Raw genomic sequence first — 286,737 nt, 5'->3', positions numbered from 1 at the left:
CAGGTGCTCAGGGACCTCCGCAGCGGTCCGGCCGGCCCCGCTGGCTCTCTGCGCCTGCCTGCACGCTTCCCATTTCTTCATGAGTCACGAGCATCGTTTTACATCCAAGAACCCGCTTAGAAGTCAGCTGGGACCATAGCACTTCTCAGTGCTGAGGCGTCTCTTGAGCAGATGACCTTGACCTCAGGGGAGGCGGCCAGCACCACGACCCCTTTCAAGGCTGATCCACAGGAGAGTTGCTTTTCTGGACCCTGAAAAGCCCAGGGAATGAACATTTAATGGGTCCCTGGGACGTGCAGCCAAGAGTGTTCATGGACTAACAGAGCTAAGTCATGTCCTTTGTAGGCAAAATGCTCTTGCCACCCTTTTCTTTGGCAGGTGAATGTGGCGTCAGTCAGAGGGGGCAGAGGTGACCGAGAATGTCCAGGAATGTAGGTCCTGGGTGTATCCTCCCCGACAGGTCATCCCTAACTTCACGCCATGGCAGTGACGCCCTGCCGCCCTCCTCACAGTCCCCACGTCCCGTCACGTGTCCCCAGGCCACCTTGTCACCTCCTCAGTAGCAGCCCTGGTTTCTGAAACACCAGTGCACGACCACGCACTCCCAGGCCGATCAAACACGACAGTGAGCCCTGGAGAGAGTGGGGGCGGGGCTCGGAGTGATGGCCGTGCCCAAGGAACGGGGCCCGGAAAGGCGCGGCAGCAGCCTGTGCCGCCGAGGCCCTGGCGCGGCTTCCCTGTCAGGGCAGGACGTGGGCCCGGCAGGCAGGGGCTCCATCGGCCACGGAGCCCCCTTGTTGTGCGGGCCAGCAAGCCCTGCTCGGAGCCGGAATCTGCACAGGCCCCGACGTGTGAAACAGGCGAGACGGGGTTTTCCCCGCCCATACGGAGGGGAGGGCACAGAGCCGGCTGCCACCCTCCGCCCATAGGAACCCTTCGAGGGCGACCATGTCAGTTGTTGTCACGGTTAAGCAGTGACTCTCCTCAAACCCTTACAGCTGTTTATCAGCCACGCACTCCACAGCCTGTCAAACCGCACCGCAGGGGGCCATCACCTTCCCTGTGGCGCTCAGCCCAGAACACACTTCCGCGGGTGTCCTCCCGCCCCCTGTCTCCAGGCTGCGTCCGTTCTGCCTCAGGTGCCCGCGGGTGCCCTTTCACCTCGGCCAGGCCGCCTCCGGGCCCCCCCGGACGCCTGCGGAGGTCAGAGCACAAAGGCCGCCCAGTGTCTGTCCCACGCAGAGCTTTCTGCTACCCAAGACTTCGCACTGATTTTGGGTTGGCCAAAAAGTCCGTTACGTGTTGTCTGCAAAATGGCCCTGGCAGCGCTTAGCTGTCTTGAACTTCATTTGAAACAATGTTGTTAGATTGCGTTGTGACAGCTGTCCTATCAGTGTGCATTTTTTAAAAACTGATCAAAACTGAATTTTTGTGTAGCCATTTTAATACTGAAGATGGAAGAAAATACACAACATTTTCAGCACATTATGCTTTATTATTTAAAAAAGGGTAAAAACGTCACTGAAACGCCCACCAAAAGACGTGCGCAGTGTGTGGAGAAGGCGCTGTGACAGGGCGCGTGGGTCAGAGGCGGTCTGTGAACTTCCTTGGTACCGCTGACATCGTGGCCCCGTAACTCTCTGCTGTGGGCTGTCTCAGCCTTGGGACGTGGTTAGCAGCCCTCCCGGCCTCTGCCCACGAGGAGCCAATAGTGGGAGACAGCCGGCATCCTCAAAATGTCCAAATCAGCGAAGCTATTGGTGAAAATGAAAAACGTATCTTCTATTTTATGGAAAAAACTAAATGGACTTTTTGGCCAGCCCAGCACCTCTCAGGACGCCTCCACAGAACAAGTTCAATGTAATGAACTCTCATTGCAGGTCAGTTACAGGTTTATAGGAAAAACATTTGTCAAACAACCTTCTCTTCCTTGGTTGTCCAGAGAACACTGAGATGAGGGAAAGGAATGAAAATGGAAATGGTCTACCCGGGATCCCACACAAAGCTGTTCAGCGTGTTTCTTCCCCGGGGGGACCGGCTGCAGGCGTGTTGTGTGCAACGGAAGGGCTGACGGCGTGGAGGCTTCCACGGGGCCCACGGCCCAGGTGCTCAGAGAGCTCGGGGCCCAAGAGCAAGAGCCCTCTCTAAGACAACACAGCTCCTTAGAGAGCTGGGAAGTAAATACAGGATATTCTCAAATGTCTCACCAGGTGCGAGGCGGACCTACCTTATCACAGTCTTCCTTGTGGAACGCAGAGTTCCAAAAATTAGGAAAAGGCCAACAGAAAGTTTGTTTTCTGTAAAAGCATCCTTCACTCGCAAGAGGGGGATAAAGAGCCCCTAAGTCCCCTGCCAGGAAGTCATGAACGTCGGTGCTCCAGCCCTGGGAGAGGCTGTGCCGTTTAAGTCCCTGCACTTTACTACTTAAAGGGGAGGCTGGGACGTCTTATCTAATGAAACAACTCCAACTGAAACGCATTTCTGAACAAGGAACAGACAGCGTGGAGGGAAACAGCACCAGAGAGAGGACGGTGGGGCAGATGCGCAGCCAATGGGGAGCGGGGCCGGGGAGACCCCGCAAGAGTGAGGAGGCCGTGAGGGGCCCTGCTAGGTCTGTGGTCCATCTGGGCCCCGCCCTCCGCTGGGGTCACTGTTTCGTGACTACTGGGGACCCTCAGCCACTGTGCTCCTTACACTTCTCAAGTCTCCATTTTCGATGTTGACCTGAACAGCAGTGACGATCAGGGCGGTGGCTATGAGAGCTGGGTCAAAGCCAGGGTCAGGGCCGGAGTCCCCCACCCATGACGACACTGCAACTCCCAGCCGACACACACACAGACGGCAGAAGCATCGCGACCTGTGATGACGTAGCTGCGGGTGTCCCCGAACAGGGAGCCCTCCCCTTAGCTTCGGGAAGCTCTCGTTCCAGTTGGCTCTCTTTATAAGCGTGTTCCTTTCGTCTTACTGATGACCCCTCAGCGGCCACTTTAGAGTTCTGGGAGCTAACAGGAGCAGAAAATGAGTATTCTGATGTCCTCATTACCACGGGAAGGCTTGAAAAACATAGCAAACCAATAATACGTGATTAAATAAATGCAAATAACCTAATCACACTTTGGCCATTAAGTTGCCAGGACAGCTGATTTCCTGACTGGTTTTGTCTGTGCTATTCACGGAATGTGGTGTTTTTCTGAACAGAGACCCCGACTGCCAGACAGACGAGCCATGGGCCCCAGAGCAAACTGAGCCTGGAGCATCGCAGGGGCAAAAACGACAACATGAAAGCTGTCCGAGTTCAGGCGCCTCCTGAGGAGGCAGGCTCTTCGGGAAGGACAGTGATGCTGGCCAGACAGAAGGCAGCAGGAAAGAGCAAACAGGAGAGGGACCGACCCCATAAAGGAAGCCACAGGCTGAGTCTGCGGGAGCCGGGCGGGGCTGTGAGGGCAGGACACTGTGGACACGCTCGGTCACGGGGTCGCCGGGCAGCGGAGCCGACTCCACACCACGTAAGTCACATTCAACATCCAAGTGATTGCTGGAGTGTGTTCACTTCTTCCTCTTTCACGGACATAAAACGGCAGGAAACCACCGTCAGCTCTTACACTGGGCCAGGCTGTCACTGGGTGACGTTAATAAAAGGTCATCAGATATTCTGACCCAGGTTGGAAGCTGTTACTTAATTAACGCAAAGTACACACTCACATTCTGGACGCCGCCAGGAATAATTCTGCAGGACCCTCCGCCTCACCCCGAATGCACGTGCACACGCGTCATCACCACGATGGAGCCCCAAGCAGGGTCTCACGGACGGCACGGGCCATGCCGTGGTGCCCAGCGGCACCGGCCCCAGACGGAGCGGCCCTGCTCTGCAGGCAGCTCCCCTGGTCACGTGGGCGAGTCATTTCACTTCCTTGTGCCTTCGTGTCTTCCCCTGGGAGAAGGAAGATCCACAGTTTAACTTCTCACATTGCTGCTCTGAAGGAGACAAAAGCGGTAGAGCATGCGGCTCTAGAAGGGTTTGCTCCAACAACGGTCGTTAGCTCGTTGATGCTGTTCTCCCAGGGAGACCCCGTACCCCGCTGCGGGCAGCAGAGGTGCCTCCCAGGGGTCACCGAGCTGCAGCTCCCAGGCTGGTTTCAGGGCCACTTCCGGCCCGTGGAGCAGAGCTCGCCGTCTGTGTGTTCCGCATCCACGCGGTTGACAGTCGCTCTCACGCGCAGAGTGGCCACGCCCGTGTGCCCGGAGGGACCACGTCAAAGAGTTCAGTCAAATGAAACAGCACTGGAGTGGGGTGAGCACAGCTGACGGGGGTGGCTCAGATGCCGCTCCGGGCTCTGCAGGGGCCTGTCCTGAGGGCTTACATGTGCACGATACTGTGATTCTATGTCAGGTCCAGCTCGGGTCCCAGACGGCGGTGTCCGGGGCCCAGGAGTCCACGGACGCAAAGGCCACTGTCCATAAACTGACTAAACCACGCCCAACCGTACACGTAGTATAATCTTTCGGAAAGTATGTAGCTCGTCTTGTGATGAGTTCAATGGGAATTCATTTAAAAGCTCCCTTGGCATTAGAATTCCTCAAAGAAGAGGAACAGTAAGTCCATTTCTACCACGTACTGTTACGGAAGGTGAAACGTTTCTGATGTTAAACATGAGTTCGTGCCATAGAACGTGGGTCTCAGACACAAGAACGTAAAAACTTAACATCTCTGTACGGCAAAGGACGCCACAGAGAAAATCATTGTAACGTGTTTAATGTATCGTTACTAGAAACTAGAAACAACCCAGTAATGGGCAAAGAATAGGAACCCCTCTGTTCGCAGAAACAGAAATATGCTGATACCAAAGATAGGAAAATATGCTAAACTTAACTATTGATCAAAGAAAGACAGACCAAAGATAAAAGACGTTTCTGCTTTAGAATTCTGGCAAATATGTAAAGTACTCAGGACATACAGAAGGGGGGTGGGGAGGAGGGACGAGGACGCCGCTGCAGGGGCACAGAGCGCGCTGGGCAGCTTCTCTCCGAGTTCTGAGAGGGTGTGACCTTCCCACCTCGGAGGCGGCAGGCAGGCTGTGCATCTCAAAGGCATCCATTCCACGTGCGCACCAGGACAGGGGCGTCTAACGGCGTTCGTGACGGCATCGCTTGGGGCGGATAAAGTGGGAAGTGCCCGCACGCCCGTCAGCGGGACACCCTGACAGTGAGCACTGGTCCCGCTGGGAAGGGCGGCAGCCCGTGTCGGGGCCGTGTGCTGCTGTCCCTGTCACACTGCTGAGTGACACACAGTAAACTCTTAAGAGCGTCCCTGGGAGTAAAAGTTATGGAAGAAATGGGAGCCATTTTTATTTTCACTGTATACAATGAGAGATTCTTTGAATTCTTTGTTTTATGACACGTGTATAACTTTTATAAACATAAAAATGAAAAGCAGGAGGTTTCCAAAAATGACCCTCAGCCCTGGAAACAGAAGCAGTGTCCATGGTGAGGGGCGCACCCCGCCGGCAGACCCCTCTCTGCGGTCGCGCTGCCGCCCCGGGAGAGCGTGGGGAGGGCCCCCGGGCGCAAGCAGCTCCGCAGGCTCCGTGGGAAGAGAATGTGGTGAAGGCCAATGCCGGCTGGTTTTTATGGCCACGGGGGCCCTGCAGGGTCAAGACTGACGATGCTGGCAGCCACCTGTCTGTCACGCGGGCGCAGGCCTGGAGTCCAGAGAAGGGCATTTCTCTGATGGTCGACACTGGACAGAGGCCAGGGGAGGTGGGTGGCACTTGTCCCAGCTCGTGGTGTGGGCTCAGGTGGAACCTGGTTGAACACTATGGACCTTCCTGTCCTTTTCCTCCATCCTCCGTGCTTGCTGGCTGTGGAATGAAGGACAGCCAGCCTCTAGCCTCACCGATGAGTGTCACAGTTGCCCAGGGACAAGCCACCTGTCTGGGTCCCTTTGGTACGTAGGGAGGTACATATTACAATAAGCGCACACCTGGCTGGCTCTCCGCACGCAAAGCCGGAGGCAGCAGTGCTCCGTGCAGATACCGGCTCCTCCTCCCGCCCCGGCCCCGGCCCGGCTGCCCTCCAGGTCCTCAGCCCCCTCCGGCCAGAGCGGCTGGTCTGGGAGCACAGACCATTAGAGAAAGTTCTTGAAATACGTCCATGGAGCCCCTTGAGGAGGTGACTACAGCTGCCTGCTGTCACGGTGACCACCTAGGTGCAATCCAGGAAAGAACGCACGAGGCAGACCCACCACCTCACTCTACGGTGCCCAGGTGACATGGAAGCCCGGTGCTGGCCAGGTGCTTGCCGCAGGCCTGTGGCTTTGGCCAGACAGCGGCCTCAGTGTCGTCACCAGGGACCGCCACTCACGTGCCCGTGCGGGGGCCTGAGCGCAGGGCTTTTCAACGTCTGAGCTCAGACAGCCCGTGTGTAAAAACAGGAAAGAAGCAGCTAGTTTTTCATTCTCCCGCCCTTGTCTACTGCCCCCTTTCTCTCCGTCCTGTTCAGGCTTAAGTGTGGCCACCTGCAGACAAAATTCAAGGGACTCTGCTCCAATGTGACACACTGCCCTGTCCAGAACTGCAGAGAACGATCACAGAGCTGATGGGGGGCGGGGGTGGGGCCCCTCACTCAGAAACACATCAGAAGATGACAGGAACCTAACAAAGAGCCCGCTGTTCTGCCGGTGAAGCGCGTGGGGAGCGTAGCTCCTACAGGGAACGTGGCGCTTCCTCGAGAACAAGCCCTGGCGCCGGCTCGGGAAGGGGCCTGCTGGAAGGACTGCGGCTTGTGAGCTGATGAGAGGCAGCACACAGGGTCCCCGGGTGGGAGAGTGCCACCGGACGTGGGCAGCGGGGGCAGGTCACACGTGGTGGCGGGCGGCTGGCGGCTGGCGGCTGAGGCCCGGGAGTGACCAGTGCGCCCACGGCCGGCCCGGCTGGCGGCAGGCCCTGCATGCGCCGGGGTCTCACGCAGAAGCAACCGTGACGTTCTGGCTGTGCCCACGCTCCCCCCTGGCATGTGACTCAGGTTGGAAGAAATTCTCATCAATACGAGCGTTATGGCAGGACTGGCCGCATCTAGAGACTAAAAATGATTATAATTTGAAGAGTAAAAAGCTAATAGTAAGATGCCAATCAAACGATGCTGTGAAGGTGGCAATAAGTTAACATTGCTGAGCGGAAAGGACACAACTCAGGTAAATCCCAGCCTCCTTGTCCCCACCCCCAGGTGCCTCTCCACGCAGTGACGAGTCCAAGGGAGACGGGAGCTGGGCTCCGTGAGTCTGAGACACCCCCCAGGCCCGGGCAGAGCTTCTGGGCTGCAGGAGGCGGGGGTGCGCCAGACTCCAGAGAGCCCTGGCACCGGCGCTGAGCAGCCGCCACTCCACGCTGGTGGCCCCCTTCCCACTGCTCCTTGTCCCCTCCCTGCACTGCCCCCAGGCCCATCCAACGAAGCCCGGCCTTGACTGGTTCTCCCCTTACCAGCCCTTCCGCCCTTTGCCACCCTGTCCCCCAGAATAGAAATGCCACACCGGCTGCAGTGCTTTCCAGCTGCCGCTGTCACAGACCCCGCGCCACAACACAAACCTACTGTCTTATAGTTCCGGGGGTCGGAAGTCCGGGACGAGCCTCCGAGGCTGACATGCCGGCGCTGGAGGCCCCTGCCTGCTGGCTGACGACGGGCCGCAGAGGGTGCGGGAGGTGCCCCAGTGGGCCTCGGGGCTCGCGCAGGGCCCTGGAGCAGGGAGCAGGGACGCGGGGTGCCTGAAAGCTCCCCCTTCTCAGGGGCAGAGCAGCCACGCCCGTGGGCTCCGCCTTCCGCCCCTCACTTCGGCCTCTCCAGCTTCTGGAGCTTCTCCACCCCTGGCCCTCAGCCAGCACGCAGCTCTCCCGGGACTTCCTCCCCGTGGTCCTTCCGGCCTTCTATGGGGACACCTACCGGAGCCCCGCGTGGCCCTGCGGCTAGATGCCGGACTTCTCTTCCTTTTGCAAGAGCACACCCAGGGCCAGATGGGCTTGAACTCCAGCACTTTGGTTTAGAAGTTGAGCTCTGAACCACTGTGGTTAGTGTCTTGAAGGAGACGCGCGCTCTGCAGGCAGACAAGGGGAGGCGCAGGCCGCTGCTGCGGTGGGGGCCCAGGGGAGGCTCCGAGTCCCTGCCCTTTCAGAGGTTACACAGGGCGCTCCCCACAGAAGCTCAGGGCCACAGGGCGGACGTCTCGGTCCGAGAGGCGGCTCACCTACCCTCCCTGACACGCCTGAGCGCTCCTGAGTAGCCGTTCTGTGACATGAGATTACAGTCAGCCTTCAGAGCAAACCTAGTCCCCACTCCAACTCATCCTGGCGACATGACGTTCTAAAACAAAGGATGGCAGCACGCGTGTGACGAGGCAGAGGGGCAAGAGAAGGCTCCAGCCAAGCGTTCAGTGTGTAAGACTGTGGCTGGACTAGTCTATGCAGCGTCCTCCAATGGCAGCAGGGATGGAGCCACAGCGAGAGGGCGCGAGGGAGCGCCTCCTGGACTTGGGTGGGGACGCCGATTAACCGCTGCCGGGTCACAGTTAAAAGGTGCTGCTCAAGCCCAGAGGAAACGACAGCTAACAGAAACAAGTAACGCTGCACACAGAGAAGAAAGACTCACGCGTGGGTATTTTTAATGTTGCTATTTGAAAAACACATTTTGGCTTGGACAGGAGCAGGAGCCCTCCTCTCCCACTGACAGAAGCACCACATAGAAGACATGGACGCTGGAGGTGCTTTCAGAAGGAGGGAGCGTGACATCTTCCTCACGTTCCTGGGCGGTCCCTTAGGTCCCTGATTCTATGCATAAGTCAGACTGTACGTAAAATGCTGGAGGCCAAGATGAAGGTTATCTGAAGGTGCTCTGGGGAAGAGCTGGAAGCAAATTCTGCTCTAAACCCTTAATCTGATTAAGAACCTAAAATGTTCTTATTAATTTGGAAAATACCCAACATTTAAAATTTCCTAAAAGGCAGCTCTCCTCCTACCTTTCGGGTGGAATACTGGGTGATGACAGCCAAAAGGCATGGCTAGCACCACAGGAAACAGTCCTGCGAGAAAGCACATGTGGCCCCTGAGTCATTACTGGAGTGTCCTTATGACTGTCAGAGGGAGCAGGTGAGAGGCCAGGGGAGGCGGCCCGCGAGGGAGCGCCGCGTGTTTTTGTTTACTCCTTTGAAGTCTGTGGCCCCCACTATTTACCACGCACACTTCAGTTCACGCCGGGAGCTGGAATTCACCGCGTGCCTCTCTTTTCCTGTCTCGGGTGCGGATGGAGCACCTCCGAGGAGCCCACCCATCCCTGCCTCCGTACGTCAGCACGCGCACACGCACACCTAGCCAGTGGAAAAGAAAAAGGGTTACTCACATTCATCCACTTGACACAGCTTTCCAGGCTGTGATGGGAGGGCTCTAGCTCTCCCTGAAGGATGAATAAATACGCAGCTCTGCTGACGACCTGTTCACAGTCCAAGCGAGGTGAAAACGGGGACCACGGTCTTGCTCTCCTGGCGCCTATGAGACCTCGTCCTGGCACCATGCAGAGGACAGTCATCTGCCTGATGGTCCTCTTCTCAGGGACAGTGGCCCCAAAGTCCAGCCTCCAAGAGCAAGACCGCCTCTTGATTAGACTGCGCCAACTTATTGATGTTGCTGATCAGCTGAGAAGCTATGTGAACGACTTGGTAAGGCCACACCTGTCAGAACAAAGTCTAAACGCTCTGCTTCCATTAGTGTAAGAGAAGGGTTTTGACTTAAAATAACTCAGAACCAATTTTCTTTTGCTGCAGGACCCTGAATCTCTGCCAGCTCCAGAGGATGTCAAGGTAAGACCAGTTGAATTTATTTGAGAAGATATGTTTGATACAAGTTTTTAAATCCAATACATTAACATGATTCTTTAGGCATATGCTTAATTTGGAGGTTTAATAATTGAGAAAAGAGTTCTTTCCATTTTGGTCAAATAGTCATTAACTTACTAACCAGGCCAACCAATAAAATGTTACTTACATACCTTATAAATTATAGCTTTAACCCCAAATATCTCTAAGAGTACACCCATGTAGTACTGGTGAGACAGAATAACAAACCTAGAAAACAAATCTATACTCTGGTCAGTTTCTGAGCAGTGACCCACTAACTAGACCTGCAGAGCCTGTGCGAGAAGGCTCTCCAGCCCCCTCGTAACCTTACCTAAGAGACAGGGGCACGCACACAAGAAGCAGGACTCAGCTTTTAATAACGAGAAAGGAAGAAAGAATGAGAGCAAAGAGAAAGGAGGGAAGGAGGAGGGGAGGAAGGAAAGGAAGATGAACACAAGGAGAGCCTGGGTGATAGGGGCAGGGTGGAGTGCAGAGAGGAAGGCCGCCCTGAGGACCAGGGTCCCCCCACCTGGCCCCCAACTCACCCCGTGCTCTGCAGCCAACCAGTCCCTTCGGGCCCGGGAAGAAGAGGCCCAGCATCCGAGGTGCTGTGGCCTCTCTTAGTCTTCAGGCTTGGTGTCCCAAGGACGTAAATGCGCCTGGGGACGTTCTTCATTGTCACAGAGGGCTACCTGCCTCAGTCAGAGAGAGTCTGCAAGTGCTACCAGTAATTAGGACACTGCCGAGGGGAGACCTACAAAGACGCCTCGCAAAGCAAACAATTATTGTAAATGACTGTGTAGAAGTGTAGAAAGTGAATGAGTCACAATGGTTGCTGTTTCCCAAAACTCTCTCTCTAGCTCTGGACCTAACCACTCTCATTTACCGGCGCCTTTTCTAATAAGCAGCATCTAAAATGAAAGTAGCACATTCAGTTTATTGGAAAGGCTTTTCCAATAAGTAAGAATATGTCTTAATCGATGTCCTAATTATCAAAACATAGGACACCTTTCCGCATCTCGTGCCCTTTGTTTAACTGCTGTGGTTAGAGTTCTCTCTGGAGTTTCGAGCTGCAGTCTGTAACTTGCAAAATGAGAAAGAAGAAAGATACCCTACTTTCTAATCTGCATTGGCTTGGTAAGCTTTGGTAAAGGGAGATACTTCTTATCTTCCATCACAACGCGCCGGTTTGTCCCTGGGACACTACCCGTGTGGCGACCTGCCTGAGCAGTCGGCAGTGACGCTGGTAGGTGCGGGTCTAGCTGAGATCGTTAAGCTATGCTGGCAGGCAAATCAGGAAGGAAGAGAATAGTTCAAGGTTATCGCAGCGTTACATCAAGTTTTTCAGGCTAGCATTGAAGCAGGGTCTCTAAGAGGCTTAAAAGGATTAGAAAGTTTGCTGAAAATAAACTCATTTAAAGTTCGCAGGTAAATATTGATATATAGTCATTATCTAAGATCTCTAATCAGTCTCAGAGGTGTCTTTCTTTCTCTTTCTAGTCATAACCAAGGGTCCTGAACTGGTGGTCAGTATTTGGAGAGATATTTGGTTTTCACAGCTGTGTGTGGTGGGGGGCGGGGGGCGCGGTTTCTGTTGGTATCCAGTGCAGAGGCCAGGAATGCTACTAAACATTCTAGAATGCACAGCCCTGGCAGCAAAGAGCGACCCAGCCTGAGGTGTCACCAGTGCCGCTCTGGAGACACCTCAACTTAAACCCCGTTTGTCTGTGGGACAAAGGTTATTTTGTTCAACTAGCAAGACTTCCCAGGGTGAATGGCCAGGGCTTTCTTTGAAAAAAAAAAAAAAAAAAAAAAAAGGTAGGTTAAAAATAAGCTGTAAGGCGGCAAATATTTTCAACTAGTCAATTGTAAAATGACAAAGCTTTGTGCACCTCCTTGCAAAAGCAGTGCCTGCTTGACCACTCTTGGGCTGGGAACAGGGTGTGGGTCACTCTGGCTTTTGACCCACATTGCTCCCTGTGTTCTGCAGAACTAACAGAGGACAGCTGAGTCCCCGTGTTTTCCTGTGTTAAGGATGAGGGGACCAAGCCTTGCTACACCAAGGCACAGCCCAGAAAAGCCATGCTTCTGTTCCCCGGTGGCAGTCACACATGAACTTGGGGTCATCTGGGAAACCCCACAAGCAGCAGGGCTCTTGGGGCTACCTGGACAGGTTCTTCTCTCCACACCCATTTGCAGCCAGCAGACCCTCACTGCAGCCAGCTGACCCCCCACTGCAGCCAGCTGATCCCTTATTACAGCCAGAACACCCTCATTGCAGCCAAGATGCCCTCACTGCAGCCAGTTGACCCCTCACTGCAGCCAGCAGACCCTCACTGCAGCCAGCAGACGCTCACTGCAGCCAGCTGACCCCTCACTGCAGCCAGCACACCCTCACTGCAGCCAGCTGACCCCTCACTGCAGCCAGCAGACTCTCACTGCAGCCAGCAGACTCTCACTGCAGCCAGCACACCCTCACTGCAGCCAGCTGACCCCTCACTGCAGCCAGCACACCCTCACTGCAGCCAGCACACCCTCACTGCAGCCAGCAGACCCTCACTGCAGCCAGCACACCCTCACTGCAGCCAGCACACCCTCACTGCAGCCAGCAGACCCTCACTGCAGCCAGCTGACCCCTCAGTGCAGCCAGCACACCCTCACTGCAGCCAGCTGACCCCTCACTGCAGCCAGCACAGCCTCACTGCAGCCAGCTGACCCCTCACTGCAGCCAGCAGACTCTCACTGCAGCCAGCACACCCTCACTGCAGCCAGCTGACCCCTCACTGCAGCCAGCTGACCCCTCACTGCAGCCAGCTGACCCCTCAGTGCAGCCAGCTGACCCCTCACTGCAGCCAGCACACCCTCACTGCAGCCAGCACACCCTCACTGCAGCCAGCAGACCCTCACTGCATCCAGCTGACCCCTCAGTGCAGCCAGCACACCCTCACTGCAGCCAGCTGACCCCTCACTGCAGCCAGCACACCCTCACTGCAGCCAGCTGACCCCTCACTGCAGCCAGCAGACTCTCACTGCAGCCAGCACACCCTCACTGCAGCCAGCTGACCCCTCACTGCAGCCAGCTGACCCCTCACTGCAGCCAGCTGACCCCTCAGTGCAGCCAGCTGACCCCTCACTGCAGCCAGCAGACCCTCACTGAAGCCAGCACACCCTCACTGCAGCCAGCACACCCTCACTGCAGCCAGCAGACCCTCACTGCAGCCAGCAGACCCTCACTGAAGCCAGCAGACCCTCACTGCAGCCAGCAGACGCTCACTGCAGCGAGCAGACCCTCACTGCAGTGAGTGGGCCACTCCTCCACCTCTCTTCCCCAAGGCTGCCTCTGATGTGCACCCGGAGTCCAGTCCAGCCGTTCTGTGTCTGGGCACGCACTGCTGGGACCGCTCTGCTGCTGGCACAAAGCACAGAGCCAACCCCTGTCGTCTCTGGACACAGGAAGCAGGAGCGGGGGCCCGGCCCCGTCAGCAGGGGCGGCAGTGCTCAGGCTGGAAGGTGTCATCACTGGCTTGACCACTCCTGGCAATGTCCCCAGGGTGCTTGTTCTGTGGGGCCCCTCTGCTGCTTTGGAACCTGCTTTCTTCCAACACCCAAGTAAATGTTAACTCAGCAAAACGGGCCTCTGTGAGAAATGCTGGTTTCTCAGATCAGCTCAGATGAAGCAGTTAGCGTTTTCAGTTTCAGCTGGAAAATTTACCTCTTCAAATATGAATATTATTTTTTCCAGTAAGTTAAGCCAGCTGTGGTCAAAAGGAAGAGAAAAGAGAAAACTTCAACAAATAAGAATATGTGGTTTTCAAGGAAAAAAAAGTGCTATAAGTAACATTTATAAATAGTTCCTATTAAATAAGCATTTTGGTGGCCCTGGACGGGACCCGGCCCTGCCACGCGAGGGGCAGCCGCTCTGCCGCTGGGAGCCGGAGAGAGGCCTCTCGGCGGGGCCTGTATGCAAAGCGGGCCCAGCGGGGCTGTGTCTTCAGACGCGCGCTATTAATCAATATCCAGATCGGGCGAGCACAGGGGCTGGAAAATTCAAAGCAGGCCAGATGCTGTTTCTGCTGATTGACTGTCCAGGGCAGACGCAGGCAGCGCTGGGACGCGGGGCCTGGCCCGGCAGGAGCCGAGAGGCCGAGGTTTCTGGGCGCACGGCGGGGCCCCCACACACAGCTGTGCGGGGGAGAGGGGGCGGGGGGGTGCCATCGCTAGCGTCACAGGCACACGCTGGCCCAGGGAAGAAAGAAGAGGCTTGCGTGCGGTCCTCGGATCCGCCAGCACGTTTCCGACAGGCCAGTAGAGGCGTTGCTCTCCCAGCGCGGTTTCCAAGGGCCAGCGTGCTCCCTCGCCCCCCTCTCGTTCACGAAACCCAGAGCCCCGTCCGGACCCCCTTCCGTCCGCTTCCCCATTCTCACTTCTCTTCCTGTCTGGGGGACACCCCCCCACTGGCCGGCAAGTCTCCGCTTCTGGCTCAGGCAGAGCCTCCCCCACCGGGCCCGGGGGTGCGCAGCGCACCCCAGGAAAGCCGCGCGTGCCGATGGCCAGGGCACCGACCCCGGCGTGGCAGGGCCCCCGCGGAGGGGCTGTAACGCCTCGGCTGCACTTGCTGACGCCGCTGCGGGCCCTGGGCGCCTGGCAGCGAGCCGGGGTGGGCCCCGCAGGGTGCCTGCCGCCCTTAGCGGGACGCAGAGCAGGGGAGCAGCTTCCTCATCAGGCTGCCGGGCAGGAGTCGTCTTCCTCCCGCGTCTGCCGACGCGAGTGTGGCCCAAGACACGTCCCGCGAGTGCAGAAGAGGACTGGGAAGGACAATTTCGCTCTGAATGAGTCCCGTTCATGTATCTACACCTGATTTCTCTTTCAGAGACACTGTGAGCGGTCGGCGCTGTCATGTTTCCAGAGCGCCCGGCTGAGGCCAGCGCACGCGGGAGAGAACGAGCAGATAATCAACGTGCTAACTCGGCAGCTGACGCGGAGGCTGCCCCCAGCCAGCGCGGGGGCCAGGGAGAGCCGGAGACAAGTGAGCCTGTGCTTTGCTGCCTGTTTCACCCGCACTGATTAAGTACACCTAACACACACACACACACACACACACACACACACTCCCACTCACACTCACTGCTCAGAGGGAAAGGAGCTGAGCGTGTCCTCGAATCCAGTGTCACAGACCCGTGAAGCGGTGGTGCCGGCACTGAGCTGAGTGGCACCCACTGACACCCCCCCACCTGCTAGGCGGGAGAGTGAGCGCCAGAAGGCCAAGGGCTGTGTCCCCTACAAGCAGGGAGGGCCAGAGCGCCCAGGCCCCCGCTGTCAGCCACACGCTCACAGCACAGTGTCAGGCTGGCATGCCAGGTGCCAAATGCCAAGCGGTGGCCTGCAGTGTGGGCTTGCAACAGGGAGAAGGGTCAAGGACAGAAACCAAGAGCTGGCTTCAAAAAAAGAAATATAAGCAAACAGTACCCATAGGAGCAGCTGTTCACTCTCCCTGTAATCAGATAAATGGGAATTAAAGCAAGGAAATCCTAGTTTTCCAACAACACACTTTAATGCCCAATAATGGTAAGGATGCTCATGTGAATGTAAGTAAGACTTTTTACAAGGTACATCAAAACCCTTAAAACTTTTCATCCCTTTGATTTAGTAATTCTGCTTCTAGAAATTTATCCAATAATGTAAACGAGGATGTAAATGAAAAACGATTCAGAGATGGCCTTTGAAGCACTAGATAAAATAAAATGTTAGGAGCAATTTGCATTCTGAAATAGTAATAGTTCAATCCTATGCTGGAATAGAAAGATACCATTGTATATCATATTTTTGAAGAATGTAACAGGAAACATCTGTGATACGTTAAGTGTAAAAAAGAAAAAAAGCAAATTACCAATCAGTGTAAATGATGTAAATGCAAAGAAAAAAATCACTGGGAGGGTATACCTCCAAACATGGCCGCAGTTGTCTCTGATTAAGTTTATGTGTTTCTCTATTTTTTCAGTGAACAAGATTTATGTCTTTAATTGGAAAAATGATTTTTTGATTAACGTTTTATTCAATGGGAAAAAAGTTGTGAAGAAGAATGTTACTTTTTCATTGGTTTCTAGATGTGTCCTTCATGTGCTTCGTATGAGAAAAAGCCGCCCAAAGAATTCCTAGAAAGACTGAAGTCACTCATCCAGAAGGTACCCCTTAGATTACGTTGGCTTTCCGACCTCACCCCTGTCTGACTGCGTCCCTCATCAGGCCACTTATCCCGTCTGCTGTTTCCACAGATGCTGCACCAGCACCTGTCCTAGAGCGTGTGGGACGGAGGGCTCCCGAGGACCTGCAGCAGCCGGGCACTACGTGACACACTCTAACAGCAGGGCGACGCGCACCTGGGCGTCCTGAGTGCAGGAATACAATGCATTAGTGAGCGCAGGGAACTCAGAGGAGGGTTCAAAGTCAGGGCTATTTCCCCCACATCTCTAGGTCATACTTCAGTATAACCCATGTGGTCTGTCTTTGTCCAACTCGGAAAAACCGTCTGCTCATTAGAATCTGATTTCTCATGTGATGGATTTCTATGACTTCTAAAATTTTTATTTAATGGCCCAACTATCACATTTCTTTGTTGGGCAGACATTTAAAAATTTTAACCAAAAATAGTTTGGGAATTATTGATCTTATATTAACTTTGATCTTGATTACCCCAAGAATGAAGCCTCTGATAATCATAACCTAAAAGTTGTACACCTTTATTCAAGCTGAAAAATATAGAAGCATAGAGTCAGAATGGAGAGTTGAAGTCTAGTCGTTTAATGAAATGAAAAATGAGTGTTTAAAATGTATTCCTGCAGAGTTTACTTTTTATTGCAGAATGTGTAACATATAAATATATAATTTATTTATGTACTAGGGGGATATCTTTAGCAGATGACTACACAAAAAGTCTTACTTCCTTATTGGGATATACCAAATATTTAAATACTATAGATATGAATGTATTTATGAAATAGACTCTTTTAGTCCTTTTTCTTTAAGTGGGTTTAATAGTACATTTCCAACTCAAGGCCCCTTATAAGCTAACACTGTCTGCTTGCGGAGACGGCAGTGCCAATCCACGGAGGAAGAGCCTGCAGAATTATAAAACGTCTCTCAGCCAGCTCTCTTCTGAAGCTGCCGTAATGACTGCAGGGGAGTGAGCTAACAGTTCCAAATGCCCAATTCCTTCTTCCTTTCTTTTCTTTCTTCTTTTAAAAATGACAGTTTGTGCTTGCACGCTTTCCCTAAGGCACAGTCACCTGTAGAAAATGGAAGTCAGGATACAAACGGGGAGGCCAGGACTCCCGCCCTCACAGAGCGCAGACCTGGGCACCAACGTGCCGGTCGCCAAGCCACCTGCTCCAACTGCCATTTCGTATCAGCTCCAGCAGCTTGTTCAAGTAGGGAGTTGAAACTCTACAAAAATAAAATCTCCACTAGAACGTTATAAGCTATCTGAGAATCTCTTTTTGTTAAAATGGCTGTGAGTGTGCAAGAAGACGCTGTGTGGGAAACGCTTTATGCTCTGAGAAGAAAGATGATATCTCCTTAAAAGTATTGTAAAAGAAGTATTTTTATAGTTCTAGAAGATACGTTAGGACTGAACTATGTCATCAAACCTCCATGAGAGGTATTATCGTCAGAAACGAGGCCTTCTCTTTAAAAACATCAGATGCTCTTGCAAAGGAACTGGGCAGGCAAGCGCCTCCGGAGCGCCCGCCCGTTCAGAGCCCGTCCCTCGGCGGGCAGGGCAGGGCCGGGCTGTGGGGAAGCTGGAGGGCAGGCACCAAGCTGACTCGGGACAACGGAGTCCATTTCTGGTTTCTGGCTTTCTAGTTGTTGACTTCTTTGACACTGTGATTTTATATTTAAAATAATCTATTTATTTTGGTGTGTTTACTGTTAATACATCTCTGTTCTAATCCATGTGACCAGAGATTTTCCCTTCAAAGTAAGAGTACTTTGGTTGGGTGCTGGTTAAGAACCATCACCAGCCTGAGTTCAAAGACCTGGGCAGAGATGTCCTCAGCACCCCAAGAAAAGGCAGTGTAACAGCAGAAACGACGCGGAGTGAGAACCCAAAGGCTCCCCCCGCTCTGCGTGCAAGACCAAGCCGGTCCTTGAGAGCCACAGGAGGCTAACCCGCAGCATTACTGGTCACCTGCGGACGGTGACACGGGACCCCTGCGATCTTGCTGGCTGTCACTTGCCTAAGTTTTGGGGGTTTCTGTTTCCTATCTGTAGAATGAGGCGGTTGGACTTAATATCTAAGGTCTAGTCTGCCTTTTATGACAAAGAGCTTTATGTGTCTCTGAATGACTAAAAATCTGGATATTCCTATAGGAACATTTGACCACACTTCTGAGTAAAAGTTTCTACTAAATCTGATGGTCAGTTGTTCAATGTTATTTCAACAGAATTTGTAGCAAGACTCACTGTGGGAACAAGGAAAATGTTCCCATAGAAAAGGAAGAAAGGAAGAAAAAGACTGCTGTGGGCCACAGGAGTCCCGGGAAACGAGTCATGGTTCCTACCACTTTAGCTGAAGGTGTCTTCTCGGGACACCTAATGTAGAACTGTAGCATTATTATCTCTGTCATTGCTCTGTTGTATTGACATTTGCTTCTGAGAATTTAGTTTTAATATGAACTCTGTACTTTATAACTTAATGATTATTTATTATATATTTGGGTTTAAATGTTGATGTTCACAGCTGCTTATTTAAGATCTGATCATATTAAATACTACCCAGTCAGAACCACTGTCTCCTGTAATTCCCTGGAAACCCTTCATTACATCTCAGCAGAAAATAAAAGATGGCCCTTAGTTTCTGGAAACTTAGTTTTTTGCATGTATATGCTAAAGACAATCTGCTCGCTTTACACACGTCACCGCAATGGAACTTTCCACTTCCTGCCCTGGCCCCTGGGATACCCCACGCCTGCAGCCCTCCCGAATGTGCGGCAGGTCAGGGAGGGATGGAAGGCATCCTTCCCAACGCCCTTTCCTGTTGTGCAGACCTCCCTCCTAGCTTGTCTGTCCCCTGACTGTCACCTCGTGAACACTCCTCCATGACCACCGAGGACTCGGGCACATTCTTTTCTGTGAATGCAGCTTTTGCCACCAGCTGCTGACTTCAGTGCCCACGCCACGGATTGCGCCCAACCCACTTCCCAGGACCATATCAGCCTCAGTCCCGTGCGCCCGCAGCCCCCTCTCCATCCTGGGCCCACCCAGCGCCTTGCACCCGTCTGGTCACCTGGGACTGCTCTCTGTCTGGAACCTTCCTACAGAGAAAATCATGGCCTGCTGGTCTCTGAGTTCTCAGCCCTCCTGCTTCTCTGCCATCAGTCCTGACACCTCATCAAACAGCCAGCACCCCCTTCCCTCCGTGTACGAGTTCCCCTTTGTCCCCCGACCATCCCCTCGGACAGGGGCACAACAGCACACACAGCTGCATTCTGCTCGAGAACCCGCCTGCCAACTCCCTGCCTGGCTGTCCTGTCTCGGTCCCCTAATGCATCTTCAGACACTGGCTCCGGCCCCTCACCTTTGGGGCCCTTCTGACTCCCCTCTGACTCACGGGGTCACTTCCCCACTTCAACTCTCAGCTCTAAACACTCATCTGCTTCCAATCCCCACTTCCCTCGACCCCAGTGCCCAGGTCAGTGGGCCAGGGCCCCCCTCCCGTGAGGAGAGAGGCTCGGGTGCTGGGGGAGCAGCCCACACCTGTCTGCACCCCTCACCTCCCGGGCACTAGCTGAGCCACCACGGGCTGCCTGCCGCCTGTCCCTTCCTGCCCTCGGCTGCAGCGGAACGGCCCTCTGTCTGTGCCCCGGGGGGCCGGAGGCCCCATCTCAGCGGCCCTGGGCACCGCCCTGGCTGCTCCCCGGTCGCCGCTCTGTCCCCCTCCGACTGTGGGGGCCACACATGCCTTCCCCTGCCCCCAGTCTCCCCCTCGGAGCACACAGCCACCACGCCACCTGCTGCCACTTTCCACTATGTCCTCCCTGTGTACACCAATGTTCCTGCGGACTGCGGCCCGTGCGACCTGGTCACTATTTACTATTTTCTCTCGGCGGGCAGAGGAGTTCCGGTGTTTTAAACACCCTCCCATGTGCTGTTGACCAGATCAACAGATAAAGGCTAATTCCTTCACCTGCTAATCCCCAGACCCACGTGGCCACCAGCTCCCTGGAGGTTCCCCCTCTGTGTCTCAGGCCCCTCACCTCAGCGTCGCAAAACTGGCCCCATCACCTCCCCACGGCCACGGCCTTCTCTGATTTCCAGTGCTCCCTCGTCCTGGTGACGGGGACACACCCCCAGCCCCTCAGACCCCGTTCCCCTCTCATACATGACAACCCATCAGCCACCGGGCCCTGCTGCGCTCTCTCTCACCCCAGCCTGTCTCTGTACCCTCTGCTGTCGCCTGAAGGCCGACTCACAGCTGGGCCGCAATAGCTTTTGACCGGATTCCCTCCTCCACAGTCTACCCCTGGGTGGCCCCCAGTGATATTTCACAAAGCCCCAGTCTGATCACTGCTTCCCCGTGTTAAGCCCTTCCACTCTCCTTTGGAATAAAGCCCAGGAGCGAAGCAGGGCATGCAGAGCTTGCTACCACCGCTCTGCTCCGCTCCCAGCCTCTCTTCCCTTGAACTTCACACCCCAGCCACCCTAATTCCCTTCTAGTCCCCCGGACCCACCACGGGGTCTCACTCCTTCGCGCCTCTGTCCCTGCAGTGACCTGCTCTGGGAACAGCACTCCGCGTCCCCTTCCTGAGTGCCCAGGAGCCCCGCATGCGTCTGTGAACATCTCACCCAGCCACCGCTCCGACCCGCGGACTCTGCTGCCCGCTTCCGGTGAGGCTCAGGGAGGAACGGTACAGCAGGCTGGGTGTCCCCGGTTACAGAAGCCACCGGAGGGAGAGCCTTCGGTTCAGAGGAGTTACCTGACAGGTGCCCAGCCTGGAATGTGCCATCGTCATCTGGGGAGCTTATAACAGTGCTACTGGGTGCTGAACTACAATCACATCGACACGTCTGAGGGCCTGGAGGGTGGGCTGCTGCGGACTCTGCAGGTGACCTCGTGTGTAGGAAGGGCTGGGAGCCACCCAGAGAACTAGTCCGTGCTGACCCCTGTGAGCGGGAGAGGACAGTGACAGGCACCACCTGGTGTGATCCATGCACGTGCCCTTTGTAAGTCATTTCCTTCCCGCCACAAACTCTCCGGGGCCCTAGCAGCCAACACGTGCCCCAAAGGTGCGCTTATCCTTTAAAACAAAAAGATAATTTCAGAGATATTTCAAGTCCAATTATTTGTTTAAAAAAGAAAAAACTGATTATGGCATAATCATATAATACAGCAATAAACAAATGAACAGTAGCTACGTTGAAAGAAGATGCTAGATACAAAAGAAAACACATTTTATGATCCCATTTATATAAAGTTCCTAAACAGGTAAAACTAATAGTACAGGTGACCCCTGAACAGCATGGGGGTTGGGAGCGCTGACCCTGCCCAGTCAAAAGTCCACACATAGCTACTGAGTCCCCCCAAACTTAACTATTAATGTCCCACTGTTTACCGGAAGCCATACTGATAACAGAGCTGATCACCACGTCTTTGTATGTTATGGGTATACATGTTGCTCTTACACGCTGCACTCTCACACTAAAGTGAGCCAGAGAAAGCGCTACTCAGGAAACCGTGAGCAGGGAAAGGGCGCGTGCAGCCCCGTCTGCGTTCACTGAGCGCCGTCCGGGTCCCCACGGGTCGCACCGTCCAAGCCCACGGGCTCGAGGCCAGCGGCGACAGAGGGCGCTGGGCGGCCTCCCTAGGGGGACAAGAGGACAGCAACTGAGAAATAAAGGGGTGCGGAATTTTTCCACCCATAGCGAGGTGTTTGTCATGCTTGTGACCTATGCCCTTTTCTCTCTGTGTGGCATGCTTTACTGAGAAGCTGAGATTAGGCGAAAGACAGCATGTTCTGAAGAAGTCCTCCCTAGCAGACGACGGCACACGGCACTCCTCGAAATGCAGAAGGGGAGGCGTGGAGGGAAGGCAGCCGGCCCGGGTCGGGAGGGGACCGCAGGGAGAGCCGGCCGGCGCCAGAAAGGAAGATCCTCGGGTGGGGGCCTCCGTGAAAACGCCCAGCTTTACCACGGGCCTCTGGAGCTGGCTCTGAGCATGTTGCCAGCTTTCTGTTGGGCTGAAAGGCGGTTGGTCTGGAGAAGAAAACTTTGTGTTGCTCTGTGTTTTTCTCCATAATCCTAATTCAAGTCACTTCCCAAAGCCACCTTACAAAAGCAAAGGAAAGATGAGAGAGAGCAAGGTCAAGTGCCCCCAGTAGAAACTGCAGGGAAGTGCCAGGGACGCCCTGAGGGGTGACCATGAGCAAACAAGTCATGGCGGTCCCGGGCCTTAATGATGAGGAGCTTCGCAGCAGCAGCTGCCACTGAAGGCGGCCTTTGCAGAAGACACCTCTGAAAGGCGAGGACGTGCTGCCACCTACTGAAAGTACGTGGACGCACGCAGGCTTGGGATGCGACCCGCAGGACCTGGCCGCACACACTGGGCCAAGAGCGGGTGGGATCCGTGCTGACACGTTTCCTGGGCCCTTTCAGCCCCGGACCGCACCGGGCGCTATTTCCGCTCCTAAGGTCCTTTCTGAGCAGAGCGTCGGGGCCGGAGAACCAGCTCTACGTCCCCCCGGGCGTCCTGTGCACAGGGAGCAGGGGCCGGTCAGCCCACGCCGGCGGCTCCCCCACCTGCAGGGCCTCCGCGCCGCCCTGGGAAAGCGCCCTTCATCTAGTTGGCCCTTGTTGGGGGCCCTGCACCAGGGCACGGTCACCCCAATCTTCCTTCTGTGGAGGAAGAGGCTGGAGCAGTGCAGGCTCGCTTGCCTGGGAAACAGCCATGGGGCCCCGAGCGGTCCCCAGGACCACGTGGAAGCCGCTGGGCCGGCTCCCTGGGCCGGGCTGTGCACTGGGGACGGAGCCCGGCGGGCCCGCTGCTTCATCTGCCAGGGACGTGGCCTTGGGGACCTCTTTTCCACAACCCTGGCCTCAGTGAATTGCTCTTTAATACACTGTTTCCTAATAAATTAAACAGTTCCTAGCGGCTGCCACAGAAGAGAGGCTTAAACACATCAGTTACACCTCTTCAGAGGACCGCGCCCTCCTTCCAAAGCGGACCGTGCGTTTCTGCCGAGCACAGCTCTCCTCGACCGAGTCCTTTAGGGAGGACCTCTACCAAGCTCCTCGGGCTCTCTCAGGAAGCAGGGGAGGGGGTTCTCCCAAACGCACGTCACGAGGCCCACGCAATCCTGCCAGCAGAACCCGCTAGAAATCTTTTGAGAAAAGAAAATTACAGGCCAATATCCTTCCTAAACATAAACACATATAAAAGGCACTTTTAAATTGGCAAATGCTACCCAGCAATATATATGTTTCCTGCATCTTGACCCACTACAGTCCATGCAAAGAACGCAAGGGCTGTTTCACATTAAAAAACCAGCCCATGCAAGCCAATGTGTTAACAGAATCAAGGAGAAAAAGCAATATATTTTTCAGCTGATGCAGAATCAGCATTTGATAAAGTTTAACACATAGTCATGATTTGAAAACAAAAATCTCTGTGAACTAAAAGAGGAAAACTTCCTGATTCTGATAGTTTTAAAAAACCTACTTCTAACTTCAAACTTAATGGGTCTTTTCATTTAAGATCAGGAGCGAGCCAAGGATTGCTATTCTCATTTTATCCAAAATGGCCTTGAAGTTCAACCAAGGATACTAAGGAAACAAAAGACAAAGAAAGCATAAACTTTGGGCAAGAAGAAGTAAAACTGTTCTTATTTATAGATGACATGATGCATTGTGCAGAAAACCCCATGGAAATCTAAAACCGCTACTAGAGCTAACAGGCAAATTTACCAAGGTCTCAATATATAAAATCAGTTCTATACAGACCAGCAGCAAAAACTGGGAAATGAAAAGGTTTAAAAACCTCATTCATAACAGTATCAAAGTTATAAAATCTTTAGTAACATACTTAATAAAAGACATGCAAAACCTCTATACAACACTGCTAAGACAAATTTAAGATCTCAATAAATGGAGACGTACATTTATGTCTATGGACTGGAAAACTGAATATTGCTACGAGTCAACTTTCCCAAAAAATTGGTCTATAAATTCAATGCCATCTAATCAAATTCACAATCCAAACAGACTTTTTGGGGCAGAGGTTGGCAGGATTATTCTAAAATATATAGAAATGCAGAATACCTAGATGAGCTGAGGAATGTGAAGAACGAAGTTGATGGTCTCGTACAATCAGAAGCCTTTTACATCGACGGGTGTAAAGGCAGGCAACTAGACTACAGAAACAGTCTGGAGAATCCAAAAACAGACGCACACAATGTATGATCCCATTCACACCAAGTTCAGAACAGGCAACGCTAATCTGGTGACAGAAATTTGAAGGGTGGGTGCCTGAGGGTGGGGGGGGTGCAGACCGGGAGGGAACAAGGAGGGCTTCCTCTATCTCAGTTGGAGTCAGTAAAAACTGCGACCGGAGCCCTGGCCGACAGCTCACGTTGTCCTGATATGTCAAGGTTGCTGGTTCAGTCCCTGGTCAGGGCACACACAAGAAGCTATCAATGAATGCACAAATAAGTGGAAAAGCAAATCAATGTTTCTCTCGCTCTATAATCAATTAAAAAAAAGAAAAAGCCACGATTGGAGCCTAAGGAGAGAAGAGGGCTTCCTGGAGGAGGAGGAGGTGGGTATTTGCAGAACGAGTAGGAGCTGGCTTGGTGAAGGACAAGGGAGGGACCTTACATGGAAAGTGTGATGTGGAGAACAGCACAGGGCCTCCAGGAGGAGGGGCTGCGGGAGAGAGAAAGCTCCAGAAGGAAGGAGGGGCCAGCGTGGGGGGTGCCTGGACGGTGGAGAAGCCTGAGTCATGCTGAAGGCTGGAGGGAGCAGGGGTGGGTGTGAGGGCCGTGGCCCAGGGTCAGGGGAGTCAGACTTGCAAGTGGGAGCAGACAAGGCGTGGGGAGGGCCCCAGCCACGGTGGAGAGGGGCCCGAGGGCAGAGAGGCCGGGGCAGCAGGGAAGCCGGACCCGCGAGTGCGGTGCAGGCCTGAGGGACCCTGCGTCCCAGAGGACTCCCGCTCCCCGTCGGCCTGTCCTGCGCTTCCGACAGCTGGTGGCACCCAGGGTAGGCAGGCCCAGCGCAGGAGCTGAGAGCAAAAACTGGGTGACACCAGGGTTTCCCAAGTCATCTGTGCTGTCGACTAAGAGGAAAGACGTAGCAGAGGTCACAGTTCTTACTGAGGGGAAGACAAACTTTGTGCTGACACAAAAGATGTCTGATCTACAAAGAAACCAGCGGTCACATAAACCGAACGGCCGTTGAACGCTGACCGTGTGCCAAGCGCTCTGTGAGCACGGTGACACCCTAAGGGGACTGGGAGCGCGCAGCACACGCAGCGTGCAGGGCTGGCAGCTCCCAGGACGCCCCGGGCGATGGTCCCGTCTGCTCCCACAGCCCTCAGAGGCTGGGTGCCTCTGCGGAGCAGCAGGGCCGGGAGGAGAGCGGGACAACGTCACGCATTCGTGTGGGGCCGAGCCTCTGCGTGTGGCGGACGACAAAACCACCAGTGCCGGCTGAGCGGGGTCCCCCAACACCCGCGTGCTGAAGACCTGACCCGGACGGCGCAGGGGGTGACCGCGTCTGGAGACGAGGCCTTTAAAGGGGTGCTGGGGTTGAAGGTTAGAGTAGGCCCTGATCCGGTGGACCCGTGTCCCGGTCGCAAGGGGAACTGCAGGCGCCACCGAGGAACGGCCCCGAGAGCGCAGGACGGGAGGACGGCAGCCTGCAGGCGCACACGTCTCCGTGAGGAAGGGCCACGCGACACGGGCGCTCTCAGCGGGCTGTGAAGACCTGCAGACAGGTGGGCATCCTGAGCGTTTCTATACCAGGTGTGATCACGTGGGAAGTCGTGGCACATGTGACAGGACAAAGGGCCCGAGCCAAGGACAGTGAACTTGGGGACACTTCGCAAGGCCTGTGGGCTCAGATTCATCTTGCTGTCCCTGTCGTCAGAGGCAAGGACGTCCCTTTCCTGCAGGTACAGGAAGGGCACCTCTCACGCGAGGCTGTCACCACCTGCTTCAGGGGAGATGGGGAGCCATCTCCCGACTCCCTCGGTGAAAGGATAAATGTGCCAAGGGGCAGTGTTTGGGGACCGTGTGTCCTGAACCCTGTCACCACTCTGGAATCAGGATTATTTTCAGCTGAAGACATCTGAGCGTCAAGAGATGCAGGAAGAAGCCTCACAGAGCAGCCCTGGCCTGATCGGACGCAGCAGCTCCTGAGCGTCCCGGCTGTCACAGGCCCACTGCCCCGGGCGGGTTCCGGGCCGCAAAGGGGACAGGAAGCGGGCGCCACGTGGCACCCACAGCGACAGGCCCTGAGGACAGCCCTTCTCACCAGGGGCGCCCGCCACGGCCTTCCAGGACACGGGCTGCCCAAGCCTTTGCCTCCGTCGCGTCAGGGCCCACACTCACCGCTCTGTTCACAACGGGAGGCGCTCCCAGCACTGCTCACCCCTTCGGTCCTCCCTTCTGTTCTAGGGGTCTCCCGCGGCCCACAGAAACTAACACTGAAGTGACCACATGTGCCTCTTCCGTGGGTGACCTGCTTTCCGTCAGTCTCATTTGCAGGCCCCAGGCAGCGAGCCGAGGGGGCAGAGGAGACTCCCCTACAGTTTGTGTGTGTATGTTACGTCGCTGTTCTTCTTCACTATGTCCACTATTCACTCATCTGTGTCCGCAGGGGAGCACTCTACATGCTTGCTCCTTCTGTCCGTCTGTGATCCATGTCCACCCACCCGCCCGTCCATCGTCCAGCTGTTTATTTTACTGAGTCACTTCAGAATTACTTGTACTTGTGAAACTTCATCTGTGACGACTTCAGCAAGAATCTCAGAAAAAGGCAATTTTCCTATGAAACACAATTAGCACGCTCAGATCACTAACAGTCGTCGTCGGCAGCCGTCCGTCTCGAGAGACGATGGTGTAGCTTCTTAAGAGTCTATCTGCACCGCCGAGAATGGCTGTGCAGTCCGACTCGGGAGTGACACGGTATCTGTCTCCTCCCGTGTTGAATCGACATCTTACGATGACGCTGGAGTGTCCTCTCCAGTGAAGCTGAAGCTACAGAGCCTGGGCAGGGTGATATGGAGGGTCTGCTGTTGCCCATGCAGCAGACCCCCCCCTCTCTTCGCAGCTGAAGGGTCCAAGGGAAAGACGGAGTCGATACAGCTTGGCTTCAGGTGCGCCGCAGGAGTTGCCGGTGTTGACTACAACGTCAAACCGCCTTAGGGACTCCGGCTCCGGATTTTCTGTCGGGGTTTACTCCCTTAGCCTTTCCCCTGAAGAGGTATGCCGCAAGGCAGCGGAGGTTTTTGGGAGTCAGAGTTTTCCTTCTCTGTCACTAACAGTGAATTAATACTATTACTTAAGGCCGCCACTGCTCAGGGCGTGGTCCCAGGGCCGGCAGCGTCTGACCCCACCCTTGGGGACTCTCAGAGAGTGTCCGTGTGGGGCGACAGTCTGTGCTTTAGCTACCCCCCGAGTGAGCCGATGCGCCCTCACAGCTGAGAGCCACAGTGCTGGGTAAGAAAGAGACTCAAGGTTTCTGACAACTAAATGCAATGGTAGGTGCTTGACTGGATTCAGACTTGGGGTGGGGTGGGCTGGAACAGCCGGTGGGGATGCCACCAGGACCACTGGGGACATCTGAAGTGCACGTTAGTCAGAGCGTCTCGGGACTGACCGCACACAGGAATCACGGGCCGGAGTGAGCGCAGAGCCCGCGCTGAGTCCGGGGGGAGGGGAGGCCAGAGCTCCCGCGTTTCCAGTGAGACTCCAGGGGAGGCCGTGCTGCGGCCCCGGGGCCACATTTTGGGAACGAATCTAAGACGGTTCCTGACCCCGGCCTGTTCCCGCCCTCACAAGGACCCTGCGGGTGCCTCACAGTGTAAATGCCCCAGATTGCTCCCCCCTGGACTCAGACCCCAGGTTCGGGGCGGATAGGGTGCAGGCCGGGCTGGGCCCCCCCTACTGCACAGCAGGGACACGTGACGTAACTGCTCCTACCACACGCACAGGCAGCTCCAGCCTCCAGCGTCCCCTCCCCCGCCCGCCCGGCCCCTCCCAGCAGCGGTGGGGCCCAGGGGACTGCACCTGCCCTTGTCCCTGGCGCTGTTGACAGAAGCAACGGCGAGGAGCAGAATGGAAAGTCAGCCGCCCCTTGAGAAAACATGACGCTCCTTGATCTGTCTCCCTCCCCCAAACCCCGGTGACACAACACAGGACAGGGTGCTTGTGAAAGTCCTCCGTGCCGGGTGAGTCACTGGCTGGCCTCAGAGGTGACTGAATGAGACGAGCCCTGTTGCCAAAAATACCCCCTGGCGGGGGAGAGAGCGAGCAGACGCCCACAAGCGCCACGCTGTTTGGAGAGACCCGCAGAAACCCGTCTGAGGACAGGCAGAGCCGCCCAGGCGTCGGCCACCGGCCCAGCGAGCGGCGCCGCTGGACTTTCGGAGGGACTCCCGCTAGCACGAGACACGCAGGTCTCACGGACAGAACCGAGTGCGCCGCGAGAAGACCGAGGTCAAGAATCCCTGATTTTTGTTATGAGCGAGTGTTAGTCAGGGCCGAATAATCAGAAAGCACTTTAACCTGCGCTCCTTTAAAGACAGACAGAGACAGACAGACAGACAGACAGAGGGGGTTCCCGCAGCACAGCTGAGACCGCGCGGACTGCAAGGAGAGCGGCAGCGCTCCGGTTCCTGTCCGGGGGACAAAATCAGTGTCAGGAGGACGGCACAGAAAGCGGGAGACGCACCCACCCGCCTAAGCCAGCCCTGCAGGGCGCTGCCGTTTCCTTGGAGGCCGGGTGTGGGGCCAGCCCGCGTCCTTGCTCTCAAAGCCAGGTGGCCGGGACAGTCAGTTCTCCCCCAAACCGGGTACTCGCTGGGTCCCACGCCCACAGCCCAAGGCTCCCAGACACAGACGGGACTGAAACACTCAGCCCACCCGAGACGGGAGCGTGAGAAAGCAGGAGGGTTAATGAGCGCCCCCCAACCTGCCCTTTCAGTCCGACGTGCTGTCAGTGATTCAGAGCGGCAGCCGGGAAGAAGGCGTAGATGCAGGTCGAGGGCTGGGGGGGGAGGGAACAGTCAGCTACATAAACTTAGGGGTGTTTTCTAACGTTGCCAAGAATAAGAGTCAGCTGAGCTGCCCCCTCCGGGTGTGTTTCTCCCTCCGGCTGGCTGCACCTCACCTGAACCACCTGGGTTCCTCCGACTTGACACACGGTCTCCTCCAGGCCTGGCCTGGCCTTTCCCCGTCAGCTCACTTCAGATTGGACACCCGTTCCCAGGAGGCCTCCCTCCCCGACCCCGCCCTGTCCAGTGCTGCCCCCCAGCACCCTGTGCTCATGGTCACGGGTGTGTCTGGCTCTTCCCCTGGACTGGAAGCTCCTGGAATGCAGAAACACTGTGTGTTCTATTGTGAAATTTTACTCCACTCTGAGATTTCAGCACCCAGCCCAGTGCCCGGCCCATGGTGTCAGTCGTGATGGAGAAGAGCCGACGACAGGCCGGGCACGACTCCGTTCTCTACGCTGAACGGTTCGTTTTCTGTTCGCTACGATGTCATGAGTGCGGTTCTCATCCCCACGGGACAGGAAGTGGCGGCACGAAGTGTTGACGTGACCTGCCCATGTTCTCGTGCGGGTGAACCGTAGAGCCGCGATTTGAACGGGGCCAGTTTGGTGCTCTGGACCACACTCTTAAACTCCAAAACCTACGCTGCTCTTGGCAAATACCAGGTGGAAGGCCGGGTTGATGGAGACGATAGATCTAAGAATGGGTGGGTAAATGCATAGAAGGATGGGGGGGCAGGTTGATCGGTGGTGAATGGATGGATGTATGATGGGTGGATAGATGCACGGAAGGATGGATGGGTAGAAGGAAGGATGGATGGGTAGACGCATGGATGTAAGGAAGGATAAGAGTATAGGTCTGTAGCCCATTAAAGAAAGTTAGGGCATGAGAAAAATGTGCCCACTGTAGGCCTCTTCTTTTAAGTGCAAATTTTTACACACAAACCATTTCATGCTAAAGCAGGAGTCTGTATCTTGGTGAACACATGAACGCACAAAAGCAGACACTAAGTAACCCATGGGGACAGCAATGGCTTTAGACTCAGAGGACTAGATTGAAATCAGGGCCCTGCCAGTTTGGGGCCAGTGGCAGAGATGTGAGTGTCCAGACAATGCCTGGACTTAGGAACCTACTGGTAAACTTGAGTTCCTCTCCTACTCAAGGAAATGACATTACCTAGCTCTCATCTACCATAAGCAGGACAATACAGAGAAAGCACCACAGTGGCCAGGGGACAGAGAGGAGGACTTGTCTGGCTCCCTTGGCCCGTCCTGGGACCAGGCTTTGGGAAGATGGATGCCAGCTTCCTGAGCTCTGCCAATTCTGCAGATTCTAGAACTGGCAGGCAACTCGTACACCAGCTTGAAAACACATGCTTGTTATACACATGTGCTATCCCTGAGGTCAGAGTGCTTGATGTTTATGTTTTAATGTGCTTTCTCAGGTAACAAAAGTAAATAAAGCTCAAAGCAAAAAAAAAAAAAAAAAAAAAATTCAAGAAACAGAGAGGTGTGGAAAATGAGAGATCAGTCTGTGTGTCTAGTCTTGGAGCACCTTTCTTAATTGCTTCCTATGTATATCAGTACAGTAGGTTCCCTTTTAGAAAAGCAAACAGGTTAGAGTGCAGGCTGCCTTCTGTTCTCTTCACCGGACGGTCTACTGTGGGTCTCTGTCCTAACCCAGGTACCCAGCAACCACACTGCAACCCACCAAGCGGATACACCATAAATGCTTGGCCACACTCTCAGTGACATTTACATAAACCATATTCCAGTGCAAATCTTGGTTTACACATCTTTGAGTCCCTTTCCTGTTATTTACTTTATAAGAATTCCCAAAATGGGAACCGCCAGGGTCAAGGTGGGTATTTTTTAGCTTGATTCACACTGCCAAGCTCCCAGAACGGCGGGACTTCATCAGTGGTGTAGGGAAGTTACCTGCCCCTCACCAGCATCGGCACGGCCGTTGTTCTTAGCTGCCCTCAGACACACACACAAGGGAGTGACTTCCCGTCTCATTTTAACCTGCATTCCCTTAATCGCCTGTGAGGCTCACACATTCAGATCCTTTCAGACACTCTGACATTTCCTCTGTGAGATTCTCCTTCATGCCCTGACCACGTGCCCCTCCCAGGTTGTATGTGAGAGCATGGGTTCATCTTTGCATACCCAATGCCTAGTGAAGAGCCCACCACAAGCCGTGGCCAGGTGGCTCATCTCGTTGGAGCATCGTCCCATAACCCAGGAAGGCTGCAGGTTCGATCCCTGGTCAGGGTGCATGTGGGAGGCAGCTCATCAGTGTTTCTCTCTCACCTTCCCTTCCTCTCTCAAGTCAACAAATGTATATTTGGGTGAGGATTTGGGGTAAAAAACACCACCTAGCCCGTCACAGCCATTTAACGAACGCGAGCTGAACCCCCTGCTCACTGGCCGCAAAGCTACATCTCTCCCCACAGGACACAGAACCAGAGTTTCTGCCACGATCCTGAGTCTGCCCAGAATTTAGAGTCTAATGTTGAGAAGATAAAAACGTTGGACTCTGGAAGTGCTGACCACACCCTGTGCCCCAGTGGCCTGACACCACGGATCCCGCAGCCGAGTACTTCAGAGAGAGCAGCTCCAGTATAAAAATGAAGTGGACGGACCAGGAAGGAGAACAGGGCCGCCCGCCTGGTATCACTGAGAGGGGCCACAAGGCTGGACTCTGTGCCATCATCCTGCCCTCGGACGGGGCCGCGGAGCTGCGGGGCCGCGGGCCCGGGGCGCCCTCCCTGCTCTGGGGGCGCTCAGGCCCTCTGGCGTCGGCTGGCACAGCCTGTGCGTGGCCTCTGGAGCCTCGGGGGGTCCCCCTTGGGAGGAGGTAGCACTCAACAAGGACAGGGTTTTCTGCTGCAAACTCGGCCCCGGTTTACCCCCCCCCCCATCCCAGACACTTCAAGAGAAGAGATCAAGTGCCTCCTTCGCCCACATGAAAGGCCGGGGGGCGGCTGCACGCGGGCCCCAGCGCAGTCGTCTGCGGAGGCGACCGCAGCTCCGGCACGAGCCCGCCCCGGTGGCGGCCCCTCTTCCTCCCGTCTGTCTGAGAGGAGCAGCCCTCGGGCCCGCTCCAAGCCTGTCGCTGCTGGAACCACAGCAGGCCACTGATGCTTCCTGAGCCCAGCGCGCGGGGCGGAGGGCGCGGGAGCTCTTCCGGGCCTCCTGCAGCCCCAGGGCGGCCCACCGACGGAGCCGAGCAGCCGAGCCCACGGGGCTTGGGGGCCGGCCTCACAACGTGGGAAACAGTCCCTGAGAGCGGGGGCCGGTGTCACCGCCCCTCTCACCACAGTCACACAGCCAGAGAGTCTGCTCCTTCTCAAGCACAAGGACCTCCTTTCGGGGCCCAAACCGGAGTAAGGGTATTGTTAGTAGAATCTAAGAAAGTGTATAATAACCAAGAGGCAGCGAGAGCTCAGTAGTTACAGGACACGCGCTTCCATTTCACCAGTTACGATCGCCCTCATACTTTAAAAAATGTGGGAACATTTGTACAATACAATCTTTGCACTTCTGCAATTACACGTCTAGCATCCAGATTCAGGGACACTGTGCAATAACCCCAGGGCCCACTAGGGGTCCCACCGGTCACGTCCACGGACTGCGCCTCATACCTGGGACTTGCCAGGGAGCCACAGATCTGCAATGAGCCGTGCGTCCGGATGCCTTTCGAGTCAGCGTTCGTTACGGGTCCAGAGCTGCTAGTATAAATGCCCCTTGGAGTGTAACGCCAGGAACTCTGTGAACTGCCCGTGTCCCTTCTAAATCGTTACCACCCTTCCCAGCTTTGCTGTGGTACACCCGGCGTGGGACACGGTGCGAGTGCTGGCAAACGATGCCCCGCAGCCCGGCCAACGCTGCATCCGGGCGCAGAACTGCATCTCTGAAGGGCAGTCCCGGTCTCTCCTCCGGCACTGCACGCTGCAGGACGCCCACCCAGGGGCCGCGCTGCCAGGAAGCTGACGGGACCGAAGGCCCAGCGGGGCCATAGCCCTGGGCCCCCGCCCCGGCCCGGCCTCCTTCCCCAACACCAGCCTCCTTGGTTCTCCGACGTCCGCCCTCACGCGGCCTCCCCAGGCTGCCCACTCACTGGACAGCGCCAGGCGTGGACTGTAAACAAGCACAGACCCCTCTTTGGCCCCCCACCTCCGCGGTGGTTAAAGGGGGCGGATGCAGGGGCCCCTGCTGCTCTGCGGTCTGCTCTGCCAAGTGCCTTGTCCAGTGGCTGAGGCTACAGTTCTCTGAGGTGAGGGGACTGCAGGGGACAGGGCGGCCGAGCAGGGGACTCAGCAGGCCAACACCCACCCTCCTCGGGGCTTCAAAGTGACGCAGAACAAGCAGAGCAGCACCTCCCCCGTCCTGAGACGTCCTAGCACGCCGACCAGCACAGACGGAGGGGCAGCAGAAGTGGCCCCCCCTGTGCCATCGGGGGCACGCGCCCCAGTGTCCTCCCGGGCAGCCCCTCCTGGCCCCTCTGCCAGGACACTTCTCTGCTCGATCCCCTGCCCGGCCTGTGGCCCCCCAGTCCTGCCTCTCACGTGTCTCCCTCTGTCTGCTGCGATGGAGCCCGCCTGCCACTGGGGGGCAGTGCCGCTGAGGGAGCCGGGACCCATGGGCTGCGCGCGGCTCCCGTGGGAGAGTTTGAGCGGTGGCATCAATCCAAACGCTGGGTCTTCCCCGTGACTGAGTCTCCTCTCCACGTCTAGACTCGCACACGTGTGAGTGTGTATTTGTGTTAATGATTTTATAAGCAGCTGTCTTGGATTCTGTCAGAGGCCTCTTTATAGTAAGGTGTCACTGAACACATGGTGTTGGGACTTGTAAAATCCAAACAGAGACCCAGCCCTGGCCCAGTGGCTCAGTGGGTGAGAGCGCCGTCACAATGCGCCAAGGTTGCGGGTTGGGGTCCCTGGTCAGGGCACATACAAGGAGCACCCAATGATGCATCAGTAAGTGGAACAACAAATCTCTCTCTCCCCCTCCCTCTCCCTTCCTCTCTCTCTAAAATCAGTCAATAAATTTTAAAAATGTCTTAAATAATATAAATAAAATTACTATCAAAACCGAGACCCAAAAGACCACTGCACTTGGCCAAGGTCTCCTTTGGGTCCCAACCACCAAGTGATGAGTCCGAGGTATTTCTCTGACAGTGTGTGAGAGTCCTGCAGGGGACGGGGTGTCTGAACACCCAGGCTCTGTGTGACAGTGAGGGCCCTCGGGGATGGGACCTGCGTGTGGTGGGCCTGCGCAGTGAGCAGGACCCGTGGGGCCCCCGTGCCGGGCCCAGCCGCTGTGTGGGGTGGCCCTCAGGTCCTGCCTCGGGCAGCTGCTCTGCCTTTGTCCCCGAGCGTCAACCCTTGCTAGGCACACTCGTCATCTGCTTTGCGTTTGAGTTTGTCCCTACAAATAAAGGTCCTGGCCAGGGAGGGTGGAGCACTACAGTACAGGTGCCACTGCTCAGTCATCAGTCCCAGTGGCCGCGATTTAATTCCTAGTGAGCACCCGCGGTTCCAGGCATTTCCCAGAAAACAGAGACAGAGAAGGGGCCTGTGCTCCGGGATCAGAACAGGAGAGAGGGCCCATCACCACTCAGGGAGTGGCCTCGGCCCCTCAGAAAGGAGCCTGGCCAGAGACAGGACTTCTCACAGGGAGGCAGGAGGTTCCCCGAGAGGCACTAGGAAACATCTGAAGGCGGAAGCAAGAGTGACAGGGTGACGTTCAGGGGTGGGGAGAGCTCCCCAGGCTGCTTCCCCGGTCCCCGAGGACTCCCTGAGAGTTAGTGAGACCCGCGGTGGGGACCATTTCTCAGTGTATACAAATAGGAATAACGTCGTACCCCTGAAACTACGACCGCGTTATGTGCCAATTATAGCTCAACTTTAAAAGGTTGAACTGTCTAAAAATAAAAGACTGAAAAGACAAGACCAAACTGCTGGGAAAGTCGTGCTGGGCAAAGGGAGCCGGCCCCCCTTCCCAGTGCCGGGGAAAGGCTGGTGGCTTAGAGGGGTCTCATCCAAGGGACAAGTGCTCGGCCCCTCCGGACCACGGCAGCGAGCTGACCCAGACACCACCTGCTGGCCGGGCCCGCGAGGACCAGGCTCAGCATATTTCACCAACACAGGAGACTTTGGAATGCTATAATGGATTTATAATATGGCAACGCCACATAAATGTAAAGAATAAGGGAAGTAATATGAAATTATGTTTTGGTGAAACATTCTTGTTAAGTTAGGAAATCCTTTAAACTTCATTTCTATGTCTGTACGAGACTGTTATCCAATTTTGGATTTTGAGTGACTGCAAACTCTCCCTTAATGCATTCTGTGCTAACAGGTATCCTCATTGTAAGACACAAACACTCAATAAGACGGATACAAATTTCCTGCCTTAGGACAAAAGACACTGCAAACTCAACCAGCGAACCAAACTCCTGTATTATGGTGTCATTCAGAATCTATTAGAAACTGGTACTGCTAATTTCTGTAGAAATTCATATATTCTAGTTTGCACATACAGAGGTTTCCTTGTGGCCTCTTTGCTACTATCTGTTCACAATACAGTCTATCTTGTCAAACTTAAATGTGAAATTACAAAGTACTGTGGCTCAGATTAGCGTCAGCTGGAGAATTAAGAGATGCATTACGTCTCTCAGAACAGGAAAGTGCCCTCTAGCTGTCTTCAGCACCAAATAATGATGCCTAGTGCATCACGGTTAGTAAACACCTTTGCTTCCTGCCCCCAGGCTGGGTGCGCTTAGGAAGAAGGGTCGGGCTGCTTCCCCTGGCCCCCTGACACCCCGTCCTAACTCTCCTCTCAGTGCTCTGACCTCGTCTTCCGTGTCTCCCCCACCCCCACGCTTCTCTCTTCTTTCACCCTGAGTCTGTAGGAGATTATGCTCAGCTGACAGTAACAAGGACCAGCACAGTGGCTTACATCCACAATAAGAGAACATGTAGGTGTGGGATGTCCAGAGCTGGTATAGAACAGCCTTGTGCAGTCAACCAAAACTCAGGTCCTCTTCTGTTTGGTCCACTCTGTGTGGCTTCCTCAAGGCCACCTCCTGGCCAGTGTGACTGCTGTCCCCTCCACAGTCCATGCAGGAGGAAGGAGAAACGGACGTGGAGAGCCTGCCCTGTCTACAAGTCCCACGACACCTGTGACAACAAACGCCTGGCCAGAACCTCGTCACGGGGCCCACAGCCGTGTGGTAAGCAGAGAAGTGTGGTCTTTTCTCCGAGGAGGTGACGTGCCAGGCCGCCAGCCTGCGTGCCGCTGCAAGACGGACACGGGCCTGGGCAGACGGCACTACGCGCCCCAAACCCTCACCACCGCTCTCCTCTGCGGTGGCCTCTCGGGCCTCCTGCAGCCCCGGTGTCTCTGCACCTTTCCCTTCCCCATGGCCACAGCCTGGCTGGCGTTTCCAGTCAGACCTTTCTCTAGGTTGCAACCTCAAGTTCAAAGTGTCTAGAACCAAACTTATGATCATCCTACCAAATCCCCAAACCAGCTCCCACCTGGTTCTCTGAAGTTGAGGCCGACACGCTCACAGCCAGCTCGTACCCCGCGCCCCGCGCCAGCTTTGCCTCCGCGCCACGGCGCGCTCCGACCTGTCCTGTGCTCCGCGTCGCAGATGACATCGCCGTTTTGTAAAACACTTCCAGTGTATTTCTGGTAACTTTTCTGCGTGGAGCACAGCCTCCTCGGGGCGTGGGACCGGCCTCCCTACAAGGCTCATCATTATTAAGTACAGTAAGTGTCGCCACCTGGAAGGAGGCAAAGTGAGTCACTGGCGATACAGTTCTGAACCGGTCCCCGTTTCTACCCTTTTGCCTTTACAATCCAGTTGCTGCTAACCAGGCCTTTGGGGTGAGCCACGCGGCCTGGCAGGGGGACCGAGGGCCCGATGTGGCCGTCACTGTGGAGTTCACACATACAAGTGGGAAGCTGTCTGTAGCTCGGAGAGCTGCTGTTCAGGTAAGAGCAGAAATCCTTTCCAGAACTCGCCGTGCAGGTAAGCCCAGGGACGGCAGCAGCCTCTCCCTGGCAGACAGAGACGTGGGGGAGGAGGGAAATCGCAAGGGGTCGTGGGGGGAGCAAGGGGGGCAGAGGCGTGCGTGACGGAGTCTGCCCCTGGCTGTCCGGGGACGGTCACTACAAGCAGAGGCTCAGAGGCAGCATCGCTGCCGCCCCGCCCGCCGTGGCCTCTAAGGCTGAGGTGAATAAAATGATGGCTTGGATGTCCCTCGAGCGCCCCTTGGCTGAAACCCCACTTCTGAGGTCACCTTCTGGGGCTCTCGCCCTCGGCCGGCCTCCTTGGTCGCTCCATGGCTGGGCACCTCGCGGCAATCACCCCTGCGCCGTGCGCGTCTTCCGTGGGCTTCTGGGGGTGCGGGCGCGCCCACCCGAGTCCTCTGCTGCCTCCGTGGGCAGGCCCCCCGCCTCAGCGCTCTTCCGGTCCCCCGCTCCTCCCACTGCACCTCCTGCTGACCTGAACTGTGCCCACAGCGTGAACGTCATGCCCCTGTGACTTCCAGATCTACGTGCTGGTCCTGATTTCTTTCCCGATCTCCAGCCCAGCCACTTCCATCCACTTTCAGCACGTGGAACACGTAATTACTAAAGTCCTGCGGCATACCGTAAAATATATTTTTGCCAGCCTGACAAAAGTTGGTATAATTTTGATTGACTTACAAAAAGATAATAATAGTAACTACCTATCCTTTTGTTCCAAAGTGAATTTTTTTTTTAAATCAGGCGCCTATGCTAATATATAAAAATTTCTGGTACAAGAATTAACCGATCAGACGCAACCTTATTATGCAACCTGACCAATAAGATGCAACTCTACTACGTGACCTACATATTTATGGTTCGAGACAGGGCCTCACCCCAGACACCTGCTGTGTTGGCTGCTGTCATTTCTTTATCTCACCGTCTAAGGGAAGAGAGGACAGTGCCCCTGACTCAATGGCCAGGTACTGCTGTTTAAAAGTTCTTGCGGCGCACTGGGTGAAAACCGCTGCTCTAGCCCCACGGTTCTGGCTACGAGACAGCTTCACCTGAACGACTTAGATATTTAAAACTCAACACATCGTCTGGCTCTTCGGACCTGCTGTCACCGTGCACCTTCTGTCTTGGTCATGACGCCCCATGGACCACGGCGCCCGGCCGGAAGCTGGGAGTCAGCCGCGAGCCCCGGCTCTTCTGTGGCCATCCCCGTTTCATCAGTGCCCCAGATCTGCGGGTCCAGACGGCATACACCACACAGGTGAATGCTCCCCACACTGCTCCTCTGCTCTGGGAGGCACTGGAGGCCAGAAACCGCGGGTCCTTAGCTAAAGGACCAGGTACTGGGCACACTGACCGCTTTGTAAGCGCTTCCACATTATTGCTGATCTCCTGGACACGCACACGTGTACAGCATTCACGCACCCCTCGGTGCAGGAAGGGCCGCTGGGAGACCACTCCCTGATGTATCTGTTTCTACCAACAGAGACGGGCTTCCATCTGTGTGAGGGGGCCTCTCTTTGCGGCCAGAACTCAAGCTCACCTTCCCCTTCAAGGCGCGAGTGTAAAGAAAGGGTCCCAGGAAGATGATGAAGCTAAGAATGGTCAAGCAGGTCCCATGGAGAGACGGCCTTAGTGGGGGCTCCCGCCAAGCAGCGCCTGAGACAAGAGATATGGGTGACCCCCCAGGAGGAAGGGAGGAGGGAGAGGTAGGCAAAGGATGAGAAACCAGGCACGAGGGATTTATTGGGCTGGTTTCCATTGTGGGTGACAAGCTGGGAACCTGTAAAGAAGGCCCCTACTGATGGCTTGTCCTACTGATGGCTTGTCCTGGTGCAGAAGACGGGGTATCTGTCTGCTGACCCCTGCCCCACCCTGGAGGAGGGTCATCGCCAGGGAAACGAGCCCTCCTGCACTCCTGAGCCATCTGCCTGTGTGGGACAGTGAGTTCCTTTGGGTTTGCCAAGACCCTGGGGCGGATGGAGAGGTCAGGGTGGGTGTCTGACGTGGAAGAGCAATGACATGTGCAACCGTCCCCAAGGCTGCCACGGAGCTCAGGAGAGGTGGGCTGAGAGGAGACATTTCTGCTCTAAGACAGAGAGGTGCTTAAGCAAGAGGAACAGGCTTCCTGCCATCGGAGCAGGTTGGCGGTGCCCGATGAGGACGAATGAGTTTGATGACTATTTCTACTAGAAACGTCCTCGAGTGTGCTCGCTTCGTAAAAAAAGATTGCACTGGGGGTGGGGGGTGAGCAGAAGGTGAGGAGCATTTCTGAGCTGGTGAGGGACGCAGCGCCTTGGCCCCCACACCCACACCCAGGCCTCTGCTGACTGCGGGTTCGACAGGACGCAGGAGCCAAGGACCCTTTCCCAGCTCTCCTTGCAGGGACCCAGGCCCTGCCGAGCACCCCCCTGGCAGCGCGCCCCGGAGGACGCCGGTGGACACTAACCCTGCCTCCTGCGGTCTCGGAGGAGCCGGTGTGGCACCCACAGCTGGGTGTCCGTCTTGTCACCATGAAGTGACAAGTGAGGAAGAAGGCGGGTCTAACCAATGTAGAGGCGAGGCGGATCCCCACGGGGCTGGGTCTGCTTCAGCCTGGCCCTTGCTCCCCCTAACCCTTTCCTTTAGGAGGAAAACGCCCAAGCCCCCCTCTGCCCCGACTGCAGCAGGGCCGTCCCACCGGCAGCGCCTGCGCGGAGCCGAGCCCAGCCCGGGCCGCTCGTCACGCTGTCCCCGTTCCGGTCTCACGGCTCCCCGAGTCTGCCTTCTTTCAGGCCTTTCCCCCCCAGCGGCACCCCCCGAAGCCCCTCACCGCGTCGGCCTGTTCCTGCCTGCCCACGCGGCTCCCCTGCCTCCTGCTCTCCTGCTCAGACAGGGCGGACGTGACCCCACGGGAAGGAGGGACTGCAGAACGTGAGAGGACCCTGCTCCACCAGCCCCTCAAGCCTGCCATTGCCCCCCGAAGCCAGCAGATTGCTCGGGGACTGCTGCGCTCTCAGGGAGACAGGAAGGGCGGGGCCCAAGGTCCCCCTCGCTACAGGGCCAGACGTTAGAAGGAAACATCTATCTGCACGAAGCCTAGTACGAGAGATTTACTAGGCTCTTTGTTCTGAAATGCCCCGACCCTTTTATGTTCCATCCATGCAAATAAAATGAAGAATTAAGTAACTCTTAATTCTAGGATGATAATTTTTAAAAATCAACATCTCAAGAGTTGTTTTTTCCTCCAGGGGGAGCCCCCAGAAATCACCAGCCATAACCCTCGGTCGTTCCTTCGCCAGCATGAACCTCTCTCCTTGACATGGGACAAGTCCCCACGCCGCTTGTCACCCACAATGAACCTGGCACACGCAGTCCACACTGCGGCCTCGAGAAAGCCTGGAGGAGGCTATGGTAGGTCACATCTTTGCTCCAACCAGAGCTCCTTCCAGAGCGAGAGCAGGGGCTGGCTGAACAGTCATCTGCTGAGGTGGGGATGGAAAAGTCCTGCTCTCCGGTAGCTGATGGGCCAACCTGAAATTAGTGGTAGGTGGTTTCTGTTTATTACTGTAGGTAGGCACCTCGGCTTTGTGAAGACATCGCCTTTTCCAGTAACTAGCACTCCTGCTGTTTTTGGTTGGGAGGCAGAATGAGTCACGGGGCCTCCGGTCATAATTGAGGCAGGTCTTGAAACCACATGGGGAAAACATTTTACCTGAAGAACTCCAAGTCTACAACTCTCTACCATGAATCGTCGCCTTCCATTCTTGGGATCGTTCAGCACACAACTGAGCACCTACTGGGTGCTAAGCCACCTGTGCTGGATGCTGGGCGCAGTGGTGAATGAGACAGCCAGGCCGCATTTCTAGCTTCTGGTCGGGGTGGGGATACCGACAAGTGAGGAAGGAGGAAACTTCAGCAGAGAACAATCACCAGGAAAGTAAGAGACGATTATGCACAGGCGGTCAAAGCAAACGCTGAGAAGCCCTGGCGTAGAGACGAGGATGGAGACACGCAGGAGACGCCCACCCAGTAATCAGAGGAGCTTGGGGAAGCCTTTGTGTTGTTTGTGAGGATTCAGCTGCCGGCAGCAACGATGGCAGCACTTCTTTGTAGTTACAGGGCAATTTCTAAGCTGTTGTAAGCTGTTATCTCATTTGATCCCTACAACCACCTTTCTGAAACTACTTTATTCTAACCCTTTGCAGGAGAGGAAACTGTGGCTCCGTGCAGCAGAGCGAGGCTGGAGGACGACTTTCACATTTCGTGAAAGCCACGTGGCTCGCGGCACATGTGATGAGCGTCCTCTGTGGCCAACGCTGTTTGCTACTCGTCAGCCGCCTGCTCGGTGAAACCCCTGTAAATAGGGCTCCTTCCTACATAAACGGGGGCACCAAGTACCCAAGATAAAAGCGCCTTATGAGAAATGAGTTGGGGCTGTGACTAAAAGACCCAGAACTACTTAGAAATTTCAAGTCTCACTTTCTTTTATCTTGGAATTCTTTTTAACTTTCTCCATTTTAAAACGTTCCGCTCTCTCCTACATGGAAAAAAGTAAAACCTGTCTTTCTATTTTAAGTCTGAAAACATGTTGGCCAGCCCTTCACGGCCCCTGTTCTCAGGCTCACAAGCCAGGCCGCGTCCCAGGCAGCACCTCACGGCCCCGGGAAGCCCCCCAGGGACAGCCACAGGGCAGCCCCTCGACTCACTGCTCCTTCCAAGCATGAAGGGCTGTGCCCTCGGGAAACTCTCCTGGAAGCACCAAATGGCGAACAGCAGCACGTGCTGGTGACGGGCTGACTGCTTATTCTTTGTCAGCACTTAGAACGTTTTAAAAATGAATTTAAAGTTGTTTTCCAGAACCAATAATTAAGTGCTACAGTGTTGACTGCGCAAACATTGTAATTACTTTAAATGTGGTCAGTCCCCATTGCAAAGCCAGCACACCCCTGGCATCACACGGTCACGTTTCTCTCCTTCCCAATTACCCGCCGCACTCTGCCCTCGGGCTGCGTGGCACCGAATGACATGAACACTTAGGGGGTTGGCTAAGTCACACTTTCCCAGTGGGGGAACATCTCACTCTTTTTACGTATGAAACACAGGTGTCAACGCCGCCAAAGCACACAAGCAACATGTTTTTGGTATTGCAGTGGTGTGGGGGAGGGGCCGGGAAAAAGGTGGTGAGGGAACCAGAGGTGCAGAAAGGCCAGGCTAAGGGGAGATACGTTTAGTTCCCTGGCACGTCCTTCTGTGCTTGGCAGTCCCTTGGTTGGCAGGTGAGCGAGGGTGGGAAGGGCCCCCGGGAACGCCCTGCCACCGGCAGAGGCCCCACCCTGGGGGAGTGTGCCCCCCGGCTGGGCCCGGCATGCACAGGAGGAAACACGTTTGAGGCGCACGAAGGGAGAAGCCGCTCTGGGACAAATGCTTCTTGTCACCCAGACGTATCCGTGTAAAGTGCGAGTTACTCACTTAATGTTTGTACAGACATTGAGTCAAAGCGGAAGCGTTCCTAGCCATGGTAAGGCACGTAAGTGCACCCCACGTTTGTGGGGGGACCATACACGTTCCCCAGAATCCCTCGTGGCGCCCACCGCCAGCAGAGCAGGAAGTGGTAAGCATGCCGTGTGAGCCCAGCAGCCCCCATGTGTCAGACACTGACTGTCAGCCATGAAGAGTCAAGTCCAGTCAACTAGGCCACAGAAAGGGGCATCCACCTTTCCTCTCTCGACAGAGCCCACCGTCCAGCTGCCCACTGCGGTCGCCGTGGGGACCGCTCTGTCTCCTCCTCTCCCGTTCCGTGGGAGAGCCGACGGAGTGGCCCGCGTCACTGGAGGCACAGACGGGCCGCTCCGCCCTGTGCCCTGCCCGCCCTGCCGGTGGCAGCGAGCGGTGGCGTCCCCCTCCCGAGCCGAGGGCGCCGGGCCCCTGCCGCGTGCCCGGCTGCCTGTAAGTGAGTGTGCTCTCACTCAGCTCTTCATCTTCCCTGGGGGTTCCAAACAAATGGCTTCTGTCGGCGTTCATTTTCGCTTTGCAGTGCTTGTTCAGTTTTACAAAACTCAAGTGGGAAAGGCTACATGTTGTTTCATTTCCATGAATTGTATCTATAAACACCCAGCCGCGGCCTTGGTGGCACTCTGCCCCTGAGCCCCGCGACCGTGCCCTGCCACCTGCCCTCCTGGGGAGGACGTGCCCCTAGGGGAGGAGACGCCCCGCGGGGCGGTCGGGGAGACCACCAGGCAGGGATCAGACCCGGGGGCCAGGGAGCGGCGCCTGCACGGGGCTTCTCAGACCCTCGGGGTCTTCTGGCTCCGCCGCCTCCGCCCCCCGCCCGGGCCCTGCGGTGCCCTCCTCGGGACGGGACCACGGGCACCGCTGCTCCTCTCCTGTCTCTCTCCTCCTGTCCCCCTTCACCAAACCCCATTAGGCTGAGGCCCCACCCACTCTGCTGCGTGTGCTTTCAACCTTAGACAGGTCACGACAGAAACGTGCAGGTGACCCAACCGGGCCCTCGCTGCTCCGTGACAGCTGGGTGCGGCCTCTCGACCTTCCCTCCACCACGTCTCTGCTGCCGGGTCCGCTCTCTGCCCTCTGAGGACGGCTTCCCCGCCCAAGGAAGGTGGGCCGAGGCCCCTCGGTGCAAACCCCTCTGCACGCTTCATTCCGACTTCGCCCTCCCCCGAGCGGCTCAGACCGCCCAGGCTCGCCCTCGCCCCGCACCCCGGCCCTCTGCCATGAGGTTCCGGCTTCCCCTTCTGTCAGCAGCATGCTCTGGCACCTTCTAGTCTGCTTCCTTTCCTAAAAGGACCCTTCTCGGTGTTGACTGTGCTGACACTGTTGGTGGCCGGGCAGGACTTGTGTCTGTCACTGGAAGGAAGGGTTCTGAAGACCAGGGAATAAAACGTGACCCTGCCATCGCGGGCCGGGTCGAGCACTGGGCCTGACACCAGCACGTGTGCAGTGAGTGTGCGCTGCGTGTTTTCAGTCTCGTGAAGTCGTCCTGGTCTCTGAAGCTCAGGCAGGGGAGCGTCCAGCCTGCCGCACGCAGCCAGGCTCCTTAGGGCCGAGAAGCCCGCTGCCGCCCTGGGTGCCGCCGTGGGCCAGCTGCCCCGAGCGGCCCTCCCCGTGGGATCCCACGCCACGGCCCCGTTTCCATTCTCATTAGGGATGCGCACTTCACGATGAGAAGTTACCTCCACTGACTCAGACCTTTAGTCTGCCCAGAACGGCAACAGTCTCTGGGAGACGGGCTACACTTAAATTTTTCTGGTTTTACTTTTTTGGACTAAATGCTATAGGTGGGAGGATGGAGATACTGCCTTTTGCCCAGACGTCTGGGGTTGCAGAAGCACACGTGGCGGGCAGCCTGGGAGGCAGGCCCAGACCGCAGCCAGCCTGGAGCGCCGACAGGGTGCCCGCGGCTGGTGCCGTTCGCCCTACCACGCCAGTCTCAGCGCCCAAGGGCAGACGCTCTCCACGGCCTCGAGCCCAGAGCAAAGACGCCGTCTCCTGCAGCCCACGTCAGACAGAGAAGGACAAGGACCATCTAGTCGCACTTAGATGCGGACGCTGAAGAACGAGATAGACAGACAAAGCAGAAACAGACGCAGGGGTACAGTGACCCACCCGCGGGCTGCCAGCCTGGGCCCTGGGTGAAGGAGGCGCGGGGGTTAAGGAGGACCAGCAGGTGGTCACAGGACAGCCACGGGGACAGTCGCTGATGTTGCAGTCACTACGTACGGGGCCAGGGACGGGCCGGACTACTGGGACCACAACGCTAGCGTAAATGACGCGGTCAGACGCAGGCCGGAACCCTGCTGCGCGCCTGTCTCTGGCACCCACAAACTGACCTCTGAGGGGTCGGGGCCGGGGCCCACCCCTCCAAGCCCTCTCGTGCGGGCCGCACTTCCCACAGCACCCGTGCCGTCGGGGGTGTGATACTTCTCCTTCTTTCTCAGCTCCTTAATTTCAAGTGTCCTATAATTCATGTTTTTAAAAAGATTTTATTCATTTATTTTTAGAGAGCGGAGAAGAGAGGGAGCAGGGGGGTGGGGCACGGGTGTGAGGGAGGACCACTGACTGGTGGTCTGCCTGCACCCCCACCTGGGGACCAGACCCGCAACCCAGGCATGTGCTCCGACCAGAAGTCACATCGGCGACCTTTTGCCTCGTGGGACAACGCCCAACCAACTGCCACACTGGCCAGGTCCACGCACTTCCATTTTACAAGCAAAAAGAGGGAGCTATCTACAAAGTACATTAGCTACAAGCCCCAGGGGAAAAGTGGTGCTGCCTCTGAGGCTACCATGTTTTTCCTAGAAATGAATTTTGGTGACAAATATTTCCTACAGCAGGCCTTGTCTCCACCAATTCTTAATCCCCAAATTTAAGGGAAGCTGAAAAGATCACACAGGAAAAGCAAGGCAGGGAAGATCCGACATAAAGCAAATATGCCCCCGTGTTCAGAATTTCACGTGGCATTAAACCCTGTCAGCCCTCCACGCACACACACTCAGGGGCGGGCACTTCTGATTTTCTCAACGGGCAGATGTGGGGCTTCATCAGAAATGCCCAGACTACGATGTCCTGATGCCCGACTGCAGGATCTGAAGGCCCAGCGTCCCCCGGGGTCTGTGAGCACCGGCCAGGGTAGCGCCTGACGCTGCCTGCCCTGCACCTGCCCCGCCTGCCCCGTGTCCGCGGTCCGGGAGCCTCGCAAGGAGCGGCCCTGCGGCCCCTCGTGCTCACTGAAGCCCATGCCAGGCTGCGTCCCCAGGGCCCCCGAGCTGACATCGAGGCCCCCCCAGGGGGGTTCTCTATAACCTGTTCCTCAGTCTCTGCCAGCTCAGCCCATCACCCCGGCTGTCTCGTCCTCCTCAGTCTCAAGGGTGACAGAGGACACACACCATGTCCACCCGGTTGCCTAGGCTCAAACCCAGTTCTAGGAGCCGCACAGGCGACAGACGCTGACCATCACTCCATTTTCCGCCGCGTCTTCATTCTGCTGTGGCTCAGACCCCGGAACCGTACCCCACCAGCCCTGTCCCCATCTCTCCCGCGTTTCTGTGGACGCAAAACCTGCTCCTGAGGCAGAGAGGGAGGAAAGGCGAGGGGGTTCTCGGGGTTAGCTAGCAGCGTGCAAGCTCTAGGTCAGTCAGCCAGACCCCAGGACACCAACCCGTCCTTCTGTCCGGACAGCCACGTAACGGGCCACCTAAGAGTCCCGGTTCTGAACCCATTGGCCCACAGTCAAGACTCAGCCCCCGGGAACTCCTCCCATGTGCTGGGAAGTCTAACTGACCTTTTCCAACAGATTCCCCTTCCTCATGCAGGAAACACGCGGGGTTTCCATCTGTGCGACATCACCAGGCTCCTGCCTCCTCAGCTCCTTCCTTCGCAGCCTGCCAGGCCTCCTGTTCAGGGGACCTTATCAGTGGCCGGCCGCAGCTTAGGGGCAGCGGAGCCCCGGCCCAGCAGCTGCCACACAAAGGGCCGACCCCGGCAGGCAGCTTCGGCAGGCTGGCCGGGGCCCTCCCGGGTCCCACTGCTCACCCTTCGGACTGCGCTCCCGCGGCCAGGCCCCCTTCCCGCGTCTAGAGAACCAGAATTCACAAAACCAGCACGCCAGTCCCGACACTACCTCCCCACGGACTTCTCAATGAGAGGAGCATGTCTTTTTCCACCACGCCCTTCTGCGCTCCAAGGGAGAAGTTCTTCAAGGACGAGGGGGCAGAGAAAAGGGAAGTGGGGTGAGGAAGCAGGTTAGGAAATGCAGGGGGACAAGGAGGTGCATCCTAAGTGTGTAAAACAAAGAGACAGTGAGGCCAGCCTGCAAGGCCAAGTCTTCATTTCCGAGGTGCTGATTCAAGCGCTCCGTCCGGCCCAAGGGGACTGCGGAACTCAGTGCCAGGTCCGAAGACAGAGCTCCTGGGAAGCCAGGCGCCCCCTCCCTTTGTTGCCATGGCCCCGACACTCAGGAAAAGCAAACAGCTTTGTCTCCCCTCCCCCCCATCATTCTGCGACTGCACTTCACTTCTTCCATTGAGGGGGCCTCTTTAAACCCAGCCCTGAATCCAGGAGCCGAAAGTGAAAACACTGTTCACTTGCCGGCACGAATCCTTTTCAGTTAGTGGTTGGGTCCCGGGGAGAAGTTTCTCCTCCCACAGCGCCCACCTCCTTGGAATGGAAGGCGGCGGGGGTGCAGGGTGGCAGAGCGGGCCTCTGTGCCCGCCTGTGCCTGGCTGTGGGCATTCTCTCGTGAAAGAAAGTCGCCAAGCTCTCTTCCACACCCACAGAGCTCTGAGACCGAGAGTGACTCGGAAAGCTATAAATAGCTACCAGACCTGATCGCTTCCTTGTCTGTGTCATCCACGCAGGGGTGAATAGGTTAATACGTTTCGGGGAGTGAAAAACAGGACAGGATATGGAGCCCGTAAGCCCTTCCTGTAGAGAGAGCAGTGCTGGCCTCCGGACCTCGGCTTGCTCCGCCCCAAGACAGGCCGGCTCGCTGCAGGTTGCGTTTGCCAGCTCTGAGCCGGGCCCAGCCGTACACCCGGAACCGGAGTCCTCTCCACCGTGTCACCGGTGGCCTTCCCTGACGGAGGTCCTGGACACCCTCCACGGGAACCGGCCGTCCCCAGCGGCGCTAATGCCCTGCAGCTGGGGGTTCAGGGTTATGTAAATCAGGGAGGCTCCTGAATAAACTGCCCACCTGGTGGGACGCATGGTGCATCCTGCCAGGACGGGAGGGCTTCAGGGCGCCTGCTCGCTCCCAGGGTGAGCGTGGTGTGACCAGCAGCGCCCCAGGCCTGAAGGAGCTGAGCCGCATCCTGGACGCTGCCGAGGCAAAGGGTCCCGAGGGCCGGCACCGGCGCGTGTCTGCGTCCATCCGGGCCTCCCCCGAGCGGCCAGACCTGAGAAGCCCGCCTGCTCTCCGGAGCCCGGCAGCCATGACGAGCACCGGGTCCTTCCTGGGAGCCGACTCGGAGCTGGAGAGGAACGCTTGCCCCCGGTCGCTGCCAGGCTGACACCCCGGGCCACGGGCTGCAGAACTGGTGTGTGCCTGCTCCCTGCGATCAGATCGAAGCGGCTGCGCTTCCCTGAGCCAGATGGCCCTCAGGCAGCGACCCTGGGAACTCCATTCGGGCCATCACACTGGGCCAGTGGGGCCTCATTCCTTCTCTCTGTTGGTTCAGCCTCAAGGCGGCAGCTGTTCCCTTAGGAGGGACAGCCGAGCCTTCTCTGTCTGCTATTGCGTTGACCTTCATTCCCCACGCCCCCCTGACTGTGGCTTGCTGGAGTATCCCCTGGTGTTCTTCCTTCTTCGTCACGGTTTTTTGTGGCACAGAATATATCCATCATGCTAAAATCTAGTCTGTCCTGTTCCCTCTTTCATCAGAATATTAGGGACCTAATATTAGGAGTAAAGCTTAAGGCTTTCATGGGGCCATTTTTCATTTTTCTGTGTTAGAGCAACTCTCCATTAACTTATCACATAACACCCATTGTGTGACCCTCCCCTGTACCATAATCTAAAGACAGGAAACCACAAGTTGCCTTATTTTGCATAGTAATTATGAACTCTGACTCAGAAGCTGTGGTTAGAATCACAGAAACTACATTTTGGCAGGGAGAGAGCACTTCACTGTCTTAATCCTGGGCATCACCAAGGTTTTTTAGTTTGTTTGTTTGTTTTAAATACAAGATTCCCACTTCTTCTCCCTACACACAGAGATGCTGATTTTCTGGGTCTGTCATGCAGTTAAAAAGCTATTCTTTCAGAAGGTTCCCAAGTGAGCCAGAGGGTCAGCTGCCTGTGGTCCACTGAGCGGCCCCCTCTAACATTCTGGATTGGTGGACATCGGCTTTTGCAAGAACAGGAGTCATTCTTGTCACTCCCCAGACTGAGTGGACAGGACGTTCGTCATCCCCTCCTCCTGCCGGGACGTGCCCACGCTGAGCCGAGGCCCAGGGCTGGTAACGGGAGCTATCTGAGAAGGGCCCCAGAGGGCAGGCGCTGTCCACCACACGTTACGGACGGTCCTGGAGGGCAGGTGTGCATAACTGTCCCCATTTTAAGAAGAGGAAATTGAGAGGAGCTACAATTTAAATCCACATCTGTGAGGGTGGTCTCTAGATCACACATCTTCCTGTGCATCGTGTGTATCTTCCAGTTCCAAAACAGCTGCACAGACAAGCATACACACTCTGCTTTTTGTAACTGAGAGAACCTACTTTCCTTAGTCTCAGGAAGATACTTACTTTCTTATGGCCATCTTAATTGTGCAAATTAGTTATAGCCAATCATTACTGACCACTTATTATGCCCCAGGCACTTCACACGTGAGATTAATTATAGCACTGGCAAACCCTGAGGGAAACACACTAGTTATTTAAGTCAGTAACAGGCTTTTTGATTTAAAATGTCTACTTCTTTACAGACCTTTTTAAATTGGGCAGATCCATACCCATTGGGAATGGTTAACAGACTGTGTGACGGGCAGACAGACAGAAGGCAAGGTGATTCCTGCTCACCTTCCGCTCTACAAGCAGATAACAATCAGCCCAGAGGGGTCCTCGGTGAGCAGCCTTCTACTCCTGTCAAATATAGCAATGTTTCCAGTGCATACATGGATTAGACAGGCTCTATGTGATCACAATGGTTCACTTCTCCCGTGAGTTCCCTAAGTTATTTATTTAGCATTTTTCTAAAACCAGAAAAAACTCACCCCATAATCCCAACAAACCCCACAGGGCTACATTCGAAAGGGAGTTTCTGGCTACAGCAGAGGATGAGTTTTTGAGTGACGAGTAAAATTTAGCTCAAGTTAAATGTAAAATATTCTCTATTTTTGTCTCTCATTGAGACTCAGGACATTTTTAAATGTGTAGATAAACTAGAAATAACTACAAGTACTTACTCTGATAATAATTGCTTTTCTACCTTAAATCTTTGAACACAATTCCAATAAAAAGGTACAGTCACACATATAAAGTCAGAGTAAAATCTAAGACAATGAAGCCACTGCGTACTCCGCAGTTTTCCGCATCTCAAACGTAACACGACTCAGTAACTCAGGAGACGTCTGAGCACCATGCTCACTCCAGGCGCCCCGAGCGCAGCGCGACCAGGGCTCTGCTCTTGAGAGCCTTCGGCTTATTCCTTTCACGTTATTGAAACAGACCACATTGCCTTCTGCCAGTTTACTGGTTTTCAGCCTACAACAATGGCCGTTTTGTGTGGCTCAGCCTATAGTTACTACGTCACATTGCTCTGATTTATCGTCAGAGGAATAAATGTAACTGTGCAGAAACTCCCTGTCTTTCTGATGACCCTCTCTCCTCCCTGTCCGTCCGCTCCCTTCCTTGATCATTAAGTCCCCAGGACACCAGATGCTGCTCAGTGTCAAACTGTCCTATGAACGAAGCTTCGGCCCACTGACCACAGAAACAGTTTCCTGTCACACGGAAGATAACATCTGGACCTCAGCTGTTTCAGCCCCAGGCCCAGGAAAGCACAAGGCTCCCACGGACCACATCCTCTCCAAACCTGAGCACCACCACCCCCGACATCAGGACCTGATGTGGTGATCAGCTACCCCCGCCCCTGGCCCCAGCCAACCAGGGGAGCCCAAGACCCTTACTCCTTTAGACGCCGTGATCAGTGATTGCCCCCAGGTAACCCTAACCCCTGGAAGCCATGGGGGGGGGGCAGGTCTTTGAGCATCAGCTCACCTGGGACTCCAGGCTTGGTGCCCTGTCCCCCACTAAGAAGCCTTTGTTTTCTTCAACGCACACTCCTGTGTAGGTTTGACGGGGCTGGGCTTTGCCGGGCAAAGGCGAATGGAAGGACTGCCTTGTGGCGAAGTGCAGGGAAGGGGATGGGCCCACACTGCTGACGGGTGCTGAGCCCTGCCGGGAGCCACCCGCCCCGCCGAGGGTGGGGGTGGAGAACCTCGGTCGGTGCTATGAAAAGGGACTGTAATCGGGGTCGTAGTTTACGAAGGAGAAGCCGGATGTCATGAGATGAGTTTCAAGGTTGCTCCATTAGTTTAGGTGAGATGTGATGAGGACCTACTTTAAATCTACTCTGCAAGTATCATAGCCAATAGTTATGAAATTAGCCATTTTCCAGGCCTCTTTATTATTTTATTTAATTCTAATTTCTTTATGTTGACACTATCAGAGATGTCCCCCATTTCCCCCCAATCTTCCCTCCACCAAGCCCGCACCCCACCCGCCCTGGCCGTCACCACATTGCTGCCTGGGTCCATGGGCTTTGCACACGTGCATGTATGTTCTCTGGCTGCGCTCATCCAGTCCCTCCCACCCCGCCCCTCTGAGGTCCGTCATTCTGTGCCACGTGTCCGTGCCTCAGGTTTTGTTTTGTCAGCTTATGCTATTAGAGTCCACGTATGAGGGAAATCACGTGGTCTTTGTCTTTCTCTGGGTGACTTTCACTGTGCACCGTGTTCGCCAGGCCCGTCCCTGCTGTCCCGAAGGGTGAGAGCGCCTTCTCCTCCACAGCCACGTAGGGCCCCACTGTGCAAACGCGCCACAGCTTTCCGACCTGCTCACCCCCTGGCGGGCCCTGACCCCACGTAAGCCCTGCCGCTATGAACACAGCACTGCATATACCCTTTCTGGTGAGTATTTCAGGGTTTTTAGGATATCTTCCCAGAATGGGATCGCTGGGTCAAAAGGCAGTCCCTTCTTTAATTTTTTGAGGAAACCCCACACTTTCCCACAGCGGCTGCCCCCGTCTGCGTTCCCACCAACTGTGCAGGAGGGCCCCCTTTCCTCCCTGTCCTCGCCAGCCCTTACTCATTGTTGATTCATTGATGACGGCCGTTCTGACAGGTGGGAGGTGGTGTCTCATTGTGGCTTTAATTTGCACTTCTCTGATTACTGATGGTGTGCATTTTTTTCATAATTCTATGGGCCATCTGCATGTGCTCTTTGTAGAAGTGTCTGCTCAGGTCCTTTGCCCATTTTTTAATTGGGTTCTTTGTCCTCGGTGTTGAGTTGTGTACATTCTTTATATGTTTTTGAAATTAACCCTTTATTAGACGTATCATTAGCAAATATGTGCTCCCATACAGTAGGTTCCCTTTGCATTTTGGTGACGATATCTTTTGCTGTGCAGAAGTATTTCATTTCGATGCAGTCCCATTTATTTATTTTTTCATTTACTTTCCTTGCCTTAGGAAATGTACGGTGTTGGTAAAGAAATTGCTATGAGAGACGTCTCAGATTTCACTGCCTATGTTTTCTTCTAGGGTACTTATGGTTTCATGACTTACATCTAAGTCTTTCACCCATTTTGAGTTTATTCTGGTGTGTGGTCTAACTTGGTGGTCTGGTTTCGTCTTTTTTCACGCACCAGTCCTATTTTCCCGGCGTCATTTATTGAAGAGACTGTCTTTACTCCACTGTGTGCTCTTGCCTCCCTTGTCAAATACTAACTGACCATGGAGGCACCGGCTGACGTTCAGGCTCTCTATCCTTCTCCACTGCCCTATGTGCCCGTGGCAGACTGTTTTGGTTACCACAGCATTATAGTCATATAGTTTGATATCGGGCATTGTCATCCCTCCAACCTCGTTCTTCTTTCCCAAGATTGCTGAGGCTATTCAGGGTCTTTTTTGGGTTCCATATAAATCTTTGGAATATTTGTTCTAGATCTATGAAGTATGTCATTGGTACTTTAATAGGAATTGTGTTGAATCTATAAATTGCTTTGGATAGTATGGACATTTTAATGATGTTAATTCTCCTAGTCCATGAACATAGTATATGCTTCAACTTAATTTTATCTTCCTCAGTTTCTTTCTTCAATGTTCTGCAGTTTTCCAAGTACAGGTCTCGGTTAAATTTATTCATAGGCACCTTTGTGCTGTTGCTGCTGCTGCCACAGCAAAGGGGATTGTTTTCACGGTTTCTCTTTCTGCGAGTATCCTGCTGCTCTGCCAAGTCCGTTTATGAAATCTAACAGTTTTGTGTGTGAAGTGTTTAGGGCTTTTCTATGTACACTATCACGTCATCTGCCAATAATGACAGTTTTACTTCCTCCTTTCTAACCTGTCTGACCGCTGTGGCTAGTATTTCCCATCCTGTGTTGAATAAGAGCGGTGGAAGCGGACACCCTTGTCTCATTCCTGATCTTAAGGGAAATGCTTCCAGTTTTTGCCCACGAAGTTGGCTGTAGGTTTTTCATATATGGCCGTTATTATGTTGAGGTATGATCCCTCTATCCCCACTTCGCTGAGAGTTTTTATCATAAATGGGTGCTGGATTTTGAGGATTTTAGCATCTATGTGCATCAGGGATATTGGCATATGATTTTCTTTCTTTGTAAGGTCTTCATCTGAGTTTGGAATTACAATAATGCTGGCCTCATAAAAAGAACTTGAAAGTCTTCCCTCCTTTTCAATTTTTTGAAGTAGTTTGAGGAGGATGAATGTTAGTTCTTCTTTAAATGTTTGGTAAAATTAACCTGTGAAGCCGACCAGCCCAGGAGGTTTGTGTGCTGGGAGTTTTTTTGATTACTGCTTCAATTTCACTAGCTGTTATTGGTCTATTCAGGTTTTCTAATTCTTTCTGATTGAGTTTTGGAAGATTATATGTTTCTAGGAATTTGTCCATTTCACCCAGATTGTCCAATTTTTTTGGTATATAGTTGTTCATAATATTTTCTTACAATCCTTTGTATTTCTGTGATGTCAACTGTTACTTCTTCCTTTCATTTCTGATTTTATTTGTTTGGGTCCTCCTTTTTTTCTTGACGAGTTTGGTTAAAGATTCATCAATTTTATTTATCTTTTCAAAGAACCAGCTCTTGGTTTTATTGATCTTTTGTATTTTTTTAGTCTCTATGTCATTTATTTCTGCTCTGATCTTTATTATTTCCTTCCTTCCACTTACTCTGGGCTTTGTTGTTGTGTTTCTAGTTCTTTTAGGGTTAGGGTTAGATTATTTGAGATTTTTCTTGCTTCTTGAGGTAGGCTTGTATTGCTATGAACTTCCCTTTCAGGACTACTTTTGCTCTGTCCCATAGATTTGGGGCAGCTGAGTGTTCATTTCCATTTGTTTTCAGGTAATTTTTAAATTTCTTCCTTGATATCATTGATAACCCATTCATTGTTTATTAATATTCTATTTAGCCTCCAAGTTTTTTAATGTTTTTAGTTTTATTACTGTAGTTGATTTCCAGTTTGATGTCACTGTGATCCGAGAAGATGCTTGATACGATTTCAATCTTCTTGAATTTGTTAAGACTTATTTTGTGTACTGATATTTGGTCTATCTTTGAGAATGTTCCATGTTCACTAGAGAAGAATGTATATTCTGCTGATCTGGGATGAAATGCTCTGTAGATATCAGTGAAATCCATCCAGTCTACTGGGTCATTTAAAGTCACTGTTTCCTTGTTGATTTTTCATCCTCCGCCCGCTCCTGTGCACCCTCTTCTACCACCTCATGGTTTCCAGACCCTTCCTGGTCTTGGTTGTCTTCTTCTGAACATACCCGAGTTTTCCACAGTCCCCTGGAAACGACATGAGGTACACCTGTACTATCACCAAAGTATCTGCTGATGGGCCAGGGCACTCAAGCACCTTAGTCCAGAGCGCAGTGTCTCCAATGACACACAGCACGTCCTAGGTCTTAATTACCTGGATCACTGCCCACCCAGTCTTAGCTGCCATCTCAAATCAAGCTTGACAACCATCAGATACCACTCTAGTCTTCTGTTACCAACAAATGACCAGCAAACACGCAGTGCAGTTCAGAGCCTGCCGTGTGCCTGGCGTGCCCCCAGGAGCTAGGTACACAGTCATGAGCAAACAGATTTTTCTAGAAAGCAAGCAAATAGGAAACAGGAAACAAATTAATTAATGTAATCGCTATATAGGAAACAAACAGATGAAGCAGGGAGTGAGAACAGTGGGCCCCCCGTGGTCAGGGCAGTGACAGCAGGTGTTTCTGCAGAGCTGAATAGAGGCTGAGATCTGAGGAGGAGGGGCTGGCCAAGCCAAGCTCGAGGGGCCAGGCCGGTCCCCCGGAACGAGGACACCAACTGTGTAACAGCAGCAGGCAGGGAGGGAGGCCTCGGTTAAGTCTTAAAACCAAACTGAGGCCAGAGGGTGGGACCAGAAGGCAGGGAGGAGGCCAGACTGGAAAGGCAGGCCAAGGTCAGGTCCTCAGGGGTGAGACAGCTTCCGTCCTGAGCAGGCTAGAACGAAGAAGTCGTTTTTGATTTTAAAATATTCTGGCTGCTAGAAATGAACTGCAGTGGTGCAGGCAAGAGATGGCAGTGAGAGGACTGGACCTGACCTGGGTGGCTGGGCTGGGGCTGAGGACAAAGTGACAGGTCTTGGAGGAGGCGCTATGACCCTCTGCTGGCAGGTCATCTATCAAGAAACAAGCATGTGTTAATGAGTTCTTTCAAATCAGAAAACAGGGATTTTCATGCAAACCATAGGCACATCAAATAAACAAACTGATTTTTTGTTGTCTTTAAAAAATAAACCCAAAGTAATATCTGAGAGGGAGGGATTGTTATTTTTTATTAAAATAATTAATTAATCATTTATTTATTTAAAAAAAAGAAGAATATATGAAAGGGTGAAGCGGGAGAGCTTGTATGTACGAACCATGGGCATGGATTTGGGGGGGGGGATTGCTGGGGATGGGGGGGTACTGGGTGGAGGGGAGCAAAGGGGAAAAAATTGGAACTATTGTAACAATATAATCAATAAAATATACTTAAAAAAAAGAAAAGAAACCCAAAGTAACAAATAGCAGAGTTTCTGTCTACATTGGCAGGAAGTGGCTGTTCCTATTCCTGATTTGAAACCTCAGGCTCTGTTCCGAAAATGTGAATGCAGAAAGGGTAATCCAAACAGCCCCAGACACTGTGCCCCTCTGCTCCTTAGAGGGGAACGGTGGACCCCAGGCTGATTCTGGGGTCCATGCCTCAACACTAGTTGGGTTCAGCCTGAGATTCATGAGCTGATATTCCAGGAAAGCAGATTCCTGCTCGTCACACAGAAGAACTTCCCCATAATTGCCTTCCGAAGAGGTGACCCTCAGGACCAACTACCTGTCAGACTCCTGTCTTCTCCACCTTCACCAGGTGGCCATCTAACGGGCCCAGCGGTGTCAGGAGAATGGCTGACTTTGCCTTCAGGGGCCTGAGAAATAAAAGCTGCATTTACTGGCTCTCAGGAAGGAAATCAGCACAACAGCCCAGAGGCTGATGTTTAAAAATACAATTATATAATAAAGACCCAAAGAGGAGTGCTGAGACATTCCTATTGCTAACAGAGATTAATTCTGTTGTCTTGGACAAGATTCTTGGTTATTCTGTGACTTGGTTTGCCTAAATATTAAGTAGTTATAAAAATCAACAAATCTCCCCCTCTTGCTTAGTAGCAAACTAAAATCTGAAAAGTCCCCGAAATTGAAAGGAAAAATGAGAGAAAGTACGTAACAGTCAGAAAAGGAAAGGAAATTATTCAAGCAGGGAGTTATTCAAGCATGTGGCACTATGAAGCAAGCAATCATGACTCAATAAGCAGAGAAAATCAATGAGTCAAAAATAAACCCTTTTCCACCTGAAGAGACTCTCTCTGCTCTGTGAGCCTTGTTGTTTCACTGATTTCTAATCCCCTGAAAGGCTGGGGGTCCCACACGGTGAGGGTCAGGGGTCACCAGTACACTGTGACTCCATCCTCATCTTGCCCAGGAACCTACGTGCTGAGGTGCACTCAAAAGAGGGCACGAGCCAGGCATCTGTCCTTTGAAGCGTGGCCACTGCGTTGTTTTCACGGGTGGCTTTTCTAAGAAAGACCCCAACGTGGCAGACCCGTGAGCACTGTTGAGGACATCTCTTAGCCCCCGCACCTCACTGTTTTCATCTGTAAAATGAGAATAATAATAGCACCTCTCTTATTCCACTATAATGTTTAAATGATAAACTTAAATGATAAGATAACAAACACTTGAAACCATTTTATGTTAGTGACATATTACTGGTGTCGGTGACAATACATGATGGCTGTTATTGATTTTACATTCTTACCCGTGGTCACAACTTCAGCTTCCATGTGAACGCCTGCCACTCCCAAATACTACCAAGCCCTCGTCACAGACCCTCGTGTCCCCTCCTCCAGACTACTCGGCCCACAGCTGCAACCCTGTCTCCAGAGTTCCGTGTGCCGGCCCCGGCACATCCCACCATTCTGCCTTGACATGTCCTTGCCTCTCTGTCCCCATTCACCGTACTGACCCCATCAGCAGTGTGACAGAGACAGTGCGACCTCATTTAATGTCCATGGGGAGCCTTTGGAATTAGAAGTCACAAACAGACATTCCTTGGCCAAATCTGGCCACCAAGTTTGTTTTATTTGGCTTACATATTATATATTTATACACACACACACACACACACACACACAGACATGTTAAAGCAGATGATTTACATAAAAGTTGGATTCCTCACTAAGTTTGAATGAATTCATGTTTTCAAATCAATCAAATATTTGAGTGAGAAAAAAAATAGAACTAGAACATAAATTGACACTTGTACACTCTTGGGATTCTGAAAGGCCTTTCTCATACATATATCAAGTCCAAACGTCATAAAAGCATTTTGACACAAAAATTTAAAATATCTATATAGTGGAAAGAGAGAGAAAGAAAGAAAGAGGAAGAAGAAAATCAAGACATCAAAAGAAAAATTAGGAAATAATATTTTCAATATGTAAGGAGACAAATACTAAATTATCCCTAATATACAAGCTATCCATCAAAATCCATAAGAAAACGATTACATCCCCAATTAAAAAAATAAAGAATTAGGAATTTACATAAGAAAAATGTAAGTGGTCAAATAAATATATGAAAAGATGTTATAACTTAAAAACAAATTTGAATGTCCAAATCAATAGAAACATGAGATAAATAAATTATGGTGTAGCCACACAATGAAATACCGAGAAGTCCTGGGGGGGTGACATAAAGGTATGAGAAGAGTTACATAGCGTGCTCTTAGATAAAAAGTATGTGTGCATATTATGATCCCATTTTTAAATAATTATATACTTATCGTTGGGAAAAATCTAGAACATACACAAACCATTAACAGCGACCTTCCGTGGCGGAAGTATCTCACACACTCCCGTGCTGTCTGAGTTCTTGAGCAGCTGCACGTCCTCTGCGCACGCCGCGCCCCCGGAGAAAGCTCCGCAGGAGCGCAGGCCGCGTCCAGGCCCCGCGCCCTCCCGCGCCCGCTCCCAGGAGGCTGGGCTCCGGCCCTTCCCTGCCGACCCTGCGCGCAGACCCCGGGGCATCTGTCCATTCGCCCTCAAGCACACAACTGGGGACGGGGCTCCCTCCACGGGACTGGAGGGGGCGGCTCGTCAGAGGGGGGACAGCACGTTCGCAGCCTCGGGCGAAGCACGGCGTGATTCTTCCTGTCCCTTTCCTTCACCGCAAAACGTCACCATGGCACCTCACCATGCGGGGGCTGCGGGGAGCGGGCGAGGACCTGACCGCCCAGCACGCGAGGAGCGCCCGCCCGCCGCGCGGCTGCTGCTGCCGGCCCTGCTCGGGCGCCGAGGCTCAGGGCTGCCTGCGGCCCGTTCGCCGCACGTTTTACTGGGTTCGGCTTCATACACACACGGGCACCTAAGAAGTATGTCTCGGTGGGTGTGGCCACGTCGCTGCCAACGAGCCCTGTCCAGGGGAGCCTGGGTGTGTGTCTTTCCACGCCGCGCGGCCTGGAGGCCCTTTTCCGGGCGGACCCTGAGCCCGCTCCATCCAAGCTGAGCCAGGAGGGCGGGGGCGCCCACGCCAAGGCGGGTCCCCCCGGCCCAGCGGGAGGCAGGGCGGGAGGAAGAGACTGCGTTTGCATAACCCCAGCCCGGCCTTCCTCTCAGTTGCTCATCGCGATCTCCCTCAAGATAAAGAGCAGCCTGTCTACTGCCTACCCACCCGCCTGCAAGGAAAAAAAAATTAAACACGGTCTTTTCATGTTTGAAATCTTAGAAAGTTTTTCTAGTTTGATAACTCTTGTGAAAAGAACCTCAAAGGCAGATACGGGCGGCCTTAAGAAGCTTCTAAAGAACCCGACTTCACAAGCCTCCCCGGGACCGTGGGCCTCACACACGGCCCCCTGTGAGGGGCGACTCCCGTGGGAATGCCCAGGGGGGTCCTGGCCCGGCGTCAGGCCGCGGCTCCTGGGGTCCGCGCTGTAAGGACGAGCCTCGTTTCCTCCACAGCGAACCTCCCTGCCTTGGTGGACTGACTGCTTTTAGTCTCAATGCCATTAACAACGGAGCTTTTTAAAAAGTATACTTTCTGAACGTGGAAAAACAAAGTGCTTGCTCATTCTCATCCTCGGTGTCGGAAGGTATGAGCAGAGCCGCCGCGGGGCACACGGCCCCCCCCTTTCAGCTTTCCCCTTGTGAAGATGTGGAAAGTCATAAAGACAGTAATTTGAATAAAGGTGGGAAGACCAAGGCTTGGGCAGAAGTCTCCATGGCTTTGCTGTGTTATCACGTTGATGTGAAGAAAAACTCCACATTTTTAGGGCAAAATGAGCGCCAGGATCTCACCCCTTCTTTTTCCGTTGTATCAACTCTAATCAACCTCCATCTCCCTCCTTCAGAAGGGGAAACACATGCCGATGCTTGATACGGTGCCTTGCAACCCGTTCAAGTTTTCCACTTTTTTTCAAGGGTTTAACTTTTAAAAAGTCCCCGCCATCGGGATCCCGTCAAGCACGGAGAGCTCTGAACGCGCTGTGAAGACTCCAGGGCAAAACTTCACAGCTGCCCGGAGAGAAGCGCTGTGTCCCCATTGTGTCCGTGCGGCTCAGAGCTGTCACAAGCGCCGGCAGCACGGGACGACAGTGGCCGCCCCTGGGCTCACGTGCACAGGGACGGCGGGTCAGGCCCCGCAGGGTGTCACGCAGGCGGAGCCGCTGGGACGGAGGCCTCGGCGGCTTCCCGGCTCCCACCTGCCCCCACCCCCCCAACAAAGAGGCGGCTCGCCGTGGGAGCGGAGGGCAGAAGAAGGGGGGCATTTGCCACGGGCCAGGCTGGAGAAAGAGTACGTCTCCCAGCCTAGAAAACAGCCCAGGACGGATGGCGAGGGGGGCTGGGCTGACTGGGAGGGCCGGGGTGGCAGCTGGCTCACATCCAAGACCCAGGAAGCCCCGGGCAAGAGCCCTGGAGGGGCACCGGCCAGAGGGGGTGGCCGGGACTAACCCAGAGGCCTGTGGGAATGGCTCTGGCTTACCAGCAGACCGGGGAACAGCAAGCCGTCATAGTAACTTCTACCTTTAAAGCCTAGCGTGACTGGATCAGAGTTAAAAACAGGCACCCTGATACCTCGCGTGAGCCGTAGGTTCCAGCGGACAATAACCCCAAAACTGACAGAAGGGAGCAGCGAGCCCTTCCTTCTGTGTACACAGCCGCAGGACTGGCCGTCAGCCTGGAGGCCCCAAAGCAGCCACCCCGCTCTCATTTCAGCAGCTCGCTGTTTAGCCCTGACAAGTCCAGGACCTCCGTGGTGAACCCGTCCTACTTCCTCGGTCCTCAGCGCACGGCAGCCAGGCGCCCACGCAGTCCCTCAAGGCCAGTCTTGAGTCTGAGTACCAGGTGAGAAACCTCCGTTCTGGCTGCTGCCGGGGGTCCCGCACAGGCCAGTGGACACGGCCCCCTAGTGAACTGATGGCCTTGCTGTCCCCAGACCACGCCCAGGCTGAGGTCCTGTTACGCCGGCTTTCAGGAGAGCCAGCCAGCCCACAAGTTAAAGCGTTTGTTCCAAAGGCAGAGCCCGAGGCCCCGGGGAGGCCCCGTCAGACCAGGCCCCTCCTCCCTGACAGGGTGCCTGCCCACCCTTCGAGCTACAGGGACCCCTCAGCGGAACCCCGGGCCATCCGGAGGCTCGCTGTCCCCTTTGCTCCTAGGAGGGTGTCTATGCACACCAACTGCCCGCTCTCCAGCACGCAGCTGTGCCCGCCGGGGTGGGGGTGGAGAACGCCCCCGGTCAGGCCAGGCCAGGCCACGGTTCTGTCCCACCATTCCCCTGGGCAGCGGCTGTCATTGTCCTTTGTCTGCATGCCATTGGGGATCACGCCCACTGCTGTCACGACAAAGAGGCCCCCCCATGCCCACCTGCGCCAGGGCCGCGCTAGCAGCTTCCACGCTGCCAGAGGCTCTGACCTTGCCAGTCCGCTGGGACCAGGGATGGAGGAGCTCACGGAAAGCACAGGGGTGCGGAACCTCATGCCGCAGCCGCCTTGGGGCGCAGGCCCGTCAGAGCAGGCCCGGGCAGCGCGGGGCACACAGCGGGCTTCCTGGCCCGGGGGACGGCAAGCCTTTGCGGGGACTGGGAGCCCTTGCCGACAGAGGCAGGCGGCCACACCCTCCGTCTGGCCGGAGGACAAGGACCCGGGGGCGCTAGGTGGGGGCACATGGACAGCCGGGAGCAGACCGAGGCCTTCACTGCTCAGGCTGCCTTTCAGTCCCACTCCCAGGGGCCTAACGCCTGCATCCAAGAGGGGGGGGGCACGAGCAAGTCGGGAAAAGACTCAAAGAGCCGCTTCCCGGAGCCCTGGAGACCCGGGGAAGCCTGAGACGGTGCTCTGCAGAGGAAGCGCAGGAGAGAAGCCCGCAGTCCCCGGCCGGCACGGGCAGCGCAGGGCCGCGGCCCCCGACGGGGGGAGAGAGAGTAAGCATGTGAGGCCGCTCTATGCCCTTCCAGAAAGGCCTGGTGCTGCCCTGGAACCGGTGCCTAGATGTGGTCGCTCAGGGAAGACACAGATAAGCAAGCCCCGTGTTTCCAAAGTCGCCCATAACACACGCAGCAGCTCCGCAGATCACATCAACCACATGGGACGGCCCCCGGTGGCCGCCCCGGAAAACTGCGAGAACCACACGGTTATCTAGTTTCCAGAGCAGTTCAGAACACCACGGCGAGGAAACTCACCCCCCGCAAGGCGCTGCCTTTGACGTGCCCTGCCCTCAGAGAGGCCCCGCTCCTGAGTGGCTGCCGCGCCGCCGGCGTGGGCGGGGAGTCCTCCTGCCCACACCGCCCCCGCTCACGCCCCTGCGTGACACTGCAGAAGGCCCACGCCGTGGGAGTCTGCCCTCGTGTTTGCAGGGGGCCCAGAGAGACTCTGACGAAACTTTTGGAACCAGTTAGTTGCTGGTTTACATCCAGGATAAACTGACTGACTTTCCATCAAAGCAGGAATTTAAGAAAAACCAACACAGAATGAAACAAAACTTTTACTATCAAGGAGGAGAATCAGGCCGGTGCAATCCCCACGTTTCCTCTTCGCGGCCACCCAGTCTGAGCCGAAGGCCTCTCGCTCGGGCTGGGTCCCGACGGGCCCGGCAACCCCCACAACGTTGGGGACGGCTGCGCGGAGACGCGCCCTTAGGCAGGCGTCCGGCTCTCGTTGGCGACGTCCGGCCGGCAGCCCTGCACGCCCTCCCTCCTCCCCGTGGGCCCGCGGGCAGGCTGCTGCTCCTCAGACCGCCCCGCGGGGACAGCAGGGAGGGCAGTGCGACAGCAGCTGACTCGCAGGTCCCCGAGCAGCGCCCCGCGCTCCGGTCGTTCGCTGGGTCTCCACTGACGCCACCGTGGCGGGGGCTCCGGCCCGGGCCCAGGCCGCACAGCCCAGCCTCTTTCTCTGCGAGACTCCGTGGGACGGTCCCGTGCACGACGGGTCCCTGACCTGGCACTGGGTCGGCACCACAGCGAGGACAGGATGTGACGAGATGCAGACCCCCCGCGTCCTGGAACTGGTCACGCATGCTTTCTTTACAGAAATGACACTTCGTCTTGGTGTGTACTTGGGGTGCCTGACACTCAGAATGTCTAAACCTGGACTCAGTGCCCTTCACCTTCTCCCCCAGAACTGCCCTCTGTGTGAAGTCCCTGAACTTTGGGGCCGCGGAGCCGTGGTCCGGACACGCCCGCTCCCCCCAGGTCCGGGGTCGAGCCAGGCCAGCCTCGCCTCCTCCCTCGGTGCCCCTCTCCTCGCCCTCTTTCCTGGCCTCCTACCCAGCGGACACAGTGCCAATTCTGTTCCCTTTAACCCCGCAGTTTGCACTTGAACGAGGAGAAGTTCTATTCCCTGCTCAAAACATGTCAGCGATTGCGGCGACTTCCTTTTACTGAAAGTCCAAGCTCTGGAACTTGGCAAATAAGAGTCTTCATCAGAAGACCTGTCCCACCTGCACATTTACAGTCTAGTAACATGGAACTGCGTGTCATTTTCTGTGTCCTGTGTCACGTGTCTGTGCCACTTCTCAACCTATGACCCTGGCCCAGTGTCCTCTTCCCTCCTCACCCGGCTCACCCTGCTCTCCAGACTCTGCCCCGCGGTCCCCCCTCCAGGAGGGCTCCCCTGGAGGGGTGCAGTGGTGCCCACAGACCCACCGGGCCTGCGGCACTGACCCCTGGGAGAGCCTTGGAGTGTCTGTCGCTCGTCCTGTGAGCGGCCTCCTGGCCTGAGTCGTCACGCCCTTGACCCAGGATGCACCATGGCGTTCCGGATGACTGCACCAGCAGACCGAGGACAGTCAGTCATCGGTGGCCGGCCCTCGCCCAGGAGGCCTGTCCTAGGCGCTCTTCCTGGCCTGGCACCGTGCTCAGCTGACGTAAGGATGGGCCGACGTGAATGCAGAACACGCAGCATCACAGCCAGCGGACGAAGCGTGGGCAGGAGCCAGGGGACAGCGAGCGGGGGCAGGAAACAGAGGCCAGAACGGAGCGGAAGCCACGGGTGAGTGAGCTCCGTGGAAATCGCGGCAGCAGAGCTGCCACAGCACAGCCGAGCCTCAGTGACCCAGCGTGGCTGACGCTCCTGCCAGCAGCCGACCCCTGCTCCGGAGGGACAAACGTGGACGCCAGCTACTGTGGCGAGCTGCAGTGAGGGAGCTTCCCGCGCCTGTCCCGGGGTGGGGTGACCGGGTGTCTGCCATTGTTTCCAGCAGACTGCTGTGCCCGAGGGCTTCCGGTCCGCCCAATGTCGTATCAGGACCTGTCATGTCCTGAGGTCCCCTAGGCGCACCCCCCGCACATGTGGGGCTGGGGGAGCCTGCCCGAGAGGGGGGGCCGTTACCCACGATGCGCCAGCGCAGCAGCGAGCCTCACGGCACGCCCGGCCGCCCCGCCGCTCGCCCCGCCGCGCTCGGCCCACACTGCGCTTTCTCCAGACCGGACGTGTGGCCACCGCCCCGAGCGGGTCTGCGGGTGCCGGCCCCCAACAACGCTCTCGCGCTCTGTGTCTCTGTGTCACGCTTTCGTGGTTCTCGTAACATTTCAGATGTTTCCACCACTACTTACCAAGGCGACTGAAATTACTAGCCTGACAGGGGCCCCTAAGGGAAAGGAGGAGCCCCGTGACTGTCACTGTACATCAGAAGCCGGAAGGGGTTAAGCTCAGTGAGGAGGGCCTGTCAGAAGCCGAGATGGGCCGAAAGCTCGGCCTCTTCTGCCAAACCATTAACCACGCTGTGGGCGAAGAGGAGGAGCTCTGGAAGGGTGTCAAACGAGCTACTTCGGTGAACACACGAGTGATGAGAACGGGGAACGGCCTCGCTGCTGATGCGGCGACGTGTCAGCGGTCTGGACGAAAGGTCAGAGCAGCCCCAGCATTCCCTGAAGCTGAAGCCCAGCCCAGGGCCAGACCCTAACTCTGCTCAGCGCTCGGGAGGCCGAGAGAGGTGAGGAGGCCGCCGAAGGAAAGCTGGAAGCTAGCAGAGGCCGGGCACGGGGTGTGAGGGAAGAAGCCGTCTCCATGACACAGAAGTCCAAGGCGGAGCAGGCAGTGCTGATGCAGAAGCCACAGCAAGTCATCCAGAAGGTCCGGCTCAGATAAGTAACGAGGTGGCTCCTCTAAACAACAGGTTTCCAATGTGGGCCAACCTGCCTTTCATTGGAAAGCGTGCCATCTAGGGCTTTCAGTGCTGCAGCAGAGAGGTCAGTGCCTGGCTTCAAAGCTTCAACGGACAGGCTGACTCTCTGTTGGGGGCCAATGCAAGCTGACTGTAAGTTGAAGCCAACGCTCATTCATTACTCTGGAAATCCTAGGCCCTTAAAGAGTATGCTGACTCTACTCCGCCTGTGCCCTATACATGGAACGGCAGCAGGGATGGCAGCACATCTCTGCACATGATTTCTGGCTATTTTTAGTCTGCTGCTGAGACCCACTGTTCAGGAAATAAAGGTCCTGTTCAAGATAGGACTGCGCACCGACAACGCACCCAGCTGCCCAGAGCTCAGGAGGAGACGCGCAGAGACCAGTGTTGTGGCCACGCCAACACAGCGTCTGTTCTACAGCCCAGGGAGCAAGGAGTAACTCTGACTTCCAAGTCTTATTGTTTAAGAAATCCATTTACTAACGCTGCCGTAGGTAGTGATTGCCGTGATGAATCTGGGAGAAGTATATAAATCGAAAATCTTCTGTAAAGGATTCGTCAATTTCAGATGCCATTAAGAACATTCATGGTTTATGGGAATAGGCGAAATATCAGCATTAGCAGGACTTGGAAGAAGTTCATTCAAACCCTCAAGGCTGACTTTGAGGGGTCTGAGACTTCAGTGGGGGAACCAACTGCAGATGTGGTAGAGACAGCAAGAGAACTAAGATTAGGAGTGGAGCCTGGAGACGGGACTGAATTTCTGCATCTTACGATAAAGCTTGGACAATGAGTGAGGAGTTGCTTCTTATGGAGGGGCCAAGAAAGCAGTTCCTTGAGATGGAACGTATTCCTGGTGAAGAGGCTGTAAAGGCTATTGAAATGGCAGGAAAGGCTTTGTGACGTGACATGAACTTAGTTGGAAAAGCGGGGGCAGTGTCTGAGAGACCCGATTCCAATTCTGCGAGAAGCTCCAGTGTGGATAAAATGCTAGCAACCCGCATCACACGGTACAGAGAGATCGTTTGTGAGAGGAAGAGTCAGTCTACGTGGAAAACTTCCCTGCTGTCTTGTTTCTGAAAACCGCCACAGCCACCCCGTCAGCACCCGCCACCCCGTCCGTCGGCAGCTGGGAACGCCACGGCCAGGCCCTCTACCAGCAGAAGCATCACTCGCTGAGACTCAAATGATGGCGGCACTTTTTCTTAGCAATGAAGTATTTCTAAACTAAGGTATGTATATATATTCTAGACATCTTATATAGCAGAGTTAACAGACTACAGTACAGTGTGAGCATAACTTTTATTATATGTATCGGGAAACCAAAACCTCACTGACTCGCTTCACTGCGATTTTTGCTTTGTTGCAGTGGTCTGGGACAAACTCACAATGTCTCCAAGCTATGCCTGTAACTATTATAAGACTATAAAATACATAAACTAAAACTACTCTCATACCCTACTGACATATTTCAAACAAAGACAGGCCTCTTATAATACAATTTGACAGCACCCACCAGGAATAGCCGGATACCCTGCTACGCATTGAATTGTGCCTCCTAGAAAGATTTTGTCAAAGTCCTAACCCCTGGAACTTATGAATGTGACCTTACTTGGAAATAGGGCCTTTGCAGATGCAGTAAGTTAAGACAAGGTTGTAACGGATTAGGGTGGGCCCCAAATCCAATGACTTGTGTCCTATAAAGAGGACCTGTGAAGAGAGACAGGAGAGCACCACGCAGATGCAGAGACAAAGGTAGGGACGATGTATCTATAAGCTAGTGATGGCCGAGGACTGCCAACAACCACCAGAGGCTAGGAGAGTGGTTAGGAAAAGTGTCTTTGTCAGACCCAACCCTGCTGCAATCTTGATTTTATGTCTATACTCCAGAACTGTGAGAATGAATTTTGTTGTTTTAAGCCACTCAATAGCTGGGATTTTGTTACAGCTGCCCTAGAAACTGAACATACACCCCAACCCCAAAACAAAATAAAGCCCATCTGCGGAAGCGATTCCAAAGATGCAGTTTAAAATACAGAAATGTTCATAACATGAACATGTCCATCACGGTGTTACTTAAAGGTGGGAAAAACAGAAAACTATAAAACATAGCAATCCAAAATGGCTACGTAAATTATGCTCACAGAGACTACATATCATGAAAGGTGTCTCTGATGCTTAATTTAATGTGACGACCTGACTAAGCCCTCGGGTGCCCGACAGCTAGTCAAGCAGTTGAGGTGCCCGTAAGGGCGCCCCTGGGTGAGACGAGCACCAGGCGGAGGAAAGCAGCTGCCCCCCGGCACACCAATGGCTGCTGAAGGATCTAGAAAGCACAGGGTGCCTTCTGAGTAGGGAACACAGGGACACGCCCAGCACTGGGACGACACCATAAGATCCCTGCCCTTCCACACAGGCCCCGCCTCCCTCAGACAGCAGCCCGTGGGCCAACCCGGCCGTGCGTGGCGAGGAACAGCGCGCGGGCCTGGGCAGGTTAAAGGGCTGCCAGCGCGGGGTCCTCCACCCCCGCGTCCTCGTTGCCTTGGAAGCTGCACCTGCTCTCAGGGCTAGGGAGGGGCGGGTCCCCGCCTGACCGCTCTGTGTCCGCCACTGCCCTGCGTGAGCGTCCCGCTCCCGTCACAGAATGAGAGGGGCCCATTTTCCCTCCAGCTCCAATCAGGAGAACCCTTACTTAGCCGGGTCCCCAGACTCGCAGGTCTCGAGGAATTTGCTGCTTCCCTCGGCCTCAGAACAGAACCCCCAGCATCCAAGGTAAGGGGTGGTCCCACAGCAGGACTCAGAAGCAGACTCAGAGGGGGTTCCTGTAGAGGACAGGGGCCCTGTTCTGACAGATGGCGGAGCAGAGCCGGAGGCAGCGGAAGACAGTTACCTCCTCCTTGCGGCCTTGGGTCCAAGGGGCTCTGGGGTCCCGGGAGGTGGGGCTGTCCGTGAGGCACCGGGGGGGCCTCGGTCCTTCCTCTGTTCCGAGCAGGGCCAGCCTGGGGACGGCGGGGACGTGGGGCGGGCCCGCCAGTCCTGCCCGCTCCTGCCCCGGCTCCTAGATGCTGTGGGGACAAAGCAGGACACAGGACGGCCAGAGTGAAGCGCCTTGAGATGGCCTCCTTTCCTTCCCCTGCAGCCTCTCCCACCCCCCGTCCAGGGAGCTGCAGAGATGGCTGGAGGGAAGATGAGGGAATTGAAGCAGAGTTGGGGACAGCTCTCGGGGCTCAGCCAGGGAAGCCAACTCATCTGTGTCATCTGCAGAGCTGGACAACCCTAAAGCAATGAAAGCAGAGGGACAGAGGGGGACAGGGAGAGCCAAGGGACCTCTTCTTCCTCACACAGACACTGTGAGGAAGTTTCAGGAATAAACTGTATTTGTAGGGTAATAAGAGACCAGGTCAACCTCAGCTTCCTGCAGCCTCGATTGCAATTCAATTCTCCAGACAGACTGGACGCCTCTGGGCAGGAACCCAGAAAGCGGGGCTGAAAACCACGAGGCAGCAGGAGCCAGGGGTAGCACGCAGTCCCCCACGTCCAGGAGAGCCGCCACAGCTAGGCGCCCTGCGGCACTCCCACAGGCCGGGGTAGCCGGACTGGGCAAGTCCAGAGCTTGGTGCCTATCACCCCCTATAAATTCCTCTCCAGCTTTTAGAAGCAAGCAGATCTGTGTGCACTGAGTGGCACATACTCACATACTTCACAGTATGCGCGGGGTACAGCTGCCACAGCGTTCGGTTTACCCAGACCCCTTCACCACAGTCACCAACCAACTCCCCTCTTCCTGCTTGAGATGTGAAACGCTGGCCTGGAATTGCGGCGGCCATTTTGCAATCATGAGATGACAGGCGCAGACAATTAAGGCTGAGAATCACAGACTTTAGCATTGACACTGTCAAGCTACTAAGACCATACCAGCAACTACATGCAGCCAGGTTCCTAGGTGACACAAATAAAATCTTATTGTTTAAGCACTGATTTGGGTGATGTTACTCTCAGCCTTGAAGCTTTCCTAAAGACCACAGGAAGTCCAGCTAGCTTTACTGAATCGTTAGTGTGGTTGCTGATATTGACTTTAACAGTGAAATGAAAAATGTATATCTTGGTCCAACAATTTTTCTGCCGACACCTACTCACTCATGCATGCAGCAGAGTCTCGTCTCCAAGACCGTACGTGCAGGAGAGCGCAGGGAAGAACTAAGCCTCTGAGAGGCACGGTGCTAACCTGCACACGCGCCCACAGTGGAAGAGGCTAATGCTCCAACCTCCACTCCGCCTCAGGAGATCAGTGCGGCCAGCCATGGAAAGACTGTCTCCCTTGGAACTGGCTGATGAGGGGATGGGCAGACCCTAAGCCAATCTGGGTCGAGGACCTGAAGTTCCTGGGAGGAGAAGCCAGTTTCAGTCCCTCCTGCTGGACATCAGCAGGGAAGCACGTTACTTCTGGTTGCTGCCGGCAGCGGCATTGTGGCCAGGGAGGACCAAGCCTGAGCAGGACGCCGGCTCTGCGGCCCCAGAGAATACGCCCCTGGCGACAGCGCTGAGCTGCTGGATCAGCTGGCCCTGGGGTCTACCGGGCTTTCAGGGTAGAGACAGACCCGTGGTGTTCAGAGCCGTCTGAAGCGGGGCTTCAGTTACTGACGGCTGGGGTGCCCTATCCGATACAGAACTTGGTGCCTGCAGCTGCGACGCACGCATCTCAGACCCTAGGCACGGCGTGAACTTCGTTAGGCGGAGAACGTGGGGCCCGCAGTGGCAGCGGGCACCATCTGTTATAGCTGGGTGATGGGTTCCGAAAACTGGCTTGGGAAACGGCAGAACTTTTACCTTGGAGGACGGACACATGCCAGCTAAAGGGATAGTGTTTGGGGAAATAACAGGACAAATTAGGAACGGTGGAACGAATCGGCTGCTATCTTGCTTAGTAAAATCCTACAAGAGTGGCCCACCTGATAGCAAAAAAGAAAAAAGAAAAAAAAGGAAGAAAGAAATCGCAGATCTTTTCTAGAGAGGCCCTTTCTGTCTGTGGCCTGCAGCCTGAGTTTGCTGAGGGTTCCATAAGTTTTGGCCCTGAAGGGTGAAAACAAAAAGGAAAAAGCGGAGAGGAGTGTGCACACCCCCGGGAAAGGAGAGGCCCCCAGGGCCCTATCAGGAGAACGGGTGAGGAACCTCCCTGCTCAAAGCCAGTGAGTACCGACCAGGAAAGGTGCCTGCGTCTTCCAATGTGCAGGCACCAATGCAACGCTGCATGGAACACGAAGGTCCGTGGAAATGCGATGAAACTGGACAAAAGCAAAGGTCAAGTAATCAACGCTAAAGAAACAGAAATGTATGTCATTTTTGAAAAAAGAATTCAAAGTCATCACCTTAAAGTAGTTCAGTGAATTACAAAAGAACACAGATGCCTAAGTAAAATCACAAAACCATGATGTGAACAAAATGAGAACATCAACAGACGTTTCTCTCCGCTGTGCAGCTCAGCCCCAGACTGCAGACTGCCTTCAGCACTCACGCAGAAACCACGCCCACGAGCAGTCACGCGCAGCGCACGCTCCCTCGGCCCCGCCCCTGGGAACCACGGGCCTACTTTCTCTGGACTTTCATACCCAGCATCCAGGCACCATTTGGCCTTCTGTGACCAGGTCCTTGACATTAGTATAGTGTTGTCAAGGCTCACGTGTGCGGTGGAACCCGTCAGCACGTCAGCTTTTTTACTGCCAACTAATACTCTGCCGTGCGGACATGCGCACCGCTTCGCGCGTACCCACGCAGCCACTGACGGGATCCGTGTGGCTCCTGCTTCTTGCCTGTTTGGATGAATGCTACTACGAACCCTTGTACAAGTTTGTGTGTGGTCCTGTTTTCATTTCTCTTGGGTATATATACACCTAGGAGTGAAACTGCTGGCTCATAGAGCGCTTGCTTTTCAATGTTTTGAAAAGTGACCAAACTGTCTTCCACGGCAGCTGTGCCATTATTTTACGTTCCCATCAGCCATGCACCATGGTTCCAATGTCTTCACAACCTTGTCAGGGCTTGTTATTGTCTTTTTTGGTTTAGTTTCCTCATGGGTATGAAGCGGCAGCTCATCATGGCTTTGATTCGCTTCTTCCTGATGATCAATTAGAATGAACATGTTTTAGGTGCTTTCTGGGCACGTGTACATCTTTTTTTGGAGAAATGCCTATTTGAATCATTTGGCCATTTTTAAGTTATTTGTCTTTTTGTTGTCGAGTTGCAAGAGTTCTTTTTATATTCTGGATGCAAAGAACTTACACTTAATTTGCAAATATTTCTGTGGGTTGTCCGTCCTTTCACTTTTCTGAAACATATGTTTTACATTTTGATGCAGTCCAGGCCAGTTAATTTTTTCCTTTTATTAATTTTGCATTTAGTGACATATCTAAGAAACCACTGCCTGACTCAAAGAAAAAAAAATTTACTATGTTTTAGTTGAAGTCTAACTTAAGCTCTAAAATGTAGGTCTTTGATCCATTTTGAGTTTATATTTGTATGTGGTGCACAGTAGGGTCCAACTTCATTCGTTTGCATGTGTATATCCAAGTCTCTTAGCACCAGCTGTTGAAAAGACTATTCTTCCTCACCGACTGCCTTGGCGCCCTTGTCAGATATCAGCTGGCCATACACATAAGCGTTTATACGTGGGCCCTCAATTCCATCTCACCGAGCACGCGTCTGCAGTTCCGCCACAGAAGCTGGAAATTTTACCCCGAGCAGTGCAGCGTCTCCTCGTCCGCTTGCACCCACTGTCTCACGGTGAAGCCTCCCTCCGTGTTCCAGACCGAGCAGCTCAGGTTTGATGGTCAAGGCAGTAGAATAAGCCACCTCAAAACATGCCCCTTTGGCATAGGAACTGTATTTTGAGTTGATAATTTTGAGAGAGTGTAGTCAGAAGAAGCTCTGAAAACAGAAGGTAACCCTTTCATTAGGGAAACCTACAATTGTAAAGGAAATTTACATTAGAAAGGGGGCTGGCACCAGGAAGAGAGCTATTACTAGAGAGACCTTTGTCACCAAGAGTCCTACCTGCAGGGTAGGGTACCAGACACTTCCTTCTCTCACCTTCCCATGCACAGCCTCCCCACACTGAGGGCCCAGACCTCTGTCCCTTTCCTTAGCTGAGGATGGCATACAAGTCTCAACTGTCTGACTGCCTTTTGAGTCTTGTATCTTTGTGGGGCTCTTGTAGGTACATGCATTTGCAGTTAAAATTGTGCATTTTTTTCTCCTATTAATTTCTCTTTTCTTACAGCTTGGGAAGGGGCTGATCTCAGCCAAGCACCAGAAGGGTAGAATGAAAATGACTGTCCCTTCCCCACAATGGACAGGGATTCCCTTAGATGGAACTGACATATTATGCAATAATATTTCTGTTATGCCTTACCTCTAGTAACCATAGAGAACTATTAAAAATTATTTGGTCGATTAATTAGATTTTCCCCTTAATCTGGGCAATGCCAGCACGGTAAAATTTTCCACTAGTCTCCTTCTCAACCCTTAAATCAGGCAGATCGGGAAACCTGAACGATATCAAGAAATCATGCAAAGCAAGTGTCATCATTTGAAAAACTGACCTCAAATGGAAAGGGGGAGGGGATAGCATATCAGAAATAGTCGTATGATCACTCATTCCTTCAAAGTTAACAGGTGAGTGTCGTGCGCTTTCACTTACGCTATCTTATTTGTCCTTCGTAAGAGTCGGGCAGAGTCCGTGCTCTGGGGGGTGGGGGTGGGGTAACTGGTCCAAAGTCACACAGCCAGTGAATGAGAAACGGGACTGGCGCCATACGTGGCCCACGCGTGGGAGAATGACCACTGGTCAGCACACATTCGGCGCCCCCTCCCCTAGTCAGCGCTGTGGAAACTAGGCAGGCAGGAGGGGGACCGGTTCCTACCCCCGACAAGGAGCGTAAGGCGGTTAGGGCCTTTCTGAATAAGCATCAAAAACCTTAAAATGCTCACATTGTTTGACCCAGGAATTCCACGTCTAGGAATTTAACCTAAGAGGATAATCCGAACCTTGCAGAATTCTACAGCTGTTAGAAGAATACTTAATGTGAGATATTTGTAACACATTATTAAAGGAAAAGGGCATGTAAAACCACAGAAAAAGAGGACAGACATATATCAATATGTGATAACAACAGTTATCTTTACCTCATAAGATTACAATTAATTTTTATTGAATTTTTAAAGCTTCTTTGTATTTTCCAAGTTTTCTATAATTAATATGTATTACTTTATAACTAGACAATGTTAAGTAAAAAATAAAGCTACATTCGTTAAAAAATACATTTAGTGTTAGAAACCAGACAGCAGGCCCCCAACGGGGTCACTAATGCTCCGCAACATGTCACCAAACCACGCGTCACTCCATCCTCAGCTCTCCCAGGAAGGGCGTCCTGCAGCCAGAACTGCCTGCGCAGCACTGGGGAGGCCACGCTCCTGACAGAGCCCCGCTGTCCCTGTGACTTCAACCCACAGCGGACACTTCATTGCTTACTTCAGAAACAGGAGACGTGTTAGGAAAACATCAAGTGCCCCTTAGCTTTCAAAAGACCCTGAAGGAGATTCAAAACATGAGCAAAACCCCGCTTTTGTAGCTGCTGTGTAAATTCAGCAGCTCTCTGTCCTGGAAACCGCTCGGCTGCCCCCAGGGGCTGCCCAGCGGAGGTGGGTGAAGCAGAGTGACGCACCACGGGCTGGGAGGGGCCCTTGAGCCCAGCCGTCCCCACAGGGCCCAGAGGGGGCCTCTCCATTTTACATGGAAAATATATATGATCAACAGGACCCAGGAAGGCATGGATTCTGCTCTAATTTCACCTCTAACTTAAGAATGTGAGCCTGGGGAAGTCACTCAGTCTCTGCAAACGTCAAGTTTCTCAGCAGGAACGTGCGAATCCAGAGAGAATGAGTGTGAAAACCCCTGCAAAATGACAAGGCCCGAGGACATAATCCTCCCGTTCCAAGGGGCAGCGGACACCTTCAATGGTGGCCACACAGGAGCACAAGGGAACAAGGCTTCCCCGAGACACACGGGCAGACCCGCAGGTCCCCAGGGAGGCCCCCAGGTCACAGAGACAGGCACTGGGCACTGACCCACGCCGGAGCAAATGCAGATTTTCCTGGGCCACACAGCTCCTACTGGGTTCAGGACGGTAAGGAGACTGCCCAACCGTACGTCTTACTGTCAAAGGGAGAGACTCGATCTTGCTGAGCCAGGCCTTCACAGACGCTGCCAGGAGATGCGCGAATACAGGCACCGAGCCCCAGACTGAACTCAGGTTTTACAAAGCTGTGACAGGGACAGGAGGCAGGAGGTGGAGCCCTGGACAGTCGGCTCCGAGGGATGGACAGCGTGTGTTAACTCCCTGGCCACGCAGCCCCAGGAACGAGGGTTCCCTTTTCTCAGGGCTTGGGCTGCTGTTGAGGCCAAGAAGCTGAGTCACAATGTTAATAAGTAGTTAAAACAGCTTCTTCACCCTGGCCGCTGTGGCTCAATGGATTGGGCGCTGGCCTGTGAGCCAAGTGTCGCTGGTTCGATTCCCAGTCGGGGCACATGACTAGGTTGCACGTCAGGTCCAGAGTTGGGGGCACGAGTGAGAGGCAACCACACAGTGATGTTTCTCTCCCTCTCTTTCTCCTTTCCCCTCTAAAAATAAATAAATAAATAATTTAAAAAATAGAACAGCTTCTTACTGAAGAGAAAAATGTTATTTTCAGAGGGGACTAGGGAGGTGACTTGTGGTATGGTTGGCAGTCTGCTGCTGCCTGTGTCACCTCCATAGCCAGAAAGGCCAGCTCATGTGTCAGACACGGTAAAAAGTGAAAGTATCCACAGCGTATGGGAGCTTTCTCCCCAAGCATTTCAAGAAATGAGGCGGACCTCCATAATGGGGCTGGCTACGCAACACTGTTCCTACAGGGTCGCATAAATGTCGCCACACTGACCCATCCTCTAGTGGAAACAGGGTAGAAGGTAGAAGCACCGAGGCTCTGAGAACATCAAAGGCCACACTGGAAAAGCCCCTACACGGAGCAATGCGTGGGCCCGGCTCCTTCCACTCTGGAAGGATGAGTCCTGAGCTGACGAGGCCGGGATGAGGCACCAAAAGCTTTTCAGAAGTGAAACGAGATGGCTAAGTAGCCTCTCCCTTAGCACGAATGCTAATCCTGTGGTTGGGGTTTGAAAGGCGGAGAGCGTTTCGCCTTTATTAGTAATAGAAAGATAAGATCGCGGTCCTTTGTCTCTGCCCCAGTCTTCTTAAAATAAAATCATGTGTCTCTAATCTGGCTTTCCTTCTTTTTTTTCCAGCTGAAGAACTATAATGCTTCTTTTAAAATTTTACTGAGCTGTTTCCTATTCTTCAGAATATTGCCTCCTGCACAGGTAAGGGTAAGCAGACCGAACTGTCTCTGTTCTTCGCAAGCGTACTTACTGGGTGTGCCTTTGAGTGCCCACCCTGCTTGCCCGCCCGCCCTCCTAACCCTCAACTCCATGACCACAGTTGGGCCACGCTGCCAAACCCAGGTTAGAGTCTGTTCTTCTTCAAGACCCCCCCCACCCCCACCCCCGCCTCTCTGGACGCACCACCGGCCTTCCACCCAGGATCCCACTCACCTCCGGGCACACTTGCCCTGCTCCACCTCGGCTTCTTCCAGAAAAGAGTGCAGGTGGCAGGAGAGTGGGCTCTGGGTCAGAATATTCTGGTTTCCCAGCCTTGTTCTGCCCCTCCCTGCACTCAGGGCTGAGCAGCCCAGAAGAAACTAGCTTACTTCTCTGAGCTTCAGTTTTCTAATCTGCAAAATGGGAAGCCTCACTCACCAGTTCGTGGTAAGGCTCCAACTAGACCGGGGGCCAGCACGCTGCACCTCCTCTCCCCCTCTCTGCGGGCACTGGGGGTGCTAGATAGACGTCTGTCTGAAGACTAGACAAGGAGCGAGCGTGGCAGTAAAAATGGAGCAGCTCTAAGCAGCCTCTTTGAGAAAGGAGAGAACTGGATCTTGAGCCCTCCCCAGCTGAGATGAGAAGTGCAGACCTATGCCAGCAGCCAGACAGTCACTACATTATGCTGAGGACAAATTAGCACACGCCCTCAGTATCCTCCTCAGCCTACAGACTAAAAATGACTGGTCTTCTTTCGTAGCCACTGTTGCTACACTCAGGACGTCCCAGGAGCTTGTGAATCTATTCAAGAGGTGGGAACGTAGAAGCTGGAAGCATAGGGATTGGTTTATATGCGACACCTGTACAGCCTGTTTACTGTAAAACGAGCGTCGGCGCCCTTGAACGCAAACCCTTCTCTGTGCTGGTCACAGTTGCTTGTAGTTTCCTTTTTCATGAAGGGGGTCCAGGGACAACAGTGACGTCCCCCATCACTGTGGTCACCAGGCTCGAGCAGGTATTCTTGCTCTGAGGCCTGCTCTCAGCCCCCCCCCCCCACACACAGCCCCACTCCCCCTGCACTGGGTGGCCCACTACCAGTACCCTGCGTGCTGGCCACGTCACGTCATCTCTCTCCTGAAGAACGTACAAATGGTGTCCAGAAGTCCCAGTTAGTAAGCTTCCTTCAGACACACTCGGGTTCCCGATTGTTATGCTTGTTTTCTGCCTTATATTGAAGAAATATAAGTGATCTGTGACAGAGGGAGAAGTGAAATGTACACTTCAGGTAGTCCCCTGGAAACTGAGAGGAAGAAGAGCATCCTTGGGTCTTGCAACATTTCAACTCTTGTTATATCCCCTCGATGCCCAACAAAAATAATGAAACCCCAATTCAAAAGAACTTATGCACCCCTATGTTCATTGCAGCACTGTTTACAATAGCTAAGTGCTGGAAACAACCTAAGTGCCCATCTGTAGATGAGTGGATCAAAAAGCTGTGGTACATCTACACAATGGAATACTATGTAGCAGAAAGAAAGAAGGAACTCCTGCCATTTGCAACAACATGGATGGAACTAGAGAGAATTATGCTTAGTGAAATAAGCCAGGCAAAGAAAGAAAAATACCATATATCATCACCTAATACAGGAAACTAAAGAACAACATAAACAAAGGAACTAAATAGAACGAAGAGCAGAATAGCAGTCAATAGGGGGGAGGGGAGAGGGAGAGAAGGGGGATAAGTAAGGGAAGGGTTTAATTAAAGAGCCTGTATGAAAGACTCATGGACGTGGACAACGGGGAGGGATATGATTGTGGGAGAGGGGGTGGGCTGGGTGGGGGAGAGAAATTGGGGAAAAAGGGGACAACTGTAATTGAAAAACCAAAATAAAAAAATTAAAAAAAAAAATAATAAAGGAGCAAAAATAAATCTGTCCCCCCCGACACGCACACACACGATCACTACCCTTGGATGTAGAACATTTCTGAGTGTGTGTTTGTTGAACGATGTATGTTTTTTAAAACTTCCATGGATATAAGAAACCTGTGAAAATTAAAACGGCACGCAACAGTATCTCAGATCAATGAGCACACTCTGCATCCTAACCTCCCGACTGCCCCGGCTGGTTATGTAAGAAGTGATCTATCACGTTGTATGCATTAGCTGAGGTACTGTGTAGATGAAAAGGTAAAACCATCCTGAAACAGGAAACCAGTATTCTTCCTGTCTAATCAACAAATCTAAAAGTTTATTTTTTTCAACTATTTACTCTGGCTTTTGTCCACCATGAGGGTGTGTCGCATCCTCAGCATTGAGAAGAAAGTTTTCACGAGCCACTGCTGTGTCCCCACCCCCTTAGAGAAAGAGGAGGAAAAACTGTTTCACACAGAAGATGTGAGGCATGTGCTTTGGAACTGCCACGCAAGTGTGGGCTGGAGGAACCAGGAGGGGTTTCACCTACATCCATTCAGTCAGCTACCGGGCTTTAAAGAAATTCCAAAGAGTCATCAGAAGAGGAAAAATAAAGGTAATGCTTTTGCCACACAGGTAGAATCTTTGAAAATATGTGTAATATGTAAAATATTTTGACACCCCCATGTTATTTTTCCAGAATTAACAGTATAAATTGCCTCTCTCGTTTGAGAGCTCCCTATCAGCCTCTCTAGTCACTACCCACGGCGACCTTGGCTCCTGCCACAATGCCCACGATGCACCTCTTGTCCTGCGTGGCACTAACTCTTGCATTCATCGCAGACGGTGCGCCGGCCTCGGGCTCCAGCGAGGACGCCCAGCAGCAGCTGGAGCAGCTGATGCTGGACCTGCGGCTGCTCCTGAGCGGGCTCCGGGTGAGTACCTCCCTCTCCCACGGCCAGGGCTGCACTTCACCCCTCTGCCTGCGGTGCCCTCTGTAGTGACTGTCTGCTGTGCTTTCTCAGAATTACAGGAACCATGAACTCTCCATGATGCTCACGTTTAAGTTTTACACGCCCAAGGAGGTAAGTGCGACTTCCCAAGTTCATTTCTGTGTTTTATTAAGACTTAAAGTACGATGGAAACTTGCACACTGACTGTATTAACAGCATTTCACTTGAGAAAAAGTAGTAACCTCAGGTTAAGAGAAAAGCCCAGGTTTGGGGATGGGGCCTCTGTAAAGTGGCTTTGCTTGTGTTTGCGAGGAAAGGGAGAGGGACGGAAAGGAGACAAGAATGCTATTCTCGCTTTATTGCTGGGATAGTTGTTGTTCTTGTAAACAAGGCTATGTTGATTACTGCTTCCTCTGAAAACGTAAAACCCTAGAGATATTCTCTTACACACTCTTACCATGCGAATGACCGACACTGATGCCAGAGGAGCCCACTTTAGGATAAGCCCTTTGTTTTAGGGGAGATGCCAACGGCTCTGCCTTGTGGGCGGCAGAGCACCCACCCCCAGCCCAGACCCCAGGGCCAGGCTGGCTGAGCTGCAATCTCAGCTCTGCCTCATCCTAGCTGTTGGGAACTTGGCCCAGCTGCCGCCTCCCTCTGCGACCCAGTTCCTTACCTCCGTGTGTGAGTAACTGCACCCACTGTACGGTCTGTGAGGGCCAGCGAGCCGAGGTGGTGAGCTCATAGCAACCTCGGGTGCACGGCACGCGCCATGCCAGCGCCGGCTACCAGCGGCAGGAAGCGCTGAGGACCAAGTTCTCCCTGGGGAGCAGACAGTGAGCCTTTGGACTCACACATCTCTCATGCCAGCAGACCTAGAGACTCTTGCCTTGTGCCTCATTGTCCAGGTTTCAAAGCTCGACTCGGGCGCTTGGGGTTCGGGCAGCTAGAGGAGCACAGTGGTCCAAGCCCCTGGTGCCCAGTGGGGGCCGCTGACCCTTGTGCAGTGACTGTGCACAGGGGACGGGCAGAGCTCTCTGGGAAGAGCCTGTCCCAGGGGGCATCCCCGCCCAGAAAATGCGGCTTAAAGGATCACAGGTGCAGCTCTATCCATCTACTTCTTCCTTACTCAGATTATGCGTCAGGTTACTCTTTTGAAAGATGAAAGGAAAGAACTCTGAGCTCTCCAGCCTCATCTGAGGCACACTCCGCTTACCTCCAGCAACTTAAAAGACGGCTTTTCTGCAGGGACTGGCTCTAAGTCATGCGTGCCAAGAACTCAAAGCCTTGAACTTGTAGAGCTTGCAGTACAAGCTTAGAGGCCAGTAGATGCAAATGTGAGATGAGTGTGGTGTAGCCCTGCCTCTCCCTCTGCAGATTGTTAGAAAGATAGCAGTTTCTAAATGACAACTCAAAATCTAGCTGAAAGCAAAAGTAATGTGACGAACTTCATTCACTTGTTCGTTTTGCCACCATTCCATGATCCTGAAAGATTCTGGAAAACTATAGAAACATTTAATTCAAAGGATGCTATGTAATGCTATAAAGAAAAAACTGAAATTTAATCCTGGCTCCTCCTAGGCACGTGGCCTTGGGGAAAACACGCATTCTGAGATTTACTTTCCTTACTTGTAACATAGAAATAACACTGTGTTACCTGTCTCAAAAGGCGGCTGTGAGACTTCCCTGGGCGTATTTAGGAGAAAACACTTTGAAACGATGCCATCCCACAGAAGGGTGACATGTTTTCAGAGTGTGTGTGTGTGTGTGTGTGTGTGTGTGTGAATCAAGGAGCCCAGCCAAAACGATGCCATCCCACAGAAGGGTGACATGTTTTCAGTGTGTGTGTGTGTGTGTGTGTGTGTGTGTGTGTGTGTGAATCAAGGAGCCCAGCCAAAACCCCTTCAAACACCGCAACGTTCTCCCTGATCGGCATGTTGTTTAAAGGTGCCTTCACGTCCTCCCAGCGGAGGACCCACGGAGACGCAGGTGTCTGTGACGTGCTGTCCCGAGAGCCAGTCCCCACGCGGCTCCAAGCACCTGACGCAGAAAACGCGGAGACTCTGACCGATGGCTCCCCAGAGTCCCCTCTCGGGGTCTCAGCCCGCGAGGCACGACGGCCTTCGTCACAGTGCGCGGCCTGGACTTCCGCGTTCCCGCTGCTCTGGTCCTAGTCACCTCCAGGCAGACGGGGGAAGAAATCTAGCCTCTATCTGTGATCTGCAACTGCGTGCAGAGATGCTGACTTTCTGCAAAGCCAAAGCAAACTAAAATCCATCACTCATTATTTGTTAACAACTAATCCGCATCGTGGGCAGCTGAACTCCAGTTTTTCCAGTTTTATAATGTAAACGCTACTGGCCCGTCCTGACAGGAGCACTGACGCAGGGAGAGTGGGCAAGTGTGTGCAGTGCTCCTCCTCATAAAGCAAGCTTGAGATTACTTTCCGATTGACCTTCAGTCAGACCAAACTGACCCGATGATTGCTTTCGTTATCCAAGGCCACAGAACTGAAACACCTGCAGTGTCTAGTGGAAGAACTCAACCCCCTAAAGGACGTGCTCAATTTACCTCAACGCAGAAACATGCGCCTGCGAGACCTCGAGGGACTCATGAGCAACATCAACGTCACGGCGGGGACCCTGAAGGTAAGGCTCCCTCCGGGGCCCGCCCTGGAAGAACAGGAGGGGGCGGTGGGAGACGGTGGAAATCCGTGCGGCGTCGCTGGTATCTGTGGGGCAGGTGTGCCCCGCAGGCCCGCTGGGAACACGCGTCACAGCCGTGTCGGATGCCGTCTTCTCGTGGGGCTGCGAGTGCCAAGGCGTGAGAGGAGCAGAGGGTCCCACCCTGCACTGCCACCTCCCTGTTCACGCCACACCGGGAGCAGGAGAAGACACTGAATGGAAATTCACAGAGAGCTGGCGGGTTTCATTATATATTTAAAAAATTTCTTCAGATCATTTTCCAGAATAGCCAACACTGATTCCCTACGAGGCCTTTTAAATGGGGTTTCCTTACCATTGGGAGAAGGAGTAAGAGATTTGTTTAAAAAATGGCAACCATGAAAATGGCCGATGGACTAATTAACTCCTTATTTAGGGGTAACACGGTCAGACTCTTAAGTCCCTAAATGCACAGGAAGCACAAGGGCCTCAGGTGATGAGAGACCCACAGCTCTTCCTTCTCATCGCAGGAGGTAAAAGGCATCCTGAATAAACAGTGTAATTTTAATGGTAGTGGGACCACGGCTCTAAAGCTACGTTCGTCAGCTCGAGTTGTTCCCAGATAGGAGTCACTTTATTAGAAGACTGTTTCTTTCCATCTAAGTTTTAAAAAGACATGGAGAGCAACGTCATCCAGACCTTGAGAGACTGTTTCTCATCGAGATCAGGGGGTTTGCCCTACGACTTTTTATGAATATCAGCAAACTCACTCTAAATTCTTGATGCAAAATTAAGATAAAATTATATGACCCTGTGTTTCAAAAGCCAGATATTTTTAAAAATCTAACCCTGTAAGAGGTTACAGTATTCAATTATATGTAAAAAAGACTATCACAGTACAACAGTTTATTTATAGAGAATACTTTATCTCACTCAGTTTATGTTTCCAGGATAGGAATTACTTTAAAAGTGAAAAGCCCTCTTTTGTCTCCCTATATATCAGAATATTTTCTTAGCTTGGCCCATGGAGGCAAAGTTGAAATAGCTCCTATCAGCAGAGGAGGTTAATTTCCAAAAAATCAGTCTTGGAACAAAATTTATAATGTCTAGACTTTCAAAAGTTGGCACTTGATTGATACGGAGTGGGGTGGGGGTGGGTATGAGCATTTAAGAGACTGTTCTTCATGCAAATTTCCCCCCAACAAGCTTGTCCTAACTTACTCCTGGCTGCTCCCATCTGGTTGGGGGAAAACGTGAAGGGAGTCACTCTAGTAGAACAACAGGAGACCTGAGCTTGAAAGAAGAAAGTATAATGTGTACAGCACTATACACAGGTAGCCTCTAGATACGGATTTACACCCAGAGGGAAGGAGGGTGAGGAACCTTATTTTGCATGCAGCGTTTAATGAAATATTTGTCTAGATCGGTTTTTATTATTTAAAATGCTTATAATTCTAGGGGAAAAATCCTGGATTCACTGAGATTGACAGAATTAACAAGTGAGGAAGATCTCAGCTTGCTTGTTACCGACACTTGATATCATAACACGTAGTTTCAGCACATTAATTAGATCATTTCAAAAACGGTGATTACTATGTTTAACCTACTTGAAAATAAAGGCCATCAGCCTCTAATACTTCAACTGAGAATCACCAATCGAATAATATATTAAAGGTAAACTACCCCGAGCTGCAAACAGGAAAGCAATGAACTCTGCTTTACAGGGGCCTGGGACAACCCTCCCGTGCGAGTACGCTGAGGAGACAGTGACCGTCACGGAATTCCTGAGCAAGTGGATCACCTTCTGTCAAAGAATCTTCTCAACGCTGACTTAAGGGCCTCCCATTTAAAATGGATCAGTCTATTTATTTAAATATTTAAAATTATATTTATTTTTGGGTGTATGGTCTGCCATCTTTTGTAACTATTATTCTTAGTATTCTGATGGTAAATATGGATCTTTGAAGATTCTTTTTGTAAGCCCCAAGGGCTCTAAAAATGTACGTAAATTATTTATCCCAAAGTATTTATGCTAAATTGTTAAATATAATGTATGTATAGATCAGTTAATAAAATTATTTAATAAAGTTGATGGACACATTATTCTGAGAACACGGAGTAATCACTAAAATATTTCCAAACTACTCATGCGACCAGCCTCGCGAGAGGGTTCAGATGCTCCAGAAGCCCCTCTTCCCCAGGAGGCACGTGGGAGAGGGAATGGGTTGCTCAGAGCTCTCGGGAGTCGTCTCTCCGTGAGACCCTCCCTGAGTGACTCTCAGTGTGCCACCTGTTCCCTGACCCAGACCCTGCCTCTGCCCCTGGAGCGAGTCAAGGAGCGAGTGACAGTGGGGAATGCGAAATCCATGGGGTGCTGAACCCGTATTAAATTACCATCAGTGGGAGCCCAGGATGAAATGCAGGGAGAGGCCAAGGTGGTGGGAGAGCCAAGGCCATGGCCTTTCACTGCTACAGCCACGGTGGTAATAAAAACTGCCACTATCACGGAGACGCTCCTGACGGTCCAGACGCAGGACGAAGGGAAAAGTGGGAAGTTCTGACCAGCCCGACACGGCCCGTTCCCGGCAGCCACAGGGCGCGCCTGGCAGGGCCTGACTCGGGTCTGCAGAGAGGACGCTGGCCCTCCGAGGCCTCCCACCCCGGGGCGGGAAGCAGAGGGACCCTGAGAGGTGGGGTGTGGACCCCGAGGCGGACAACACCTGTCTGTCCTGTCTGTCCTGTCGACAGGCAGCCCCTTTTCCGAGGAAAAAGCACTCCTTTCCTCAAAGCCTCTCAACGACTCACAAACTGAGGGCGATTTCCCCCCAGCTCGCCGCCCCCAGCTTTCCTGACCCCTCCAGGCCTCAAGCGGCAGCTGGGAAGGCCTCAGCACTGCTGGGCAGGCAGACACCGCGTGTTCAGGCCGACGGGGGTGGGCAGTGAGTCATGCCTAGGCCCCCCAAACCGAGATGGGGGCTCGACGAGGACGCGCAGTGCCCTCAGCAGCCGGCTGAGCGTGCGCCTGGCCTCCAAGGGGCCTCCTCCAGGGACGCCCAAGCACCAGAGCCTCCGCGCGGGAAACCCCGAGGACCAGGGATGGGTCGACACGGCGGTCCCCTCGTTTGGCCGGGGACCCCGGCAGCCAGCCGCGTTCGGCAGCAGTTTTCTCCCTCAGGACCAGACGCTCCTACGGCACCACTGAAACCATTAGACGGCACGCGTGTCTGACATCTGCTGGCGCACACAAGTGACAGAGCAGGGAGCTGTGTTTTAAGTCAGCTTTTAGGGTGTATTAGGATCAAGAGATTTTTAAAGAGGAAATTCTCATACTTCCTGTTTACGTAACAATATTCTTTCTCCTTTTTCACATCAAAGAACAGTTACCTATACCTAGGAACCAAGAATCCCACCTTGCTCTCAGAAAATAAACTTGCACAGTAAGGCACAGTAACCCTTCAGTAACTAAGGGTGTGAGCTTGACGGAATTCATGTCCAGTCCCCACCAGTGTTTTCAAAGTATTTTTACGTATTTCATGTACACATTGCACTTAAATTATTTTTCACAAGTTTCATCTAAAGCTCTCTTGAAATAATGCTCACTTCATTTCATGTGAAAAGTGAATTATAATTATCTAAGAATGCTTCCCAAGTAAAAAAATGCTGAGTTTCTGTAAGAGCTGTATCGGAACGGCTGTTTTGCCCCGTACAGGCACCACCTCGCTACATGATGGACATACGCACCCTTCTCACGAGACGGTTCTGAACGCCACTTCCTGACGATGTTTACGCCACGGCACAGATAAGAACGTGGATGACTGAACACGGGGTAAAAACAGGCTGTCCAAGGCCACAGCGGACCTTGCAGGGCTCCAGCTGCCCTGGACCCTCCCCTCCAAAGAGGGAAGGGGCTCAGCTTGGAACCCCCACCCACAAGCCGCCCCTCGGGCCGACAGTTGGACCGCCCCACTGTTTCTCCTGACAGCTGATGGGGCCGAGGGGAGGGAGGCCTGCCCAGGTACAAGCGGGGCCCCACCGGAGGACGGAGGACGCCAGCGCTGCGAACAGCCCGGCCCCTCGCACCTGCCCTGCCTTCCTCAAGGCGACTGTTCGGCTGCCACTCGGCTCTCCTTCCCTCCGGGCTCCGTCCGCACCCAGGGCAGCCCCGCACTCACACCGCCCGAGACTCGGGGCGCAGAGCCGGCCCAACAGCAGGCCCAGCTCCCCGACCTGCGAGCACCCCACAGCCCCTGAACGAGTCGTGCCCATCCCATCAGGAGCCTCTGCTACAGACACCCTCCCATGAATGCCATCTCCCTACTCTCATGAGCGAACACTGAAAACCAGACAGAAGCCCGAGCCGCAGCCCTGTTTCTCTCCGTCGGGTCCTCCCCGCGCCCCCGTGCGCCCACACCCCGGCCCCTGCCCACTGCCGGTGTCATGCGGCCACGCCAGCGTGCCCTCACCTGCAAGGCGGTGCTTCCCGAGGGTGCTCGCAGTCCCCCCCACAGCAGACAGCCTGGGACGAGTGGCAGCGCACAGCGCTGGGGCCTTTTCCCCGTGGGCTCCGTCAGAGGACCTTGGGCTGCGCCTCTCCTGAGCAGGCAGGTTTGGGACCGGCTGTTCTGTCCCCAGAGGACTCCTGGGGGTCTGCGCTCTCCTGGAAATTCCTCATCCTGCTGTCCCCACTCCTCAGCCACCTGTCAGACAACTCCAGGGGTTCCCTCTTACGTTTCCAAATTCTGATGCTAAGTGCTCCGTGATGTCCTGGGCCTGATGTTCTCCCTGCAGTCTCCCTGAGATGAGGCAACCGTCTTTTCCCACCACTAATTATCCTGTAAAAGCGATTCATAATTTCTTATCTTTACTCCACAACTTTCAAGGTCCCCAGTTTTCCCTCTGGGACTATCTCCTGTGACAAGCTTCTCGCCACCTCCCGACGGAGGAAGCACGCTGGGCACGGCTCTCAGCGTCTCCACCAGGAGCTCTGCGCTCGGGCCTCCAACCCCGAGGCTGTCCCCCCAGCCGCTGCTTTACTGCCTCCGTCTGGCATGAATTCTCGCTCCCGTGGGGGCCTGCTAAGTTTTACCCACTCGTTACGCCTGCTCGGGTGACAGAACCTTAGAGCTAAGAAGAGGGCTTCGGCTTGGAGGCCACTAGGCCCGTGGTCGGGGGAGATGTTGGGGGGTGGGGTGCACAGTCTGGGTGTAGCGGTCACTTCTCCGCAGCTGCACAGCTGTGCAGCCCAACACAGACGGGACAGACGACGACAGTGAGCGTTTCTGCTCTGCCCAAGAGCTGCCTGGGGCCCTTCAACCTATCAAGCTTCTCCCCTTGAAAAATACTGACAACCACTAGCAATAATCCCATCCTTGCAATAATGAAAACCTGAGCTGAGAGAGATCAAACACCGAGCACCCGCTGGGAAGGCCAGTGCTGGGTTTCACGCCACCTCCTGGCCCTTTCCTACTAACTGCCGTCTGCTCCGTCCTCAACACCCCTCCCGAGGCCCTACCTGGGGATGCCTTTCCTTTCTCTAAAGCTGAGCAGACGTAGCTCGTAGAGAAGCTCTGTCATTGTATGTTGAATAAGCAAGGGGTGCTTTCTATATTCTTCTGTAAAACAGGTGGGTATGTTTGTTTTATCTTACTCCTAAAACGGTACTTTTTTGAGGCAACGAAATGTCTTACACTGACTCTCATACATGGCAGCGTCTGACATAGGGCCTTCTCTAGTCAGGCAAACGTGCTGAGGTGAGCCTAAACTACTTGGTGGTGTAATTTTTTAAGTGTTAGTCCAAAGCAAAACACAGAAAATGTGAAGAGCCAAGAGAAGGTGAAAGATCTTGTACTGAAATTTTCAAAGGCAAATTTACTATAAAAAGTAATGGAAATAAAGGCTGGATATTAGCTATGGGAGGAAACAATTCAGAAATGGGACTGAAAATATTTAATAAGAAAATACCAGTTTGGAGAAATAAGCGATGAATATCATCTAATTGATGGAAACGGAACTTATTAATAGTATATTTATGCTGATCCATATAAAACTGGCCATATTTGACCCTTTTAAACAATGGAAAAATGGCCATTTAACACGATTCATCCTAATAGTAAGTACAGAGTCTAGTTTGCTGAAAGACATGATGTCTTTCCAGGATGACTTCACCGTTCATCAGCTAAACTCTGCCAAACTTTTAGAATAGATAAACCAAACCAAACAAACCACCAACCTCCTAAGAAATTATAAGTCCATATGGGGTGGCATGAAGCTTATAAATCTAATAAAGATCCAAGATAAGAGGAATCAAGTCTGAGAACCAAGAAGATTTAACTGATTTACCTGTGACAGAAACTGAGGGCTGTGCTGAAGAGGCTGAAGTACGGAATAAACTCGCAGCTGCACTGAAGACACGCATCCAAATTTAAGAGTAACTGATTTGTTGATTGTATCAACAAATCTAAAGCTAAGCAATCTTACTGATCTTACTGGAAAACCCTGCTAATCTAAATTATAAAGGATTAAATCACATTTGGGTGGATCTTCCAGGACACCTGAAAATAAGCAACCCTAAAGCACTTTTGATACCCTTCTATTAGGCAGAATAACTCACTTATCAAATTGTTCCCTAACATGTTTAACATTGTTCTGCATTGACATGTGGAGTCTGACATAACAAATGTTTCAGTTACTGCTTTTTACTATCGTGTAACACGGTGATTGCAAATATTAGGCACGCAAGTGTCTGTTGAGTTAACCAACAAATGAGTAAAAATTATTATTTACATTCTTGGATTATAATTTTCAATTCAAAAAGCGCTTCAGTGAGATACCAGGACCCAACGCTGAATATCCTTTGCTACATGAATAGCCTTAACAACACTTTAAAGGAGGAATTTCCTGTTAAACTACAAAACGGGTAACAGCTTTCTAATGTCTGTGGTCATGAATACAAAATGGCTGCATAATGACGAGGGAATTATTCTTTCAAAAAATAAAACTTCAAGACCTAATGCTTCCGCGCAATTTGAGATGAGTATTTACACATTTTTTGAATCTCTGGATACTGCTGTTGCAAGGTTCTGATTTTGAAAGCTGAAAATCACCAATATTCTTAAAAAAATTTACCAGTCAAAACATACACAAAAAAAAGAAGACTTTTAATGGGACTGTGGACGCCTAACTCACATACGGAATTGCCCTATACGGGGAGACTTCACAATCCAGGAGCCGTAGCCATGCTGCTGTAAGTAGGATTTCAACAGGGTTTTAGCTTCTTGGTAGGGCCCAGACATACACTGTAGAAAGGAAGAAAATGCAATTATAGAGCACAGGCGGAATTTGGCTAATGAAAAGGAAGTAGCCCTAATCTTGTCTCTTTAGTTTGACATTATAAAAATTAAAATTTTTGAATTCCCATTTTTTCCTCAATATTTTTGAAACTAAAAGTATCCTTCCCAACACTCCTGAAATAAATTTTCTTCTTTATCATTTTCAATTAAGAGTAATCATACTAACTGTATAAAAATGAAAACCAAGTAAAACATAGAGAAAACCCACCCGTAACCCCCAAACTACGGAGCCACATTCCCACCGGCTGTGACCCGTGTCCTGACCGCTGCCTGGGGCTGCCCCGCCCCCGCAGCGCTCGGGGACGAGCCCAGGACCCCAGCAGGCGCTGTGCGCAGCCCCCGCACGGGGAGGCCTCCTCGGCCGCACCTGGCACGGGGGACGAGGCGTGACATTGCCGCGGTCCTCCTTCCCAGTCCCCGCGCCCTCCGCCCCCACCCCGCGCTGGCTCCTGCTGGGTCTCCCCGCGCACGGGTGTCGTTTCCCAGGCGGCAGGGACCCCGGGGGCTGACCTCAGCCCTCCGTGGCTCTTCCGCCCGCGCAATCTGCCCCAGGCCTGGGCGGGCTCACTCTCGATTTCCCCGCCATTTCCCCGCCGGTGCCCCCGACTTTCCGCCGACAGAGCCCGAGATCAAGCCCGCCCTCTGGTGGCGAACGCCCTGCTTTGGGGGGGGGGGGCTCCCTCGAGCAAAAGCGCAGTTCTCGCCACCGGAACCAGCAGAGGACGCAGAGCAATCAATGGGCGCGGCCCCGGCAAAGGCCACACGAGCTGCTGTTTTGACCCCGAGTTCCAGCCATTTTTCAAGGACACCCACTTTTCAGTGCGTTTTGTGCCTTTAGCCAGTTCCCAAAGTTCTGAAAAGAAGGCTTTGACCCCCTTGTCTAGTTCTGCACTTGCAGCCCCACGGCTGCCAGGCCAGAGAAGGTCCGGAAGGGCTTGCGCCCTTAGAAACACGCGCGCACGCGCACACGCGCCGCCCTAACGGCGAGGCTGCGCCCGCGGGCGCCCGTGAAGCGAGGGCGCGCTCACACCTGCCACTGCGCTACGCAAACCGCGTCATCGGAAGCCACTCGGTACCCCGAGGACACGGGGGCGTCACAGGATGAGAATAGGGCTCAGGTCTTACCATGCTGAATGAAAAAACATTTTAAAAGATCATTATCTAGTATGATCTTAATATTTTAAAATCATGTGTGCCCCCAAATTAGATGCATGACAAGAAACTGAGATAACATGCTTATGTTACAAGATTAAGAGTATTATATTTGACTAGGTAGGATTACGAATAGCATTTCCCCTTTGTACTTTAAAAAAAAAGTGCCAAGTTATCTACTTAAATGTGTATTATACTAGAAAAAAGAGTCAATATTTTTAAAGAGAAAGGTTATATCACCTACTGAGGCCCAAATTACATGCTGAAATTAAAGCCGTTTTATAACGTTAAGAGAGTAAACAATTTGTTTCAATATCTTAACGTATTTTAGAATTATTAACTGCTATAGTTAGCATGGTTAATATTGCAAAGAGAAGAAATTTTATTAGCATGTTTCTCTAGGCAGGAAAGCAGGTTCTGAGCAATGTTGCCAAAGCACATACCATATGATGTACATACCATGGCTACTTCGAGTGACAACACTTATTTACACAGCCAGTTTCTGGCAGGTTTATTTAAAAATTAAGTTTACCATTACACGGCAACATCCTACACTCAGGACTTATTCAACCAATTTTTGCTACATATGGTCATGAAATTGCTACACTGTTTCTGTCTTAAATTATATTCCTATGAGCAACTGCATTTCGTTCACGACTTACCTTAGCAGCATGATATGTACTAGCTTCAAGTACATCCTCTTTCTTAGCCTCCCCGGCAAGCAGGTTAAATCGACTTAACATTGCAGCCTTGCACAGCCTGCTGGCCATGGACACGCCACTTTTAAACGGGGAACTGAGACAGAAAGGAAGGCCCAGTTACCAGTCGGGACTCAATGAATTATGCTGGCGACGGTGGGGATTACAATCTGCACAGAGCCATCAGTATTTAAGTGTCTTACTATGTGCAATGCATACAGTGAACTTTTTATATAAAAATATTTGGCATGCTTAATTACTTTCTGAAGTTAATTTCTTTAATGAAATTACAGTTTAAGTTATTATAGTGCTGCATTAAAAATCAAAATAGGCCATGGTTCTACTAGGACTTGACCGGAAGGGGGCGCAGAAGTTTTCTCTGGGGTGACAGAAATGCCCTGCGTTTCAACTGGGGTGATGGTGACACAGGCACATACAGATGTCAACGTTCATGAAACTGCCCAGTGCATTTCACTGAGTGGAATATGCATACCAGCCTCCTGATTCTACATACATGTGTGTGTGCATGCATGTACACAGAGATATACATTTTTCTATGTCTTTAATAAAAGGGGGCCCACATATCACGAATGTGTGGCTACGGTAACCCCTTCCCTTCACACCCACTCATTACCTGCTCTTGCGACGATCACAAAAACCGCCCACGCCCCGCCTTCTCTGTCCCCATGCTCTTCGCAGGGTCACCTCTCAGACTCACCTGTCAGTAAGCTGTGCTTGCTTCCCCCCGCCCCCTGAATCTGGGCTGGCTTTGGGGCTTGTTCTGGCCAACAGAACAGACCATGCGCCAGCTCAGAGCTGGGCCTCAGGAGGCGCGGGGTGCTCTGCCATGGGACCCAGCGGGCACAAGTCTCCCAGGATGCAAGAACGCGGGCACCAGAGCCAGCTGTCCCTTTAAGATCCGCCTGAAGGACCTGCAGTTAACCTAGAGCTGACCCTAGGTGCACAGGGGATCCCAGCCAAACCAGCTCAGGGGCCCACAGACCAGTCAGCGGTAACGAGTGGTTGTTCTCAGCCACTCGGGCTGCGGCGGTTTACGTGTGGCCACAGGTGACGCACGCTCCTCTGTGTGGAAGCTACTCATCTCTGCGCATTAATTTTCCACCATGATTTCTGCTCTGGTGCTTCTTCAGACTATTCTCTTGGGCTTTTCGGGTGTAAAACGATACCATATGCAAAGACTGGTAATTTCACCTCCTCCTTTCCAATATTTTGTATCTCATTTCCTTCTCTTGTCCAAATGCTTTAAGTCGAATGTTAAATAACAGCACTAACAGTAAGCAATCGTGTTTGTCTAGACGTTAGTGAAAACGCCTCCACTTCCTTCACCAAGCATGATGACCTTTCGGACTAACAACAACAACACTTCATCCTTAACAAAAATGTCTATTCCGTGTTAGTGAGTCTTCATCTAGAATAGTTGTAGAGCTGTATTATCTGCCTTCTCAGACTTAGAGATATGTGTTTTTCCCTAGATCAATTAATCTGACAAATTACACTAGTAAGAGTTTCTAACCTGGTATTATTTTTACTACGTTACTACCCACACACGCCTAGGAAAAATACCAATTGGTATTGTTGTATAAAATAATTATTTTAATGTACTGCTTGATTCTGCTTTCTAGTATTTTATTTAGCAATTTTGAGTGGATATGAAAGTGAGCTTGCTCTGTAACTTCTGCAGGGAGAAGCAGCAATCTTCTATTACACTTAAGTCTCAATGACACACAACTAATACTCCCTTATTTATTATTTTATATGAGATTATCTAGTGATATTTTTTCACAACAGCTTATGATTACTTCTTGCTTGTTCTCTGGCTCTTCACATTTCTAGTTTTACTGATTTCTTCAGTCTGCTTATTTCTACTGTTAGTTGACATACGCAGTTAAAGTACGGGCCTTCCCCTCAGCTTTGCTGGAGATGCATAACCTACACGTTCTGCTACGTTGTGCTCTTAACATCCTCGCTTGCTGCACAGACTGTAGGTTCATTTTATATATCCATCCTCTTTAACCCATAGCTAGAGAACTGCTCCAAGGTCATGAAATGACACTTGGAGAAACACAGGCTCTGGAAACTGATTTTGAAAGCTGGCTTCCCCACTGGTACAACTTCAGGAAGTTATGTACTTCTGCAGGCCAGTCTCCTCATTGGGAAAAAAATTTTTTTAATTCATACAATGCCTACAACGCAGTCACATACAACTAATGATATCTGTTATTATTGTTGTTCAGAATTCCAATCATCGTATCCAGAGAAGTTAGAATAAAATTTGTGGTTACAACACACTCTTCCATGTAACATACCATTTTTCAAGAAATTAATCATGCTCACCTTTCAGTGATCTTCCCACTTAAGCTGTCCACAATCTCCAAAGAGACATCCCCTTGGGCCCAGTTCAGGCTCAAGGACCTGCAGTCCCCGTCGGGCTGAAGCAGAAAGGCGGACGGCACTAAACTGACGTGCGGCCGGTTGACCAAGTAAAACATGGGCAGCTTGGCCGTGAGCGCGTCATCCACGCGGTGCTTGATGGCGATCTCTAAGCCTCTCGTGTCACTGCAGTTCTCATCGCCTGGACAGCAAACACGGGACAAACACTGTCAAGATCAGAGACCCCCGCAAAACCACTGGGAGGAGTCTCGCGTCCACCTCCTTAGCCTTTATCTGCCACGAGACCTCCCCTCCCGCTCTTGGGCTGCTACCCCCGGGTTCCTGACCAGAACCAGGGCAAGGCAATGACAGTCCAAGTCTCCATTCAAAAAATAACCTCCTACAGAAAATAGTAAGTTAGCGCCCCAGTGAATAAAAGCATAGAGCCAGAGCTGCCCCGGAAGAAAACTGGTCCTTTGACACGGTTCTGCCAGAGAGAACTGGTGCCTTCGGCCTGGATTTCTCAGAATCCAGCGTGAAACCAGCAGCTCAGAACACAGCAGTTAAATACGGCTGAGAAAATGTTAGCGGACCAGGTTATTCTTCCACATCCGAGGGCCATAACTTACAGTTATTCCCATACCACGACATTCTAGTATCACAACACAAAGTCTTTTAAAGAATGACCACTTCTGATTAAAACTATAGGCAATACCGAAAGCTTAGAGTTTCCAGTTAAAACAACTATGGAAGAAGAGAGCTTCAAAGGACCCAGGGTTATTAGGAGACAGTAAGAACAGAAGGTAGGGAAGTCACTCCTATTTAACATCAGTCATTCTACAGCAGGTCTCCTTTTGCCTCAGAGGGCTGGAGGGTCCCGCACCAAGAGGACCTGTAGGTACCACCAGCCGTGCTCCACAAAGTTCTGGGTCCACGTTACTGCAGGTGCTGAGCCCGCCACTGGGCTCACACGCGTGGCCGCCTGGGAACCAGGAAACGACGGACAAAGAACCTGCGCTGCTCCTGACCCCATTTTCCTAAGCACGCCTTCCAACGTTGCAAACGAAGAGATACTGACAGAGGAAGGCTAGTCAAGAATACACCTGGGCACAGAAAGAAGCTGGGGTGACATAAGGCTAGTGGAATAGTCATTATTTCTGTAATACATGGAACAGAAGATATGAATCCAAAAGAAAATGTGACATTTTTATTGTACACTGTCCTACAGACTGAATGTGTTTCCACAAGACCCACAGGCTGAAACTAAGCCCCGATGGGGTGGTAACTGGGTGGGGGGCAGGGGGGGCTCAACAAGGTGACCAGGCCCTAAGGGTGGGGCCCTCATGAGTGGGATGGGGGCCCTTTCAGGGAGGGCTCCCCCCCCCTCAGAGGACGCAGTGAGAAGTGGAAAGCGGGCCTCACCAGACACCGGCCCGCCGGCACAGCCACTGAGGATGGCCCAGCCCCAGAGCCAGGAGAGACCCGGCTGTCTTGTAGCTGCCCAGACAGACTAATGGAAACCTTAATGCAACGACGAGATAAACCCTCTAACAAGACAAACTCTGTGCACGACTCCTCAAACATCAAATTGTTTCACCAGATGTTTTAATGGGGTGATGAAAAGGCTAATTTAATAGAAAAAAGGCAAGTCTACTGATATTTTATTAGAAATGTTACTTTTTCCCTTTATGTACACTTTAATTATTGACTATCTGAACTATGCGTTTGAATGTTTGATTATATCTTGAGGCTAAATCTTTTTTCTGAAAAATGTACATCCACAATTATATAATTTTTATTTGATGTCTTCAGAATGATCTGAAATAATAGCTTGAAACTTGAAGGTTCAAGTCAAAGACTGACTACCTGACCGACAGCTGTTCCCACCAAGGAGACCCCGGGAGTGCAGTCCAGCCCAAGCAGTGGCTCAGTGAGCAGAAGCTGCTGAGCTGAGGCTGCATTAATAAACATACAGAGTCTAGACCCAAGAATACGCCTCATTCCACACCAGAGCATCATTTTCTGAGGCCTGACCTCTGAGCACCACCACTTGCATGCTACAGAACACCTGGGGAAAACAGATCCTGCTCCTGTGCCACATAAGTGACGTCTGGACAGGAGGGGACAGAGGGGCGAGAAGTGCCTTGCCTGTGATTTATGTGCCCTGAGCGCCGGGGAACAGCGGACAGCAGGTGGCTTGATCAAGACTTGACCACAAAGGAGGGGTCAGTTTAACTGCAGAGCAGCAGCCGTCGGCCCGGGAGGCACCAGGGAGCACGCGCTATTAGGATAAGTAATACCAGCGCCGTCCCCGTGTTACCCTAAAGCTCCCAGGTGAGCTGAAGTGCAGCAAGAGCCAAGGATAACAGATGCGGTTTATTTTTCAGCAGAGTCAGTATCAAGTGGAGAAATAAAGGCGCTCTCAAAAATAAAGCACGCGGAGTCCAAGCATTTCTTCAGGAAACATTCGCTGACCACCTCGTACAAGCCAGACCACGGCACATGTGGCAAAACACCTGCCTTAAGGGACGCCAGGTGTAGCAGACACAGCAGCGAGACTCTTGTCACCAGAGTGGTCAGATAAAGCTGCCAGCGCTCGACCCAATGCAGGCAGCAGCAGCACCAGCACGAGACGGCAGGCTCTGCTCACAGGCCAATGGAGTGGTTCTGGGCAAGCGCGTTAGTGACCCTCTAAACCTCGCATTCCTAATCTGAAAAAGAGAGAGGAATGGCCGCCCAAATCTCTAAGGTTACCCGATGCTCCTTGAAAGTCCACGAACTGCGTTTAAAGCAGATCCCCGCCCTAGGAGGGAATCGGGACCCGGTCTTCTCTCCAGTCTGACCCAGCATTCAAGTCAGCACCCCAAGAGGGCTCCGGGGCGGAAACAACCAACCGATCAGCAAGCATCCTCGGTAGGACCCCAAAGGTAAAACAGGCCTTTAACAGCTTGACAACTAATGTAAGTCCAGCTATTGTTTAATATCTAAGCAAAATGAAACTTTTCCCTATTACCCTGAATTGTTTTCTCTTCAAATAATAGTAAATGCCTTTTTCAAATGCAAGTCTAAAACTTCTCTCAAAAAAAAGTACTACCATAAAATGACAAAATGAACATTTGAGAACATCCAGAGCATACAATTTGTTTCTGGAAACTTTAAAAACTTAAATGAAGCCTTAAAATACTCCCTCCATTTGTATCTGACCTATTAAATTAATTCAGATTTCTAAGAATAAAAATAAAGAACTTCAAAAGATTTTGAGACTTAAGAGAAAAGGGGACAAGATCATTATCATAAAAAATTAGATAGAATCTGTATTCAGTGCTGAATTAAGGGAACGCAGCTTTTGATTCTAAATACTGAAGACTTTCTAAAACAATTAGTGGAGTACCTTGTTTAAATCCTAAACTCCGCCTGACTGGCACATTGAAATTAGGGTTGGGGCCCCCTCGGGAGCGGCACAGTGAGAAAGCAGTTGGCCAGAGGGCGCATCTAGCTCAAGGAGCCAGGAGACCCCTCCCGCTGTCCAGACCACATTCGGGGTACGGTACTTCAAACAGGTATTTCTCAAAGGGGGCCACTCCCATCATCGGTATCAGAATCACCTGGTGATGCTCTTCTGCATGTACATTCTCGGCCTCAAAACTCCCGTCTCCAACTCCTCCCTAGGTGTACAGTAACCATCTTAAAGAGGCCCAGAAATCTGAATTTCTTTTACAACTTAAACTTATTAAAACTGTTTAGATTATACCAGTAAGTTAGCTTTAGATGTGTCCCACAAAGACGCCAAGAAGGAGCGCAGCGGACATTTTACAAAGTCTCGCCATGTTTGTACCGTTACCTGGTGGCCCCATCACTTGGTACAACATGACAGAATGACAAGACCTAAGTTTCAAGTCTGTGTTCCAAACCACCAACTAAATACTAAGTAATTTTAGAAGAATCTACATTCGTCCTCTTAAGAAAGTAAACATAGTACGGAGTTACACCATACAAATAACAAATTTTAAAATATCTTCCTTCACAGGAGTCAAAGAAAGCCTTGAATACCAAAGCTGCGCCTCCAGAGGAAGCACGGACACTGTATGGATGTTTATCAAGAGCAAAGAGCCTTTCCCGAAGCAGAATGACAAGAGTTTCAAGTGGCTGAGAAAGTGCCTGAACTGACTAAAAGAAAACACGGTGAAGAAGAACTTCAGTAACCAAACGACATGTCGGAAGTGCGTCACTCACAGGAATCCACAGCTGGGGAAACGGAGGTGGAAGGAACCGCGTGCGAGGGTGTGAACAGACAGGCGCTCTCACGCAGGTACCGCGGCCGGGATGTGACCTGGGGGGAGCGTGGTAGTCGTTCCTAAAAGCAAACGCATGCATCCCTGACGTGCAACTCCTCTTTCAGGAGTTCTTCTCGTAGCTCTACTCTTACATGTGTGAGAAACGAAGAAAGATAAGAAGGGCACTGACTGTAGCATTCCAGTAGCTGTAAAGGATGAGAAACCACCTAATATTCCATCCACCTACACCTGGTTAAACTGATACCTTCTTCAAAGAAACATCACACAGCCGGCCGTGAGCAATAAATGAGGAAGTTCTGTATATACTCGTGTAGAACTCCATAAGACGCACTGTTAAACGGAAGAAGATGCCCAGGAGTGGGACCTGCACGGTCCCATTGGTGCGGAACGCGGCGGCAGTGAAAAAGCAAGCACACGCCCGCTGCCCTGGGCTGCACAGACAGAAGGCGCAGCCACAGCAGCGCCAGAGGCCCGTGGGCTCCGGGCCCTGGGGCGGGGGGGGGGGGGGGGGCTTCCCGCTGAGCGCCCTGTGAAGCCTTCCAACCGGGAGCCAAGTCATGTGTTTCCTTAACAAAGAAAATACGCTTAGTATCGGAACATTACACAAATAACCATTTTCCTATTTATAATTTATCAAAGCCAAATCGGACAAAAATGACAAGAAAACCCAATATCTTATATACATATGCAACTGAAAAAAATTACCTACAAGTAAAAGTCCTAAAGAAATGGGTATAAAATAAGCACAACTATGACAAAAAAAAAAAAAAAAAAAAAAAAAGGAAAACATCACAGGAACAGCACCACCCAAGAACAAGGACGTTGCCCAGGTGAGACTCTGACGCCTGCACGTGCCACTGCTACCAAAGCTGAACGGAGAGAGAAGAGCCACATCACAGTAGGGCTCACACTGCCCCATGAGCACACCTAAAGCTTCGGAACAACTAGGGCTTGACGAAAACTACAGAACTGAGCCCCAAACTGTTAGTCGCTGAAACGATGCCTGGACCACCCCTGAGTATGAACACAGCGTTCTGTAACATCCCCCCACAGGGAGAGGCACCCCACTCACCTACCTTACTGAGTCTGTGTTCTCCTTACCTCCAACCCGGAGGATCGAGATCATAACCAAACATACAAGAAAAGCATAAGGACAGGAAAGAAGTACCATGGGCATTTAGTATCGTTCCTATTCCAGGGGTAACTAAACATAAGCTATTAAATTTTAAAGTTCAAGGAAACACCTCCCAAAAGAAAGGAAAAACTTGAACACAGTGCAAATTAAAGTCTAAGCTCAGGACAGAATACATCTAATTGGCTACCCCAGTATTAGGTCCTGGCCTCTTGGAGGATGACAAGCTACGTTCTTTCACTGAGCGTGAGGTCATCATGGAGGAGGGCCTCTGCTTTCCTCCCCGAACCGGAGCGTCACACAGGGACAGCCTGAGCTCATACCAACGACGGCGCCGGAGGCCCCGGCCACACTCACCGACCAGCACGCCGCTGAGGTAGACGGGCTGGATGAAGTGGCTCAGCAGTGCCCCCTGGACGCCAAGCACCTCCCATTTCATCAGCTTGTCGCTGGTGGACATACTGCTTACTCTGTTGGCGACCTCGGCAGGGCAGTAGACAGTCAGGTAGATGTTGCCTTCCACAGCCACGTGGAGACTCAGTTCCTCATTGGCCTCAAACGCAGATATTGAATGTGGGTTAAGACGCCTGGGACAAGGAAAGGAAGTTTCTTCCTTTAACAAACAAAGCTGACAACGTAAAGGCCACGTGTAGGGAAGAATCGCTCTCAAGCATGTTTTCCCGGCCAGTGCACATTCAATTCCAGTAACAGAGGTAGATGGAAACCCAAAGCAAGGCAGGAATAAGTGACTTGGTTCCAAACATTCTTTATGTGCCATAAAGTCAAATGAAAACCTAATTATTTGCCTTACTATAGTTTCTGAATTAAGAAAATATTTGCATGAAAAACTACAAAATGAGGTAATTAAAACGAAAACTAACGGTTTCTACTCAATTCATCTCCAACACAATATTAAAAGAATAAAATCTAAAATTATTTTTCTTGAAGTTCCTCCCAGAAACACTCACTGCCCTTGTTTTCAAAGGTGTTAAAAGAACGTTTAACAAAACATCAGCCGTAGCTTTCGGCAGGCGGTTGGACTTCCTGTTCTGCGCTTCTCTGCACTGTTGAATTCTCAGGTGAAGGCCGCCCACTCGCCAAGATAATCAGTTCTTGCCACACGCTCACCAGACAAACAAAACGCACTCCTTACCTCCTATGCTACTACGTGAGAAGCGCACAAACCCACACTTCTCTCAAGTCGGTGAACCCTTAAAGCTAGAGATTTTCAATAGCGCAGGAGAGTCAGTGCTGAAGTAGGTCAGTACTTAAGCAGCGGCAACAGGTCGGGGGGAGGGGCGGGGAGCGAGACAGGACTGGTGGCCTCCTGCAGTCTGTGAGCAGCAGCCGAGGCCGGAGGGAAGGTGGGAGCCCTGATGCCACGGCCCCGCAGCTGAAGGGACTCGGAACACCCGACAGGGCCGTCCCAGTTGCTCTGAGAAACAACTCCTGCAGTACTTACAGCTGTGACTTAATCTGGGCTGACCCTTTAGGCAACTGGTTCATGTAGAGGTAAATGCTGACGTTCTGTTTGACCGTGAGTAAATTCGAAGCTGGCTCTGTACAAAATATTGATTTTTCCATCATAGCAGGATTTTTGCTATAGAAGAGTAGAAGTTGTCTATAAAAGTACCTAGAATAAATGAATTGTGACTTTATCAAGTCATAGCACTTAAAAATGATCACCTTAATGAGCATCACATTCCTGTGTGTCATGGGCAATGTCCCTGTAGGTCAGAAGGTTGACATGGACAGGAACTAAGAGAATCACAGCCTTCCGTAAGGAAGAACTACTGCGTTTCCCGAAGAAGCCCTCAGCAGGAGCCCCTGGCCCCGGGGCCTGCCTGAAAGCACCCCCACTCCCTGACCGCCGGCCCTCCACCCCATCTCCCAGCGGACCCTTCACCTGTCCTGTCCTGCAGGAGACTCATTCTCCCCGTGACTGCCCCCCCCCCGCCCCGTCTCAGAATCTGAAGACGGAAACCCGACAATACGGTGGCGCCCGCAGCTGTAGTGAGGAGGAGTGCGGTCTCCTGAGAGGCACGACTGACCGAACCAGGACCGGCACTCTCCCGGTCAGTCACACGATGACCTTAACCCTGTTACCGGGAACACGTGCACAAGAAAAAACTAAACAGCAGTATGGAAAGAAGCGATTCTAAAAGAGGGATCTTTAAGGAAGTCAAATAACCCAATAGCACCAGGGGGCCAGAGGACAGCGGCTATACCACCTCAGTGGACTCCCCCAAACTTGCCACTGCAGGTTTTCAGATCAATACACGTGAGTTTAGTTAAAACCCCAACAAAGAAAACACGCCCACAGAGAGCGGGGACGCACAGTTTAAGGAGCAGATGTATGCCGGTAACGAGACATACTGGTAACTTGATATTGGTATCAGAGTGTGGGTATTAATTATCCTGCATGAAAACGCCCAGTAAAAGGTTTTACATAAGGTAAGTCCGTGGGGCGACACTTAGCTCCCACTCTTCTGTTCACACAAAGGGGCTTCCAACAGCAACAGCCCTGCCCCCAGCCCCCGCCTGCTCCGGACCCACCTGTGAACGGCGGCGTGACTGAGGAGCTTGGCAAAGGAAACGAGGGGCGCTCAGCTCACCCCTTTCCCTCCCTCTCTTTGAGGTCTGTCAGCCTGAAGGCGACCGTACCCGCGCTCTGTTACATGGGGAACCTGCACAGGCCTCCTGAATGGAAACCCACGCGTGTCCGGGGCTGCCCTGGGAATAAATACGGCTAATTCCGGGGGGAAACGCTACCCAGCCTATGCGGCCCAGACCTAAAGCTAGTCTCCAATTACTTTCATCAGTAACAGGGATGGTATTTTTATCTTGGGGGAAAATGAGAGAAAAAAAGGTGGTAGGCCTCTTAAAACCAGATCCGTAGGGCCCTGATAACCGAGCCACTGAAGCACACAGATCACACTGCAGCCCCTGAGAGGTTGTTTCCACAGGGGGTCCACTGGTCGGGGGGCGTGGCCACGTAAGAGACTGTGCCTTCCCAGGCTCGGAGAGCAGCCGGGCCCCACCCGGGAAGGGGGACACGCGCGGCCCCTCGGGCCTACCTGAGCAGGGACCTCCGCGCCGTCACGGCGGCGTGCGTGTCGTGCAGCACCCTGCCGTCCAGCTTGATGCACTGGCTGTAGTTGTGCTCGCCCGTGCCGAGTGCCACCACCTCGTGCCATCCGTCTGCAGGGGCAACAGCAGCAGGTGAGTCCACCGCCCCCCGCCTGAGGCCCAGCCGCCACGCCGCTGGCTTACTGTTCCACGGTCAGGAAAACGCAGCCCAAAGCACGCAGGACTCACCCCACAACGTCAAATGAGAGTTGGGGAGTCTCCTAAGCAGCAAACATTTAACCCCCAACAGCCCAACTGAAAGCGCGTTTTATCTGACGCAGCCTCATCCGCCATCCACCACCAGCCCTGGGGTCGCCAGCTGCCCCCGGCTCTCAGGTGTGGGTCTCACCCCTCCCCACCGGGGGGACCTGGCCGGCTGGGACCACAGTTGCCCTTCTGCCCCCGGGTGAGGCGAATCCTATGCGGTGCCCCTTCCCACCGCCAACTCGCCACACCAGCCTCCGGTTTGTTGCTTGGCTCTAGGGCGACTGTTTGTTCTTTTAGGAAACCAGTGCTCTGTGCTCTTTCATCTTGTCTCTCTTCCTCCTGCTGCGCCCCGAGATTTCCTGGCTGCCGTGCTCCGAGGGGACACCCCTCTTCCTCTCACGCTCTGGCTGCGGGGCCTGCCCACGGCCTGGTCACTAGTTCATGGCTCTTTTTCCCTCCATAATCTCCTCTGATTATCTTGCTCATTCTGTCTTTTCCTTCGCTGCCAACTTCAGGAAATCTGTCCTTGAGACCCAGTTCAGTCCCACGTTTGCACCTGCCCACAGGGCTTTCATTAAACCAACGAAAATTGCCAAGGTCCTAACGAGCACCGGGCACTGGAGCAGAGGCCCTCGTGAAGCTCCCAACAGGAGGCAGAACCAAGTATCCACGAACTCGAAGGGCCTCGAAGGAGACAAACGTGGGATCCGTGCCAAGGACGATGACAGCGGCACTACCTCACACAGAGCGCTTGCAGGGCGCCCCCAGAGGCTGGCACGCGAGCTTCAGGGCAGAGGGGGCGGTCTTCAGCCCCCGGACGTGGGCCGTGCAGACCTGGGCCTGAGAGAGACCGTGTGCTGCTTCCGTGGGGGACAGTGAAGGGGGCGGCCTGAGGCCGGGGCAGAGGAGGGGCGTCGTCAACCGTGCTGAGGAGTCAGGGTTTCACCCAAGGACTACGGGCAGCTACTGACGGAAGGGGAGCCAACGGCGCCCTGGGCCCCATTCTGTGCGGAGGGCGCGGTGGGCAGGGCCCAGGAGCTGGATCGGGGGGCCGGCCACAGCAGCCCAGGTAAGAGACAGTGCCCTAAGTCTCAAATGACGGAGGTTCAATGGAAAAGAAGGGTCGGGTCTGAGATGGAGTCTGGGGATACAATCGGAAGGACTGGGGGTAAAGCGTAGGGTGTCAGGGAGAGGGCTAAGCGGACGACCGTGAGCTTCAGTCTGGCTGGGCAGCGGGCGGTGCTACACTGAGACGGAGAACACAGGTGCAGGAGCAGACGGGAGAACGAAGCTCCGCTGCCTGCAGGACGCTGCTCCGTTCAGTGAGGGGCGTGCGAGTCCGGGAGGGTGATGGGAGTTCTGACTTGTAAACGGCAATGATGTGGCCAAGAACTCAGCTTTTCCCACCTCTGTGCCTCAGCCTGCAACGTTTCATGCAGACACTAACGTTGGATAAGGCAGGGGTAGAGGGATAACCAAAGAAGGAACCCACCGAGCCATGACGGGGCATGGGGCAGCACTTAAGGGAGGGGTCAGTCCCGAGGAGGAGACCCTTGCTCCACGCCAACAGCAGAGAAGATGGACACGAGCAGGAAAGGGCAGAGGTGGGTGGCAGAGGACAGGAGAAAGTCTGGGTCTGACAGCTTCTTACAGACCCAATTAACAACTAGGAGGCGAGCCCACCAGGTGACAGCAAGGATGGAAGAGAGGTTGCGGGGCACCTGGGAACAAAGGGAAAGTATGACCTGGTCGTCACAGGGAACGCGTGACCCATCCTGCCGCAGACGGGCTGGCTGGGCACCGAGGCACGCCCAGGCCAGGCTTCTAACGACACATTTTACTGATGGCGTGCACTCCACCAGGAATGTGTGCGCGTCCTTCCGGCTTGCACTCCCCTTTCTAAAACCTGGACTGACCCTCCACCCCAGACGCTCTCCACACAGCCTCGCGTCGGCTTCCCTGTGTGTACGAACACCCATTCTCCTGCGTAAACTTCGAACATTGTGTTTTAAAAAGATTTCTTCTCTTCCTGTTCATGTCCATCTCAACTCCAATATAGGTCCTCCGTTAGCTGTGACTCCCTCATCCAGGTTCAATCCTTATAACATTTGTAAAAAATGGTTTACTGCCCACGGCCACTTAAACGTTACTTATCACCAGAGTTCTTACGCTCTAACTGAACACTAGCTTCCATTCTCATCTCCAGCCCTAACGACTCCGTGGCGCAGAGGTCGGCACAAGCTCTGTGCTGAAGGAATGAGAAGACGGGAGCAGAGGAGGTGAAGCCCAGCGGAGCAGCAGCGCGGGGTCTGCGCCCGAGGGTCCCAACAACTGCAGGACGTCACCGACCCCTGCGCAGAGGTCTTGCACAGCGTGTTCCAGCCCCAGGCAACCCCGCTTGTAATGGGGGTCACAGCCACGCCGCCACCTGGGAACATCTCCTCCCACCATCTGCTGTGTGCCGTCCCGGCACAGAAACCCGTGCACACACCACCGAGCTCCCCCTCGCGGTCCCACAAACAGTTCTCTCACCGCTGCTCTCCTCTGCATCTGTCTGTCTGTCTCTGCTTCTCCCCAAGAATATCTTCCTTTCCTCTATTCAGCCAAACCTTGTTAACCCCTATAGAGCCAGCTTAAGTCTCACCTGTCCCAAACAATTTTTAAGTTTTATCACCTTAGGCTTAAGAATAGAGACAAAATCTCAAATTGTTTTATATCATCTTTAATATCTTATTCAGAGATGAATATAAAATTCAAAGACTTAATGATCAATCTAGAACATTAGAGTAAATGAAAAATAAAATGTGGTTAGAATCACATATAATAGCCACACAAAAAACCAGAGGGTTCATGATTTTTGATATTTTAAACATTTATTTGAAAGTGAAGAAAGTATGTTAATTTTTGTAGAACCCTCTCAATGTCTGTTATATCGGGGATTAGATTTCAGAAGTATTGTTTAAATTATTAGGCATTTTACCATTCTCTAGCTCTCTACTGGTTCCTGGTAGGTATACTTCACCTCTACCTTTGAGAATCTTTGTGTATAATGACCACACCTATTAGAAAAGGTCACTTCAATAAAACACCATCACCAATAGGAACAAAGACAGTTAATTAAAATACTATTATAGTATAGTTCAGATCATTAAGCTAGCTAATAGATTTTTTACACCAACACATCCCAAATATTTGGACTTACCTCTTTCAGTTATAAAAGCAGCCAGTGAATTGCTACATTTCAGATATTCTGAATGGCTAGAAATTAGCTGATTAAATGTTTCTTTAACGATATGAGAAATCTTTGCATATTGCTTGTGTCTCTCTTCTAGGAAAAAAATCAAATGCAATATAATTGGAACATTGTGCTTTCTCCCAGAGGACTCTATTATTCCTATTACAATTTCACAATTGAGGCATTAACAATTTCAAAAGATATGTAAGAAAGTTTATATTTATGTCATGACTGAGACTGTAAAATATTTAAGTTGTAGTTTTCCTGGTCTTGAGTGACAAGTGACTACTATTAAAAAATGAATGAATTAATTGACATGAATTTCTGAACCATCAAGCACCAGAAAGCCATTGCTTTTACTAACAACAAGCCCACCAAGGCACACAATTCTCAGAAAAGCAGTTACACGAAACTGATGAACTATCTCCTCCTAGAAATAAAGGCATTTCTTCAATCTTTCTTCTCCATTCCCTATTTCTCTGATGTTTTTAGCAACATATGAAAGGAAATTCTCCTCTTTGTGGAAGTATGACAAATTTGAACAACAAAATGTTTTACTTTCATACTTATGCATATTTTAATTATATGTGGTTATTGGGTTGGCCAAAAGATCTGTTACATTTTTTTTTCATAAAAGACACATTCCATTTTCACCAATAACTGCACTGATTTGGATATTTTTGGTATTTTGAGTATGTCGGCCGTCTCCCACTGTTACATTCTAGTGGGTATAAGCTAGGGGGCTTCTAACCATCTTCCAATGCATAAGACGCCCCACAGCAAAGGATTACTTGGCCAAAATGTCACTAGTACAAGAAACTCTGCAAACCATCTGACATGTTCAGTCAGTCACAGCACCTTCTCCATACACTGCATATATCTTTTTTTGCATTTCAGCTGCATTTTTACTTTTTGAAATGATAAAGCATAATATGTCGAAAACATGTATTTCTTCTGTCTTCAATATTAAAATAGCTGCACAAAAAATTACCAATTTTGATGTTTTTTTAAATGAACCTTGACGACAGCTGTCACAATACAATCTAACAAAATTGTTTCAAATGAAGTTAAAGACAACTAAGTGCTACCAGAGCCGTTGTACAGAAAAAATCGTAACGAGCTTTTTGGCCAAGGCAATCTGGTTTTTAATTAGGTTACTCTGGTGCGACAGAAGCGACACAGGATCGCCTACCATAGTGCACTTTGGGAACATACGCTGGCTCAGGGGCAGCAACAGGCTCTGCAGGGATGGGAGGAGGACCTGTGAACAAAACCAACAGAGAAGCAAACGTAAGACTTCCCTGCCGCAAGAGCAGGCGCCTCACTGCTCTGTAATAAAGCAGAGACCCAGGGAGGACTGCTTTGTTTGTATGCGTCTGCCAACCAAATACCCGTTAGCCAAGCCCCGAGGAATGCCCTTGCTATTTGAAATCAGTTACACAGACACATTTCTGGGTTTCCTAATCTTCTCCTACTATAAAGCTGGCTTTGTAACAGATGTGGCGTTCTGAAAAGAGGCAAAAATGAAATCCTGTTTTAGATGCTTAAAAACAATTTTCTATGTAGAGTAATACTATGTAAAACACTTAAAATTAACAGTCTATTAAAAATTTAGTAAGTAAAAATGACCATTTTTGGTGCTATTTCACTAGTGTTTTCTAGGGGAATGCTACATTCCAAGTTTTCAAAGCTTTCAGTCCCATCCTTTGCAACGGCTTTGCAATTTGGTTACAAAGTTAGGAGACCCAGGAAAAACAAGACATGACACTAAACCAATAGGTAAACCAAGGTGTGACCCAACAGGAAATGAGCCCTGACAAAACCCGCGACACAGCACGTACAACACGCTAACACGTGCCCCAGGTGGCTCTGTGCCAGGAGCCCGTGCCAGGCACGCGCACTGCTGCAAGGCTCTGCTCGTCAGCCACAGGAGGCAGGCACCATCGCTGTCCCCACTTCTCAAATGACAAAAACTCAGGCTGGGGCGGGGCAAAGAAGTTCTCTCTGCAGCGCCCAGTCCCGCCGGAGCAATCTAGTTCTGCACGCACACGCCTAGCAGCCCTGCGGTGCCACTTGGGGCTGCTATTTTCCCCAGTGACGCCAGCGTGCCCGAACATAATACAGGCACACGTCACCGCAGTGGCATTGAAGAGCTCTCAGGGTTAAATGTGCAGTGCGAGGTGCAAACAAGAATCCCATAAGGAACAGAGAAAAGCAAGATTCGGGACTCAAACCCGCTGACCATGGGACAAGTGACCAGTTGGCAGCACGTTCCTCTCTTCTGGGGCTGAAATACAACAAGAGCAGTTTTAACTGTTAAATACACCAGCAACCAGACTGCAACGGAAGGAAATTATTCAAATCCTGCCTCGTGACCCTGCCGTTGCCAAGTAATTCTTCATTAACGTAACATCTTTCAGGTGATTTCTTCTAAGAAAATGATACATTTTACAAATACTCTCATCATCAAGAGCGTTTACCTGATGTTTCTAAATGTCTTGGTTCAGGTTCATCCAGCTGTAGAAGTTCGTCCAGAGCTAGTTTTGCTGCATTAAATCTAGACTCCTTTTTATTCTGTCCCAGTCCGGTCTTGTACTGAATACCGTCCACCACGGCACAAAAAGCAAAATACGGTCCCAGGATGTTACCTGGGAAAAGAACTCTGAATAAGTGCTGCAGGACCACACAGTGTAAACCCGCAAAAGGTGCTCATTACACAGGTCGGCATCCAAGTGCAAAACCGTGGGAAACGAGCTCTCCTGGGCTGTCAGGTTCTTGGTGGGGCCAAGAGAGGTTCAAAGGAAAGCTGGGGGTCCCTCGAGCAGCCGGGCCAGCCTGAGAGGACGGGCCACACTGGGAGTGACACTGTCTGGCATAACGCCGGCACCGGTCAGCATCCGAGAGACCGGCGACGGGCAAACCGTGGGGCCTCGGGCAACACCGCCCTTCCTTCCCAGCTGAGCCCCAATAAAGCTGCATTTCTCCCCACTGAGCACCAGAACAGGGCGGCCCTCTGAGGAAACCCCGGGCCCCGACCGGTGAGCCACGGTACACCAACCAACCCAGCGTAGCCGTGGGGCCGGTGGGGGCCAGGGATTCACCAGGAAAACCAAACTTAAACATGGTAGCGAATTAAACTGAAATTCCCGCAGGGACTACCTTTGCGTGATACTTTCCCTGGTGCTCACCCTCGGCCGACAGAAGACGAGACGGAGCCGTTCCCTGAACTCGCAGGCCCAAGCGCCTTCCAGCCCAGCCTGCCCCGCTGGCGTCCGGGCCGCAGGCGGCCTTTGGGACCCTGGGACACTACGGACAACACCCCCCACCGTTTCCCGCGTCACCCTCTCGGGACGGCAGGCACCGCTGGCTGCCGGGCGTCCAGGTCACAGGCCGTTGCGGCGCGCACCTGGGAAGGCTGCGTCCCCCGCGCCCTGCCACCCGCGCCCCGGTCCTAGGGCCTGTCCCTGAGCGCGCGCGGCGCCTTTAACAAGAGGCCCCGGGGATCCCTGGCCGAGACACCGCCGTGGCCTCCGCGGACGAGGGCCGCGTCCGAGCCCTGATGCACCCCAGGGCCCCGGCCCCGCGTGACTGTGCGCAAGTCACCCACGGCGCGCACGGAGCACACTGACGCCGCCCTCCCCGCCAGCGCGTGGAGCCATGCACTCAGCCACCGCCGCACGCAACCCGCGCGCTGTCGTGGGCAGGTTTGCCCGGCCGGGACGACGTGCCCGGGACGACGTGCCCGAGCCGCCCTGCCCCGGGGGCGAGCGCGCGGCACTTGCCGGTGGTCACCGTCTCCTTCAGGTCGAGCTGCAGCCGCTGCATCTGCGCGAACTGGTGCAGGGCCGCCACGGGGTTGATCTCCCCGCGCCGGTACTTCTGCACGAACTGCCTGGAGATCTCCTTCGGGGGCAGGGCCGGGGTGGACACAGACGGGAGGCCGCTGCAGGGCGACGGCTCTGGGAACTTCCCTGAAAGCAAACGTTGCGCCGTCAGGCCGGTAAAGCAGGGGCGCCGAAGCCTCCTCGCAGCGGGAGACGCCGACACGCCCCGTCCCGCGCGTCCGCCGTCACAGACAAGCGCCGCCTCGCCAGTGTGGGCGCGCGCCGAGGGCGGCTTCCGGGGAACTTCCAACGCGTTCGCAGGAAGGGCCGCCGCGTCCTGTCCGAGCGACCGGCAGCCCCAGCGCGGCGGCGCCGTCCCGCTCCTCGGAGGCCCCGCGGCCCCGACAGCGCCCACGGAGGCCGGGGAGAGGCCCGCAGCTCGGGGTCCCAGCGACCGTTTCATCCGCCGTCCTCACGGACCCCGGCCCGCCCGCCGAGTGTGTGTCCCCGCCGTCACGGCAGCCTCTGCGGGGCCCCTGGGGACGCGGGCTGCGCCGGTCTGCCCCCCCCCCCCCGAGGGTGCCGGTGTCGCACGTGCGCGCGGGCCGGGCGGGCCGAGTACCTGAGCAGCCGCGGGAGCACGCCGGCACGCCCGCCCCGTTCTTCCCCGTGAGCCGCGACGCACCGCCGCCTGCGTGCCCTGAGCACGCCGGCCCCTCGTGGGCACGGCCGGGGACCCTGTCCCCTCCCGGCGCGTCCGAGGCCCCACGGCAGAGTCGTTCGGCCGAGGCGTCACCCGCTCCCGACGCGCCCCCGGCCGCGGCCCCCTCGCCACGCGCAGGTGCGAGTTCACTTCTCCCGACGCGACCAAGCCCGACACGCCGACCACGCCGCGTGCCCGCCGCCGCCTCCGCCGTGAACGCGGCCGCACAAAAACGCCCCAGTTCCGACGCTTGTAACGCGCGCCGATGGGACGCGGCCCCAGCACCACCCACCCCACGGCCGCGAGGTCCCAGACGCCAAGGGACGGGCCCGCCCGCCGGCCGCCAGCGCACGGGGAGGCGCGTACCTGTCACCGGCGTGACCTTGGCCGCCAGGCGGCTCGGCCCGGCGCTGTCCGGGCGCTGCGCCGCGGGGGGCGGCCCCGCCGGGGCCGGCAGGTTCTTCTTCAGCATCTGAGCGAAGCTGGGGACCCGGGCGCCCTGACACCAGCCGCCGTCGGCAGACATCTTCTCACCTGGGGTGGCCAGGGGCGCGGCTGAGGGGCACACGCGCCGGCCCAGCGCTAACCGCCGCGGCGGCCGCTGCGGGCCGAGGGTCGGGGCCCGGGACGCCGGCTCCGCTCTGCTCCGGGGACGCGGGAGGCCTGGGGCCCTCGGGCTCCGGGGAAACGGCGAGAAGGAAACCCCAGCCCAGGGGACCCCCCCGGCGCCCGCTGCGGGTGCCCGCCCGCGCTCCAGGCAACGCCCACCCACCGAAATAGCCCTTCCTGCCCTGCGGGCCCGACCCCGGGGGCGGAAAGCTAGCGCCCAGCCTCAAACCTGGGGGCCTCCCCGCCGACGCCACTGCTTCCTCCTCCCGTCTCCACCTCTCGCCTCACGCGCTGCAGCGCTCAGACGCGGTCTCGCGAGAAGTGGCCCGGACTGACAATCCCCGCCCCCGCCCTCGCCCAATCATCAACCGCCCCTGCGCCTGCGGCCCGCCCCTGCACCTGCGCATGTGCCTGCCGAGCGGGAGGCCACGCTGAAGTCACGTGCGTTGGGGGCGAGTGCAGTGCGCGCGCTGAGGGCCCCACCGAGCGTGCGGTCCCGGCTCGCTGCTGCCCTGCCTGCTGGGGAAGCCGGGTCCGCTGGGTGGGGCTGCCAGATGCTCCCCCTGCCCTCACACAGCCCTGCAGGGGGCCCCTGGGGCTTCGAGGAAACCCTTTGCTCGGCCCCCAGGCCTGCGCTGCCAAGGCGCCTGTGCACGAGGCTCGGCTTCCACGGAGTCTCGCGTTCACGGAGAAAGCACGCGAGACTTCCGCGGAGCAATCGTGGGAACAGGTGCCGGCGCTGCGACCTGGCGAACCGGGAGCCCAATGGGGTTTTCAGCGCTCACCTCCCCCCCCCCGCCCCCCGGGAGGTGCTGCCTGATAGGCTGGTGGGCGTATTTTAATAGTAAATTACGGAAGGAGTTTGGCACGCAGAAGTCCTCTCATTAAGCAATGCGTTTCCGGTAAAAGCGTGCATTTAGTGATGATCAAAATGTATTATGTTGTTTGATCAAGTGCCATTTAATAATTCTAGAATAACTAAATCCAAAATATTTTCTTAACATTTAGAAACTTTTGCTCACAAGAAATGCAGACAACTCAAGTGCTGTTGCCGAGAAGTATCAGGATGATGAATGAACCTTCCAAGTACAAAAATACACACTTAGGATCAAATTTCAGGAGGAACGTGGAATAGAAGCTCAGGAACTAAACATTTATAGATAAAGCTTTTTTTTTCTTTTGGAATAATTTTATATTTACAGAAAAATGATAGTAAAGAGTTCTAACAGACCCTTGCGTGCAGTTACCCTTCATGGTAACATCCTGCGTGACCCTAGTATATTTACCAAAACTAAGGCATTAATGAACATCGGCACACTGCGGTGTACATTGTCTTTGGGTTTGTTTTTTTCCGTCTGTTCAGGGATTCAATCCAGGATGCCACACCGCACTGCGCCGTCCTGTCTCCTTGGTCCTCTGGTCAGTGATAGTTTTCAGTCTTTCCCTGTTTTTCACGACCTTGATACTTTTGGAGAGTCACGGTTGGGTAATTGCAGAATGGCTCTCAGCTGGGATTTGCCTGAGGTTCTCCCACTGCTACAAAAAAGGTCAGTCTATGCGGTGCACCTGCTGCAGAGGCGAGGAGCCCCTCTGGGCACATCAGGGAGTCCGTAGTATCAACGACCAGCTCCAGTGACGCTGACCTCGAGGACTGGGGCGAGGTGGTGTCTGTCGGGTTTCTGCAGAAGTCCCGCACACACACCCGAGAGGAGGGAGAGAGGTGTCTACCTCCCAGAGAGGCGAGGATCGCAGAATTTGGGGACATGTTTAAACCACCATTGAATACGTATTTTGAAAAGATAATTTGAGGCTATGTAAATATCCTGTTTCACCGTGGAGTTCCATGCAGTAATTTTCATTCATCTTTGGACCTTGACTAAACCAGTTATACTGTGGTGGTGTTTTTAAAAAATGCTTTCTCAGTTATATTTTTTTTATTGAGATATAATCAATATATATAACATTGTATAGTTTCAAGTATAAAACAGATAAATGAATATATTGCAAATCGATCACCAAATAAGTCTAGTTAACATCTATCATGAGTTAAACTTTTTTCTCATGGTAACTTCTTAAACATCTACTTTCCTGACAACTTACGATGTACAACGCAGGATCATCATGCAGTGCTGTTGATCACATTCCATGCCTTAATTTGTAACTGGAAGTTTGTGTCTTTGACCTCTGCACCCACCCCCTGCCTCTGGCAACCAGCAATATTTTTTTTTACTTCCATTTAAAGAACTCCCTTTAGCATTTCTTGTAAGGCAGGTCTGCTGTTAACGAACCCTTCAGGTTTTGTGCAGGAAAGTCTTCGTCCCTCCATCATTTCTGAAGGACTGCCTCCTTGCATGTAGAATTGTTTGACAGTTATTTTGTCAATATTTTGAATGTCATCTCGTCTCCTGGTCTGAAAAATTGCTGTTGAGAACCCTACCGGTAGGCTTAAGAGGTCCCTGTGCATGTATGCACCTTCTCTTTTCTATTGCTGCTCTCAACATTGTTTGTGTCTTTGACAGTTTGGGTGTCTCTGTGTAGCCCTATTCTCGTGCAAGCCGTTTGGGGTCTTTGCACCTCATGGATCTGGACACCCATTTCCCTTCCCAGGTTTGGGAAATCCTCACCCATTGTTTCTTTAAATATACTCTCTGGACCCTTTTCTCTTCTCCCGTAATTCCCATAATGTTCCTATTTATCTCCTGACCAGCAGTGCACAAATATGCTTTTCTCATGGCCTTGTCCAACAGCCAGAGAAAATTTGAAGTTACAGATTTAAGTTGCCCTTTTCTTTTTATAGCATTATCACTGTAAGTGCCAGAAAGAGTAATTTATACTTACGTCACTTTTTTGTAATCTGATATACCAGAAGTATTTAAAGCCATGGGAAATTTTTAACATTTAAAACTTCCTAGTTCAACTGTTTCTTTGAAGTATGGAATACCTGAAGGACTCAAGTAAGGAACTAATTTCTTTAATTTTTAGTTGTTTTATGAAGTAACTTTCTGACTGTATTATCTTAGACAGTAGATCCAAAGTAGGCAAAGAATTTGCTTCTCTGATAAGTCTGTCCAACAGACAGAGTTCCTATAGCCCCCAACCGTAGGGATGATTGGGGGGAATGGAGAGATCAGGCAGGTAGTAGATAAGATTGTCTATCAGAAACAATACAAAATTATGACTCTAGCCACTAGGGTTTTAGTTTTAACTGTGTTACTAAGTTGCTGTATGACAATAGCGAACAATTATTAATTTCCGTACCACTTTCTATTGATCTATCCATCTATCTTATCAATCCATGCCCTTGGCTGGCCAAGTATCTTGGCTCTTCTGGAGGTTTTTTAATATTGTTTTTTGTTTTTAATTTGTCCGAGAGAATACTGCTGTATCTACCTGAGTGCAAGCTTCTGCCCCAGAGGCTTTCTTGAGGTGTTTTCTAGCTCTAGGTTCTTTAGTTCTGTTGTTTACCTGACTTTTAAATTAACTGTACTGGCTCGTCTGATTGTAAAACTGAGTTGTAATTAAGAGCATTATAGCTACTTTTGAATATTTTTAGATTTTGCTATTTTAAAATTGTTTTATTATACTAATGCATGTACGTTATACACCTTCATAAGCACAAGATATATATGCATGTACACCCACCTTCATATGCACAAAAGCACACACATAAACGTACACATAAAGAACATAAACAGCTGCGTGTTGAGCACAGTGAAGCAGCAGACCGACACCTGCTGCTCCTGAAGCGTCTGCTGCGCCGCCCCGGGAGCAGCCTCCTCGAGCTACTTTTATGCAGATGTTATTTTTATAAGTGTTACTTACCTCCTGTGAAAACATTTAGTAACTGACACAGGGCGCGCCTCTATTATTTAAAAACACTACGAAGGGAAGAAAGACGCACATTAGCTAGGACTTAAACCAATTATTGTGACTTTATTACAATAATTGCAAACAATACTTTAATGGTATTCAATCATATCACAATTACTCAAATTATATACAAATAGGGATTTATACAAGTCTGCATTTAAAAAAAGAAAGTAATTAATGACCAACAAATCACATTATAAACAAGATTTTTCCTAAAAGTGTGGCCAATAACAAGAAATTCACAGTTATTCTGAAAGTGTTTTAAGACGCAGGAATCATATTGCACATAATACAATGGGAAACCCTACTGAGTAGATGTATATATTTTAATCTAGTTTTTCACAAAATTTACATTATCATGCAACACTTCACTGTACACAGAATGGTGGAACTAGAACAAACAGGTTAACGTACAAACCTTCAATATAATAGCCACAAAATTACAATTATTTTAAAGTTATATTTAAAATAACTTTAATTTATAAAAAAACAAAAAACACCACTCCAGCGTAATAACACTGAGCGGACACAATCACAGTTTGTTCCCGCTCAGGCGGCTTCCTCAGTGTTCCTCTTTGTCCTTTCCCTTCTTTTCCCTTTCGTCCTGTAGCGCAGTACCGAGCTTCTTGATGAGGACGGACAGAACCTTGTCCAGCGGGTCCATGACTCCTCTCTGCAGCCACTTAGGGATAGTAGTCCTGGCGTGATGAAAGCCCAGCTTTTGAAGAATGTAATCAACACCTACTGGGTCAATCTTTCTTCCAGTCCAAGAAATTAATCTAAAATAAATATAAATAATAATTAGGAGTACAGTCTCCCAGCACAGTCCTGAAGGTAAGTTCAAGAGCATCACTGGCCTCCCTTATGTGCTCAGGACTAAGTATGTTCAGTAGGTGCATTTGAATAGCCTAACCTACAATTCCTGGGCCCACCATGATAGCATTAAAATTGTGTGACTGTGTAGCCTTGCTAAGCCTGCACACAGTAATGGAATTAGGGAACTTCATTCTGATTATTGCAAGCCTAATGTTACACAGTCAGCTTAAACATCTGAAGGCCATTTGGTTCATTCTAAAAGATGCTAATTAACTTGGGGGAGAAATCCTTTCACAATGTGCATGTATTATCAAGTCCGGATGTCATTCACTTAAAACATCTTTCTGTTCTGTCAATTACACCTCCGAGGCGAAAACAATGAAGAGCTCATGTATGTGGCGTAGTGGGGGTGGGGCACATGCAGTGTTTGCTGCGTGTCCGACACGTTCCGGGGAAGAACTGCTCTCCCCCGATCCTTGGTGCTCTGTGTGGAGGCAGAGCCACCGGTGAGACACTGCTGGCCCTGGTCGGCCCCTCCCCGCGGGGGGTCTGATCGCCAATTTCAGTGGCCACCTCCCTACCTTCTCTTAGGAACCGTTCATTTTGGCCTGGCCCCTACATCGGCGAGCCCAGACTGGGCCTCGCGGCCCGTGGCTGGGTGAGCACCCAGTGCTGCAGGCCACAGAGCTGCAGCCGCCCTGCAGGCGAGGTCTGCAGTGCTGAGACCCCGTGGGGAAGCGCCCGCCTGAATCAGTGGTGGGCAGCCAGTGTTGCTCGACACCCAAACCACATTCCCTGCTACCAGCTTTACCAGCATCAAGACTGTCATCTTGCTGTCCAGCTGCCTCTCCCGCACCGTTTCAATGAGGGGAAAGGCCAGGATTAAGCACTGATCACCTAAAACTCTTACCCGTTGTAAGCATTTTGGGTTAATTCATTTATTTCACTATTGCAACAACCCTATACAGTACGTGATACCGTTTTCTAACTTTTTCCTACGTGGCAGCGGAGGCAGAGCGCAGTTACTGGGGCCTCTGGGTGGGGGGGGTCACGTAGCCAGAGAGCAGCGCTGAGGCCACTGTGCTGTATATAGACTCGCGGCAGCGTGCCGAAGGAGGGGACGCAGGTACGGCAAGCTAACCGCTGCACGCCCTTTAAAGCCACAGAGACAGCAGGTCCGTACACACATCGACCGCTGTTTGCGTCAGCCAGCCCAGGGCAGAACTGCTTTCCTCATACGCTGCTTCCCTTAACGTCACAGAACCAGCTTGTCCCCATCAGGTGACGACCTACCCAGTCGATTATATTTCTACAGATCTACAAATGCAACAGATTTTCTAAATACTTTTCTGCATTAGGATTTTTGCAATATTTTAAGTTTATTCCTTAGTATTGACACTGTTAATATTTCTCATGCATTTTTGTGCTATTCATAACAAAGTGTTTTGTTGATTTGGTCACAACAGATTTCACTGAATACAAATTACCAACGTAAAGTCACCTCTGCTTACACAGGAGGCCACTGGCTGACCCTAAATATACTTTTGGGCCAAGTGTCCCCCAGCCTAAGACAGAGCCTCCAACCGCTGCCCCAGAGCCCCGCCGAGCACGGGGGCTGAGAGCGCCCGCGCCCCACCTGAGGGTGGGCTCCAGGTGCCACGTGTTGCACAGGAAGTCCCTCCAGTCCACGGCGGTGTACGTGACGCCGTCTTCTCTGTCCGTGTCGGAGGGGCCGTCATCGGTGGCAATAACTGGGCTCTTCTGTCCTGGTCGCGTCGATAAAATCCGAGGTGGAAAAATGGCTAAAATGAGAATAATAGGTCAACATTGCAAACACGTATCTTTTAAGTTTACTTTAAATCACTGCACAAACAATAACTGGCTTCATTTGTCATTTTATCGATAACCTCCCAAAGCCTCATTTAATTAAGTTTCTTTAAAAGATTTTAAATAAGCCATGAGTAAGTGCCAATAATTGGTACTACTTGGAGGAAGACAATTATCAAAGTTATTGCACTATCTTACAATGAGATGTGATGTCATTCAGTTTTGAGTAGTAGCGTATGTTTTACACACGTGTGCGGGCCTCGCACGAATGGGACAGCGCTGGGATTTCCCTGGCAGCAGGCCTGGGGCACTGGGACCGACAGCTGCAGGTTTCCCGAAGAACAGCTTTAGGGGGGCGACCTATTGTTTTAACAGCTTTACTGGGATATAATTCACATACTATACAATTCCTTCACTGAACGTGTACAGCTCCATGGTTTTAGTATGGTAATGGCCATACGTGTACGTGAACAGTGGTGCTAACTTAGAAGCTTTTCAGGTTAGCAGCCTTGTCCCTCTATGTAGCAAACATTCCAATGTTTTATGAAAGATGAAGTCTTTCTAAATATGTGATCATAAATGACAACACGCTGCTTTATTATGTAGCTGTTTCTTTAGTCCCTTCACTTGACTAGTAGTACTTCTTCCGAGAGGTTTCCTTTTCTTTTCCTATTTGTGAGAATCCCCTACGAGTCTGACTGTGTCTGCATGTGCGTGGGAGCCAGTGTGGGGCCCAGAAGACCAGCCCACGGCGGGCCGGGTACAAAGAGCGCCGTGCGTGCTCAGCAGGCGCTCAGTCTGTCAGAGAGTCTAACAGGTTACTCAGATGTGTGTGTTACTGACATCTGCTCCTCACAGAGGGCGGAGACACTCCCCCCTCATTTATCTGAGACCATAAAGCCCCGTAAAAGTGGCGGGCAGCTGCCTTTCCCGAAGCGTGAGAGCGAGCCCACAAACCCCCACGCGAGGCGAGGCTGCGCACCTTTCTCCTTCTCCTTGAGGTAAGCCGACACCAGGTCGTGGAGGAACATGATGAGCTCCGCGTCCATGGTCACGCAGATGTGGTCGGTGAACTCCGTCACCACGCTGCACTCCACCTTCGGCTTCAGGCTGGCATCTGCAAGGCCGGGGCCCCTCATGGTAAGGACTTGGCGACCCGAGTCCCTTTCCCTTCGTGCCAGGGATGGACGGACGGGGGTGTGTAAATGCACCCACTCACGGCCGCCAATGGGGCTCACAGAAGGGCAGCAGTGCAAAGTATGGGCCATTTATTCCTCATAAAACCCATGCTAAGTGAAGTCCTGTGTTAGTCTCTGTGTTACTGAGAAAGCAGTACAAATGGATTACATTATTTCCCATCTGTCATGTGGCTGATAAGAATATCTATGTGACCCAGGATATCAATTTCCTCAGATTATAATAAAATTACAAAAATAACCTGTGGAAAGACAGTTGTGTGATGATCCTTTAGAATTTTCTTGGTAACTTTAGAAACTAAAGATTGCTTTTCCACATACCCTGTAACGAAGGTTCCTGAGGTTCTTGAACATGAATGGACTTAAAGTCCAGCTGCATCCTTGGTAACGCAAAGATCGTCTCTGTTTCGTGGTTGTAGGCGGAGCCGCCTCTGAACCCACTCAGCAAGCTGGAACTCTTCACCGTGGTGCTATTCTCAGCGTTATTAGCATCAACATTACGAAGCAGGTTCAGCTCTACATGCATAATAAAGACAGTAAGAACCAAATTAAACCAATAGGCATTGATAAGCCTACAGCTTTCATAACACTTGATGCAAGAACTTTTATCATTTCAAAAGTTGGAAAATAAATGCATTTGAAAACAGAGCCATATTAAGTCGTGGTCTTGAGAACAGTTATATATCTATATATACACAGGGGTATATTTATATAAATATAGTGTTATGTTAAGCTATATGTAGTGAGTTATATTTATATACACATATATACACATATATAAAATAGTGATATACATATGGAACTCTTCTCAAGACTGAAGCTTTATAACATGACTTTGGATAAATCCAATAATACAATCCATTTTGGTTTTTGTTCCTTGAACTTTAAAATGAGTATTATTCTCAACTGAAACCATGTCTGAGTTTAAGAGTTTCATTAACCTCAGAGTTCTCCATACACTGAATGCTTCACACTGACAGAATTTGTGATTAAATATGATCTTGATCTTGACATCAGGTAGAAGTCCTGATTTTCCTCAGCGTATGTGCTATGATTACATTATGGTTGTCTTATAAAAATCAGCAATTTTCTAGGTACACAGGTAGCAGTTCAGTACACTAACAGCCCCTCCAAAATATCCCAGCCAAAAATGACCCCTCCCCCAAAACGTGCTCTTGGAGGAAGACCAGCCAACACGCTCATCATCTTCCAGTTTGCGACCTTATCCTCCACTGTCCCCCTGGGGTTGCCTGACCATAGCAACTATTCTCAGCGGGGCCCAAGTCATCACCTTCTGCATTTTGAAAAGTCATTTTTAAGCGAAACATTGAATTCTTAGTATGTCTCAATCTAGTCAGCTTTCCAATACAAATGAAACAATTTGGTAAAAGCAGTCCTATAAACTTGAACACAAAACCATAAACTAAAAATGTTCATGACCACGTTATCACAAGACTGGTGAATCTAATCAAATGAAAAAACTCATCCAATCCACTTTAGACTTCCGACTTCAGCGAATGTTACTCAGTTTCATTCTATTTCATTCACCCAGAACTGTCACTTTGTGGCATCCTGCCACTTCGCTGTGTAACAACCCGCCCAAACCTCAAATGTTTGGCATCAGTATGGAAGTATTTTTCTAATTACCATAAAGTAAACTTGATTTCATTTATTTAGGCCAATTCTGTTTTGAGTGTTTTCAGTTACATCTAAAATCACTGACGTTGCGTTGCTGGGGCGGTGAAATCGGGCACTAACATTGTCACTACGTCAGCAGGACTAAAGTGAAACTTGCTTAATCGAAGAAATGAAAACTGTCCTTCCGCTTAAATGCTAAACAGTCAAAAGCACCTCAGATGAAAACAGATATTTCCAAAAAATGAAACTTCCGACCTTCATTCCTCGTGGCCGTCACGTAATTGAACCACTCTTTCACGCTCGCCACCCCGTGGGGCGGGTTTTCGTGGCGACGCCTGGTGATCTTGGTTATGGTCGCCATGGGACTTTCCAAGGCGCCACACGGCTTGGTGACCATGGTGTTATGGCCCAGATGGAAATCCAGCGTTTGCACAATATATGTAGAGTGGTCACTGGAACCTAGAGGGAAAAGAGGTTCTTGGTGCAACACACTGTATTTAGATGCAAGAAAATGTGTGGCCTTTGAGCAACAGATTTAGCTGAGTCATAAAGAAGGTTGTGAAAATAAGTGACAGAAAGTCACAAGTGGTATTTTCTTTCAGTATAACTGGATTTTCCCCAGTAAGATGAATAGGAAATGCAGGCTGAAGGGAACCGGGTCGGGCTGCCACTGCACATCAGAGGTGGGAGCAGAGCCTGGCCTCCGAGCTGCCTGCTCTGGTCTTGCCTGCGGCTCATTTCCTTACACACCACCGGGCCTCTTCGCGGAGGCTCTCTCTTGCTTTCCCACTCTGTGAGGATCTCCTGCACGCTCACGCTTATGTAAGACGTATTTCAGTAACGACTATCGTGACCATGGCAAGCCACAGCTGCAGAAACTTGAAACGCCTAAATAAGACCCAGAGCGGATGGCAAATTCAGAAAGAAGTCCTTTCCCCCGCGCCAGGCTTTAGAGACGCTGAGCCCTGGGCAGTGAGCTCCCTGACATGTCAGGTACATGACAACAGACAGAGATGGACTTCAGGAATACCGTAAGAAAAAACAGAGGACAGAGAAAGAAAAATTACTCTGCCGTCTCGTATTATATCAGAAGATAGAGAAGAAGAAAAGTTTGAAATGTGCCAGCTTACCATCTTCCCAGATTTTCTGCGCTTCGGTCCAAAAAGCAATGTTTGGTTCCTCTAAGTGAAAAAGGGCCCAGGATTTTGAACGGAAGTTTGGGCCATGAAAACATGCCAGTGTCATATGATTTCCGTGTAAGCTCATCGAGCCTCCAAACTGCATTCCGTCCTCTGGTAGCGGGATCTGGAACAGGGAGATGTGGCAGCCCGACACGACCTTCAGCACGCCGGGCCAGTGCCGGTGGTGCGCGGCGTCCAGCACTGCAAGAGAACCGAACAGCGCGTGTGCCGCCCGCCCGCCCGCCTGCCGCGGCCGCCCTGAGCGCGCCGGCAGGAGCAGGGAGGCAGCGCTCCTTCCACGGCCTGCGTGGCGCAGACTACCAACGCCCAGTCCGGGGAAGGACGCCGCCCAGGGACGTGTGTGACTAGGAAGTGGAAACTTGCTAATAACCATGACGGCACTGCCGCAGTGACTGACAACGCCTGCGTGGAACTGTACCCATTCTCGCAGTGGCTCTGGGAGCCAGGGATTTCATCGCACTCCGTTCAGTGGCGCAGAGGAGGGGCTCAGGGAGTAGAAGACGGAAGTCAAACGCAGGTCCCTGGTTTTCTGTACGCCTTCTTTTTTACTCTTTTGTACTCCTGCTGCTCAAAAGGGGGGTCTGAGGCTCAACGGCACCAGCCTGGGCTCGTTCGAGATGCAGGTTCTGATGTCGCCACTCCTACTGCGTCAGACCCTGCATCTGAGTGAGGGCCCCAGCACTTCAGATGCACGTTCACGGGTGACGAGCCCTGCGTTCTATTGGGAAGCACTGACTGTACCGCCCCTCACTCCCGCGATGTTCTGTTGCCGCTTCCCGCAGCTCTCGCTCCAGATCCAGCAGGGACCGCGTGCTGCGTTTAATTGGCATGTCTCTTTGGTTTCCTGGAATCTAACACAAGTCCCTCAGCCTGTTTGTTTGTTTTCCATGACAAGAACTCTTCAGAAAAGCCAGGCCGGGTGTTCTGGGACATTTGCCTCTACTCGTACACACCTGACACCGAATCTTGTTTAAAGGAAACACAGGGGCTGGAGGAACAAGACAAATGAAACCAGAGGGAAGCCACTGAAAAATACCTAGACGGTAGAGCATTCTGTAGGACAATAGGCCGAGCCTCTCCAACAAGTCAGGTCATTAAGAAAAAGACAACGCCATATTAAAAGAGAGTAAAGGAACATAAGACATTTAACCAGCGATGGTGGCGGAGGTGCCGTCCTGGACAGACTACAGGTCAGGGGTGGAACGTGGTCACAGGCCACAGGAGATAAATTCGCAACACGGAAGTGGGAGGCTGTCAAGTGAAAACGGTTACAGGGCAGTATGAACAGTCGTTTGGTCAAGAGAACACATGCACAGGTGCAAAGGAAAACATCGGAACGCACGTGCTTCCAGGTGCTGATAGGATCATTTTGGGTGGAATGAGATGCTCTTATTTTTTGCTTGTATGTCTTTTCTAGTTTTTTTCAATGTACAAGTATTGCTTCTGTGGTAACAGAAAGTCATTAAAAATCACCCTGACCCGGACCGTCCCTCCAGGGGTCTCCCCACTCCCTCCACATGGCAGCTGGGGACGCTGCACAAAGGAACAGTTTCGGACACGGTTAAGTAAGAGCAAGGCTGTCCAACACTCCCCAGGAGCTACCCACCATATGAGAGCCCCTGCCGCGGCCTGCCTCTGAGTTCCGGCCTAGCCTTCTCCTGCTCATGCACTCCGCCCCACACTGGGCACCTGGTGACGTAGCTCCCTGACGCGGGCACCGGCACCCTGCCCGCACCCATGCCTGGGCGCCCCTCCGCGGTCTCAGCCCGGACTGTTCCTGAGGGAAAGGCTTCCCTGGCCACCCTTCTCTGCTTCCTTCCGCTGCCTCAGCCCTCTCCTCGGCACTTCCCTACCTGCAAGTCTCTGGCGTTAACGATGGTCTGCCTCTCCCATTGGGCTGTAAACTTCACGAGGCTACTGACCGAATCAGAGCGAAAACTATCTGCCTAACATGACAGAGCTAGTAATTTCAAACTCTGACTTTGGGCCATGCTCTGACGCAGAACGCGGTCTTGCCCTAGGGAGTACCCGGGGGTGCGGCGCACGGGGGTTGGCAGGGGAGCGACGATGACCTCTCGAACGCCGGCCCCGAGCCCCACCGGCAGGGGAGCAGGTGTGCCGCTGAGTGACCCGGGGAGCAGAGTGCTCCCTGCTGCGCACGGTGCACAGATGCTGCGTGGCTCTGCGGGAGGGCCGCACCGCGCCCTTGAAGAGGAGCCCACGCGAGGCTCGGTGCTAACCCTTACACTGCTCTTGTGGGCTCTTCTCCAGGGTGCTCGGTGCCGCCTTCGGTGGGAGGTAGGGAACGGGTCCCCAGGTAGACAGCGCGCGCTTGCTGGTGTCGAACTGCTGGGTGAAGAATTCCTGGAGCTTCATCCCTATTTTTATCAGGTCTGGGGTGGTTGATCTCGATATCATCACTTGGAAAATATCCCACTTCAGATCTCCATGGACAAAAATTTCACTAGAACGTAAAACAGAGTCTTTATCACGTATCTCATAGAGGGCAGTTCAGAAGCAGGGGAAGAGTTCTCTTCCCCACCCAACTTTTTCATTCACATCAGCTGCGGAACAGAAAGCCATTTTGCAAGGAAACGACCTGCTGCGGGCACTCTCGCGGCAAGACAGGAAGCGCGGCCCCAGCAGTCGGCGGAGTCCAATGGCGCGAGTACCTCTTATCTGTCATGCTCGCGTCCAGGGCGACGCACAGGTTCACTTTCCACTCGTCCTGTAGCTTGAGGTCGGCGTTGCTGAAGATGCCCATGAGGATGCTGGAGCCCATGTAGTCCACGCGGGCGTCCGTCGAGCCCATTGTGACCTGGATTTTGTGGCTGGGCTGCTGATTCGGGTGTTCGGAAATATGAGCTGCAACCGACAGTCATTACTTTCCACAGAGAGGCCTACCAGGACCAGCGCATCAAAATCAGTTTTTAAAAACTGAAATGCCAACATACCAACCATCTCCAGAGCATTGACATCGATGGTCCCTCCAACGACCCCGCCCTTGGAATCTAGCTGGGACCTTCCCAGCCCCACGGACATGCTGATCTCTCGGTCGCGGTTACTTCCGACCGACAGGCGGCCCTGGCTCTTCAAACCACTCGTCGTCCAACTGAGGAAAGAGAAGGTTATTACTGAGACACTGGGCTTCCAATGTCACCAATTAAAACGAGAGTTAGGGGACTTCAAAAAAAGTTTAAAAAAAAAGTTGATTATAAAAACTGGCCAATGTTTAAATATTAACACTTAAGAGGAGGCTTTTTGCTTAGCTAGAAAACCGTTTTAGTTGTAATTTTCTCCCTTTTTAGAACATATTCGTGTTATAGTGTCTGTAGGATTAGATGAAGGCACTTTCAAGACAAAGCAATTTTATACCTTCATCAGCCGTTTTTACCGCCTCAAACATTTTAACATCAGAAAGGTTGTGAAATGCTTTACGATATGAGAAAAATTAGAACTGATGACCAAATACGTTTCTTTGTATCTGAGGAGCTTACGTTGTGTTTCCCATTACATTACTCATATTCATTTGAACGTTCAGTTGCTTCAAGTTGATAGCAAACACGACCAGAGTTTCCCACGGGGTCCCCTGCTGACTTGCTGCTTTGTTGGACTTGTTAAAAGGAGTTGATGTTTTTGACAGTGAATCTAAAAACAGAACAAATGCACATTAATTCACGTAGATGCTCAGTGATTACAAAGCAAAAACCACTCTTATCGCTCTGACCCCAAAACTGAAAATACAATATCAAAGCCTCACACTCAACAGCTGTCCCACTGCCTCCCCGACAGTTGCCACTCACTGCCTGCTCAGCAGGTGCTGGCAGAGTCACTCCCTGTAAGCTCGTGAGGTTCTGGGGACACTCCATGGCACACAAGGGGGTGCTGGTGTGCGGGGACGCGGCGGCACGGGCCCCTCACCCCCCCGGGCTTTCTCAGCAGAGCAGGAAGTCCCGGGCTGCTGCTGGCCCAGAGCGCCCGGAAGGCAGGACCACCCCGAGGCGCAGAGGCTGCCGCGGGCCTGCCTTCTGTGTCTCACAGACTCACGTGCGCCCTGAATACCGCGAGTGCTCGTCATACTCTAACGCTGCCTGTGGCATGAACTGCAGCACGCATTTTAGATGTTCAGACACAAGCCGAGCACAGACACACTCAAACAGCGCTGGGTAACTAGAAGACTGAGTGACTACTAAGCTTAACTTCATCAATATCGGACTTCTTTTACAACATTGCAGCTTCGTTTTCCTTCTAAAAATAACAGACCCACTGAGAAGTACAGACTGGCAGTCACAGAACAGTCACGGAGATGTGCAGCACAGCACAGGGAATACAGTCAGTAATACTGGGGTAACCGTGTGCGGTGCCAGGCGGGCACTGGAAACGGTGCGGGGAGCACTTTGTAAAGTATACGGCTGTCTAGCCACCATGCTGTGCACCCGAAACTGATACAGGACGCTATTATTGCGCATAAACTGCCACTGAAAAAAATAACCACGCCACACTAAGCAGGCTCATTCCTCCCTCCCCACCCCTTCCAAAGCTCCTAGGCACCCCACTGTCTCCTCTACAGGCAGAAGCTTGAGCTGTTGTTTGGTTTGCCCTTGCCCCCCAACCCCCTGCCATCTTCCAAAAAGACCTGCAAGAGTCGAGCTCCCTGCAGGAGGGGCAGAGACCTGGGAGTCACTCATTGCTGAGAACGGGGCAGTGTACCTCTGCGGGGGACGGAGGAGTCAGACACGCTCCTGGATCGTACGGAAGCCGGGGACTTGAGGCTCTGCGCTGCCGCCCCTGGCGACATGGTGCTGTTTGTCAGGTGCTCGCTGAACACGTTGGGGGACTGAGGCATGTGCGTGAAGGAGGCCGACTGGCTGGGCTGCTCCCAGGTCCTGCAGTAAGCTTTCCTCGAGGACTCGGGGGACAGGTGCTGGCTCACCCCCTCAATGGAGTCAGGGGTCCCTGGGCCAGACGCTAACACAGAAGTAAAAACAACGATAATTCATGAGAAAGTCCACGTGTTGCAACTGAATACATGTCGCCCCTGTACCACTTCCAGCTCCGATATATGTCCCCTGGGTCTCTATTTGATGCGTCCACAGAAGTCTACAGTTCGCCAAATGCCCTCCAGCTGGCTTGTTTATGCTCACAGGAACACCCCGAGGAGGGCGGCGAGTCACGGTGCTCCCTGGTTACAGACCAGGGGACAGGCCAAGACCGGCCTCTCCCCGCCTGTGCTGTGTCTTGCTAGCTCCCCCTTACTCCCAGGGCACAACGCGACCGACAGCAGGGTCCACGCCCAGGAGGAGAAGTGCAGGCCCCGGTGCGGCAGGCCTCCAGCCAGCGCTGCCCGTTTCCCATGGTCACTGACCACCACTAACTTGAATGGTTCGATGTGCTTCCGTGTTCGCAGGTTTCACGAAGGTCACAAAGTAATGCCAGAGACGGAAAGTCAGCCGAGTGCCGTGCTCCGGCGCACTGCGTGGGGGCGGGGGTCCTCCCAGACACTGCACCGGGCAACGTGCCGGCCATCCTTCTTGCCACCAGCACAGCCAAAACGAAAAGGAACCCAGGGACAGCCCAGTTTCACCACGAGCTTACCCGGCAGGTTTACAGTCTGGTCCCCCAGGAAGAGGCGCCTCGCGATGCTCCTGCGATACCAGGCCCGCGGGAACGCCAGGATCTCACTGAGCCGGCGCATGTCATACTTAAAGGAAGCGGACCCGATGTCACACACAGCTGGTGCGGAGGTAAGGAAAAGCTGTTAGAACGGATTTCCAGAACCTTCAGTATTTTCACATGGCGTGCATGGCACTGCACAACAGAACTGTATTTGTTACAACCCATGAAACCCCAAAGGAAGCGGCACAGTACGATTAGCAAGGGAGAACATGCTCCTTCCACAAGGAAAGAGCACATTCTAACACTATGGGTTCCATCCCGTCTCTGCAAAGCAGGCAGGCTGGAATGATCGGTGTCTCTGCTGCCACAAGGTCAGCGATGTCGCCAGCCTGGCGCACGACCTGTGGGCACATGTGCTGCTAGTTTCGTAACTAGCTTTGCAACTGCGGGCAACTCACTTCTGAACGTAAATGCGTGTGGAACATTTTTAACTCAATCCTCTTTAGTGTTTTAAGAATCTGCAACTACTTCCAGCCAAGATGGAGGCCTAGACAGACACGCTGTGTCTCCCTCCACAACTAAGAAGGAACACAACTACCTCAAAACTAGAGACAACCAGAAGTTCTAGAAAATCGAGCTGCATGGAAGTCCAACAAACAAAGACATAAAGAAGAAATACTCATCCTGACAGGTGGGAGGGGCGGAGAGGACATGGTGTGGTGGCGGCAGCCGCAGCAGCAGCAGCAGCAGCGGTGGTACTGGCAGGCCAGTGGAAACCGCAGTCAAATGTTTTAAGAAGTCAGGAGGGACACCTGGGGGCTCCTCCCAGCACCAGACCAGACCGTGAAGCTCACAGTCCAAGCACCAGGGGAAATCAAGCCTCGTTGCTTCTGACTGTGCAGACCAGTGGGGGTTGGGGCAGAGGAAGAAACTGCCGGTCTCTCAGTAGAGACTACTTGTTTAAAGGGCCCCCACGGTCCTAGAACGTCTGCAGACCCACCTACTCTGGGCACGACAGCCAGGGCAAAGCTAGAGGGGTGCCAGTCCCATACGGAACTGGGAGAAGTGCCTGGAAAAGGGGCGAGTGCTGAGCAAGCAGCATTGTTCCCTCAGACCCCTCCCCCACAAACAGCGCCACAACGTGGTGAAATGGATCACCCTGTATTGATGAATACCTAAGGCTCCGCCCCTTAAATGAAACAGGAGTGACAGCTCTACCTAAGACACAGAGGCAAATAAACACAGGAGCCTGTCAAGATGAGGAGACAGAGAAGTATGGCCCAAAAAGGGGAACGGATCAAGGTTCCAGTGGGAGAACTAAGCGATGATGAGATAGCCAACCTCACAGACGAGGAGATAGCCAACCTAACAGATGCAGAGTTCAAAACACTGGTGATAAAGATGCTCACAGGCTTGACAGATATGCTTAAGTATGGCAAACGCATAAGAGAAGAAGTGAAGGCTATGCTAAATGATATGAAGGAAAATCCACACAAAACCAATGGTGAAGGGAAGGAAACTGGAGTTCAAATTAATGATTTGAAACATAAGGAAGAAAAAACACTGAACAAGAATTGAAAGAAATGAGGAGAGTCTTGAGAATCTCTGGGACAACTTTAAACATGCCAACATCCAAACCACAGGGGTGCCAGAAGGAGAAGAGGAAGAGCAAGAAATTGAAAGCTTATGTGAGAAAAGAATGAAGGAAAACTCCTCAAATTTGTTGAGAAAAATAGACATATAAGTCCAGGAAGTACAGAGAGTCCCAAACAAGCTAGACCCAAAGGGGACCACACCAAGACACATCATCATTAAAATGCGAAAGGTTAAAGATAAAGAGAGAATCTTAAAAGCAGCAAGAGAAAAGCAGAGAGTTACCTACAAAGGGGTGCCTATAAGACTACCAGCTGATTTCTCAAAAGAAACTTTGCAGGCAAGAAGGACTGGCAAGAAGTATTCAAGGTGATGAAACGCAAGGACCTACAACCAAGATTACTTTATCCAGCAAAGCTATCATTTAGAATGGAAGGGCAGATGAAGTGCTTCCCAGACAAGGCAAAGCTAAAGGAGTTCATTATCACCAAGCCATTATTATATGAAATGTTAAAGGGGCTTACTTAAGAAAAAGAAGGTCAAAATTATGAACATTAAAATGATGATAAACTCACTACTATCAACATTTGAATCTAAAGAATAAAAACAAAATCCAACTAAGCAAACCAGCATAGGAACAGAATCATAGGCACGGGGGTCATTTGGAGGGTTATCAGCTGGGAGGGGGGAGGGGGAGAAATGGGGAAACAGTGCAGGGACTAAGAAGCATAATCGGTTGGTACAAAACAGACATGGAGAAGTTAAGAGTAATATAGGAAAGGGTGAAGCCAAAGAACTTATATGCACGGCCCATGGACATGAACTAAGGGGGGTGGGATGCTGGAGGGAAGGGGGATTCTGGGCAGAGGGGAGCAAAGAGAAAAAACTGGGACTACTGTAACAGCATAATCAATAAAATATACTTAAAAAAAGAAAAATAATAATTTGCAACTAGAAAATCAAATAAAAAACTGTAAATTTCACCCATTTATGGCAGAGAAGTGAAGAAAAGCAGCAGTCTCTGGTGATGCAATGTGGTAATCACACTGCCAGCACTGACCGCGTGGACTGCGAGCGTACGCCAGGCCGGACCATCTCTCCTCTCCCTCTCTCCCCCTTGCTACTAAAAGCCTACGATTATCAGATATATTTACTATTTAAACAGTTAAAGGGAGGCCCGTGTTTAGTGGTGGGAAACGACCCTTCAGTTAAGACCGAAAGCTGCGTACCAGATATATTTATGAGCGTGGTGTCCATTTTGCTTGCAGACTTGTTCAGAGACTGACTTTCAAAAAACGAGGCGCCTCCCGAACGCCTGATCCGAGATAAACTCACTTTCACAAATTCAAGGTTTATACTCAGTGAGTCTTTCCGACCAGTGACTGAAGTGGGCTCTTCATCCACATTCCCTTGAAAAAACACACACACACGTACATGTACACGATACATATATATGCACAACGATCCACTGTGGTTCCATGAAATGATCCAAAGCATTGGAAATACACACCGATTACAATCACTTATGGGAGGTAAAACTTTCAGCAAAATGACCTAATGTGCATTTTTAATGGCGATGCTGTGTTTTAAAAGGCCAGTGAAATCTAAGTTCTCTCACAGTAACAACAATAACCATAACAACGGTCCCATTTTAAGGTAATAAACACGATGCACACACTTTAAAAACTTACTATTTGAGACTATAATTTCTTATACAAATAAACCTGTATCCAAGGAAATTACTGTGCTGTGTATATCACTGATAAAACATTAGCAGTTTTAAGATTCCTGTATAATTTATCTACCTGGCCTATTTACAGCACGGTTTTACTCATTTGTAGCAACAGGACAGATAGTGCCGGAGGAACAACAGAAAATTCCCTGGTCTTGTCTTACATGCCTCATGGAGAGACCAAAGGTGGGAAGTGCTGTCGAGCTGAGAAGGGGCAAGCGCGCGGGAGTACCTAGTGGCCCCGAGCCAGCCGGGAGGCCAGAGACGGCGCTCTTCTGCTTCCCGGCCCCGTACGGGTGGAACACGTAGAGCGAGAAGTCGGACATGCAGGCGGTGAAGCTCAGCCCCGACGAGCTGCTGCCGGGCGCGGCCAGGTCCGACTGGCTGCTGCTGTGCCGGCTGCGGCCCAGGGGGCTGCCCAGGCCGGACGGACCTGCAGGGGACAGACACCGAGACCTGGCTAAGCCTCAGGAAGCAGAAAGCCTGGCACCGACAGTCTCAGGAGCTCAATGTGACTTGAAAAGAAACTAGAAACACTCAACCATGAATTCATCAATCCAGCAGCCCCTCCCTCTATCGCGGTTCACTTATCGCGGCCTCCCTGTGTCACCGAATTTTTTAAATATTATATTTATTTATCGTGGGTTTTTCACTATATCGCCGGATTTTGCAGTACACTGTGTACATATGTTAAAGTTACGTAGATTTAAGAGTGTAGAATATGTTTAAGAACATAAGTAGTGTTTATAAAAGTGTGGGAAAGGTTAATAAGGAACTGGGAATGGTTTATAAGTGTTTATAAACAAGAGTTTTTTAATAAAGCCTTAAAATCTATATAAATACTAAAATAAATGTAAGGTCCTACTTCACGGATTTTCACCTATTGCGGGGGGGGTGGGGGTCTAGAACATAATACCCACGATAAGTGAGGGATCACTGTAGATTTAAATCCTTGATAACAAAACGGTGTCTTAGAAGTAGTACTTTCCAATTACTTTACTTGGAAACCCAGGACTGAATGCTCTGAAGCAGCCATTTACACATGTGGTGACCAACCCCACGGCTTCCTGTTCCCCTGTCCTCTGCACTACTGGAAGCAGGCTGCAGGAGGGACGTAGAGTGGGGGTTTACACAAAGGGAGGGGGACAGACTGGACAAATGGTAAACAAACCCCAATCAAAGAGCCGGAGGCCACGTTCCAGGAGGAAACAGAGCGAGGCACACAAACGTGGAAAGCCATACCACGTGCCACAGCATGGGGGACCTAGGGCCTAGCAGGCTCAGTGAAATAGGTCGGTCAGAGAAAGCCGAGTCCCATGCTCCACCGACATGTGGAGTCTAACAAACAAGACAAGCAAAACTGAAACGGACTCACACATACGGAGAACAAGCTGAAGGCTGCCAGGAGGAAGGGGGCTGGGGGCTGGGAGAAAAGGTGAAGGGACTGAGAAGCACAGACTGGCAGTCACAGAACAGTCACGGGGACGTACAGTGGAGCACAGGGAGGACAGTCGATCATGCAGTAACCGTGTGTGGTGACAGGTGGGCACTTAAAATATCAGGGGGAATGCTTTGTGAAGTATATGATTGTCTAACCACTATGCTATGCACCTGAAACTAATACGAAATAATATGGAATGTAAACGTAAAAAAAATAAAACCACCCCTACTGATATGCTTCCCCCACCCTGCAAAAGAGCAAAAGTTATAGATCTTTCTCTCTCTCAGAGACCAAGGGTCCCCAGAGGCAAAACTTACCACGGGTGGACAGGCTAATTCCCAATGTGCTTTAAACATAAGCAACGTGAGACCCCCTGAACAGTGTCAGGTAGCACTTGGCTCTGTGCCAATGGGACAGGAGGGCTCTTTACCTGGGGTTCCTGTCTTGCCTGCAGAGGCCTTTGCTCCACCCTGGATGGCATTACCTCCAGGGGACGTCTCGGCTGGATACATGGTCCCTAAAGTCTCCAGCTCTCCCCGGTTTGAAGAGAACACCAAGTCCAGGGATGGCAGCTTCAGCATGCACTCGACTCTGGATACTGGTAAGCAGCTGAACTTGACCTGTGAGGGCTGACGTGCACGAAGCCAAGGTTCTAGGTCAGACAATTTCACGATGCATCCCAGAAGTTACATTTCCCTTTCAGTCCACATATACCATGTTTACTGACACAAAAGGGCTCTGTGCTTAATGTTTTAGCTTCTGCAAACAGACCCACACTAGCAATGTATAATGTATACACATAATGGTATCATTTTTAAAAATTGAAGTATTTGAGGAGCTATTTCTGGGTGATCAATAGTTAGATATTTAAATCATTCAGACCATTAAAGACACTTGTTCATAATCAAATATAGGAAGTAATTTTCCTTATGCTAAAATTTAAAAAGATTTGTATTAATAAAAGTTTTAGTAAGTCTCAAGCCCTCAGCTTGAGATCTTGAAAAGCTAGTGCAAAACACCAGAAGGAAGCTCTTTGGCCAAACTGCCACTGTAGAGAACAGCCTGAACAGGTGACCGTTAGCGTTTCTTCTGTTCTGAAGACAGGTTATGAGATTCTAATTGCGGGTAAACTACACCCTCCAGTTGACGTATGAGTAGCTGTCAAATCCTCTTACTAACTGGGCTCCATCAGAGGATAACAGGCACTCCCGCAGGCCAGTGGGCAGGACTGCATTGTAACATAGTAAGTAACAGTTCTGTACCTCTCAGCAGAACTCTCACAAAGGCACTGGCGGACTTCTTGTCTCAATGACACTTTCCATCTGCCCCAGACAGTATGGCCAGAAACACAGATGCCATACGAAAAACAGGCATTAACGCTAACAAGGGACTTTAACTGGTATGGTTTTATTTTTGCCACACAAGCACGAGACCTAGATTCTGAAAACCCTCCTCGGCAGAAAAAGACACACAAGACCATGCAGGTGCTTCCCTGGCAGCCTCTCGGCCAGGGTCACAGAGGCCCGGGAGCCACAGGGGAAGAACACGGGACCGGAGATCATGCTGGAAAGGTTCCGGCAAGCCTCAGAGACCCGTTCTCCTCTAAAACAGGAGGCCCAAGCCCAGCCCCCACCTGCACGCGGACGTAAACCACGACGTCCACCGGGAAGGAGGAGCACGCCGACGTGGAGGACGACAGCAGTGATGCGGCTGATTCTTCCAGGGGATCCGGGAGCTCAAAGGGCCCCACGTCGTCATCCTGGGAGCTGACAGCTGTCAGAAGGCCAAGTGTTCGGTTACCATTGGGACAAGGCAGTGCGGCTCCTGCAGCCCCTCGTGCCACACTTCAGTCCCCAGCCTCCGGCTCAGCCCCCAAACCCCATCCCCCTACGGCCACACCAAACACTGAAAAGAAACGGTAACGATGCCTTTGCCCTCGAGGACGCCCATCGAAGAGACCCCTCAGGACCTGCGTACGGGACTGGGCCAGGAACCCGCTGTGGCCATGGAAAAAGCCCACTCCTTGGTTGGGTTAGCCGTAAAGGAGGACTAACTGACCTCTCCAGTTCTTTCTCAGCTCTATAATTCACGTATATTATCGCTGAATCTATTATATAATAACATAGAGTGCCGAATTATAATATCATGTAACAGTATATAATTACAAAATCCTTCTAAGTGCGAGGGCCCCAAGATGTGTGTGGTGAGTGAGGAAGGGAATCTTAAGGAGGATACTCACTTGTATAATTCCTTTCAATTGGTGTAATTGGGATCGTTTCCAGAGCCTTTTCCAGAAAGTCTAAGAGGCAGGGACTGATCACCATTTCTTCCGGCAGCGACTGAAGGGCCACCCAGGCATATAACTTGGCTGTTTTGACCCCTCCACTTCCTTTTCCTTTGGCTGTAAGTGACAAACGGGAGGTGAGTGTCACGAAGCAGGCGCGGAGTCTGTGAGCCGCTACCCGGCAGTGCAACGATACAGTTGAGACCGTACGAGAACATGACGGAGCGCAGGCGCACAGAAACGACAGGTTAGCGGCAGGCCACAGGTGGCCGGCGATGCAGATAACAGGTTCTTCCTACTTGCTCTGGCTCACAGACTTGGGGTTAGCTTTCCAAGTTTATACTTTGCCAAGTTCCTCATTAGCTTTGCTTTGTCCGCGTGGGAAGATACAGAGAACTCTGACTGACAATGTTTAGTGGCAAGTGAAGGGAAGGGCCATTGTTTTCAGGCTTCCCTGTGATCCTGCTGTTCTTGGCGCGCACACACGTGTGATGCCTCCCTGCATGGGCAGCCCTCTGTCCCCGCATCTAACCAAGTGTCTGCGCATCAGCAGAGTGAGCACAGCAGCCGCCTCTGGCTTAGCTGGCTTTGCCTCGGGTTTCCAGCTTCAACAGAAATTAGTTTTGTCAACCTAGGAAGGAATTCAGCTTCTAGGAGCCTTAACTCCCCTCGTGTAACAAATGGGAATGACACCTGTCCTGTACTCAGTGGACCCGGACCTGTTAGCTGTGCCTTGTCAACTGAGGATTTCAGTAACAGGCTGGCATTAGTACCATGGTCACTGGTTCTTTTAAAAGATTCATACATCAAGTTCCACCTCCCAAATGAAACCATTTCACACAATTACTGTCCACTCTGACACTCCCCGTTTTGAACATTCGATACAGGTAGGGCGCTGGGGACATGGTGTGGGACCCAGATTCCAGAACAGCTTCCCACGTCCTGGTCTGGCATTCGTGCCCTGGTATGGCTCCCTCCCACTCCAAGCAGGTCTTGGGAACAGGATGGTACGTGACTTCTGAGGCGAAGCCATAAAAGATAGGGCCACTTCAGCCAGGGACTCCTTCGGAGGGATGCCCACTGCCCTGCCATGAGAACACGGCCCAGCCTGGCGGAGAGCCCAGGTGGGCAGGCAGCCACGTGCAGGCGGGTGTGACGAAGGCAGGTGGCCTAGGCCCAGGCAAGCATTCGGGGACAACACAGCCCTCACCCAGCCTTGGCAGCAGCTTCATGAAGAACTCAAGTGAGGTTCACCCAGCCAAGGGACGTTCCTGAATTTGTGATCCGCAGAGCAGAGGTTATGAGGTACCACGTTTTGGATAATGTTACGCAACAATAGATAAAAAAACGTGGTCAAGCCAACGCACTCTGTCTTGTATGAGTCTGAGGTTTCCATCTAGATCATCAGCTTCCAAGCTGGAACTACATATGACTTTCTCTAAATATGCACAGAGCTAAAAAAAAAAAAACTAAGTAGTCAGGATATGAAATTTAGTTTAACACCTGATATTCTAAGGTAACATCAGTTTGAAAAAGAGCCCGAAGCAGTTGGCTTACACGTCCATCTATGGATTTTGTTCGGTCACCATTAAGTCTGTTTCCTCTTTTCTTAAACATGTGAACTTGAAAGTCTCAACAGAGTCAGGAGGGGATGACCACACAGTAAGTTATGAGAGAAAGGAAAAGCCAAGCGGATTTTCCGTCAGTACCTGAAGGGAGAGGTGGGGGCTGGGGAGCGAGTAAGGTGTTAGTCTTGCTCTGGGCAGTGCAAGGCAGAGGAGGAGAGGTGGCGCAGTCTTTCATACCGGACAGCTTGGACTCTTTAGAGAGCGTTCTGGGCAAGGAGGATCCTCGGGAGGTGTTAGGCGACTCGGTCTTTAGCGTCTTGGAATTGTAATGCAACTGCGTTGAAAGAAAGACCCTTTCAAAGTTAAAGTCCTGCAGAGGAGCAAACCTGAGAAATTTAGGACCAGTGAGGGAGGAGCTGTGTCCCTGCATCGAAGAGCCAGGCCCTGGGCCGCAGGGTGGCTCTGTGACCCGAGTGCGTCTTAGCCGTCCCTCATCTTCAAAATTAAAACGCTCACCCCAGATAGCACTTAAAGTTATTTCTAGCTTAACATTCTAGGATTCCGTAATTCTAGAATCTAAAAAACAGTTGTTTAATAAAGTTGCACTAGGCAAGGCTTTGCAAACATGTTATAAATACCAACGTATAAAAAATAAAATGAACTTCTTTCTGCTCAAATTTGTGGCAAAAGCTGTCCAGGAGCAGCGATGACGCGTCGGGGAGAAACACCGGACAGGCTCACTCCCAGGGAGCTGGGGGGGGGGGGGGGGCGCGGGGGGCGCAAGAGAAGAGGAATACTGGCCCCGAGGCTCGACCCCACACCCCGGACCCCGACCCCACGCCCCAGACCCCGAGGCCCGACCCCACGCCCCGCGCCCCGGACCCCGCGGCCGGCACCTTCACGTCCACCCCGGGGATGTAGAAGACGGTTGTTTCCAAGTCGCTCGGCTTTGTCTGCAGCGACGACGGCACTTTCTTGCTCGTCATTAAATGGGTGGTCGAAGCATAATTGGTTTGAAACTTCTTTTTTGAAGGAGAATCTTGATCTAAACTCCGAGAACTTCTGTCGTAACTCCTAGAAACCGAAAAATGTTTCATCTTGTTAGAAAATGGCATTTCTCTCCTTTCCTTTTGTTTAAAACCCAACTGCCATGTACACAGTAAACGGGATGCCGTCCCTCATCACGGAGCTGCGAAAGGAGAGCTGTTCAGTGTGTCCGGCTGGACCAGCTAAGCCCTCGCACGGGCACCGCTTCTGCTCCGTGGTCCACGACACTCAGCCCGGAGACCTGCGCTCTCACCTGAGGTCACAACTGTCGCTGAACTCAGGAGGCTGAACCAGATGGAACCGCCCTTTACAGAGTAAGAAGTGGACTATCAGCAAGTTACTGTGGCTTATTAGGGTTCAACCCGAGACAGTCTTCTTGCTATCACCACTACCTTTGTGTCAGAACGCGGAGGCGGCTGGAGCGCACACCCGGACTTTGGGAGATGCTCATCAGCCTGGCCCTGGACTTGGCCATTCCCAAAGGGTATGTTGTTGGTGGCCCGAACCTGTTCCCAGAGGAAATGGTAATGGACCGAGCCCAGCATGTTCACTAACCTGGTGTGTGCATTTGTGTGTGGGGGAGCAATGAGATGCACATGACCTACTGGATATGCTGACAGGCAAACTCACCCTCTGAAGTGTGCAGCTGAGGAGTATGACAAGGGCGCCTGCGGAAGTGCGGGCGGCCATTCCTACGGGCCCACAAGGAGGACTGGGAGCCTCCATTCCCCCATTCCACAGCGGTCTCCGGGTGATTTTTCAGAGCAGGGCTACCCTGACACTTTGTAAGAATTTAACTTTTTATCTTGTGACTTTATGAAAGCCTCCTTTCACCCTGGCAGGTGTGGCTCAGCTGGTTGGAGCATCTACCCATAAACCAAAAGGTCATGGATTCGATTCCCCGTTGGGGTGTGTTTGAGAGGCACAGTGTTTCCCTCCCTCCCTCTCTCCCTCCTTCCCCCCGCCTCTCTCTAGATCAATGGGCCTGTCCTTGGGTGAGGATCTAAAAAAAAAAAAGAAAGAGCCTCCTGTGGCAAACAGACACAGGAAAAGTGAACAGATGGGGTAAGGACCCCAGGGCTGGTCTCCTGGGTCAGGACTATGAGCATCAGCCCTCTGCTTCCACCTGCATTCCTACCCACCCACCCAATCATGATCACCTTCTTATAACTCTCTTTCAGATGAGCAAAGAAATGCGAAAGAGAAATCTGAAGAGAAAATAATCTAACATCAACCTGTTCACAGCACCAATTGCTTATTGGTGGGAGCAGCTGGTAAAGCTGCAGTTACACCCGGGACAGCGCCCCAGCACACGGAGGCCCCTGTGGGCAAGGGTCCTAGCCTTTTCTTATTTGTTTATGAATTCATCAAAACTCTCCACCACCAAATGTTCCTGAGTGCAGCACTACTCTCTAAAATGGAAGTACGTGCAATACAAGAGCAAAGACCAACGGAAAAATTCATACTTGTTTAAAATAGTTATATCCCAAAGATGTAACTATTTTAAAGAATTTTCTAGACTCTAAATCAGACATCTATTTCTAGCTGCCCAGAAACACTATACACTTGTCTAAAGGAACAGAATGCTACACAAACAAGCCCCCGAACACTCTAACTGTGATTAGATCTACTCTGAATCTGCATCTGGGCTGTGGGGGCAGCATTTCTAACAGAGGAAACCACGTGTGCCTCTCCCACGCAGCTGCTCACCTCCTCAAGCTGATGTCGTCATGCTCTTGGAGGAGGGTGGTTGGGTGAAGCACGCATTTTCCACTGTCAATTTCAACCCGTATGTCTAGTTCAAAGTCGATGTTTCTCTCCGTGGCCGTGCCGCCGAGGCTCCGGCTGACGGGCGCCGTGGGCCAGCGCTCTGTGAACAGCTGGTGGACAGCGGCAAAGCCTGTGGCTTTCTTACGAGACGTGTGTCTATAGAAAGAACAACGGGTCATCGCATTCGAGTAAAGTGGGAAGTTTTGAACAAACTATTCTCCAACATGCTATGTGAGCGACAGTCTGTAAATAAACTGTACTGTTTCATAAATTCGCACAAACTACGCACACTCACTGACGTGCGCCCTGAGTTTAACGGAGTCCCGTGTTACTCAGCTACTACGTTCTGAGAGCGAGCGCTGTGCGCCCGGCCGTGTGCCAGCACACAGGCGCCTCAGCGCTGCCCCGGAGGCCGAATGTGAGTGTGGGCACCATGCTCCGCATTTGGGAGGGACAAAATTTTGCAAATCTTCCCAGATTTTACGAAAGACAGAAGCACAGGGAAAGAGAAACCAATGCTATACAGAGCTACACTGGCAAACCAGGCACACGTCTCCCGGTCTCACTCCACCAGGCACATTAACATTTTTTCAGTCAAGTGAATGCTTTAAGCTCAGCCCTAGAACCGGAAACGTTACCCAAGGATCTTACAGCAAAAAGGCTACTCACGAGGGCTTCCTGTAAATATAAAACCTTTCCTTCTCATGGTCTTCGTCCTTCTCCTCCTTCTCGGAGTCTTCGCTTGTAGAGGACAGGCTGTCTTCCCGGCGGCCATCTTCGGGCTGGAAAGCGACACCCGGGGAGAAGCCTGGAGTTTTGGGAGAACTGAACACGGAGCAGGACCCTTCGCTGTTGGGTGAGTAATGGGAGGGCCCGTCGATGGTTACTGACAAAAGGTCCAGCTCTGTCTCCTCTGGAAACTGATCGGAAAAAGAGAAAACATGAATCAGGTTCCAGTTATGAATCTCTTCTCGATTAAAAGAGAAAACACATGTTTAAGCATTTAAAAACTGTCCCAGAGTCGAATTTCCTCCGTCTGAACGGAAAGAAAGGTCAGCTTTATGAACTTATGCATCGTGCAGCAAAGGAGGAAGCGGAAGGTCAAACCACAGAAAGTCACACCACCGACACACAAAACACTGGAGTGAAACTTGACTTAGATACGCGTGTATCGTCATATTAATTAGCATGAAGCACAAGTACAACATGCCGCCTAGACGAAGGAAACAAGGATCAGGTGCAGTCAGCGGGCAGGAAAGCGCTAGTGACAAGTCAGGAGACGCGCCCCCACAGAGCGGTGGCACTTGTAGCCGTCTTTGGTGGGGATGTCCTGTACCAAAGAGGCCTGAGTGGGCCAAGAACACAAACTGCTTTGTGAATAAACACATTAATCAATCCAACCCAAGAACGGTATAGATTGGGGTGAACAGTCTGTATAAACACCATGTCACTAACTGAGGATTGCACCCCATAACCACTGCATTTAAGTCGGTCACAGAAACAACTGCACTGCTCAGGGCCTACTTGACATTCCCGGTCTGGAGAGCTGCCTGCCCCCCCTTTGAGAGCGCGCTACTCCTCGGTCAGGTGTATGTGCGACGTAAGCAAGGTGCTGCTGCTGCTATCAGATGCCTGGGGAAGTTCTAATTTCCTGATTCAAAATTTCAAACGTTTGCAGAATTCACCTTTTCTTTACTTTTTATAAGATACATGTTATTTTGTAAAGAAAGTAAATCACATCTTATCAGGACATCTTCAATTTTTAAAACTATGGTAAGAATTTATGTAGATAAATATCCCTTTGTTTCATACTCATTTTTTATTTAACCATGTCTAATGATTTATTTTGTAACATAATTTTTATGTACTATTTTTATAGTGTACACTGTTATTTAAATGCAGGACTTGACTCAATTCAAATATTAATGCATTTAAGAATCACTTAATCATACACGTATTGAATCATTATGCTGTATACCTGAAACTAATGTTATATGTCTATTATATCCATTAAAAAAAAAGGTAGAATCCACTCAATCCACTGTAAATGACTTATTTCCAAGTTCATTTTTAGAAAAAAGATATGTTTATCAAGCTCACTGTATTACAGTTTGGTAGTTCAAAAACAAAATTCAGTTTAACTAAATTCAGTGCAACTATGGAATGTACATTGTGAGTCTAGTGTAGAAGAGTCGGGGAGGGGAAACCAAGTATGTGTAGAAGCACCAGTTTTTAAAAGTAACTTGATAATTTCTAGACAAGGGTTTATATAACTGGTATGTGGGCACATTTTTAAAATTCAATTTAACTTTTATGACTTATTCAGGGAAAATATCTAGCTCATATAAATACTACTTTGACTTATAAACTGAATGTGTAGAACATTTTCCATATTGTTTTGAACATGAGAATAATTTTCTAAGTGAATGTTTTTACATATATTTTATACCGGTGACTCAAAATTAATAACATTCAATGATTAATTTGCTGTTCTATGATAGGTTTGATTTTAGTTTGAACTAGTTAACTAATTATTTTAAAGAAAATATTCACTTTGTAATTGAATGTGGGAAAAGAGATTCATTAAGGGATTAGCAAATAACTAATAAAATTACATTTTGGGGTTTACAATTTGGCTGAGTTGATTTAGCCTTTTAATTTTGAAGATTAAATAATATTATGTAAACTATAAAGAAGTATAAAACTAAAATATATTTCTGCAAGAGCTTCTGTAATTCAAACAATCTTAAACCTTTATGTAAAATATGTTTAAGGTCTGAGTTTAGTATGAAATGAGAGGAAGACATTTTGAAAGAAGATTTTCAGGGTGGATAATTAGTTTTAAAGCAGAATTTATATTGTTCTTAAGAAGTACCTGAAAATACCCTTCCCCAGGACAGCTGGACTCTGGTGTGCTTCCCCACACTGTTTTTTTCAACTTAAAGTAATAAGAAAATGTATAAAAACTCACAAAAATGGTTTAGAAGTAAACAAATATACAAAACAAACAAACATTTTAAATATGTTTGCTATAAAAATTAGAATATAACTTTGAAGCTGACTTTTTTACTTCTGGTTTCTGCTATTACTTTTATATATTTTACACTAAAATAAAGAAATAACAAAATACATAAATACATAAAATATAACCATTCCATTCACATTTGTGTGTAAGACCTAGTTTAGTGTGGATCTGTGACCGAGAGAAACTACGCAACCCCACACCCTACGTGAGCAGGCGGCTGGGGTCTTGCTCTACATGCACGACTCACACGCCCTAGCCCCCCCAGCCCCCCCGGCCCACACTTGGTTGCAGGCAGGTTCATGTTTTAGAGTCGCACGGCCCTCACAGCTGCGTAATCTCTCAGCGCTGGGTATCTAAGACAAACCCCTCTCTTACTGTATCTTGGACACTGAACGTCACTCGGGGCCCAGGAGATGCTGCGTCCACACGGATTTCTGGGAGCTCCTCAGCATCTCCTACTCGAGAACTGTGAGTAAAATATAAAGTTACAGAACATTAGCATTACTGTTTTTTTACAATCCCTGGACTTTGTAAGAGTCTGATTAATGACATTGCACTCTATTTCTAAATATTTACTTAACCCAAGGATTGTACATTTGGTATTGCATTTCTAAACTTCTAGCATCCCATAAAAAAATTCAACGTTTTATTGACACAAGACTTTCTAAAAAAGAATTCACAATATTTACTTTATAGTGCTCACTTACTTGTAAAACAGTATTTTTCTTCAATATGTGAATTCATATGCTGAATGTGTCTGAAATTACACATTTCTGACATGACAAACTTAGAGCAGCAGCCACCAATGGGCACATTTTCCCTTCTTCGGATAGCCTCTACATTTACATGTAAACGTGCCTCAAAAGCCATGTCCTTCACTCCCGAAAAACACAGGATTGTGGCATAAACGTGATAAAGAAACTCTTCAAACCAACATCCCAGTTTGACAGTCTCGAGTGTCACCAGCATGTGAACAACCAGGTCCACGTCGGCCTTCCTCATTTTGTAACCTCCCCACCCAGCCCGCAGCGCACACACGGGCCCCGCTCCGCTCCCCGGCTGGAAGACACTTTACCTCGCCCTCTCCATCCGCTTCAGAGGCGGCCTCCCCGAGGCAGAGACTGTCTTCGACCGGCTGTAGCTCGGTTTGTAGCCCAAACCCCACTTATCCTTTAGGGAAGCAGCCTAAGGAAATGGGAGAGAGAAGAGGGGACTATAAACCGCTATGAGCCAGGAAGCTGTCTGCCCCTATCAGCGCCACTTCACACCGCGGACGTGCCGAAGGAGTGCGGGGGCCGGGGCTCTTCAGTCCCCGTGCCTGTGTGGGCGCACGCAGCGCAAATGAGGGCCACCGGCTGGCCTGCAGGGGGCGGGGGCGCGGCGTGGGCACGGGGCTGCGGTGAGAAGAAAGGCAGCAGTGAGGCAGGGCAGAAGTTCCAAAGAGGAAACGAACACCAGTCACCGCCCATGGGACCTGTGACAGGTCCTGCCACCACAGCAGAGGACAGGGAGTGGAGACTTGAGCCCTCTCCTGGTCCCCAACTGTGTAACGGGGGCTGGATGTGAAAAGGGCCCCCTACAGCGGAGCCGTGCACTGCGAGGGGGCTCGCCACGAAGTGAGGGGAGCGCCAAGGGAGACAGACGTTAAGAACCCACGTTTTCGCTCAGTCCCTGGCCCCTGCCTAGTCTCATCTTCAGTCATAACGGAGGGTGAGCTACCACACAAGCGCGGCCCCAGCATTACTTAATTATAAAGCCAAACTTTCAAACACAGAACTATGCATATAGATTGTCACTGCCCACTATTAATCTAAGAAGCCAGTGATGAATACCTCAAATTGGATGTTAATATTTAATCTAAATCAGTAATTTAGAACAATACTCAAACTAGGCTGTCAGGAACTTGGGGTGGGCAGGGGAAGAAAACTCAAGCCGATCAATGCTGGCTGGCCCCCTGCCCCTCCGCCCCCCTCCGACCCAACAGCTCTGACTTCATCTGTCTGCAGGCCCTGGGGCGCCTCCTGGAACCTTCTTCTGGTGAAAAGAAATGGAGGGTCCCATTGTTTATTGGTACAAGGTTAAGAACCCATTTATCTTATATTAAAAAGTGACTTTTCCACTAACAAGACCAAAAGCAACCTCCTTCCACTTGACTAAGTTTTAGAGTTATTTTCTACTGTGTGTGTAGCGTATCTGTGTATCTATTTCAGTTGTTCAGCAATCGGACTAAATTCCAGGAAGCATGTAGGCAGTGGGGGCAAAGGAAGTAACTCGCTCTTTAAGAGATTCACACTCCCGTGAGGGCAACTAAACACGCAAACCAGGACGTGAGAGGGCAGTGCTGCGCGGTCCAGGCAGCTGCGCAGAACGCCACGGGGCAGAACGGACGGCTCCAAACACGTCCCATCCGGGCCGACACTACAAAGAAGTGCGACCTCATGAAAGGCAGACGGAACACGTGACTCCAGGCACGGACTGAGCATTGGGTCCTTGGCTGCAGGGCCTGCTGGTCTATGACCCAGTCAAATCCCTGGACCTCCCCTGTCCCCCACTTCCTCCCCTTTAAAAGGGGGGCAATGACACCAGGTCCTCACAGGGTTGCTGCAAGGACTTAACGGGCTGTCGAACGTCAAGCGCTTTCAACAGTCTTGGTCCGCATCAGGCGTGAGGCGGACACACCAGCTGGTTCCATCACCAGCAACAGAGGACCTGTCATCATAAAGTCCCAAGACGCACAAAGGAAAAGTCCACTTTAATGACATTCGTGGTAGACGGTGACTCACTCGCATACTGGATCTCCGTAATTTCTTCCGAACATCTCTTCGAATATCATTCACAGCCACGGATTCTAACTGCTGGTAACGCTGAATTTCTTGGTTTATGGTTCCTTCACTTGCACCTAATTTTCTGGAGGCAAAAAAAAATATGGCAACTAATGTAAAGAAGTAAAAAGAAAGACTGATTTTTACTTGCTCCTTCTCCTTAATTCTTTCACTTCACAAAATATCAAAGATTATGAATGAACAGGCCAAAATCCTCCAGGAGGTTAACATGCAGACAGGGCGAGCTACAGAAGAGCTGGCTCTAATGTTTTAGGACGTGGTTTTGACTCACGTCTGCATCGAGTCTCTGTGACCATGTTATGAAAGCCATGGACCACTCTGTAGAAGAATGCTGGTATGTACAATTCTACCTGTAATAAGCCTCACGTAAGATTTTAGGAGAGGAAGTATGTATTTGCTTCCAGCCATTTTTCCTGCCCAAGAACAACACTCAAACTATAATGTAAGTGAACAGGAAAATGTGCATCACTGTATCGTAGTTAATTTATAGACGAGCTTTTGGGTAATACGTATCTTTCACCATAAAAAATGCATCTATTTGTGTAAAGTCCTTGAATTTAAAAAAAACCACAGGTACAGGTGAATGAAGATTAGAAAATACGAGGCATGACTACCATCTCAGGGAAAACAAAATTTCAAGTTTGCCAAGAAGAATAATCTTGCAGAAAGAATTACTTAGTACCATCCCGCAGACAAGAGGCACAGAAAATAAATTACTACCACACGCACCCGCCCCCCACGCGTACCCCAGTCCCAGAGAGGCGCTAACACAGGCAGGGGAACAGCGAGCGCTTGGGCTCAGACCACACAGGTTCAAAGCCTAGCTCCTTATCTCGCCCAGCCAGGGCGCTCACTCTGCAGTCCCGGCAACGCCGCCCAACCACACAGGGACGCTGTGGAGCTCACGCTGGGGGAACATGTCAACCACACGGCAGGGATTCGGTCAACGCTCAGCTTGCCTCCCTTTCAAAAACAAGGACTCCTGAGATACTGCTGCTAGCCGACAACGGAGTCCCATGTAGGTGGGCACGCACAAGCGGAGGGGCGTGCGTGAGACATGAGGTCCCACATAAACCTCACAGCAGGAGGCCAGGGCCCAGCCCCCCACCCCCGGGCCAGGCCCTCTGGGGCGCGCTCATCCCGCCCACGCACAGAAGGGGCGGTCCTGGCCACACTCCGCCTCCCGCCTCGGAGGCCCCTGCATCTGCCCCCGGGGCCACGCACGTACTTCAGATCATCGATGACTTTGGCCTGCTCGTTCAGCTCTCTGATATCCACGATGCGCTTCATCAGCTTCCTGCCCCGCAGCTCGCCCAGCGGGCCGCAGGGCGCTCCTTGTCTTCGGTAGTCCAAAGCCTCCTGCAAAACCAAAGCAGGTCGGTCGGGATGGTCCCGCGGCCCCACAGCAGATCTACTCTAGCTCGACAGCAGCACAGACCAAGCGGCATGCACGAATCAGCGGCATCTACGGGAGGCAGGACGATTGGACCTGTCCGGTGATTGGCAGCCCTGGGTTTGCGCGGGTCTATGCGGTATACCACCTACGTTTCCCCACGAGTGAGCTCTGCACACTTTCACATGCGCCTGGCTAGCCTGAGGGGAGACCCCCAGACCGGGGTCACACAGATACTCTGCAGGGACAGAATAGCGCTGCTGCGGGGGTGTCAGGCCCAGCAGGTGATTGACAAGTCGCTGCCCAAAGGTGAGCTTGTGGCCGTCTCCACTTACTGAGCTTCCATCTGAACTCTAAATGATAAACAGGAACATCAAGTTTTTAAAAAATGTCTTTCCAAGAACAAAACTATTCCATGATATAATAGTTAGAAGACAGTTCTAACAAACTGTAGAAGTCAACAACCAGAATGAAAGCAGAGTAACTTTCTTTTTAACTACCAAATAATTTGACCCTGTAAAACGTACAGTATTTTAAGTGTCTAAATTTCGTGTGCACGTACTCTGCTTCTGAGTTTCATTCTTAAACGTTTTTAGTTAGATGTCATTTACGTGCCACAAAACCCAGCCGTTCCCACTGCACAGCTCAGTGGCGGTCAGTACAGTCACGAGGCTGTGCTTCCCGCACCACGATGGGTCTGGAACCTTTTCACGACCCCGCAAAGGAAACCCCGCCACTGTCGGCAGCCTCCCGGCCTCTCCTGGCCGCTCCTGACCCACCCCCGCCCCCTGGCCCACTGCGCCCCCGGCCCAAGGAAGCCACCATCGACCTTCTGTCTCTATAGGCTGGTGTGCTGCACGTCGAGGGTCACTGTGTTACCTGCAGGTCAAGGCACAAGCTGGTGGGCAGACGTTATTATGAAACAAGGACTCAGTTAAAAGTACACGAAGGGGGACCCCAAAGCCCGCAATTCGTTTATAAAAAATCATGTATTTATTTTTACGTGTTTCAACTTCAGTCACCTTCAGAGCGCTCTCCATTTGACGCCACACACCTACTGAGACTTTTTTCCACTTCTCAGAAGTTTTGGAACTCATTGATTTTGATGCCTTTATGCTTCTTCCGTTATTTGTTTCACTTCTTCCACGTCAGCAAAATGTTTCAGGTTGAGGACTTTTACCATCCGGAGGGGAAAAAGGGTTGCTGGGGCGAGACTGGGTGAGTCGGGAGGGCGTGCCGGGTTTTGGTTAAAAACCATGGAACACGCAGCGTGGCGGGGCAGATGCGCTCCTAAGTTCCCCGCCATGGAACAGGCAAACGCGGTGAGACAGTCTTCACTCCGCGCCAGCGGCTCCCCTGACCCAGAGGGGTCCCTAGGACCCTCGCCCAGCGTGGAAGCCTGTCCTGCAAGTGGCCTGCCCTCCAGAAGGTAGTTCTGGGTTTTGGGGTTCCCCCTGGTACTTTAGAACTAGAAACGTCACTATGAAATGTGGACACACAAACCAGCACCCCCTTCCTTCCTGCACAGCGAGCAGCTACATCACAACACACGACGCTGGGTTAGCAGCGCCCCCGGCCCAGCAGCGAGACCACATACGGTGTGGACGGTCGGGGACATGGTGTCCACCTCGTCCTCGTCTGACAGGTCGCCGATGTGCACGGAGTTCAGGTCCGCGATGTCGTCCACATCCTCCTCGCCGGTCAACGTGGTCAGGGTGTTGCCCAGCGCGTTCAGCCTTTTGCCGATGTTGGGGTCCATGTGCACGTCGATCCCACACATTTTCCACAGCACGTTCAGTGTCCAGGTGCCGGCGCTGCTGCTCTCTGTTTGAACAGAGAAGCGACACTTAAATAACCTACGTTCCAGGGAGCAAACACGTGACGGCCCGTGGAACACGGCTGCCCAGGGCGCCCCACGGCCGCCTCGGTGCAGACCTGCTCCTGGGACTGGGCTCCCTCGCTCTCTCGTCCCGTCCCTCGGCCGAGTGCCTCCTGCCACGGCCTCGGTCATTAGCCAGAGTCATTAAACAATCAGTCTGGGTGAGGGTCAGTGCTGGGAATCCAAGACCCCTGCCATGGACTGGAGACCAGTCTTCCTGCACTATTGGCAGCCTCGTTTCCCACCAGCTGTCCAGAGGTCCCCAAGGAGCAGGCCAAGCTCCCCACACAGGAAGACGGGGGCTGTGGAGTCCTGCTGACATGGGGGCTCGCTCAGTTGTTCCCGGGGGCCTCTGAACTGACCTGGCTCCTCCTCGTCACCAGAACAGCCAGTCCCATATTTACCTGTGGTCTGCAAGTGGCCTCCTAAGGTCCCCCTTTTGGCTAGGTTGGTTTGAGTGGTTTGCTGTCACTTGTAAACAAGAGTCCGACAAAGACTTTGGTGGGGCCTCCCTCTCTACCCGTGTGTTCCCCTCAGTCTTCACCCTTCCTTCTAACTGAACTCTGGACACATCGTTACCTTTTCAGTCCCATCGCGGGGGCCCGAAGCCTTGCGGCTCAGGGACACTACTCAGGACGTGCCCTGAGGCCAGGCCCGGTGAGGAGAGGACAGCAGCAGAGGGGAAGGAGAGCTACCGACCCCAGCCAGCCCCCGCCCTCGCAGTGCTCAGGGGCCCCTCAGTAAGTGTCCCCCTCCGGTGTGTTCTAAGTTTATACCAAGCAAAACAATGAGCACTTGCACTGTGCTGCCACTTCAGTCAAGACAGCTGCGGACTTCTCCGGCTTTCCCCTGCCTGGCTGTCAGGGTGTCCCTTTGGCGCTGTCACCACCTGCTTTCTTGCTCAGAAGGATTCATGGCTTTCTGGCTGTTCACCAATCAAGTTCCAAGTCCTTACTTCGGGATTTCAGACTTGCCCCATCTTATTTTCACAGCCAGTTTGGACAACACTACCAGACACTGCGTTTCACTGTCACGACTATGACACTCTGCCGCAGTTTTCTGTAACCTGTACCTCTCAGTTTTTGCTTCAGAAACCATGTTATCCACCTTTCAAGCTCCTGTTTAACTGCCTGTTTTTCCATGAAGCCTTCTCTGATCCCAGTATCCTTCCAAATTTGGAAATGTTCTCTTCCTCCTATACTGTCAATAGCGATTGGAATTTTATACTTTAATTGTACTTATCACATATTACAGTTCATGCTGCAGAGCCTTAACTACATTATTAAAACTTAAACTTACAGAGTAGAAAGTATATCTTATTTATCTTCGTTTTCCCTAAATACTTGCAGTGTGTCTTGTGCTGAGAAGAAGACTAATTTCTAATTGTGAAATAAAACATGTTGATGATCATTATAAATGTTTTTAAAATGTGGGGCACCCCAGCAGTTTCAAGACCCCTCACCACCACTGCCGGGCAGAGGACGCACACAAAGGCCGGGTGCTCCCTGACATAGGGAACAGGAGGGACGCCGGACGTGGACCTACCAGCCGCCGCCTGTCCTGTCGTCCGGGAACACACTTCGTAGGTGCCGTCAGGAACTACGCCTGCACAGAAGACCCCAAAACAGTTCGCTATGAGACGACGCTGGTGATCAAATATTGTAATGCAATCTTTCACTCAAAGAACATTCCCTAAATATAAGCAGGGCACTAGCTCTCTGGGTTTTAGTTTCTAACCTGCAGAATGAAAGGGCTGCCTTCTGTGACTCGTGACATCTATGTATTTCATCTCTCTACAATATTGCTCTATAATTTTAGGAATTTAACTGCACTTCTACCTTCCCCTTCTGCCTGCGATTTCCTTACGTGAGTGGCGACACCCAGCTGACTCTGAAATTCTGTTGTCCGGGGGCTGTGACCGTGGGTGCCAGCAGGGGTGAACGGCGCTGGAAAAACACCTGGCTGGCAGGCGTCAGACTCAGAAGGCGCGGGCCGAGCCCCAGAGCACACCTCACTGTCACTCGGAACCGTTTACTACCACTTAGCTTTAACTGATAGCAGAAGCCTCAGAAAAGAATCGCATCAACAATTTTAAGCAGTAAAGGACATACCATCCTTGAAACCACTTTCAAACAGTGTAAAGTCTAATAGAATTGAAACTCTTTCTCACTAATCTTTAATAGAAATCAAATTTTAATCTAAACCCGACATTACATACATCTTAAATGAAATGTCTTTTTGTGATACACTCTGTATCTTAAATTGGTATCCAAAACCACAGCTTGTTTGGGGAGAAAGGACTTACTTGTTAAATGACAATTTCTATTATGGGGTTACTTTTAAGATAGTGCCAATGACTTTAAAACCTCACTGATATTCTTGAACCATGTGGTACCTGTGTCTCACACACAATTATAAAATAAGAACGAACTAGATCTCGTTTCAGGGTAAAAGATCACCCAATTCACCTTTATAGTCACGGTTACAATTCAGAGCAAAAGAAGCCTAGATTACCCTCTCAAATCTAAGATTTCTAGCATGAAAAGAAAACCTTTCAAAATTTGAGTAACATAATTGAGGCCAAGTGAAAGGAAGACCTAGTAAGTATCAAAAGAGTAAAAAAACTTTTGGAGTTGCCAATTCCATTAAATGTCAAAAAATCTTTTAGTATTAAGTTTTTAGAGAAGATGAAAGATCACATGACTTCATAGCCTCAAGCCGGGCGGGTCAACGAGGACCAGGAAGCTGCTTCAGGAGCAGCTCCGAGTCCTGGCCGAGGAGCGGGCACCAGCGGGGCCCTTCCCAGGAGGCGTGCGGTCTCTGCGGCAGACAGGATGCCGCGCGGGACCAGCCGCTGTTCTGACTCCAGGATGACAATTTCAAAGCTCTGGTGACCGAACGCTACCCAGGTGTATAGAGAGCCGGGACCCTTCCAAAGGAACCGAATGGCTTATGTAGTTTTTCCAAGCTCATGTTAATGAAAAGGGTCTAAGATTTACTATCTGCTTACATGGTCCTTTGAACTCTTCCTACATTCTAAACATTAAATTAGCTATTCTAATTTTTACTGCATTTCAAAAAAAATCAAACAAACATTAGAGAGGAAATTTGACTGGGCCATATTTTTCCTAAGGGCAGAATTTTTAAGAGATCTATGAAAAAAAATCCTAAGACATACTCTTTCTATACTTATTTCTCTGCCCTATATTTACCTTTTTTTTTTTTTTTGAAGATTTACTTATTTATTTTTAGAGAGAGGGGAAGGGAAGGAAAAAGGAGGGAGGGAAACATTGACGTGAGAGAGAAACATCAATCAATAGCCTCTCGTATGCACCCCGACCCGGGGCCGAACCCACAACCCAGGCATGTGCTGACCAGGAATCAAACCGGCGACCTTTCGCTTTGCAGAGTGACACCCTACTCACTGAACCACACCGGTCAGGGCCTCAACTTTTTTTTTTTCTTTATTACATGTTAGTTATAGCTAAGTCTCCTTACTACTAATCAAAACTACAAAGTCATAAACTAAAAAAACCACAACTATAAAGAAAACTTTCTTCCGCCTTCTGAAAAGTAATCAAGTATTAACTTTGGCTTACAAGACTGGCTGAAACGTGTTAGCTCACCATCTTTCATTTTTCAAATATAATTTTTCTTCATTATCAAGAGTAATGATGCTTTTGTAACCTGCTATAGTATTTAAAATATTCAAAAGTAGATAAAATGACCCTTCACCTTGCACACCACAGAGGAGCAGGGCTGTAGGTGCCCCCAGCTGCGGGCGGGCGCCATGGGGTCAGAGGCATTCATATGGCTGCACCCCGCGCACTGAGCAGCCACATGGGGACCCGTCCCCGCTGGCACTAATCACAGCCGGCCGCCTGCCCCCGGCTGCGCTGTTACACAATGAGCTGCCTTTTACTCTGTCAGTCAAGCCCCCACAGAACAGATGCTTTATCTGGTCATCGGTGAATCAGCTGCAGGAAAAATCAGGCAGGGAGCTAACCTTCAAAGGCCACACTGTGCATAAGAGTGGCCTACTTACCATCACTGCAGACATTTTAAAATAGAAGTAGCCCTCACTTTACAAAGTCCCAAAGTGTTTCTACATCTGAACACCCTTTGCTTTTACAAACGCATTAGGCTGTGTGTTGCTTGTGTTTTAATTTTTAAAGACTCGACCCTACATGCAGAAAAGACAAGACCCTCACAGGCATTCATCACGAGGTCCCCGCGGACTTCCGGTTTCCAGTCATCCCACGACGTCTCAAAGCCGTCGGCGAAGCGGAGGCAGAAGTTTTTGAAGTGCCCCTTGCTGACCAGGGACTCTGAGGAGCAGGCCGTGATGAGGGTGCTCTCGATGGTCAGCACCAGCGCAGAGCCCGTGTCGAGGTCACCAGTGTGGTTCGACTGCCAGACACATCAGACAAGAGAGAGACAGAGGCGGCCCCTTTAAATGTGGAAATTCTTGTAGGAGTCCGCGGGGCACAGATCCATGAGGGGCCAAGCCCAGACGCTACACTAGAAAGCAGCTCCCAAAGATGCCTACTTGTAACAATTAGATGGCTCAAGTGAAATGCTTCTCTGTGTATGTTGTTTTTTAACTAAACTTGCAGAAGGGTAATCATCTACTTTCCTGTCTCAAGCCTCTGTTTGCGGGTGGGCAGCGCTGGTTCCCACTCCCATCACCACCCTCACTGTCCTGCCCTCGGGCCATGAAAAAATGACCCTTCAACCCCCGACACCCAAACGTATCACACGCTGCCGATCCTCAACCCAGTTTTCCTTAACACCGTCTTCTGCACAAAACACTAAAGGATAAATTCATTCAGTAACTGCTTTCAGGTTATTTAAGGTAAATGACAACAGTTAGATGTAGGCCTCTGTTCTTGTTATGAGAGCACCTTCTTGGTCTAACAGAGTTTAACATTTAACAGCCTTTTCCGTCTCACGCACACGTGTGTGCGGATATTTATTTCTGAGATGTGGTCCCAGATTATGAAGAGAAAATTCTTGCTTCCTCCAGGTGTACACCTAACGTGGAAGTTCCATCACCACTTAAAAGCATGTTGAAATTCCCTACCCTACTTTAGATGGTTATTCAGCACTACTGAACGGTACTGTTAAGTGTTCTTTCGTTTCTATTTTATTAACAAGTGTACGCCAAAGGCTTCTTGGCTTCAACATAAGAACAATAAAAAGAGTCTGAAAACCAAGCTGCTCTTTGGTCAAGGCCTAAAGCACGAACCTCAGGATGGATGTCGATGTCATACTGCTCGGAGGCAGTCAGGGCCGCCAGGAAAGCGCCTCGGGAGGTTTGAACGAATGGTCACCGGAGGAGTCCCTCCTTACCTGCTGTCTCCACCACTGAAATTGTAAACCGCTCTCCCAGCAAACTCACTGTGACACTCACAGACCCAGACACGAGGAGTGGAATGGCCTGGCCCCTGCTGCGGGAGAGGCCGAGTCCCGCACCTGTGCGGCGGTCGTGATCGGCAGGCAGATCCCCAGGTCGTTGACGGTGAGCTGCAGGAAAAGCGTCCCGAGGGCCTGCGCGGAGGTCTGCTGGATCCCGGGCAGCATGTCCACCACCTCCTTCGTGGCCATGTGGATGTCCTTATGCAAAGCCATGCGCTGCTCGTTCCAGTTGTCGTAGGCGGCCTTATAGTTCAGCCAGAACAGCACGGCTTCGGGTGGTTAAGGGAGGGCAGAAATAAGACTTAAGTCAAAACTGTACGGCTTATAGCAAGTCGGCCTCAGCAGCTGCAAACCCCCACTGATGAATGAAAACTACTCCCGGGAGTTGGGGCATTAGACTTGGAAAGAATCTAAGAGGATACAGTCAACCAGACAGGTGAAAAGCAAAGCAGCAGAAGGCAGACAACTGCAAAACGGCAGAAGGAAGAAGCAGTCCAGGTCCATTCTCCCCTTCACCCCACAAGCGTCTGTGAACCGCCTGTCACGCCCCAGGCACTGGGGCGGGAGACAAACAAGAGCCGCCGTGGTCCCCGGCCGTGCAGAGCTGACCGCCACTGACGTTAAAGACCCCTGCAGGACGGGCACACAGTCCTGGGCGCACACATGAAGAAGACGGGATTTAGAGAAGTGGGCAAAGACATGTGCGTGTGGAACAGGAATGACTGGTAAGGAAACCCTTTATTTATTGTAGTGCAGAGAGGAGCCTAAGGGGGAGGTGAAGGAGGAGGGCCAGACGAGTAGGGACAGCGCATGTGTGGCAGGGACACGGGAGCAGAAAGTACTTGAAGTTGTTGTTGAAAGCTGGCGAGGGGTCGGGGAGATGAGAGATGAAAAAAGGAGGCACTGGATCCAGCAAAATGAAATGTCACCCATGACACTGCCAAAGGGCACTTTCCCAACCAGCCAACACCTCCCACCAATGAAATCTTCAACGGCTTCCTAAATGGTTGGTTGTTACTTCTGAAGCACGGTTCCGAAATATTTGCCCAGGATGCATTAATGAGGCTCTCTCTGTTCAGACTTAGTTCCTATTATTTTCTTTTATAAAAGCTGCGGTTGTATTTCCTTAGACCTCCGTGCTCATATACCCTCATTCGTGTTCTCTCTCGCGTGGTAAACTCTGGTTTAATTCTCGTTACGCGTGCCAGGGGCCGCTCCGGGCCACGGACACAAAGGCAGATGAGAAGCATTCGTCTCCTGCCTCCCCAGTGAACTGTGAACTTCAGGTCGAACCTGAAGACGGCCCAGAGCACGAATCTCTCTCGGCTCCGAGTCTGCTGAGCTCCTCCACGGAACTGAGCAAGACGCTTCAGACTCCGCTTCTGGGCAGCGCACAATGAATGGCAGAGAACAAGCGGGTAAAGATGATGCCCATCAGACGGGTGCATCAGTCAGCCAGACCACAAATCTCAGCAAATAATTTTAGAAAGTGAAATGACTTTAAAAACTGAACGGAATAAGCAAGAGGCTCGTAGGGCGCCCGCGGTTCAGCTTTGGGGCACAGTGAGCTCTCTCCTCACGCGTCTCCCTGGGGAACGGCAGGGGACTTTCACGGCAACAGCTCTGCCCCCCGCCAGAGCCTTCCTGACCCGCCTCACCTCTGTCGAAGGCCACAGGCTGCGCGTACACAACTGGCCTGTTCAGGGTAATGAGCACGGCCTCCCTGTCTGAGGGGCCACTGATTTCTTCTCGCAGGGCATTTCTTAGTCCGATTCTCGTTTTAAAGTAGGCAACTTGGTGAAAATCAGAACCAGCTTCCTCATAAACCTAAATCAAAGGTTCAATAAAATCAAATAATGAAAAATGTTGTAATGAAAGAAATGAATGGTTTTGTGCATCAAAACTATAGGACATTTCCCCCAAATTTCATTCATCAATGATATATACCTTATATTCTATACCATAAACACCTGAGATTAATATACAATATAAATGGGTATTTAAGAAGTAACTATAAAGTCAAACATCAAGTTCATACATAATCTAGGATGTGGTCCATATTCTGAATGGCAATGTATTAAAGATCCTTGCTCCGCTCAAAATATTTTTATTTGAACAAATTACTGTTCTTCTAGAATTGACAAAAAATTTTGGTTCATTTATTCCCGCCATATATTCTTTAATACATGCATTCAATTTTGAAACTATGACTAATACTCATTTAATCAGTTCCTCAAATTACAGAAGGGAAAAGATTAAAATCTACATAATTTTTAGCAAAATAAAAACAAAACCCCCATGAGTTGTGAATATTAATTTTTATAAAATAGAGTCCATATATATACTTACATGTTTATCATTATGGTATGCAAAACTTGCCAATATTATAGCGTAGCTAAGAAATTTATTAACATTTGAAGAACTCACCAGTGCTGACACAAAGCACTGAAATAAGAATAATGTTTAACAAAATAAAGAGAAAATAAGCAAATATTTATGAAGATACTGGATTAAGTTTCACGTGATTGCACTACACTAAACTATAACAATATACCACCAAAGTACTCAATGAAATACCAAGGTAAAATTGTAAAGGCCTCCATAAATAAACTGCCATACAATTTACAATCAGAAATTTTAGCTTAAACTAAGTATTTTCATAAATATAGTAATACTTAAACTAGTTGATGTGCAAAATTTAAACGCCACAGGTCATGTCGAGTCACTCTGCGCTCACCTGATGTTTAACGATTTGTCCCAGTGCCAGATTCAGATCCACCTGGCATTTGCCAAACAGTTTCAGGTAGCTGCTGCTTCCCGGTGAGGCTTTGGTTTGAAGTCGGTTCGAAAGTTCCAGTTCAATCAGCCCGGTTTCGAACCTCACGGCTCTCATTGATGGAGTGGTGGCTGTTACTTGAATCCCCTAGCAGAGTAAGTATGTGTTAGAAGGAAAAAAGACCCTTAAGCCAACAACGCCCACCCACTCAAATGAAAGCTTTCAATATGTGGTAAATAAAACAGAATGTTTTAAAGCCTGTGTAGCATGCGTAATGAACTCATAAAACTGCCAACATGCTTTGATCATTAGTAGGGGATTTTTAGTTACTAAATTTGATTTCAGTATTTTGTATTTAAAATCTAGATCGTTCATGGGTTAAGTACGTTACAATTAAATAACTAGTTAGAAAAATTTTTATTTTTAAGACCACTCATGTCTTGAATATTAGAAATATGAAGGTTTCCTATTAAGGTATTAATGTTAATTGGACAAATGAACAAAATATTTCCTGCTGAGTAATTTTATAAAAGAAATTATCTTAAAAAATAAAATGCTCATCAGAAGGGAGTAGATTGTTACAACCATATGTACAGTACAGCTGTTCAAGAAGATAAGGCTGATCTGACTGTTCTGCATGGAAAGGCGTCCAAGGTGTTTTAAAATGCAGGACTATATGCATCCTGAGAAACACCAAAAGAAAAAGGTCCTAAAGGCTATTCAAACAACTGCCAAAGCTCTTTGCGTGGCTAAACGTCACTTCTACTTTCTATCTGGCACGTTTCAGTATTGCGTGAGTTCTCCATAACAAGCACGCGCTGGCTCATTAGAAAGAAGCTCCCAGAGCAGCGCCCTCTTCATGTGTCACCTTGAACTGCAGGTTGAGGGAATAGAGGAGGATCTTGGGCTTGTCCCCGTCCGCTGTGCCATCATGCTCGTTCCAGAGAGGGATCGGCTGCTCCCCTCCTGGAAGATAAGAGGTCACATCATCGAGGGTTGGGAGTCATCTCTTTAAAAGGAAAATTACTGTATTGTGCATAGAACAGGTATTTCCATTCCAGCGATCATTAATCCAGTCTCTGCACAGGGTCCAGTCAGAGGCAGACGTGTGTACGACAGGGAAGGCGCTGCACACACACACACGTCAGAACATTTTATAAGGACTAGATTAAAACATGACCCATATAATGAAACCAAACGTGACTATACATCTCAGAAAATATATGTGAAGCAAAAAAACGTAAGCTAGACCAATTTCTTCAATCAAAAATGTGAATTTTGTTGTTTATATTTACATGTGCTACAAAGGAAAGAACAAGGAAAAAAGAAAGGTGAAGAAATAAAAAATAAGGTGACACACATTAACAATAAAGAGTGTGACAGCAAAGGATTGTTCTGTACAGTTTTTGAAAGCAGGACCCTGGGGGTTAAGTTCCTGTCAACAGACCGCTTCCTGCCCAGGCCATGAGGCGTTTGGGGAATCATGTTCTGATATTTTCATATGTAACTTCTGTGTCTATTTCTCCTTTCCTTCATGAACTTCTCTGCATGCTGATTTTTCAAACATTCTATCTTAAAATGACCCACCTTTCACCTTTCTGTTGGCCTGTGGAGTTCAGCATCAGCACAGAGAGAACATGCGTGGGATGGAAGTCTTTTCCTACTGGGGACCACAGGTGCATCAAAAGACCCAAACAGGTAAAAAGGCGGATTTTAGTTGCTTGAGAGAGAAACTTAACCTTTTGTGGGACTTCAAAATTTAAGCTAGAGGTCAAAATCTATCCAATTAGTACTATGATAAAAAAGGTACATTAGTATTCTCCCAGAACAGAAAAGGAAAAAGAGGAGGAACGGCGCAGAAAGAGGAAGAGACAGGCAGGAGGTACATCCAGGCAAGACAGAGAAAAGGCAGACCAGGGCACACGCATGACCCAAGGGAGGGGAGAAAAAGGTGTCCGTCAGCAGCCGTCCGTCTCGAGAGACGATGGTGTAGCTTCTTAAGAGTCTATCTGCACCGCCGAGAATGGCTGTGCAGTCCGACTCGGGAGTGACACGGTATCTGTCTCCTCCCGTGTTGAATCGACATCTTGCGATGACGCTGGAGTGTCCTCTCCAGTGAAGCTGAAGCTACAGAGCCTGGGCGGGGTGATATGGAGGGTCTGCTGTTGCCCATGCAGCCGACCCCCCCTCTCTTCGCAGCTGAAGGGTCCAAGGGAAAGACGGAGTCAATACAGCTTGGCTTCAGGTGCGCCGCAGGAGTTGCTGGTGTTGACTACAACGTCAAACCGCCTTAGGGACTCCGGCTCCGGATTTTCTGTCGGGGTTTACTCCCTTAGCCTTTCCCCTGAAGAGGTATGCCGCAAGGCAGCGGAGGTTTTCTGGAGTCAGAGTTTTCCTTCTCTGATGTGCCCTGACTGGAAGATCGAACCAGCGACACTTAGCTCGCAGGCCGACGCTCAATCCACTGAGCCAAACCAGCCAGGGTAGAAAAAGGTGTATGTATTTTGAATAAACACAGAAAGAAAGATGGATGGAGACAGGGAACAAGGTATCCAAGGCCCGTGGGCCAGTAACACGGGAACGCAGCAGCGCGTCTGTGCGTAGGAAGAGGACATTCACGCCGGTGCCTGTGTGGGTGGGTCAGTCCCTGCCCTTAGCCGGCACTTTCCCTCACAGGCTCTCCTACGCGTTCTACACACCGCACGCCGGTCGCCTCTTCTGCCCACTTGTAATTAGGTGCTCCCTCGCTCCGCCTTCTTTTTCAAATCCACCATCACCTCTCCTACCCAAGCCTCATCACGGACGAACCGAACCCTGCCCCGGACAGAGAACTGTGTTTTCTTCCAGCCGTCGCCTCCCCACTCATTCCCATCGCCTCTACGTTCTGTCTGCGCGCCTTCGCTGTCCGGAGAACCTCTCCATTCCTCTAGCTGCCTGGCCCCATTCGAACAAGCCGACCGTGGGACACTGCCACAGTGGGACACGCTCGGCAATAAAGGAGAACAAAATGTTACCCTTTGCGACAGTGTGGATGGGCCTGGAGAACATTATGCTGAGTGACATAAGCCAGTCAGAGGGAGACAAATACCGTGTGATCTCACTCATACATGGAATCCAATGAACAAACTGAACTAACAAGGACAACGAGGACAGACTCATAGATGGAGAGCAGATGACAGCTTGGGGGAGTAGTGGTGAGGGGGTGTGCCGGGACTGAGCAGAAAGGAAACAGGGCTCATGGCCACGGACAGCAGGGTGCTGACTGTGGGGGAGGGGCTGTAAGGGGACTAAATGACAGTGGAAAAATATAATAAAGATTAAGTTTTTAAAAACAGGCCTCTTCCTGCTGCCCCACCATCTGGAAGGCTCGGACTCACGCACTGCTTGGACCTCGTTGATGGTGGTTGGCTTACTTTCCAGAGCTGCTTCTAAAACCCTGAAACATTACTCTCTCGGCTTTTCGCCACTTGAATCCTAAGCCACATCCCTCTTACATCACTGTCCCTAACCTGCTCTCCTAAAACGCCTCTGGCCACACTCACATTCCGCTCTTCCGCCGGCCCCACTGACCCTGGCCCTGGCGCTGACCCTCGTGCCCTGGGAGAGTGTGTTAACCCTGGGGCGCTTGCTATGCGCCAAAGGCTCTTCTAAGTTCTTCACCAGCACTAATCCATTCAAACCCTTCTGCTGAACCAGAGCCAGAATGTTGTCATTTCTCCCTCCGTGACATGTGCCATAAAATACACACCTCTGCTCTGTCATCTGTGCGCACATCTATGGCTCCAATTAGACCGAGTCCCTAAGGGCAGGGACTGTACAGCCCCAGACCCCAGCAAACACACCTTAGCAGACACTCAGGTAGTATTATGCTGAACACGGTTAGGCACCTACGCTGCTTGGTGACCCAGCACTGCGTCTTCTGTCATTTCCCTGACACACTCCTCACAACTACTCCTGCAAGTCTTCACAATTCCCCTCAGACCCTGCCATCCCTCCCTCACTCTCAGCAAACACGTGGTGTGCCGAAGGAAGCTCGTCACTTGTAACCAAGGGACCATGACCGGGGACGGTGGCTATTTGAGAAATCTCCGCGCCTTGGCCTCCATTTTGCTGTGAACCTAAAGCCACTCTGAAAAGTACAGTCTCATTACCCGAAGAAAAGGAGAACACTAATTCAAAACATATGTGCGCCCCTATGTTAACTGCAGCATTATTTACAACAGCCAAAATATGGAGACTAGCTGTGTCCACCGACAGATGATGGCTAAAGAGATGGGATACGCACACGCACACGCACACACACACACACGGACAGTACTTGGCTGTGAAAAAGAACCCTTGCACTTGTACCAACACGGACAGGCCCTGAGGGCACTAGGCTCAGTGAAATGTGTCAAACAGAGAAAGACAAACCCACATGACCTCACTTAGACGTGGAATCTAAGAATCACAACTCAGAGATACAGAAAACAGGTGGGTGGTAACTAGAGGGGAAGCCGGCTGAGGGCTGGGCAAAAGGCACAGACAGACCTCCAGATAGAAAACAACCAGGTCGGCGTGCCATGCACAGCATGGTGACTACAGTCAATGACACTGAACTGCATGTCTGAAGGTCGCCAGGAGAGTCAATCTTCAAAGTTCCCATCACAAGAAAAAAAGAGCGTGACTTTGCAGGGTGACGGATGGTAACTAGGTTGATTATGGTGATCACTTCACAGTGTATACAAATATCACATTATGATGTCATACTCCTGAAACTAATCTAATGTTATATGTCAATTTTCGTCGTCGTCGTCGGCAGCCGTCCGTCTCGAGAGACGATGGCGTAGCTTCTTGAGAGTCTATCTGCACCACCGAGAATGGCTGTGCAGTCCGACTCGGGAGTGACAATCCCTGCCACACTTGTTACAGGTGAAGGCAGATGGCCGTTGTTGCTGCTGTTGACGCAACATGTCAATTTTACTTCAAAAAAAAATCTATCTGTAAAATCCTATTTGTTTTGTGCTGAGCTATCACTACCTTGAGTATTTTTTATCTAGTGTCAGAAAAAAATTTTTTTAGCACTTAAAAGCAAATGCTCCACATCTTACAAAATGTATTACATAATCATTTTAGCTTATAGAAATACCAGAGACACAATTATATTAGTCACATTAACTCTACAGTTTTTTTACCTCATTATAAACTAAAATTATAGATATGGCTCAACTCTTATTTTGATATGATTATATTGATACTGGTAATATTCAGCCTCAACAATTGTTGTACAGAATCAACTTGTTTTCTACCCGAATTCCTCTTAAAACTTAATTTTATGAATTAAAAGCCAATTAAACATTTAATAAATCAAACATATATTTCCTGTTAAGATGTAAAACTGATTAAAAAGCTCAACTGTAATCTACTCTTGAGAAACCGCAAAAATATAAGGGCCATTGAAAAGAATTTACCATGTGGCCAGCACACAGCCCCCAATGGGCACAGATTAAGGTTGTGATCTTAATACTGATCTAAGCTTTGTTCCCAAATGAGTAGGCTCAGTTTGGTTAACAGACATACACTAAGCTGTCTGTCTGTCTCGCTCTCACTCCAAAGGCAAACATAAAGGAGCTCTGTGAAGTTTATAAATCACAAATGCCCGTATCACACATGACAAACATAAGCAGCAAGGGGACGTGCAGGAGGGAGAGCCAGGAAAGGCACACCTTGTTTGTAGGAAGCCACTCTACAAGCGGGGCCCCATGGCAGGCTCAGGGCTCACCCCGCAGACCCCGGGTCCCCCTGCAGCCCACGGGGAGCACAGACCGCTGCTCTGTGCCCTGGACCGCTGGCTCCAGCCTGCTCACCAGAGACTTTCTGTATCACTTCGTTCACTTCCTTCATGAACACTTTCTGCACAAACACCAGGTGGTTCAGAAGATCCGTTGTGAGGTTATGTTCGAAGGAGCCAACCTGTCAAATAAGATCCAGTATCGGGTTAACACGACCAGCTGACTAGTTTCAGGGACATCTTTTGTTCACATAAGTAATCCCACTCTGTAGGCAAATAGTTATCTACATACTATGGGAAATCACTACTCTGAAAAAAGGTTAAAAATATTCGGATTCCCCAATACTTTACTGACCTATTATGGGCCATTCCCCCAATTAAAAAAAAAATAATAACAACAATGGCCAATAAGGTACAAGAAATCATTTGAAGATGAATGAAAATTATACTTTAATTACATAACCTATTTTCAAAATCAGAATTTTGTCTAGAGTAATATTTATTTTTAATGACCCACTGCTGTATTATTAGAATGATGAGTAAGTATCATCATAATAGAATGAACTGTGAAAATATTGCAGAGGTAGACGTGAAACCCAATGTAAGAAATAATGAATTAAAACATGAAATCAGATATGTTTCAATAAACATACAGGGAGAGAGACATATGTGCGTGTGCAGACAGACACGCACCAGATTAGGTACAGAATTCTGGAGGAATAAATGATTTAATAATTTGCCTAGAAGTGGGGATCACTACATATTTCGGTACGCCTAAAGCCTGGAGACGTCTAATTGCAAAGAGTAAGGAAACTGAAAAGGACACTCACTTCCGCCACACAGCGGAGGTAGTTCCCCTGCAAATAGTAGCCCTGCTTGGCAGGCAGCTCGTCCAGACTCCACGCCTGGTCTGAGTAGCTGTCATGCTCTTCCATTACGTACTTCCCGGACATCGTCACGGGGGGCAGGGTAAGGCTGGCAGATGGAGGGATGGTCGACATGTCTGTGGCAGAAACTTTGGAGGTGAAACGCAATCTGTGATTTGGCAGCTCAAATGTAAACCTGGTCTGTGCGCCTGTAAGAAAGGAGAAGAGCTGTTGCTTCTTCGTTCAGGTGCCCATTCACCCTTCATTCCTCATTGTGTTCAAAAGTGGCATCTAAGAAAAATGTATGCATGTCCCAAAACCTATGTCGAAAGATCTGGAAGGGATATTTTAAATTTTCTTATCTTTCCTAGCTTTAGAAATATGTGTGGTTGCTATAAAGAGTCAGTAAGTATTATTAAGCCTCAAAGAATCATTTATGAAGCCTGCTAGGTGCCCAACATGGTGTGAGGTGCTAGAGAAGCACTTACAAATGTCCTTCATTTCATAGAAGATAGAAAGGAGAGGGACTATCCTTATTACAGAAGAGCTGTAACAAATACGTACAGCAACAATGCAGTAACTAGTAGCAGACGCCTTATTAAAGTCAAGACTGATCGCTGTCACACATACAGTGTAATGGGCACACGCTCCTCCCAAGCAACCAAAGCTCCCCACCGACAGTGTTCTGGACATGACCAGTCCTCCCCACTCAAGCATCACTACAGACTCCTGTGCCTACACAGACAGCCATATAAATATGGTTGGTGCAAAAGGAGTGTCCGACTTTTTTAAAAGAAAGTTTTAGGTAGTATTTATTAAATTTGTGCCTCTTCTTATAATTTTTTGATGTCACAGTGACTTTATACCTTATTTTTTCAGCTTATTAAAGTATTGTTCGTAATTGTCCGCAATATTTGCACCCATGTTCGTCCCAACTAAAGACCACATTAGAACTGTTTTCCTCTATGAGCTTCATGAAGGTGCCCATGCGAGGACAGCAGCAAAGTCTATTCAGAGCGCTTACGGGGACGATGCAGGGACTGAAAGAAGTGGCAGGACGTGGTTTTCCCGTTTCCGAAGTGGGGGTTTCAGTTGGAAAAACAAGCCAAAAGAGGGTCATCCAGAAAACCTTGATTCCTAAGCGTTGGAAGCCGCTGTCACAGAAAACCCCACCGTTACCTCTGGGGAACCCGCAGGACCGTGCTGCGCCAGCTGAAAAGGATCGGGAAGGTGTCAGTAGTTGGAAAACGGGTCCCACATGAACTGTCTCCAGAGAATCTGCAACAGCGTGTTGCTTATTGTGAATCATTGCCTTTGCGACACCTTCAGGCACCATTTTTAGGTCAGCTTGCTACAGGTGCTGAGAAGTGGGTCCTTCACCATCACGTTACACGCCACCGATCGTGGATCAGTTGAGGAGGAAGGAGAGTTCAACAGCCAAGAGGAGGCCTTCATCCAAAGAAAGTCATGTTGAGTGTGTGGTGGGAGATGGAAGGAACTGTCCATTACGAACTGTTGGACAACAATCAAACAATTACCGCTAATCTTTCCTGTGAACAACTTTGTCCTCTGAAAGCAGATCTGAACCAAAAGCGACCCTCCTTAGTCAACAGAAAGGGTGTCGTCTTCCATCACGATAACGCTCATCCTCACACAGCTCGAGTCACCAAAAATTCCTGAAAGAGCTTGGTTGGGAAATACTGCTTCACCCTCCATATTCTCCTGACCTTGCTCCTTCTGACTGTCCCTTGTTTCAGGGACCACAGAGCCATTCTGATGGTCTCAGGTTGGCATCAAGAGAAGAGGTTGCAAATGAGTTGGATTCATACTTTGCTTCAAAACCTAAAGAATTTTATAAGTGTGGCCTTTATAGGCTGGTTGACAGATGGAATGAGGTTCTAGAAAGCAAAGGAGGTTATGTTCATGAATAAATATTTTCATAATCATGGGCTTTTTCATTTTTAAAATAGACCTCGAAATCGGACATTATTTTTGCACCGACCTTACATTATTTATTATATATTCCCACAACATCAGATAACTATGTATCTAAGTAAATCAATAATCTTGCAAAAGACACACAAAACCCTTAAGTACAACAATGGTTAGCTTTGTGGAGAAACAATAAAGAAAACCTAAAAGAGAAGCAGGTATATTCAGGAATAGGAGGGTTAAGTGTTGTTATCCGGTCTCAGTATCAGTGTTGCCAGCTTCCCCAGTAACCCTGATGACCTAAGTCCCTGTAACAAGCCAAACAGACTGTTTTTTAGGGAACTTGACAACCTGACTCTAAAATGTGTGTGACGGAGAAGGAACAAAACACAGCCAGCAGAATCCCTACAAAAGGGGAAGTCAGGGAGCAAACCGACAGCGTGCAAAAAGGCCGATGGTGCAGCGCTGAGAGCCCTGGGCTGGGCCCCACATGGCCACTCACAGGTGACAGAGCTGCACCAGGCGCCACTGAACAGAAGCCAGGTCAGCCCACCCGTGACACTGAGGCCACTGGCCATGCGGATCACTTCCCGCACACCACATTAAAAAAAATTCCATATTGATGAAAGAATACAAAAAGTAACACTTCAAAACATTAAACAGGAAATATAGAAGGATATTTTCATGATTCTGGGAAGACAAGCATTTAAGACATAAAAATACACATGACAGAGGAAAATAATGATAAATTCAACTACATTAAAATTAGTATCTGTTAAAAAAAAAATTAGTATCTGTTGATCAAAAGACAACACAAAGTGAAGTGATAAGCCTCCGACTGGGTGGTATTATACGTTAAACACATAATATCAAAGGTTTAATATACAAAACATATAAAGAATTCCTGTGAACCAAGAAAAGTACAAATGACTCAATTGAAAAATGGGCAACAGACAAACCAGAACCATTAACAGGAGTTTCCCGTAGAAATCGTATGTAAAAACCCAGTTTCCTGAGCAAGTTCAGCAAAGCCAAGCCCACGGCGCAAGGCCAGGCCACAGCTGCGAGGCAGGCAGCAGCGCAGGGGCCCGGTGCGGGTGTGCAGCGGAGGGGGCACCGCCTCGCCTGCGCCCCCTGTGACGGCCGGGATGCGCTGACCCCAGTCTCACCCACACCCCTGAGAGGCTGTGCACCAGGACAGGGACATGAGAGTGACTGGGACAGCAAAACCATGAAATGGGCCAAAGGTCCATCAACGGCAGGTTGGCTAAGTACCCTGTGATGTAATCACTTCATGAACTACCACATAACTACCACATTTCAGTGGAAAATGGATGAGCATAATGAACATCAGATACATGAATAGATGCACCTGAAAAAAAGTACAGCAAAAATATTCCAAGTTAAAAAATACGTTAATAGGATTCCACACGTAAACAGAATTCAAAACAGGCCCCAGTAAAGTTTCAGTCACTTACGAGTGCACGCATGTGCGATAAGACCATACAGGAAAGCAACGGGATGGGGGCAGGAAGTTCACGATGGTGGTTGTCCCCCAGGCCATCACGGGGAGCATTACCTGGTAATCGTGATACCTCTTGAAGAACACGTCAAAGTACTGATATTTTCTAATTTTTAGTGTGTAACAGATTGGTAAGTTCAGAGTTCTTCATTATTCTTTAAACTGTCTATATAATTTACACTGGTATTATATGATATGTTTCAGGATAGAAATACAACAGTAAAGAACTTTTCGACAGGATATGTGAGGATCCCAAACCCTTAGAGAAGCAGCTCCTTTGAAGACGTCAAATTACCTCTACTCTGAGCTAAAAGCAGCCATTCAAGCAGCAGGAACGGACGGGCGGGGACCATCATGTAACCTAACCTGAAGCCGGAGAAGCGCCCGAGGCTGCGCAGGCACGGTGGGTCTAGGGCGGCATTAAGGGAGGCGGGCCGATGATTTTCACTTGACTGAGGAGCATCATTAACGCAATTCAAGTGTCCTGATTAAAACGATTTAAGTGCCCCTACGACGCCTACACACCAGATGTAGCTCTCATCTAACAGCCGCTAGTCACGCGGCCGGACGCTACCTGTCATGCCGTGGCTGCGCATCCTGCCCATCTTGTACTCGGCCCGCAGCGAGGGCAGCAGCGCGGCGCCGATGGCCACGCCGTCCAGCACGGTGCTGAACTTCAGGACCAGCGGCTTCTTCTCCAGGCCTTCCGGCAGCTGAGGGAACTCGTTGGTTTCAATGGGGGTCTGATTAACACTCGTCGGGGTTTTTTCAGAAGGCAGGGGGGTTGCGATATCTTCTTTTACTGGCTGGGGGCTACAAAGTAAAAAATAAGCAAAAAGAAACAGAACGTTACTGGAGTTCTCAGTGAAAAACACACTGTAAACAGATGCTTTCCTCCCAATACCGGGTCATCCTCCGGGAAGGGCCCCCGGGAAACGACGACCCAGAGCGGCGCACGAGGAGCAGTGACAGCAGGAGAAGCTGCAGGGCCCTGACGCCCAGCCTCTCCTGCCGTCCGCCGGGGTGCAGGGGGCGTCACACTCGGGTCTGACTCCGAACCGCACGCCTCAGCGTGACGCCCCCGCTGCTGCGGCCACGACTGGTGACGCCGCCACCGCTGCTAACACCCACGAGGACTGAGCGCTGACACGGGCCAGGGACCGCTCGCAGCGCTGCGTGTGCTTTGTGTCACGGGTTCATTCTGCTCACAAAACCCTCTGCGTAGACACTAGTATCTCCACTTGGCAAACGAGGCAGCACAGCCAGCAAGTGGTGGGACCAGGAACTGAACTCAGTCACTCAGACTCCAGAGAACCTCAGTTTTTTAACTGCTACGCTCCCTGGGCAGTACATCACAGGAAGGGGAAACTGCTTAGAGTATTCTAAACACATTCTGGACTCCACTGGCAGGAGAAACATTCAAACTGTTGCTACTTAGGCAACTTCAGACACAAATTAATATTACTTAGAATTCAAGATCTAGATAGAACTGGAAAACTCACTGCTTGAGGACACCATCAAAAGACACACCATTTTTGTTTTTTTGTACCTTATAGGCTCAGAGAAAGGAAAGACAAGCAAATCACATTTTTCTTTTTCATCAGCTACAGCTTCAGGGAGCAGTAAGCCAGTGACGCAGACCCACGAACACGGGTTGCAGACCCGGGGAAGAAAGCTGCACATGGCAGGTCCAAATCCCTGACCTGGGAAGTGTTCACTGGCAGTACCCTCTCCTGCCGTCACGGAAAAGACAGCACAAAACCACACCGGGGGCATGAATGGCCCCCAAACTCTCTGATGCTTACAGGGTCGCACATGTCCACGAGCTGAAAGCAAGCAAGGGCTGCTGCGGCCCAGAAGCCTGCCGGTCGCCTGTTATTGCTAGCCCCTCTCAGGACGCCCGCACAATGGGGCCCAGTGACAAGGGCACCTGTGACGTGTCATCGTGTGACAGCCAACAGGACCCACGATCACGTCGGCCTACTCCCCACCCGCCCCGCTTCCACCATGGTCAGCACACAGATGAAACCCTGTCTTCCTCCAAACTCTCATTCCCGCGGCGAAGGGCCACCTGTAGTCTAGAGCGCGCGACAGGCCCGGCGGGCCGGCTTACGCTGCAGACGGCTGCCGGATGAGGTCGGAGATCTGCTTGGACAGCTGGTGGGAGCTGCGCACCATCATGCTGTGCAGCGTGGCGGGGTGCTGCGGGATGTTGATGCTGATGGCGCCGACCTTGAACACGGCGGCGTTGTTCGTCCGCAGCCCCCGCTGGGCGCTGTAGAGGGCCTGGGACTTGGCGATGCTGCACTTCACCACGGTCCTGGGCACAGAGGAGGAGGCTGTTACCGCAGAGCCCAACAGAGGCAGCCTCTGCAGAAAGCAGCTCAGACAGCAAGACCAATGCTTCCAGGTTATTCACTCAACTAAACCACTTCCCATTTTCCATGTGTTTAAATCATATTCTGAAGAAATAAGTATTTAAAAAATAATGAAATTCATTTATCTCACAGTGTTTCCTGGACACACTAAGCACTCTATTTTAATAAAGGCCTGTGATCACATTTAAGTAAATGTGTGAACACTCACACGTTACATACACGTAACACACAAAATTCCATTGCCACATGTTTGCCTCATTCAGAACTCGGCTCTTCTCCTCTAACTTACTTTCGGGATCTGTACGACCACTAAGAAAACCAAGGCACTGAACATTTTTAAAGATAAAAATACTCAGCACACTTCTCCAAATCTAGTCAAAGAAAGCCATCGCCAGCTAAGATGCTGAGACACTGAGGGACTAACAGGAAGGAAGACGTTACCGGGGCTTTCTATTCTCAGGGAGTGACCGGCCATGACGCGTGACTACAGCTCCGGTAAGAGCTGCTATGGCCCCTCTTCCCAGCGCCAGGACAGCGCCCTGAGCATGAGGAGTGCTCCCTGATCTTTGGGAGACGGCTGGGCAGGAGGACAGCCGCAGAACAGCTCCCCACGGCCGTGCGGGCTTGCGCAGACGGCTGGGAGAGGCCACGCGCAGAAGCCGTGATGCAGTCTGACACAACGGGGAGGCTCCTGCCCATGAGCGGCCCCGGGCGAGGCCCCGTTTCTGACATGAACGCTGTCCTTCCGACGGGCCAATGATACTCGAAGATAACAGATTTAGCAAAGTACACGAAATGCCATTTCATATTAACCCATCAGCTCACAGATGTTTCTCTCTCGTTAGGCTGCAGAGGACACACTGAGAATTTACCTATTGTCTCCAGGATCTAAAGAATCAGACCATCACATGGAACTTCTACTAGAATAAACCTTGAGGTGCCTTAACGGTGGAGGGGTCAGAGGTCTTGACCACGTATAAAGGGTGAAATGAGGTATTTTGTAAAATCCACTACTAGAGCTCTGAATTGCTTTCTTCTGTAAGGAACACTACTCCCCAGAGATTACCAGTGACTAGACCAAGAACGAAGTACCCTAAAGCAGCCTGTCTCGTTACCACGGTCTCGCTGTCTCCCCGTGTGGCCTACAGAGCCCTCCTGAACTATCCCTTTGGACTGCGTAAGCGCATCCCTAACACAGGACCCAGTTACGCGCCGGGAGCCAGGGTGGGAGGCCGCGGGGCTGACCGCCCCGCTGCTGCAGGGGACTCGGGCTGCGTGTGGTCTCCACTGCAGTGCCCCCCAGACCACGGGGGTGGTGCTGCCTGGCGCCAGAGGACCTGGCGGTCCCACCGTCATCACACTGAGCCGGAAACTGCGAGGACATCCAAGTAGCTCTCCTCAAAGGAGAAGTCAGGAGGCCCAGGTGAGGAATTAAACACCCGACACGCTGCGGAAGGAGTCACCTAACCCTAACTTTAGTTTGGCCTCGGAGGAGAGCCGTCACTTCCACTAACACGTGCTGCATGTGCTAGGACTTTTACACAGGAAGGACGGGGAAAACTCCTCCAAAGAGAAGACGAGGCCAGCATCATCTCATGCAAGCCTGTGGCACGGGACTGGGGAGTCGGGTCATAGAATCCCCTGGCAGCACGCCAGCGCCACCCACGCCATGGCAAGCCTCGCGGCAGGGACGCAGCGTCCCCCAGGCAAGGACATTCCCACCCAGTCCTTCTGCCTGAGTCCCAGCAGTGGGGCCGAGGCCACGGGGTGAGGGAATGACCTGAGGGTTTGCTTAGGGGTCTCACTGTCTCCAGCGCCCTGCAGCCCACCCCGTGAGCATCCAGGGAGAGGGAGCAGACAGACCCCTGCCGCCTGCCTCACTGCCGCTCTGCCTGGATCTCTACACTGCACCTGAGGGCTATGAGGACAGGTTACTGACTCAGCGACTCGAGTCCCTGACTTTCCCCCATGGCTCTGCGCCTCACACGTTAACGTTCCCAGCGGGAAGCCCCAGAGGAGAGGGGTGGCCTGGGAGCGAGTAAGCGCAAGCACCGCCTGTCATGAGTTTGCTGTCACATGTCCTAAGCCTGCCCTGGTGCCTAGGACATAACATGCAGTAAAAAGGCTGGAAATGCCATCTGTAGCACTTAAAAGCCCCCCTTTTAAAATCATGTAGTGCTATTGGTCATTCTTGTTGTACATCCAGGTAACCCAGTGACAAAAGGGAAAGCGTAACCCTTCTTCAGCTACTGTGACTACTGACGTGGAATTAGGTTGTTTTCAATATCTATTAAGGTGACAGTAATAAGGAAGAGTGGTTTCTAGGAAGTAATCACTTCTCTAATTTAATATCAGTGCGCTTGTTCTTTATCAGCACTTCTAACTGGCTGGTAAATGATACAGATCCCACGAATCCCAGCAAAGGGCTGGTAACTGATACTTTGTCTATGGCCTGTTATCAACATGCACTGAAACGAATGTCACCAAATACGGTACTTTTATACTCCTATAATCTTACCATCATGGAACATGATATACAGATTCATATATTTATTCAGTGTATTCATATTTTATAGAAAATGTCCAAAGAAATAACATATCAATTTGTCCTGGTGGTAAGACTCACGTGATGAGTATTTTTAAACGTAGCACTCAGTATAGCTTACCACCACAAAATGTCAGCTACATATGAGCCAGATCAAGGCACACAAAATGCAGAAGCACATACAGAAAAAGCCACAGGTAAAATCTGTCAATAGAGCAGGAAACGCTCCTCGTGTTAAAAAACAGAATTATAAGGTTGAGATGTGTAGATATTTTCAATGTTAGTGTTTTAATAATCTTTTATGCAATTAGTGAAAAACCTTTGGCCAAGTGACACACTTTAGCTCCTACTATCACGTCAAACCTTAACAAGGGTATGTGACAACATAAACTTTCATAGTAACCTGTCTAAAACACACACACAAGCAACACACAACAACAGTTACAATCTTTTCAACAACAAAACAAGCAGCGAATTACCAAAAAGGCAGCCCCTACCTGCGTGTTCTCCTTGAAAACCAGGAAGCTTTAATCTACAAAAGTGCCCGTGTTAAAACTACAAAACAACAGCTAACTACGTCCATTCGCAGCCATGCAGATGCAGTCAGCCCCGAAACAGCCCAGCACTACGTTAGCCACAAAGCCCGAGGAAAAGGAGAGCGGGACGTACAGAAACTCCTGTTTGGCTGTGCTGGTGGGCGACGTGGGGAAATCCTCCAGTCTGCGGGAGAAGAGGGAAGGGCAAGCAGGAAAACAGAAAGGATGCAGATAAGCACTCAGGCAAAAGTCAGTTACAATGTGACCCGTCCTCTGGAAAGTTTTTCTTATTTCCCACTTTTAACATTTTCCTTCAAAGAACCTTTTAAACTAATTTTTTAATTGTTTCCTTTCAATTAGAGCTGGAAATAAAGAGCCTGAGGACAAATCCAGAAACACTTAACACCACTAGAATCTTGCAGTGAGTAATAACTTCTGTTTTTCAAACATGAAAGTTCAGGGATCTTTCCTGGGTTATTTCTGTAGAAGCACACTACTGTTAAAAACCTGTTTTGGAAGCTCAGAGACTACTAATGCTGTTCGCTGAGGAGCTAACAGTGGGGACACTCGGCAGACACAGCGCAAGGGACAGCTACAGAAATCGCTTTTCCTCCCGAAGAGGCTGGGTGCCGTCCCCAGTTGCCAGGGAACTGGGAACCATGGTACCCGCGGTCAGCAGCGGCAACACAGCCAGCTGCCAGGAGAGCAGGTTGGGGACTGTCCTCCTTCTTACTGCACAGCGCGGAGAATTTCAGGCAAACCCTTCGGCCTTTGGGAATCTCAATGTATCGTTCTGTGAAGGTCACAGGATTGGGAAAAAATCTCTGTGAGGCTCCTGGCCCACAGCAGGTACTGCTGAAAATTGTAGTTGTCACGTAATAGTCCCTCTCTCCCAGTGAGTGGTCAGGAAAGGCCTCGTCTCTCCCAACTACTAGAATCTCATGGCTTTCAAAAGACCGCCTAAGAAATGCGGACTGGACCCTCCAGGCAGCTACAGTGAAAGACGTTCTCCTGGGTTCTCAGGTTACAGGTCCAAACTCCCCAGCATGGCCTACACTCCCACTTCAGGAAATGTTCCCCCAGACAGCTGTCACATTATCTGTGTTTAAAATATTATGAACAGACTGCAACTAAGCAAGCTACAAATAATACTTAATTTTTATAATGCTGAAGCATAGCCACTCGGCATCTGGCATGATAGGCTTTCTAGGATCAGAGTAACAATAACTAGTTATAACCTTAAGAGCAGTTCTCCAAGTCTGGCCTAAGCATGTTTTGTAATTACAAGGTAAAACTGCTCCATTGAAAGGAAGTCAGGATATAACGCCAAGCTGTAGGAACCGAGTCAGTGGTTTAAAGTGTTGATGACAGATGAGTGATCTGAACATCATACATAAAGGCAGGCATTATCAGAGCAATTCTGAATAGACTCAGGGACAGAATCTATAAGGAAAAGGACAAAGAACCAAAGGGAAGTGATGCGGAGTGTCAGTCACTACAAGAAGCTCACCTATAACATTAGAAGGGTCTCATGGGCATTACTATTAAATTGTTTAAATGTGAAAACGGCAAGAGGAAGCTTTAAAACCCAGCATGAATAGGGGTAATAACTGCTTAACATAACATCAAAAGTCTTCATCCTTTGAGACTATAATTTTGGTTAACTACCTGAATTGTGTGGGCTTTCGTATCTTATATGCTCAACCAAAATTTGCACTGTAGTCATTTTTCTTGATACACAATCTTACAATGTCCCAGAAATATATGTTTTGGAGGGGGTGGGGGGTAGTAGTAAGGGAGGTAATAAAACCAGTTTTAAAAAGAAGATAAACCACTTTTCTGAAATTCTTAATGACAGAATCACAATATCCAGAACATTAAGTATATAAATATAAAAGCTCAAAAGGTGCGGGATTTATCCAATGAATTTTAAGTGTTCCTATAAAACTGTAACACACACATTGAAGGAAATAACACAAACCAGCGCACTTACTGAATGTTCGGTGTAATCCCTTCAAGCAGCACAATGTTAACGCCACCAATGTGCGCCGTGGCACATGTCTCGGTCATCTTCTGGTGTAAAACATCTTAAATGTGATAAAGAATAATTATGTGAATTCTGGAAATCAGATAATTGCACTTCATATTAAAATTGCATTTTAGTTATACGTTCAGTGACAATTTTAAAGTTGTGATACAATTTAAACTATATTTTGAAACTTTAAAAAATGTCCTTGATGCTTCTTATCCGTCTATGTCCACATTAACAAACGTACGTCAAGACTGGAGTAATGCCACACACACAACTCAACGTGCCCACCACGCACCAGAGCCTGAAGGCACTGCATGGCCCCCCAGCAGTTTAAGCCTCAGAAGTAAGGCTCAGCACAGAACCCAGGGCTTTCTGTAGACCAGAGGGAACAGGAGAAGGGACGCGCCCAGACTAGCGCTCCACCCCGGCCAGGTGGGTCCCAGCCAGTGACAGCAGCCCGGCGAGCGGGGCGCACCCACCTTTCATCTTCTCCTTCAGGGTGAAGCTGCCGTGGATTCGCTTCAGCTCCGACTCCATCGTGAGCCCGCCGATGTCCGCCTCCAGGTGCGTCCGGTTCACCATGCCGATCCCGAACACAATCAGGGTGACGTGCTGGGGCTCTGCCGTCCCCAGGCTGCGCTTCCTCTTCGTCACGCTGCCACCGTCCTGCTCGTTCTCAAACGCCACTTTGCAGGTCGGCTCTGTCGGGCTCCGGACACCTGCAGGGCAAATGGGCACACGTGGGTTTAGACACGAGAACTGCACCATGCCAGGACATGCCAAAGGTCGTCGTCCCTCGCTGTCCTCCCTCTTCCTGAGCAGCCCTCTCTCCCTCCTCTTCCCCACCAAAAGGACTTCAAAACTTGTCCACGTTTCCCTGGGCCACACGGAGAGCAAAGAGCAGAGCCCGGTATTCGCCAGCAGGCATGTGTGACTCTCCGGGAGAACACTGCGCGTGGGCTGGGGAGGGCGGGGAGTGGACAGCGGCAGGGGTCCCGCTGTCCTGACTGAGCCCTCCTGCTTTGACCACCCCTTGCTGGACCTCTCATCATCCGCTCATCACATGAAAGGAAACGTGAGCAGCCTGCTGCCTTTCTCAGTAGGACTGTGATTCCAGCAGAAATTTAAAACATAAAAACACCCACTACCTGCTGGCCCAAAAGCCTCGGAGGACTTCTCCAGGATCCCCGTCGGGTCGGAGATGAGGGAGTAGAAGTTGAGCAGCTTGTACATGTTCTGCCAGCACTCAGCGGAGGGCTCGCTCTGCTCCGACACGGTGATGGAGTCGGAGTCGTCCATGGGGATCGCCACGTGGTCCACCACGTCCTTGGAGCCCTTCCTGGACACCTTGGATGTCCTCCTCTCGGCCCTCCCCACGGAGTTTTTGTTCCGAGGCTCCTTTCTGTTATTCTCACTGCCGGCCCGTTTGCCCTTTGCATTGTTTACCCTGGTGCCGCCATTGAGGCTTCCCCTCGAGCTGCGGCTGAAGTCCGAGGAGCGGAAATCCCGATGTTTCCTGGTTTGGAAGGTGGGTGTTGGCGAGGCCGACCCAGCTGTGTACCTGCTCAGTTTAATGTCCGTCTGGGTGGCTTTGATGTCATCGACCATCGTGCTGAACTGGTGGATGAGACGCACCAGCGCCATGTCCACGTGCTGGCTGATGGCCTGGCAGGAGATGGTGAGGTTGCAGTGGAAGGTGCTGTAGTGGCGCTTGCTGAGGTCGTGAAAGGAGAGCGCGCCCGTGGCGCTCTGCGGGGCACACGCCGACTTCTCCATCACCACCGCGCTGAGGCCGAAGGTCTCCAGCATGAGCGCGGGCTTGAATTCCAGCGGGGGGAGAGTCACGTGGCCCTGCCTGCAAGTGAGAAAATAAAGGCTTCTAGTTCCTCTTTTCTAGAACTGGACAGTTTTTATTAATTTATCAGCAAAATAATCTCCAAACCATTTAAATAGTGGTAAGCATAAGATCACGTCGAGTTTACTTTTTCACTTTTGTAAGCTGGAAACCAGGCCCTCAGTCTCCTTGTTGGTCTGATTGTGCCACGGACGAGTCAGAATGAGACTCAGGTTAACGAGCCCAGGGAAGCAGTAGAACAGGTTTTCCTGCCTTGGATGGGGAACCACGATGGCACTGAAGTTCCAAGTCAGCTAAAGATCGATCGGGATACCCCCTCAACCACTCTCGCCCCTGTGTTAAGTACAGGGCTTATATATATAAAGTCCCATCACACTTAATATCATCTTATTTACTATTTGAAGTGAAACCCCGTTGGCACACTTTGTAAAGTTAAAAGTGGTGAGAAAAGCAATCAAAATAAAAATGAGACTGCAAACTAAAGACTAAACCTTTATAAAAATTATTCTGGGGACATTCTCCTGCTTATCTAGAAATTTTCATGTAGGAATATTAATAGTCAATTTTAATGAGAGTGAATGTCTCAGATTTCTAAACCAACTTCCAGTAACAACAAACTCAAACACACCCATGTAACCAGCGAAACAGGAGATTATGTCTAAGTGTCTGCATCACCGCATGCATGTGGCTAACTCTCATGGATGTGTTAAGATGGTAGAAGAAAAGGCCTAAAAACTGGCCTCGCAACCTGTCGACGTGGCTGCTCATTTTGCTAATGGAAATGACCTTCTCATTGCGGTACGAAAGGCAACCCCCCGCTGGCACGAGAAGGACAGACAGACACTGTAACCCTGCATACAGGTTCACAGGGAAACAACACCGCGCACAGCACCTCCTGGCCCTCCTGGCTCTCCTCTCCTTGGCCGTGTCCGAGTCCACAATGTCCGCCCGGAGGCAGTCCAGCGTCCCTGAGAACGAGAGGTGCTCCCCGAAGTACATCCGGCAGCACAGCGGTACCGCGTCCTGGGACTGGATCCCCGTGTGGCTCAGGAGAGGCTTGAAGACCACCTGGAGGACATAACACGTCCACATGAGCACCATTCATAACCCGTCGCTGCCTGAGGCCTCACCCCCCCCGCCCCAGCCCACGTCACGCAGTGTGGAACACACTAAGGGCTGCTGTCACGACAGAACTCTAACCTCACTTCAAATCTGACTGCAGTTCTGAGCGCCTTATCTTACCACTAGTCTGCTAACTGATCATGAGGACAAAGATTACTTGATCCTGCCCAAGTGTCTGAAAATACAAGGAAAATAAAACTATGAATTCGTTGAAATCATTCTACTTCTTGCTTTAGAAAAAGGCATGACTATCTGCATTTCCATAAAAACCTGGTGTAACAGTTCACAAAATAGTTTACCAACTTCCATGTTAATATAAAAACGTTTCATATATCATGAATATCTGACCTGTTTTTAAATGGTTATCAGTTGGCCCTAACAGTCATCTGACGAAGAACCTCTTTTCCTTTTCAGTGTCACGCACGCTTATGGACATGCATCCCCCTGCCCAAATCTCTAGGTCACTGGACTCTGTGGTCACTAAGCCAACCCACAGAAGCAGCAACACGGGTCCCACGAGTCACGACCATCACTGACCGCTCGGGGCCTGATCCAGGTGTCAGTCAGTGCCTTCCCTGGCCCCTTCCAGCCCACCCACTGCACAGTCCCCTGCAGCGGTCCCTTCCTGAAGCTCACAAGTGCCGTCTGTGTCCTGAGCCCCAAGCCCCCGGCTCGGCTGTTGCCAGGCCTCCCACGTGCTCGGCCGCACGGGAACCTCCCAGAGAAACGTGCCCTCCCTGTGACTTGGCTGCCGCACCCGTGCCTGGCTCACGCTTTCCTCCTAGTGGAGGAGCCCTTCCCTCATCCAGGCTCGAATGTCTTCTGTTCACGCCCTGCCCAGGCTCCACGCCCACGGGGAACCTGGCTCCTGACTTACTCTCTCGTCCTCTCTGTCTTCCTGTTCGCCATCCACAAGGACTGCTCTGGGCCTGCAGATAACGTGACCGGCACGTCAGCTCCAGAGTCAGCCCCACCCCAGCTCTGACTCGGCCTCGGCCACCTCCCAGACTGCACCTGACAGGGCAGCCCCACACCTGACTCGCCACGTCCACTCGGACCGACCCGTCTCTGTTCCTGTGGCTGAGTGGCCAAGGACCAGAGGCTTCGATGGCCTCACTGTCACCCGCACATGACAGCTCCTATGGGACCCTCCCACTACGTGCCATTGTCTGGGGTCTGGGGTAAGCTCTCTTTCACATGCACTCCAACGCACATATCTGAATCAGACCACGGACAAGATCAAATTGCTCTTTCTGGCCATGGGATTTAGCCAATCTGTGCCTCCAAGTGACCAGGATGCTACCACGTGAGACAGACAGCTCTGCCGCTCTTCTGAATGGCCACAGGTAGGTGCTTCGTTAACCCAGGCGCTCCCCGAGGGCTCCTCCTCTGCCGCCCGAAGGCTGCAGGCAGACAAGCACGAGAAAAGGCCTCCACTCAAGTCACGGTGCCCACCGCAGACGGCTGCCCCGCCCAGCGCTGCCTGGGGCGGGTCAGCACGACCAGGGAGGAACGGGCTGGCGCACCTGTGCGTCCGCCAGCTGAACCGCAGGAAAGCCTTGGTTGGCTTCTTCTACACCTGCCACGTCGTCCTGACTCGTGCTGTGCTGAGAGTGCGTCCCGTCCAGAGTGTTCTGGTCACTGGACAAAATGGTGTTGAAGTCCGAGGCCGAGGGTATTGTAGGGAGATTGGGCACAACACCTATCAGGAGAAACGTTTGAGAACAAAACCTAAGTTATTAGAAATTAAAGACAGAAAGGGCACAGAAAGTAAACTTACGAGCCTTATGCAGCAGTATTACCAGACCACTCAAATTAAAGAGGAAAAAAGAGTGAGCACTTTCAGGTTCTTTATTGATAACGGACCTGCTTAATAAAGAGGGGATGACACTCAGCTCTCAGGAAGTCTCCGTCACCCCCTAAGTGAGGTCTGCCCGAGAGCCCGTGGGCCAGAACGCAGGCCCGCGGAGGAGCAGGGTGCACAGCAGCAGGCGGGGTGGGGGCGGCCATCCGCGTGGCGCCCACGGGCGCCACGTGCAAACTCCCTGCCAAGTGAGTGGACTTCCTTTCCTCCTCCTCCTCCCTTTCTCCTTCAGCCCCCAGGAAAGCACCCGTGAGAGCCTGGGGCCCCTGAAACTACGTTGCTAGGGAAACCAGCTTGGCCAAGCGCAGAGCACAGGTGCAGCCAGAGTGCAGACCAGTCCAGGTGCGGTGGCGGCCCGCACTCCAGCAGGGACAGTGGCGGGGAGTCCTGTACCCACCACCACAGCATCGCACTGTGTCTGAATAGGACTCACTATCAACTCCAATGGCTGTTACACAGAGTAATTTTATCTGCTTTCCATAACGACAGTCAAAGGCTACCTCACATATTCTTTCTAAAAAATAATTTATTTTACCAAAAAGAAAGCACATACCTAGTAAATTTGGAAATACAAATAAAACAAAAAAGCAGGAAAGGGGGGTGGTTCTGCTCACATGTCATGGACAGCCCCCAGTCCCTCCCTGTCAGCTCCCTGCCCATCTTCCGGCCACTTAGGCATATTCTTTTTCAAAAGTAATCCACTGCCCTCATTTGTCTTCCTCGTTGAGGGCAAGGATCTTACTTCATTCCTTCTAGCACAGTCTTAGATTGAATTAACTATTTAAGAAGCCACACAAAGCACAAGGAAAATAGTTACGTGTCCCAGAGACGGCTGGATAAACTGAGACTACGTTCTGTGTTGTAGGCTACGATGCTGGAACCGTACGCTGCATATTTATTTACCTCCCCCTGGTGTTTTGAAAATGAAACAAGCCGCATTCCAGGAAGTTTTAAACTCTCTGAATGACAGGCACTCTCACATCTGACAAATCTGACTTTGCACAGGAACACTGAGTGGCTGCTTATCACTCCCTCAACTGTAGAATGGTCAAAGGTGTTACATAAATGGGCCCCTTTCAGTACTTAAGCGTTTGAGAAGCTTTCCGTCGTTCTCGGAAACAGGCTCCTGCCCTCACTGCCCGGGCCCCGCAGAGGCGGCGGAGAGCAGCGTGCGAGCCCGTACCTGTGGGGAGGCTGCTGTGCCCTGACTTCGGGGCAGGGGACTCCTGCGCCACGCTGCCGCGGTTGCCCACCGCGTTGGACATCCAGTTGTAGAAACTCACGGACGAGGGCTCCGACAGCAAGGGGTGCTCCGATAGCATATCTGTGGCCATCGTATTTCCTGAGGATAAAAGTTTTACTGAGCATTAGTATCACTTAGGTACTGAGGAGCAGAGCATGTGATTTACGTGATTTTGTTTGAACAGTCAGAAAGATCTGTCCTTGCAGACGTTTTTAGATTCCCTGCACGTTGCTGGTGCTGGGTATTACGGCATTGACACACGACTTCCTCACGGCACCGGGGGCACCTCCCTGCGGGCTGGCCTGGACGGAGCCCGCCCCATGCCCTGGCTGACAGCAATGTCAAATGCTGCAGTTTAAAAGCGCACACTGAGGGCAAGAAGACATGGACAGGTCACAGACGGAAGCTTCCCGAAAGGCCTCCCGGGTAAGGCTGCGGCGGGGACCCGGGCCACACCTGCTCGCGTCAGGGAGCTGCTCTTCCCGGCCGTGCTGCCCCGCTGAGGGGTCCCCTCCAGGAGGTTGTGCAGGCTCGGGAAGCTCCCGGTCAGGTAGCTGAGCAGGCTCTCCTTCCGGGGGCTCTCCTTGGCCGGCAGCCCGGCGCGGCCCGCGTGCACCGGAGAGTCCGTGGCCGTGTCCCCGCTGGTGTAGCTCAGAGAGTGGTACGGGTGCGTGCCCTGCAGAGGAACCACAGGCTCTTCCTCACGCTCGGGACCTCGGCGGCCGAGAGCTGCAGCCGCCGCGCCCCCACACACACCGAGCAGAACAGCGTCGTCGACCCGCAAAAGCGCCGAGCCCTCCCCGGTGCTGGCCGTGCACATCTGCACGACGGTCCGCGTCCCCACGCTGTGTTTACGGAGCACAGTGTTCCATGGCTTGGAAAGGGAGCGCTAGGGCTTGGGGGTTCAAGCAGCCCTTATCCAACACCAGTTACTGCCGGGGATATAACTGACAAGGAAACGTGCCCACTGGACGTTACTAATCATGTTAAATTCAACAAAAACATACTACTGTTACCAGATTTCAGTATCTAGGGTGGACCCCTCACACGTAAACCCGAGAGACCAGATGCTGAGGCATTCGCCACAAGCCCGAGTCACGACGGCAGAAGCGCACCTTTATTTTCAGCGCAGAGTCGCTGTGCGGGTGAGTCTTGGACAGCTTCCTCATGATCTCGGCTCCGGTGACGGGCCCGGAGCCGCCGGGCGGGGGCCGGCTGGCCGAGCCCTCCAGCAGCATCGTGTGCTCGCTGACTGCGGCTGCGGGAGGGCAGAGGGTGCTCGCTGACTGCGGCCGCGGGGCCCCGGGCGCCCCCTTGCCCCAGCCACCCCAGCGGGTCCGGTGCGGTAACTACACTCGAGTCCGTGTGTTCCTTGACAAACTAACTATGGAGTCTCCGACACTAGTCCCTCTTTCTCTTCTCTGTTTTACTCCTCCCACCGCCATCTTTTCACTCAGTCTCCAATTGGAATCAACAGCTTCTGTTCGATCTCACACATGCCAGCCCAGTGGGGAGACCAAAACCCAACTCGGCTGAGCTCAAAAAGCACAGACTTGTCACTGACTCCTATAGGCATCTGCATGTAATTCACTAGAAGGGATATTTGCTGCACTGTTCTTTCAACTTGTGCACACTGGCAATTTAACAAAGCAAATAATAAAATACAGCCTATTCCTCGTAACATGCATTTATTAAGTATAAGAAGTTTTTAAAAGCAAAAGAGCTACGTGAAGTAGTCTGTGTCAACACTCTAAGCTCTAGTGTTAAGACTGTCTTTTCCCAAGGTACTTTTAATACTTTTTCAAACTCAGAAGGTAAGTTGCAGTGGATAGTACATTTCGTGATAATAATAAGAACAAAACTTTGAAATGGCAAGGACGTATGTGCGTGGTGTGGCACAGCAGGGCTCGCAGCGGTTTGTGTGGAAGAAAACCACCATCAATGTAAACAACACAAGAGCAGGCCCTGTGCGGTGCACACCCGCGCCCGGGCCCCGCCGTAGACTTGTGCGACGCACAGGCTGTGCCTGCGCCCCCCGCCGTCACGCTGACAGCCCTGAGGCTGAGCCTAGGCCTCGGAGCGCGACAGGAACTCAGGCCCAGACAGGCACCGGGTAAAACCCGAAGGCCCCTTAGAAGAGTGTGGCGTGGGGCACGGTGATGAAGAGACAACTATGATGTTTAAGTGGAGGTTATGTGTTTCACTCAGAACAGCCCAGCACACAAAGACGTCTGTTGTCTGTCCCGGACAGGTTCGGGGCAGGAGTCCACTGCGCTCCACAGGATTAAACTTACGAAGCAAACCATTAGAAGAGTCCAACATTAGTACCACTTATTTGGACTAATACAAATCATATTTATATAATTAAGCTATGACAAATTCAAACTGCAAATATGGGACACAAATTATTAAAATTATTACATGTCCGAGGTGACCAAGTGCATAATAATTTGTTAAATGAGTCACAAAGTCACCTGCATCGAATTCAAACTCCGCGCCATCAGCACTGGTGTCACTTTGAAGGCCACCCCCATTGTCCAGCCCGAGGCCGTCCTCGTCCTCAGGGTCCGCAGCGGCCTGGGGCTTCGGGGGCTGAGCAGGCTGGTGCAGGCTGACTCCTTTGAAGGCCGGTGTCACCACAATGAACTTCATCCACTGCCTGGCCAGGGCAACCAAGCCCTTCTTCAGGGTCACAAGGGCGGGAAGTCCGTCACTCTGGAATAGCAAGGATGTGGTGAGAAGTCCCCTTCCTACGATAACAGCAGTTCCCACGGAAGCGTTGTGCATACAGTTAGTCATTTAAATCTCACAACTCCCATTCAGAAATGAGGAACCTAGAATTTGGGTGTTAGGTAGTTTTCCAAGGTTACAGAAGGGAGTCAAGTGTTTCAAGTGGACCACGGAACTCCACCTCTACGCACGAGGTCACGTCTTCGGTCCCACGCCACCCAGCACCTCCCAGTGAGGAGCTTGGCTGGCCATTAACAATACGGATACGCTGACCCCATCATCGCGCGAAAGATTCCTGCGTGTTCCCTACTGACAGACGCTGGGCGAGGAGGGAGAGCTCCCCAACCCTAAACCCCTGATCACGTGCTACCCTCTGAGTGCTTTTCAAGGGGCAGAGACACACAATTATTCTCTACAATGACACAACCTCCCCTCGGTCATTAAAGAGCCCCTATTTTAGTAGCGGGGCTGTGAGACTTGACTCCGGTGATTACTCCCCTGCTTGAAACTCACTGTACCTTCAGATCCCAACACATTCTTTCCGGCTCTCCTTTCCCCACTGGGCACTCTGTGCACCCCTACATGCCCCCTGCGCCCCCTTAGTGTTGGTCTTCTTCAGGGGTCCGTCCTGGGTCAGTTCCTTGGTCAACACGCCATCCCTGGAAGCCTCAGCCATGTCCACAGCTTCTAACACCTTCACGCTGCCCACTCCCAAGTGAGTCACCCGAGCCTGCTGTGGTCTGTGGGCTTGTGTGTCCACGGCGCTTCCCTACCTTCCCACATGTCGTCCGTGTGTCTACTGCACTTCCCTACCTTCCCACATGTCGTCCCATGTCTCCACGGCACTTCCCTACCTGCCCTCACCCAGCCCACCCCCGTGGGTCAGCAACTCCGCAACACAACAGAGGCTTCTTGGGAGTTAACACACGGTTTCGGTCACTGACCATGGTAGCATCATCGATGATGGAGTAATTGGCCTGGTGCAGGTAGTGGTGGAGTATATTGCAGAGTAAACAGGAAGGATTTTCTTGGAGGAAGCGGGCAATTTTCGTAAGTCTGTTATATTTACTTCTCAGGGGAAAATGCACGCTTTTATTCTGAAACAGAACAGAAAGGACGGGCTTAGAAGGCTGGGTTAAGGACAGCACAAACAGAAGACACCCGCGCCGCAGCCTGGAGCGTCCCCACAATGACGCGCAATCAGGACCGCTCTCAATACAAACCCCCACCTCCCGCTCAGCGCCGAAGACCCACCTCCAGCGCCTCGGTCATGATGCAGCCCAGCACCGCACAGACGCGCAGCGTTCCCTCCGTGTCCAGTTTGCTCAGGGACGACTTGAGCTGGTCGATGGGCACGAGCCATGCGCCAACGGCTGGGGTCGCAGTGCTTAGAAGGTTCAGCTGCCTTCAAGTTTATTTAAAAAAATTGTAAAAAGAAGTGTCAAGATTCATACTTCAAACAACCTTCCACATCTACTGTGCTTAGTGACTATGTTGTTTAGGCAAAATTACTTTTTGTTTCGACCAGCAGATAACAGAAAAGAAAAAATGTAAAGGAGCCCATTAGAGGGGAGAAAATCACAAGTCCACGGCAGGGTAACACGTAACAGGAACGCTACGCCCTAGATAAAGGGTCCAACAAGCTGAGACGAGCGTCGGCAGAGTCCGAGGTGGGAACGACGGGGGCAGGGGGGCAGCCCTCACACTGGACGCGTCTGAAAGGTCACTCAGAACACGTAGGAAACAGACCTGTGTGTCACTGAAGAGGAAAGAGTCGTCCCCGTTCCAGACCCTTTACCTAGAGAACGCGTGAGTCGGAGACCTCATGTTGGTGGGAGCCGCGAAGCTGAACCAGATCTCCTGGATGGTCAGCTTCATGCTGCAGGAGTCGGGGGGCGGCGGCAGGAGAGGCACGTCTTTCTTCAAGTCGTCAGACTCGACTCCTTCGTCCTACATAAACACAACACCCAACGCTTCCGTTTAGGAACACTACGTGTCATTTTTTCCGGAAGAAGAAACTGAGGGAAGGAGGTTGTGTAACCTGCCAGGAGTTACATAGCCGCAGAGCAGAATGAGTGACAGAACTGAGGTCTTCTGCTTCCTGCTACAATCTATTTTCTTTTCCATCTGACAGAATATTTCAAACTTCCAAATAAAGAGCCATAATCAGCATTACTGTAATCCATGTTCAAACAAAAAACATTCCACAAGACACTCTTAGTAATGCCGGTATCTAAAGCTGTACTAATAGGAATAATATTTTTTAACTGTGGAATCACTGCCCTTCAGAATGCAGGGAGTTAAGCGGCATAATATTAAAGGACAAACAGAAAAGTCATCTACTTAGGGTCTCTGATTCATCTTCAGATCTCAGTGGTCAAGATGAAGACTGGCATTTCCTTGGAGAGACTGAGGAATGAAGAACACCCACCAAACAGCTCTGAGTCCTAAGTGCTGTAAAACAATGTGACTCTGGCCCTAGTAACGTTCAAGTCAGTAGGTGCTACGTGGAAGTCCACACTCCCTTAGCTGCAATTCTAAAACCCACAACGTTCTGAAAATCTAAACCTTTTTCTGAACATGTGGCATCAACACCTGATCCGAACTGATGAGAAGCTATTTATCCCACCGGGTATTTTGGTTAAAACTGTGCTACAGAAATACTAAGTATTTCAAGATGAAGCTGTCTCAGATTCCACTGGGATTTATGTAACACACAGTACACACACCACATCACCTCTTTTTCCAAAAGAAAACCACCTGAATTCTCAAATGCACCTGGCCGTGGGTGTCAGACCAGCGCTGTGAGCCAGGAAACGGGCATACAAGGATGCAGAAGACACGAGGGATGTGAGATTTCAAAATGGGAGGGGCTAGCAGACAATAAGCAAACCGTTGTGATAGCACAGGAGGCAAAGGACAATGAGCTCAAATCGGACTGGATTTCGGAGCTCACGGCACAGGGAGAGGGGTTTCTGAGAGGCCCCTGGATCAACCCTGGAGCTCAGGAGAGGCTGGTGCTAAATGCAGAACGTTTGTGAAAGAGCAGTGTCACCCAAGGGGCTGGCCCAGGAAACAGGGACCGTAACACAGGAGAACAGCCCAGTTAAGGACAAAGAGCCACAAAAGGAAATGGACCAGGCAAAGAGAACGCAGACAGCAATGCGGAGAGCTGCCGGCACTTCCGCGGAAGAGCAGGATCAGAGGGGCAGTGGACACCCCAGTTTCCGCCTGAGTTCCCAGCAGGTGTTGCTGCAGGTGAGGTGAAGGAGGACATGAACAGTGAGGCTCCTCCCTGCTCCTCTGTCCAGGAAGCAGCCACTACCCTCATTCAAGTGCTACCCCACCTGCCCCCCAAAGACTTCCAAAGACCCCACGAGGAAACTGGGGTTAAACTCTTGAACTATACATCAAATCAAAATAAATGTTTCAGAAGAAATTCCTAGAAACCTGAGGTTCACGGGTGATGGCGCCAATGAACACTGGGCACCCATGACACGTTTCGTTAGAAGGTGGCTTCTTCCGTCGTCTCGGTCTGACTTGGAAATGATCAGTGTGTGTGTGCGCATGTGTTGAAGCACGGCATGTACCGGCTCTCACTAGGTGACGGACGCCGGGCGCAGCCTGTTCTGGGCATGGCCCCCTTCACCCTGACAACCCCAGAAGAGCGCTGTCCTCACAGTGGTCCTGCACAGAGGGAGGGGCTCGGGGGCCACTAAGGGGCTTGCCCCAGGCCACCCCTCAGCTATCGGTGCAACGCCTCTGTGATCTAGAAGTTTCAGTAGTTTTGTTATTGCTGTTCCTGTACTTATCACCATAAAACTCTACCATGAAAAAAATAATAAATGAGCAGCATCTGAGGTATTCTTTGGGACTCTGACTGAAACTGGCAGATATTGACAAAAATATTTAGAATTTACATAAAATACTAACAAAGCTAACTACTTAAAAAAATGAAATCCGCTAAAATCCTTCAAATGACAAAAACAAATCCTGCTTTTCTGAAATTCTATTAATTAATTCAGCCAATATTAAGCGCCTACTATGATGGATATAAATGCATCTATGATACGCTGCCTACAAAATTATCCTGTAGTAGAAATGTAATTATCAAAATGACTTTACTACCATTTAAGCACAACCCAAACTACAGAAAGACAAGCAAATATACTCCAGAAATAAATTTTGAGTTGCTACATTGTTTTCTATGTTATTTTTTCCAAGTATTATTATCAGAAATTCACCAACCTGCTCATCGGAAACAGAATTTCCATTTAAGTCTGAAGAAGGGCTCGCTCGGTCACAAGGAAGATTATCATCAGAGACGTCAGTGTTATAGCCACTGCCGGTCGGAGAGTCAGAAGAATTATTGGACGTCAGCACACCGCCCCCTTCGGTGACACTTGCTTTGCCCATCGTTCCAAAAGCATTATACAGAACAGCACCAGACTGCCTTCCTCCTGTCCCAATGCAAGAACGTGTTAGCCACGGCACTTGGTACTTCAATGACATACTCTTCCGTATGTATAAAAATAAAAATAAAAACCTCATAAAGAACTTCTATATTCTCACCAAACTTAACCTTATATGTAAAGGTGACATAAAATTAGATTATCGGGTAAGCAGCTGGAGGCATGTACAGCTACGATTACATACAACTAAACCTAAAAGTCTTCCATACAAGTCAGCCTTGCTATTTTAATATATTACTCAACGACGTAACAGAAGACAAACGTCACTGCTGGTCAGCCTCTGCCTCGCCAAATGAGAGGTCTGCAGTGTCTTTATTGTACGTGGCAAAACTGTGCTCACCAGAAATCCCAGTTCCAAAGCCGCAGGCCTGCAGAGGCTGGGTGGCTCTGAGCGGAGCGCTGGCCTGCTCTGCCCGGGCACTGAGACTTTACATGCCCTGCCAGTCCTGAACTGCACAAAGGCGGGAACTGGGACGGGGCACCGACCCCTGGTAAACAATCCCAGGCACCACACTTGCTGCTTGAATATGCTGACTCAGGTTTTTGAAAATCAAATGTGTTCAAAACATTTCAGCAGCGTGGGGCCCATTTGTCCCCGCCCAAGCAGACTGTCTGCCTTAAACCTACCTTTTATGGTTAAATTTTCGAGGCCACACTCAAACATTATCCAACCCCATTTTTCTTGGCTGGGACCTATGCGAGCGACGTCGGGAACGGCGTGCTGGTCAGTCTCGTCCACGAACGTGAACTCATCCAGCTCCTCGAGCGTGAACAGGACTTTGGACTTCTCAAAGGGAATGGCCGTGATGGCACAGGCGCCGGCGTCTGGTGGCACAGGGGAACAACACCGCCACTTAGAAAGCCGCGGGTTCACATGTCTTTTACGACAACAAGCAACGTAAGCGCTGGCATGGCGGCCGCGCTCAAAGGTATCGGCGTAGGCTGCCACAGAGCAAGACTCGACAAATGAACCCGCCGCCTTTGAAAACACTTCTGCCTAACGTCCTTCCTACAAACGCCAGAATTGAGGTGGCGTACGTTGGGGAAGAACATTGCATGATTAAGCCGGATCGATTCACTTCTGAACGGTTACTGGGTACTCAGGAGTCCATAGTTTAAAAGCTCCTGAATAATTCAGCTTCATACAAAACCATTTTTAAATACTTTCTCATCATTTTATATAAAAATTATTTCAATTACCCAGCCTTAGGAAAAACACTACTTGCTAAGAATATAACAGCTTTCACTAAGAAGCCGCTTGATGCCAACCTAGGTCTACAGACGGCAGGTTGTCACGGACGCTGCTGCAGGGCACCGCTTACAGCACGCGGTATGAAAATAGCCCCCGAGTTCCCGGCATTGTTTTCTTTTTATCTCACTTTCTAAAATCCCTCTGATTACAGTTAATGAATACAGAAAAGCAAACCATAAAAATAAAAAGATTAAGAAAACACATGCCAATGTATCGCCCAGAGAAAACTGGTGGACATCTGAAGTTCCCGTCTAGCTCTTCAGAGACTGTGTGCAAACCCAGCTTTGGCTCCCAGTTTTCCTGCAACAGTATCCACAGCCATTTCCTCAGCTTGTTAAAGTCTCCAAGACATTACTCTAACAGCTGGATAATGTCCCACCATGAAGAGAAAGTCTTCCCAGGCCACTTTTCTGTAGTTTTCTCCTCACTTAATTATTTCCTATTTGTCTAATGGCATGACCTTATTCCTAAAGGTGGTGTCAGGTGGGGATTTCCCTTGAACTTTATTTGAATCTGCGGCTGGGTGACGCAGCAGCACAAGGCTCCCAGGGCGTACAGGGCCGCAGGGAAAGGCCCGGACACGCGCGCCACGAGCAGAAGAGTCGCTAGGTCCGGCAGTGGCTCCCGCAGCACCTTATGCACACCTCACCTCTGCATTTTTCCTACATTGCCCACAATGGGCTCCTTCAAATTTCTGTGGGAGTCTCACCGTTGACAAGTTTTATCTGGATATGCGCCCTTCAAACTCCTATTGAGTTAGTGTTATCGTGTGTACAGCAGCCAGGTGGTCAGCGCAGTGCGGAACCCAGAGTGAGGGGAAGCCCTTCACCCCAAGGCTGCTGATCTCTGCACCTGTATGGGACTGACTGCAGGATCCAGGGGGCCGGGAACACCTCTCTGCCTGGAACCCTCAGGTCCTGTGCTTGGGCCTGAGGCACGACGGCAGAACAGAGCCTCGAGAGAGCGCAACAGCCACACAGACGCAGCAGCCATGACAGCACTCAGGAGCCTTCCAGGCCAGCGGGACACGTGAGCGACTTCAGGGCGGTGACCTGCCCCTCAGGACAGCAATCACCTCAAGTACGACTAACAAGCCCGTTTTCTTCTGGTCGGGCCTCTGACAATGCAGGGTGAGTGCAGGTCCAGAGCAGAGTGCAAAGGACTGAGGGGTATGTGAGGTGTTCATCTCTCTGTGTCCCTCACCAGGGACTTGAAGAGGCGTGGCCAGGGCTATCACTCTTGCTGCTGCCCTGATTTACAGACTTAGCGCCCACTTTTGATATTGTAATTCATGATGTCTAACAAGGTGGCGTGAACACAACGGTTATGAGGTGAGAAAGACTATCGAAACCGTGCCCTTCTGTTCCACAGTGAGCAGATGCCATGGAGACAACAGTTGGGTCCTAACTGGGATCACACCAAACTTTGCCTTCCGTTCTGCACGGGACGTAAGAAATAGCTAAATGTCACGTGTTCAGTCTGTGCACAGAGTACCTCTCTCTTTCCTACACAACACTAAAATTGTAGCAATATTCAAAGGGAAAAAAACGTTTCCTTTTGCAAAGTACCTGTTGTAGAGCCCTACCTGTTGTATCAAGACCCCTGAGCTGCCCGTGAACCCGATGGACATGCAACTTGGCGGCGATCTCTTTGCCCTTCTCGGCCCCAGCGTTCGATCGGAGAGACCCGGACGACTGCGGCTGCATCCTGGCGGCGTGGACGTACCTGTCGAACTGGGACGTCCTGCCGGGCTCGGTGCTGCTCGAAGTCTCCTCCACCACACCCCTTCAGGGGAAAAAAGAGTGCGTGGCTACCGTTCAAGGAGCACAGTCCAGGGAACACACTTAACTAGTAAGTGCTTTGAAAAAAAACATTCCACTGCTTTAATTAAACCAATATTAAAAACAAATTCTTCACTGTTTACTGAAAAACAGAATAAAAACAGTACAAACTTTCAAATACCTGCAAAGGGAGATTCAAAGTTCCAATAGCAGTTCTGAGTTTTATAGTTGGAATTTTCAGAAATGTATTACAAAGATGACCAAAGCTTCCTTTTTCACCCAGCAGGGTAAGATACTCAGGGCTCCAGTTAATGAGCTCTTTCTTACCTGTTCATGCGAACTTGTGTAGCAATTCTGTCGAAACACAATGCGACCAGGGACACGTGAGTCACGCTTCTACTGGGGGCTGTGCTGGGAGCTTCTTCCACAGAGGCTTGCAACAAACATAAGTTTATCTAACACAGAAAAGGGCGTAAATGTCAGAGCTGAAAAGTGAAAAATTATCAAACATAAGCTATACAGAAAAATGAAAAAAATACTGTTAGGAATAGCATGTCTGTGTCTGAGAGTTATGAAGACAAAGCTTATAAATACAGACTTGCATAAAATAATCGTAATTAAATTCTCACTGGATGGATGCGGAATATTTTAGTATATCTTACCCAATATTCTGCTTAAGTAAACTTATTTATATTACATTAATTTTTACATTAGCTCTTCAAGGGAATAAAATACATGTTTTTGGTATTCCACCCCCATTCAGTTTAGTAAGTACAAAGGATCAAACCACCGCGATGTTCTCCTCTTTCAGGGAGATCTCTAGAAATCGTTACTGGCTACCTTTGGTATGGTGACATTCGCCTGGAGACCTTTAATGGTCACGTTGTCTTGCTTCATCACAAGGTTTGTCTGTGTTTGTCCCTGGTTAGTTGTTCCTATGGCAAGGTGCTCAGTTTTTGTTCCTCTGACGTCCTGTTTGGAAGATAACTACAAAGAGAGAAAGCAGTTATTATTTCACGACCATTTCCTAACCGGCGCATCATCCATCACCGCGACCTGCTCATTCTCTCTGTTCCTTGATGCCCGTGGGTGTGCCCTCGGCCATCAGGTTAGCATCCCCTGGCATTCAAGTGCAAACCTCACAGGACAGACTGGCAGCTTCAGGGTTCAGAGAAGTAAGAAACAGTAAAGCGAGACAGGCCTACAGAGAAACAGAAAAATGGTGATAATAACAATAAGGGCAGACTTGGTTTCCCAAAACTGGCTCCTTGGTGTCTGAGAAAACGCCCCAACTGCCTTTGAGCCTCGCCCCTCCGCCCTAACTGCCCGCAGAGCGTGAGCAGCGGGACCAGCAGGGACGGTCAGCCTCACTCTCACTTCGCCTCTGGCGCCCAGTCCGAACAGGACCCAGGTCAGCGGGAGAGCCAAGGAGAGACTGGCCGGGAGAGGACCGGGACGCGGGTGCCTCGCAGCGGCCAGCGGCTCAGGCCACCGCAGCAGCTGGACGTCACACGCCAGCCGGCAGGGACTTGACTCACTGAGTCAAATCGACAACCTCAAAAATAGTAAGAGACCATTTTCTCACTGCAGAGAAAAGCCAAACCACTGTGCAGCTCTGCTTTCTCAGGAAGTGAAAACCAGCCCCAGAGAACGCGCGCTCACTTACAACCAAAGCTCCTTAGGAAAGAACCAGAATTAAGCTACTTCTGAGAGAAAAGCAAAACTAAAGCTACACTTTAATAAATAGCTGACTACTACTTAACCACAGTATTGCTCTCTACATGCCTTCTCTTGTGGATCCAAGGACATACAAAGGCTATTTAGAAACGTCCATGCGTTCCAATTTAAATGACTGATACATTTTTAATACATTTGATTTTTCCCAGTTTGAATATTAGGTACACATGAAGAACACTCAATTACCACACTGTACGGAAGAAAAAGTTCTTACGTTCTCTGAGAAGGTGGTCTTGCTGTTCTGGACAGCCTCCCGGAGGACCTTGGCGTGAAGATCGTCCACAATCGCGGCTGGATGGCGGGTGCCAGCATAATGAGCCATCGCTTCGAGGTATCTGTGGGAGGAGGAGCAGGAAACGAAACCCTTTAGTTTATCAGAACTGTCCTATTGTGCTCCATTCGGGATTTTAATTCATGTTAGTTTTCCCTTTCAGGATAAACCATAGGTGTCTTGCAAGACAGAGAACCTATTATTTTCCCTTTATCCCTCCATGAACTAGATAGTAGTAAGAATATCAAACATAATAATTAGTTACTGGGTATTTGATCATTTTATGCTCACTGGCCCAAAAGCAAAAAAATAAAAAGTATAATGCAAAATAATTCGTATTACTATTGCAATATCATTATTTGGGCTGAAAAAGTAACAAATGATAACTAAGTGAAACACAGACCTTTTAAAACATATCTTCATTTTTGTTCAATCAAATAGCCATCATTGAACCCTGGCTGGTGTGGCTCAGGGGACTGATCACCGGCCTGTGAACCAAAGGGTCGCTGGTTCAATTCCCAGTCAGGGCACAGGCCTGGGTTGGGAGCCAGGTTCCCAGTTGGGGGGCATGCGCGAGAGGTAACCACATGTGGATGTTTCTCTCCCTCTCTTTCTCCCTCCCTTCCCCTCTTCCTAAAAATAAATAAAATCTTAAAAAAAAAAATAGCCGTCACCAACAGTCTTCTCTTTGAACATATATCACATACTAATCATCACATAACATACATTTATCATTTTGTAAAATAATACAGTAGGTCCCTCGCTATATCGCGGTTCACTTATCGCGGCCTCACTGTATCGCGGGATGTTGCAGTACTGTATACGTATGTTGTTAAAGTTAAGCAGGTTTAAGAGTGTAGAATACATGTAAGGTTCCTACTTCGTGGGTGGGTCTGGAACGTAATACCCGCGATAAGTGAGGGAATACTGTAGTTACAGTTTTAGACAAAATCCATACCTGTCTAAGGCCTCAGCCACCAGGGGTGTCAGAACAACATCAACAGCGCCCTTGACCTCCACAATGGCCGTTGTCCTGGTCTGCGAGACGGGCTGCCCCAGGGCCCACTCCTCCGTGACTGTGTCGTCATCTGCGCTCTCCGCGGCTCTCCTTTCCAGCGGGGTGTACGGCGCTCTGGACGGGCCACAGGCAAAGTGCGTGTTACCGAGACCACTAAGAGGGAGTGGCCGCTGCCCGAGGATGAGCGGCCCTTCAACCCACATTGGTTTCAACTGGAAGGTCCCTGGAACTGGGCTCGGCACAGCACGTTCCAAATGCTTTTCAAAGACAGGACACACGAGATACTCGAGTACAAACTGATCAGAGGAGGTTAATACATCAAGTGAGAAAAAACACTGTGGCATATTCACTGGATACAGTTTTCCCAAAATATGAAAACCGCACATGTGAATTCTTGCCGTCCCGGCTGGCGGCCCCGTCACGGCTCGCAGAAGGAGCGGCAGGAAACGCCCCCATGGCCTGCAAACGCAGGCAGAGCCGTGACAGCCGGAGCTGAAGTCCTTGGAGTAATTTATTCATAAAGTGAAGTCTATAGTCAAATAAAGGATGGTTACTCTTCAGAATGAATTCTGCATATCTCATAATCAAGACGGACTTGAAACTTTAAAAAGTATATATTTTTACTCACTTTGAAGTTGATCCTGAAAGCTGCATTCCTCTGTCTAGTAAAGAATTAGCTGTGAGCCCCTGTTTGATAACCTAGAATAATATAAAATATTACTTAGTCTAGAATTTTAATGTTAATTATTCTCTAATTTTACGCTATAGAATGATTATTTGTGAATTTCCAGACGACCTCGTTGAGATGATTTGAACATACATGATACAAACATCTGACAGACAAACTGAGTGCCTACCTGGCAACCCCATTTTCAGTTACTCAGACAAACGCCAGGGCCGGGCTCCGCGGCTCCGGCGCTGAGAGGAGACCGCGCACCGAGGCTCGGAGACCAGCGCCCGAGCCTTCCTCCCAGTGGCCCTCTGAAACGGGGCTCCTACACTAATTTTAGTCTTTCCCGAGCACAATCAACGTCCGAGTGGGGAATCCCACACAGACATTACATTATAGGAAAAGCTAGATTGTATTCTATATCCGTGAAAGGTAAGTAAGAAAAATAATGCACCTGAACAACCAAACTGTACCCTTTTAACTCTTAGGCTGTTACTTAGATTTAAAGGAGAAAAATAACTTTCTTACTTCCTATGTTCCACTTTTACAGTGATCTAAAGATATGAAGTCCTTGCCTTATTTTCTCCAGATATTTACCTGCTTAATCAAACACAAAGGATGTACCGACGACACTAAAATAATTCCAACCCCTCAGGTACTACCCTGCACAGGTACCACTCAATTACCTACCGGAAATTTCACGAACCCACATCTTTCCACATGGAACAAAGGAAGCATTTTTAAACCTTAGCATGAGCAATTTATCTTGGGCAAGAAGAGACACGGGCAGAGCGTTAAAACCAAAGCTGTTCCACTGTTACTAACGTTTCCATGTGCCCGATGCACACTGCTCGCACGCACATGCATCTGCACACCTGCAAGGACATCCAGCTCCGCTTATCATATCACGTCAGCCCAAGCTGCCTCCGCCCCCTAAGCGGCCACCCCACGTCCTCTCTTGCTTAATGACAGTTCAATGCCACTCAGTGGCTGAAGTGCACGAGGTCACCGCCCGCTGCCTGAAGCTCCCACGAGCTTCCCAGCAAAGTGACAATGGAACTCTTCACTCCTGCCACCTGCTCTGTCGCCTGTGCTCAGGCCCCCAGCCCATCAGGAGCAGGTCCCTGTGACCCGCCACACCAACTCCTTTCCCACCGTAGCAATTCTGCAAGGTTGATGCCTGTGCCCAATGGGTGGCCCTAGGTCTTCCCACCCTCCACTCCTCCTCACCCCTCAAGTGTCAGTTTAAATATGAATTGTCAGTCTCTTCGTTTCCAGGCAAGTATCTTTGGTTATCTGCTCAGGACTCTTCTCATTTGTAATCACATATTTATCCGTTTTCCCTATTAACTGCCTGTCTCGTCTCCCAAACGACACATTCCACGGCCCTCTCCCTCCGCAGTGCCCGGCACACGTTGAGCACACCTGGTCTGTAACATGTGAATTACCAATGAACAGACTAAGTCACTTCCAGTAAGTGCGTATGTATATGTAATCAGTTCCATAATATTTCACATGCTTAATTCTGGTCTTTAAAATTATAAACATTTCTCTCATTAATGTATACTTCTATACAAAGTTTCCACATTGGCTATTATCATTGCATTTATTCTGACTTATTTATAGCTTTCCTTAAAAAAGTCATTCATGGAGTAATACAAAAACGGCCAATAGCCAACTATACTAAATTATGAGACCCCTAAGTCAAGTGAATGGACCTGGATTTGCATAGAAGCAGTGATGGATTAGAACACCCAACTATTAAAAACAACTTCAAAATTTATTTTTAAGGCCCAGAAATACTAACTCCCAGAGACGCGACCCTACTTTCAGAGCACGACATTAATTCACCAACACCACGTCCGCCCGTCTGCAAGTACTTCGAAGTCTGACAGACTCAACTCCGTAATCCCGACCAATAACCCTGAGACCTACCACCACACACGAGGCCCCGCCTCCAGCAAGTCTATCTTCCAGAAAGGTAGCCAAAGTGACTGAGAGTAATCCTGAACACATCTTCGAAGCCTGTTTCCTAAACACACGCCTCAGCGGGCACTACCTTAAACACTGGCACAGAAGGCTGCTCGCATGAGGAGGAGCTGTCCTCACTGGGCGGCGTATCCAGGTCGAGGGGACGATGCAGCGAGGACTTGGAGGTCCTTTTGTTGGCTGGGTGCTTCACGGCCCAGTTCAGCACCTGGAACTGAGTGAGGTAAGTCTGGTAGCAGCCCATCACGGGCTGCTGAGACGTGATCTGCTCGCTCTCTGCCGCCTTCTCCCCTTCCACAACGTACACGTGTTCGAGGATGTCATCTTCCCCGCCCAGCGCAGACACAAAGGAGGCCTGGGAAGGGTGAGTTCTGAATGGCAGGGTCCGGGGCCCGTGAAGGCTTTCTCCGTGGCCAGTGAGCGGTCCCTCCACGCTGTGATACACAGAACCCCCGCTGTAGTCAAACTGCTGGGTCTGCTTCTTCTTCTTTTTTCTCCCTGGATAAGTTCCAGGGCCTTCATCACTGCTAATGGGCTCAAATTCCTCAGCAGCTGAAAAATAGGCCTCACTGTCGGCCATGGACATGCTGGAATCCATCGACCGGTACTGGTGGAATGAATTGGAGTCGGCCGATGGTGTGTACGGGAAGGAGCCAAAACTTCTTCTCTGCTTTGGTGAGTCTAGTACGTTCTCGTCACTTCGAGAGACATCGCTGCTAAACTGGACTCCCACTGCAACAGGCTGCTTGTCCCCATAAAAAGCAGCAGTAAGGCTCTTGGTACTTCCAAGTCGGGTGGAGCACACAGAGGCTTGTCGTTTCAGGGGAGACCGCAGCGGAGACTGACCTACTGACTTGTCCTGAGTATTTGGAGACACAGGGCTGTTTCCGGAAATTTCCACAGGAACACTAAAACAGAAAGCAAAGCTATCACCCTTTACTGTGCATATCACTTACTCCAAGTACAAACAGACGTACTTATAAAATCCTTTGATGTCCTGACTGGTGTGGCTCAGTTGGCTGAGCAGCCTGCAAAGCAAAACGTCGCCAGTTCGGTCCCCAGTCAGGGCACAGGCCTGCGGCGTGGGCCAGGTCCTGGCTGGGGTGTGCACTGGAGGCAACGGATTGATGTGTCTCTCTCACATTGATGTTACTCCCTCTCTTTCTCCCTCCCTCCCCTTGCTCTAAAAATAAGTAAAATCTTTAAAACAAATCCTATTTTAGTAATATGAATGCCTTATTTTGCAAACAAAGGAAAAACTAACATTTCACAACAAAATAACATACAAAGTAACACAGCAGCACAATGTGTTCATGTCCCACATACTTACGAAAAAACTGAGGAAGCTTAAAATGAAACAGAAACTTAAACCCAGAATATCATCTATCCAAAATCCATGAAAACTAATGCATCATCAGGGGTGTCTCCCCTCCCCCCATCCTTTAAAAGCTTTTCCAAGAAAATATGCCAGAGACCTTTGATTGACTGAAAAGACCTGAAGAAGAGAAAAAAAAAATCACAGATAATCCCAATGGTTCTGACTTTGGCACCTGATATAGAAGTGCCATTTACTGATGAAGCACACGCTGACCGTGACAAGGCACAGGCCACGTGTCAGGTCTGAGATCCCATGAAGCAGCCAAGTACATACATACATGAAGGAGGTAACTGGGCTGGCAAGGACAAAGGTTCTGGCTGCAGCTTAAAGATTTAGCTACAGGTCATAAGTGAAGCCAAACAGGCACACAGACGGTCTTGGGGACAGTACAGAATGGGGAAAGGGCACACACCAGGGTCCTAGGGACAGCAAAGTGTAACAAGTGCCCCCGTTAAGAGGAAGAGGGTGAAGAAAGGGAGGAGGCATGGAGGACAAGGGACCGGAGCCTGAGCACGGACAGCGCAGGAGGGAGAACACATGGAATGTGCCGTCAGGTCAGGAGGAAAGCCTGCTCCAAGAGAGGCGGAGTCAACTGTGACAGAAAGAGGAGGGCAGACATAGTCACTGGTCCAGGATAACGCCCAGATGTTAACAATGGTTCGCTCTAAGAGGCCAGACGACAGAAGATGTTTATTGTCGTTACACTTTTCTGTATTTTCCTACTATCTGGAATGAATATATGTATTACTTTTATAACCAAAAAGACAACAGCAAACAGACATTTAAAAACATGTCCAGGAGGAGAAATACATTCTCAACAGTGGGTGAGCCGAGAGGAAAGAGCTTTTCTGACCACGGTTTGAAGCGCCACAACCCCGGGACGAGCAGGTCCCCAAACACTCGACACGCACCTGCCCTGGCCTTCGTCGCTCCTCCTCCCATGCAGGAGCTCCTTCTGAAGCACGTGGTCGTCGGCCCCAGAGGAGGGGCTTTCCCTGTCGCCAGCCAGGAGGGGCTGGGCCGCGCTGGAGCTGCTGTTGTCGTCCGAGGACGAGGACGAGCTGTGGCAGCGCATCGGGACAGGGAGACTCAGGTGCGGTGTCTTCCTCTCCGCGCCGGTCCCCGTGGGCCTGCTGTCCCACTCTTTCCTCTTCACGCCGGTCACAGGACCTGCACACGAGTCCAAGCAGCCCTGTGAACTCAGCAGCTCTGACAGCAACTGGTGACGACGTGGCCGCGTCACCCAACGCCCTCTCTTTAACTATAACCATTTTTTGGAAGCACGAGCATGTAAGTTCACAGAGCAAAGGATCCACCTAGGTGTGGATCCAGAGTCCACAGACAGTAAATTTCGTCTCCTTTTTTTTTAACCTTTTATTTGAAAATTTTCAAACAGAAAACGTTCAAGAATAGCACAAAGCCACCACACATCTTTACTTGGAATTACTTACCTATTTTAAACATTTTGTCCCATGTACTCTATCTACATATAATACACTTAATACTTTTTGAGAGTAACTGGCAGACGCTGTTTGCCTTTTGTTCTACATACTCAAGTGTTTATTTCCTAAGAATGATACATAACTACTGTCCAGTTACCGACTTGGTCAACGTAGTATTTATACAACACTATTAGGTAATCTACCGCATGCTTTCCAGTTTTCTCAGCAGACCCTGTAATGTCCTTAGAGCTCTCTGCCCACCCCAGTACAGGGGCCAATCGAGGACTGTACATTACTGCACTGGGTTTCATGTCTCCTTTATTCTGGAACATATCCTCAGGCCCGTGATGGTCCATGACGGGCTCAGCCACATACTCAACTGTATGACTTCCTGCATCTAGTCTCAGTAATGACCCCCAGTTTATTCACTATAAACAGGGATGACACACACACAACTCACATGGGGATTCAATAAGAAAATGCTTGTGAGAATCTTTAAAAACAACCATTCAAATGTAAGACAGTAATATTATAAAGAAGACACTGAAGTAAAATTGTACTTAGCAACTTTCTTGTCTTTGCAAGTCAAAAAGTTTTGGTGTTTGCTGATTTTATAAGATGATCTGCTCTTATAAGCAAAACTGCTGAATCAAACCACCTTAAAATAACATGTACACACTTACGTCTTACTATGTGATGAAAACATCATTGCAACAGGAATTTCGCCTATGGAGAGATGTGATCCAGCTCTGTCCTCTCAGAGCTCCTTACGCATGGGAAATCTAACCAGTAAACTCTTAAAAAGATTGTTTCCTAACCTTGTTTGTCTACTGACAAAAGGCAGTGTGCTAAGTTAATGTTTTTGAACAAACCTAAAAAAAAGGCTAAATATTGATGAAATATCAAGACCTGCCTACATTTCGCTGTTGACAGCGATGGCAACTTAAATAAGCAATATGCACTTGACTGCGGGACCACACAGCTGAGAAACCCAAAGGAAACTCCATTTCTGACGTCTTTAGAGAAAAGACACAGGATAAATCTATTGCATGGGGAACACACCATTCATACCAAACGCTCTAAGGAAAGACTATGTTTGTCTTCTTGATATGTTCAATATTAGTGATTAGAAGACTATTTTGCAAACGTAGTTGATAACATTGGGGTTAATGGTATAAATATTACTACTGTTACTGTTTAAGTTTTTTTATTAAAGTACTGGTAAAACAACTATTACTTTGAAGCATAATTATTCCAAAGTATATCTCTGAAAGTTGGCTTCTAGGAAAATAATGACATAAAAGAAATACTTAAAATAAACTTGGATGAACAGTGGACCTATTTTTGCCTTGCATGAATCTGAAAACCTCATGTCTTATCTGGCTTCAGTTAAATCACCTGCAAAACAAAGGGAGATCATCAAAGCCTACATCTAAGACAGCTCCGAAAACGGAGTGGAACAGAGCAATGCTGAACTGCTCTCAGACAGGCACAGGAATAAAGGTAAAGAAGACGAGCTCGCTATATTACCTTCCACAATTCTGGGGACGTCCTTGGTAACAATCCATTCCCCGGGCCGCAGCAGGGACTGCCCGTAGCACATGTCGCCCTCGGTGCTGGTGCTGGAAAACGCAGAGCCACTGGACGGTGTCAGCTCTTCAAGTCGGAAGAAATCCAGGCCAGTCACGGTGCCACCGAAGAACCTGCAGCCGCCGAGACAGCCACACTTGTGCCTGCACCTCCTGCTCCTCAGCGTGTCCTCGGGCCACAGGAACCACAGCCTGAACAGAACCCCAGACAAACACGTAACAGTCATGCAACAAACACTCGGCAGGAATAGAAAGCCCTTTTGGCAACTAATTAGTTGCATATAACTGTCAATATTTGTACAAGACATGGGAAACAAAAGGTTTATTTTTACGGTGATATGTCTATTTAAGCATTTTGCCATTCTAGAAAAACAAACAATGGGTCTCATCATGGTAACTGCGATGGAAATAAACAGGAATAATAAGAGAGCAATAGCACATGTTAATAAAAAAGAGCTAGGAAGGAACAAATACAAAAATCACTTAAATCCAGTTCAAAAGCAACAAAATACAATCTCAAAATGATTACAAATTTTAAACAGTAATCTAAAAAAGTGGACAAAGCTATTAGTACAGATTATGTTGAACAGATAATTCACTACCTTTAGCATCTTAGAGCCCATTTTACATGGCAAATTTAATATACCCAAATATTATAAATATGGGGCAAATAAAAATTTATTCCTCAATAAAACCAATATAAAGCACGATGCTCTATTTTAGGAAAAATTCATAATAACTTTGCAGTAAGTTCTGTAAATGAAGACATGAGACGCTGAGGAAAGGCATTACGAACCCTCAGGCTCTGGGTGTGGCCCACACACACCTGTCGGTACTAACTCCCACCCTTCCTTGTACCCGATACAAATCGGGGAGTTCAGTCTTCACTCCTTTCTCGCCTGCCTTGTCTCACGGGCCCTCAGGGCCCTCACGGGAAGACAGGACTGGTGTTAGCATTCCCGTCTTACACTCACTCACTCCGACTGCTCGAACATCTCTTATGGGCCTACTATTGCGCCAAGCAAAACAGTCTCACCGATGGGAAACCGTAACAGCGGCAAGTATGTGGTGAGTCACTTCTCTGGTTATATCAGAAATGAATACACCTGCTCCCAAAACTCCTGGGAGACTAATACCTACAAAGGCATCCAAAGCTGAAGGCCAAGGAGTCACCAGGTAGGGACACAATCACATGAGATCTTTAGTTAAAAGGCTCTTATTCCATTCCTATCAGTAGATTGGCCTCTGTAGTTATGTGGCATTTTCATCTTACCTCTTAGTTCGGGCATCATGAGTCTCTAGGAAATGCCTCTGGGCTTCGTGTTTACACGGGTGGTCAGCCGCCAGCGCTACGTCCACAGTGATGAGCCCCAAGCTGGCCGAGCCGGCCTCCAGCCAGCAGGCCCGCCGCAGCGTCGCGGGCGGAAGGCCCACCCGGGCGCTACTCGGCTGCTCGATGTGCTGCCTCACTTGGAAGTCCTGAACTGCGGCGCTTACTCCTTCGCCGACCGTCTGGTTGTGGAGGTTGCAGCTTGCAGCCCGGACCGCGCCCATCTAAGGAGAGTGAAGAAATGCAGCGGCACTCTGGGCTCTGTACTTTTACTTTTTGGCAACTGAGAATAAACTACAGAGTAGTTATTTCAAGATGCATAAAGGAGAAGAAAAATAGGGAAAGAAAAAAAAAGGGAAATGAGGAATAAGAAAAAATAAGTGCAACAGAATAAAAATATCCAATTTAAAAAAATTAAAAAGGGTAAAAGGAAAGGAATAGAAGTCCAAAGAAAAACACAAGAAGGAACGAAATGAGAAGGGTGATAAGTAACTGAATCACAGAATCGTAAAATAGCTTGATTTCAAACAGTAACTCATCAAGCAGAGGAGGCAAACACACGTTTTCAGGAGCCAGGCAGGAGCCATGAGTCTGTAATGTGTAAAGGCTTCAAAATCAAATCTCTGAAAAGCATTACCAGCTCCCTTCCCTGCCACAAAAGCGGGCTTCTCCTAGTCTGTATCTCTGTCGTAAAGACATGCTGCAATAATTCAGTGAGAGTGAAAAGCAGTGGCGTGATGCCCGAGAAGATACTACTGGGAGAGAACACGAGCGAACAGAAAGCGGCAAGCCGCCTCCTGGAATTCTGCAGTGTTGGACGGGATGACAAGTTACAAACGCGCTGTATGTCAGACACAGAGGCCTGGGCTGGTCACAAGGAAGAAACTACACGCGCCAAGAAACAGACCGCCGCGTACCTTTACACTCGTGGCGCAGCCGTGCTCCACAACGTAGATGTCAGCTCCGTCGACCGCTACACGAGTCATGGTGTATTTCAGGTCGTCCGAGGCTGGACAAGGCCCAGGGAGACAACTCAGCTAAAAGGAACAAGGGTGGAACAATTAATTCTATCCAGATCAACAAACAACGTCGCGTAAGGAATCTGAACATGCTCTTGGTCCAATTTCTAAATCTTCTACATGAACGCACAGCTAAACCCAGACTCGGTGGAATAATGCAGTAAGATTTAGGGTTGACAGGAAAAATGCAAGAAACACGATGTCACTTCTACATGTCCACTTATTTGTGAGTGCATGTTTTAGGGATTACCTCATCTTTTAGATGCTGACAACTAAACAACAACTGGCTATAAACTTGCAAAAATAATTTTATTAAATGAAGACACTGAGCTATAATGTCTACATCCCAGCCGGTGCATTTGCTTTAAAGCTGTATCTCAAGCTGCCATGTAAAACAAAACCCACAGACGTGTACAGCACTGCTAATGTATTTGTTAACATACCTTGGATTCACAGAACCGACGATCGATTCCATGTTGACATATCATTACTGACTTGGGTCTTTCCAGCTCATATTCCCGACACATCACGTGAAAAACAAACGTCTGTCCCCACTCCAAGAGACAAGCCAGCTACAAAGAAGCAGTAAGGCCGACAACATGGTTAGCACACCAAACCAGAGCTCCGGGCTCAAGAGCTAATCAAGGGTTTTCACAGCCTAGAGGAACCCGAACGCCAACTCACACCTGCTGCTACGTAACCTATCTACCTGTCAGCCAGCATCGTGATTTTCTTCCTTGACATCGTTTATTGTAAACTAGTGTGAGTTTCATTTGGGAATGACAAATATACTGTCAAAGTGGAAACTCATTTCAACTAAAAAATTCAACTTCTAAAGCAAGTACTTTTCTTCAAGGTTCTCTTTCTTCTTACACGACTAACCAGAACCGCTGGCACAGAAAAGCAACTAGAATTCTCTACCTAATAATCAACCAAGCTTTGACGGGAAATTTGAGTATTTAATTATCATACTCAACTACAATTTTGGAAAATGAGGTATTTTGAAGACTGAAGCACTTCTGTTTACATAAATAGAAGCCTAAGTAACCACATATAGATTCTTCATCACATCTTTAAGGCAACTCTGAATTCTGTACCTGACGAGAGTCGCTAACAAGCACAGGGAGACAGGGGCACACATGGCGTTGCCTCTCCCTAAAGCACACGATTTAAACCCCTGGGGAGCGTGAGCAGGAAGATCGGCGCACACACGAGAAGCATCTGTGGAACCGGAACCCTGCAACGGCGACCCTGACCCCAGGGCAGAGGATACGCGAGTCCACAGTCCTCAGGCTAAAGGACCGGGGCCCAGTCCTGCGGGGTCAGCTCAGCCTGCTGGAGAGCAAGCCGCCCGCCATACGCTCATATTTTACTTGCCAATGTGCAGACAGGAAGTGGTGGGGGCGGAGGAGAGGCTAGTTATGAGGCTGGAGAGCACTGACTATGTCTTTCCATCCATTTCTATATAAAATACTCCTTCGAAATGCATTCATTTTCCTCCTGTTTTGAGAATCTTAACTTTCGCTGTCTCCAACAATTTCTTTTAAATGTAGAAGGTAGTTAGCTTCCTCATCGCCTTGTTGCTACCACCCCCTCTCCTTTAGATGTTTCATACCCACTCTGTAACTTCTTATTAAACGTGTGTATGTGCATTTCTGCTGCACTGCGGCCTTTAGAAATGCCAAGATAAGCATGCATATTACCATGAAGATACGGCTCAGCGGTGAAACGCTACAGTAATGAGGTTATTCAACTAAACCTCAGTGGCCCACTTCAGAAGTAAGTGACCCTGAAGGCCTCCAAGTCTTCTAAAGGCAAAGTGGTCCATGGACACGAGTCCTTTCTCCTTAAAAGGGCAACATGGGCAACAGTGTGGTGATTGCTGGTGGGAGGGGTGTAAGGGGACTAAATGGTAATGGGAAACAGTACAACAGAGATTAAATCAAAAAGAAAGAAAGAAAGAATAAAGAGAAAGTGGGACGGACAGTGGGAGGGAGGGGAATTTATCCAAAGGATCACGAGCAGCAGTCTAAAGGCTTGCTCACTAGGAAGCCATCTTCATCTTTATAAACCAGTATCCACATCATGAACAGCAGGTACGCATGATGTCATCTTGCTTTGGGAGATGGCAAGTAAAGAACCTTGCTACTTAACCCTTAATGGCATTAATGCTGTTTTCAAATCCTACTTAAGAAATATACAAAAAAGCAAAGTTCTTAGAAAACCAGCCTACATACTGGGAGAAGAAGGCTGTTCCAACAGTGGAGGGCTGACTAACACACGTTTAACAATAGATGCACGGGCCACATCTCTCTCATCCCAAGCTTTTCCTAAAGAAAGCCTCCAGTTCTTTAAATTATTCTGTGGAGCTGTGAAACATGACGCTCATCGGCTTTCTGCGGCTGAGAAAAGTGGCCCCTGTCTGTGACGTGCCAACTGCGAAGGCAACGGTGGATGCCAGGAATCGGAAACGCAGGGCCGGGCCCACCCTTGCTGGCAGCGCGGGGGTGAGCGAAGGAAAAGGAAGAGAAGGCGGGACAGCACCCTGAGACGCGTACCTGGGGTGCCGTGACCTTGGCTGTGAGGCTTCCAGCCTGCACGTCGATCAGCCACGCGTATTCCAGGGAATCGCTTCCCAGAGGCAGACCCTCTGCAGAGAACATGGCGTGTGCCCGCAGCTGGAGGCCCGACAAATTGATGTGACCTTCCCTGAGCACTTCATCCACAGGGGGCCGCTGCTGAAAACAGTGACAATAAGATGTGAGACGCACAAGAAAGCCGCATTAGTTCCCAGTTGCTTTCTTCCCCGGAGACAAACACTAAAAACATGCTCCCTGGATGTTGCGGATGTACAAGCTCCTAACACACCTCTCACCCACGGAGGAGTCTGAGTTACGCGCCTGCAGTGACGGCACCCGTGAGAGCTCCCCCACAAAGCAAGACAGCCAAGCCCTACACAGAACGCGGGCCTCGGAGCAGCGACTGCCTTGATGGAGAAAACAGAAACCCCGACTCCGACCGCCAGGAAATGCCACCAGCCCAAGTCCTGTGGGAAGTCCTGTGGGAAGGCAGGAACCAGGAGGTTACAATCGCAAAAAGGAGCCGGTCACAGGGAACGAGAGACTGTGAAGGCCATAAAACGGAGAACGAGGGAAGAAAGCCACCTTACACACAGATTTGCCAGTACGAAAAGGGAGGACCGCTTTTACAGAATGACTACGTACCCGCTCCTGAAAGCAGCTAATATTTCAGCGCATTTCTAAGACTCATTCCCTCTGACAGCTACACGGTCAGTGCTGGAAGGAGGCGCTGCACGGAACGCCAGTCCCCCAGGACGTGACGAGGGTCCAGTCAGGGTGCTCACAGCGACCTGCCCGTCAGCCCCCAGGGCCGGGCCGGCTACTCGCAGGCTCTCAGATGACCAGCCCCCTCCCCATCACGCATGGTCCCAGCCCAAGCAACCCGACCCCTTGCCAGGACCTCCGCTGAGCCCTCCAGCATCTGCTCCTGTATATCTCTGCTCCAACTACAAGGGACCAGGGGTCTTTTTTAAAAGGAACTTGTTATCACGTTCTTGTCTCAAGACCATGATAAGCTACCAGCCAAGCACCTCACACCTCTCCTTGGAGCACTTCTTACATTTGATGTTGTTAATTTTAAAGGCAATTCTCCACCAGGCCCATTAGGCTCAAGGCCGTTCCTGCTTGGTTCCCAGGTGTCCCACAGCACCTAACAGAGGGACCACCAAAGCAGACACTGCTGGCCGAGGAGCGGCACAGATGTCCCCCGCAGGTGTCCTCGGAGATGCGGACGCTCTGTCGCACACCGAGACGGGCCAGCCATTCCCCAAGCAAGTTTATGGCAGGGCCCCCCCAGTGTGGCCACAGGCCACCGGCAGGGCAGGGCTGGGGCCCCTTGTTTCAGCACGGGTGTGGAAATGTGTTCTCAAAACACTTTAAGGAGAAGGACCAAATCTATTTCATAAGGGCTTCTTCAGAGGAAATTTCAAATTATGACTAGGACGCAGCTATAGGCCCTCTACAACCTCCGTAGCTTCCTTTCCCCTAAGCTGTGCGGCTACACCAACTGGCCGATGTCTGCAGGGACCAGTCCCCTGGCTCTGCCCGAGGCAGGGCACAGGGTGGCCGGGAAAGCCGCGCCTGGCACGGAGATGCCACAGTTCTCAGGGCACAGTTTTTCAGCTCAAAAATACATGTGGATCTTGGCTTATCTTTATGCTACAGCCCACCTAATACAGTAATAAAAGTTATGCTCTAGATTGTGTGACGACTTGCATCATGTTGTGGGGTGAATGGGTCCCCCAAAAAGCTATGTTCCAGCTCTAAGCCCAGGAACCTGGGAACATGACCTTGTTTGAACACAGGGTCTGGCAGATGCAATCAGTCAAAATGGGGTCGCACTGGATTAGGATGTCCTCTCACAGGTGTCCTAGCAGGAGGAAGGTTGGGACACACAGACACACGGACGCCGCATGAAGACGAAGGCGGAGAGGGAGTGACGTGTCTACCAGACCAGGAATGCCGAGGGCGGCTAGCAGCCACCGAGAGCTGCGAAGAGGCAAAGCAGGGCCCTCTGCGTCGGCCTGCAGACGGAGCACGGCCCGCCAGCACCCGAGTTCGGACTTCCAGGCTCCGGGAACACACTTCTGCTGTCCCCAGCCTCCCGCTGTGCGGAACTTTGCTACAGGAGCCCGAGAAAACTAATACGCGTCGTAAGAGACCACGAATTCCAACATGTGGTGTCCTAAGTCGGACACGACAACCCAGCCGTCACCTTAGATCCTTAACCCTGAAGCCCAGCATTAAGGCTGATGCTGCCAGCGACAAGCACCTACAGGGGAGGGACCCAGGACGGACCGTGGGGCACTCGCAGCGTGAGGCTCCCCACCCTGGAAGGACACAACAAAGGGCGGAGACAAAGGGAGAGAGACGAGCCCCCGCAGGAGCTCAGAGCCCCGGTGCCGAGGGTGGACGATGAGGGGCGGCGCCACCGGCAGCCCCGGGCCGCCCCTGCTCTCCCAGCGCCAAGCGAGCCACCGCCGCCCCTCCGTCTCTGTGCTGACCGGCCCATCTCCGTCACCGGGGCTAACGTGAACTCTCGCACCGGGCTCAAGCGGATGTTTCCTTCGATCTGGTCCAGCCTTCTGAGAAGGCAGCGGCGGAAACACAAGCCGCGGGGTCCTAGGAGACTGGACCTCCAGCTACGGTTCTCAGAACCCAGCAGTAAGGGGCTATTCCCTTTCACCCTCACTAATTTCCTCAAAAGATCGGAACGAGGCGATGGCCTTGCTCTCCACACACGCACCTCCCAGAGTAAAAAGCACACCCCTTCGACGGCCACCACTGGGAGAGGGAGGATGCGCGCTGCTCTGCAGGCGCCACGAACAGCCGGGACGGGCGTGTGGCGCAGGCGACAGCTCCGTGACGACGGGAGGGCTCCGCGTCCCGGTCTCCGCGGCTCTGACACAGACCTGCACGTGGCGAGCGGACAGGCGGCTGTGCACACACCTTGCACCGATGTCAACCTATCGGCTTTGAGCCTCTGTTTTAATTATGTAAAAGGTCAACACGGGGTAAACCACGGGAGGGGACACAGGGACTCGATGTATGAACTTTGCGACTTCCTGTGAATTTATTACCATTTTGAAATAAAAGTTTAAAAAAGGAGGCACATTCTGTGGCAAAACGAGCATATAGGAAGTGTTCAGTTTCAGCTACTACGGTCTCAGCTATGTGAAATATATATGTGAAAAAATAAAATTCTATGTAGTAAAATATAATGGTTTATGGCAAAAAGAGGCAAAAGGGGGTATGCCCTTGGAAATAAGATGGTCAGCTGCTACACAGAGTCCACAGTACGCTGTCACCTACTGACAATTTGGGGTGTTACACTTGCGTTCGCACGTACACATTTACTTGGCTTTGTAAAGACCCATTTATGTTTCTAAAGCACACAACCTGCCTAAAAGTAGGGAAGAGCCCTAAAGTAGTGGCACAAAGAGAAGCCACTTGGCATTAAAAAGCAATAACTATAAGGTGATAATCTACCCGGGAAAGTAAATTAATCCCATTTGACGAATACCATTGGTTCTCTTCTAAAGGAGCCCCAGAGACACCGTGCAAGAACCAACACGGCCCTGTCGGTGCGTTAGATGGAAGACTAAGTCACGCGCCACGCAGACACCACGTTTGGGAGGTTCATGATACTGGTTAACTGTAGTACTTAGGTGGTGATTTTCAGCAGAATCCACCAACACTTTCTACATTTCCCCTTCCCTAAACTAATGAAAACATTATGAACTATTTCTTTCCACTCACACACCCCCCGCACTTCTGAATGGGGCTGCACAAACTCCGGGTGACGGAGCGGTGTCCTCCACGCACAGAAGCTAACCCGGTGCTCTGTCCCCGTGAGGAGGAACAAGGAATTGTCACGTCTCTACCACAACTCACTGGCACGTTACCTGGTAGTTGTCGCTGACGAACACGTTCAGGGGTGACAGGACGAGCTGCAGCAGAGTCTCCCTAAAGCCTTTCTTCATTTCAAAACAGAGTCTTTCCAAGAAAGCAGTGGGGCACTCAGGGCCTTCGGTGGTCCCATGCTGAAGTCAAACAAAATACCGTAATCAAGACACTGCAACGGGGAAGACCAAGGAAGTGCAGGAAATAAAAAGTATATTTATAGGATTAAGAGATTTCTAAAAAGAGAAACTTGCTTACTGACAAACACAAATTCCCTGTGGCCCAGTAAGATCAGGTCCACGTGCACCAGCGGTGGCTTCTCTGTGGTGCGGCCCGAGGTACGTGACATGGAGCCCCTGTCAGCACAAAGCCCAGGGCCAGCCCGACCCCACCTGGCCTGGCTCCGACGGCCCCAGGTTCTTGGGAGGATATAAACCTGCTCCAAGTCAGCCCCAAGAGGCCCACAGTCAACCTCAGCATGTACCAGGATTCAAGGCTGGATCCAAACCTCCAGGGACACAGTTCAACCCCCAGGCTCAAGCCTGAACCTTGCTTTGTGATAGGTCCCCAAACTGGTCCGAAGCTGGAAACACGGACTAAGAAAACGTAAAGTCCTAGAACACCCATCAGGCTAAGTACACAGAAAGCAACTCAGTGCCATGTCAAAATGTTCTGAAGTTACACGGAACAGCAAAGAAGAAACCAGAGTGAGAGGACAAAAACAGGCAGTAAAGTTACCAACAACTGCGCAGTCACATCTGAAGAAAACGATGCCCCGGCTTACAGACATGAAAGCGTGAACTCCGAAGCTCTCAGACAGGAACTCCCCAGTAACAGCGCACGCGCGCGCACAGTTTCCCACGCTGGGGAGTTCACAAGGTCCCCCAGGCCATTCTGACGAGCGAACACTTACAACAGGGAGACGCCCATGAACTTTGTACAAATTCACGAGCACAGTGATGTCCCAGGGCCGCAAGGACAGCGGGTGCACGGACTTGGCTGCACTTCCATGCTCCTTCCTGTCACTCTCCATCCCCACAGCAGTCCACCCCGAGCTGGAGGACGTCGACAGTGACAAAACAGGACTCGAAGCCACCTCTTCGAAGTCCATGTACATGTCATCTTCCCCGAAGTAGTTTTCCTGTAAATATCAAAAACAAACTGCTCTCAAGAAATATGTAACAATAACGTCTCACCTTAGAGCCCAAAGTTTGTAACCTAAGCATCTCCCTAACCTATTTAATTTCATTAAAAGCATCTGGTCTGTTTCCTTAAAATAAGAAAAAAAAGGATACCCGCATCTAAGACACATGCTTCCTTGACTGCTGAGCAAATCAACATTCTTTCGCAAAATCCCCCAGAAGGTGCCGAAGTTTATACAGCAAAGCTTCGTGATGATACTGCCTCCCCTTATAGCTAACACTTGCAATCTACATCCTAGAAGGAATCTTGGAAGATTTGTCAGGCTCAGCGGGTTTCGTCTGTACTTCTCGGAGTACGAAGGAAACGGGGCCCAGAAAGAAAGGGTGCTCCCATCGCTGTGGGTCACAGGACGCCCTGCCAGTCCCGCGCCCTCTGTCCCAGCCTCTGCAGCGCTGAGGCCAGGCGGCAGCTCGGATACACCAGTCTCACGCATGCAGCCCCTCTGCTCCTGACCCGGAAGGGCTAGGCAACCAGTGCCCCTCTGATCGTTAGGTGCAGTGGATGACAAACTGTGAGGAAAACCTAAAGCAGAGGGAAGGTGCAAAACCGTGGAAAACGCAGAATTCCGTGACGTGGCTGCACATTTCATTGGATAACTGCTCAAGTCACAAATAAAGCTCTCAGTGATAAGGGAAGGCCTGGGAGCGTCGAGGAGTTCCCTACAAAGAAGGCTAAATCACTAAGAACTACTGATGACTTGCTAGGGGCTTTTTAAAAGTATAAGTTGAATATCAAAAGAATAACAGTGATGTCTAGAAAACTGACAAAGTCCTCAAAAGTTGTTCTTAAACAGCCTCTCTTCAGAATCACGCTCCACACGTCAACCTACAAGTGCTACCCTACTGTGTAATCATACAATTTCAGTGGAAAATTGTACCAAAATGACTCAACACTTGATTCAGTCCTTGCTCAAAAAATAGTGCATATTTCTTCAGAACCTAAACTTGTGATAATCTGAAATAAACTTATTTTCATATATTTGCTTCAATTTTTAAGTGGAGCCCCAAACAACTCTTTGATTATTATTTACCATGAAATAAAGTTGTCTGTTTTTCACAGACGCACTTGAAGTAGACTTCTCCTGGTCCTAGTCACCCTCAGATGAAAGGCTCTCCTGCACGTCTATCGCTGCGTCCAGGACAAGGTGCCCGAGTGTGGTCAGCCACACACGTCTGCCCCGCTCTATCCCGCCCAGCTTCTCCCCTTGAGAGAAGAGGCTATACCACCTCTACCTTCGGTGACCGGCACAATCCCTCGGGCGTGCTAACTGCTCCCCAAATGAGGAGCTGAGGAGCACACCACTTTTAACACAGGATTTTGTAACTGAGCCTAGTACCATACATAGTATATACTCAACATACAGAGCATACTCTCAACACTTTAAATCATCTGACTGGCTACTGCCCATGTTTAAAACCATGCGAGTTCTTTTAAAGCCCATACCTTTATACACAAAAAGGCATTTAGCAGGGGCCCATAGAGAGTTATCTGAGAGTCTGGGGAAAGCTCCATCTCTACATGCAGCCTGTCCGGTGGGAGCTCGGAGGGATCGACGGGTGGGCGTGAGGAAGTGGAGGGAGCAGACGCGACTCTGTCGGACGTCTTCTGGGAAGGCCTCAACACCGACAGCATCGTTTCTTCCATTTCTGACACTGAGTAAATTCAGAAACAAGAAGTTGGTGAGGAAGCAAAGGACTTCTTAGAAGTTCTTCAAGGAACTATTCACTCAGAAATTCTATTTGCCAAATATGAAAGTAACTAACCCTGATATAATACCTATAGCACAAAATGAAAACAATCCTGAAAGACTAGCAATTAAGAATGCAAAACAGGACAGACTCCATTGAAATATGAGTAGAAATATATGTCAGACTGCACAGAATGAATGAAAAGTCCCTGCTAACATCAAGTCCCTACAATATGAATTTGGGTCACAATAGACTTTATAACTATACTTGGGCATTAAAGTAGGGTTGTTTTCCTATAAACAGCTATTCAAATACAGTGTGTTTTTATCAAGCTCCATACATAAGAACAATTTTGAAAACTGTTCTTTAAAACATAACCGACTGGAAAAATACAAAGGAGCCCAGTTATAAGGCACATGAGCTTCAGAGTAACTATGATAGTTATCAAATGCATTCAAGAAGCTAACATTTCACACAGTCAAGTACTTGAAATAGTAACAGACTGACATACACCTTGTCTGACATTGAAGCCCCGCTGCTTCTATCACGGCGGACCTTGAGCAAACTATGTAATTGCGTCCTCCGAGTCTATTTCCTCAGGGTTGTAAGGACTAAATGAGATAACGTAATACAGGAAACAGCTAGGCCTAGTATTTGATACACAGTAAGTGCTCAGTAAAAGTTGGCTAGTATTATACCAAAATCCTTAAAAGATTTTAAATGTATACAATTATGTCAAAATAATAGATGCATTTTCCTTCCTTGTATCTTTAATAATTATCAACCATAATATCAGATGTTTCAAAATACAAATGCTATAAAAACACTCACATGACTGTTTCAGCTGCTCATCCGCTTTTTGCGGGTAAATCGGATGCCATGTGTAATCGATTGTAAGCATGACACTTGGGACAGCCCAGCATTCAACCCAACCAGCCCTGTAAGAGTCAAGAATAAGGTTTCTAGCCCGGTGCTCACTCCTCTCACTGTACACAAACCACAGGCCCCGGTGATCAAAGCGGCGCCTGTTCTCTGAGACTCTGAGGGGCAGCGTCTCCACATCACACACCACGTACGCCAATCGCCCCCGTGAGCACTCACTTCTCTTGGGTCAGGTTCCGCCACTTCGGCTTCGCTCTCTTCTGGCCGCTCTGACACTCAGCAGGAAGACCAGTGTCATGAGTCATTTTATTTGGGTGGCAATTCTTCACCAGCATAAATAATGAGTATTTGCTAGGGTGGCAATCTGGTAGGAACAGATGAAGATCAACATCTTCTCCCTAAAAGACAATTCACAATGACCCACAGTAATGAAACAGGTGTGTAAACATGTTAGGTCACTTACAGCCAAACCTCCCTACAACAGTCTTGAGAATAAATTCAAAAGAAAGAAGCCATAAATTCCAAAAGGCAGATTTAACACTGAACAGTCAGATAAATAATGGAATTAAGATTTTCCATTGACTAAAGCTAAATTCTGATTAGCCTGTCAAGAAAAAAGTCAGGGAAAGAAACAGCCAAGTTTCCACAAAACAGTAAAAAGATTATCTTCCACGGGTACTTGTAGATATTCACATGTAATTCAGCAAAAAATAAAAATAAAAAATCATCTCCCTAAAATAAGGTCAGGTGGAGTAAGTCCTATATTTGTATTAACTTGTACCCAGTGATTGTGTCTTGACTCTAGGAAGTGCTGATCCCTGGCTGGCTCTGAGGAATTCTGAGCTGGTGCAGCAGAGGGTCCCCGCCCGGCATCACTTCCGTCGCCTGAGGTCCTCTAACCTTCCCCTCCCCGATGCCTGGTTTCTCACAGGCCGCACAGCAGACGGCTTCAACAGACAGAGCCCTGAGCTCTACTGCCTGGGTCCAAACGTCACCTCGACCACCGAGGAGCCACGTGACAAGTCACTAACCTCGGCCCCTCAGGGTCCTGCTGCTTAAATGCAGATGACAGCACCACCTGGCCCCAGAGAGCCGCCGAGAACCACCCGCGGGACCGGGACGACAGACGCGCTGGGGAGAGCGCCCGGCACACAGAACAACTCAGCTGCTAACTGCGCTTTGGGCACTGCTGCCCCCTCACCACCACGACCTCCATCCACACTACAACCCCTGCGGACTGGGTGCCCCGAAACCAGGCGTGCCACAGGCTCTGAAGCCTGAGAGGAACGTTCAGAGAAGAGGAGGAAGGGCGCCGTGGTCACGCGTGCGTTTGTGGGTACGAGGAGGAATGACGCTCAGGAAGGAGGAAGTCTAGTTCACAGACAGCAAACGTGAGAGGAGAGAAAACAGTCAGCTCGGGGAAGGGCTTCTCTGTTGCCCAGCTCCGGAGGGGAAGTCAGGAACCATAGGGGACCGGCAGAACACTGCCGCTACCGCCCACGGGGGCAACCGTGTGCCGGGCAGTCGGCGGCCAAGGCAGGAAGGCTAAGCTGCTTTGGGGGGCAGGGAGCGCGGTGGGGGTGAGGGCTGGGGCTGGGCTGGGAGAAGGTCAGGAACTCCAGCTACTGGCAGACCCCGCGGAACCCCCGACACGCCCGAGCACACGTACTCGTAGGGAGAACGTGGTATTGCACGTAGCGGGAACGAAGTCCGTGAACGGCAAGGAGAAGCCAATGTTCAGTGTCTCCCCACAGGCTGCCAGATACACTAAGAAAAGAGGGAAAAGGAAGTTTACATTTTAAGTAAGAATTGCCTTAAATACACACCTAGACAAACTAAATTTAAGACTGCATGTTTAGTCCAATACGAACTCTAATAAAATACTTCTCTAAAAGTCTCACACAACGACAGAAAAGACCAATTCCAGTATCTATTACAACTACAGAATCAATTCCAACATGTTGGTATTCATCTTAATAAGCAAAATACTTAACTTGATTCTTAAAGAGGTCTTACCATTTTCCTGCTGTTTAGTGGAACAGTCAATCCAATTGTGCTGATTAGCAGCCCAGATCATTTCAAACTGGTGAAACATGATTTTAAAAGTCCATGTGTACGGAACAAATGAAAAGATGTCCGGGGCGCTGTCACTAGACCAGTCTTGAATTAAATCTAACATTATTGGGATAAAAGACAGAAATTAAAATGAGCTAAAATTCAGAAAATAAAAAAATGTACAGATTCTAACAACAGTCAAAAACGAATTTCTTATTTATAACTAAAAAGAACCTTTATACTGAAACACTGAAAGGTGATTAAGATATAGCTAAATGATTTAACAGCAAACAATGTTTACTTACTAATCACAGTTCCAAACCAGAAATAATTTACACATTTCATGAGATGCTTTTTAAAGAAACCATAGAAGATTGAAAAGAAAACTGCCATCTGATAGTCTACTGCCCGACACCCAGCGCTGACGAAGTTTCCCTGCGTGTGTCACTGCCCCGCACAGCCTCTCACGGGTGTTTCCCTGCGTGAGTGTGTGCACTGCCCCGCACGCCCTCTCACGGGTGTTTTCCTGCATGTGTGCACTGTCCCGCACGGCCTGTCGTGGGTGTTTCCCTGCGTGAGTGTGTCACTGCCCCGCACGGCCTCTCACGGTGTTTCCCTGCGTGAGTGTGTCACTGCCCCGCACGCCCCCTCGCGGGTGTTTCCCTGCGTGTGTGCACTGTCCCGCACGGCCTCTCGCGGGTGTTTCCCTGCGTGAGTGTGTCACTGCCCCGCACGGCCTCTCACGGGTGTTTCCCTGCGTGAGTGTGTCACTGCCCCGCACGCCCCCTCACGGGTGTTTCCCTGCGTGTGTGCACTGCCCCGCACGGCCTCTCACAAGAGCAGGTGTGCTGACCTCACTGAACCCTCTGCTGTGTCTCTGTCTCCCCTCCCTCCCGCTCCCCGTCTCTTCTAGGGGAGGGGAGGGTGTGACTTGATCCCTGGCAATGGGAAGATGGCATCTCACTGAACTGAATTTCCTCATCACAGTACAGCTGACCATTTTTTCAAGTTGTTTTACTCATTAACCAAACATGCACAGCGTATTGCGCGGATCAGACTGCTCCAGACTCTGGGGAGCAGAACCCAGGCCGGCCCTCTGAGAACCCAGCCCTCGTCCCTGCTGACGGCTGGCCTGTTCTCTGCTGACCTGTGAGCCCCACCCGCTGCTCGCTAACCTGCGTGCCCTCTGGAGCGTCAGTGACGTTTAACCGCGCAGGGGGACACTCTGGGGGGGAACGGCTGCCCTGGCCGGCCACGCTGGGCTCCCCACCTTTCCCCCCGCATCCCCGTCCCGCACCCCCGCCTGCACACACGTCTGCTGAGGGGCCCCTCGGGCAGCCATCAGCAGCTCCCTGTGCTCAATCTGAAAGCAAAGCCCACCGAACGGAAGGAAAGCAGGTCCCTGAGCTGAATCGCACAGCACTGTGTTCACGGGGCCGTTACCTGTGAAGAAGTTCTTCTGGGCAAAGATGAAGTGGTAGGTGGCTTTGTACACCTCTAGCTCACACTGCCACGTCTGGGGCATGTTCCACACCCGGGGGTAGCTGGCGTTGATGTGGAACTGAAAACCAACGTCGGGGCAAAGTGTTAGAGCACAAACGCGGCCCTGTGACAGCGTCAGACACAAACCCGCACACACGGGTGAGTAATCAACACCTCTCCTCCCACTGGGCGGACAGAAGGTGCCTTCAAGGCTTCAGTAACGCTGTGGCTGAAGGTCAGCACCCACGGCTACATCCAGTTCCTTGAAACACTATGGGGCCAAGAAACTTGAGGAACCACCAGGATATCATTTCAAAACGACACTCGAGCTAAATCCACAGCTGCTCAGCACGCGCGACCCGGTCGGCGAGACGCTCGGGCTCCGAGGGCGCAGAGCGACGCACACTGTCGTGCGCTGGTGTGGACCCGGGTCCCCTGGGCTCCTTCCCACCGCACAGCACGACCGTCCCAGGTCTGCACCCCACCGGCCAGAGCCAGGCAGCTCTGCAAAGGCGAGAGCGCCCTAACCAGGACAGCAGTGCTGACCAGCAGTTGCTCGGGAATCATTAAAATGCTGAGTATGCCAGCTGCCTACACGCTTAGGTACTCGACACATTCTCGGCCAACCGCAAAACTTCCCTCCTAATTCACATGTGTGCCGCATGTTAACGGCTTGTTTACGGAAGCAGGTACGTCATACTTTATAGAAGAGCCTGCTCTGAATATCGGCCATCTACAAAGCAGCTTTTATGATTATCGTCGACCCGAACAAAAATAATACTCTGCCTGATTACCGAGTCCCCAGTCTGCAGTTTCGGTCACAAGCATGTCCGTAATTTTTGCGCGGATAACAGGGAGCAGCCTAGGGTACCAGGTTTTCTTGCTCTCACCTCATCGGGCAAGTGAGGAGCAGAATGAACTGTTGGGCCCTGACAGAGAGTCCAGCGGGCACAGAAGACATACGGTAAGAAAACGATCGCATTTACGCTGGGGACAGTCCAGCCATACAATGACGTTTTAAAGCAACAGTCTAGGAACTGTTCACATTTCTCAAGGCCAGACCTCACACCTGATCGCCTGTGGTCACTTCCCCCGCCCCAGGAGCAGGGCCACGGAGAGAAGCCGGAGTGTGGCCGGGAGCCCCCTCCCCCCACAGCAGGGCTGACAGCCCCCAGGTGCCTGCGTAAGAGAACGGGCCATTTGAGGACGTCCTGGTCGTTAAACTTTAATATTAAAAAATAACAATCGAACGTGTAGTCTACGTGCATGTGCACATCGTGTCCCAGACTTACCGCTAACATTTCTGCTTCTAGAAGGGTCCGGTACTGCATGCTGGTGGTGGCATCAACGTGCAAGAGCTGGCCTTTAATCGCCGGGGTGTAGCCTAGTAAGGGAAGGCGCAGACAGTAAGGACCCAAATAGGAACGTACCGCAGCCGTGTGGACTGGAAACAGTCCCCCACTGCCACCCAAGAAGGAACGCTGGGAAGCGGCGGTCAGCACTCCGACTGCAGCCCGGGGGTGGGGAGCCCGCGCCCAACAGGCAGCCCCGCTCCGGTGTTCAGGTGAAAGGACAGACACAGCACCTGCTCCCCCAGAGCAAGAGGAGACACACGGGCCGAGCAGACGGTGCGCACTCTTACAGAAGAGAGACAGAGGGCATGACGGAAGCGCAGCTTTGTAAGACCTAACTTGGTTTTTAAAAACCTCCCCCTCTCTCTAGGTGCACAGAGGATTTAACGAGTAATATTTACGTTGGTAACTACAGGCTGAAAAGAGAAACTGCACTCATTAGTGGCAGCCGAAACGAGCTCACACACCGCCGCCCGCGTGCCGGCTGCCTGCCCCCCACTCAGAGCAGAGCGGCGCCTACCGTGCTCCTCCACTGTCAGCGGGATGTTGATTTCCAGGTAGGAGCCGGCGCCCACGTTCACGTGCACAGCGTTTGTTTCCTACGAAAAAGAATTAATTCACTTAACGCACTTACTAGAAGCACTCTAAAATCTTTCCTTTTTATTACTATCACAGACAAAATACAATCATTAATATTAAATGGGCATCAAAAGTCCTGAGGAGCAGAAGTACGGATTTATACCACAAACGCACTGACACCGCTGGAGCAGATGTAAAGGAGAGAATGAGCCGGGCCACAGCATGCCTGTCTCTTACCAGTAGTGGTCACCCCCTTCAGCGCCTAATGAAAGTAACATGCATACGCCTTGGGGGGTGGGATGGCAGGAAGCTCACCGAAACAAATCTAAGTATAGAACCAGTCACCAGAAAAATGCTCTGCAAAATAAGGTTCCAAATTTAAAGACTATTTTCTCTACATTATTTTGGTAATTACCCTATTTTTGGTAAACAGCAAATCAATTGTAGCATCTGCAATAATATTCATTCGCAGTTCAAAGGCAAGGATCTGTCTTGGTCTCCCCGGCTGTGCAATTTCAGAAACTTTCAGAACTTGATAATCAGGTGGGAAGAAAAATTTCCATAAACAGTCTCTATATAAGAAGGTAGAAAAAATAATGACATGCTATTGCAACAAAATTACCTCTGATAAAGGACTAAAATAAACATTTTAACTTTATATTATCACCGCTATCTTATTTACCAAATAGACGAAGTAGAAAAAAATTAAGTGACAAACACCTACTATAGTTTCCTCTCAGTGACCAGAAGACTGTTTTCTCCTGGGAGGAAGACTTTCTATGAGTATACCACCTGTCCAAATGGAGAAGCGTGGGACTAACCTAAAGCAACGTCTATGTGCGTAAGCAAGCATTTAGACATGTCCCTGTCACTACCGGCCAACATCCTCTCCTTGGTTTAAAATCCTTCCTCCCCTGGCTCTTCCTTCTGTTTCAAAACTCAACGCCCATGCTCCCACTGCCAAGAAGCCTCCCCTGATTCTCTTCTCCTTTAATGTTTAATGTGATTTATGTACCTTTTATGGGCTCAGTTGTGACTCCCTAAATATTCTTAGGCTGAAGTCCTAACCTCAGAACTCGGCCACATTTGGAGACAGGGTCTTTCCAGAGGTAACTAAGTTACAACTGACTGGGACCCTGACCTACGAGACACCCAAGGGGAAGACCACGTGAAGGCGCAGGGGCCGATGCCGTCTGGAGCCAGGAGCGAGGCCTCAGACAGACGCCTCCCTCGGCCGCGGGGAGAAGCCAGCCCCGCCAACACCTGCTCTCCGGGCTCTCGCCTTCAGAACCGTGAGAACTGTCTGCGGTTTAAGCCGCGGGGCCGTGGTACTTCTCACGAAAGCCTCAGCAAACCCGTTCGGGACCTCTCTAAGCTCTCCCGGAGTCTGTACTAACCTCTACGTGACAAACCTCTTCTGCTTCCTCTTCCTCCTCTAACGCTAAACTGCCTGCGTCTCTTACCGCGGAACCTGCACAGGACCGACCGTCACTGGCACATTCCGCGACGAAGCACGAAAGGGAAACAGTGCGACGGACCGCGCGCTGCTCAGGCAACAGCTGTCTGTGAACTCCCTCCCCCTCGGCATGAACCCGCTGAGGCCACCTCCTCTACCCGCAGGTTCTCACTCGGGGCAGCCTGCCTAGAGCTCCTACCCCACCATAATAAAACGGCTTAGGAAGAGATTAGGCTGGTTTTAATAAAAACTGTAGGACAGCTCAGTACATCGGAAAGACTCACTAGAAACACCACTTACTCACGTACCTCTGCCTGTCGGCCCATGGCCCATAGTTGAAATCTGTTCCTTTACCACAAACTATATCCAGTCCCCAACATGGCGGCAAGTCTTGTAATTTGCAGTCCTCACTGTCCAATTCTCCTTCAATATTCTCTTCTGTTTCTTCTGGAACAAGGCCTGCATTTCAGAATATACAACATAAAGGCGCTTACCTAAAATGACCATTAAAATATTCCTTTAGATAAGCAGTTCTAAAAATGTTTTGATCTCAGGAACATTTTACACTCTTAAATAACTGTGTTTTAATAAAAAATAAAACTTTAATTTCATTCTTAATGAAAAATAACCATATTTTCTAAAACCGTTTAGTGAGAAGTGTTGGTATTACCCTTATTTTGGCAAATATCTGTAATGTCCAGCTTAACAGAAGACACGTGAATTCTCGTAGCTGCTTCTGCATTAATTCTACTGTTCAAGCAGTGGCTGAAACCCGGCCTCCCACAAGCAGGCAGGCAGAAAAGGAAGGAGTCCTTCGATTGCTTTTTCTGATTAATTCTGCATATTCTCCTTTGACATGCCACCAACATTCAACAAGCCGTGGTTTCTTAAAGGTTAGTGACAACGTGGAATTGGAATGTTTCACATGCTGCCACATGAAAACACACTTTCTTGCTCTTGCCGTGGGTCTTTCACCCACCACATGACCCTGTAACCTCGCGCATCGGTCATGTGGGTTCACTAAGACAAGCACAGCTTCTCAAATACTAACAAATGTCATTATTAAACACTTAAAAAATCACATCTGTTACTATCACTGATGGACTCATCAGAAAACTCACCAAACTCACAGTTGCAGACCCAAATATCCCCAAATTCAAATTTTCACAGGAAAGCTCACAACCACACTTTGTCCCTAGCTGATCCTTCAAGTAAAACTGGTGTCCCGCGAAACAAGCCAATAGTTCATCTTGAACCTCAATGACGGATGTGCTCCCTCTGAACACACGCGTGTGCTGTGTGTGCCATGGCACATGTGCACTGTTGTGACACTGAGGGTCCAGGTCTGAGCAACGCACACTGCGCTGCTTCCCCAGAGCGATGCTGCACCTGCCTCCCGGGCGCGCGTGGCAGCGGCAGCCGGGGCCCCGTGCCGAAGCGCCCGCAGCCTCACCGCCGCTGTGACGACACACCCCGTGCAACGCCGGCACGGGAGGAGGCAAACGGCAGCCTACCCTTCTCCGCAAAATACTGACCTCACACCCCCTGGAAAGGCGTACAGAGACCAAAGAAAGAAAAAGGGGGGCTAGAAGTCAGTGTGTGGCTGCTTCATACGACAGAAGCTGCCCACGAGGCACGGCAGCTGCAACTCAGCCCTGGAACTGGGGGCCTCCGGCCTGACACACTGGGGTTCCCCCTGAGCTGGCACGAAGGGCCCTGACCTCCACCGCATTCCCGGAGGTGTCCACTCCTGGCCATCTGCAGCCACGACTCCTGGGTGTATCTGGTGAAACTGAGTCTGAAGGGAAGATCCCAATACTGTTTTCTTTGGGTCTGAAATACCAGAGCCATATTCAACTTTGACAATGACACAGGTCTTCTTGCTGTAGTAGGCACCCTTACGCCCACATTTACCGTTTACTGACACTTACCTGCACCCTAAGTGGAGGCGGAAAACGCCGCTGAGGACGCTGCCCCCAAGGAGAAGGAGCACGCACGGCGGACCGCCCCCGAGACCCCTACCTGGCTCGTCCATGTAGTAGTAGATGTCCACGTCGTTCGACTGCAGCACCACGAAGCCCGCTCCCATGAGTCTCGGAGGCCTGGGGGTGGGGGGCAAGACAAACGAGGTCCGTCTCCAGGACACTAAGTGTCCTGTGGGCGGCCCACCATCGGGGGGCAGCTGCAAGCCTGCGGTTCCCTGGGCCCCCAGCACCGCGAGGCTGCGTCCGCGGTGCGTCACTCAGGCGCCCCATCCCCCAATGCAGTCCGCTACTCCACCAGCGGGGAACGGGTCTGCGCAGCTGGGCGGAAAGCTGACCGGGACCTGACTGCCAAGCAAGTTCCATCCCAGCTGCACCCTCCTCACTTTGACCTTTTTCCAAGAGTCATTCTGACTCAATTCTCAACTTCTCATTAACTCACAGGGGCTCGCCACTGTCATGACTTTGCGGAATTTACTATTTCTCCATCCTTCTGTAACTAAAATCCTACCTGTAAAGTGTATTTTCTAACATCTAACATCAGGGCTTAAAGCCCCAAATGAGTTTCCCAAATGCACTAAGTAAGAAAAAAGGGTAAAAAAAATTATAGTTATATAATCTTATAGAGAAATATTTAAGCCTAGTTCACCAATGGATAGCATATCCACTTCCCTTATAAGCAGGACTACACTGTTGATTTAATAGTGAAACAGACCTCATTACTGCCCACCTTTAACAATGCCATTAAAGGGGTACTGAAGACCTAACTGATACCTACATTAGACATAAAGAGACTATTGACATGAGATGCTCTTACTCATCATTTTGAAGACCGACGTATCTTGGGCTGGGAACCAGCATGACTCGCACATTTTCCAGCTTTCCCTTCAAGATGTGCATGAACTGGTCCAGGTGACTGGAAGGCGGCTTGGTGGTGTAAGTTAGGAAAGCATCATCGAAGTTGATGCACAGGGTTTGCGGCTGGTAATGATTTCCAAAGGCCAGGCGTCCCTAAAAGCAGACGAGAGGTGCTCCACCCTACTATTCAGGCTGCAGGTTCTCCTTAGCTGACCTGATAACAAGTGTTTTTAAGCAACAACTAAATGATTCCACTTGACCACTACATAAAATGAAACTACTCCACTGATCACTGTAGACCTGGGTTTAAAGAGATGTAAGCGCGTGTGAATAAATAGCCTTTCAGGTCTGGTAAATTTGTGCTAGGTGGCATTGGTGTTAAAATAATTTTTTCACATTTATGAAAATTGGAACCAAAATAACTACAACATTACTTTCTTTTCGTAAGTGAAAATTACGTTTGGAAAACTAAAACGTTCCGTTATTAGCCCCCCAAACAGTCGCTGCAGCAGAATTCACTCACCGTGCTCACGTTGACCTTTATGACCGGAATGAGTGACCTCCAGGAAGACGTGGGGTCCTGAGATTCCGTCTTCACTTTAACTCTGAGAAGAAAAAATCAAAGCGACCCATGTCAGAAAAACTTACCACACCTGAGGCTACAGTCAACTTCCTCAAAACAGCCGCGATTATTACCAGCCTCACCTCTCCAGCCCCACTTGACGACGGCACCCGTGAACAGCAGGGAGCCCGTCCACCAGGAGACCGCCGTCCCTCAAACGCCCCGGGGGTGCAGAACGACGCGCTCCAATATCGAGAGTGTAAGCTGTGAGAAGCTGTCGCTACGCCTGCTGCTGTGCCCACGACACCGCGTGACGTTTTACAGGACAGCCCAACGGTCGTTAACACAGACGGCCAAGGGGCAAGCACTGCTGTGTCCTCCTGTTCTGAGCATTTCTGACAACTGAGCTGACCCTCTTCCTTCCCGATTCTCGCCACTTGGTGCCAAAATAGTGTCCTCTCAGTGAACTGAACATGGCAGGCCAAGAGTACACAAACCTTAAATGAACCATCCACGGGCAATTCACTACCAACTTCGGATGAAAACTAGAGACGCAGCTCTTTAACGACAACACTCTCCCAAGTCACATTTCTGAAGCCGTCCCCACGAAGGTGACCTTCAATGCTCAAAACTAAATTCAAAATGGACCTACCTACCTCCCCCGCCGCCTCTGTCCCTGAGGCTCCCTGACTACGTATGTCTGCTGTCCAAATCAGATTTGGATTCACTGTTGGTCACCCTTCTTCCTCGTTCTGCGCGTCTAATCTTCTGCTGCCCTGTGGACTCACTCTCCTAAGTCTGTCTGGCTCCATCCACTTCTCTCCCTTCCCCTTGCTACCAGCCCAGTTGGTGAACTGTTACAACACCCTTCCGTCTGGTTTCCCTCCTCCAGTCTTACCTCCCGCCAATCACATCACAGCTTTACTGATCTGGGGTCAAGCCCTCGACCCTGACAACCATGTCAGTCTAACTTAACCGCCCCCTCAAATAGCCCACGGCAGCCTCAGAAACCTTCCTACTGCATGTGACGCCTTCTCCGCACAAGGCCCTGCATCACCACCTTCCCGACTCATTCACCCTTCAGGTCCCAGCCTGCGGACCCTTCCGTGCGTGTCCACAGAAACCTACTCGGGTCCCTATGATAACACTTCCTGCGCCAGAATTGCCTGTTAACTGGTCTAACTCCCAACTTGGCTATAAATGCCCTCAAGACAGAAGAGTCGTTGCATTCCCAGTATCACGGGTACCTCAGCTCAGCGCCTAGACATAGTTAATTGAGAATAAATGTCCTCCTCATCTACTTCAGAGAAACTTTGAGGTATGCAAGGTTGTTCAGCATTCAAAAATCAATTAACATTAACAGGCTAAAACCCCAAAATCAAATGATCCTATCACTAGATAAGAGAAAGCATAACAAAATCCAACACCTCCTCAGGAGTAAACTCTCTCAGTCAGCTAGGAATAGAGGGCAATGTCCTCATCTTCATCAAGAGTCTCTACAGCTAACACCACATTTAAAGATGAGAAACCAGAACCCTTCCCATCAAGATCTGGGGCAGAGCAAGGGAGGCCTACCTCACCATTTCTTTTCAACTTTAGAAGTTCTGGCTACTGCAGTAACACCAGAAATAAAAGGTATACAAACTGGGAACAGGGAAATAAGACTTTCTTTATTTGAAGATGACTTAATTGTCTATGAAGAAAGTTTGAAAGAACAGATAAAAAAAAAACACCTCTTAGAACTAATAAGTGATTATAGCCAGGTTGCAGGACACAAGATTAGTAACAAACACCAGAAAGAAACAAGTGAATTGTTTACATGTTTGAGATTAATAAAGTTCAAGGGTGACAATGAACCTTTCAATTTTGGACTGGGTTCTTGTTCTTCCATTTTCCCGTGTTTTATCATCCTCTTTCTTGGGTGGGATTATTGTTGGCTCCAAACCAAATAATTCTTGAAGACGTCCATAAAGATCCGAACGATTGTAAACATGAAATTCAAAGTCATTGACTGTGATGTATAATCTGGTTTCCGCCTTTGGATCTAAAGACACAAATTACACACACAAAGTTCTTAGTTAACTTTTTAAAAACGTTAGTCAAAGATTTTGTCACATCTTTTTCATAGCGAAAGTAACTTACATAATTTATTTTAAAACAGATTTCTATGATAAAGAGAATCATATTTAAAATGCATATAAAACACTGACAAGAGACAGAAAAAAATGATGTTACTATAGCATTTTAATTTAGTGTTCTGAATAGAACCTAAATCTCCAGATTCTGGTTGGCTAATGCCAGAATTTATAGATTTTACTCTAAGAATAGAAAAGTGCCATTTAATGAGTAAAGGTAAAACTTTATCCTAATATAGCCATAAATTTATACTAAAATATAAATAAGTAAAATATTCAAAGTGTAATGCATTTAAACATCACATCAGTATTTCAACTTTTGCTTCACAGACAGCAGGATTTTTTTCATAAACACGAGTTTGTTTTTAAAAACTACCCAATGCTAAACAAAGATCTTATGACCCGTTCCTTCGATTTTAAATAAAAAACCCAACTGTGCTGCACATAAGCGACAACAGTAATTGACAACTCCGTCTGCAGAGTGACAGATGGGCACTGTGTCCGGGGAGGAAACGCCGAAGCCGGGCTCCCGCCAGGGCTCTCTCCCCCCGGGAGTCACACGTGCGCTGCTGAGGCCTCTTTTTAACCCTTCGTCCTTTGTTATCCATAGAGACCAATTCAACTGAAAGGCAATTAAAATTAGGTATGACCCGCTCGATTTTTAAAAATAGGTAAAGAGAACTGGTATTAACTTCCATTTATTAGCTTAAGCTGTGGTTTAAATACGAGGTAAGTACCTGTGGTAAGACTCCAAATCTCTCTGAAATTAATCTCATCTCAAGTTAGTAGCAAAAACACATATTAAATGTCAAACACTAAACAAATATAAATTTTAGTTTAAACAAATGAAAAACACACGGCCACTCATACTTCAAAAACCAACTAAGGAAAACCAACCACAACATTTATCTTTTCACAGAAATACGTTCAGTTCTGCTCCAGTCCTGGCTTTTTCCCTCATTACTTCCTAAGATAACTGATGAAAACAAAATAAACCGAACCCTTCAAAACACTACCATTTGGGAGCTATAAATTTTCTGGTATTTTAAAAATAGCTCTTGACCTCTGCTCCCTATGTCTTCAGGTTTACCACGTGACTAAAAGCTGAGACAGTCCCCTAAGCTACTGTATCGACACTTTTGCCCGCATTAGGGTCAAGCCTTCCCTCAGAAACCGTCCACCTCTGCCCAGAACGCCGGGGTCAAACGTCCAGCAGCTGGCCCACAAGTCCCCACCGTGATGCCCAGCAGGCAACTCACACTGGTCACGTCAACCAAACACCGAAACAGACGTAGGTTTCTCCCAAACCTGTGCCACATGCTCTCCCTGTGCATCAACAGCGAGGCCAGCGTTTCCATTGCTCTCCCTCTTCCATGCCCGACACCATCAGCTCTGCTTGCAACACAGACCCAGAACCCAACCGCGTGTCACCGCCCTGGCCCACATCCCCGTCACCTTGCCCGTCCTCACGGGACACTGCACCAGGAGCCCACCAAGTCTCCCTGCTCCTCCCTTACTGCCCTCTCTAAGCCCGGGCTTGAACACCAGCCAGACCCCCCAGAGCCCAGCTGAAGCCGCATCACTCTGCCCCCTAGTTTTCTGCCAGCGTCCCACCTCGCTCAGATTCATCCCAAGGTCCTCTGAGCGACCTTATAAAATCCAGCGGGACTGCCCGCTTCTCCCCTCACCATCCTCACTCCAAGTAAACTGGCTTCCATTTTGGTAAAGAAACAGGGACACACCGACCAAGAAATGTTCTCCCCCCGACATTCACAATAACTCATTTCCTCCCTTGCTTCGTGGTTTTCTGCTGAAATGGATGAGTACCAAACGATGAAGCATTTTCTCTTGCGCAGCGGCAGCGTGACCCGTACAAGTTCTAGCAAGCGTGACGAGTCCCGAGCAAGCACCGAGGGCCAAAACCTTTTTTCTCATCAAAACGCGATGAGTGCAGGGTTTGACGCGCCCCGCGGCCGGGGAGCGCCGAGGTCCGGCTGTATGTACGTGCACATCTGCTTGCCAATTGGCCGGATCCCTCCCATCCAACTGCTTGCACGAAGCACGCTCTGTAGGAGTGACCTGTTCATCCACTGGGGTAGCCCTGGTGCCTCGAACAGTGCTCAGCACACAGAGGGCTTGTTTGTATGAAGAACAGAGCGTCTTACTTACTCCAGTCCTACTCTTATGTAAAGCAAAAGCACCCACAAGGAGACCTTAAGGCTTTTCGACAACCCAACACATAGATGCATAATAAACGCTAAGTAGAATATGTTCTATCCCCACAGTGATCTATACAAGTAGGGAACAACTATTATACAATTCTTTAAGGTCATAACTCAACCCCAGTTTACCCCAAAACACATCTAGGTCATCCGTTTTCAAATGTGCTTCTAGAGCGGCGTAGCGTGAGCCCTGCACACAAATGCCCTGCTCACCAGGAGTGCGCTGCAAGGGCGGCGGATGAGCTGCAGATGAGCTGCAGAAGCAGCCAGGGGGCGGTGAGGAGCCGGGCCGAGCCCCGGGCCGGGTCGGCCGTGATGACCACACAAGCGGTGACAGTGTAAACCAAGAGCAGGAGGGCCCTCGGGCTCACCTCTGACTTGCTGGGCATGCATGACAGCCCCCCCTTTCAATGTAACTGACCTGAGACTACGGTGCATCGACTTACCAGGGACATCGCGGCACAAGGACAAAGGCGCTGTTCCCTGAAAGGACTCCGACCACCAAGTTCTGAGAGACCGTGAGGCTCCCAGGGGAACCAACCCACACAAAACCCACCACTACTCAGCGTCGTAATGTCGGTGCCGGAAACACAGAAAGCCCTGATAGCCAAGAAGAGGGGAGGGGCTTACCCACCCTCTTCTGACCCTGCCCCCCCAGGACCCACCTAAAACCTCTACAACACTCCAGCTAACTCTTGACAGCACAGGTTTGAATTGCACAGGTCCACTTACACGTGGATTTTTAAAAATAAATACCATAAATGTATTTTTCTTATGATTTTCTTAACATTTCCTTTTCTCTCTCTTATTTTATTGTAAGAATACAGTATATAATACATATACAAAGTATGTGTTAATAAACTGTTATCATTAACACTTCTGGTCGACAGAAGGCCATTAGTAAAGTTTCAGGGGAGTAAAAAGTTACATGTGAATTTTTGACTGCACAGGGGAGGGGGCTGGTGGGTGCCCCAAACCCCTGTGTCGTCCAAGGGTCGGGTGCAGTGATCGAAGTATGGTCTGGGCCCCGTGGGTGCTCCCGAGGCCTTTCCAGAGGCCCTGGAAGTCAATACTATTAAGTAGTGTTTTACACTACAATGCTTGATTTGGTTTCTCAGTCACGCCTCCATGAGGGGACAGTGGAATGTTTTTAAGGCCACATGACTTATGGCACGTCAACAGACTAAATGCAAAAAAAGAGGAGAGAATCCACTTATCTTCCTTTAAGCCAGACATTAAAAAGATTTACAAACTACAAGACAATGATGCTCTTCTCACTTTTGCTCTGCTTTGGAAACATTATTTTTCATAAAGTATGTTATTTATTTTAATATGTAATTGATTTATCACAGATGTTTTTATTGAAATAAAAGTGTTTCTATAATTATCAGGCTTAATTCTGAATGCAGTAGATACCAACATGCGACAGAAATGAAAGCCCTTTGGGGTCCTCAGTCATTCAGAATCATGTAGAGGGGTCCTGGGATCAGAAGGTCTGAGACTCGCTATTCAGGAGAGGAGAGACAGGCCTGCTCTCCCTGAAGCCCTGGCCTGGTCAGCGTGGAGTGGGAGGGTCAGGGCCACGGCCCAGAGCACTGAGAGCCCACAAAATAACTCGGGGGGGGATCCTGCGCCAGGACAGTCTGATGGCGAAAGTAGCACCAGCAGACATCCCAGAGCCTGCATGTCCCGTTTTCTGTCCGTCCTGAGCACACCAGACCAATGAGATACGGGGCACCGTCAGGCGCAGTGTGAATGAAGGCCCCGTAGCTGGGACGCAAGAGCAGGGTCTCAGCCGAACGGTCAGAGGCAGCTGGGGGCCGTTCATCCTCAGGATGGGTCAGACCCACTGGCGCAGCGTGAGATCAGGCTAGGAATGTGGGTGAGGGCACACTGGGGACGCCCCTGAGTAAGTCACCCGCTAAAGTAAACCAGCTGAACCTGGCAAGGGGGAGCAGTCAGAGCCTTTTCAGCCGACTGGTGATAAAATCAGAGTTTTGTGAAGTCCAAGCTTTTAGAAGTATTTTTATCCATTATAAAACGTGGAAAGTTTCAATGCCCATAAATGAAAACTGATTATATGACTGACAAATTTCAAACACATAAAAACAGTGAAAACTCACCATGCTGTTTCTGCTTTGGGTTGTACATTTTCCACCACCGAAAAATTACAAATCCATCCTGAATTCTAAGCAAGGTAGATCACAAAAATGAAAATGTAAGTAACAATTTACTTAACGTGATTCTTAATTAGTTATAAAGGGCAGGCAATTGATAATGAATAAGGAAATATAAAAAATTCTCAACAGAACACTGCATGCCTAAATGGTTCATACTCTTCTAGTTAAATTCTGGTAAAATGTAATACCAGATTAGGTTCAGCAGAAAAATGAAGTGTTAACAGAAAAACTTCTTCTTTTATAAATATTCTTAGTGGTGTAAAAACTACAACAAGTCAACCTTGAAAGGGGAACATCAGCACACTAAGGGAGACTTTTACAGATACTCCTTTGTTTCTGCAATGATGTATCCTTCGTGCTCCAGAAGGATGAGCTTACAGCACCTTAAGTTCTGCTTTTCCCTGTAACTCAGAAGTAATCTCAGGCCCAAAGCAGCTGCCCCCACTGCTCTAAGGGAGGGAGGTGCAAGTGATGCCAAGCCCTGGCATCTGTCACATAATTCAAAGTTTTCCAAGTTCAAGCTAAGTAGCAAATTTTAGAAATCACAAAAATAGAGTAAGCTTTTCTTTCAAATCTTACATAAGAAAGAACACATCAAACATACTGTCATTTCTCATTACATTCAGATTTGTGTTTCCTTCTTAAAAGTAAAATTACAGTTGTTAGCAGATGCTAAACAATCCTAAAAACCCGTGACCCAATAAGGACCAGATGGTGAGTTATCAGCATCTCTGATCCTTATTTTATGTAACAAATGACCACCATAAATTCTACAGCAGAAACGATCAGGTAACTTCATGGCTCAATTTTTCATCTTGGAATAAAATGAGATTATCAATTTCTATAGGCTACAATTTGGTAAACTTTTTGGAATTAAATGAGATTATTAATTTCTATAAACTGCTATTCAGTAAAGTTTTTGCCAGTCTAAACCTTAGGTAAACTAATCCGTAGAAGGAACATTTTAAAACATTAACTCATCAGGTCTGATTTACTGAAAAGAATGACTTTTGATTTATGGTTTTATTTGAACAACCAAGTAATATTAAATAAAGTATCATAATCATAAAAATCTTTTTAATATTTCAAGTTTAAGACAGATTCTTTTATTTGCTTTTGTTTTTGCTTTTTACCTAATAGACATGTCTTCTGTGATGTAATAGATTTCACGAACCATGACTTTTCCAGAAAGAACAGAGAAAGAGAAGGAGCCTGTTATAGGAAAAAACAAAAATAATTAATGCAATTGTTCTCATAGACATTAGAGCCCTTAATGCTTAATATAATCTTAGCATTCAATTGACTCAATAATTAAATGTTCTCTCCTGCCTCCCTTCCTGATACCCTCACAACCTTACTAGTTTGTCATTTTTCCAAAAAAGGGCCACAGGCATCGCCACTACTGACTGAGCTCCTAGATAAGCACATCGGTTTTAACAGCTGCCCCACAGGCCCAAGTCCCCGAACTATGCAGCCGTCACACGAACCCAGAGGCGTGCCTAAGTCACCATCGCCCCCCATTAATTCCCGCGACTCCAGCACCCAGCCCCTGCCTCAGATCACTGGGAGACTATTCATGCTTGAGGGGTTTCTTCATGTCCACTAACAGGAACTCCACTCCAGGGAAGGGTGGGATGGTTCTGTCCTGTGTCCCCTGCCCTCCTTTTCCCACTGGTTTAGCACTTCCCAGAGCATATGGCTTCCTAATACACCGCCCTATGTACCTGCAAACCTCCCACTTGTAAGGAGTCAGAAACTAAATTAATAAGTCCGGCCACAAAATGAAATACACAAGATGATTCCAACTTACAGATTTTTAAAGTACGGCTTACTTAAAAAGGAAAAAACAAAACAACCAACACTTCATTCGAAACTTTCTCTGGATGGTAGAATCATGAGAAATTTCCATTTCCATATTTTCTATTTGTTTATATTTTTCAAATTATAGTCAAAAGTAACTATGGAGCCCTGGCTGGTGTGACTCAGTTGTCTGACCTCGTCCTGCAGACCAGAAGGTTGTGGGTTTGGTTCCCAGTCAGGGCACAGGCCTGGGTTGTGGGTTCAGCTCCTAGTCGGGGCGCATGCAAGACAACTGATGGATGTTTCTCCCCCTCTCTTCCTCCCTCCCTTCCCCTCTCTCTAGACTCAATAAAAAGGAACAAAAAAGGAAAAAATGGAGCTATGGAAACGCTTCAGAAGTAAGAATGAGGTAAAGGACAGAACCTGCCATGAACATGCATGAGAGGAACCCCAGTCAGAGTCGTCTCACCTTCACGAAACAAAGGCAAACTTCTAAAGCTACTACCTGTTCATAAAACACAAATTTATAACACACACGCCAAGATTACAAGGAAGAAAAACGCCAGCGTTACTCGAACTTACCAATATGGATATAGCCATGTTTGCACAGTCTGTTCAGAACCAGTGTTAAAATAAGGCCGACGTTCCGAGAATTATAGTACGTGAGGTAAATAATCCATCCACAGGACAAAATGGTAGCTATTGGGAGAAGAAATTGCAGAAGGGCGTCACTTTCAATCACCTTAACATCTCAGTAAAGCTCCGTTGGTCCACGATCGTTTCCCACGTTCAGAAGTGAGCGCGGTGTGAATTAGGACGAAGAGGCACAAAGCAGTTCTACAGGCGTAACCCTGCGCAACCTCAGATCACGCTCCTGACCTCCGGAAGCGCGTTCGGTATGGAGAAAGCACGGACGGCCTCACCGACGCCTGTCCCCGGGCAGCTCAGACAGATAGCACAGCTCTGACGCGGCAATGGCTGTGATCTGCCCCTAACAACTGTTTCCACACCATTTATTCTGCAGTCATTTTGTGTTAATTTTCCTGTAAATCTGTGTCAACAGCAGGTGGCCATGGGCCACCGGAGAGGCAGAGGCGCGTGCTGAGCAAGGGCGCTGCTGCCAGTGCTGGAGGCGGGGCCGGGCCTGGTCCCTGCGTCGCGCCCCGACCCCCCGGCCCCATTTCACGAGCCGCCAGTGAAACAGCAGCATCAGACAACCACTGCCGGTTTCTCTGGCTGCTGCTGCTGCCCTTTCCTTAAAGAAAGGGGTTGTGTACAACAGAACAGAGACCATCGGGACGGCAGCAGAGGGCACAAATGGGAAAGAAGAAGAATTCAGCCCTTAATTAAACTAAAGGTAATTTTCAATGCTGTGTTTGTGAAGTCCTAGTTCATACCTATGTGCTGCACTTCATTTTACTTTTCTTCCGGCTTCTATTAAATGATAACTTACAATAATCCATGTTCATCCACTACAAAACACAGAACTCAGAGTTTATATGGTAACCCAAGCCTACAGTGCATGGGGCGTCGTAACTCCTTCCCCTCTGCCCGAGTCCCCCCGTGGGTTCTGCGTCCCGGGAAAGCGGCACTCAACAAACAGTTCTGAGGTCGGAGCACGGCAACCTCAGGGGCCCCAGCTCCCTCGTGTTTAAAGGGAAAGGAAAACACCAGCCTCCCGGGGTCTGCCAGGAGAACCCACTGAGACCACGTGGGCGCCAGAAGATGCTCAGTAAGAACCATGCCCCGCCCCCATCCTCTCGCCCCACCTTCCCCTCCCCAGTGTCCCTGCTACCGTTTAACTCCCACCCCAAATTCAGATCGAATTCTGTTCTCCCACAAAACTTCCTAGGAACGCTCCTGTCCAGGCCGTTATGTCAGGACTCCTCCCGTCATTTGATCACGTGCACTTTCTCTCCCACATTCCGCCCCTCTCTCTGCCCCTTCGCCAAACACTGTTGTGTGTTACTTGTATGCACCTAGAATCTGCTTGGCACATTGGACCAGAGCATCACTACCCGTAGAGCCGCTGCCGAGGGCGCAGGACTGAGGAAGGAGATGAGGCCGTTAGGCACCTGTGTTCCGTTCCACCACGAGGACTTCTCGCCTGGGGGGGTGGGGGGGCGGGTGTGGGGAGCAGACCTGAACTCCAGGGAAGCTGAGTGCAGCTCCCTTCTCTCCAGCCCTCCCTCAGTCAGACAGGGCAGCCTGAGAAAGAGTGCTTCCCAGAGCAGTTCCCAGAGCAAATATTCATAGAAACATAGATTAAATCTTCTTTCCATAAAATAAACAAATGGTATTTTAAGCATTTCAACTTCAGCCAACCACCGCTTAAAATCGGGTAGCTGTTATTCCATCCACAAAAACCAGTAACGTATACGAAAACACACTCCACTTACCAACGAGCAGCCAGACAACATTGGAGTTGTGTTCCGTAAGAAAGTCTTCTAACTGGGTGATACTAGGAACAATACTCTCGTTTTTCCTTTGATCCATTACTGACGGTTTCCCAGAGCAGCATCTAAAGGTCTAATAAAGTTCAAGGTTATATTTAGAATCAGAGATTTATTAATCTGCAAAAAAATCATGTAAGGGGAAAAAGGTGAATGTAATAAATACCAAAGTTTATTAAATCATGGTCTGGTTCCTTCAGTGATAGGAATGCAAAGATACAAGACACAACAAAAAACAGGTCCCCGTTTCTATAGAACACGTAAGACAATAGCTCCTGTATTCATGTCCCGACTTCACCATGCAACAGGCTCAGTTACTGTATCCCTGATCCAAGTAAAAGACACACCATTGCTCTGAAATATAATCAGACCCTCATCTCAACAATAAGGAGAGAAAGCGCTGTGAAAACCATTGTGACGCACGGCGCAGAGAGGCCAGAAGGGGGAGCCCGCACACCCCAGCTCCTCGCCCGCCTGCTGCCCGCTGCACACGAGGAAGGAAGGAGGAAGGAAGGAAGGGGACAGCTGAATGACATAAACGCCTCATTACAACAGAACGTAACTGTGAACCACTGCCAATGATAAGCAAGGGTTTCCAAAGATCCTTTTCACCCTCAAGAAAATAAGATGTTACATATCTATTACATCTCAATGAAACTGGAAAAAACTGTCCTCATCGTTTTCAAAGCTTTGAAAAATCCATCAACCAGCACCTTAAAATGTGGGGGCTAACTTTACAACATAAGTTTCCTCCTTCTTCCTTTATTAGTTATTTTTTAAATCCTCACTCAAGGATATGTTTAGTGATTTTAGAGAGAGGAAGGGAGGGAGAAGAAAAATATGGGTGTGAGGGACAGACATGGACTGGTCGCCTCACGTGTGGGCCCTGACAACCTTCTGGTGTGCGGATGATGCTCCAACCAACTGAGCGATGCGGCCAGGGCTCCCTTCCTCTCTCCCTGAAAAATCAATAAAAACATATCCTCGGTGAGGAATGAAACAATACAGACATACGTACTTGAAAACTCCGCAGTACTGTTCGGTTTCTGCACACATGTAACAAATTATCCTGAGATACCTTCGTAGGGTTCCCAACTTTAATGTCAAATGTACATCCCCCTCAATAACTAAGACACAGCGTATCTGACCCAGGAGGAGAACTGACCCAGCCATCTCAGTCTATGCCAGCACAGAGGAACCCCTGAACGCACGCACGCACGCACGGTCTCTCTCTGCTACGATACAATGACGGCCCCAAACAAAAACAAAGCACAAATCAGAGCACGACAGTTTCGTCCAGACGAGGCTTGAAGCGCCCGAGCCCTCTGAGCTGCTCCTGTGGCAACTCGGGCAGTCGGAGCCCCCCACAGCCTACAGGCGGGCGTCCTAACGCAAATGGGTCTGTGATGCCCCCCCAAGTCTGTGCTGCCGCACAAACACAGAGGGACCCACCGCAGCTGGGCCTCTCACGCAGCAGGGCCACCCACTGAGCAGACGGGGACCGGAAAAGCCCTGCCCAAAAATGTCCCCCCGTTACCATGCCAGGCCTGAAATCTACCCATTCCTTTAGGTACAGTACTAACCACTATTCTCTCCTAAAATACAAAGATAACTTTAAAGTATGTCAATAATAGCTACCGTTAATTATTACCATGTGTCATCAGTGTAAGTTAATTCATCAGATGACTTTTTTCATTAATGAGCAAGGCCCAGGAATATGATGAAGGTCCCAACATTTCTGGAAATGGAGAAGATGTTAAAAAGCAGAGAGGGGACAGCAAGAGCGAAGTCAGTCTCCGTAACACCTGCGGCCGGGGCAGCGGGAGTGTACATACAGCAAAATCACCTCATGTCCCACTCCGTTCACTGAAACCAGCAGAACAGACAATGCCCTCTCAGGTCAGACAGATCAGATACAACTCTCACTTCCTACAAAAAATCATTCCAGGTCCCCTCAGGATTCTGTATGTGACAAACATAATTTCACCAGCAACTAACTAAAATTCAGCGGTCAAATACGTCAATCAGATACAAGACGAATCATCTGGCCCCTTGGAGAGCCAGGTCGGAGGCGGACGCGCCCCGCCCCCGCGGGACACAGCCAGAGCAGCCACGCGCTCCCAGAGCGGGTCTCCCCGGTGTAAACGCCTCCTGTTCTCTTAAGAGTCACTAAAGGCATCAGAAACAAAGCAAACGTAAAACCCACAGCGTTGTGCTTGACAAGAGACACATGGCAATAGCTATGATTAATGTTCTTTAAAGACATCCATTCAACAAAAAAAGGTTTAAGCTAACACAATAAAATGTATAGCCATCAACGAGGACCGAAATGCATCTCGTTCATTGCAATATGTCAGACAAAAAAATAGTCACCTAAATAATGGAATTTTATAAGCAGAAGATATTATTTGGCATAAATTACAAAGTGAATATAAATAACACACTTGCACAAATCCTAGGGAGCACGATCTTAGAAACAGACCCAATATAGAAGGACAGCAGCTGGCCACCAGGCAGGGACTGCTGATGGGACAACTCCCTCATGGTGACTGAGGACCCCCCCCACCACCACTAGGAATCAGCAAACAGAGCAACTGTGAACTCTGGGTAATAATGCGATCCACGCTATAAAAATGGTTCTGCGTGTTATATCTGAAAGAACTTTTAACATCTAAGAAGTCATATCACCCAACAAAAAAGGTGCTCTTAAGCAAACCTCACTTTTATAACCAGAAATTTAGGCTGCTTCATCTAAACACCTGTTGAAAGAAAAAAAAAAAATCTCTTAAAACACTGTAGAGAACGTACCCACTAACAGGGTAACAAGAGCTGACTTCACGCTTCCGAACCTAGAAGGAACCGCAACCTTTGAACAGTGCTCACCTTCAGGAGTCCACCCGAACTCAGGACGTCCGTCCGCGCGCCCCTGAACCTGACCTGCGACACGGGGACCAACACACACCACCAAGGAAGAGGCCGAGTCCTCCCGAGTCTCTGTCCCAGGCCTTAATTAGCTGCGGGGCTTTGTGGAAACACACTCTGCAAGTTTCTTTTAATTCTTCTAATCAAGATTCAATCTATCACTTCCACTTTGATTAGAAATACACGAGAGAGCTGTATCTACATCGCTCTACAGAGCTTTGCTCCCTAAAGAGACTGACGATTAGTAGAAGGTAGGTGGTCATTTTAAAATATGTCCAAAAATTCTTTGATCTTCCTTCCTTCAAGAGGTGGAGCTTAATTAACCACTCGCAGAGGCGGGCAACACGGGGCAGAAGCTACCACCACGGTGCGTGAAGCCAGGCCACCGAGGAGGCCCACCGAGGAGGCCCGGCTTCCTCCCTGCACTCTGCGGAGCGTCTGCTCCAGGGGAAGCCGGCTGCCTTGTGGGGACACTTAAGAGGCCCTAGAGAGGTGCATGCGTGAGGACAGGAGGCCTCCAGCCAACAGCCCTGGGAGGAAGCCATCGTGGAGGCAAATGATCCACCCTGGCCAACCCCTAGGTGACTGAAGTCCCTCCCAGCAGAGATCCTGGCTGCAATGGCTTAAGGGACCCTAAGCCAGAAGCAATCGGCTAAGTCACGCCCAAGCTCAGAGCCCATGGGAACTCTGAGATAATAAATGTTTAAAGCCACTAAGTTTGGGGATAAGTTGTTACTCAGCAACAGGTAACTAATCCAAAGTATAAGAAAGGTAATTTTTCAAGATCTCTGCAAAGTGCCTCTACCCACGTGGCTCCCACTTGTCATCTTAAGTTCAACGACCCTCCCCGTCGCCCCTCCTCCTGGCCAAAGATCAGGAGTCAGCAGGCCCACACCAGAAGGCGGCCAGTCCCGTACGTGAACCTTGTGAAGCCACCTGTATGCTCACGCTCACCAATTTACCTGGGTCCACAACCATCACCCCTCCCCACCTGCTGTCTCAGGAGACGTCTGCCTGGAGGACCGCGACGTGCACCCCTTCCAGCCCGTCAGGGATCAGGCTTTCCCAGTTATTCTTCCTAACCCTGTAACCTCCCTATCTGCTTTCGGGGGGCTTTTCACCCCCAGCAAACCAAGACTATAACTGTATGCATAGCACACACACCTGTAAAACACAAAGGCCCCCTCTCAATGCGTGGCTCCAGCTGCCCTCTCTCTATCCCATTTACAACCAGACTCACTGAAACAGTCAATGACAGCAGGTGTCCCAATGTCCTCCTCCCTCACCCAGGGTGAACGGGCTCCTCCTACGGAATGACTCTCGCTCAGGGCAACAACGTCCTAAACGGGCATGTCCCATGGGCACCGTCTGGTCCTCACTTTACTGGATGTTGCAAAGATGCCTGACACGCATTCCTTCTCTCCGGGCACAGCTCCCCCACTGACTTCCGTGGCTTTTCCTCTCCCTCCCTGCCCACCCCACCTCCTGTGAGGTGTGTTTCCTTCCACCTGACCCTTAAGTGCTCGTGTGCCCAGCCTCGCTTCCCTTTAGTACTCCACGTGTTCGCCCTGGGTGACCCCATCCACTCGCATTGCTTTTAACCATCACCCATGAACTGAGGCTCCACAACGCACCTCGCAGATCTACGCACACAGCTGCCGAGTGACATTTTTCGGTGGAGATCCCAGAGGTCTCAAGTACAACAGCTCCCACTGAACTCACCTTCCTCCAACCATATTCCAAATCTATTGCTCTTCCTGTCCTCCCTTGGAAACTGCCCCAGAATCCATGGGTTTCCCAAGACAGAGACCAGGTAATCCACTTCATTTTCACTGCAAGCATGTATTAAATGTTACATGCTCGAACGAGCCAGGGACGGGAAGCACCCTGCCTCCACGCTCCCTCCTGCCCACTAAGCCCGCCCATCTCTTCTCCTTAGCAGCTGGCTGGCCCATCCTCGCCCCTCAATCCCCTTTGCACTGCTTCCCCCTGCTCCTCACCACCACCCGGATGGCCACAGCAGCCTCCGCCGGGCCCCCGCACCCCCGAGCTCGTCTCTCTGCAAGTCACCACCCAGGCAGCCTATCCGACCGTGTCGCTTCTTTTTGTCACATGTAAGTTCCCCGAAATTTTCACAAATTCAAGAGTTCATCATCGTAACCTCCCGCGGAATGTGGAAACTCTCTCACTATCCTGAACGTGGAAAACAGTGTGCTAAAATGAAGTCTGTAAGGATCCTGGTTTCCCACTCTCGCTTGAAGTAGCACTAATAGAGTACCCTCCCTTAATAACGAAAATAATATGAAAGATTACAAACACTATAAACACAAACATCTAGCATACGGTTTCACAGCACTGCTTTCCTTGTTTTTTACATGAACCAGAACATCTTTGCATCTAAAATCAAGAAAATGTATGGGTTTACAAAAATATTCCCTTCTAGAAAAAACCTCACTGCTCTAGCAGGCCGCAGGGCCACGGTGACCACGCTCTGTCACGAGGCCTCAGAGAATGCCTGACATACGGCACTCATGAAATACGTGTCAGGCGAATTACAAGTTTCTTAATCACGCTTAACCATATCTTCTACTATTCGCCATAGGACTCACAGTAAAAAATACACTTGAGTTCAACCACACACAGTCTTCTATGAAGAACAAACCAAAAGTCAACTAATTTTCTTCATTTCTTTTTAAAACCCTTCATACCACAGGCAGATGAATGTGCCTGTGGAAGAGATAAAAGTACAGTGACACCGGAGAGACACTGACTCTTCGGGGCGTCATTCCTCCTGACACACAAGCTCAGCAAGTGACTCAATTGTCAGTGAGATATCAGTAGTTCCAAAGTCCAGGAAAATGAGTGACAGGTCAAGTTCAAGTTCTACACCACTCCCGCCCCACCCCGTCCTTGACCATTTAAAGCAGATTAAAGCAGACTCGAAGCAGGAAGTCAGATTTTCTCTCTCTGAACTTCCATTGGAAATTAATTTTTTTCTGACTCAGCCAAAATATTTACCTGCTGTTCTTCCCCCAAAGTCTTCAGTGTTGTTCCCTCCTTGTCGTCAGAAGGCCCATCCGCAGCGTTTCATCTTAACAACCCTGAAGAAAGAAACAAGAGCGTGTCGACCAACGACACAGACACCGGCTTCACCGGCAGCCTCGCAGGGTCGGTCAGTGATCCGCTCACACCTGCATCAGCTCGATACGACGTTTCCTTCCTCCGAGTTTCCGAACAAGAAATCCCGCTGAGTCTAGAATCGGCCCACAATTTCCAAGCCATGGCCTTCCCTACGTCTCAAACCGACGTTTGAGCGCGTCTGGGTGGTTGGAGCCCCCCGCCCCCCGCCCCCAGCAAACATGCTCCAAGGGCGCCCCCTCTCCAAGGGCTGGGTTCCGCGGGCAGCAGCGGCCCCTCGCCTTCCGGCCCGTCCCCAGCACCCAGCGCACGTTCTGTCAGACGGAAGCCGCCCTGCACAGCGCAGGTGCTCGGGAGACGGCAGCGCCCCGGGGCCCGGCCCGCGGGTCAGACCCGGCTCGGACTCGGCCTCGGACGCTCGCTTTGGGGCTGCGGCTTCAGCTCCCTCGCACGCACAGCGAGAACCGCAGCGGGCTTCACAGGACGGGTCGCTCTGACGACGGATGAGGTCACACACGCAGCTAAGGCGCCACGCGGCCGCTTTGGAAGCGCAGCACCGGCGACCCCGTCCGCTCTCCCACGCCACGCGTCTAGGGAACCGAGGGTCAATCAGCCTCACGGACAGGCGCGGCGGGGCGGCGGCAACCCGAAACCGGGTGAAACGGACACGCCTGGGCAGCTGCAACCCCTGATTCCCTTACAGAGGAGAGTCACAGCGCCTTCCCGGGACCGCGCGGCCCTGCCTCCTGCCGCCGAAGCGGGGGCCGGGGGCGGGGGCGGGGCGGGGCGGCGACCCCGGGAAGACCGACGCCCGCCCCCTCCGTTTGACCGGGACAACGTTGCCGCTGAACTGCGTCCTCTGCCACAGCGCGGACTCGGCCGGCGCCACGTCGGGACACGAAGCACACGTCGCGCGCGGGGAAAGGGGGTCCGGCAGCGCCCCCGCCCGGGGCCAGCGGCTCGCAGGTGCGCGGGTCCTTCCCGCCGCGGCCACACCCGCCGGCGAGCACCGCCCACCCGCCTCGGCCCCGCCCGCAGGGGCCGCCCGGCCTCCGAGCGCCCGGCAGCTCGCGGTCCGGGCCCGTCAGGCCGCCCCGCCGCCCCCGACACCAGGGCCACAGGTCCCGGCGCCGCGGGGGAGCACAGCGAACGGTCAGGGGATGAGCCGGCGCCGCAGCACAACGGGGCGACGAAGCCCAGCCTCCCGACTCCGCCGCGGCTGAGGCCGGAGACGCCGGACGACGCGCTGCCCAGCCGAACCCGGCCCGGCCCCCTCACCTGGGCGGGCGCCGGGGCGGCCCGCAGCCGCCCGGCCTCTCATCGGAGGGCGCCAAGGGCCCTGGGCAGCAACGGCAGCGCCGACCGCACGCGGCCCGCGCACACGCCCTCCCGGCCTGCCAGCCGGGCCCGCCGCCGGAGACCCAGCCCCGCCGCCCGAGGTGCGGCCCCGGCCCAGGCCACTGACAGCGGGTGACGGAGGAGGAAGGGGGCGGAGGGGGTCCGAGCTGGGGCCAGGCTGCACTGCGGCTGCGTGAACTGGTAACGCCCTTACGTCATGGCGCCGGCGCCTCGAGGCACGCCCGCCGAGCCCCGCCCAGGAATCGGCGGGGCCCCGCCCCTCGCCCCACCCCTCGGCAGGCTGTGGGCGGAGCCTAGGCACAATTTGTAATAGAAGACGTGGGGACCAGCCTTAACTGTGCAGCTTTCTGACTGCTGGGGGCAGATGTGAAACGTGCACATAAGACAAGCAGACGTGCCATTGCAAACAGTGTTAAGTATGGGCCGGGCACTAGTCTGAGCACTTAATCCTCCCAAAACCCTGTGAAGGAAAACACTCTTATCCCCATCTATTTGTTTCACCAGTGGGAAGCTCGTGCCCAGCGAGGGTGTAAGTCACCACGTGGAGAGCCAGGGTTGGAACACAAGCAGTGTGTGGCTCCAAAGCTCACGCTCTCAAATATTCCTGTATCCTGCCTCCTGAGGTCTGTGTCGAGATCTCCATTCTGCCTCCCTTCCTGAGCGACAGTCCCTCCTCTCACATCGCCACCTGGGAGTCCCACGCGTGCCCCAAAGGAACAGGCACGAAAGCAAATGTAAAATAAAGCCAGGGAACGCTGAACGCGTGAGGTTCCCTAGCAGGAACCGGAGGCCCAGGCAGAAGGGGTTTCGGAAAGGCCTGCATGAAAACCGGAAAGAGCCTACCTGTCATAGTGACTGCCACCTGCCGCCAGGATGCTCCTACCATCCTCATCTGAATGAACTCTTTAGAGTTTATTTCTGCACCTCGACAAATAAATTAATTTCAGTGGTCTTTCAAAGCTTGGAAGAATCCTGGTCATTCTGAATCTTGGTTCCCTAGTAAGGCTCCAGAACACCCCCACGCCCTGCCAAGGGTTCAAGTTTACTACAGTCAGATTCCCAGGACAAGTTCTCTGCATTAGAAATTATTAGATGTGGTTCTGTTTCCTCAAGTCAAAACCTATTAAACGAAAGTGTCCTGGAACTAGGGGAGAGGGTGAATTAAGACAGGAGAGGGGCTGAAATTCACTGTGGATCACACCTGAAAACCGAGGGGACTGTCAGGAGGTTCCTGACTCCTTTCTTTGGGTCCCTAAAACCAGAACCATGTTGCAGCTACACACAGCCCCAAGACAACTTATCAAAGGGAATTATTTACTTTAAAAGCCTTCCTCTTCAAAAGATGTTTGATATTGTGAAGATCATTAAGCTCTCTGATAGTCTATTGTACTCCCTAATTATAGAGGAAAGACTCTTGTCCTGCACCTACTTTCACTTTTCACCCGCTTGCAGGGAAATGAGGGCACAGAAGCTGCTGTCTCCATCCAGAGGCCTCAGTAAGAACTGCGCTAATGATAGAAGCCCTCTCATGGTTTTTTATGTTTAATTTTTTACTTTAAAATACATATAGACTCACAGGAAATTGCACACACAAAAGTACAGAATGGCCTCATAGTTTAAATTATTCATTTATGATCATGTACACCAATGCCCCCCATACTTTAATATACAGACAAATCACCTTGGGGATCTTTTTAAAATAAAGGCTCTGATTCGAGGTCTGGGGTGGGATCTGGAGTTCTGCATTTTCAACAACCCTCAGGTGAGACTGCTGCTGCTTCGTGCCCCAGACTGGAGTATCAAGGCTGTAGTCTGTGATGAGGAGTTTGGAATTTATATTACATTCAACAGGAAGCCATTGAAGGACTTTAAAAAGAGAGATCATCCAATTTGCTTTGTGCTGCCCTTCAGTCTGCAGAGGCTCACTGTGCCCCTGGTTTAGGCTGTTCTCTGTCTCCGCCAGCGGCTCTTTGTTAGAAGGCTGTTTCAAGTCCTAGGCCCCTTTGCAGGTATTGGGGTTGTCCCTGCATTCTCTTTGGGGCTTAACCCCAGGTGGCGAACTAGGTCACATCCGCTACAAGTGATGTCATCCAGAAGTGAAAAGACAACCCACAGAATGGGAAAACATTTTCGTAATCATGTGTTTGATAAGAAATGTGTATCCAGAATATATAAACAACTATTACGACTCAACCATAAAAATACAAAGGAAAATATTAGTATGACTTATTGGTGGGAAAGTGCAAGTCATTGGGAAGACAGACATTTTAGAAATAGAGAGCTTAGGGGGGAGATTTTCTAGACAGAAAACCTACAGCATTGATTTTATTTTTGATGAATACATAAACTAAGATGATAAAGCCCATAAATTTGATTAAAGATTTCTATCATTTCTCCTTAGCAGAATCAACATTGTAACAGCAAAAGATGCCCAGCCTTCTTTACTTAAATGGCATAGAAAACATGTATTTCAGTGAGCACACATCCACCCAATTTTATTATTCTGGAATTAACTTTTTGTCTGTTTTCCAAACAAGTTTAAATATTAGACATCCTACCATTGAATGATTATTCTAAAGTTACTAAAACTTCTCAGCAATAGATGCAATTCTCAATAGCAATGTTGATGCTACTACTCAGTAATGTTAAAGTCACAAATCAGGTGTCAGCATTTTCATTAAGAAAAATGTGTTTCCTTGTTACCATGCATCAAGGATATAATTCTCTAATGTACACTTCTACTAAATTCTAATCATATTTTCTCTTCCATAAACTCCCAATTCAATAACATGTAATTGAATTATTGCCCTATTCACCCCGCTATCATAAGCCACTTTTTGTCCTAAACTGTAATGGTAATTCTTACAGAAACCAGCAAATTATCATCCATCTCAGTTTATATAAACTAATCATCTCCCTAGCAGCTGACACAAATGTTAGCAAATATCAAAATCAGGTTGCGTGCTTTTCGCTCCACAAATTCCTTGCAAGCCCTCTCTTTTGAGTTAAGAAATGAGCCAAACTTGAGAACATATGAAAGAAATAAAAACTTTCAAGGTATGTCAATATGAAGGTTATACAAGAATTCATATCATTTTAGTTTCTTTAAAAGGACGTGTTTTAATCCTGGGGAAAGAAAGCCAGAGCGGTGCTGCTGAGCAGAGTAGAAATGAAGAACAGAACTGAGGATGGGATTTCCTGTGGAAGGAAACGGACACATGGGGCACTTTTAAAGTATCTTCATTGTATAAACAGGAACCTATTACAAAAATCTGTTTCCTTTCCAAAGCAGTGATACTGGTTTTCTATAGTGCATAAATTCTATAATATACTTTCGTTAACGAACTCCATCTAGAAAAGAGGACACAATTAACAAAACCAGCATGAACTAGGGATTAACCAAAGAATATACACACTTTCATGAACAAAATTTTAAAGGATATAAAAGATCTGAGTAAGTGAAGAGATAACTCTGCTCACAATGTTTCCATTTAGCATAGTATGAATTATATTTAATATATAAATTCAGTGCAATCCCCTCACTAAATGAGGCCTTTCCTGCTCTGGGCTTCGTTCCAAGCTGACAGCTATTCCTCACCCAGTTGATGGGCCAGAGCAGTCCCGCCTCCAGAACCCAAAGCCAACCAGCTAATGCCCTTCCTAGCTCACGGAGAGTCAGTTGCATGAACTTCCCAGGGGGGATATTCCACCCCCACCCCGACCACTGAACCATGAAACATTCGCAGAGGTGGCTCGTCCCTGAACCTCCACGGGGGGTGTCCTCCCCGCTCTAGAACACAGGGTCTGATGAAGGCCTGCAGCGTGCCAGCCACTTCCTGTTTGTCCGTCTTCAGCTCCATAGTCTCATTCATGTCATGGATTAGGGTGGTGTCTTTGGGACGTCCGGGTCGGAAGTGCCCATCACACTCTCCTCGGGTGTGATGCATTTGCTACAGCGGCTCATGGAACTCTGAGAAATGTTTTACTTAAGTTTCCTGGTTTTAGTAAAAGGCTATGATACAGGATAAGATGCACATCCAGATGGAAGAGAAGTGTAGGGCAAGATAGGTGGGGAGGGGCGGAGCTTCCACGCCCTCTCTGGGCACCACTCTCCCAGTCCCCAAGGTGTGCACCCACCTGGAAGCTCTCTACACCCTGTGTGGGTGGGATTTTATGGAGGCTTCTTCACATAGGCATGACCCATCACTAACTCCATTTCCTGACCAGTCCTTGTCTAGGGGCCACCCAGCGACATTAGAACAAAAGACACTCCCGTCTCCTAGTGAAGGACAATACAACGGTTCAGGAGCCTGTATCAGGAACGGGGTGGGGCAGAGACCAACGTTGGAACAAGAAATGCTCCCAGTATGCTTATCACTTAGGAAGTTACAAGAGTCTCAGGAGCCTGTGTCAGGGATTGGGTGCAGAGAGCAACATACATATTTTCTATTATCTCACAGAACCAAATTCCTTAGTTCTGCCTTTTCTTTTTTTTTTTTTTGCCTGCAATTAAAAAATAAATAAGCAAATACACACACATCTTATTTTCCCTTCCCTCTTATTTAAAAGTTGGCATTCTATCTATATTCATTTCCCCTTGAATTTCACTTAATACTATATCCTAGCAATCGCTTCATATCCATACGTAGAAATCTTTCTTGTTTTATATAGTTGCATGGAACTATGCTGTGTGCACCTACTAGACTTTATCAGCCACTCTTCTATGCATAGGCATTAACGTTACTTCCAATATTTTTCTACCTCAGAAAATGATGCAAATAATAATCCTTTTGTTTTTCACATTGTGAAGATACAACTTCAGGGTGAATGCCTTGACTTCAGAATGCTGGGTCTAGTGATAAGTGTCTGGGAAGTTTTTGTGAGATATCAACACATTCTCTTCCGTGGGGGATATGCCTTTTACCCTCCCTGCACTGGTATGTGAGAGTTTGGTTTGCACGCTGCCACCCCAATAAAGCGGGTTGTCAATCTTTGGATATTTGCCAGGCTGCTAGGCAAGAAACCTAATTTAATTTTTCAATCTGTTAAAGTGTGATTTCTTTTCTCACGCAACCTGTGTTTGTCATCTCTTCTTGTTTTGTGGATTCTACACCTCCCAAGGTCACCTGGCCACTCCGTACCTCTCTGTCCTCATCACAGGTGGCCTCCCACCAATCCATCCCCACCCCCGCACACCCGCTGTGCTCAGTCAGCGTTCTCTGGAGAAACAGAATCAATACAATATACGTCTTGGCAGCAACTGGGACAGGCTGGGTTCCTCAGAAGCAGCAGCTGAAATGGAGTGTGTGTGTGTATTTTTATATACATAAAGATTCTGTCTCTCTCTCTCTCTCTCTCTCTCTCACCATCATACATTTTAAGAAACAAGCTCATGCAGCTGTGCAGCTGACAAGTGTGACATCCACAGGGCAGGCTGGAAACGTAAGCAGGAGTTCATGGTGCAGTTTCAAGGCAGAATTTCCTACGCTTGGGAAACCTGTGTTTGCTCCCCAGGCCTTACCCCTGATGGGATGAGGCCGCGGCCCGTTGTCCAGGGTAAATTCCTTTACCTCAGTCAACGGATTGTAGATGCTAATCACATCTACCAAGTGCCTTCACAGCAACCCCTAGACCAGCGTTTGATCAAATAGCCGGGTACTGAACCTAGCCAAGCTGACACATAAAACTAGCCATCATGCCCCCCAAGTTTGGATCACATATAGAGCTGATACATCTATGGCCTGTTGCCTATATTAGTCATTGAAAAAACTAATAAATTTCAGTTAGAGACAGTAAAAAAGAGTAGTTTTTTCACCCAAGTTTATGAATGCCAGAGTAAGAACCCCAGTTTGTGAAAGTGACTATTATCACAGCCTTATGCTTCAGATGTCAGCGTTCCTCACCATCATTATTTTTAGAAAATCTACAAAGTGCATGATCATACCTAGTGCCTGCATGACTTTAACGTGAGTTACATAGAGTCATTGCCTGCATTCCGGGAACATGGAACTAAGACAGTTGGATGTGGAAACAGAGCAGAATAAAAGCATTAAAGCAAAATGCATTACTCAGGAAGCTGTCAACCCAAGGTCAAGTGCACTGGAAGAGGCTGGAGTAGGAGAAGCGCATTTCGAGTGCAGGGAGAGGCCCCCGCTCAGGCCGGGCAGAGGTGAGGGAGCGGCTGGGAAGGGTGGCCAGCGAGCTTACCCAGAAGCACAGCGATTTCACTTCTCTGTCCAAACGAACTGACTGCTGGCGGCAGATGGGACTGAGGAGAGCGCAGACGCTCATCACCTGCGGCCCTTTCCTTAACACGCCCGGCCACCTCAGCTTCTATGTGCCTCACACGGTCCTCCCTGCGTGCCCAGGGCCTGTGTGTAATGGCCCGAGCACTGCCTTTCACGTGGGTGATGTGAAGGGAAACGCCCCCGTGGGCTGATCCCCCCGCCCGTCCCCTCTGCCCCTGCAGGAGGCCAGGCTATAGCCTCTCCATGGTGCGAAGCCAGGCAGAACTTTGCAAACAGTTTATTTCCTTTTAAAAAGTGATTCTATGTGCATTTTAATCACTTAATTTTTATTTTTAAAGATGTAGAGACACCTGGCTTTCAGAGTTAGGTCGTTCTACATGGCCAGCCATAGAAAGCAGCGGATTTCCTTTCTTGTTGAAGCCTTGGTTGTATATTAAAGCTCTGTTACAAGCAATCCTATTCTAAACTGATATTGTTGTCCACCTTCCTCCCTGAGCCTCGCAATTAAATCCTGCCAGGATTTACTTCCTCACTGGCTTACATTTGCCTTGTCGGCGTTTGGTTTCATGTGACCAAGTGCCTGAAAAAAGGACTTTGCGAGGATCCTGGAACATGGTTCCTGCTCTCAGAGACGCCTGGGGAGAGGTGGCCGCTCCACCCATCAGACACAGACCGCTCCGCACTGGGTGCCGGGCGCGGCTGCCACCCTGCCACCACGAGGGCAGCTGGCCGCTACGCTGACGTTCCCGGAGAATGGGACGGAAAGGACTTGGACTTTGATGATGAGACGGAGCCACTTGATAACTTCCCCGACTCTGAGCGACTTGTTATGGGAGACAACACGTCACTTTGGTGCTGGAGCCGGTTGAGATGAGCTTTCAGGTAATTCCAGCGGAAAGCATCCTCGCTGATACCAGAATGCCCTCCTGCCTTCAGACTGGACCGGCGGGGAAAGGCCCTGAAATCACAGAACGAAACAGGCAGTCATTGTCCTCCAGGGCGTGCCAGGCTAGAGATCACAATTATAAAACAGACCGAGTGTAATAACCGTCTCTTCGGTCACCCAGTTCAGAAAAATATTCCTTCAATACAATAGGGAGTTCTGGGTCACTATCAGGTAGATTTACTTGTAAAATATGATTTAAAAAAACTGCTTTTCTCCAGAGGAACGTGATCCTTACGTACAACAGCCCTGTCTTGGCACACATAATATTAAGTGATGGTCGTAGGCTTAGGCTTCCGTTTTCGCTCTGCATTCGGTTCCGCGCCGCCTTCCCCAGAGAGGCCTGGCAGGGTTACAGGTGAAAAGCAACGCGGTGATGATGAAATCATCTGTTCAGCACCCACGGGCGTACTAAGTCACATGTTCGAGCTCTGTTGAAACACTAGTCTAGAAACAAGGCTCGCAGTTCGGACTGAGGACTGAATCTGGGTTACTTAGCCTCCTCGTCCACTCCCCCGGCACAACGCGGCTTCGGAGTGGACAGGGGAACCTGGCTGTGACGTTCCTGGGCGCGGGTAAAAGCGGGACAGGGGATGCCGCCTGAGACCGCCACAGCTTCCTCTGGACTCAGGCTTGAGCCTGGGGACACAGGTTTGCTCTCTTGACCCCAGACTTTCCCGTGGGCGTGACTGCCTACAGGTGAGGCCTCCGAGGGCCTTTCAGGTGCGTTTTCGCACACAAGTCTCCCTCGCGGGCCTTCTAGAGCCGCCCCCGCGCAATGCCCGCTGTGTACATCGCAGCGGGGGCTGCAGTTTCAGTCCCCCGGGTTTGCGGTGTTTTTATGTTGTTAGCTCCCTGCGGTGATTTGCTTCCCAGTCTCAGGAACATCCGTTTCCAGGCTCATCTCTGAAAGCTCCTGCTGGGTCCCACCGGCTGGAGTGAGACGCTGGCTGAGGGCCCTGGGAGCTGTGCTCCGCACCCAGGCGCAGGGCCGCATCCAGGCCGGCGCCTCTCCTAACGGACGGACTCGCAGACCCGCAGAGCCTCGGGCAGGGGGGGTCCCACCAGCCAAGGCTGGTTCTGTGCAGGCCACGGGCCAGGTGGGATCTAACATCGATGAGATCGTCGTCGTCGTCGTCGGCAGCCGTCCGTCTCGAGAGACGATGGTGTAGCTTCTTAAGAGTCTATCTGCACCGCCGAGAATGGCTGTGCAGTCCGACTCGGGAGTGACACGGTATCTGTCTCCTCCCGTGTTGAATCGACATCATGCAATGACGCTGGAGTGTCCTCTCCAGTGAAGCTGAAGCTACAGAGCCTGGGCAGGGTGATATGGAGGGTCTGCTGTTGCCCATGCAGCAGACCCCCCCTCTCTTCGCAGCTGAAGGATCCAAGGGAAAGACGGAGTCAATACAGCTTGGCTTTAGGTGCGCCGCAGGATTTGCCGGTGTTGACTACAACGTCAAACCGCCTTAGGGACTCCGGCTCCGGATTTTCTGTCGGGGTTTACTCCCTTAGCCTTTCCCCTGAAGAGGTATGCCGCAAGGCAGCGGAGGTTTTTTGGAGTCAGAGTTTTCCTTCTCTGATGTACCCTGACTGGAAGATCGAACCAGCGACACTTAGCTCGCAGGCCGACGCTCAATCCACTGAGCTAAACCAGCCAGGGCAGATCGATGAGATCACAGAAAGGTAAATGGCACGTCACTCTGGCAACTCAGTGTGGCGCTCGTGCTAAGTAGGGGACCATGGTACAGTGGCGGGCCGGGAACTTCTCCTCCTTTCCTTGGGTCCTGTCCTGGTCACTTGCTCCAACTTCAGGGCAGTGTGGAGGGAAAGGCAGACTAAGGACTCAGAGGCTGGATTAGCAAAACAATGCTCCAGGCTACGCAATGAGAGCATGTCAGTGCTGGGAAGAGGAAGGCTTGTGTGTCTTGAAGAATCTGAAGGTTCGAAACGCCTCAGTACTGACCCATAGTTGAGATGGCCTTGGCCGCACTGCGTGGATCTGCAAACGACTCCCAGGTGAAGCCCGGTTCCCCGGGGTGGGGGTGGGGGTGGGGGCAAACAGAAAGACTAGGTCACACGGATCATCTTCCTGTCAGGTGGCCGGTCACATGTCCGTCTGGGGCAGGAGAGATCCTGAGAGGGTAGAGGAGGCTGAGGCCGGTGAGTGGGGGTGTTCATTGGGGGTTCACACACTTGTCCTCAGCACGTGCATATTTGGTTTCTGGGTGCCCAGATACGCCGCGTACCCTGTATCATCTAGCTTAAACGGGGCGTCACAACAGGGACAGGCAGCCTCAAAAATACTCCTGCACAGAAACCCCAGCTCAGAGACGGGAACCACGCGGCACGCACAGGCGACGGAACGCAAATAGCAGGGCTACGCCTTCACGCGCGGCACAGGCTTTATCAGGCCACTCGAAGAGGTTGAAATAATTACATCTAATCAGACCTGACTGCAACGTCTAGTTTTAAAACAACTGTTTATCCATCTGTGCCATCAAAGAAAAGGTGATATATATAAAAAAAATGAGGCGATTACTCCTTTTTGAAAAAGAACATCGTTAAAACAGATGTGAAGAGATGTTGCCATGGTCCTATTACCTTTATGACCAAAACGTGATGTTACTGTCTCCTATTAAAAAATCTTATCACTGCCTACCTAACAGAACTTGAAAACAATTTTCTAAACAAAGATTAAACCTTTTTCCAATGAAGAGTTTCAGGCGAGTCTTGAGCCCCCTTGTTAGAAACATAAAAAGCCGGCTCCAGGATGGACTGAGAGACCTCAGGTCCCCGCACATGGCCGCGTGCAGAGCCGGGCAGCACCCGAGAGGAGCAGCAGTTCCATAGGTCCGGCCGGCTTCCTGCTCAGAGGTTGCTGAGCACACACAAATTCCCCAGCAGAACAACTGGGTTCAGAGCAATAAATTTAAAGGTCCAACGCCAACTGAGAAAAACAATTGAATTTATTCTAAAGTGGCCTAGCCGGCAGCTAAAAATGGAAGTCTCTTGGCTTTGCCCCTTGCTCACACTGTGAAGGACATGACATGTAGTCAGAACTAAGGCTGCGCTCCTGCCCCAGGGGGCCGCTGCCTGTCACTGACTTCTCTGTGTCTTTATGTACATTAGGGTCACTTAGTGTTAAATTGGGAAGTGCTCGCTTTTCTACAGCTTCGCCTTTAGTCACGGGCTCACTTAGGCAACCCTGTAATTCTGAAAACCTGGGCGTTAGCCAAATCTAGTTTTTATTTCCACTTCTGTGGAGCCACCCAAGAGGAAGCTGCCTTTGCAGGAAAAATGGAAAGAAGTGCCACTTATGTTAATGTTTGATTCATAGAACTAACTTTATGTTCCTAGATCTTCAAATGGCAACCGTGATGTGTCGACGTGGACGAGATGTGGGTACCCAGATATGGGGTCCCATACTACTTCTGGGTTTGTCTGTGGGAGTGTTTCTGGATCCGGTTAATGTATGATCTGTATGCCGAGTAAAACAACGGCCTCTCTCCAGGGTGGATCGGCCGCAGTCAGCCCTGTTGAAGGCCTGAACAGAATAAAAAACTGGGTAAGAAAGCATTCTTCCTCTCTGCCCATGGCCTTTGAGCTGGGACATTGGCTTCCTCCTGACCGGGGACTTGGATTAGAATTTACGCATCTGCTCTCCCAGGTGTCCAGGCTGCTGACTGTAAATCTTGAGTTTCTTAGTCTCCATAATCATGTGAGCTAATTCCTTATAGGAAATCTCTTTTTATCTATCTATCTACCTACCTGGTTAGCTCTGTTTCTCTGCAGAACCCAGACTAAATCAGCGACTTTCAAAGAAGAAGAGGCATCTATTACGTTTACCTGTAATAGAAGCAACGGGACACGCGGTTACATACCAGGGGTGACAAATTAATGAACATGCCCTGATGACTTCCTATAATCAGCACAGCCAGAAGGAAAGAGTTGGACTTCCTGGTTTTCTTGTTTATCCTCCAAAATGACCTTTGTTGTCTCATAAAAAATCCCAGGGAACCTCTTTCATCCATTCAACAAACACTTACTAGAGCTTACTAGGTTCCACCAACATTCCTATCATTCTGCTGTCAGTGTTATCACAAATGCAGTCCCCTCAGCCTCAGCTGGGGCCTGGGGGTTCCCCTCAATCTTCTTACCTACTGTCAGGAGACGGCCTCCCTGATACACGGGCCGCAGAGGGCCCTCCCCAGTTTGGTTGAGTAAACATTAAACATGAGGTCCTGGGAGCTCTTGCAGGTGATTGTCTTGCTCCCAGGGAGTTGATTTGGAAAAATAAAAAGGTCGTCACGTGCTCACCCGGCAGCCATGGAATGTGTCGCTCAAATTCCTGCTGCGGAGCAAACTGAGCGGGCTTTGCACTGGAGGGACCCCTAGACCCACTCTGTGCTTCCTGCAACTGCTGTGGCCAGCAGCTGACTGTGGCTGGAGGATGGAAGGCCAGCTTGTTCTTGCAAGATGGACACCCACTTAACAAGGGACTTTGGCCCCGGGACTTCCAGTTGGCTTGGCCAGATGTCTGAGAACTGCACTGACGTCTGAGAGTCTTCCTAGCTGATCCCCCTGCCGCCCCTTCCCTTCACAGAGGTCAGACCTGCGCAGGCCACGGCTCTCCCCGCCCTCCGTGACTCCTGTCTTCCATCCCTCGGGCACATTGATCCTGCCTTGCCATCTGCTTTCTGAAGGAGCCTAACATGCTCACAGCACCCCTGTGCTTTTAAGTTCCTCTGTCTGATCGATAAGCATTTGAGGCGTCCATGGGCTCAGCCACCACTAACTAACATGATGCACACACACAGTTTCATGTGTACACGAACGTCACCGCATGAGCCACAGGCCTATCTCGTTCCTATGACCACTGTTCAAAAGCACGTCCACTCCTCAAACAGTTCCAAATCCATTCTCTTCCTTCCTTCGCCCTGACCACGCCGAGAAAACCAGCCTCCACCACCCGCCTTCCTCCTCCCGCCATGGCCCCTCTGTAATTCCACGCCTGTTCTCTCCCAGGGCCCAGCTGGGATAAGACTCGCTGCCTTCCACGGGCCCCGCGTCTCTGGGCGGCCGAATCAGCAGGAACCGGGAGGGCGATGGGGCCACAGGCATTCTTGGTCTTGTCCCCTTCTCTGTCCTTGCGAGAAAGCAACGGCAATGTCCTCCGGCCTAAGAAAAGCCCTCTTGCTCCTGTCTCACCCACAGCACGCTGGGTCTTCCTTCCACAGCTAAACCCACTGAAATTATAGATGGCGTTCACTGTTCTCACGGCCTCACATCACCTTGCTTACCTGTAAATTATTGAGCTAGTTCTCTTAAAGGTGACACTCACTTCTTCACTGTCACGTTCCTGGCCTCATCTCACCCATCAGTCTATGCAGCCTCGGAAGCTGCCCCCGCTTACTACTCCATCCGTCCTGAAATCGCCTGGGTCTCGGTTTGGGTGCCTGTGAAACAGCTCCCTGACCATCTGCGATTTTGATTTCCCTTCGTCACGAGAGCACCGAGGGGTGGAATACTCTTGCTAAGTATTACGGCTGGGCCCGGGCTAAGAATAAGTCTCACCCTGCTGCTTTTGGAGGAGATGAGTGTCCTGCAGGTGGCACTTCAGCTTGGAGGGTGGCTCGGGACAGAGGAGGGAGCTGTCTGATTAGCAGCCGGAGGAGGCGTTCACACCGGCTGTGCTCGAGAGCCTGGTCTGCGAACTTTCTGCTCGTCCTGCTTCCGTCACGGAAGCGTTTGACAACCGAAATGGAAGCTAAGAAGCCTAGCAGTCCCCCAATGGTCCAAAAGCATGTAAACATTCCTCTTAGTTTTGTCTGCAAAGCAACGAGCCCTCTACTCCGCGAGCCTATTCTTCGAGACAGTTCAAAGACAGGCGCTCAGGTTTTCAGAACGTGGCCCCTCAGCGTGTCATTTGGGACAAGTCGCTTAGCCCCTGAGAGCAGCGGTCAGCTGCCTTGTTCCGTAAAGGGCTGTTCGGTTACTATGCACCAGGTGGGGCGATGGTGGCGTGCAGGTGTGAGCGCGTGGAACAGCCCGTTCTTGCATTATTATTACCAATGCCTGTGTTACTTCTCAGGTGCAGCCTGCTTTTGCTCTGTCCTGTATCGGTCAGCTCTGCCCAGCATAGAACCTCAGTCACCGCTGTTCAGCTGTGTGGACGGAGTGTGAAAACCGCCACGGATGATAGTTAACAGATGAACACAGACGCGTCTCCCAATAAAACCTGACTAATGAACACTAATACTTGAATTTCATGTCATTTTTACATCAGGAAGTATTATTCTTCTTTTGATATTTTTCCCCCAGGCAGTTAAAAACATGAAAATCCTCCCTAGCTCGCAGGCTGCACACAGCAGGGGTGGCCTACAGTTGCTGACCACTGTCCTAGAACGTCCGTGACCTCGTCTATAACAGAAATCACAGTATTTTCTCTTATTTCACGTGGTGACCAAATGAGAAAGTATATGCGAGAGACTGTTTAAAACACTAAGCACTATATAAGATGTTAACAGGATGCTGTATTTTTATCAAGGGTATTTTTCTTTTTTCTTTTATGTTCCACATGTAAGGTGAAATCATACGGCATTTGTGTTTCTGTGACTTATTTCCCTGAGCATATAATACCTTCCAGGTCCATCCATGTCATTACAAATGGCAAGACCCCCTTCCTTTTTATGGCTGAATAGTATTCCATTGTGTGTGTGTATATCACATTTTACTTAGCCACTTTTTATCCATCTTTATCCACTTATCCATCAAAGGACACTTACGTTGTTTCCTAGTACTGGATATTGTAAATAGCACTGCAATGAACATGGGGAGCGTCTGTCTTTCAAATTAGTATTTTCGTTTTCTTCAGATGGATACCCATTAACATAGGTCCATGACTTGGGCGTAGATTAATTACAGAATAATGGACTCCGAGCGGCAACTCATTATGAGGAAGTAGTGAGGGTGCGGGAGTTCTGTCTAATTTTAACCACCTTGAGCTTGAAAGGCCAATGCCACCCCCGCGTCCTTCAGCATCCGGTCTCCGAGGGGAACAGAGCAGATGCTTCAGATTTGGGATTTATTCAGACGGCGGCGGCTGCGGGGCACGGCCCCACGCTAGCGGCCTGCCCAGCGGTCCTCGGGCTGAGGGTTCTGCTGGGCAAACACGAGGTCTTCAAATTTTGGATTTGAATGCTTTCCATAGACCTGGCTGGTAAGGCCCAGGCCACATAACTTCCTATTGTCTGCGCTCAGGGCCGTTATAACATTGGCCCTGAGAGCAAGAGGGGAAGCACAATGAAGTGTCCTGGCGAAGAGGTCAGCTCCAGCCCGGCCCGCCTGCCCCGGGGACCTGCCCTGCGCCTGGCAGCAGTGAGACCTCCAGCAAGTTCTCCACCCTGTAACGGAAGATACTAGGAGCCCCCTGGCTCCAGGCAAGCGCTCGGTCAGATACTAGCTGTTCTCACCGTAGCGTTTGCTCCTGCCATGGAGAAGGAGAAAGAATCCAGGACTAAAATACATGTAGGTCTTCAGTGGCGCCTGACGGGCTGACAGCGAGACCCACCGCAGTGGCCAGAGCGGGGGGGGGGGGGGGGGGGCAGCAGGAAGGACCAGGGCAGGGGGGAGGTGGGGTGGCAGACGCGGGGCTCCCTGAGGACGCGTTTGGGTGGCACATGGAAAACGCCCGGGCCGAAAGGCCTGTGTCGGGGAGGGGAAGCTTCTCCTCTGACCGCGTGTGTCCCGCACGGGGGGCCTGGGAATTAAACTGACAAAAGACGGATGGGTGAGGGAAAAGACAAAACCCATCCCCTAAACTTGGGGGAGAGTTCACAGAAAAATGGGGGTCAAGGAGGCTCTGAAACTCGAGGGCTTATTTAAGCTCATAACGGCGGAAAGGGGGGACGAAGAGAAAAGAAGTGACTTGTAGGGGAGGCAAGGGGGCCCCCAAGAGAACAGGCCGGCGCTGGTGACAGCCCGGTGCCACGTGCTCGCGGCTTCTCTGCAGGGATGAGTCAGGCCTGCCTGCTGGTGCCACTCGCAGGGAAGGGATGGAGGCACCTGCATCCTCTTGGGGAGGCTCTGTTTTTAGGCCGATCAGGGAGCTGAGAGAAAGCCTATTTTTAAATGCGTCCTGCACCCAATAATTTTTACACCAGTTCTATATTCCGGACCCCTTCACCAGCATTTTATTAGGATAAAAACCCTAAGAAGAACTCTAGAGAATAGGAAGGGAGGTGGGACCGAGGTGCTGGGGTCTCTAACCTTTCCATCTAGTTTCTAGGGCCCTCCACGGCGTCCCAGAGTTACCGCGACCTTACGGAGGGCTCAGTGGGCGGACGCGGCCATGCCCGTGCCTGTATTCCGGGACATTTCTTGTGGATGAAAAAGCCAGGAGTAGGCAGATGACACTTATCCCCAAGGCAGAGATAGGAGATGAGGTAAACTGTCCCAGAGAACGAGGCAGGGACCCCAGGGAGCTACCGAGGTCCCTGCCACCAGCTGGAAAGCTCCTAATGGAGCGAAGCCCAACGCAGAAAGCGGGGTGTCGAGGAGCCGGGAAGCTGCGATGGAGGGGTGGGCGCAGCCTTCTCGAGAGAAGGAGGACGATTCGAGTCGTCCTGTCGAGACCTTTATGCCTGAGAGCCCTTCTCTGTGGCCACTAACTTTGTATTTCAAGGCTTGTAGCGGCCCTGCTGCAAGAACGCAGAGGCCTCACTTGGACTGTCATTACCGTCCGCTGGTCCTGCCTCCTCGGCCCGTCTCCTCACCTTTCGGTCGGCGAAGCTATTTCTATAAAATAATCAGGCTAGACACCCTGCCTCTCCCGCTGCGCCCTGCTAGGGTGGCCCGTCCTGTTTCAGCCATCGCTCTCCTGCTCTCTCGGGAGACCCCTCAGACACGGAGCTCTTGCTCTCCTTCCTCTGCCAGCCCCCCGCCCCAGTATCTTCCTGTTCGGCCCACCACCCAGCGGAGCTGCTTACTCCGCTCTTTCCCTGCGTCAACACCAAAGTCCCTTAGGGCACACCCCTTTACTTACACCTCTGACCACTGGTGACCTGAACAAAGATTTCCCTCTACACGAGCTGCTGTCAGCAAAGGCAGCTTGGGGAGGAGGAGCGAGAAAGTGAATGAAAGTCTCATCAGGATGGAAGGCTTCCAGTAGATACTCTTAAAATATCAAATGCAGGCCCTGCAAAGGAGCTGACAGGGGCAGAAGGCAGAGGGCCATGATTCTGCCACAGTCCACATCCCCGGACATGGCAGAGGTCTGTGAAGCTGTTCCCAACTCTGCTGACCTTGGACGGGAGGCTGTTTCTCTGCGGGCCCCAGGCTTCCTGACCCAGTGACGAGGGGTGGACTCTTGAGAAAAGTAACCAAACACGCTCACAGCATCAGCGGCCTGAGCGCGAGCCTTTTCCCTCGGGGGCGACTTTCCAAGCAGTTCACATTTTTCTCATGGTTTTTAGGAAGCAAACAGACTCAGTCACGTTTATTTCCTGGGCGATATTCCAGCCTCATGGGAAGTGGAAACTCAGAAACGCAAGACTGTGTCTGGTGTGCCTGTGACCTTCAGGGCAGGAAGGGCAGACTGAGTCCTTCCCAAGACTATATTCTATTTTGGTCAGATAGGTGACCTTCAGCTGCCCTAAGAGGTATTATTTTTATACTATATATTGTCAGGCATATTCTGTGAGTAGTTTACCTTCTACTTAAGAAATTTTTTTAGATGAAAATTTAAAATTCCTCAGGCCTTTGGGGAAAAATGAATACTCTAATACCTAATATCTGAAAACCAGTCCTCTGCCTTCTCCTGTCATTATTATTTCTGATTATCCACCAAGGTCAATCCCAGATGGAATGTCAGTTTCACATGGTGGGGAAAATACAATCAAAGAGGTTAATTAACCCACGCTTTACAGTGTTCGGCAATGCCTTTCAGACAGACAGTCTCAGTTCACACCAAGAGAAGACCACCATGAAAGACTCAGGACACACAAGTCGGTATCCAGACGGGGACGGCTGTACTAACGGAAGGGTGAGTGGGAAACAAGTTAGCCAGGGACGAGGGGACTGGGAGCGTGAGGCATGGAGGTCAGTCACATCCGTGTGTCGTGCTGTTACAGCTCAGTCTGAGGTGAAAATTCATTTTTTCTGGTTATTTTTCAAGCCTTACATTCTTTAGAACTGTTAATGTACTTTAGATATGACTCTGAAGGACTATATATTCTTTCTGCTTCATTTTCATTAGTGTAAGAAATCTACCTGTCAAAGCAATGTTTAAGTTTTTCCAAAAAGACAACTTCATCCTACTTAGGGTAGAAGCTGTGGGGGGAGAAATGCAAGTCTCGGGCCAGAGGCTGCTGCTGCGTGTTCCCACTTCCCAGCTGGGGTTTGCAGCATGGGGTGAACCAAGACAAGCAGTGAGAAGGCAGCACATTCATTCATTCACTCACTCACTCACTCATTCATTTCGTCATTCATTCACTCACTAACTCCCTAATTTACTCATCCATTCATTCACTCACTCATTCATTCATTAACTCCCTCATTCACTCATTCATTCATTCCCTCACTCATTCATTCACTCACTCACTCACTCATTCATTTAGTCATTCATTCATTCACTCGCTAACTCCCTCATTCACTCATTTACTCATCCATTCATTCACTCACTCACTCATTCATTTAGTCATTCATTCATTCACTCACTAACTCCCTCATTCATTCATTCATTCACTCACTCGCTCATTCAGTCACTCACTCACTCACTCATTCATTTAGTCATTCATTCACTCATTCATTTATTAACACCCTCATTTGCTCATTCATTCATTCACTCTCACTCACTCACTAACTCCCTCATTCATTCATTCATTCATTCTTCAGTAAGTACGGTGGTTGGGACACAGGGAACCTTAGAGACGAAGAATCACTTGGGGGCAGTCAGAGACTAGGCCTCCATCCCTGTGCAGATGCCTTGCCCCTGCCTGTGACTGTCAGTCACACGGCCCACCCTGCTGAGCTGCACTCCAGTTATAGTTTAACCCCATGTCTAAGGAACACAAATCAAGCCCAGAAGGTGTTTTCTTATACAGGAAGTGCGGGCCTTCCAAGCACAGTGAAATGGAGCAGAATCACCCACATCTTTACTCTTCAGAACCAAGTAGCACAGAGATGTAAGTTTTGAGGCCTTTGAAGACCTGATGTGGGGAAGGTAGTGAGCTCTGCGTGTGTGTGCGGGTCCCTGTCTTGTCACTGATGGAATCAGGGCCACTCAGAGATGGAGTTGGCTTTCTCCTGAGATGATCTTACCTAATCTTCTCATTTTCAAACGAAGAAGTCAGGATCCAGATTCCAACCCCAACCCACTCTATTCTCCCCCAGAATTCCCTCTAGAAGGGGATTGATAATGAGAGAGACAGAGAAAGCCTGGCCAGTCTGACCTCAAGAAGCCTGCCCTCTTCCCCCTTGCTCTGCAGTGTCTGTGTGGGTGAGAGTCCACAGTCGGCCTTAGATAATCTAGGGAATTCTGACTGCCACGTTATCGCCCAGAAGCCAACTGTGCTAGCTTCCTATTGCTGCTATAAAGGACCACCACAAATTTACTGGCTTAAAACAACACAAATGTATGATCTTTTTTTTTTTATTTTAATTTTTTATTGTATTTTTTTCATTACCATTTAGTCTCCTTATACCCCCTCCCCACCACAATCACCACACTGTGGTCCATGTCCCTGAGTTCTCTTTCCTTTTTGCTCAGTCCCTCCACCCCCGATCCTCCTCCCCAACCATACCTGTCATCCTGCTCTCCATCTATGAGTCTGTCCCCATTTTGCTTGTTAATTCACATGAGAGTCCACACATAAGTGAAATCATATGATACTTGTCTTTCTCTTAGCATAATGTTCTCTAGGTCCATTCATCCTGTTGCAAAAGGTAAAATTTTCTTCTTTTTTATGGCTGAGTAGTATTCCATTGTGTAAATGTCCCATAGGAACAACAAATGTATTCTCTCATGGTTCTGGGGGTTGGAGGTGTGACAGGCATCTCCCTGGGCTAACGTGGGGGTGTGAGCAGGGCTACGTTCCCTGCAGAGGCTCTGGGGGGATATCCACCGCCTCGCCTTTTCCAGCTCCTAGAGGCTGCCTGCTTTCCTCGGTGTGTGGCCCCACCACCCATCCTCAAAGTTACAGCCTCAGGCCTGGTCTTCGGTGGCCCCCTCCCCAGTGTTCACTGCTCTGCCTCCCTCCCCTGCTTCCCCTTTTAAGGACCCACCTGGAGAATCTGTGAAAATTTCCCTATTTTAGAATCTGCTCACTAGCAACCTTCAATCCCCTTTCCGTGTTGCCTACCATGTTCCCAGGATCTGGGGACCTGGATGCGGACATCCTTGCGGGGGCCTTGTTCCACCCCCCAAACCTACTCATGTGAAGCTGGCGCTCGGAATAATTTCTATGACCACAAAATTGGAGTTTCAGCTTCTGGAAAGTTTTCACTTCCTCTGGATCTTCTAACTTCACATGACGTTGCCCCCTGGGAACTTTTACTGCTGCATACGAGAGAAGATTCCGAATAAGGACCAGATTGGGACAACCATTCAAGCACAAGGTAATGACTGTAGTTTGCCTTTTAGCAGATCCCCGCGAGAAAATGCAATATCACTCCTACAGTTTCACAAATGACAGGCTTGCGACAAAAACATTTCCAGGGTGTGCTAACTAAATCCCTGTGAGGGAGGGAAATAATTCAATGAGCTTCCGTCAACTCCAGCATGGGGCGCGTGTGTGAGTGTGAGTGTGTGTGTGTGTGTCTGTGTGTGTGAATAGTCGTCTATGATGTGCCATTTGTACTAAACTCAAAAGCACCGTTAAAAAGCTAGAACCCAGGCTCCCTGCATTTTTTACCTTCTCACCATCCGCTGCAGGAAATGATCAGTGCCCGTTCTAAAGCACCGACCTCTTCAGATGGGGCCATTAGCGCTAATGCCTTTGCGGGGAGCTTCAGGTCAGCGCGCTGAAACTCCAGGCACTTTAAGAACTTTCTGGGTGGGGTGAAAGAGCGAGTATACAGGAGAGGGGCCACGTGAGAGAAGCTCCAAGGATGGAAAAACATCTGGGTTAATTCAGGACAAAGCCAAAGACTCGGAGGCTCTGTGGAAATGTAATTCACGGTCATGATTGCTAGAAAACTTTTATTCTGTGCGTTCTACATTTTGCTATGTTTTATGCAGTTGAAATTATATATTTTTAATTTAAAGTAATTGCTCTTTCGGCTCCAGTCTGGAACAGGCAAGGAGACGGGGGGCGGGGGGGGGGGGGCTTGTTACAGGGAGTTTCGTCTGAAGGCATTGACCTGCCTTGCTCTCAGCCAGCCCAGCTTCTCAGCTGCAAAGCCTCTTGGCTTCCGCCTGCACGTTTGCCTTTGGCCTGGCCTGGGTGGGGAGGGAAGGGGCAAGGAAAGCGGGGAGGGCAGAGGAGCGTCCCGCGGCCCCACATTGCGACCCCTGTCCACCCTGCTACGGTGCGCAGTGCCGGGGGTCCCAGCTGGGTAACAGCAGCCCTGCCTGGTCCTTAGTCCCCTTGCAACGTCCTCTGCTAGCGGGTCTCACCGTAGTGTCTTCGTCTTGGCTCAGCCGCCCAGCACCACTTCTTTCCGGTGCCCGTCTTGCCTTTCTCTTTGGTGCTAAATGAACACCCCACCCCCGCCCCCAGCCGCACTCTGCTTGCGGGACATGGGGTCCTGATCCTGACACTGCCCTGGGCCACAGCCATCCGAGCTCGGCCCAGAGCGCTCCTGCCGGGCTTCCCTACCACCACGCGGACGCTACCAAACACACAGGAGACAGTGCCATTCCAGAAGCTCTCAAACCGCAGTGTGGTCCAGCGTTACCTGCAGGGCGGGGTCCCGTCTCCACTTTCCAGTTCGGTGGGTTTGGGGGGCAGCCTGAGAAGGTGCATTTCTCACAAGTTTCCAAGTCCTGCAGATGCTGCTGGTCCGGGGCCCCTGCTTTGAGGACCGCTGGGTAATTTCACACACTGCGTCCACCACCCAGAAGGAGCCAATATTCACAGTTGGATGTACGTGCATGAGATCTTCCTTCTCTTATGAGAAATGAAAGCTCCACGTTCTAAGTACAGGTGAGGGCCTCCTTCTCTGTCCTTCCCCTGCCCCCTGCCTTTTCCTGACGGTGACCAGGACCGTCCTTTCAGACCTGGCACTTGCTGCAGGAGGTTGGACCTGCTTCCCTCTGCAGCTCGACTCCCTCGTTTCCCGCTCACAGGATGGGGCAGAAGAGTGTGCATTAAACTTCCACTGGGGGACACTGAACGAGGTGTGACTGTGAGGGGGACGGCCGTCACCGGCTGGAAGGCAGGCAGGCTGTTCAGGGGGCGAGACCGGGATGGTACATGGCACCTGCAGGCATCTCCCTGAGCCGATCAGGTGGACGGAGTCCGAGCCTCGTCGTTCAGGAGACCGAAGTCTTCAAACGGACAGCAGGCTCACCCTATGTTCTGGGGTCCTCGCTTCCAAGCAAGGACCAAGAGGGGAACGTGGCACGTGGCAGTCAGGAAACCAAACACCGAACTTCTAACAAAGGCTCTCAGCTGGGCTAAGCCGCTGCCGTGACCCTGGCTCTCGCTGGGTTAAACACAGGGATTTTCTAATCGGACAAATGCTGGCAGAAGTGGCCGTTTAAAACCACAGACGATTAAAATAGTCCCCAGGGGCAAAGGTACCCCCAATAGCCTAGGCATTTTCTTCCATTCTTCAATCACTTTCACCTCACCCGCGGAGGTAACGAAACGAACACGCAGCGACTCTGGCGTGCACGGGTCCGCCCACCGCACGCCCCGACCCCTGACGAGGAAGAGCGCCTGCTCCAGGTTCTTTTCTCCTCGTCCGTCCTCACCCCGCTCCCTCTCACCACCCCCTGCTGAGGCCCCCTGCAAGGGCCGCCCCCCTTTCCCTTTATGTGGACCACCTGGGGGCCCCTCTGAGCAGGCGCGGTCCCTGTCCACACCTCGCTGGAGGAGGATGTCTACCCACCATTTTTCTTCTTTTTGTTATTAGGAAAACGTATCCTAACCTAGTTCCCATCAAGCCCCAGCCCTGCTTACCTCCATCCGCGCAAAGTGATCGATGGCCAGATCGGCTTGCTTAGCGTTGGGGCGACCCTTCCCACACCTCTCCAGACCTCCAGGGAATGGGGCAGCCTCTAATCCACGCTGGGTCAGCACCAAGAGCCACGGGAATTTCACGGAGAGAACGGTTCACTGGGCTCTGATGACAAATGATCTTAATCAGCGTCAAACCTAATACCAGCACCGCACTCACTTAGTCACTCATGTCATTGGCATGTAACTATTCTTGTGAGATTAGCATAATGTTTGTAGCCCAGTATTTATGTCATAGCTATCACGAATTACCCCATCAGGTAACAAGGAGAGGCATGCAGGCTGCAGATTAAACAACATCAAAATTAAACAAAAACTCAAAATGCATCTACACACACACACACAGACACATATGGTCTCCCTGAAGGACAAAAAATCCTCCTGAGAATAACAGCCTTAGAGGAGGTAGATTTGGTTATTTGAAATGGAGCATTTTGGGTTCTTTCCTGATTCTGTTACTCTTAGGATTTTGCCATGAGAAAACATTACATCTTGTCAATTACTTAAGAGGTCGAGCCTCTGGGAAGACAAAGAGTAAGAAAGGGAAACTTTTGCTTAAGTAGGAATTTACAGCTGCTTACAAGTGATGAGGTTAGTTTAGACCCGTTTCAAGAGGGAAATGCTGGGAAGTCACAGTTCTTAAAAGAAGCGTCATATACGCTTGCCTCGTTTTAGAATCTAGGGCCTGAGCCAGACAGAGACTGGGATGGACCCCGGCGAGAAGAATGGAGGGCCGCATGTTTCTGCCGGCATCGTTCTCCTCTGCACCGAGTCCGTTATTAATGTCAGTGTTTTTCCCAAGATGGTCTTACCAAGTGGCCATCCATCCTGAGTGAATAAATAAAACATAAAAGTAAATGAGCACAGGAAACAGACACCTATAAAATGCCGGGGAAATGTGCAATGCTCACGTGGTTAGACTAGAAATCTTGTGGCGTAGGGACCTGAAATCACGGGGCACTGCAGTTGAATTAATATACTTTACCGCCATGCAGAGGTGGGCATATATTGCTGCAATCAATAAACCGGATCGCTTTGCCTGGGGGACAGATGTGGGACTCTGTGTCTCTGTGCTTTGTTACTTCTCACAAATGACACAGAGCTCTATTGACAACGCCGCCAAGGTCATCTCTCCCTTCCTTTTACTTTCCAGAGCAAAATAAGAGCATTTTCTCAAATGTTAATCAAGCATTTCTTAAAGTTTGAGTAATAGATGCATGTTTTAAATCGTGGTTTATAAAATAGGAAAACTCCAGTTCAGATCCTTAGGCACTAAATCATCTCTCTTTCATTTTCCAGGAAGCTCAGGAGGCCCCTCCCTCCTCTCCTCAGCCTCCTCAGTTCCTAACTGCAGCTGGCTTACTAATACATGATCATCATTCCGCTGGGACATCACAAATGTGATATTGGATGACTAGAATTCATAGAAATAATGTACACCAGGGGACGTGTCCTTGGATCCCCGATGAGAACGGCGAGTGTGCAGGGCGAACGGGAACCTAGCAAGCTCTCGTTGGGTGTAATATTCTTCACCTTCCCCCGCCTCTTCATCAGGACTTTATATTGTTCCAAACCAGAGTGCACCCGTTCTGTCTTGTTAGACTGCCCGTCCATTTGTCCTCAGCCACCTACACTGCTTTAAGACCCTGAGAGGTAAGGGTCCCAGAGGTGACCACCGAGTGCACAGGTAATGAAGCCACGGAGCCACCAGGCAGGATACGAGTGGTGATTCTCAGGAGAGGTACGACCCGTGAGTCGTTGCAGAGGCTCCGGACACTCCCTCTGCGGGAGAACTGATGGGCACTCATACTGACGGGACCTTGAGGCTTGCAGAGGACAGGAGAGGGCATGGAGTCTGCGCGGACACCTTGGGGCCAGACCACAGAGGTCGGAGCAGGTGAGGCGTGGGCTGGTAGCCATAAGAAACCATGGGGGTTTGATGCAGGCCAATGGCACAGAGCGGTGCTGAAGAGGCCTAATCCGGCGGCAGATTGTATCCAGGACCTCATTCTGAGATTTAATAACAGGCAAGCGGTTCTGTCAGGATGCACGTACCCCGGTTTTCCCTCACATTCGGTCCTCGTCGGAGGTGATGAACAGTTGGTTAATATCTTCTGAGTAACGGCCCCTTCCCAGGCTTGAAGTGGAAGTCTCATCTGAAATCAGGATTTGAACTGAGGCATGAAGGTGACTTTGACACGATGTTGTCAACCGCCCTGCTGAGGAGTGGACACTTGCCCATCACGTCCGCGGTGGCCCCAGAAATTCTGACGCCTGAACATTTGCTCCTTCTCCTACTTAGAGACTCAGTTCTGCCCCCTCCTCTCGGAGCCTCTCAAAGCCCCACTGTCTCTCCCGCCTGCCTGAGCGGATGCACTTGGCCTTCAGCCGGAGGCTCCTTGAGCTGTCCGAGCCGAGGGCCACTCCAACGCTAAGATTCCTCCTGCGTACCTCTCTTCTGGCTTAAACCGCACCTGCTCCAGAAGGCTGCCCCCGGTTCGCCCGTTGAAAGCTGGTTTTTCCTGGACTTGGTGGTGTCCTCTCAGTTCCCAGGAATGAAAAATTATTTTTCTGGATTTTTGAGGGAATGATTTGTTCTAGACAAAGACAACATTTTGAAAATATGTGCTGTTTCTGCAACTGCCCGTGGCAGTCACCTAAGTTACTTTTAAAGCTAAGTTTCCTGTAAGTACATATAGCCTATTTGTTCTGCCTTTTATAACCAAGTCTATTAGCATGCATGAACTTCTTCTGGATCCCAAGATGCCGTCATTAAAAATGTCCATCTTTCTGCACAAACCGCTCCTGCCACTGTTGCTGCTGGTGTCCCTCCCTCTGCCCCCGCAGCCCTACCTGCCGCCCCACTACGCTGTGCTGCACACAGTGGGTGTCGGCTCCCGCCTCTGCTCCAGGAAACCTCCCACTGGAAAAGTACAAATCGACAGCCACCAATGAATGGCTCAGGGGCCTGCGAGATGCCTGTAATGATCCGTTTTATCCATCCGAAGAGCTGTCTACCCTTCAGTTTTCTGTTTACAAGAGCTCCCCCAGACCCAGACTTGAGAACCGTTTGCCCTCCCTGGTGGCCACGGCTTCCTTCCTGACGTCTGCAACAGGAGCTCACGCCGCACGAACGGGGATGGCTCCCCCCCGTGCATGTGGCTGTTGATCACTTAACCACCACAAGGCCATCCCCCGCCTAAATTGAGGGTGTGTGTGTGTGTGTGTGTGTGTGTGTGTCACAGAGAGAGAGACAGAGAGAGGGAGAGAGAGAGAATGTTTTGGTAGAATGGAAAATACGTGATGCTGAGTTAGAAATTCTAGCTTTTAATCTTGACTTTGATATGAATTTGCAGTATCATCTACAGAATATTCCAATCTTCGTGCCCTCAGTTCCTCAACTATAAAAATCAGTGACTTGAAACAACTTAGTGATAGAAAACACGTGTGTACTCCTCACACTCGTGCCTACAGCAGGTATGACTTATCAGTCAAGTATTCTTACGCGCTAAACAAAGTTTTGTCATCTTAGTCATTCTTAACATAACACTCTGAAGTCACTACCAAGCATTCAAAGATGGAATAAGTGATAAACACTATTTGCCTTCAGTGATCTTGAAGGCTTCTCGGTCTATTAGTCCCTATTGTCAGAGGAATAATAGTCTTCCATGTTAGCTACCAAGGCTTATTTTTAAGATAAACGTTACTTCGAAATTTATTGCCTACTAAATACATAATAATGTTCATAATAATTACCACTGATTGAGTATCTATTACATGCCAAGTCATAGATTTTTAGTGTATGCACAAATCTATCTGTTATACACGCTTGGTCATCGGAACAACCCTTTCAGATGGGCATTTTTATCTTAACTAGGAAATTAAAGCTCAGAGAGGCCCAGCAACGGCTTCCTACTTACACTTCTAAGTTGAAATTATTTTTAAACTTATCATTTCTTACTTATAAAATCCATAACTTGGCAACATATTCTATTGACCAGGCAGTAGGGAAAAAGAGACTTTCCTCCATTGCTGGGAGAAACACAAAACGTTGTAACTCCTTTGAAGGAAAATTTGGCAACGTCTAACAAAACTATGTAGGTGTTTGCTTTAAGGCCCAGAAAGTCCACTCGTGGGCATTTGCCTTTCACACACACCTCCTCCAGTTCAAAACAACACAGGCACAAGCTTATTCATTGTGGGATTATTTGCGGTAGCAAAATATTGGAACCTCGCTTCCCATCTATAAAAGATTGGTTAGATAAACAAGGGAGTGATTATAAAATGAAAAATATCCCTATTTATTGTAATGGCATCATTTCAGCATATAACCTTAGGTGAAAAAAGCAAGAGACAGAAAAGATATAGCATGCTACATTTTCTGCAAGAAAGAAGGCGAACTAAGGATATATGTGAATGTCTATCTACCGTCTGCCTATCGTCTATCCAGGTATCCACCCATCCATCCACCCACCCATCCATCCATCACTGATGGGAACAAGGTAGAAGGGATTTGAAGAGAGACTTTGCTGAGCATACTGTTTTAAGTAGCTTTGACTAACGAAACATGTCAATGTTACCTATTTTCAAAAAATAAAACTAAATTAAAAAGTGTAAAAATTAAGCATTAAAATGAAATACAAATTATTTTAGTAGTATGGGAAATTAATTACATATCCATATAGAAAAAAATGAAGTCAAGTAAAGTCTAAGCACACTCTCTAGACTGGATACCATTGTAGAGTATATAAAGACACTGCAAATAATTGCACAATTTTACCTTCTAGGTTTGTGAGTGGTGGTGTATTTTCACTGTTGGAAGCCTCTGGTGGTCTTCACTGAGGGCCAGAGAGATACAAAGAAGAGGCTAAAGAAAAAGAACCCTATAGAGCTGTATTTTGATTGTACATAGCAGTATAAACCCATGATTTTATGACATATTATATAAGTACTCTTTTCAGCGAAAGGGCTTAGGAAAAATAATATTTCCATTCTAATTGTATCCAGAATTCCGCTCTTCTAAAACTTATCTTGCAATAAAAAGAACCAGGTCTCCTTGGAAAACAGAAGATTCCTGGCCTGAGGCAAGTGAAATACAAGCACCAGCTGAGCCTGGGACATCCTGTGGAGGAAGCAAAGACGCGCTCAAAGATTCATGGGGCCACGTCACGAGGACCCGGGCATTGGCGTGAAATGCCGCCCGTTGACCAAATTTAGGGCGATTTCAGCATCGAAAGAAGCATGAAGGTGATGGATTATAACACACTGCATCGAAGCGATCGCTAATTTATGGAGCTATGAGGAGAGACGGGGAGAAAGCAGTGGTTCTTCTGTACCGTAGAATGACAGCTGATACATGTAGAAGGGACGTTAGGAAATCACCGTTAGAGCGTAGAAGGAGAGAGTAGAAAATCACCACTTGTCACGCAATATAATAGCTGGCAGCCATGAGTCATCAGTGAATAGTTGAGCCATAAGGTCCGCATTTACTGAGGCACAGAATGCATATATGATCTCGACTGATTAATTCCTCCACAAATTACTCACTAATTAGCAAACCAAAAAAATGCACCTTTATAATAAAAAGTGTCACAAGCGGCACAGCCTGACCTCATGGCATTCCGAGCCTCCCAACACGAGGTGGAGGAGACATAAGATGACAGACGCCTCACTGTGTTCCTGCTGGAAATGTTCATAAAGAATCCGAAGGCTCCAGGATGTGGTACCATCTCCCAAAACAGTGAGCCTGGACTCGTCAAAGAATTCAATGTTGTGGAGAAAGCCAAAGGACTGGGGAGCTGTTGTGGAAGTGGGGGGGCCACGGTGCCCAAGGCCGGGCAGGGTGCGTGAACCCTGACGGAGTCCAACTGCTCGTCTTCAAAGCAGACAACATGTGTGTAATATTAACGGACACAGGTAGTCATTCGTGTACAAACATACACTGCTCTTTCTACCCCTCCACAAATGGGTAGCTTGCCATCTTGTTTAAGAATATTTATTATTAGTGTTCCTGGTTTTCGTGGGAAGGCAGCTAGCATTTTACTGTTACTGGTGCTTCACTGCGTGTTCGCTAACCTACCAAAAAAGCCCTATTTCTAATTCCTCTTTTATTTTTATTTTTCATTTGTTCATTTGAAATTCAGAACTTTACCGAGAGCCTTCTTGGCATCTATGAGTATGCTGATACAAATTTTTCTCCTTTATTCTAAATGTAATGACTAGAATGACTATATTTCCTGATGTTCAATCAACACTGTGCATTTGAGTTCATAGTCCAGCTTTACTGTTAACTACCTGCCACTAACTTGCCCTGTGAAAAGCTTCGGGCAAGTCACTTAATCTCTCTCTGTGCTCCCCTTCTTTTTTCTTTTATTTTTTTTTTTTTTTTTTTTTTTTTTCAAATATGGAACGCTTCACGAATTTGCGTGTCATCCTTGCGCAGGGGCCATGCTAATCTTCTCTGTATCGTTCCAATTTTAGTATATGTGCTGCCGAAGCGAGCACTTCTTTTTTCTTTTAAATAAAATGACAACATTAGGGGTGTTGTGGAGAATAAATGAGTTAGCATATGTAAATATATGTTAATATATAACGTGTAAACAAATGACTTAACATATGTAAACTGCATGCGGTAACCTGGCACACGGTGAGGCCTGCGTGTGTCGTGCGTCTCAGCTGCCGTGAGAATGAGCTCTCGGTGGGGGTGCGTGGGAGCGTGTGTCCCCGCCGTCTCCGTCAGCCTCATGACACGTGCTCAGACACTCGCCATGCATATCAAGGCTCTGAGGCAGTTAGAGATAACACCTCTGGGGCCATCTGACCCAGGGCCTTTAGAAGCATCATGTAGCTGACTCATTTTCCAAGTTCTTCCATGGTTACTGGTCTTTGGGGACTTCCTACCTCTTCTCTAATTAATTTCAGTAGCTGGTGTTTTCCTGGGGGATCTGTATATCTTTGTTGACATCAGGCTTCTGCCTTGTACACAGAAGTCTGTGCACGGTAGTACAGAGACCACAGACTGTGGAGCCAGGCTCCACCACTCCCTGCCTCAGTTTATCTGTCCTACAGGGCTCATGAAATAGTTACTCATAGGGTTTTGTGAGACGTAAACAAGTCAGCACACAGAAAGTACTTAGAGCAGGCCCTAGCATGTGGTTAAGTGCTGGGTGCATTTGTTATTATTTGCCTGTGGTTTTAAGATGTCCTTTACATCTGTGATTATATCCCTTTTTAATTTCCGATGTGGTATGGCTCTCTCCCCTTTGTTGGAAAATTTAGCAAACGCTTGTCTATTTTACTGGTCTTTTCCAAGAACTAGCTCTTGAATTTAATCTATTAGCTCTTTTCTTGTTAATGAAGTTCTGAATTTATCTTTAATTAAATCCTGGCTTTTTTCCTTTGGTTTAATTTTTCTTCTTTTTCAGTTTCTTTGTGTTCAGTACTTAATTTATTTCATCCTTTCTTGTTTGTGTTTAAAAAAATACAATTTAAATACTAAAATATTTTCTTTGGGGTTCTGCTTTACCCCAATCCCATATGATTTGATATATTATAATCTCATGATCACAATTTTTAAAGAACTTCATCAATTTTTTTATAGCTGTATTCCCTGGTACTATAGCACAAAAATATAAACAGACTGTGATAGCTCCTGTCTTAAAGGAAGTCCCGGGCTTGTAATCTCTGACCTTGCCACTTTTCTGCTCTCATTTATAGCGATATTCCTCAAAACAGTTGTCCACATGTATCGTTTCCAAGTCCTGCATTTTCTCTGGGCCTTTCAGCCCACCCCTGCATGGAAATGCCTTTATCATCGTCACCAGTGACTGTCGTTTGGCCAAACCCAGGGTCATTTATGTTTAATCCGCGCCTTGTGTGATGAAGCAGAATGCGATTGCTCCCATCCGTTCTGAAACTCGCCCTCTCTGGCTTCCAACATAAGTTTTCTTAACTCCCTCCTCCTTCGCTCTCCTTACCGACCCCTCAGACAGCTGAGGTGACCCAGAGCTTGGCCCTTGCTCCCTGGGTAAATGGTTTGTTCTTCTTACTTGTTGATACTTATTTTCTTATTTATTTTCAAACCCACTCCACCAGCTCTCCCTTCCTGAGGGATAGCTGAGACACATCCCATGGTTTTCCATGATCATCACTAGAGTATTAAGGAAGAGTTTTATCCTGAGGTACTTAAAATTCCAAAGTGATCTAAATAAAAACATCACTCACTCTTAATTTAGGTTTTTTTTTTTTCTCTCTCTCTCCTATTGCTCCAGCTTCAAGTTTGTTTTCATTCCAGCAGAGCTCTTTAAAAATATAAATCGTATCACATTATTCCCTGTCCCTCAAAATCCATCAAAAGCTTCCTGCCACAGTTAGAATAAAGCCTGAGCTCCTGCCAGGGGCTGTGATGTGTGCTTTGTCTCCACGTGGTGCCCCCTCACCAGCTCCAAGCACCTAGTCCACGGCCCGACGGAGTGGGAGGGGGGCGTCTGGGAGCTGCTTCCTGTCCTGGAGTGAGCGGCTGCTCCACATGTCTTCGTGGCGGCTCCTACCCGGTACCAGCGGGTCCCCTGCAGATGCTGACCCCTCAGAGAGGCCCCTCTTGACCACCAGCCCTGTCTACCTGTCGGTTTTACATTTCTTCACTGAGTTTCCATTGACCTGCCACATACCAACAACTATTGGTTTGTTTGCGCATCGATTGCTTTTCCGGGGGAACTGTTGACGGCTGCGTTCCCCGCCCCCAGGGGAGTGCATGGGTAATGGTTCATGATTTTAGTTTTGATTTTTATCCTCTGCTAGTCCTAGAGTTATTTAGAAGGGTGCAGTATTTTAAATTCCCTGCCGTGTGCACTCATTTTTTATTGTAAATTTCTCATTTTATTATATTGTGAGAAGAGAATATGGCCTGCTTGGTTTGAAAGTGGATTGAACTTTTCTTTGCGACTATTTGTTGTAAATGTTTTGGAGCATGTGAGTAAAATGTAAACCCTCAGCAGAGTTCAAATATATTAGCCAGCAGCAAGTAGACCCTTGGGAGAATCTCTTGCCATGTACCTCCATAGACATATATACGGAAATGTCAGAAAAAGGAAATAGTGGGGGAGGGATAACCCCAAAGTCCAGCCATAGGAGAATGTATACACAAGACATTGGAAAGAGTTAAAAAAAACAAAACTGCAACTCTTTGCAAAACCGTAATGGTGACAAAAATAGTAAGTCCCAGAAAACAGATGCCCATTCTCGTCAAGTCCCCCCAAAAGCAAACTGAATACTGAGTTGCCTGGAGGTACATACACCTGCGGGGAGACGCGCGGTTGCGCAGGGCCAGCCGCACCCCGCGGCCCTGGGGCGGACCGATGGCGACGGGGGAGCGGGGAGGACCCTCCGAGGCGCTGACGCAGCGCTCATCGGGCAGAGAAAAGGGGCCGCGCTCCACACACGGCCCCCCACCGCACCCCCGAGAGCGCCGCGCGCCTGGGTCTCCCCCCGCTGCCCGGCACCGCAGCCTCCGCGCAGGCCTCGCTGGGGTCCCGGTCGGTGGCCAAGAGAAGGCCGGCGAGCTTTAAGACGTCCCGCTGTGCCTCTGTCCTGGGCTTGAAACCATTTTTAGAAAGATCTGGCCTCTCGTTTCGCATATGTGTGGGACCCCACAGGCCTTACAGAGACGCGCTGGTTACATAAGAGAGAAGACCCCCGGGGGGCGGGCCCGCCCTGCTCACCGACAGCAGCACGTGGGGACACGCCGCCCTGTGGGGTGTTTTCCAGGTTTTTGTCTCGTTTTTCACTTTTACCTGTTTACACTGACTTGCCTGTTTTTTTAAGAGCCATTTGCGGGGAGCGGGGGATTTTTCATTTTGTACTGATGACTTGTGTTTTTGGAAACGTGCTTTCAAGGAGCTTGAGGAGTGGGAGCAGCAAAGTGGGGGGCGGCGAAGGCGAGGTGTTTCTTTCTGCGCATTGCTCGCCGCGCAAAGCCTCGCGCACAGAAACACTGGCTTCCCCAGCGTTTCGTCCCGGGCCCGGGCGAGCATGGGCAGCAGTGACAGCGGCTGAATTCCTGCGCCTCCGCTCTGGCTTCTCCTGTTCAGGAAGGTATATGTTCATTGCCAAGTGTATGGATGCTTCATATTTGGGGGAAGGGGTGCGGGTGGGGAGATAAACCACAGAACAGAAGGCAAGCCCAAAAGAAACCCTGTTTGCTTCTGGAACATCGTCCCAGGCTGGCGGCAGCAGGCCAGGCCAGGACCTCCATCCATCCTCCTGCTAGTCTGAGCCGCTTACCTGCGTCTGTGCTGTGCCCAGCATGGCCATAGCCTACCTGCTGACACGGGTCTTACAGAGGCACAGTGACTTCCCAGGGCCACCCGCTAGCTGTCCATAAAGCCAGGACCCAAACCTCGGCCATCTTACTGCAGACATCTGTCCGCCTGACATTAGTCTGTTACACAGTGGTTTATATGCTCCAACGTGACCCCTCGGAGTCCGTGGGCTGAGATATTCCAGACGAGAGGAAGTAGGTATGTGTGGAATACATGCAGCTTTTAGATATTATTGAGTTAGTGGAATAATGGAGTAGAACAAGCCATAAGAAGTAGAAAACAGATAACCCCTCACATAGAAGGAGGACGTGGGGAAATCGGAATGTCAGTCGGGAAACGAGAGGTTATAAATACACCTTCATTGTCCCTCACGGGAATTAGTTTACGGTTTGCTGAACAGACAAGACCTTGTGAACCATTTGCAACTCCGTTACTATTTTATACTCTCTCTGATTATAAACCTTAGCTATTCTGGGAAAACGGGGGTCTGTGTTCGCAGAGTTCACCGCGCCCACCATCGAAACCTTCATGATGTCCCGTGCTGGTGTGGCACGCCTCCCGGCTCTGGGTTAGTGAGGACCCCTCTTGTGTGCTTCCCAGAGGCCACTGGACCACTGGCTTCGGACTGCGGTGGGAGCAGAGGAAGGAACGGCGACCAGCTGTTTCTCATGCAGACAACGAGACACATGATGAGAAACAAATTAAACTGAGGCTTGCGGCAGTTTAGGTTCAATGTGAGGAGTAACTTCCTGTGAATAAAAGCTGCACAGAATTGCACTGGGTTTCTCAGGAAGAGAACACAGCATTGTCTGGATGTCTCCCAAACAGAATAAATCTGCCCTTGGGCAGTTAAAATGATACCCTTTTATCGTAACATATGCCTCAGGGTTGCTTCCACTACGGAAGCTCTTTAACCCATTTTTGGGGGAAAACAAAATGATGAGAAAAGTACATATGACTATAAATATGACAAAAGGGCACTTCTAAATAATAATGACAAGGTTCTTTCAAAATAACTTAAACTTATGATTTGATAATGGTTCAACACAACTGAAACATTTTGGGGGTGTTTAGTAACATAATGAAGATAATCAAGACAAACTCCTCATTCTCACCTTGCTCCCGACCTACTCAGTCCCCAGGGCCGTGTGCGGGACACCCTCCTACTAGGGTGTCTGAAGAGTGCTCTGGGAGAGGGGATGAGTTCTTCCTGCAGCGAGATCCGGAAAGTCTTCATGGAGAAACTATTGAATCGGTCCTTGGAGGCTGGACAGGATGTTGACAGGTAGAGTGAGAGCGGAGGAACTCTTTTAAGATTCTTTTAAAAGGGATCAGAAAAAAAAAGTCCTAACAAGAGGATGACCCTCCGGTTCTCTGTCAGGGAGAGATATCCAAGTCGAGGGAGTGGTTGATCTTGGAAGGCCGGGATGAGGGGGGCGGCTGTGGAGCCGCCGTGGATACACTGAGAACACCCTGTTCTGAGCTAACTGATCATGGAGCATCCATCCGAGGCACCCGCGGGCCTCCGCGTCCTCGCTGCCCCCAACTTTATCCAACATCCAGACCAGTGCGCGCCCAGCCTCAGCTCGCCCTGGGTCACCTTCATGTTTGCCACGTCTGTGTCCAGCTGCACTAATATTTATTTAGCATTTATCTTTGACTTAAATCTTTTTCTTTTTTTACTTAAAAAGTGAAAACTTGGGCATTACTGTAAGCGAAAAACAGTATCATTTGCTATTAACAGAATAAAACCATAAAAGAAATTTCAACTAAAGCAAAATGATGTTATTAAATTCTAGCTAAATGTCATTGCCTATGGCTTTGAGCTTGATGCCAGCTCTCTCTGCTAAAATTTTGGGCTGGAATCTGTTAGATGCTGAAGACTTTCTCATATTAAACTGAGAATTTCCTCTAGACCAAATAGAAGGATGGAAACCAATTAAATAGGGATATAAGCCAATGCTACCTAGTGTGGTTAACAAGGAACAACTGTTGTTGTTTTTTTAAATTTTCTTGAAAAGGCATCTCTCATGGGTCAGTTTGTTCTGAAATTATTCTCATTCTGACTCTTGCTCTTTGTTTCTTTGAGTTTCTTATCAGTATCTTATCCACGTGTGGACTTAAGCTACAGAACATGCATTATCAGTCCAATGTTTCTGGCCACAAGTAAAAGGAAAAAAACCATGTTTAAAGAATGAAGCAGCTTTATTCTACATCATACAAGTGAAAACAAAAAAGGCTACATGCATTGTACACTCGTGTTTCCTTTCAGGGACTATGATGGAGGGAATTCAACGAATTCTGAATTACATTTTAAAAAACAGATGCTAATCCTGAAAGAAACATCTACTTTCGAGCCTATGAGCGTTCCATCTGAAAGGCTTTCTTTCCAACGCTGGTTCAATCCTATCAATCTGTCTTCTTAACTGCCACCCACCGACACTCTTCAGGCAATTGGAATAGCTTTGATATTGGTACAGTCTGAATCCGAGCAAGCACAAGAGTCAAACTGTGTTTTACTTAATTTGATGAGTTTCACATGTGTGCCCTCGGAGCCGATGCTTCAGAGGCAGAGTGAGGGGCAGCCCCAGCCTTCCGCCTGGCAGAGCACAGCGTAACTGAGGTCGGCTAACAGCCGTTCCGGCAGGGACGGCTTTCCCACGTCCGTGACCTGATAGTCTTTGATGTTTGTATTACAGTAGTAACATTAACAGCCATCCCTGTGATACATCTACACAATGGAATACTGTGTAGCAGAAAAAAAGAAGGAACTCCTGCCATTTGCAACAACATGGATGGAACTAGAGAGAATTATGCTCAGTGAAATAAGCCAGACAAAGAAAGCAAAATACCATATGATATCACCCAGTACAGGAAACTAAAGAGCAACACAAACAAACGAACTAAATAGGCAAAGACTAGAATAGTAGTCAGTAGGGGGGAGGGGGAGGGAGAGAAGGCGGATAAGTAAGGGAAGGGTCTAGTCAAGGAACCTGTATGAATGACTCATGGACATGGGCAATGGGGAGGGACATGATTGTGGGAGAAGGGATGGGCTGGGAGGGGGGAGCAATGGGGGAAAAATGGGACAACTGTAATTGAAAAACCAAAAAAAAAAAAATTAAAATAAAAAACAAAAAAAGAACAGCCATCCCAAATGGCACATCATGAAATTTTAGACATGCTGTATGCGAGGACGCCCCTGTCACCAAACCTGGCTATTTTCTACACGGTTTCTCTCAGGAATGCTAGCTCAGCACGTGGGAAAACCAGGACAGAAATGAGCAAGAATAGGCAGTTACTGACAGTCACCTGCTTCAAGTTCCAAACCCAGTATCCCCGCTTTAAGAATAATTCTATGTGCTACCCTTGCCTAAGCTTGCGCAGACATCAAGAGGAGGAAGATACCCCAAATAGTCAAGCTCATAGACATAAAGAATAGAACATGTTTGCCGGGGGCTGGGGCGGTGGTGGCAATAGAGTTGGTATAAAGGGGACTAATGTTTTAGTTATATGAAATGAGTAGGTTCTGCAGACCTGCTATACGTACAGATAACAATGCCAGGCTGTACAGTTAAAAATCCGTTAAGAGACTAGATCTCATGTTACGTGTTCTTACCACAATAAAAAGAAAAAAAGTGGACAGACCGACATCAATTAGGCAAGAGTACAGGAATAATGATAGGGAAGGTCCTCTAATGTCTGACAGTGATGGTAGCTTAATGTACCAAAAAGATCTCACTTTGACATTTCGCCCAAATTGCTTATATCACTTAAATGTAATTTAGAAAGAAAACAAATGTTAAGTGCCATTATAAGGAATCAAGACTCTTACTTGTAATTTAATTAGCAGTGAGTCAGTAAAGGAATATTGAGCTGTGTCTTTAAAAAGCTTTTCAATGAATAATTAACACTCAGGGGGAGAGTCCTCATCCTGGCTTCACTGTCATATAAATTTGGAATCTGAAATCCTCTGCACCCAGAAGTGTTTGGAAACTGGGAGAACAGGTTGCTCTGCCCAACTCACACCTGACTACTGATCCATAGGAGGGAGCTTTGTGTAAGTACCAAGGTCATAATCCATGTCCCAGGTCTTCCCGATCCGAGGGAGATAGCTTTATTCTGTGTGTATATTTGGAAGAAAGGTCCTAGTTCTCAGGGCAGAACTGAAAATGGGGTGCGGGGAGGTTAGTGGGAAGCCAGGGCTGAGTATATATATGAATTAGTCGGTAAACTAAAGTTCCTCGAAAACTAAGCAAGTAATTATCAGACAAGAAATTAGTAAAAGTAGGCAGTTACCGACAATCGCCAGTCAAAGCAAGGAAGGCATCAGCCAGTTACGAGTCTCCCCAGTGGACCCGGAATCCACTTTAATATGGACCCAAGTTGCAGAATTTCAAGAGACTCCAGGTAAGTGAGCCATATATATTCTGATATTTGTGATCATCTTCAACGTTTATGAAAAGCAGTTCACTGAATAAAAACCAGGGAAGTGCTGTTGCCCTAACATGGCTGCTTGATTTTGGAATTCAGCAAGGAGGATGATGTGGTCTTGGTTTCAAAATGCATAACGTAGTTCCATTCACTACAGCAGGTGTGTTGAAGAACCTGATTCCAATTCAATCACACTAAAGCATTCATTTGAAAGTTCTGAAAATCATTTTTGTTTCCTTCTGTTGAGATAAATTGCCTTCTTGTTTTAAAAATTCATATTCCACCTGGACTTAGCAGCTAAATCAGAAAGCAAAAATGTCATGTGATGATGGCCTTGTTTTGGCTCCAACTAGAAGAAAGGAAGATTATAAAAGAACCAGAATTTTCTCATATAATGTCATTCATTTGGGTGCCAACGTGTATTGAGCCTTACTGTAGTCAAGGGCTGGGTGGCCTTGGGGTCAGGTCCACGTGACCTTAGGCGGTCAGCTCACTGATGTTTGCACGTATTCAGAAGTCTGTGAATTATACAGCAACTGCTTGCCCAGGGGCACCTGAAAAGAGCAGAAAACTTGGAGCTTGAAGTTGGCTCTGGTTTTCCGGCACCTAAAGTGACAGGTGGAAACATAGATGATTTGTTGTTATTGCTGTTTTCTGAGAAAAAGGAGGCATTTATGCGCCTCTGCAGCGGCAGCCTCTGTCCTGGAAGTAAGCCCCCTATTGTGAGTCGCTGGCTGACCCACGTTTAGGCAACAAGGCCAGCTCCACCCCCACCAACGCAGGATGGGTTTGTTTTTCCACATCAAGTATTTTGACAAGTGACCATGGTCAGTCACACTCATACACAGCAGAGGTGGTGATTTCTGTCCTGGTTTGTACAATACAGAGCCGGGTCAGTCAGATGTCAAATTTTGAGATAATATCTTTTTTTTCATTGGTTCAAAATATCTTGGTTTCCATTATTTTGATACTTTACAAATCCAAAAGAAAAGTGTTCCATTGCTCTGCAAATAGCTAACAGTAAGGCACCCAGCAAGATGTGCGAGGAAATATTTTATAACTATTAACTCTAATGTGCTCAAAAGGTCACTTATCCAAGTTAGGTGTCACTAAAAGCTTTTACTAGATGATTTCTTTACAGGACATAATGGTTCATAATTACTTTGATGTTTTCTCTTTACTGAAAAGTTCTTTGTGTTTTTAAGAACACATTTCAATTATTGTCAAGTAAACTTAAAATATATTGGCAAAGACAAACATCGGTGTATTATGCTGTAAAAATAGATGTTATATTTCACAATCCAAGTTCCAAAAATAAGCAACAGAATAACCATAGCGTGATTTTTTTTGAATGCTCTTCTGTGGCTGGTTTTTATACATTTTCCATTTTCTGGGGACCTATAGGGTAACTGGCTAGACAGATGACTTGCTTGGCTTCGGTGAAAAAGAAGAAAAGGTTAATGTGAGGTTTGCCTAGATAAGGAAGCGACTGGAAATTGAAATTCTTTGCCAGTTAATTTGAATATAAGTAATAAGACTGTAGAGACCTACTGATGGAGATGCTCTTCTACTGAAATGTAGGAGGGACAGTGAGGGATCATTTGTAAGGCAGTGTGCATTCACACAGCAAGTGATTACTGAGTCCCACGCCGAGCTCAGCCCCGTGCGAAGCATGAGGCTGTCCCAGTGAGCAAAACAGTCTGACCCTCACGGTCCTGAACAGGAAGGCAGACCTTGGGCAAACGCCTCACAGGTGCACAATGTCTCATTGCGGCGGGTGCCGCTGTCTGTGAAGGTGCAGACGGGGCCCTGAGCATGTGCTGTGGGCACACCGGATGCCCGGTGGGGTCCCTGGTGGGGGCTGGAAAGCATCGGACTTGGGCGAGCCTGGTGGAACTGAATAAGAAGAAAAGAGTCTCCTCTCTTTATTGAGTGTGTGGTAGGACCACCATCTGAGCTGGCAAGTCCATGCAAACCAGCAGCAGTTTCATTCCCGGAGCTCAGAGCCTGACGAAGGGGCGGCGACTGTGTGTGGAGGTGCTGGTGGCCAGGAGAGAGAACCGCAGTGGGGTTCGGTCCGAACGCAGCCGGCTGTGAGGGAAGTTCCAGAGCGTGGGCAGGGTGTCCCAGATGACTGCGTGTCAGCCACCTGTCTGCCAGGTGCATACTGCGTGTGCGTCAGCTGGTCAGCTCGCGGCCCACCCCCTTTTAGAAGATGGTTTCTCATGACTGATGTGTGACCCCCTTTGCTCAACAGGAGCTGCCGTGGCGGCCTCTGTATTAAATGGATTCTATGGGGGCGGGTCGGAGCAGGCTTTAGGTACCAGGGGCCTGAAGGAGTCAGGGAAGCCCTGCCCCCGGTTCCAGACACCCCGCGTGCCAGGCCACGCTTGCCATTTTCCTGCTACCGTCATTGGGTGGCGTGTCTGCGGGTGCTGAGTGCATTACGTGGGGCGCACGGAAGCATCCGTGGGTGTGTCCTCAGAGCTCTGTGTGCAGAGATCCTTGAAGTAGTGGTATCTAACCGCACGGTGCGGGTACAGCGCCGTGGGACCCACGCACGCAGCCGGGCGCAGAGTGCCCTCCTCTGTGTCTTCCCAGCGCCTTGAATGCCGGCTTGCTGTGGCAACTACACGTGGTCCTCTGTCGTTTTAGCTGCGGCAGACATCCAACCGAGTGTAAATTGGAGTCTTAATTTTGTGCAATGATCGCTGTGCATCTGTCCCCCAGACACTATTTCAGGCAAGCTCGAAGTATGTTTGTGTTTAGGGCAGGGACGGGGGGGACAGCCTAGATGGCCAGTCTTCACGGCGGGGGCAGCTGCGTGGATAAACCCCGCCTGATATCACTGATGCGTTTTACACGAACAAGTGTGTTCGTTTAAGCTGTTCATTGCCCTGTGAAATAAGACTACAAAGTTCCCTCCCCCTCTGATTCTAATGTTGACCAACGTTACTAATTTTCCCCCATGAAAACAGAAATTCAAAATTTAACATTTGAATTACAATTCGAAGGAGACAGAATGGACAGAGTTCACTGGCATCACTGAGAGGAAGTGTGACGGGCGGCCGTCGGCTGGGCTGGGGCCCCCTCACCCGCGTTCTGACCCCAGCCTTGCCTTTGTGGGTCCCGCCGCACGTTGCGCAGATCACGGGGTCTGCTCAGCAGCCACCGCATCGCGTCCGCCACGACTCCTGTGCCTTTGCTCGCAGAATTCCCCTTTCCTCTCAGCTTTTAATAATATTTTTATTATGACATATTTCCTTCCGGGTCTAACCATTTGTTTTTGTTATTCAACAAGTACTTCTTTATTGAGCATCTACTACATGCAGAGGCTGGGTCAGGGTGGGGACAGGTGGGGAGAGCAAACCGGGCAACCTTACGCTTTAAGAGTTCACCAAACTAAGACCTTCCCCATTTCCGTCCCTGCTTCCCCCCCAAAGGCATCCTCATAGGGGTCTGGCTGTCTGGCCTCCCTGCCCAGATCTCTGGGACGCCTACGGTCTAAATGATGCCGTTAAGGTGCACCTGTGGGCAAAGGAGCGGCGGGTCTGGAGCTGGCCTCCACTGGCTTCTGGGAGACCAGGGGTTGGACCTCTTTCCAGCTCTGCGTTCAGTGACAGCCAACAGTAGAAGTCACTCCACGGTGACAGGCAAACACTGCGAGTCAGAGGTGTTCTGCAGGAGAGCTGATTTGTGGACACACCAGGGCCTGTGACACACGCGCTTCTGCACACTGCTCTGGTCCACGTATGATCTTTTGTTAGTCAGTCTCCCGTCCATGCACACTACCTCCCGGGGGGTGGAATCTGGTTCTGTGCGGCTTCCTTATGCCCCACGGCGCTGGCCACACGGGAGGCATTTCGTGAATACTTTCTGGCCACTTTAAAAGAGAGTGATCTTTTCTCTTGGCGTGGTGGGTCATGAACGACACCCACTTGCCCTGTGTTTGTGACTCTGAATTTTAAAATGCTGCCATTTGAACTGACTCTGATCGTGAATTGCTTTCCCTCTCCCTGTGGGATAATTTTTCATAAACATGGAAACAGCAACGACCAGCAGCCCAGAGAGACACCTTCCAGTGAAGGGCAGTCTCCCCGGTCCTGTGCGTCCCCGGCATTGCTGAGCGCGGGGACGCCAGCCACTCGCTCTATTTCTCGGTCCCACTCGGCAGTCGGCAACACTCAGCAGGTCTTTTTCAGAGGCCCAGCTTGAGGCTGGTCAGTTATTAAGAGTCTGGAGAAGGGACAGGGGGTGTGGGTGAGGGACGAGCTTCTGGATCAGCAAAGCATCCTCAGCAGGGACCACAGGGTCGGTCAGTGACACAGAGGCAGACGGCGGCAATGACAGTCATGCACACGTGTCCCAGAGCCCTGGCCTGTCTGTGTCCCCATTTCCTATTCCCCTAGTTAGACGGCGAAGCTCTGTCTTCCCGCCTGCAGGCTGTGCTCCGCGCTCCCCGCAGGTACCGTGCAGGGGCAGAGGTCCTCACAGAGCGTGGGCCCGTCTGTGGGGGTCCGGCCTGTCCCGCCTCGGGGTCCTTTAAGAGACCATGGAGAACTGAATTTTTTTCCTCTTGGGCCTGTCTTTTCAGGAAACCACTGCAGTGTTTAATCCCTTTGTCCATTTTTAAACTGGAAAAAATGTTTTTATATCCTTTATTCTAACAAAGTGGAAACAGAGAGCGGAGGGCGCTTTGATCCCGGAGCTGAGAATGTGAAGCATGGCTTCCTCCCTCCATCAGACGCGTGGGAAGTGGGAGGCGTGGAAGAGGGGTGTCCAGGGTGCTCTGGGCTTTGTGATGTGACTGCTTCGGTTTAGGCCACATCAGAAAGTGGAACAGCATCCGCTCCCTTTCTGGTCCTGCCAGAGTTCCCAAGTCCAGACCACGTGGCTCAGTGTCAGCCCGAGATGTCCCTCCAGGTGGCTGTCCTGACCTCCTGACCCCGTCCTTTGCGGTGGCCTTGAGTGAACCCCAGTCCTGGCGAGGAAGCCGAGGCAACCCAGTCGTGTCCCCATTCCGCTTGTGCGACGGTGTCAGAATGCTCTTCTTGGAAATAATAGGCTTTGCACAGGCCTTTCTTCCCCTCTGTGTTAGCGACAGGCAAGGGACTCTGCCCGTCCTGCCAGCACGGCTCGTGTGGCCACGGCATGCATGCCTGGTGGCTTTGCCGACCTGTGGGACCCCCATCCCGTGTGGGTCCAGGACGATGGCTCTGTCTGGCTGTGCTGGGACCACGTTTCTCCCTGAATCTCTGTCCCCTGCAACTGTCACACTCTCCGGGTCAGTTACAGGAACCAAAGTCCATCACCACCCCGCCCACTGTAACCGGTCTGTGCGCTGGGCTGGGACAGAGAAGGGCCAGCGTCCGTCTTTTCGAACCACGGATTTACACAAGGGCCGAGGAGCCTCGGAGGGGGATAAACACACACAGAACAACGCAACGCTCTCGGCAGTTCGAGCCCAGACGTGTCTGACGGGCGAGGGGCGACGGAAGCCCGGTCCGCAGCTCTGAGGCGGAGGAGCAGAAACCCCCCGGATGGGCCAGGTGCACCCCCACACCCCAGCAGCAAGTATTCCATTATTTGGTTCGGTAAATGTTCGCGGGGCGCCCACTCTCTGCCACGCCCGGCACGTTTCCCGTGGGTGAATACGGAGAGGAGGGGGCCCAGCCCCGCGGGGGGCTTCTGGGTGCGCTCTTGGCCACTGGGCAGTGTTACAGGGACGGCTTCCACGGCCTCACGGGAACAGGGCTGGGGACAGGGGCGCAGGAGAGCTGGAACGCGCCCCGCTCGTTTGCATCTCTGTCACACACGGTCCCGGAGGGCGAAGCGGTGATGGGCACAGAGCTGTCACACCTCCTGTTCGGGGTGAAGAAAGAAGAGTTGGGGGAGCGCTCAGAAACCCAGGAAACCTGCCCATCGCGGACGGGCCCTCCTCTGCGGCTTTTGGGGCAAAGCTGTCTCGGCCGAAATCACTCCCGTGTGGCGCGTATGCAGAGGGCCACACGGAGAGGGAGGGAGGGAGCTGGGCGAGCTCTTAGCCAGGAGACGCCTGCGGTCCGAGGCTCTCAGCGGAAACTCGGTCACTGCGGCCGATAGCGCCGCGGTGGATACTTGAAGAGAACATGTTCTCACACGCACGCAAAATAAATGCATGGGGTGATGGGCGGTTAATTAACTAGATGGGGAAGCCTTTCAAAACACGCATGTATATCAAACCACCGTGATGCGCACTTCAGATCACTTACAACTTTGTGTCAATTATACTTCAATGAAGCCGAATTTTAGAAAAAGACTGAAACAGAATGAACTTCACTCACTGCTGTAAAGGATACTGTCCTGATTCCGACACACTCCGGCCGTTACCACCCCTGGCTTCCGTGCTCAGGGGGCCCTTCCTGGGGTGGGAGACCGCGGGCGCAGGGCGAGTGGATGTAGCTGAGGCCGGCACTGGGATAGAAGGATCGGAACGGCTTCCAGGTAGTGGCAGGAGTCAACGGGGAGCGCCGTGAGGAGCGCCGTGAGGACGCCTCCTCTGACTGCACGGAGACCACTGGAGTCCCAGGGAGCAATGTGTCGTTCCAAACCCAAGTCACGGCGCGTGTGCACACACAGACCTGCTCTCCTGGTGTGGGCGAGTGTCCCAGGCACACCCCCAGCCAGCCCTGCCCTCGCCAGGCTCTGTTCTAATCTCCCTGTGGCAACAGCCCGAGGAACCGCTGACCAAGCTGGAGCCACCGTCGTACTGGGGACTGGCAGGGACTCATTAGCATCTGAGCTACAGCGTCTTCCTCCAACGAAACCCACGCGCAAAACCCCACTCTGATGACAACGTATTTCTATGGGAAAACACGAAGATGCAAAATCTCTAGACACTGAAAACCAGAATAGCCTCTTAATAATAATTCCTAAAGTAGGTTATATGAATCCTCTTGTAACAAAGAGATAATTGGCTATCCTAAATAGTATAATAAAAGCAGCCTCTTGTTTCTACTGTGAAAATTGTTATATATTCATGACCAGGGAGAAGACTCGAGGTTTTAACCTCGATTTTTGAATGCCGCACTCACTTTGAAAAAATATGTGGTGTTTTCTACAGCTGTTGAGCTAGCTAAGACTTTACTACCAGACGGTTACCTGCTTAGGCACCATTACATGACTTAATTTCCAGTATTCTTCTTCAGTTAGTCACACGGGCCATCTGTCACACTTCGCCCATATCATTTATAAATGATTAATATGATTAAAACTTAATTTGTGGTCTAATTGTGGGCATGTGCCTACATATGAAGCGGAGGCTGCAGGGTTAGGACATATTTTTTTTAAGTTGCCAAATGACGACTTGACCAGCCGAATCCTACGTTTGAAGAGTTTTATAGATTAAGGGTAATAGTGCTATCAAAGCAGCAAGTGCTGCCGGAACACCCTTCCTAGGTCTTGTGCTTGGAGGTCATCGCCACCCTGTCCTTGGAAGGCCAGTCCCATTGGAGGTCAAAGGTGCAGGAATGGCAGCTGCAAAGACCCGAGAAGCTGGCTCTGACGGGCTGGGCGCAGCCATGACGCTCAGGGGGAGCCCGGGACCGACAGAGCTGAGCTGCCGCTGCCTGGCGGCCGGGAGCCTCTGTCATCTCTTAAGCAGGTGATGAAAACTACCCTGCACGTGACAGATAAACGGAAGTGGGGAGCATACGGACATGGGGGCAGTGAAGGGGCTGGGATGGACATGCGTGTGAGGGGAGTGGCGGGGCATTGGTGCCAGAGGTGACCGACCGTGGAACCTGTAAGAACGGCACTGAAGGGAGGGGACGGGATGAGCTGGCCGCTGGTTGAGGAAGGAGAGAAGATGAGAACAGGACAGAGAGGCGGCTTCGGTTTTCCTAAGCCACCCAGTTTGGGGTACTCTGTTACCCCAGTCCTAGGAACTGACCTTTAAAGACCTTCATGGGTGACATTAGTCACCCATAATGGGACGTCCTGACCGTCACATTTGACCAATGGGAGGTCGCAGGAGGAGGTGTGCAGAGAGGCTGAAGAGTGTGCTGGGCTGGGCTGGCCGCTGCTGAGGGTCTTTACCAAAGGCTGTGACCCCGCCCAGGTCCCCAGACTGCTCCCTGTCCTCCGGCCTCGGCGTGGAATGGGCCTGCAGTTGCTAGTCTGGGGTCCTTACCCGTCCCTGGGAGTTCTCCCTTTACCGCGCCGGCACTTCTGCAAATAATCTACCCACCCAACTCCTCCCAATTACCCCGTCTGAATGACCACAGGTGAGCCGCCTGGTGTCAGAGATCAGGACCGGTCATCAGCTGAGACGCCATCTGCACCTGCAAAAGGCGTGCTTCACACAGAAGGGCCAAAAGCCAGATACGGCGAGGCACTGAGTGGACGAAAAGGCGTGGAAGGAAGTCATGTCATAATTTCTGTCTCATTATGATTTTTTTAAAAAATCAACGAATGGCCTGGTCCAAACAGGGAGTCCGTACCAAGTCTGACGCATGCTGAGAAAGAGGGGCAAAGATGGCAATTATTTGAACGCTCGCCATGTGATAGGCTAAGCATGTTACATGCTTATCTCCCCAACTCTACGAGATATGAATTATTATTACCTCTAGTTACAGATAAGGAAACTAAAGCTTAGAGAGACGAGGGAAATTGCCCAGTCACGTGGCCAGTACTAGTTAATGTTGAGGATTCACACCCACGCCTGCATACAGACGCCAAAGGCTCACTGTCTCCCCATGACAAATGGAAAGGAAAGGCCCCGGTCTGCCCCTAAAGGCTGAAAAACTTGGGTGGGGGTGGGGGGGTCAGAGCTGCATTGAAAACAAATGGAATTCCCTCCAGGTTGCGCGCTCAGGCTGCGAGGCCCCTCTTTGGCAGATAAGGAACCAAGGTCGTCAGAGGGTAAGTAATTTGCTCAAGGTCACACAGTTACTAAGTAGCACAACCCAAATTCTTCAGATGAATTTGACGTTTGTAGTAAGTTAACATTGAACTTCCAGGTTGGGGAAGCTTGTGAGTACACATATTAACCTTGGAAATTAAAGTCCTGATCAAAACACAGAATGTCTTCCCCAGCAAAGGACTCTGCTATTGTTAACTGAATTAACAAACCAGAGCTGGTGCCTCAGGAACGTTCATTGTCCTCGGGGTAATCAGGCTTATTTTCTTCCAAAATTGCATGGAATTGCAATTGGCAAAGTGGAGAAAGATTTGGCAGGACAGCTCCTGTAGACACAGATCTCACAGCCCATAGGAGACAAGGCTGGCTTCACTGTGTAGTAACAACCTGACGGATCATCCCAGAAGATGACAGTGCAGTGGGTTTGAACTGAGGCACAAACATAGTTTGTTAGTTACAAGTATCCTAAGATCTAGGTTGGTCAACTGTGTATCCTGTATCGATGTAATACATATTCACGATATAGAAAAGGACTGTAACAGAGGATGTCTAAGGTAGCCATGAGAGAAGTTAAAAGGTAATGGAGTGTTACGATGTAGCTGATCGTCACTGTCAGGTGGCAGCCAGGCTGCTGGCCCCATGGGAAGCTCCCTCCGTTCCACCGAAGATGCCCTCATCGACTTCACTCCTGCAGAACCACGCTGGGAAGTTTAGGGGGGAAAACGATCCTGACAGGAGAAGAAGCTAGCTCTGCAGTGTTCTCAAATGTGACAGTGCTTCTAATGCCGTGGGGGCTTCGAAGACAGATTCCGGGGCCCCAAGCCCAGAGTTTCTGACTCAGCAGGCCTTGGAGGAGGCCTGAGAATTCGCACTCCTGGCACG

The 286,737-nt window shown here is 50.5% G+C and overlaps 4 protein-coding genes and 1 non-coding gene across 7 annotated transcripts; 2 read left to right on the top strand and 3 right to left on the bottom strand.

The window, feature by feature from the left end:
* Positions 1 to 9,266: 9,266 nt before the first annotated feature.
* IL21 (interleukin 21) lies at positions 9,267 to 16,463 on the top strand. The gene is made up of 5 exons (XM_090288739.1): positions 9,267 to 9,697; positions 9,803 to 9,838; positions 14,745 to 14,900; positions 15,979 to 16,056; positions 16,147 to 16,463. The coding sequence occupies exons 1-5, from the start codon at positions 9,443 to 9,445 to the stop codon at positions 16,168 to 16,170; spliced, it is 549 nt and encodes a 182-aa protein (XP_090144865.1). The 5' UTR covers positions 9,267 to 9,442; the 3' UTR covers positions 16,171 to 16,463.
* Positions 16,464 to 78,179: 61,716 nt separating this feature from the next.
* On the top strand, positions 78,180 to 83,048 carry IL2 (interleukin 2). The gene is made up of 4 exons (XM_090288795.1): positions 78,180 to 78,355; positions 78,446 to 78,505; positions 80,875 to 81,021; positions 82,761 to 83,048. Exons 1-4 carry the CDS (start codon positions 78,209 to 78,211, stop codon positions 82,869 to 82,871), a joined length of 465 nt encoding a protein of 154 aa, XP_090144921.1. The 5' UTR covers positions 78,180 to 78,208; the 3' UTR covers positions 82,872 to 83,048.
* Positions 83,049 to 88,205: 5,157 nt separating this feature from the next.
* Positions 88,206 to 109,677, bottom strand: ADAD1 (adenosine deaminase domain containing 1). Of its 2 annotated transcripts, none has more exons than XM_090288737.1 (11): positions 109,518 to 109,677; positions 108,407 to 108,595; positions 107,105 to 107,272; positions 105,817 to 105,885; positions 104,592 to 104,717; positions 101,131 to 101,254; positions 99,516 to 99,686; positions 98,411 to 98,640; positions 92,591 to 92,828; positions 90,200 to 90,332; positions 88,206 to 88,331 (listed from the first exon to the last, which is right to left on the bottom strand). In XM_090288737.1, the coding sequence occupies exons 1-11, from the start codon at positions 109,675 to 109,677 to the stop codon at positions 88,218 to 88,220; spliced, it is 1,722 nt and encodes a 573-aa protein (XP_090144863.1). In that variant the 3' UTR covers positions 88,206 to 88,217. The 2 variants fall into 2 exon arrangements, with proteins under 2 accessions (XP_090144863.1, XP_090144864.1); XM_090288738.1 differs by having other exon boundaries at positions 99,516 to 99,653.
* Positions 109,678 to 113,693: 4,016 nt separating this feature from the next.
* Positions 113,694 to 232,480, bottom strand: BLTP1 (bridge-like lipid transfer protein family member 1). 2 transcript variants are annotated; one of them, XM_090288921.1, is made up of 85 exons: positions 232,355 to 232,480; positions 230,538 to 230,654; positions 229,289 to 229,367; positions 228,099 to 228,163; positions 223,476 to 223,662; positions 221,580 to 221,661; positions 221,016 to 221,209; positions 220,239 to 220,318; positions 218,525 to 218,675; positions 217,176 to 217,332; positions 216,702 to 216,780; positions 216,122 to 216,213; positions 214,791 to 214,908; positions 213,309 to 213,464; positions 212,962 to 213,059; positions 211,512 to 211,690; positions 211,242 to 211,348; positions 210,166 to 210,374; positions 208,433 to 208,660; positions 207,522 to 207,659; positions 203,596 to 203,775; positions 201,481 to 201,609; positions 200,936 to 201,055; positions 199,962 to 200,242; positions 198,630 to 198,880; positions 196,569 to 196,827; positions 194,350 to 195,187; positions 192,249 to 192,319; positions 191,561 to 191,734; positions 190,546 to 190,666; positions 189,435 to 189,581; positions 188,922 to 189,049; positions 188,399 to 188,598; positions 186,189 to 186,386; positions 185,338 to 185,549; positions 182,888 to 183,039; positions 182,344 to 182,494; positions 182,034 to 182,186; positions 180,834 to 181,074; positions 179,475 to 179,617; positions 178,816 to 179,035; positions 178,300 to 178,458; positions 176,779 to 176,954; positions 175,023 to 175,198; positions 173,424 to 174,130; positions 172,755 to 172,994; positions 172,237 to 172,330; positions 170,377 to 170,427; positions 166,898 to 167,104; positions 165,359 to 165,597; positions 161,295 to 161,539; positions 160,541 to 160,646; positions 155,563 to 155,660; positions 154,656 to 154,841; positions 153,577 to 153,745; positions 151,976 to 152,187; positions 150,712 to 150,910; positions 148,046 to 148,105; positions 146,219 to 146,445; positions 144,774 to 144,974; positions 144,457 to 144,587; positions 143,169 to 143,292; positions 141,461 to 141,570; positions 140,761 to 140,851; positions 138,030 to 138,280; positions 137,301 to 137,516; positions 135,440 to 135,617; positions 134,781 to 134,877; positions 132,931 to 133,092; positions 132,325 to 132,464; positions 131,122 to 131,320; positions 129,483 to 129,683; positions 128,748 to 128,927; positions 125,905 to 126,042; positions 125,020 to 125,277; positions 123,807 to 123,957; positions 123,264 to 123,421; positions 122,982 to 123,174; positions 122,556 to 122,773; positions 120,238 to 120,489; positions 119,363 to 119,566; positions 117,791 to 117,985; positions 117,256 to 117,390; positions 116,083 to 116,248; positions 113,694 to 114,409 (listed from the first exon to the last, which is right to left on the bottom strand). In XM_090288921.1, exons 1-85 carry the CDS (start codon positions 232,449 to 232,451, stop codon positions 114,193 to 114,195), a joined length of 15,099 nt encoding a protein of 5,032 aa, XP_090145047.1. In that variant the 5' UTR covers positions 232,452 to 232,480; the 3' UTR covers positions 113,694 to 114,192. The 2 variants fall into 2 exon arrangements, with proteins under 2 accessions (XP_090145047.1, XP_090145048.1); XM_090288922.1 differs by lacking the exon at positions 144,774 to 144,974 and having other exon boundaries at positions 134,685 to 134,877.
* A 36,120-nt stretch (positions 232,481 to 268,600) lies between these two features.
* On the bottom strand, positions 268,601 to 268,707 carry LOC149999179 (U6 spliceosomal RNA). Its single transcript, XR_016513878.1, has one exon. It is a non-coding gene; the product is annotated as a U6 spliceosomal RNA (small nuclear RNA).
* Positions 268,708 to 286,737: the final 18,030 nt, after the last annotated feature.

Source organism: Furipterus horrens, unplaced genomic scaffold (assembly GCF_987537825.1).
Source record: "Furipterus horrens unplaced genomic scaffold, mFurHor1.1.pri manual_scaffold_10, whole genome shotgun sequence".
NCBI classification, from domain to species: domain Eukaryota; kingdom Metazoa; phylum Chordata; class Mammalia; order Chiroptera; family Furipteridae; genus Furipterus; species Furipterus horrens.
The sequence above is the reverse complement of the archived record's forward strand: the minus strand, read 5'-3'. Positions and strand labels throughout refer to the sequence as shown.

Excerpts from the sequence above, each read along its gene's own strand:
- IL2 (XM_090288795.1), top strand. The coding sequence starts at position 78,209 with ATGCCCACGATGCACCTCTTGTCCTGCGTGGCACTAACTCTTGCATTC. Across the intron at positions 78,356-78,445 it reads TGCTCCTGAGCGGGCTCCGG|AATTACAGGAACCATGAACT; the intron begins GTGAGTACCTCC and ends GTGCTTTCTCAG. Across the intron at positions 78,506-80,874 it reads AGTTTTACACGCCCAAGGAG|GCCACAGAACTGAAACACCT; the intron begins GTAAGTGCGACT and ends TCGTTATCCAAG.
- ADAD1 (XM_090288737.1), bottom strand. The coding sequence starts at position 109,677 with ATGTCTGCCGACGGCGGCTGGTGTCAGGGCGCCCGGGTCCCCAGCTTC. Across the intron at positions 99,687-101,130 it reads GCGCGGAGGTCCCTGCTCAG|GTACTTTTATAGACAACTTC; the intron begins GTAGGCCCGAGG and ends CATTTATTCTAG. Across the intron at positions 88,332-90,199 it reads GTACATATCATGCTGCTAAG|TGTATGTCTGGGCCCTACCA; the intron begins GTAAGTCGTGAA and ends TCCTTTCTACAG.
- BLTP1 (XM_090288921.1), bottom strand. The coding sequence starts at position 232,451 with ATGGATCAAAGGAAAAACGAGAGTATTGTTCCTAGTATCACCCAGTTA. Across the intron at positions 216,214-216,701 it reads GCTGACAGTGGAGGAGCACG|GCTACACCCCGGCGATTAAA; the intron begins GTAGGCGCCGCT and ends TTCCCTTACTAG. Across the intron at positions 133,093-134,780 it reads TAAAGAGTCCAAGCTGTCCG|CCAAAGGAAAAGGAAGTGGA; the intron begins GTATGAAAGACT and ends TGTCACTTACAG.
- IL21 (XM_090288739.1), top strand. The coding sequence starts at position 9,443 with ATGAATAAATACGCAGCTCTGCTGACGACCTGTTCACAGTCCAAGCGA. Across the intron at positions 9,839-14,744 it reads CAGCTCCAGAGGATGTCAAG|AGACACTGTGAGCGGTCGGC; the intron begins GTAAGACCAGTT and ends TTTCTCTTTCAG. Across the intron at positions 14,901-15,978 it reads CCAGGGAGAGCCGGAGACAA|ATGTGTCCTTCATGTGCTTC; the intron begins GTGAGCCTGTGC and ends ATTGGTTTCTAG.